General features: G+C 48.8%; 9 protein-coding genes, 1 long non-coding RNA gene and 1 other non-coding gene across 22 annotated transcripts; 3 read left to right on the forward strand and 8 right to left on the reverse strand.

The window, feature by feature from the left end:
• The first annotated feature begins 484 nt into the window (after positions 1-484).
• CMTM4 (CKLF like MARVEL transmembrane domain containing 4) lies at positions 485-66,189 on the forward strand. The gene is made up of 4 exons (XM_036115184.2): positions 485-781; positions 48,436-48,612; positions 57,182-57,280; positions 58,669-66,189. The coding sequence occupies exons 1-4, from the start codon at positions 596-598 to the stop codon at positions 58,831-58,833; spliced, it is 627 nt and encodes a 208-aa protein (XP_035971077.1). The 5' UTR covers positions 485-595; the 3' UTR covers positions 58,834-66,189.
• Positions 66,190-66,858: 669 nt separating this feature from the next.
• On the reverse strand, positions 66,859-74,405 carry CMTM3 (CKLF like MARVEL transmembrane domain containing 3). The gene is made up of 5 exons (XM_036115187.2): positions 74,168-74,405; positions 70,945-71,100; positions 69,866-69,961; positions 69,348-69,468; positions 66,859-67,941 (listed from the first exon to the last, which is right to left on the reverse strand). The coding sequence occupies exons 1-5, from the start codon at positions 74,324-74,326 to the stop codon at positions 67,913-67,915; spliced, it is 561 nt and encodes a 186-aa protein (XP_035971080.1). The 5' UTR covers positions 74,327-74,405; the 3' UTR covers positions 66,859-67,912.
• Positions 74,406-74,562: 157 nt separating this feature from the next.
• Positions 74,563-161,728, forward strand: TK2 (thymidine kinase 2). 5 transcript variants are annotated; one of them, XR_013444373.1, is made up of 13 exons: positions 74,563-74,848; positions 75,477-75,607; positions 119,551-119,725; positions 131,947-131,978; positions 135,138-135,212; positions 138,579-138,632; positions 139,588-139,677; positions 141,601-141,674; positions 150,357-150,445; positions 150,986-151,065; positions 153,243-153,323; positions 153,693-153,806; positions 154,456-161,728. XR_013444373.1 is itself a non-coding variant. In XM_078063472.1 (12 exons), exons 3-12 carry the CDS (start codon positions 119,590-119,592, stop codon positions 153,596-153,598), a joined length of 723 nt encoding a protein of 240 aa, XP_077919598.1. In that variant the 5' UTR covers positions 74,563-74,848; positions 75,477-75,607; positions 119,551-119,589; the 3' UTR covers positions 153,599-153,722. The 5 variants fall into 5 exon arrangements, 4 of the variants coding, with proteins under 4 accessions (XP_077919598.1, XP_035971068.1, XP_035971070.1 ...); XM_078063472.1 differs by lacking the exon at positions 154,456-161,728 and having other exon boundaries at positions 153,587-153,722; XM_036115175.2 differs by lacking the exons at positions 74,563-74,848; positions 75,477-75,607; positions 153,693-153,806 and having other exon boundaries at positions 119,570-119,725.
• CMTM2 (CKLF like MARVEL transmembrane domain containing 2) lies at positions 89,551-103,757 on the reverse strand. Of its 2 annotated transcripts, none has more exons than XM_036115183.2 (4): positions 103,332-103,757; positions 103,028-103,186; positions 90,353-90,454; positions 89,551-89,939 (listed from the first exon to the last, which is right to left on the reverse strand). In XM_036115183.2, exons 1-4 carry the CDS (start codon positions 103,596-103,598, stop codon positions 89,712-89,714), a joined length of 756 nt encoding a protein of 251 aa, XP_035971076.2. In that variant the 5' UTR covers positions 103,599-103,757; the 3' UTR covers positions 89,551-89,711. The 2 variants fall into 2 exon arrangements, with proteins under 2 accessions (XP_035971076.2, XP_035971075.2); XM_036115182.2 differs by having other exon boundaries at positions 103,028-103,189.
• On the reverse strand, positions 100,024-100,130 carry LOC118550279 (U6 spliceosomal RNA). Its single transcript, XR_013444458.1, has one exon. It is a non-coding gene; the product is annotated as a U6 spliceosomal RNA (small nuclear RNA).
• LOC144378705 (uncharacterized) lies at positions 104,032-116,987 on the reverse strand. The gene is made up of 3 exons (XM_078063473.1): positions 116,212-116,987; positions 106,219-106,317; positions 104,032-104,459 (listed from the first exon to the last, which is right to left on the reverse strand). The coding sequence occupies exons 1-3, from the start codon at positions 116,569-116,571 to the stop codon at positions 104,109-104,111; spliced, it is 810 nt and encodes a 269-aa protein (XP_077919599.1). The 5' UTR covers positions 116,572-116,987; the 3' UTR covers positions 104,032-104,108.
• CKLF (chemokine like factor) lies at positions 117,048-129,049 on the reverse strand. Of its 3 annotated transcripts, XM_036115173.2 has the most exons (4): positions 128,707-129,049; positions 124,147-124,305; positions 120,098-120,193; positions 117,048-117,238 (listed from the first exon to the last, which is right to left on the reverse strand). In XM_036115173.2, exons 1-4 carry the CDS (start codon positions 128,779-128,781, stop codon positions 117,122-117,124), a joined length of 447 nt encoding a protein of 148 aa, XP_035971066.1. In that variant the 5' UTR covers positions 128,782-129,049; the 3' UTR covers positions 117,048-117,121. The 3 variants fall into 3 exon arrangements, with proteins under 3 accessions (XP_035971066.1, XP_077919601.1, XP_035971067.1); XM_078063475.1 differs by lacking the exon at positions 120,098-120,193; XM_036115174.2 differs by lacking the exon at positions 124,147-124,305 and having other exon boundaries at positions 128,707-129,046.
• A 1,006-nt stretch (positions 161,729-162,734) lies between the features above and the next one.
• Positions 162,735-168,064, reverse strand: LOC118550181 (uncharacterized). The gene is made up of 2 exons (XM_078063471.1): positions 167,522-168,064; positions 162,735-166,922 (listed from the first exon to the last, which is right to left on the reverse strand). Exons 1-2 carry the CDS (start codon positions 167,861-167,863, stop codon positions 165,729-165,731), a joined length of 1,536 nt encoding a protein of 511 aa, XP_077919597.1. The 5' UTR covers positions 167,864-168,064; the 3' UTR covers positions 162,735-165,728.
• A 6,204-nt stretch (positions 168,065-174,268) lies between these two features.
• BEAN1 (brain expressed associated with NEDD4 1) lies at positions 174,269-211,168 on the reverse strand. 2 transcript variants are annotated; one of them, XM_036115180.2, is made up of 5 exons: positions 210,894-211,168; positions 201,139-201,245; positions 184,602-184,862; positions 177,821-177,971; positions 174,269-176,893 (listed from the first exon to the last, which is right to left on the reverse strand). In XM_036115180.2, exons 2-5 carry the CDS (start codon positions 201,161-201,163, stop codon positions 176,554-176,556), a joined length of 777 nt encoding a protein of 258 aa, XP_035971073.1. In that variant the 5' UTR covers positions 201,164-201,245; positions 210,894-211,168; the 3' UTR covers positions 174,269-176,553. The 2 variants fall into 2 exon arrangements, with proteins under 2 accessions (XP_035971073.1, XP_035971072.1); XM_036115179.2 differs by having other exon boundaries at positions 184,602-184,865; positions 210,894-211,167.
• On the forward strand, positions 184,231-187,520 carry LOC118550271 (uncharacterized). 2 transcript variants are annotated; one of them, XR_013444374.1, is made up of 3 exons: positions 184,231-184,476; positions 186,226-186,713; positions 187,356-187,520. It is a non-coding gene; the product is annotated as an uncharacterized LOC118550271 (long non-coding RNA). The 2 variants fall into 2 exon arrangements; XR_013444375.1 differs by lacking the exon at positions 184,231-184,476 and adding an exon at positions 184,834-185,691.
• Positions 211,169-215,513: 4,345 nt separating the features above from the next.
• CDH5 (cadherin 5) lies at positions 215,514-263,899 on the reverse strand. Of its 3 annotated transcripts, none has more exons than XM_078063574.1 (12): positions 263,770-263,899; positions 251,849-252,067; positions 247,744-248,032; positions 247,448-247,564; positions 246,345-246,509; positions 245,301-245,488; positions 244,275-244,525; positions 241,052-241,194; positions 239,336-239,460; positions 238,896-239,004; positions 236,562-236,807; positions 215,514-215,599 (listed from the first exon to the last, which is right to left on the reverse strand). In XM_078063574.1, the coding sequence occupies exons 2-12, from the start codon at positions 252,047-252,049 to the stop codon at positions 215,529-215,531; spliced, it is 1,905 nt and encodes a 634-aa protein (XP_077919700.1). In that variant the 5' UTR covers positions 252,050-252,067; positions 263,770-263,899; the 3' UTR covers positions 215,514-215,528. The 3 variants fall into 3 exon arrangements, with proteins under 3 accessions (XP_077919700.1, XP_077919701.1, XP_035971060.1); XM_078063575.1 differs by lacking the exon at positions 215,514-215,599 and adding an exon at positions 223,232-223,474; XM_036115167.2 differs by lacking the exon at positions 215,514-215,599 and adding an exon at positions 233,109-235,254.
• Positions 263,900-281,143: the final 17,244 nt, after the last annotated feature.

Raw genomic sequence — 281,143 nt, forward strand, 5'->3', positions numbered from 1 at the left:
CTTTCTCCAGAGGAAAAACTAAGGCAGCACCCTGGGAAAGCAACCCTGTGTACTCTAGGTCCACTTTGACGCTCCCTCGGCCCTCATTCCTCTCTGCACTCACGACCCCCGCCCTGGTACGCGGGGATCGCAGGACTTGGGAGCGGGCCCCTCCGGCCCCTGCGCACAGGCAGGTGAGGGCGGGGTCCGGGGAGACGGCGCCCCGCCCTCCCGCCCCGCCCCCCGAGGCCCCGCCCCCCGAGGCCCCTAGGCGCGGGCCGCCGCCTCCGTCTCGCCCCAGCCGCGGAGCGCCGCCGAGAGGCCGGCGGGTGGGCACTCGCTCCGCCCCCTCCCGGCCCGCCGCGCCGGCTCCCGCCTCCTTCCCTCTCCGCCTGCTCCCGCCTCCCTCCCTTTCCGCTGCCGAGGCGGCGGGAGCCGAGCCCGAGCGGACCGAGCCGCGGCTGCAGCCGGGCGGCGGGCGCAGAGGAGGCGGCGGCGGCGGGGCGGGCCGCGGGCGGTCAGGCAGGCGGCGGCGGCGATGCGGCGGCCCCGCTGAGCCCGCCAGCTCCGGGCGCCGGGGGCCGGCCGCGCGAGGCGGCCCGGGTCGGGCGGCAGCATGCGGAGCGGCGAGGAGCTGGACGGCTTCGAGGGCGAGGCCTCGAGCACCTCCATGATCTCGGGCGCCAGCAGCCCGTACCAGCCCACCACCGAGCCGGTGAGCCAGCGCCGCGGGCTGGCCGGCCTGCGCTGCGACCCCGACTACCTGCGCGGCGCGCTCGGCTGCCTCAAGGTCGCCCAAGTGGTAGGTGCCGGGCGGGGCCCCAGGTGCGGGCGGGCGGCCTAGCCGGGCGCCTTCCCTCCCCGCTACCGCTTCGGGGGCGCAGGCCCTGCGGGCCGCCGCGGCGCACTCGCCTCCCGGGGCCAGACCCCAGCTGCTCGCGCCCCCTCTCCCTCGCGGGGTCCTGGGCCGCCCTCCCACCTTCCCTGGGGACCCTGCCCTCTCCAGCCCTGCAGCCTCAGCTGTGCGCCTCCTACCTGAACACCTGCCCCCCGGGCCTACCTGTTCACTCCCGCCTTCGCCGTCGCCAGCCTTTTTCATTATTGGGCTTGGTGGTCAGCGAAGCCCGGCGCGGAGGTCATGCTGTCCCCTGGGTGACTACTGGTCACAGCAATTTGTGGCAGGTTTTCGGGGCCCTCACAACCTCCACCTCCGCTGAAGGCCCTTCTCTGTCTGCTTCCACCACTGGGGACTGTGGCTTGATTTCCTCCTCCGCATGTGGCAGAGTGCAGGGCATAGGGTAGATACTCAATAAATGTGTTGAATGGAGGCATGTAGCCTAGATGCAGCGGGGGTGCCCAGATCTGCCCCCCAAAGTCTCCAGTTTATACCTCAGAGGTTTGATTCCCGCTAATTAACCTAGAAGACCCAACCAGCATCCCTGAATCCTCTGCCCCAGCTCGGTGGCTGGCATTGCCCAATTGGTACCCAGAGTTAAATCACTGGAGGAGGGCAGCCAGTGTTGGAGGCAACAGAAACAGAGAACTTTCTGTCAGACTTGTCGATAGTAGAGCTCATCTCAGAATTCTTCTTTTCAGCTTCCAGGGTATTCAGGGCAGGGGCCTGCCACCTCTGCCCCTCTTTTATGGTTTTGTAACAGGCCTCTCTGGGCAGTTGCTTAGCTCTCTTGTGGACAGGGCATGCTCCAGTTCAGGGAAAAAACGTGTCCCCATATTCCCTGTCACAGGTAGGCCTTCCTCTGAGGCCTGGCAGCAAAACTTTATAGCCTTCTCGGCCAGAGAAGCCATTTGCTTAGAGCTGCAATGTGTGTACATTGTTTCTTCCAGGCACTGGGCTTATGCTTAGTTGAGTACATAGATAAACATCCCTTGGGAATAATATAAAATGTGGACACCCTTTAAATGAAGGTCTCAGTGTTTGTAAATTGCAGAATCATAGACTATTTTCTCTCTCTCCGGCTTGTTCTGCTGATGGCCAGGGGATATTTTTGAAGGGCTCTAAAAAAGGCAAATGGAATAGGTTACCCCTATCTAGAATTTTAAACTGACCTTATCCGGTAAGCTGGAATGTTCTCAGGGATATGTTGGTTCTGTAGTTAGGCATTGCTGTTAGCAAAGAGAATGGAGGAGGTGGGGGAGGGAGGAGGGTGGTGTATAACTGCCTTTTAAAAGAGGCAGCTAGCCAATGTTTGAGTACAGCACAGATAATCAGAAATGAGTAAAAAAGAACAGGGCGTGAACTTGGACCCAGGTGGAAAATAGGGCCTTGCTAAGTACCTTGCTTTGTTTATTCTGTGGACTTTTGAAAGTAAAGAGCACTAGCCACTCAAAGGATCTGGTAAAAGAATGAAAATCAGTAGTTTGTATAAAGTGCTGGTTGCCATCTCATCGCTGGGACTTTGTCACCTAAGGCCAGGAATGGAAGCCGCTGGTATTTGTCATTGCCTTTTGGTAAGATGCTGTTTTGTTGTAGAAATTTGCTTTTCATCTGGAAAAACTTGCGGGCCCAGCCCCTAAAATCTCGCGTAACTCTGCCATTTGTCTCATGTTTGAATTTAAACGGTAAGAGGATGTGTGGGTGAGTGAAAGCAAGGGACCTGCTTGAAGGGTACGGCAACTTGAAACAGTGTTCCATGTACTTGGCTTCTCAGCCTTGATATCAAGTCAGGGTTTTTTTGGGGCGGAACCCTCACAAAGCTCTGAGAGATTGGACTCTAGATTTAAACAAGAAGTCCTTGTGAAGATATTTTTAAGATGTTTACAAAGTTCAGAATCCCATCAGGAAATATGGATAAGTTATAATTCTTACCTTAGAGCTTGTATTACAGTTAACATATTGTTTTTGAGAAATATCTGACTTTTTCATTTTAGTTTTTTCATGGACATTTTTTGTGGTTTGTGGCCTCTTGCAACCTGTAGCGATCCTTGCTACTCCAAGTGTGGTCCATAGAACAGCACCATTACCAGCATCTGAGAGCTTGTTGGAAATGCAGACTTGGAGAGCCAACCCTAGACCTTCTGAATCATAATCTGCACTTTAACAGGATTCCCCCGGTGATTCACATGCACATTCAAGTTTCAGACTTATTATTATTATTTTTTTAAGATTTTATTTATTTATTTGAGAGAAAGAGTGAGCAAGAGAGAGAGAGACAGCATGAGCAGGGGGAGAGGGAGAAGCAGGCTCCCTGCTGAGCAGGAACCAGATGTGGGGCTGGAACCCAGGACCTGAGGATCATGACCTGAGCAAAGGCAGATGCTTAACTGACTGAGCCACCCCCTGAACTTACCTTTCTATATCATTTTATTTATTGATTTATTTAAAAGATTTTATTTATGCATTTGAGAGAGAGAGAGAGTGCACAAACAGAGGGAGAGGCAGGGAAAGGGGGAGGCAGGCTCGACTCAGACACTGAACCGAATGAGCCACCCAGGCGCCCTTCTATATAATTTTTTTTTTTAGGCAACGTATTAAAGCCTCACACAGGTGCTAGCAATCAGTTCTCTATCAGAACCATTATATTCAACCTCAAGGCTGAGGTTTTACTGTAAAACGAGCCTTTGCCTCCTAAAAGGATTAAGAGAATGAGGTGATGTATAAATTAGCACCTAGCATTTTAGGTGCTTAGTGTGTAATAAAAGATATCATTGCTGCTAATTAATATTTCCTGTCTTTAAAGAAACTTGGTGAAATTGCCATCCCCAAATTACAATTATATATTTGAATTAAAAATAGTTTACTTCCTAGTGATTTATTTGTTTTTTTTAAAGATTTATTTATTTATTTTAGAGAGTGAAAAAGAGAGTGCGGGGAAGAGGGAGAGAGAGAGGCAGACTCCCCGCTGAGCACAGAACCCTAAGCAATCTCAGGACCTTGAGATCATGACCTGAGCTGAAATCAACAGTCCTTCGCATAGCCAACTGAGCCACCCAGGTGCCCCAACTTCCTAGTGATTTAAAAGTTAAATTGTTTGGGCTCCTGGGTAGCTCAGTCCGTTAAGCTTTTGCCTTTGGCTCAGGTCATGATCCCAGGGTCCTGGGATCGAGTCCTGCGATGGGCTTCCTGCTCGTGCTCTCTCTCTCCCTCAAATAAATAAATAAAATCTTAAAAAAAAAAGTTAAATTGATATTTTAAATGAAATGTTTTTGATATTAAAACTAATCTGAAATATGAAAATTGATCAGTATTTTCATAGATTAAATTTTTTTTTTAAGATTTTATTTATTTATTTGACAGAGAGAGACACAGCGAGAGAGGGAACACAAGCAGGGGGAGCGGGAGAGGGAGAAGCAGGCTTCCCGCGGAGCAGGGAGCCTGATGCGGGTTTGATCCCAGGACCCCGGGATCATGACTTGAGCTGAAGGCAGACGCTTAGACTGAGCCACTCAGGCGCCCCCATAGATTAAAATTTTTTAAAAGGTTTTATTTACTTATTTACTTCAGAGAGAGAGCATGTAAGCATGAGCTGGGAGAGGGGCAGAGGGAGAGGGAGAAGCAGACTCCCCGCTGAGCAGGGAGCCCGACGTGGGGCTTGATCCAAGCACCCTGGGATCATGACCTGAGCCGAAGGCAGATGCTTAACCGAGCCATGCAGGCACCCCTATAAATTTTTAAAAATGAAACTTATACCTATCTCTTAGCTGGGAAGAATTTCTCATGGTTATATAAAACAATAAAAATGAACTTTTTTTTTGTGGAAAAAGACTTAGTTTCAACTATTGATTTTAATACTTTTTTTTTTTTTTTTAAGATTTTATTTATTTATTTGACAGAGAGAGACACAGCAAGAGAGGGAACATAAGCAGGGGGAGTGGGAGAGGGAGAAGCAGGCTTCCCTCTGAGCAGGGAGCCCGATGCAGGGCTCAATCCCAGGACCCTGGGATCATGACTTGAGCCGAAGGCAGATGAGCTGCTTAGCAGCTGAGCCACCCAGGCGCCCCAATACTTCCTTCCTTCTTGTGAATGTGGATTCTGTGAGTTCTTATTGGTTTTTAGCTTCCAGACATCAGTTAATGAAATAGTTAATGTAGGCCTTTTGCTTTTTCTCATCAGCTTGGTTGAAAGCATAGTTTTGCTCGTGGGTTGGGGTTGGGTGGTTGGGGAAGGCGTTCTGTCATTTATACCATGATTTAGGACAGGGTTAGAAGAGGACAGGCCCCAGTAGGCATTATTTAGTGAGAGCTTACTCTACTGTTGTTACCCCTAGCTTATGGATGAGGAAATTGAGGCACACAGGTTGTGTCTCATTCAAGGTCACATGGCTGGTGGGTGGTAGTGCTGGGATTTGAACCCTGTGGCAGTCTGGTTTCAGAGTGTGCTCTTTACTGCCTCCTGAACACGTCATTTTGAGTTGCACAGAGCAGGCGACCTTGAGTCCAAGGACATTTCTGTGGTTTTGGCCAGCCTGGTGATGGCTTGGGTGACTTTTGCATGCTTAAGAGACTTACAAGGGTTTCGATTTCTCAGTGGCCATTGTGCAGGTATGCAGTTCCTGTGTGGGGTCCTGCCCCTCACCCAACAGGTCTGTCCACCTCCTCAGTGAGGGGATGGGCCTTCTCAAAAGTGCCAAGAGAGTCAGCATTTCACTTCTATTTTTTTTAGTAAAGATTTTGTTTATTTGAGAGAGAGGGAGCATGAGCATGGGGTGGGGGGGGGGCAGAGGGACAAGCAGACTCCCCGCTGAGCAGGGATCCCGATGCGGGGCCCAATCCCAGGACCCTGGGATCATGACCTGAGCCGAAGGCAGCCGCTTAACCGACCGAGCCACTCAGACGCCCCTAGTATTTCAGTTCTAAAAAGACCTCTCAGGAAGCTCTTTTGCCTCAGATCCTTTTCTTAAGCTTCTCCCATGCCTGATTGACTTTCTGACATTGCATTGTCGTTATTTTAGAACTCTTTATAACCAAGTTGATATGAGGTGTTTAAATTCAGATTTTAGTTCCGCTGATCTTGAAATCTCTTAAACCTATCCTTGTCTTGGCTTCTTCAATAGTGTAATATGGTTAGTACTGACCAAGCATTTTAGGAATTGTAAGAACTAAGAAGTCAATGTCTGAGGGGTGCCTGGGTGGCTCAGTCATTAAGTGTTTGTCTTCAGCTCAGGTCATGATCCCAGGGTCCTGGGATCGAGCCCCGCATCAGGCTCCCTGCTCTGCGGGAAGCCTGCTTCTCCCTCTTCTACTCCCCCTGCTTGTGTTCCCTCTCTCGCTGTGTCTCTCTCTGTCAAATAAATAAATAAAAATCTTTAAAAAAAAAAAAAAGTCAATGTCTGATAGGTGCTTTCTTAGGTAATTCAAAGGCAAATATGAGTATTTACATTTCAGGGTTGAGTAATAACATTATCTTTTATTTGATGGAAACCTTGTCTGCTCTTTATCTCAAGCCAGTTGGGCAAAACCCCTCACCATTCCTGCTCTGTGCGGGGATGTGACAGTGCCTGTGGGTGAAGTAGTGGGTTTCACTGCAACGGGTTCTCAGATCTACCTTAAAGTGGCTCCTTGTAAAACAGTCTCATTTTCACTTAGGAAATTATTGTTATCTTTGGAAGTTGTTTTCATGGCCAAAGACTTAAAATCAAATTAATTCTAACAGAAAAGCAAAGTTAAAACCACTCTTAACTTTCTTGGTGTTCAAAATAATAAAATTATCATCCCAGACCTCAGGAGAGTGTAAGTACACATCCATTTTATAAAGCCAGACAAAGAGTTCAAGAAAAGAATACTATAAACCAATCGTTCTCATGAACACAGACTCAAAAATCCTCCACAAAATACTAGGAAATCAAATCCAGGGATATTATGTAGAAAGAATAGTACACCACCACCAATTGTGATTTATTCCAGGTATAAAAGACTGGTTCAGTTTTCCAAAATCAATAGATGTAATCCACCATATGACCAGCTTAAGTAACAACACATTATGTCAATGGCTGCAGAAGAAACATTTCACAGAATTCAACATTCATTCATTCAGGATAAATGCTGCCAGCAAACTAGGAAGAGAAGGGAACTTCCTCAATCCAAAAAAGACAATCTATCAAAAATCTACAGGGGCGCCTGGGTGGCTCAGTCGTTAAGAGTCTGCCCTCCACTCGGGTCATGATCCCAGGGTCCTGGGATCGAGCCCGCATCGGGCTCCCTGCTCCAAGGGAAGCCTGCTTCTCCCTCTCCCACTCCCCCTGCTGTGTTCCCTCTCTCGCTGTGCCTCTCTCTGTCAAATAAATAAATAAAATAAAATAAAATAAATCTACAGCTAACATACTTAGTGGTGAAAATGAAAGTTTTCCCCCTGTGATGGGGAACAAAACAATGATCTCTACTCTCGCCGCTGATATCCAGCATTGTACTGGAAGTGCTGGCCAGTGCAGGAAAAATAAATGGAAGGCAGACAGACTGAAAAGAAAGAAAACTGTCCCTCTTTGCAGATGGCATGATTGTCTGTGTAGACAATCCCATGGGAATCTCTAGATAAAGCTCCTAGAACTAATAAGTGAGTTAGCACAGTTATAAAATACAAGGTCAAGACATAAAAATCAGTATTTCTATATCCTAACAATAAAAGCAATAAATCATTAGAAACAGGAAAAAACAAACAAAAAAACCCTGACAGTTACAATAGCTCTGAAAAGAATGGAATACTTAGGTATAAATCTAATGAGATATGTACAGGATCTGTACACTGAAAATTACAAAACACTGAAGAAAGAAATTAAAGACAACCTAAATAAGTGGACAGATATACTATGTTCATGGTTTAGAAGCCTCAGTATAGGGTTTTTTAAAAAAAGATTTTATTTATTTGACAGAGAGAGAGTGAGCACAAGTAGGGGGAGCAGCAGAGGGAGAGGGAGAAGCAGGCTCCTCGCCGAGTGGCCAGGACCCTGGGATCATGACCTGAGCCGAAGGCAGATGCTTAAGGCTTAACGACTGAGCCACCCACGTGCCCCACAGAAGACTCAGTATAGGTTTAATATTCTCCACAAATTGATCAGTAGGTTTAACACAATCCCAAAATCCCTGCAAGATTTTTTTAGAGAGAGACAAACTGATTCTAAATGTTTGGGTTTTTTTTAAAGGATTTTATTTTTTTAAGTAATCTCTACACCCAGTGTGGGACTCAAACCCATAGCCTCAAAATCAGGAGTAGCATACTCTACCGACCGAGCCAGCCAGGTGCCCCGATTCTAAAATTTGTATGGAAAGTCAAATTAGCCAGGCAAACAGATGGTGAAGTTGGTGGGAGAGTATTTAGGGGTAGGGAGAACAACTTAACATCAAGTCACCTTTGTTAGGGGGTGGGGTGGGGTGGTGTGTGTGTGTGTGTGTGTTGGGGAGTGGGAAGATGGGGATGGGTTCTGAGAGTATGAGACGTTTGGCCAATTTCTTGTTCATTTCATGCCACAAGCAGGTCTCTTGACTTATAAATTAGGGTTGATGATAGTACTACATGCACTGATGAGCCTAGCATACAAAATCCTGAGCAAAGTGCCTCACATACAACGTGTTATAGACCTGTTGGCACTATAGAATATCTCTAAAATGACACAAGTTGGGAAACCGGTGGCTGAGGGCCAGAGTGGAAGGGAGACTTAGTTTTACTGTATGACTTTTTATACTTTTTGAATTGTATGCCACATGCAAATATCTTCTATTAAAAAATTATTAAAACGTTAGCCGTTAAAAGTTCTATCTTAACATACGTTAGCCTGAAAGCTAATGTACTGACCATAACCTTTAACTTACTTTTACCTACTTTGTAATTTGGAGGCCCTTGGGGAGCACGATTTAGACAATACAGAACTCCTGAAGAAACTAAAAGCTTAAACATTTTTTCAATAACTTTTCCTGTTTAAAAAACAACAACAAGCATTCTGCACGATAGTGGGCACTTGATTTATTTATTTGCTAAAGGCAAAATTTCTTTCATTTGAGAGGAATTTACCCTCATTCTATTAGTTAAAACATTATATGGGGTTATAACGTGCTATAGCATGGTGGCTATCGTTAATAATCCTGTGTTGCATATTTGAAAGTTGTAAGGGAGTAGATCTTAAAAGTTTTCATCATAAGAAAAAAAATTTATAGCTATGGATGATAACACATATTAACTAGAGTTATTGTGGTGATCATTTCCCAATATAAACAAATATCGAATCATTATGTCGTACACCTGAAACTAATGAATTGTTAAATGTCAATTATATTTCCATTTTTAAAAATTGTAACATATAGGAAACGAGGAAAAAAGAAATCTCAGTATGACAGATGAAATGAAAAGATGTTTGGAGTTTTTCTCTTCCAGAGGCTCAATAAGATCATGGTTTCCAATTTTTTGCTATTAAGAAGAATACTCAGTAAATATCCTGCACTCTTATTTTGATTTGTTACTATTTTTTGTTACATTTTAAGGAATGCTTTTACTAGATCAAAGGGCAGTATCATTAAATTTCTGAGCATTAAAAAAATTATGGACTTGGTCAGCATTTCTCTGCAATATATATGCCTGAAGGTCCCAGTTTATTCCAGTTCTCCAGTGTGCTTACCAGTGGGGAACGGTGAGCTCAGTAAGACCTGGTTCCTCCAGAGCCACAGGGCAAAATCAATTCTTCCTTGATGGCCCTGGGGGAGGGCCTTTTTTCATAATTGGAGCACGGGAAGAGCCTTTCCCAGGTCATGGCCCTTCAGAGGACGCTTAGAGGAGTTAAGACGGGAGTGTACGTGCACTGCCCAATCCGTGATACTTGTCCCTCCTGGTAAAACGGATGCCTTGCTTGGGTGCCTGGAGAGGCATATTTCCAGCCTAGAGGGAGTTCTGGAGATACCTGAGCTACAGCACATAGGTGGTCCGCCCCATAAAGGGCTGAGGTCTGTGGGGCCGCCGAGGCTGATTGTTTCGTACGGTGGTCCTGCTAGTTCCATGAGCTCCTGAAATAACCTGGGAATGCCAGCATTCTGGCCCTTCCCCCGCAGTGCTGTCACTGCCTCGTCTCCTCATTGCTGGAAGTAGCTTCAAATCCTTTTGTAGGCTGACATCCGATTTCTCTGGAAAATCCAGTTGTTTATTAGAGAATAGCGCTGTAGTCAAAGGCCCGTGACTGTGATCACAGATTCTGAATTTTCCCAGATGGTCCCAATGTGCTGTGCTGTCTCATCAGACGATATATAAGTGCATCTGAAGTTAAAAAAAAATAAATTATGAAATATTCCAAGCGTTGCAATTATAGTGATTCATATAACAAGTACTCATGTACTGACAATGTGTCCTGATATTGTTGTTTGGAAAATAAGATTATCCCGGGGTCGGGGGCCAGGCGGTACGTGTGCGCGAGAAGTAAAAAGCAGGGCGAGATGAGCTGGGATTTGGATTCATTAGCGAGGTGGGACTTCAGAGAGCCCAGGAGGAAGAAGGATAGACCGGGAGAGGTAGGGAATGAGAGAACAAGGCACCCCCGGACAAGGGGATGGCCTCAGCATCTTGTGTGGTGGCCGAAAGCCAACTTAAACTTTCAAAGCTCCGTTCAAAGTGGTCCAGGGCTGGGGAGCAGGCCTGCAGCTGGCTGGAGAAGGGACAGATGAGTGGAAGGGTACAGAATTTAGAAAGCAACACCTCCTTTGGGAAATCTTGTTTTATTTTTAAGCAGTTGAACTTCTCGATGGGGAAGATTTTTGTGTGAAAGATTCTCACTCGAGGTGGGGTCCAGTGTTCATCTCAGCGCCTCTCATGTGTGGTCTTGTCTCCAGACATTAAATGGTGGGGTCTGTCACTGGTTTTCAGAGTGGGGTCCCCCTGGGACCCCTAGAGTTCATTAATGTAGAAATGGGAGATTGAGAGACTGTGGGGCTAGGTACTAATTACATTTCAAAAAGACTAATATAACTGCATTAAATAGTAATCAGGCCAATTTCTTTTTTGGCTGGGATTTTATGGTACTGATTATTTTTTGTTGATCAGAAGCTTTGATTGACATTTTGAGTAACAGACTCCTGCCTCAGAGTCTTCCCATTTGAGATTTATTCTTGCATCCTCCGCTCCCTGCCCCCTTCCCAAAAAATGTCACTTGGCTCTGTTCTCCAGCACTGTTGTTCTTCTGTTCTGCTCCAAAGAGACCTTCCCTGAGCACCCTGTGTAAAGTAGGACACCCCCCACCCCCACTCTTGATCCCCTCTCCCTGCTTAATTTTTCTTCATAGCTTGGACCACCCGACTAGAACTTCAGCTCTGTGAGAGTAGAGGTGTCGTGTGTTAAGTTTCGTGCTATATCCCCAGGGTCTCAAACAGTACCCGGCACGTAGTAAGGCCCTGGTCAGCCAGTTGAATATGCAGAGAGAAAAGGGAGTATTACTTAAGGTAGTTTTTAAGGTCAAACTATTTGAAAACATAGGATCTATGAGGGAAAAATAACCTACATTTGTGTACTTACAAATAAGCTTCTGGACTCGGTTCTGGGTGGAAAATATTGGGGAGAAAAGTATGGAAACAAAATGCCACTGTAATTCTTTTTTTTTTCTTTTTTTAAACTGTGAGTTTTAAAAGGGTATCTACTGCTACTAGGAAACAGAAGCTTTTGCTTAGAAGGCAGATTTTTGTAAAAGGAGGGGAAACCATAAGAGGCCTCGCCAAGCTTTTTGCTTAGGAAAGTAAGATGAAAACCAGGGATTCTCCGATTATTATCGAAGTTTTCTGCTTTCTGATTAACATGTCGATAGAGAGGATCGCTCAGGATCCGCCAAGCCAGCATCTTTTGAGAGCCCTCAGCACAGAAACTTAACATGTGTAAAGAAAAAGTCAACTAGGATTGAGGCTGGTCCTAGTGGTTGTCTTTATAAAGCTCTCTGATGAATATAAAAGAACAGCAGTTGCATGGGGCCCTGGGAAGGGAGGCCTCGATCTTCTGGAGGCTGGAGGGGGCTGTAGGAAATACTGAAACCCAGGATTTTGTCTCTGAGGATTTCAAATGACTGGTTAAGTTTGGGACTTATATGGGTTAATAAACACTTAAAATGTTGAGAGTTCAATCAGATGTGGATAGTTTTGGATGGCTTCTTTCTTACCACTACAATTTGATGACTGGCGCAGTGGAAGCCTTCATTTTTGTGGTTTCCCATTTATTCCAGCACAGCTATGAAAAACAGTTTAAGGCTAAAAGATTTTTGTGCCAATAAAAAAACCCAAAAAACAAAAAACCAACAACCCAAGCCCCAGGAACAATGGCGGTCCCAGCGGTAGTTGCCTCTTGAGCTTGCCTACTGTGTCTCCACCATTTTTGGGCCTAACCCTGTATATGTGTATGCTTTAAGAGTTGGCTGAATGACTTCAGAGTTAGATCAAGATCAGTAGCTAAATGGCAAAAGTGCTAACGTATTCTCCCCTTAAAAAAAAAAAATCTATATATGTGTTTGAAACCCTTGGCTGGGTCATCTGCTGTTCTGCATAAACAGGACAAAAGTCCTTGCCTCCGATGCGCTCATAGTCGGCTTGGGAGTGAGGGTTTGGTATGGGGTGGAAAAGCACACAAACCGTTCTCACCACCAGAGCCAAGGGCGCCCTCCTAGAGGCCGGGGACAGCTTGGCAAGGAGGCCCTTGTGGGAAACGGGCACGTCACGTGTTAGTGTTGAATAGCCAGTGGCTGGCATAGGGGTGGTGTGTCCTGTGGGGGAGAAATATACCAGGTGCTGGGAGCTGGGGGCAATCCCAGCAAAGGGGGGGGCAGGTAAGGAGGACAGGTAAGCCTGGGGGGGGCAGGTAAGGAGGACAGGTAAGCCTGGGGGGGGCAGGTAAGGAGGACAGGTAAGCCTGGGGGGCGCAGGTAAGGAGGACAGGTAAGCCTGGGGAGGCAGGTAAGGAGGACGGGTAAGCCTGGGGAGGCAGGTAAGGAGGACACATAAGCCTGGGTAAGGGGAGGAGGACCCAGGTTGGAAAGGGCCTGATTTGTGAGGCCAATGAATTTGGATTTCCTGAAAGAGATGGGGAGCGGTTGGAGCTGAGGCTACTTGAAATGTGGATAGTACAAATTGAGATGTGCGTAAGTATAAAATACATGCTAGATTTTGAAGTTGTAATAAGAAAAGAAAATGTGAAATATCTCAATTTTTTATATTAATCACATGCCGAAATAATACTTTGGATATAACTGGGTAAATATACTATGAAATTCTGTTTCTTTTTACTTTTTAAAAATCTGGCTGTTAAAAAAAATGTACAATCACTTATGTGGTTCTCCTATTTCTCTTGGCTGTCGCTGGGTTAAAGGGGGTGAGGAGGGATGATTTTGAGGTGGATGAGATGAGAACAGGCTGCGTGATAGGAGACGTTAAGTAATTCAGGTGAGAAATGAAGACCCAGTTGGTCTTTTGGCAAAGGGAGTGGAAAAGATGTGACAAATGCAATTTATAGGTGGCAGTTAGGTTTTATTATAGTCCTTGTTTTTATTTTACGTTATATTCAATTCATTCTCAGTCAGAAAACTATTGAAGCTAACATTTATTGCGCATTTACTATGTGCCAGACTGCTGAGTATTACACATGTGTTCTCTCATTTAATGCCCACAGCAGTCCTATGAGGCGGATGCTTTACAGATGAGAAAACAGGCTTTTTGATCCCACTAACTTGCTGATGGTCCCCCCAGCTACGAGGTGGGGAGCTCAGCAGCCAACCTTCAGCGAGCACGCCTGGAACCCCCTCGTGTGTGTTTCTACAACCACTAGGCAGGTTTTGAGCCTTGTACCAACATCACGCATCTTTCCCGTCCTACAGGGACTTAGTCCATTTCTGTTTCCCCTCTTTGGCCAGCACGGCTCCTGGTAGGTCTGCCAGCCTTGAGAGCCCTTCTGGCTCCCAATTCTTCCACAGTGAAGGGGTTACATCTGTCAGAGCCTGGAGAGGTGTTGGTTTCGTTATAAAGGGGAGCCTCTCAGTCCTTCTCTTTTAGCTCCTCGGACTGCCACTGAAATTTAAGAATTTCTGAGATCAGAGCGAGTGGAAGTTGTGAGGAAGCTGGAGACTGCTGGTGGAAGAGGGGTAGAGAGGTAAAAATTGAGGCTAGATTGTCTTCCTGTTCGCTTGAGCCAGCACTTCAGATTACTTGGGGTTAAAAGAATTGTTGACCTCTGGAACCTGTTTTTCCCCCGTAGAACAGCTACTACACAATATTGGCATCCGTTCGGACTTTTGCTTGTTTATGGGTCTTAAAAGATAATTTTTAAAGGATAAAATCACAACTCTCGTACAAATATAAAAGAGTTTATTAATTAATGAGGGAACCAGTAAGATTCAACCAGTAGGATTACAACCTGTTCAAAGGAAAATTCAAGGATTTGCACACACATACACCATGAAATGAATTTCAAATAGATGCCACTTTGGCTCTAAGGGGGATCACTTGTCTCTCCACCAGACAGTTAATTTGCCTGTCTACAGACAAGAATCATTTGCACGGCTTATCAGTTTTGTACAACTTAAAAGAGTTGCAAAATATCTCAAAGGCCATAAAAGGCACAAATCCCATAGGATCAGATAACTTGGAAAGTCATGTTCTAACAAGGCCCGTTCTTGCATTGAAGATACTCGGTAACCCTTTTGGTCCATTTCAAAATCTTTCACAATTTAGTCTGAGATGTGGGATATCTGGAGAGGGGCCTGTGTGGGCTGGATTTTTATCCACTGCATGCATGTTAGGCCCTCCCAGTCTCATCTGTCCCTTTCTCTCCGCGTCCTCTGCTCCTCCAGCTGTGCTGTTGGGTCGCTGGAAGAGCCTCCGTTACGGCTTTCTGTACCCCACTCTGGATTTCTCTCTTGTTTGCTTGTTTTCCCCTGGTCACTTTCCTTCACAGAAATAGATCTTGATCGCCTACACTTAGGGCCATGCCCTTTAGTCCTCAGCCTGGTCTTCAGGGACCTGAGTCAGGCCAGAACTGAAGGAATACAGGGAAGAGGATCACCTGCCGCCGCAGGGTTGGCGTGGGGTTGAATAGAAAGTGCCTGGCGTGGAACCTGGCTGAGAGAAGCACCTGGTGAATGCTGGCTGTCACCCTTCATGCCCATGAGTCCTGGCTCCTCCAGCTAGGTTCTAGTTGAGTCACGCTCCCGTTTCAGGTTCTCTTGACCTGGATCTGCCACCTCATCCTGGCTGGAAGCTCCTTGTTCTCCCACAGTAACACGCTGATCCTGCAAGGGCACTGCAGCCTTTTGCCCAGCCAGAAGCTACCCCAGCAGGGAGTGGGCTGGGGTAAGGCTGGGTCCTGTATCCTCTTCCCTGTTTGCTCTCCCCTACCCCTCTTCCTCCTGGCCCTGCTGTGCCCATCATGGGTTTTCTTTGTTCTGATCGGTGTCCTGTGATGGAGCACCAGCTTAAACTACATGTGTCCCTCACTCTCTGGACTCTGTGATTCCTTCCTTCCTTCCTTCCTTCCTTCCTTCCTTCCTTCATTTATTTGAGAGAGAGAACGCATGCGTGAGCATGAGCAGGAGGAGCAGAGGGAGAGGGAGAGAGAATCTCAAGCAGACTTGGTGAGCTGAGCACAGAGCCCAATGTGTGGCTTAATCTCATGACTCTGAAATCATGACCTGAGCCGAAACCAAGAGTTGGACGCTTAACCAACTGTGCCACCCAGGTGCCTCTCTGGCTTTCTTTTTTTAAGTTTATTTTAAATTTATTTTTTGTTTAAGATTTATTTAAGTAATCTCTACACCCAGTGTGGGGCTTGAACTCACAACCCAGAGATCAAGAGTCTCAAGCTCCTCTGTCTGAGCCAGCCAGGCACCCCTGGATTTTCTGGCTTTCTGAACAGATTTGGGTATACTTACAGTTAATTGTAGTAAGTCTGTAAACACCTGCAAGGCAGAGACCCAGTTTTCTCCTGTTTAGTGTTCACAGTAGCAAACACTTGGCTGCTTGGTAAGCACTTAACAATTCATCCAAGTTTAGGGCACCTGGGTGGCTCAGTTGGTTAAGCGACTGCCTTCCGCTCAGGTCATGATCCCAGAGTCCTGGGATTGAGTCCCACATCGGGCTCCCAGCTCAGCGGGGAGTCTGCTTCTCCCTCTGACCCTCTCCCCTCTCATGCTGTTTCTCTCTCCCTCGCTCTCTAATAAATAAATAAATAAAATCTTCAAAAAAAATTATAAACAAACAAAACAATTCATCCAAGTTCAGTTTGATATACTAGTGAGTTTGGAACCAGCCCCAAATCCAGGAAGAAAAGAAAAACAACTAATTCATGTTGAGGGTCTGTCTTCATCTGCCATTCAAAATACCATATATTGGGTGGCTTAAACAATAGTAGTTTTATTGCTCACAGTTCTGGAGGCTGGGCCAAGGTCAGGGTACCTGCAAGGTAAGCATCATTCTTAGATCTGTTGGCGTGTAGTTGACAGCCAACTTGCTGTGTGTTCCCATGGCCTCTTTGTGCATGCACGGAGAGAGAGCAAGGGAGCAAGATCTCTCTCCCCCTTCCTATAAGGGCATTAATCTCATCACGACCGCTCCATCCTTATGACTTCATCCAACCCTGATTACCTCCCAAAGGCTCCCGCCCCAGATACCATCAGCAGATACCATAATTAAGATATGAATTGGGGAGGGGGAGATAGACGTAAGTCTGTAGCCAGGTGAGATCATGGTATAAATCAATAGTGGAGGTTCAAGATGGCTCACAACACCTTGCGATTCAGAAAATCAGAATTTTATATTAGAAGGAAACTTGAAACCATTCATGTATGTCCCTCCTTTGTTTTATGGGTAATGAATCTGACCCCCTAGAATGTGGCTTACCTATGGCTGCCTAGTTTGTTGGTGGCCCTGGACCCTGAGCCTCTTTCCCTGTGACTTAGCTGCTTCCGCTCTGTGAAGACAGTTGTGGAACAGCTCTCTGAATTCAGATCATCTTTCTTACCCTTTATGTGATTATGGGGGTAGAGGATGAGTAGTAAATATCCTTGGGTGCTTTGTAGGTCAGTAGTTTAGTAAAGACCATATAGGACAAATCAGGTCTTTGCCTGCGAAGTCCTGCCGAAAGTGCAGGTATCTAAGCAGCCCAGGCAAACTGCCCAAGTGAACGTCCTGTGACGGCCAGTTGACTTGGGGGTCCCAAAGTTTGGGTTATAACAAAACCCAAATGTTGGTAGAAATAAAGTTGCCTTTTTGTCCCTTCATTTGTCTATAATAAATTGAGCTCAGGATAATTTGCCAGCATGGTCTATCTTCTTTTAGAGTATGGTTTTGGAGCTGAAACTGGGAACACAGACTCCCATTTGTCAGAGGGGATGCATCCAGATGGCTCTTTGCAGGTCCTGAAATGTGTGATGACCGTGGAGGGGTAATGAGGGCGTTACTGGTATTACGGTGCTTAAGGTGGTTTTGGTGAGGTAGTTGGGAAGACCCTGCATATGCCTCATCTGCATTAGATGCTTTAGAAAAGCTTCAGCTGTTGGGGTTGGACTTTGGGGGCCCCAGGGGCTGCCAAGCTAGTTAGGTGAGTGAAACCCACAAAGAACGACAAATTGCCAGATTGAGGGAAGCCTGGGGGTGCCCAGTAGGGTCAGTAGTTTGTGGAGCCCCTCCTCTATGTCTAGTTCCACAGAATTCTGTAGGAGGCCTGCAGTTCTTTTTTGTTTTTTGTTTTTGTTTGTTTGGTTTTTTTTTTTTTAACATATAATGTATTATTTGTTTCAGGGGCACGGGTCTGTGATTCATCAGTCTTACACAATTCACAGAGCTCACCATAGCGCATACCCTCCCCAATGTCTATCACCCAGCCTCCGCATCCCTCCCACCCCCCTCCACTCCAGCAACCCTCATTTTTTCCCCTGAGATTAAGAGGCTCTTATGGTTTGTCTCCCTCTCTGGTTTCGTCTTGTTTCATTTTTCCCTCCCTTCCCCTATGATCCTCTGCCTTGTTTCTCAAATTCCACATATTAGTGTGATCATATGATAATTGTGTTTCTCTGATTGACTTATTTTGCTTAGCATAATACCCTCTAGCTCCAGTTGCAAATGGCAAGATTTCATTTTTTGATGGCTGCATAATATTCCACTGTGTGTGTGTGTGTGTGTGTGTGTGTGTGTGTGTGTGTGTGTGTATGTATATATATATATATACCACATCTTCTTTGTCCATTCATCTGTTGATGGACATCTAGGCTCTTTCCATAGTTTGGCTATTGTGGACATTGTTGCTATAAACATTGGGGTGCATGTGCCCCTCTTTTTTGTTTTTTTGTTTTTTGATGGACTGTAAAATCTGTCATTGTGTCTCAGACCAGATCAATATAAATGAAAACAAAGTTAAAAAAAAATTTTTTTTAATTCTACCTGTTTGCAGCAGTGAACTTCTTTTCTTTCTTTTTTTTTTTTTTAAGATTTACTTATTTATTTGAGAGAGAGAGAAAGAAAGAGAGTCCGTCCCAAGCAGACTCTGCGCTGTGCATGGAGCCAGACATGGGGCTCGATCCCACGACCATGAGATCACAACCTGAGCAGAAACCAAGAGTCGGTCACTTAGCCGACTGCAACAGTAAACTTCTTAATACTTAGCACACATATCATTAAGACCTGCCAGATACAGGATTTAGCCAGATTGGTTCCGCAATATTATTGTCCTAGAGGAACAAGGGAAGTCTTCATCATCCTGCTGTAAATCTCCGTCGTCCAAAGCTACTTTGTACAGTTGGGCAGGTTGTGTGCCGCACAGTAGGTCTAATTGGGAGGGTGAGGGGGGGCTGAGACCCAGCCTGCACGCTGCGCTTGTCACGGCACGTGCCTGGCACTGGGCAGTGTCCCCTGGGAGGAAGGGTTGCCTCTTCCAGTTAGCAGCCCCAGGTATGTGTACGCATGTGCCATTTTTAATTTGCTGCCCTCGTAGCAAGCCAAGCCCCCACCCAGACTGGGGTCTGTTTCTAACTGGCACAAAGGTACCGTGTGCAGCAGCTTAGGTTTTCGTTATTTAATTGGGAAGCATACTTGAGACATGGCTTAGCTGTGACACTAAGCTAGCTAGATAGGAAAGTGTATTTTTAAATAATACCAAATAAAGCAAAAAGTGTAAACTTGAAATTTAATTTTCCAGATAGAGTATTTTAAACAGATTTATTTTGAATTAATAAGCACGTGCGTGTGCCGGGCCTCCCAGCATCTTGTGTGGTCCTCTGTGAGGTATATGGATGATGATGTATTTAATACCACACGACTGAATGAAGACAGATAAAAAAGTAATTTGCTGACTCATTTTGACAAGAGCTCCCATGTCGATGAAATTAAAAGCTTTCAGTCCCGCTCAGAGCATCTGTCAAACAGTTGATGACGTGTGATGGGTGTGCAGATAAGCGGATACAACTTCCCCTCTGTGAGTTCCCGTAGGGGTGTGTGCAACGAGCTGCCTCTGTGACCAGCTAGGCGGGCCGCTCCCGAGGCTGAGCCCATCCCTGCACTGTTGGTCAGCTCTCATTTGCCAGGAACAGACACATGGGTTCTCTGGGCTTTGCTGCAGGACAGGTAAGCCAGGCCTTGGAGGGAACCCTAGGATGGCCAAGGGGCAGGGCCTCACGAATCTTGGGGGTTTTACTTGAGCTGAGTATCTGGGACTCAGCGTTTCTTTCTAGCTGCCCAGTCAAGGGCATCCCGTGGCTCCTGGGCCACAAAGGGCCCATGTCCTCCCTTCATAGACTGGACTGTGGACTGATCACATCTGAAAGAGGACAGGGTTCTGCCCAGATTCATGTTGGCCCCATTCTAACCTGAGGGCCCCAAGTGCTTCATCCTCTGCCGCCTGGGGCTGCTTGTGGACAGGTATCTGTCCCTTGGGCTTTTATCTGGCAGGGGCTTATGTGCACTAACTTGGCCTGAGAACTTGGAGGCAAAAACTTGGTGGGGCCCAGGGGCCACGGCCCCACTGTGGAGGGCAGCATCTGTCTCACATAGCCAAGGACCCGCAGGAATTCCAGGAGCAAGTCTGGTCAAGGACCCGAGAAGAAGGTGAAAACCATGTGAAGGAAGGTGGTTTTCCTAATGAAAGTGAACGCTCTGCTTGGTTGCTTCCAAGAAGAGAAAACTGGCTGAGGAAAATACTGTTTTAAAGTAAGTAGACTGCAAGGAAGAGTATGTTAAAAACCTTGCCGCCTCACTCGTTTGCAGTGGGAAACACCATCTTTGGCTGTAAGGAATGCCATATTAAGAGGCCCCATGGAACAAACCACGTTTCACTGCTAAATGGCTGCACACGAGAGCAGGACAACATTCAGAGTCTGCAGGGTGTACACTTAGGTATTTTCTGTAAATGATAGCATAACCCAATAAGCAGCTCTTAAAGGTCTGGAGAATCATGAAAGAAGGCTTAGGAAAGTTGCAGTCGTGTTGTTTTCTGATAGAGATATATTGATACCTATTATAAAATATATTCTGACTTTATTGTATTTATTTTTAAGTAAACTCCACACCCACCATGGGACTTGAGCTCATGACCCTAAGATCAAGAGTCTCATGCTCCAGCAACTGAGCCAGCCAGGGGCCCCGACTCTGATAGGCTATTGCAAATGTTCATCCCAGGTCTGTCTGCTCTCTCTGCCACTAGCTTGCTGACTGCAGTTGAATTACAGAGAGCGTCGGATTGGCCTGATTGCCACTGACTTTATTTGGGTGGTGCTTTCCCAGCCAGGTCAAATTAGAGGTGCCTGGCCGGCCTGTGGGCTAGCTGCCCCGGGCTCAGATGTCCACCCCTCTCGTGCACTGAGGGTCCTGAGCATGACACCCCTGTGCAAGGAGCAGCCTGGGGTCACTTCTCCTAGGGGAGGGGAGAGGGACGGAATAGTTAACTCTCTGAGGTATCAGTGAGCAGACAGATCTTTTCCTGTGAAACTACTGTTACTCTCCCATCACACGCCTTCTTCCAACTCTCCCTTCCTTCATACCTCTTCCAAATTTCCTGGTCTCCCCCTGGGTCCACTCCACCTTTGTCCCACGTCAGGATCCATTCTGCCTGCTCACCATCACTCACGGGCCTCCTTCCATCTGAAACCATTACCATTGGCCTGATTTTTTCCCCCTTCTTTGTTTAGAGACACCAGAGAAGGTAACCGCTTCTGTGGAGAAGCTTTCTATATTTCTGTTCCTTATTCTCCAGCCACCCATCTGGTGAAGTGTCTTTTGGGATCTGGTACGATATGAGGCTTACAAAGCTCCTTTATGTCAAGAAGCACTCACTCTTAAGTCATACATAAATTGATCTGTAATACAGATGCCACATTTTTAACTTGAATACTGTGTTCCAAAGTGGAAAAAACTTATTTTCTGATTTTAAAGTTAGTTTGTATCTGTTGTTTAAAAAAAAGGTCAGGGGCGCCTGGGTGGCTCAGTGAGTTAAGCATCTGCCTTCCGCTCAGGTCATGATCTGGGGGTCCTGGGAGCCCCGCATTGGCACCCTGCTCAGCGGGGAGTCTGCTTCCCCTTTTCCCCTCTGCCCCTCTCCCCTGCTTTTGCTCTCTCTCTCTAATAAATACATAAAATCTTCTAAAAATAAATAAAATTTAAAAAGATCAGACAAATAAAGAAAATGAAGAAAAAAAGTAAAAATTACCAGTATACTGTTCTCAATCAGCTACAGAGAATTTCCATTAGCAGGTATACATTGTGTTAGACTTTGTTCCTATGTGCATACTTGTAGAAATGGGGTATTATACATGCAGTTCTGTAACTTGCTTTTGGATATATTTATAACTCCAAAAAATAGTCCATCTGAATATTAACACTCTGAATATTGAACACGTGAATGTTGAACACTCTGTCCAAAAAAACAGCTAGCATCTGAGCGTATGCTTCATTATGCTTTACACTGTCTCTGGTTGTCCCTGTCCAGTAGACTCTGCCTTGCTTTTTGGTTGCCATTTTGGAAATTGATGTGTTTCATTCTTTTTTTTTTTTAAGATTTTATTTATTTGAGAGAGCGAGAACATGAGCAGGAGGGAGGGGCAGAGGGAGAGGGAAAAGCAGGCTCTCCGCCAAGCAGGGAACCCAATGCGGGGCTCAATCCCAGGACCCTGGGATCATGACCTGAGCCGAAGGCAGACGCTCAACCGACTGAGCCATCCAGGCACCCCTGTTTCATTCTTTTTTTAATGGATTTTTAAAAAAGATTTATTTATTCATTTATTTATTTGAGGGGGGACTGCAGAGGGAGAGGGAGGGGGAGAGGGACCCCGATGCAGGGCTCGATCCTAGGACCCTGAGGTCATGACCTGAGCTGAAGGCAGACGCTTAACCGACTGAGCCACCCAGACGCCCTAATCTGTTTCTTTCTTTAGATTATTTTTGTTTTGTTTGATGACTGAATGGCAAAATTGAAGCCTTTTATTCTATATTTGAATCTGGAAAAACAGCATTTAAAGGCTAATTTAGAATTTGTCACATTCTGGTTTTGCATTAAATCAGCAAGAACATATTTAATTAGGGAGCACACACCATTTTCTCTCTTAGAGCATAAGAAAACTGACAGAAATTTGAGCTCTAGAGGTTTGGGCACATGCCAAGGATTTTGGTGATCTCCACGTGTTCTGTTTTTTCATTTAAAATACAGTAAAATGGACTTTTTTGGTGTACGGTTTTGTGATTGTTTAGATTCGTATGTAACCACTACTGCAGTTAGGACACAACAGTTTCACCAGCCCACAAAACTTTCATTCTCCTTGTAGTCACACCCAGCCCTTGACAACCCTTCATCAGTTCCCCATCACCGTAGTTTCGTCGAGTCCAGGATGCCATATAAGTGGAATCACAGAGTATGCCACTTTTTGAGACTGTCACTCAGTGTAATGCACTCGAGATTCATTCATATTGTGGGTTTTTTTGAAAGATTTTACCTATCTATCTGTCTATTTATTTATTTATGAGTGAGAACGAACGAGCAGGGGGAGCGGCAGGCAGAGAGAGAAGCAGGCTTCCCGCTGAGCAGGGACCCCGATGCAGGGCTCGATCCCAGGACCCTGGGATCATGACCTGAGCTGAAGGCAGACGCTTAACCGACTGAACCACCCAGGCGCCCTGACAATTTATTTTCTGTGGAATTTTGAGAATTCTTTATATACTTTGGATAGAAGACCTTTGTTAGATACATGACTTGTAAATAGTTTAACTCATTCTGTTTTCTTTTCATTCTCTTAACAATGCCTTTTGCAGAACAGGTTTTTAGTTTTGATGGGATTTGGTTTGTCAATTTTTTTCTCATGGATTGTGCTTCAGGTGTCATATCTAAGAATTAATCTTAGGTCATGAAGATTTTTTCCCATGTTTTCTTCTAAGAAATACAGTTTCATATTTTACGTTTAGATCTATAATCCCTATTGAGTTAGTTTTTATGCAAGGTGAAAAATGTAGGTTGATGTTCATATATATGCCTATTGATATAAAGCTGTTCCAATACTGTTTGTTGAAAGGGCTCTTCTTTCTCCTTGAATTGCCTTTCCACCTTTGTCAAAAATCAATTGGCCGTATTTGTGTGTGTCTGTTTCTGGGCTCTCGGTTCAGTTCCATTGATCTGTGTGTGCGTCCTTTCATCAATATTATGCTGTCTTGATTACTGTAGCTTTATAGTAATTTTTTTTTTTTTTAAGATTTTATTTGAGAGAGATAGAAAGCAAGAGCACTAGAGAGAGTGAGCTCAGGTTGGGGGGAGGGGCAGAGGGAGAGGGAGAAGCAGATTCCCTGCTGAGCAGGGGGCCTGATGTGATGCGATGCTGGGACTCCATCCCAGGGACCCCAGGATCATGACCTGAGCTGAAGGCAGACGCTTAACTGACTGAGCCACCCAGGCGCCTGTATAGTAATTCTTAAATCAGGTAATGTGGATCCTCTACCTTAGTTCTTTTTAAAAATTCTTTTGACTATTTTAGTTCCATATAAATTTATAATCAACTTGTTTCTATCTATTAAACAATCTTGCTGGGATCTTGGAATTGTGTTAAACCTACAGATGAATTTGTGCAGAATTGACATTGTAACTATTTTGAATCTTCCAGTCCATGAATGCAGTGTACCTGTCCACTTATTTAGGTCATCTTTGATTTCTTTCTTCAGTGTTTTGTAGTTTGCAATATGTGGATCCTGTACATATTTTGTTAGATTCATATGTAAGTGCTTCAGTCTTTGCACTCTTGTAACTGATACAGATGGTTGTTGTTGTGGTTTTAATTTTGATTTCTGGTGGTATATGGCTAGGATATAGAAATATGATTGATTTTTGTGTGTTGACCTTGGATCTTGCACTGTGCTAGCTCACTTGGTTGTAGGAGCGTCTTTAGAGATTCCCATGGGATTGTCTGCATAGACAATCATGCCATCTGCAAATAGGGACAGTTGTTCTTTCTTTCCAGTCTGTATGCCTTCTATTTATTTTTCTTGCACTGGCCAGCACTTCCAGTACAATGTTGAGTATCAGTGGTGAGAGTAGAGATTGTTGCTTTGGTCCCCTTAGGGAGAAAGCATTCATTTTCACCACTAAGTATGTTAACTGTAGATTTGGGGTAGATGCTCTTTTTTTGGGTTGAGGAAGTTCCCTTCTCTTCCTGGTTTGCTGGCAGCATTTATCATGAATGAATGTTGAATTCTGTTAAATGTTTTTTCTGCAGCCATTGACATAATCATGTGTTTTTTGTTATTTAAGCTGTTAATATGATGGATTACATCTGTTGATTTTTGAAAATTGAACCAGTCTTTTATTCTTGGATTAAATCACAGTCGGTTGTGATGTACTATTCTTTTTACAAATTGCTGGATTTGATTTCCTAGTATTTTGCTAAGGATTTTTGTGTCTATGTTCATGAGGAATATAAGTGTAGTTGTCTTTCCTTGAACTGTCTTTGGTTGTTATCAAGGTAATGCTGGCCTTATAAAATGAGATGGGAAGTATTCCTTCCTCTTCTATTTGCTGGGAGAGATTTTTGTAGAGTTCGTATTCTGTATTTAACGTTTGGTAGAATTTGCCAGTGAAACCATCTGGGCCTGGAATTTTATTTTTTAGAAGATTTTTTAAGCTAATCCAATTTATTTGATAGATAGTAGACTATTTAAGTTCTCTTTTACTTCCTGGGTGAGTTTTGGTAGTTTGTGGCTTTCCTGAAATTGGTCCCTATCACTTTCAAATTTATGTGTATTGATTTGTTTGTAGTATTTCTATATTATTCATTTAATGTTTGTGGGGTCCATAGGTATATCTTCTTCTTTATTCATGGTAATTGGTAATTTTTTTCCTTCCCTCCCCCTGCCCCGTATCCATCTGGCTAATGAACTATACCAGTTTTTTTTTGTTTGTTTGTTTCAGTGATATTTCCCCATTTTTCAGTTTTATTGATTTTTAGCTCTTTATTATTTGCTTTCTCCTACTCACTTTAGTATTACTTTGCTCTAAGAAAAGTTTCTTAAGGGGCGCCTGGGTGGCTCAGTCGGTTGAGCATCTGACTTTTGATCTTGGCTCAGGTCTTGATCTCATGGTCGTGAGTTCAAGCCCCACATTGGGGTCCACGCTGGGCATGGAGCCTACTTAAAAAAAAAAAAAGGAATCTTTTTTTTTTTTTAAGATTTTATTTATTTATTTGAGAGAAAGAGAATGAGAGAGAGCACATGAGAGGGGTTAGGGTCAGAAGGAGAAGCAGACTCCCTGCCGAGCAGGGAGCCCGATGCGGGACTCGATCCAGGGACTCCAGGATCATGACCTGAGCCGAAGGCAGATGCTTAACAACTGAGCCACCCAGGTGCCCCAAAACTTGTTATTTTCTGTTTTTTGTTTTGTTTGATAGTAGCCATCCTGATGGGTAGGAGGTGATACCTCATTGTGATTTTGATTTGCATTTCCTTAATGATTAGTGAGAGCATCTTTTCATGTGCTTGGTGGCCATTTGTGCATCTTTGGAGAAATATGTCTATTTAAGTCCTTTGCCCATTTTTTAATCTGGTTGTTATTGTTGAGTTGTGGGGGTTCTTTATATATTCTGGATATTAACCCCTTATCAGAGATATAATTTGCGAATATTTTCTCCCATTCTCTAGGTTGTCTTTTTACTCTGTAAATTGTGTCCTCTGATGTACAGAAGTTTTAAATTTTGATGTAGTTATATTTAACTGTTTTTACTTTTGTTTCCTGTGCTTTTGTTGTTATATCCCAGAAATCATTACTAAGTCCATTGTCATGAAGCTTTTCCCCTATGCTTTCTTCTAAGAGTTTTATTGTTTTAGGTCTTATGTTTTAGTCTTTGATCCATCATTTTTCTATATTCTTGCTGATTTTTTTGTCTGCTAGTTCTATCAGTTTCGGAGAGAGGAATGTTGAAGACTTCAACTGTATTCATTTCTTCTCTCATTTGGATCAGTTTTTGCTTCATGTATATTGAGGCTCTATTATTGTATACATATTTAGGATTGTTACACCTTTTTAGTGAATTGAAGCTTTTATTTTTTATCTAATATCCCTTTTTATCCGTGGCAATTTTCTGTGCTCTCAGTGTCCTTTGGTATTAATATACCATTCTAGCTTTCTCTTATTGGTGTTTGTATGGTATATGTTTTTCCATCATTTTCCTTCTAACCTGCTTATATCATTATAGTTGAAGTGAGTTTCTTAAAGATGGCATATAGTTGGATCCTATTTTTTAATCCATTCTGACAATGTCCATCTTTAATCGATGTATGTTGAGACTATTTACATTTAATGTTATTATTAATAGGTTTTGATTTAGGCCTACCATTTTATGATTTTTTTTTTTCTGTGTGTTCTCTTTGTGCTCTGTTCCTTGGTTTTCCCTTTCCTCTCTTCTTTTGGATTATTTGGATATTTGCTAGTATCCCATTGTAATTGATCTGAGTTTTGACCGTATATGTCTTTCGGTTTTGTAAAGCATTTGCTCTAAGAATTATTTTATAGCATTTTACAGTCTAATTATAATTACTATTTTACTACTTCAGGTAAAGTACGGAAACCTTACCATCACACAGGTTCATTTACCTCTTTACCCTTTCCCTCATTTTAGTTGTCATATATACTGAAACCCCATTAAACAATGTTAGAAATTTTGCTCTCAACCATCATACATATTTTAAAGAACTTGAGAGGAGAAAATTGTCCATTATATTTACCCAGATTTTTACCATTTCTGTTGCTCTGCTTTCATTCCTGACATTCCAGGTTTTCTTCTGGGATCCATTCTGTCTGAAGATTTGAAATTTTAGCATTTCATTTAGAGCAGGTCTGCTGGCTATGAATTCTCTTAATTCTTTTTTCTAAGCATGTCTTTATTTCACTGTTTTTTTTTTTAAAGATTTTATTTATTTATTCATGAGAGACAGAGAGAGAGACAGAGACAGAGGCAGAGGGAGAAGCAGGCTCCCCGCAGAGCAGGGAGCCCGATGCAGGACTCGATCCCAGGACCCTGGGATCATGACCTGAGCTGAAGGCAGACGCTTAACCGACTGAGCCACCCAGGCGTCCCGTCTTTATTTCACTTTTAAACCTGAAGGATAGTTTTGCTGGATATAGAGTTCTGGGTTGTCAGTTTGTTTCTCAGTACTTTAAAAATGCTATTCCTTTTCTTTCTGGCCTCCATGGTTTCTTTTTTCTTTTTTTTTTTAAGATTTTTTTATTTATTCATTTGAGACACAGAGATACAGAGAGAGAGAGAGCATGAGCAGGGAGAGAGGCAGAGGGAGAGGGAGAAGCAGGCTCCCCGCTGAGCAGGGAGCCCGATGCGGGGCTCGATCCCAGGACGCTGGGATCATGACCCGAGCCGAAGGCAGACGCTTAACCATCTGAGCCACCCAGGCGCCCCTGGCCTCCATGGTTTCTGATGATAAATCTGCATCATTCAAATCATTGTTTCCCTATGTAGAATGCATCTTTTTTTCTCTGGCTGCTTTTAGGACTTTTTTTCCTTAGTTTTCAGCAGTTTGATTATGATGCATCCAGGCACAGACTTCTTTAATTTTTTGTTTAGGATTTGCTGAGCTTCTTGAGTCTTTAAATTTATGTCTTTTGTCAAATATGGGGAGTTCTCTGCTATTATTTCTCTAAATGCTCGTTTCTATTTCACGTTTTTTCTCCTCTGCTTATGGGATGCCAGTGACAGAAATAAGTAGACCTTTTGGTATTATCCCATAGGTCCCTGAGGTTCTCTGCATTTTTTTCTCTTTATTGTTTAGATTTGGTGATTTCTGTTGATTTATCTTGAGGTTCTTTTACTTGATCAGCTCCATTCTGCTTTTTAGCCCATCCATTGAGTTTTTTATTTAGGATATTGTGTTTTATAGTTTTAAAATTTCCACTTGTTGCTGCTGCTTTTTTTTTTTTTTTTTTTTTGAGATTTATTTATTAGAGGGGTGCCTGGGTGGCTCAGTCGTTAAGCCCCACGTCGGGCTCCCTGCTCGGCGGGAAGCCTGCTTCTCCCTCTCCCACTCCCCCTGCTTGTGTTCCCTCTCTCGCTGTCTCTCTCTCTGTCAAATAAATAAATAAAAATCTTTAAAAAAAGAAAAAAGATTTATTTATTAGAGAGCATGCGCACGCAAGCGTGAGTGGAGGGGAGGGGCAGAGGGAGAGAATCTTCAAGCCGACTCCCCGCTGAGTGTGGAGCCCGGCACATGCTGGATCTCATGACCCCTGAGATCACAACCTGAGCTGAAGCCAAGAGTTGGATGCTTAACGGACTGAGCCACCCAGCCGCCCCTCGGTTCTAAAGAATATATATAAATACCTCATTTTCTTTGCTGAGACTTTGGGTTTATTTCTTTCAAGAGTACTCATCCATCCTTTTTCCTTGGATTATTTTTACTGCAGCTGCTTTGTAACCTGATAATTCCAGCACTGTGTCATTTCAGCAATGGCATCTGTTGATTTTCTTTTTCCGTGTGATTTGAGATTTTCCTGGTTCTTTGTATGCCAAGTAATTTTGGATTATATCATGGACATTTGATTATTACGTTTTGAGACTCTGGTCTTGTTTAAATCCTGTGAAGAATGTTGATCTTTGTTTTGTTTGCTTTAGAAGGCAGTCAGCCTGCTTGGATTCAGGTGGCAAAAGCCAGCCGTCTGTGGGGTTGAGGATTCGATGGCAATTCAGAGCCTTTGTGGTGCTTTTTGGATCATCCCCTCCTGTGTGCTACTCAGGGGTCAGTCTGAGACCTGTGTGGTGACCTGTCCCATGGTTCAGTTCTCAAAGTCTTCACTGTGCTGGTTAAGGTCAGGTCTACACATGTCCAGTTTGGGGTGAGCCCCCAAGTTTACCAGCGACTGATAGATCACTTTCCCTTTCTGCTACCTGCTTCGAATGTTCCAGTTCCCTGGAGCCCCCCCCCCCCTTTTTCAGGCCTGTGTCCAGGAAGCAGGCACGTGAGCTGCTCTTCTCCTCTTCTCATAGCTGTGCCCTTACCCAGCGGCAAGCAGTGGAAGGACTGGGACAGGAAAAAGAAGTGGGACTCCTTCCCCTTGGACCTGTGCTTCCTCGGATCGGACGGGAAGATCCCCTTCCTCAGGGCTGAAGGCATCTGCGAGGTCCTGCTGCTGCAGCCGCTTCTGCCACTTGAGGATGGCCTGGGGTCTGGAATAGGAGAGTGAAGGAAAAAAAGTTTTTTAAGGAAAATTAAAAACAGGATTTCCCCCCAATATTCATAGTGTTAAGAATCTCCTCGACCACTTCTCTAGGCAGAACTGGAGGGCTTGGCCTGGAGCTCTCTCTGTCCATACCTGGTTCCCGTTTCTGAGTTTGAGGTTGCCTTGTGTCCAAGTTGAGCAATCCTGAGAGGAAAAAATAGGAAGCTGGCTGCTGGTTCAGTGAACTTTGAATTCTCGTCGACTTCCCTCATCTGCCTACTACTGTTTAGTTTTCAGTGTCCTGAAGTAGCTGCTCCATGCATTGTTCCAGATTTTATAGCCACATTCAGTGAGGGAGACAGGGTGCACTGTACTTAATCCATTAACTGGCACTGGAATTCCCAAATCGTGATATTTGGAAGCTTTTTAATTTGTTTTGCCTTTCCTTTTTTTAATAGGATTTATTTATTTTAGTGAGGGAGAGAGCATGTGAGCGGGGGTGAGGAGCAGAGGGAGAGGGTATCTCAAGCAGACTCCATGCGACTCAGTCTCATGACCTTGAAATTGTGACCTGAGCCCAAACCAAAAGTCGGACACTTAACCGACTGAGCCACCGAGGTGCCCTATATTTATTTTCTATAGCAAATAGGCCCTTAGCTTGCAGGCTGCAGGGACCTTGGCCTGGTGAGGCTAGAGAGAAATCCTAATGCTGTGGTGTTTTTATTTTTTTATTTATTTTTGTTTTAGAAGTAAGGAAATGTTTAAAATATTGCTCTGGATCTTCCTGGCATGTGCAGGAAATCACAAAAATATACTTTTTCTTTTTTTTTTTTAAGTAAGCTCCAGGGGCACCTAGTGGCTCAGTTGGTTAAGCATCTGCTTTCGGCTCAGGTCATGATCTCAGGGTCCTGGGATTGAGCCCCACATTGGGCTCCCTGCTTAGCGGGGAGCCTGCTTCTCCCTCTCCTTCTTTCCCTCCCCCCTGCTCATGTGCGCACGCTCTCTCTCAAATAAATAAATAAAATCTTAAAAAAAAAAAAGTAAGCTCCACACCCAGTGTAGAGCCTAGAGTGGGACTTGAACTCATGACTGTGAGATCAAGACCTGAGCTGAGATCAAGAGTTGGATGCTTAACCGACTGAGCCACCTAGGCGCCCCACAAGAATATACATTTAAATGAGTTTGGTCTTATTATCTTTTCAAACTAACAAACAGACTTCATCCTGTAGATGTGAAAATGGAACGTCCAAGATGAGAAAAGATTTGTGACCACTCAGTTCAACCCTGCCATCAAAATTAAAGTCTTTTACTTCATCCTTTACTGACATTTAGCTTCATTGTGACTGATATCACCTAAAATCACCTAAATTCTGTTTTCACTTGAGTCCTGTTATCACGTCCGCTCTCTTCCTTATTCCTGTAGCTGAATCTTTGACCCTTAAGTGTATACCAGATGGCATTAGCCTGGCCCTGTATCCTGTTGGGGTAATTTTGAAGCTTATTACTTTACGGATTAACAATCCTGAGTCTCGTACCCACAAATATGGCAAGTTATAAGCAAGCCTTGCGTGTTTTCTACCAAATAATTTCTAGAAACTTACATGGGCAAGGGTCATCCCAAAAGCCTTTCACCTGAACCTATGTTCTAGGCTGACACGAAACATTAATTATCACCCTTTGGATAGTGTCCAGTTACCTGTGGGTATGGTTTAATGGTCATTTATTAGAGGCCTGTTCATTTCTCGTGGGCTGGTCAGTCATTAACCAGCTGTTTACTGAATGCCTGTTCAGGGGGATAGAGCAGGGAACCAGAGAGACATGATTCCTGAGCCAGGTACCACCATGCAGTAAACAAGTGAATACAGGAGCAAGGTACGTTGGAGGCATTTCCTCCTTGAGCTCAGTCAGCAGGAGAGGCTAAGGGCTACGGAGAAAATGAGACTAAAGGCAGTCTGCTTGGAGGATGTTGAAGGGAAGCCTGGAGGGAGAAAGGCTAATTGTGGAGAGATCAGGAAAAGCTTCCCGGAGGAGCTTGTGTTTATCTTAGATTACTTTTTAAAGAAGTCATAAAAATACTACTAATTTACTTTTAGGAAAAAAATCAGAAAATACCAGTACCTTAAAAGAAAAAAACAAATTTCCTGGAATCTTACCAATCAGAGATGAGCACTATTCACACTGTACATAACACTTGTGTCTGTGTGTGTACGGATGGGTGTGTATACAAACTTACACACACTGTATGCAGATTGCTTTATAACATAATGATAGCACGCTTCTCTTTATCAATAGACTTCCCAGCACTTTCTTTTCTCTGTTTTTCATTTTTATTTAAAAAATTTTTAAGTTGACACAGTGTGTTTTTCATTATTTTTAATTTGAATACAATAAATTTCACTTTTTAAAGTGTACTGATCTGTGAGTTTTGGCAACTAAGTAGTCATTTGTCCACCCCTACAATCAAAGTTCAGAATAGTTTCATCAGCCCTCACAATTGTCTCGTGCTGCCATGTTCTTGTTAATCATTCCCTCTCCTTCCATCCAACCCTTGGCAACCAGTATATCTTGTTTCTATCCCTATAGTTTAGCCTTTTCCAGGATGTCACATAAGTAGAATCATACAATGTTGTAGGCTTTGAGTCTGGCTTTTTTCACTTAGCATGATGCATTTGAAATATTCTTCCATGTTGCTGTGTGTTCAGTAGTTTGATCTTTTTTTTTCTTTTTTTGCTAGTACCTAGTGTTCCATTTATATGGGCATACCACTATTTGCTTATCCATTCATTGAAGGCCACTTAGATTGTTTCCGGTTTTTGGTGATTATAAATAGAGCCGTAGTAAACATTATGTATAGGTATTTGTGTGATCATAATTTTCATTTCTCTAGGGCAAACACCTAGGAGTGGGATCACTGGGTCATATGGCATTAAGTGTATGTTTGGCTTTATAAGAAACTGCCAAACCATTTGCAGAGTGGCTTAATGCCATCTGCCCTCTCACCAGCAGTGTATGAGAGTTCTGGTGGCTTTGCATTCTTGCCATCTCTGGGAATTGTCTGTTATTTGCTAAATTGTAGCCATTCTAGTGAGTGTGGAGTGGTATGTCATTGTGAGCTTAATATGCATTTCTCTAGTGACTAATGATGTTAAGGGTCTTTTCATGTGTCTCTTTGCCATCTGTGTATGTATCTTCTTTCATGAGGTGTCTTCTACCCATTTTTTTTTTTTTTTTAGATTTTATTTATTGGGCACCTGGGTGGCTCAGTCATTAAGGTCTGCCTTCGGCTCAGGTCATGATCTCAGGGTCCTGGGATGGAGCCCCGCATCGGGCTCCCTCCTCGGCGGGAAGCCTGCTTCTCCCTCTCCCACTCCCCCTGCTTGTGTTCCCTCTCTTGCTGTGTCTCTCTCTGTCAAATAAATAAATACAAAAATCTTTAAAAAAAAAAAGATTTTATTTATTTGAGTGCAAGCGAGAGAGGCAGTGAGAGAGAGAGAGAGAACACATGAGCCGGGGGAAGGGAAAAGTAGACTCCTCGCTGAGCGGGGAGCCCAACGTGGGGCTCAATCCCAGGACACTGGGATCATGACCTGAGCCGAAGGCAGACACCCGACTGAGCCACCCAGGCACCCCTCTTCTACCCACTTTTTAATCGGATTGTTTTCTTTCTCTAAAGATTGGAGAGTTCTTTGTATATTCTGGATATAAGTCCTTCAACATTTTTTTTTTTTTAAGATTGTATTTATTTGAGAGAAAGCATGAGAGAGGGAGAGAAGGAGAGAGATCATGAGCAGGGGGAGAGGCAGAGGGAGCAGCAGACTCCCTGCTGAGCAGGGAGCCTGATACAGGACTCAGTCCCAGGACCCCAGGGTCATGACCTGAGCCAAAGGCAGACATTTAACCAACTGAGTCACCCAGGCGCCCTTGACATTCTTTTTAAATTAAGGTTTTTATTATGGAAACTTACAAACATTTACTAGTTGTATTAATTAGCGTTCTCTAGAGAAACAGAACTAGTAGGATATAAAAGGAGATTTATTGTGAGAAATGGGCTCACGTGGTTGTGGAGGCTGAGAAGTCCCATGATCTGCTGTCTGCAAGCTGGAGATCCAGGAAAGCCAGTGGTGTAATTCAGAGTCCTGTCAGCCCAGAGCTGATGATGTAAACTCCAGCCCAAGGGCAGGGAAAGATGGGACGCAAGCAGTGAGGCAGGAAGAAAGGGGCGAATTCTTCCTTTCTCTCCCTTTTGTTCTGTTCAAGCCCTCAGTGGACTGGATGGTGTTCAGCCACGTTGGGGAGGGCTATCTACTTTACCGAGTTTACTTTAGATTCAAATGCTAATCTCACCTGGAAACACCCTCACAGACATACCCAGGAAGAGTGTTTAATCTGGGCACCCTGTGGCCCACTCAAGTTGACACATAAAATTAACCTGCATCCCCTTATCCCCTTCACGCATCTTCAACAGTTACTAACATTTTATGTTCTTCTTTTACCAACTCCCCCCCGCCCCCCTTTTTTCTGGCTGTCCTATTTTAAAACTTGTCTTAGATACCGTAGCATTTCAATTATAAATACTTAGCATGCATTTCTACCAGTTAAGGACCTTTTTCCCTAAATGACACATCCACAGTATTATCACATCTAAATAATTAATGGTTCCTTCATATCCTTTAATATCCACTATGTATTTCTTTTTCTCCAGGAATTCCAAAAGTGCCTTTTTGGTTTGTTTGAATTAGGATCTAAACAAGAGGGCGCCTGGGTGGCTCAGCTGGCTAAGCAGCTGCCTTTGGCTCAGGTCATGATCCCCAGGGTCCTGGGATCGAGCCCCACGTCGGGCTCCCTGCTCAGCAGAGAGCCTGCTTCTTCCTCTCCCACTGCCCCTCCTCCTGCTCGTTTTTTTTCTCTCTCTCTCAAAATAAATAAATAAATAAATAAAATCTTAAAAAAAAAAAGGATCTAAACACAATCCGCACATTGCCTATGCTCAAATGTTTCTTAGTCTCTCTTAATCTGCATCAGCCCCCCCCCCCCCCTTTTATGCTGTTTGTTGTTGAGAAGAGGTAATTTGTTGTGTAGCATTGCCCGCATTTTGAATTTGGCTGATGGCCTCCTCAGTGTAAATTTCACATGCTTCTCTGACTCTTCCCGTTCCTGTCAACTCGTTCACTCTGGAGGCTTGGTTTTGGGGGACGGTAAGAAAGCTTTATTGGTGCCGCAGTGTCCATCCTGTTGCATCAACATCAGAAGGTAAAAGTGTCTGATTGTCTCACTTTTAGTGACACTAGGATGGATTGGTGGGTACGAGTGTTTTGAGCCTGATCCATCTATTCAAAATTCCTCATCGGCCTTTTACTTAATAGCTTAACAGCCAATGGTGATCATAACCTGATCAGTGGTTCTGATTGGAGGTGGGAGATTTTTCCCCTCAGGAAACATCTGACATTATCTGGAGACATTTTTGGTTGCTGCCGCGGGGGTCGGGTTGAGGCCATGGATGCTGCTAAACATCACACGATGCACAGGACAGCCCCTTGAACAAAGGATTATCCGGTCCAAAGTGTCAATAGTGCTGAGTTGGGAAACTTTGTTCTGGAGTACAGTGTCGGTATCCGAATTTTGAAAAGATCCCCATGTGAACCGAGTATGTGAACCAGTGGTTAGAACAAGAGCTACAGGTTATCTGAGTGAGCTAAGAGTAATTGCGCTGAAGAGCCAGAGAAAGCTTTTTTTATTTTTTTTTTTATTTTTAAGTAATTTCTACACCTATTGTGGGACTCAAACCCACAACCTCAAGATGAATAGTCTCACACTTCACCAACTGAGCCAGCCAGGTGCCCCAAGAGTCAGAGAAAGCTTTAGTGGAGGGTGACACAAATGGGAGTTAGGAGGATGATTTTGATAAGTTGGCAGGCAAAAAAAGAATATTTTTTGATTGAATCCTACCAAGTTAACGTCTGGCTTTCAGGTGGGTTGAGAAACTCTGACCCAGGTCCATTACCAAATGGTGATTTTCTAATTCTGTCATTCCTTCTGCATTTACTAGCTGGAATTCTGTAAGGAACTTTTCCTCACCATCCATTTGATTGCCCTGAAATACAGTTTGTATGGGAAAGGCAAGCAAGGTACCTGCTTGGTTCTTGTCCTTTATCAGCTTTCCTAATAACAAGCTGATGCTTTAGCAACCCCCAAAGGTGAACAGAGGGGTTTTCCCCTTGAAATGTCCATTAAAAACTCATGGCTTTTATGTATTTTAATATATTTCAATATTTTGTGGTCATTTAAAAAGACTTTTGAATTTGAAATAATTTCAGACTTATACAAAGGTTGCAAGAGTAGTACAGAGGAATACATACTTTCTCCTAGATTCTCCAAATGTTAACTTTTTACCACATTTGCTTTATCCTTTCTCTTTGTGTGTATAGACTCATGGGTATGTGTATATTTATATAGCATTTTAAGTCTTTTGAGTCTTTTAAGTTTTCTGTAGTGCAGACTTGACGCCTGTTTATCCTTAAATATTGCTGTGTCCTTAAAGACAAGACCATGTTGTTACAAAACCACAGTACAATGATCAAAGTCAGGAAATTAACACTGATACAATACTAAAGCTAAACTGTAGCTTTATTCATGTTTCTCTGGTTTTCTCAAAACTGTTATATACATAGTACAAGAACATCCTGGATCATATGTTGCATTCAGTTGTCATTTCTCTTTAATCTCCTTGAGTCTGGAATAGCTCCTCAGCCTTTGTGTTTCGTGACATTGACATTTTGGAGGAATACAGGCCAGTTATTTTGTAGCACGTCCCTCAATTTGGGTTTGTCTGACGTTTTCTCCTGTTTAGATTCTGGTTATTTTGTGGTATTGCCAGGAATACTGCAGAAATAATGATGGCATTCTTTTCAGTGCCTCCTGTCAGAGGCAGATGACGTAGATATTTGTTCCCTTACTGGTGATCTTCACTTGGTTAAAGTGATATCAGCCAGGCTTCTCCACTCTCAAGTTACTCTTTTTTTCCTGTATAATTTAAGTAAGTATTTTTGTGGGGAGATACTTTTAGAGTATGTAAATATCCTGTAACTCCTCAAACTTTCACTCATTAGTTTTGAAATCCATTGATTCTTGCTTGGATCAGGTGTTGTTATGATGGTTGCCAAATGGCCATTGTATGGATGTATCATTCCTTTTGTATTATTAGCTGGATTTTCAACTGTAAGGAAGAGTTTACTTTTCTTCCCTGTTTATTTATGTCAGTATGGGTTCATGGGTTCGTATTTTATTCAAGGACTTTAATATTTAACGATTATTATCTATTTTGATGCTCAGATTGTCCCAGATTTGGCCAATGGGAGCCCCTTTGAACTGTCTCCAACGTCCTTCAGACATGTTCCCTTCATTCTCAGACACAAGAGTTCCAGGCTCATCTTAGATCCTTCTACCTCGGCCCTGGAATTCTCCAAGGAGCCCTGATTCCTTTTACTGGAAAATGATAGTTTTTAGATCGAATGTTACTCAAATGTATACAATGTACTCAAATGTATACATTTATATATAGTATGTGTAATATATATAACAAATATGCATATAGATATATATAAACGTATCTATTTGTGTTGTCTTGTTGGCCATTGGGAGCCCCTTCAAGTTGACTCCTGTGACCTTCTGACAAAACCTCAGTAGTCTTCGACAGTGTCCTTGCTTTCCCCTAGGCTAGTCTTGTGTATGTCTTGCCCCAGACCTGAAATCAATCATTTCTCTTAGAAGTTCTTATTCCTGATAGTGTAAAATAATACCTAGAGACCTCAATCTGGGCACTAGGGGTGCTTATTATGACTTTGTATTTCTAGGCCTTTTTAGTGGATATAGATTTTTTTTTAAGAAAGATTTTATTTATTTATTTGAGAGAGAGCACGAGAGCAAGCGTGAGAGAGAGAGAGCGAGCGAGTGAGCACACAAGTGGTGGGGAACGGTTGAGGGAGAAGCAGGCCTCCCGCTGAGCAGGGAGCCCGATGCGGGGCTCGATTCCAAGACCCTGGGATCATGACCTGAGCCGAAGGCAGACGCTTAACGACTGAGCCACCCAGGTACCCACAGCTGTTTTTTTTTTTTTAAGAAAAAAGCTCCTATTAGTATTTTCTATTCAAATTTATGATTTAAGGGTTTTATATATTACTTTGATTTTTATGCTTCCACCTCTTATTTTTAAATTTTTGATTACTAAGAACTAAAAGTAGAATTATCACAGGATCCAGCAGTTCCACTTCTGGGTGGACCTGAAAGGAGTTGAAAGCAGGGACTCAAACATGGATGCGTACACCCACGTTCACAGCACCATTATTCACGACAGCCAGAAGGTGGGAGCGACCCAAGTGTTCAGGGACAGATGAATGGACAAACACAATGTGGTATGTACATGTAATGGAGTATTATTCAACCTTCAAAAGGAAGAAGATTCTGATACTTAGCGCGTGTGCTCGTTCCCCACCGGACTCAGCTGGTGAAGACAGTCCGGGTCCTCTTGGACCTTTCACGCTGTAATGACAACGGCTGCTGGTCACTCAACCCTCACTGTGTGCCGGGCACAGCGCTAAGGATTTTACATCGGATCTTTGCAGCAACCCCGCAAGATAGCCCTCCACTTTACAGATGGGTGAAAAGAGGCCCAGAGAAGAGATGCAAGGTGCCTGGAGCCAGAGAACTCCGAGGCAGAGCTGAAACCGGCACACAGGCCCTGAGACTCGGGAGTCCCGGCTCTTGAACTGCTGTGCCCAGTGGCTGTGCTAATGGCCAGTGAGGGAATGGGGTTTCTGTGGCCCTTTTGTGGGTGCCTGGGGACATTGAGGTGGAGATGCCCAATGTGGGGGGCAGTGGTGGTGCAGCCTGGATCTGGAGCTTACATAGATGTTCAGACGCGAGAAGTACGTGTGGGAGTAGGAGTTGGGTCAGGGAGACCTGCTGGGTACACGGGTTGGGTGAGAAAGCAACGGAGGCACAGCTCTGGGGAGCACCCACCATTTGCGGGGAGGCGGGGCGGGGGAACAGAGCACCGGAAGCCAAGGGTGGCTGGAGGGGTGATCCGCAGTGACCCGTGCTGTAGAGTGTGCAGGGATGGGTTTCAGCCCAGTCTGCTGGAGACTTGGTGATCTTGGATGGGTTGCTTAATGTCTTGCCCTCGTTTTTTTTTTTTTCATCAGTAGGATGGGGATTAAAAACCCATCCATGTTCCTTGGGGCACTTGGGGGCTCAATCGGTTCAGCGTCTGACTCTTGATTTTGGCTCAGGTCATGATCTCAAGGTTGTGAGATTGAGCTCTGGGTCGGGCTCTGCTGCTGCGTAAGGTTCTCTTCGCCGCCTGTCCCCTGCCGCTAAACAGACAGACAGACAGACAGACACGTTCCTCTTAGGACGCCGAAAATGCTCTGGAATTACATAATGGCGATGGTTGTGTAACTTTGAATATACTAAAACCCACTGAATTGTATACTTTAAATGGGTGGATTTTATTATATCTCGATTAAAAACAAGCAAACCAACCGTGTGTTCTTCACAGGGTGGAATGAAGATGAAATAAGGTGTGAATGCTTATGGCATTGCCCACCACATCATTGGACCCCCAGTAGAAGTGCTCAGCAAATGTTGAATTTCTTAGGAGGGCCACTGTCCTTATTGTCTCTGGAGCTAGGGACATTATTTACAAAGCCTGCTAAATGGTAGTCCCCAAATTTATATGTCAAGGTCTGGGGGAAGGTACTTGAATCTGCAAGTCCCTGAATGTGTGTGCAAGGCCCTGAGGGCCATGGGTTTGGCCACTTAAGTACGTTCCTCTCCTCTCGGACCCTCCCGCAGTTGGATGATGCAGAGGTTCTGGGGCTTGTTAGGACTCTGGGTCTCAGGGCTGTGCTGGGTTTTCCTCCTGGCCTCTTAGGATATGCAGTTCACTGTTGTGGCCTAAATTAATCTTTAGCAAAAAGCTCGTCTTGGACAGCTGGTTTCTCATTCAATGAGAAAAACAGTGCCCTTGCCATTTAAGGTGGTTGGTCGGGGATGCTCGGGTGGGGAGCTACCCCAGAGTTAAAGCAGGGGGAGGACGAAAGGGGGCAGGTTTTGCTTTTGAATCCTGTAGGGATGTGATACTACTTGCTGGGATTTCGGCTTCATCCATGAAGCAAGGACGTGAGAAAGGCAGGGGGGAGAAGGATGCGGGCAGCATAGTTAACCATCCTCACATGCGGACGGTTTGAAGGCAGCTTGTTTCCTCTGTCCTCTACATGTGTGTTGTTTTTGCTCCATTACTAATTTAAACGGTCTGAAAATGTAGCTTTTGGGGCAGGGTGGCATTTGCAGGAAAATGTTGTGGGCATTTTTTTGGCAAGAAAGATGCTGACCGTCCTGTGGTTTTCTGAAGTCATGTGCATTTCTATCATCAAACCACATAATAAGGTTTTCGAAACTTTTTTTAAAAAAACAAGAAAATGTTTTGCACTTCATTGGGAACACTGTTTATGTGCTCTACGTCATTGGATGTCCAAAAATAAGCCTATTTTAGTTTGTCTGAGACTGCGGTGTGCTGTGGCCAGCCATTGTGTACAAGTGACTTGTGGGTCTAGTGTGTGTGTGTGTGTGTGTGTGTGTGTGTGTGAGATCAAGCTCACTTTCGCTGTAAGTATAATCATTTATGTTAAAGGTAAGGGTCTTGCCAAACAAAGAGGTTGAAATGCAATCCCTTGAGTTCAGCTCTTGACTTACGTATGGCATTAGGATTTCAAAATGGCAAAATTAGTGACACAGCAGAACCCAGCTTGGAAAATATGTCAGGAGCACTGGCCGAGTTGACCTCGTAACACGGGCCAAGCCCCGACCAGACCAGGCCGACAGCGTCCCGGAGCAACCACGGCCTGATCCTTCCTGTCCTTCATCGGAACCAAAAACGAAGCCTTGGGGGTTGGAGGCGGCTCGGAATGTGTGTGCCCGTGGGGCATACCCCGGGGAGCGGTGCGGGTGCTGTCACCTCCCTGGGTCTCCTGTTTTCTTCTGGCTGCTTTGTGCCCCAGGCCTTGGCAGCCTTCCCTCTCTGTGCTCTCTCTCCCTTTCTTCTCAACAATAAGGCACTTATTTGCCTCTGCCCCTGGGCTCCTTCGCATAACGAATTCTTCTGCCTAAACAGTGCTCCCTGCCCGCCTGGGTGGCTTTAGCGCCTGAGGGCCTCTCCGCCCTTCCAGAGCCCGTACTTCTCTTAATTCTCCGCCTCTCTCAAATCCGGAGCTCCGTGGGGCACCTGGGTGGCTCTGCCTTCGGCTCGGGTCATGATACCAGGGTCCTGGGATTGAGCCCCGCATCGGGCTCCCTGCTCGGCGGGAAGCCTGCTTCTCCCTCTCCCACTCCCCCTGCTTGTGTTCCCTCTCTCGCTGTGTGTCTCTCTCTGTCAAATAAATAAATAAATCTTAAAAAAAAAAATTTCATAGCTCCGGTCCATGGACACTGCAGTTAGCTCCCTTGTTTGAGAACAACAACAACAACAACAACAAAAATTTACTCGTTCTACTGTCTCGGGAGAGGAGGGAAAAAATTTTAAATCTGCTTTCCTCAGGGGATGGCTTCCCTAGAGAGGAGCAACTCGTGGATCACCTTCCTTAGACAAACTAAGATGTGACTGTAGTTAGACCCCTCTGAAAATGAGTAACCAAGTTGTGAGCTTTGTCAGAGGCCCTCGTGGCCCTGGTTGTGCGGGTCTCACACTCTTTTCCTTGAAGAGAAACCATACAGTGATGCTTTTCTCCAAGGTCAGTTATAGGTCAGACATCTGGTATAGGGGAACGAGGTGTGTGGAACAATAGCTTTGGGGCCTTGGACGAATCTTCTGGCCACACGATGAAGATGCCACCTGCTTCCCACTCGGGTGTGAGTATCAGACAGCGAATGGAAGGTGCCCAGCACAGGGCCTGAGAGCATCCTTATAGTAGTAGTAGTATTTTTTTAAAGATTATTTATTTATTTATTTGACAGAGACACAGTGAGGGAGGGAACACAAGCAGAGGGAGTGGGAGAAGCAGGCTTCCCGCGGAGCAGGGAGCCAGAAGTGGGACTCGATCCCAGGACCCTGGGATCATGACCTGAGCCGAAGGCAGACGCTTAATGACACAGGCACCCCAAGCATCCTTACATTATTGATGCTCCTAAACGCAAGCCAACCAAGGATCTCAGTTTGGAAGTCAGGCACCACCTCGCACAACTTTCTCTCCTGTTTCTCCTCTAAGACCACCTTTTGAAGATCAACAAAAGATAAACAGATTTGCACAGAATGCAAGTAGAATCACAGAGCTGAAAGGGGAAATAGAAGTAAAAAAAAACAACTCCAGAATTTAGAAGATGCTTGTGAGGACATCATACTTGCAGATGATGATTGCTTAATGATACCTTATCCAATCGGTGATGTTTTCATTAGCCATTCTCAAGAAGAGACACAGGAAATGTTAGAAGAAGAAAAGAAAAATTTGCAAGAAGAAATTGACACCTTAGAAGCCAGAGTGGAATCAATTCAGCGAGTGTTAGCGGATCTGAAAGTTCAGTTATATGCAAAATTTGGGAGCAACATAAACCTCGAAGCGATGACAGTTAAACATTTTATAATACTTTTTTAAAATTTGTTTACTAAACTTGAATACTGTTTAAAATGCTAATTTCCCTTTTTCAAATGCTATGGAAAGCAAAAGTTTCTTTTTTTAAAATTTTCATTTATTTAATGAAACTTGCCTATTTTCACATGTCTTGCTTATTTATTTTATATTTTTAAAAGAAGACAGTATTCATCTGTGTATTTTGCATAATGATTCTATCAAGTGTAGGGGCTTTGTGTCATGTTATTAAAATCAGTTAAGCAACCAAAAAAAAAAGAAGGCTTTAGAAATGATGAACTCTTCTGATAAAGAAATGGGACCAACATGGACTTGCAGAGTGACTTTCATTTTCCATTGGAGCTTTTAATGTCATTTTAAAAAATTCATGAATGGTTTCAAAACAAATAAGGATTGATTCTTGGAGGTCACTAACACTTAACTCATCATAAACCTGGGTGCTTCAGAAAGTGTTGATATAGAGAATTTTTTTTTTTTAAAGAAGTACACATACTCATTGTAAACATTTTGGAAAATAAAAGAAGCCTTCCAAAAAAAAAAAAAAATCTATCCACAGTCCTACCACATAGATGGATTCCTGAAATGAAATTCCGAATATTTTATTCTTTTGTTTTAAAACAATATCTCTATATCTTAACCTTGATGATGTAGTAAGAGTTTGTCAAACTGGTGTCTTTAAGAGTGAGTGACATACTCATCCTATAAAATTTGCAGTTTTGTACTAGATACTTAGGATATGTTGTGAAATTTGACAGTATGCCAGGGTGCCCTGTCTAGTCAGTATGAGTTGGATTATGCTGCAGCACCAAACAAGCGTAAAATCTCAATGGCTTAACACATGGGAGGTTTCCTTCTCTCGCACGTTGCACACTCATCTCCCGTGAGCCTTACTCAGAGGCCACCTGCTCCTGGGGTTTTGCAAGCAGCTGTGGCAGGGAGACCGGAGTGCGCCTGCCCACCGGCCACTGCCGGAAGTAAACAGATCTCTCACCCACTCACACCTTTGTTTACCCAAGCCCAGGAGTAGATCCAGGCTGAAGTGGCTTGAGACTGTTGTGGTTTTGGAGGCCCACTGTAAGGAAAAATAAGTAAAATTAAAAATAGAAAGGTAGGTATGAGAGTGAGTACTTTTAATGAGAAGCACACAAAATTACGAATTTAAAAAATATGTTCTTTCTGTTTTTGTTTTTGGCTTCCTCTAACACAGGTCATACTTGAATTTTTAGTATGATCAGTTTAATACTGAAAAAGCATACAGGGATGCCTGGGTGGCTCAGTGGGTTAGGCGTCTGCCTTCAGTTCACTCAGGTCATGATCCTGGGGTCCTGGGATCAAGTCCCGCATCAGGCTCCTTGCTCTGCGGGGAGCCCGCTTCTCCCTCTGCCTGCAGCTCCTCCTGCTTGTGCTCTCTCTCTCTTTTTCTCTCTCTGACAAATAAATAAAATCTTTAAAAAAAAAGGTATACAGAGGCAGTTTTGTGTGCCATTTTTTTTGGGGGGGGGGGGTCAGTGCTTTCTGACCTTGTCAGTTCAAGGTTTGTCAGATACCATCTGACCGCCTGGGATGCAGGAGTTGTGATCCACAGACACACACGCACACACGTACTCGTGCTCTGTGGTCCCGCCGCAGGCTTCTGCCGTACAGACCCTGGATTTCTGATCAATTCTATTTCATGTGATTTCCACCCAAAATGGAGAAAATGTATAGTGTGTTTATAATTGCATACTCTGCATTATTGGATATAATCCTGATCTGTCTGGTGAGATTTAGGGCCCATTTCTTCTCCGTGATGTCAGCTCAGAGCCTATCTGGAAGCCATGCCTGCAGCGGGAAAGCTGCAGTAACTAGCTAGGGGTGGAAGTGACAGCTGAACCCAAATGTAACCAATCTCTCACTCAGCTTCCGATTAGCCCACTCCCCACAACGACCATTGTTCCCCCATCACCACCTGCCCAGAGGAGTTGGGATAGGAAGCCAGGGTGGCAAGTGTGGAGTTCTGAGGCATAAACTCCATCATCTTAAGAATAAATCTGCCTGGGGAACATCTCACAGTACAAACCTCCAACCCTGCAGTGTGCCTGGAAGGAGGAGAATGGGATGTACTGGTCAACAGCGCTGTTGATTACTGGGCCCTCCAGAGAGGTCTTGACGCTTGACACTCCCACCAGTAGAAACATGGGGTTTTAGGAAATTTTTAAAAGTTTTGTTTTGTTTTTTTTAAGATCTCATTCATGCATTTGACAGAGAGCATGAGAGAGCGCAAGCAGGGGGAGCAGCAGAGGGAGAGGGAGAAGCAGGCTGCCCGCTGTGCAGGGAGCCTGATGCGGGACTCGATCCCAGGGTCCCGGGACCATGACCTGAGCTGAAGGCAGACACTTAACCAACTCAGCCACTCAAGCGCCCCAGGAATTTTAAAAAGTTGTTTTTTTTTGTTTTTTGTTTTTTTTTAAGATCTTATTCATGCATTTGACAGAGAGCATGAGAGAGCGCAAGCAGGGGGAGCAGCGGAGGGAGAGGGAGAAGCAGGCTCTTCACTGAGCAGGGAGCCCGGTGCGGAACTCGATCCCAGGGTCCTGGGACCATGACCTGAGCCGAAGGCAGACACTTAACTCAGCCACTCAAGCGCCCCAGAAATTTTAAAAAGTTTTAATAGTAACTTAATCAGCCAACTCTTTTTCTCCCTCCCTTCCTGCTTTTTGATGTTGTCGATCATAATTAGCTGCAGTGGTGGAAACCTGACAACCTTTTAATCTCAGCTTACTTACCAACTGTGAAAATACTCCTGGTCACTTGGTTGGTGCCCCATGGAAAGGGCTCTGACCAAGGACGCCCACGATCCTCCCAATTAGCAAATACAGTAACTGTTACTTATTTGCATCTCTTTGAACATCTCATTGTGACATTTGTCTACTGCAAAACTGTTAGAAGTTGAATTACTTTGGGTTCTTGGGTTGCCTTGAAGTTGTTGGCTTCCAGTATAATTTTGAGCCCTTATTTTCTTCTTGTGGGTCAATAGGTAACTTTTACTTTAGCAACAATTGTTAGGCTTCATTATGCTGGAGAAAAATTTGACATTTGCTGTGCCAAAAGGCAGGCAAAAAAGGGTACTGTTTATTAGAAACAGAATATTAGAAGCTGCCTAAATACCCATCAAAAGGGGACTGATTAAATTATTATGAGTGTAGTTGTGCGTACGTGCGTATCTATCCGTATCTCTGTCTACATCTGAATGCTTGTGATACTGTCACTTAAAATAAGAAATATATGTTTGTTTTTCATCTCATTTCTGGGACAGAGCTCCTAAAACTCTTGAAATTTCCTACATGATAAGAGGTGTCTTTTGATATTCTCAGCAACCCCCTTTCAACCACATCTGAGTTTGTGTTAATGAAGGGACTTTCGGGCTGGGGGCTGGTTGCCAGGGAACCGACCGTGTGATTAGAGAGTTGGAGCTTTCAACCCAGCTCATCTCTGGGAAGGGGAAGGGGGCTACAGAATGAGCTCTATAAAAACTTGAACGCAAGAGATGACCAGTGCCAGGACCCTTTTGGACCTTGCCCTGTGTATCTCTTCATTTGCTGTTCAGTCATATCCTTTTGTGGCGCGGTGTCACAGCACGTGGCTCCAGGTGTTCCCCACGGACCCGGTTTGGCTACTGGCCGCTGACAAAATCCAAAGGCAGGGAGACGATGGTGGTGAAACTAAAAGGAATTTATTGCAGTGAGGCCGACACCGGGAAGACAGACATCGCTTCTAGGTGTAGGTGAGGAAAATGTGGGACAAAGGTTGTAGGCACAGGCCGCTGGGCCGTAAAGGTCAGGTCCATGATTCTCTTGGGGTCAACCCCACGGGGTCTTGCTGGCCCAGGGCATGCCCTGTTGCTTGAGGGGGTAGTTTTGGTTTCCAACACGGGGAATGCTTTGCCTGCAGGGTGTTTTTCCTGAGTGGAGAGAGAAGCTTGAAGGAACGCATCAGACTACAGACTGAGGTCAGAATGGAGGCAGTTGAAGTTCTCTTTCACTTGAATATCCTTTGTAATAGACTGTAATAAACTTTGTAATAAATCTAGAACCTTCTCAGTGAGGCCTTCCATGTCACTCCCTAAAACTTCAAACACCTTTGCCCTAGTTACATTGCATTATCCTTTCCTGCTTTGATTTTTTTCCCCTTTGCACTTCACACTGCCTATCATACAGTACTTCTAATTTCATTTTTAAAAGCTTCTCCTTCATTAGACTATGAGCTAGAGAGCAGTTTTCTGTTTTGGTCACTGCTGCATTGAGTGGCCTATTAGATTTGCATATTCTTGAAACTTTTTTATTTTAATATTTAAGAATGTAGGTGTTACCTTCCCACACAAATATGGTTGAAGTTAGCATACCAGAAACATTTGTAACTCATCAGTACAGTGTGTTATTTTTTGCCCAAGATTACTAGATCCAATTACAGGGGGAAGAAAAAGTTTAGGAGTTTCCCTTATATGAACTACTTCTTTGTGAATTGATTGCAAGTCAGGCATGTAATTCAGAGGGAGAATTCAAGTCTCTGGTTCTATAGAAAATTAAAAGAGCCATTAGGAAAAGGACAAAGTGTGTGCTTAAAGAGCCCTGTCTCTAATACCCTGACTTAACAGAACCCCATATTGATAGGAGAGGTGTCTTTATGATTCCTGCGCAGGAGTATTGGTAATGGATAGAGCAGAGCTGCCCTGCCCTGCCTTTTACGTGGAGACCCTGCCAAGCATGTCAGCACTTGTGGGTGTGGGTTTTTAGTGCCCCCAACCCCCCTATTAGCTGGCGGTGTGCAAGTAACTGCGCTTGGTGTCTCGGGTGGAGAGAGATGGGCTGGCCGCTGCCCTCAGAAAGCTCAGGAGGCAGAGGGAGGCATATGGCAAGTATAAAAAAGGGTAGAGTGCAATCATAGATGAACAAGCTTCCCTGGGAGAGACTGGAATCAAATAATGTCTGTCAGGAGGAGAGACAATCAGGGAAGGCGTTGGGAGGAGGTGGCATTGAGTGGCGCAGTGAAAGGCATGCGTGGGACTCCAGGTGGCAGAGGGGGGCCACAGAATAGCCTGTGCCTTATATGTTTCCCACACTTGAATCATCTGGGGATCCTGTCAAAAAAACCCACAACCATTCTGACTCTGTAGGTCAAGGAGGAGAGGCAGAAATTCTGCACTTCTCTCCGGCTCCCTGGTGATGCTGATGTTGCTGACTCTGAGGACAGATCTGGGACCACAGAGCCGCCTGCCTACACGTCCTGGACCTTTGAAGTCGGGGCTCGCCTCGAGTTCTGGCCCAGGCTGGACGTGTCGTGGGCTGCGAGGTGCTTGGTTAGAGAAGTGCTAGAATAGAGGCCGGGAGCCCAAGACTGATCTGGTTTTAGGTGCAAGACCACCTGACCTTTCTTTGCTCACTGGGCCATCAACTCAGCCTTTGGGCTGCCTCCTTCTCCTGAAATCTTCCTTTAAAAGCTCACCTGGTAATTTCCATCAATACCTGTTTGACGATGATCTCCATTCTCTTGGGACATATTGCTGGAACGTTACTTTGGTCCTTCAGGGAGAAATTGGTGCCATTATTGGTAGATTTTTCAATGTTTTTATAAACCTCCATTCCGACTTTTTAATGGCTAAGTCCAGTGATCACTTTTGAAAAGCACAGCTCGTGAATGAATTAGGTGGGCCTCGATTTTAGGCGCTTATAATTGGGAGAAGAGGAGATAATACCCTTCCCTGTCTTACAGCCCTCCGGGGTCCCAGTCAGCCTGCGTGACCTCCGCCTGAACCCCCAGGGTAGTTGCAGATGGCATAAACAGACACCATTTGGACCCTGCCCTCTCGGTGTTTGGCATAATTGTGGTAGGGACTAGAAATTAGAAACGTGTGTCGGCAGCGTCCACTTACTAGTGGCGGAGGAAGAACCGAAAACGTCGCAGAGCCGTTCCTTTCTGTTTCCTCCCAAGGGCCGAGCCTCACCCCAACAGTGTCCGGGGACTGCGGTGGGGCGTAGGTGTTCACGTTAGGAATTCGATCCTTTCCTTAAGGGCTCCATAGCTGGTGTTCCATAAGAATTTCATCAGATCATATTGCTGACAGCGATACTGTCGTCCCCAGGGGAACACTGGCCGCATGTGGTGGTGGTGGTGGTGGTGGTGGTGGTGGAGTTTTATTTAAACGTGGCAGGCACATATGTCCACGGATGTGTACTAAATATACACACATGTGTGTGTTTCCAATTTTCTTCCTAGATTTTGGCCTTGATTGCATTCGTCTGCATAGAGACCATCATGGAGTGCTCCCCGTGTGAAGGCCTCTACTTTTTTGAGTTTGTGAGCTGTAGTGCGTTTGTAGTGACTGGAGTCTTGCTGATTCTGTTCAGTCTGAACCTTCACATGAGGATCCCCCAGATCAACTGGAACCTGACAGTGAGTACAAGTCACCACCACTCTCTGACCTTGAAAGGGTTGGGTGCTCCTCGGCTCCAGGGGCAAGCTGGAATCTCTCTGCAATCTTGTTTGGTTCCAGTTCATTTTGATACTTACTTTATTGTAATGCAGCTGTGAAATTTTAACTGTCTTTACTGGGTTGAGTAAAACTATAAAGTAAATTGAATCTTCAGTAATGGTAGAACCATCATATAACAATTATTTTGACCCCTTTAAAGGTATCATTTCAATTTTGTGATCCTCTGAGAAGATTGGTAATGTTGATATTTATAGAACCTGGGAAGAGAAAAATGGAATTAAAATGTTTGCATATTTTTCACACTGGACCCAAAAGCCATTTACAAAAGTATTGATTCAGGAAGAATTGAAAATAGGAATGAAAGTGCCGGTGACTTGCAAAGCCTAGGATTAGCATTAAATTCAAAGCAAGTGGGAGGACGCGGAGGGTTTGGTGGTTTGATCAGAAGCATGTGCTCTCGAGGGTCTGGGTTATCAATCCCCTTTTGACCGCCTTACCTTCAGATTGGCATGGGAAGCTCCGGGCTGGTCCTGTCCGGGCCCATCTTGTGTTACTTTTCCTTATCCTGCTAAATGAGAAAGGAAACTTAGTTGCACTTGGTTTTCTTGATGTTTCTTTGCAAACAAGCATGTGCAAGAGCTCAAAGGGGATCAGTCAGAGAGTCACAGGAAAGCACCATCAGCTGCCTCACACTTCGGTGCCTGCTCGGCGGGAAGCCTGCTTCTTCCTCTGCCCCTCCCCCTGCTTGTGTTACCTCTCTCGCTGTGTCTCTCTCTGTCAAATAAATGAAATCTTGAAAAAAAAAAAAAGATTTATTTGAGAGAGATAGAGCGCATGTGTGCGGGGGGCAGGGAGGGCAAGAGGGGTGGGAAGGATAGAGGGGGAGAGAGACAGAAACCCAAGGAGACTCCGTGCTGAGCACAGAGCCTGATGCAGGGCTCGACCTCATGACCCCGAGATCACGAAGAGTCGGACACTCCACTGACTGTGCCACCCAGGCGCCCCATAGCATCTCAGCTATTTTTTTTTTTAATTTTTTTATTGTTATGTTAATCCCCATACATTACATCATTAGTTTTAGATATAGTGTTCCATGATTCATTGTTTGTGCATAACACCCAGTGTTCCATGCAGAACGTGCCCTCCTCAATACCCATCACCAGGCTAACCCATCCTCCCACCCCCCTCCCCTCTAGAACCCTCAGTTTGTTTTTCAGAGTCCATCATCTCTCATGGTTCTTCTCCCCCTCCGATTTCCCCCCCTTCATTCTTCCCCTCCTGCTACATTCTTCTTCTTTTTTTCTTTCTTAACATCTATTGCATTATTTGTTTCAGAGGTCATCTCAGCTATTTTTAAGATAAAGTTTGTGTTCTCCATTAGAAAATTCTCACAAGGGTGCCTGGCTGGCTCAGTCGGTGGAGTGTGCAACTCTTGATCTCAGGGCTGTATGCTCGAGCCCCACGTTGGGTGTGGAGATTACTTAAAAATAAAATCTTTAAAAGAAAATTGCCCACAGAGTTGACAGCATAGGAGAACCTCATAAACCTCCTCCAGCTTCCAGACCTCCTCCATCCAAAATGCGAGTGGTAGAAGGCCTATCTGACAAAGAGGTGGCTGCCGGGAAGGTTAAGACCAGGGGCTTTGAGTCAGATCTGTGTTCAAATGCAGGGTGGCTCTTAAGGGCTGTGTGGGACCCTGGGCAGGTCACTTAGAGCCCCATGTTGAAGGCCACCATTGGTAAAGTGGAGATGATAGTATTTTAGAGGCTTGTTTTAAGAATGAAATGAGACCGTGTGTATAAGGGACCTCAAGCCAGCGTGCGCTGCCGCCAGTCCGAGAGATGTTAGTATTACCGCAAGTGACGGGCCCTTGTTTCCTATCAGCCACATGTTTCCCCTGCAGACTTCTGCCAGGTTTGACTTCACTCCCCTAATTCAGTCTTATCTACTGATTTGACTATAAATCTGTTAAAAGACCTCAATCTGCAACTTAATAACTAATTCATACTGGTCTCTATCCCCAGAAATATCTCTTTAGTGAGCATTCTGGAATTCTGATTCTTCTATTTTAAACATGAAGGGCTTCCTGCTTGTTGACTACCACATTATTGGGTCATACTGAAGTGCATCTTTTTCACTGGAAAGTTCACATACGTGCTTTTCTTCTGGACGGCGTTGGGTGGGGCAAACGCCTGGCTGATATTGTCACTTGAGAACAGTTTCAGTCCTTTGGGATCTTTTCCAGAATTTCCACCCTTTCAGAGCAGATGAAGGTGTGTGCTTATTCAACAGAAGAATGCATGAGTACATGAACTTGAGGAAGTGGTACTTACTTAGGGGAGCTCAGGTCATCGGTTCTCCAGGAGGGGAGAAAAAGTGAGTTCTTCAGGGCTGGACACAGTTCATTGAGTCGCTACCGAGGGCTGGCTTTGACCGTGCTGTGTTTCTCTAACAAGGTGGTGGGAATATTTTGTCCTCAATAGAGCCAACTAATGAGTGAAATAGGGTGTGATTGGTATAGAATTAGAAAAATGGTCATTTCATGAGCGTATGTTGACACAAAAATAATCATGGAAAATGGTAAATAAGGAGGAAGATGCAAAGTGTATATTTTATACAAGCATTATGTGATGCAAGCAGAAAGCTTCTGTTGGCTCTGGGTTTGCTTGTTTTGATGAATCTATGGGACTTATCCCGCGATACTTGTTTTTCTCTGTGTATTAGAGGCTCATACACCTTTGTGTCCCAGCTGTGTTTACTTAGTGCCCTAGGCCTCCTCCCTCACCCCAGCCCTCTCCCTCCATTCCCTGCCTGCCACTGAAAGCTGCTAGGGGCTCCCGGTCTCCTTAGCCAGCACTCCGAGTCCGTCACGGACTGCTTAGCCGACCTTCCTAACAAGGAGGGAGGTCTGCACTTCTGTTGTCTGCTTCCCTCCTCCTCATTTCTCTTTTCTCACCTCTTACTGTCAAATACAGCTCACTCAGAAAAATTCATTAAAATGTACAGTTGAGGGGCGCCTGGGTGGCTCAGTCGTTAAGCGTCTGCCTTCGGCTCAGGTCATGATCCCGGGGTCCTGGGATCGAGCCCCGCATCGGGCTCCCTGCTCGGCGGGAGGCCTGCTTCTCCCTCTCCCACTCCCTGTGCTTGTGTTCCCTCTCTCGCTGTGTCTCTCTCTGTCAAATAAATAAATAAAATCTTTAAAAAATAAAATGTACAGTTGAATAAAGAATGGTAAAGATTGTGGAGCCACCCGTCTGGGTCGGGAGATAAACTTGACATCCTTGAAAGTCCTCTGGTCGGGATCACTGGGGCCTCCATGTTCCTGGATCCCCTGGCTCTTCCTCAGTTCTCCCCCGCCCCACCCCCACCGAACGGTGTGAGCAGAACTGCCATGGAGTGTTCTGTCCCTCCTGCTGTATTTTCCACTCTGCCTCCCGTGATACCGCACTGTCCTGGCTGTTCTTCTTCCTCCTTGGTGCTCCTTCTCAGTGCCTCAGTGGCCCCTGCTCACCCCACAGACCTTCACAATCAAGAACCCAGGTTGGGTGTTGAGTGGGGACAGTCTGAGTCACCCAGGGGGGCCACCTGCAGAGCCCCAAGGCCTTGGCCATGACTCATGGTATAGTGTTTCCTGACACCACTTTTCACACCAAATATATGTCTTTTTTTTCCCTGACACCGAATCTGTGTAGTTTTTCCACACCAAGCAGTGCTCTAATTCTCTGACACCAACGAGGTGTCCAAAAATTCAGCTCCGTTCCGACACTAACTCTTAAAGTTGGCACAGAGCCCCGGGAGAAGGGCTCAGTCCCATGAGACTGCCCCTGCTTCAGACACCTGCCACCAGCGGGGCTCCCAGGTGACCTGCAGCAACTGCAGATTTGCCTCCTCAAGTTCATAATTCTCTAGAGCAACTTACAGAACTTGGGAAGAGTGCTTTACCTGTGCTTATAGGTTTGCTGTAAAGGATGCAACTCAGGAACAGGCAGATGGAAGAGATGCGTATGTGTAGGGCAGGATCCAGAGGAGTCTCAACGTGCTGGAGCCTCTGTCCTCACGGAGTTGGGGTGCAGCTCCCTCCCAGCATAGGTATATAGTCACCAGCTTGGAAGCTCCCTGAACACCGTCCTTTGGGGGTTTTCATGGAGATTTCATTACGTAGGCATGATGGAATTAAAATCATTGGCCGTTTGGAGGTTGAAGTCAATCCTTAGCCCCTCTCCCCTCCCTGGAGGTTGGTGGGGGTGGGCTGAAAGTTCCAACCTTCTAACAGCCTGGTTGGTTTTTCTGGTAACCAGCTCCAATCCTGAAACTATCCAGGGGCTCCCCAGACTCACCTCATTACCATAAGCTCAGGAATGGTTGAGAGGGGCTCCTTATGAATCACAAAAGACACTCCTGTCATCACTCAGGAAATGCCAAGGAACTGGGGACAAAGACCAAATACATATTTTTTATCATACCGTACTCATCTTTTCCAGAACTCCATTTCCTTACCCGTAAAAGTAGGACAAACTAGCACGTCTCCTGCTTTATACGTATTTTGGATCATAATCAGGTTAGGATTGGTGACGTTACACACACACACACACACACACACACACACACACACACGACACAACAGGGATTCCACGGAGGGTATATGCCACTATCGTCAGTGTTATGACTGTCCCTTTGGCACTGGGGCCACTCGAGCACAAGTCCGCGCGTGGACTAGTGGCTGTGAGCTTCCGGTCTCGTCCATGTGTAGAGCTCACACCAGAGCCGCCACAGAGCCCGGTGGTTTGGGAGCGACTGCAGTGAGAGCCTCGGGCTGAGCCTGTTTACAGCCGTCTCACCTGTGGTCAGGCCAGCAGCCGTGTATTGGACACCTGCTTTGTGCTAGGATTTGGGAACCGAAAGCACAGGGCAGGTCGATGCAAGCTGCTCGCGCTTTGCTAACTGTGCTCCGTAAGATCCAGTTTTGTGTGGGGCCTGGTGGAACCCAGGCAAGGAGGTCGTAGATTCCTCGGGGCAGAAGCCTGGAGTGGGTGTCAGCAGGGGGGTGTTCAGAGAAAAAGCCCGATGCCAGCCGGGCCTGGAAAGATGAGTGGGTGCCCACTGGGTGTGTGGGGGGGCAGGGCACGTTGCTAGATGGCCCATTCTCTGGGACGGGAGCGGGGTTGGAGACTCGGGGCCTGCTGGGGCTGGGCCTCTGAGAACATGAGCTGGAGGCGGGGCGACGGGGCGACGGGGAGATGGGGAGATGGGGAGATGGGGCAGGTCGTTCTCTTCCCCAGCCCCGGCTGACTGTGTAGTTGCTTTAGGGTACTGCGGGAACAGCTTTTCAAGAGCAGCTAGAAGCTTCTTTTTTTCTTTTAAGAAGTCCGTTTTTTATGTACAGTCTTCTGGTATTTAAGTGTTGGCAAGTTCAACTTTGTTTTGAATGCTGTGCAAGTCAAACCCGTCTGTGGGCCAGATACGGCCAGTGGGCCTTGGGTTCACACCCTCTAGGCCACATCCTGTTGACCCATTATTGGAGTTACAGGGGTTCACCCCTGTACCTGCCGGTGTGTCACTGAAGGAGACAGCCGGGAGCGTGTGTGTGTGTGTGAGGGCGGATTTCCTCTTCATCCCCTAGCACAAGGAGGGGCTGCAGCCTTGAGTGTTCTGGGGGCCAGACCGGAAGCATGAAGTGGGGGGGGGGCTGTGAGACCGTAGGGAGTGGGGACGGCTGGGGCAAACTGGAAAGCATGTGGCTGATAGAGTACACGTCCCAGTAAAAGCATTAAAAAAGATTAATCACCGTTGTTGACTACAAACCCCCAAAGCCCAGTCAGAGGGCGTGTCTGTGTTCCCCCTAATGTGAAGGATGAACCTACAAGCCTTGATTTTTGTTTCATGGACACAGAACTCAGGTAGTTGATGCTAACCAACACCTGCGGTATTCCACTTTTAAGCCTTTTATTTATTTATTTTTTTAAAAGATTTTATTTATTTATTTGACAGAGACAATGAGAGAGGGAACACAGGCAGGGGGAGTGGGAGAGGGAGAAACAGGCTTCTCGCCGAGCAGGGAGCCCGATGTGGGGCTCGATCCCAGGACCCTGGGATCATGACCTGAGCCAAAGGCAGACGCTTAACGACTGAGCCACTCAGGCGCCCCACGTTTAAGCCTTATAAACTGTGCAGAGCAATGTCTGCTCCAGAAAAGCTGGAAGATGCAGATAATAAAAGAAAAAAATAAAATCATGTGGTGATCCAAGACCAGTGAAAACATATGTCTACCCAAAAGCTTGTAAGTTCATAGTAGGGTTATTCAAAACAACTGGAAAGGAGAAACAACTCAAATGTCCAAACGCTGATGAAAAGGTAGATAAAATGTGGCGTATCCATACAGTGGACTACAACATAGTACTAGAAAGGAGTGAAGTGTTGGTACATGCTCCAACGTGAGTGATCCTTAGAACTATCATCCTGAGTGGAAGAAGCCAGTCACAAAAGACCACATATTCTATAATTCTGTTTATATGAAGTGTCCAGAATAGGAAGATCCACAGAGCCAGAAAGCAGGTTAGTAGTGGTTGCCTAGGATTAGGGGAGGGATGAAGAATTACCTGCTAATGGAGTGCTGAAAATGTTCTAAAACTAGATCGTGGTGATTGAATTGTCCATTTTAATTGGGCGTCTTATATGGCATATGAGTTATATCTCCCTAAAGCCGTTAAAGTCACACGTGATACAGCGCATCAGGCTTACCACTTGCGTTACTTGGTGTAACAACCTTCCAGACCATGTGAACTAGCTCTTCCATAGGCATGTATATTGTGATGTGTGAGGGGGGGAAGAATGGAACCATCAGAATCATGCTTTTTTACTTAAACTATTTTAAGTATATTCCATGTTAAATGTACAACTATATCATTATTTTTAATGACCGCATAGTGTTCCATTGTGGCGATACCGTTTTATTTCACAAATCCCCTGTTCGTGAGCATTTTGTTTGCTTCCCCATTTTTTTGCTATTTTAAGTTCTATGACGAACATCCTTACACTGAGACCTTTCTGCACTAGTATGGTATTTAAGATGAATTTCCAAATGTGGAAATCATAGACAAACAACATGAACCTCTTTAATGCGTACAGGCCCTTGACCACATTTATATTTTTACGTAGTCACCCCTAATGTATATACAGTTTTGTTTGATATCTGGCCTCAGCATCGAATCATAAAATGTTCCCCCTATTTCTGAATAGTTTTTGGTTCAGAAAGTACATTTTATCTTCTTCTTTGTCCCTACAGCACCTTACCCAGAACTGAGCATTTTAACTAAACACTTCCTGGTTTGAATTTGTGAAAAATTTGCCCTGGCCACAACTAAAAACTGTCCTGCTGGGAGGCGTTTCTGGACAGAGTTTTGTAGTCTTGGGTACTTGGAGCTCCCCGTGAACCCCCACGGAAGTGCACACCAGGAGTGTGTTGGGGTTCCTGCAGCACAGGCTCAGCATCTTCGTGATGAGAACGTTGCTTTTTTTGCATCTTATAGAAAGAGGAGATGGCCCTTGAGGACCCCCACCTGGTGTTGATGCACGGTCCGCCCGGCACTTCACCCGTCTAGCATGTTCTGTGGGCTCTGCTTCTCTGTAGAGATTATAGAGGGACTCTGGTATGACCCAGGCTGCCAGCGGCCGGTTGTCACTCTAGTAATAACAGAAGCATCAGTAAATGTGCAGGGAGCCCTAGCTGGGAGCCAGGCGCAGGGCTCGGCTCTTCACGTGCGTGGCTCCCTGGGGCCCTAGAAGAACTCCATGAGGCGGGGGTACTGTTCCCACGTGACACCCAAGAAGTGAAGTGGCTTGTCCCGAGTCATGGTTGGTTAGGCCCCAGTCAGACTGTGACACTTAAGCACTGTGCTACGTTCCTCTCAACAACTACGACTGGAGTTAAATCTTTGAAGCATTGGATAGTAACCTCATTGGCTTTTTAGAAAGCTTACGAGAAAATCCTCTAGGTTTTAGCCACATAGAGCCTTGAAAGACCACGCATAAGAAAGAGCAGGAGGTCTGGCTAAGGGTGTTGTCTAGGCCTGAAAACAGTGCACTTATCATGTCATATGTGGATGAGGGGATGTTGGAGCGGATTTCACCAGTTTCGGTACGTTCTGGACTCCCGGGGAGTGTTGTCAATGCAAATGAAAGGTGATTCAAGCGTATTTTTAGAAGATGACAATAGAATTCTAAACAGTAATTAACGGGCATGTCCTTGATGGGTTAGTCAGTTTGGGTTTCTATAATAATTCATTAAGGAATGACAGCGTGCTTGGTTAAAATGTGGATTTTGCCGTGGTGATAGATCAGGTGATACACGTCATACACGCGGGTACCATGTTTGCCTTCCTTCATGGGTCCGGTACCCCTGGGCCATCAGGACTAAAGTACGGAACCATAAGAGAGGCTGGATGTTGTGCTCCTTATTTTGAAAATCCTTCAGCTGCTTTTAGGGCAAAGCATGAAGTAATTCTTTTCAAGTGACTTTATCTCTTTCTTTAGGATTTGGTCAACACTGGACTCAGCACTTTCTTTTTCTTTATTGCCTCGATTGTATTAGCTGCTCTGAACCACAAGACCGGAGCGGAAATTGCTGCCGTGGTGAGTGAGCTGCGTTGGTTAAAACACAGGCGGATTTGTACACCCCGTGACTCGCTCGCCTCTGTCCCCTAGCATGTGTCCTGCTCATTCTTCTCGAACTTTTTCTTTGCTGATGATGTTGTTACTGAGCCAGTGGAGGTCCTGCTTCCTTCAGTGCTGTGGTTCTCAAAGTGTGGTCCCCAGAAGACCAGCCTCCACATCACCAAGGAACTTTTTAGAAATCCCATTCCCAGGCTCCCCCAGAGCTACTGAGTCAGAAATGCCCCCCTCCCCCTTTAAAGATTTACTTATCTATTTGAGAGAGAGAGAGCACGGTGGGAAGGGCCAGAGGGAGAGGGAGAGATAGGCCCAAGCCGACTCTGTGCGGAGCGCAGAGCCTGATGCGGGGCTCGATCTCACGATCCTAAGATCCTGACCTGAGCCAAAAACCAAGAGTCAGAAGCTCAACCGACTGTGCCACCCAGGAGCCCCTGAATCAGAAATATGTTTTAACAAGCCTTCCAGGTGATTCAGGTGCACACTCCGATTTGAGAATGGCTCCGTTAGTCTGTTCCCAACAGAGCCCTGGATGTCTGTTAGTGATGTTGCTGGTAAGAGCCTTATCTGCCAGTGTGGGGATCTTAACGAAGGAGAGGGCAGTCTTGACACCATTTGGCAGCCAGACGACATTTTTTTGCTCTTCAAGGTAGAATGCCTTTGGGGGTAGGGTGGGAACCAGATCACGTAAGACTTTGATTCTCTGTGCTTTGCATTTCTGTATTGTTCTCTATTTATAATGAATATGCAGCACTTTTGCAACGGTGAAGGGTAGTTTAAAAGGTTTGTAGAAAACACGAAACCAGCTGTTCTCCCAAGTGTCACTCAGTAGGTTGATCTGTCTTTAGCAAATCATTACAATTCTGCTGCTGCTTACCTCAGAGCTGCCCATGGGCGGGGCAAGCTGGGCAGCAGGTGGAGGCCTGGGGGCTGTGATTTGGAATGTCAGCCATTGTGGCCTGGTGGGCATCTCACACATGAGACCCTCATTTTCTGTTTGGTACTTTGGCTACATTGTACTTTCTTATCTGGGACCATGAAAAAGAGGTACTTCTGTGATTTGGTGTGTGTGTGTGTGTGTGTGTGTGTGTGTGTGTCTGTGTGTCTGTCTGTCTGTCTGTTTAATAGATCCAGAATACTTGAAGAGAACCCTTAGGCTGTCTTCAGGTCAGGCAGGACTTTAGGGGAGTCATGTTTAACTACGCACTTGGCCATAATCCGACAGCCAGATGGCAGTGGGTCCGGGTGTTGTGGGTACAGCTCGGGTCAACGTGAGCGGCTCGGGGCAGGTCCTGCCTGGACACCCTGTCGAAGGCTAATGTGTCCGGACTAACCGTGCCTGTGTTTTGTAGATATTTGGCTTCTTGGCGACTGCGGTGTATGCGGTGAACACATTCCTAGCAGTGCAGAAGTGGAGAGTCAGTGTCCACCAGCAGAGCGCCAGTGACTACATCCGAGCCCGCACGGAGTCCAGAGACGTGGACGGTCGCCCCGAGATCCAGCGCCTGGACACATGAGCCCAACTGCCGGAGCCCTCCTCCCTCTCATCCTCGTGCCCATCCTTTCAACCAAGTTTTCTTTCCCTCGTCACGTCAGATTTTCCTGTGATTAAGCTGAATTTTGTCCTCTTTGGTAGAAGTTCCTTCCGGGAAAGGGTTTTCAGAGTGGCCCTCTCGGTGGGTCTGCGAGGCGGGGAGCCCCGTACCCAGCTGCTGAGACAGAGGCGGGCGGGAGGGGCCTCACAGGCTGCCATGTCTCCTCTAGGTCCTCACTGTCCCCGAGCACAGGCTTCACATCTGGCTCTGTGCCACCCTGTCATAGGTTTTTGTGACAAGTCAAGACTTCGGATTAATGGGAGCTGCTAGGAGGGGTAAAAAACCAAGGAATGAAGGTGCAGGGTTGGAAGAGTCAGCAGCGATCGCTGGGCAGGCCCCTCGAGGGCCGCAGGGCAACGTGTGGTCCTGCTACCTGGACCCTCCCCTGCTCCTCGTCTTCCATCCCTGGGCCGTCGAGAGAGCCAGCGCAGGCCCGGAACACCGCGGGAGACGCTGAGGGTCTGGCCACGGGTGAGCTGGTGGAGCTGTTTGCCGGGTCTGGACTCTTCGGGGATGGGAAGAGCTGCTGTCCTGTTGGCACAGCTCGGCAGGCCCGCTGCCCTGCGGGAAGGTCGCCCGTCGTTTCCTGCCCTGCTGGGAAATCACTCGATTCTTCCTCCAGTGCATCACCTCCCCGACTCCCACGTCCTCCTCCAGGAATATGGGACCATCTTGTTTTCCAGTTTGCTACCCACCCTTACTACTCGGAGGCTGAATTGCAGACTTGCTGCAATTTTACCTTCTCAGGTAAAAGTCACACACAAAAAATACAATCCATTCCAGCAGCCAGAATGCTTGCCCATTTGCTGGCTTCATGGACCACAGGTGGGGACCCACCTCTGTTTTAGGGACGTGTGCTAATTTTTGAATGCCTGAGGACAGTTGTGAAGTGATTCTGAGTAGGTTTGTCTAGGATTTGAAAATACTTGAATTTCCACCACGACACGTCCTTTCTCTGATGTTTCAGAAGGCGCGGGCTCTGGCTTTTGTGCCTCAGGGTCCGCACTGTGGACACTGATCTCGGAAGTTGTTGGGAAAAATTCTGGTTACGTCAGGTTTTGAATGGATTCTTGAGAAAGTGAAGGTTATGTGGTGAGCGTGTTCAGCGAGCCCCTCTGATGCTGTAGTGTTTTTTGTCCTTTGTATTTTTCCTGTTGGAGACTAATTGTATCTTTCATGGAAAAATTGTTTTATCTTGTCGGGTTTTCCCTCTCTGAACTGTTGTTAATGTTTACAAACCTCCTTCCCGCTCTACTAGTCTGCGGTTAGCCGTCCCCCCGGGAGGAGACCCGACCTGCTCGGGGGACGAGTGTGCAGCCCGGGAAGAGCCCCCGGGACCTCGCCTAGCGGTGACCGACGGCAGCGGTGGAGGGCGCCGTGTAAGGGGGGAGCGAACGTGAGTGTGCCGGCCGGTGGGGGGCACAGCGCGTGTGAGAAGGCGTCCAGCGCATCTGATTTCCCAGTGCAGGTCCCCCTGCTCGGCCTGCGATTCCATGGCTGAAGGGTCGGGGCGAGGGGTGAGCCCCCTGGACCGGCCACCCGGTACGATCCGAATTCTGCGGCTCCTTTCCGGGGCAGCGGCCCGGGTCACACGTGCGAGCTCGTCCGCGTCCGGGGCGGCGGGCTGCCCCTGCAGACCCCCTGCTCCCACGCGGGTCCGATCGAGCCCCCTGCCCGTGTGTGTTGTGAGGCCATGCCAATCATGTGTCGCAGACTTTGAACTTAGTAGATGTAGTGACTTCGGAGGAGATTAGGACATCTGGATTTTATCTGTTCATTTTGTGTATTTATTTTGCATTTGTTGAGTGTGTCTGCATCGTCAAAAATGGGCTCATCTCCCTCTGAGAGTTCCAATTAGAAACAGGGTCACGAAGACTCAGCCTTGCATTCAGCGGGGCCCACTTGGAAGGACCACCCTGAACTTTATCAGAAATCTGTTGGGAATCATGTTACTTGGCCTCAATAAAAAGCCGCCTTTGAAGTGAGATCGAAAAAAACAGTACCACTCAGGCAGGACCGTTGCCCAAGTTTTCCCAAGTCACTGCAATAAAGTCAGTTTATCATCTGGTGAAAAAGGGCCTGTTGGTCTCCTGAGGATGTGTTGAAAGCTGCAAGAAATGGTTCTGAAGCCCATCGAAACTGTAAATGCTTACAGGTGATAAAAAGTGATGGCACCTTGTGCCACAGAGGGACTTACAGTCAATTTGCATCGTAGTGTAGATTTGTAGAATCTTTGGAATTATTTATGTCCCTGTAACTATTTAATATCCTTTGTGCCATGAGGCTCCCCCATGGTTTTTGTAAATATATTTCTTTATATTTAATTAGCTCCCAGGACAACCAGCAGCGGCCAGGCCCGCTCCTAGCTCTCTAACCCAGGTGACCCGGTGACGCTCGTGTGGCGTGAGTGCTCGTGGAGGGAATTTGGCTGTCTAGGGCGAGTGTGACGACGCTTGCATTTTCCTTGTGTTGCCTCTGTGTACAAACAGGACAATCTAGATTTAGGGGGGTGCTTACCAGGACTTTTTTTTTTTTTTTTTGCAAATTGAAGGAAGCCTATTTGTGCATTTAATGGTTCCAATATGGACCACATGCATATGGTTTGGGGCATTTTAAGGCTGAGGCAATCTTAGTGTTTCTCAATTTTCTGGTAGGATGATGCTGGCGTTCATAGTGGGTGCCAGACTTGATGGGAACTGCAGTTGCTGTGTAAATTGGAATTTGTTCCTGGACACTGTATGGTTGAAACCCACAAGCATTTGGTGGAACCTCTGGGGTGGTTTGAGATGGATGCAAACGCTGACGTCTTCAGAGAAAGTTGATTTTGGCACTGATTTGGTTGATGTGGTATTTTTTTCCCTCCGAGTCTCCTGTATCCTCTCGCACTGCTGAAGGCATTGGAGGGAGAGGTCTTCCCCTTGCAAACAGAGAGAGGACAGTTAGGGAGTCCCAGAGACACTCGGCTTCACAGAAAGCCAAGGAAGGACGAAGGCAGTCACAGATTAAAATCTCACCGGAGAAGTTTGATGTATTTTATTTTAGATTTTTACTCTGTGCAGCAACACCTACCCAAGAGAGATGACCTTTGCCTACCAAAAGGCAGGGATGGAGCAGCCTGTCCAGTCCCCAGGCCTCGTCTGCCTTGGCAAGCTGAGCTGCAAGTGCCAGTGGGCCGGCGGCGGGGAGCGGGGGGACCCCAGCCCCAGCCCTCAGGGCACCGCGACAGTCGCCTGGCAGGGACGCTCTTGCCCGTGGGTAGGCATGAAGTCAGTCCGATGTGTTGGATGCTTCTGGTGAGAGCTTTTGACTCCGTTGAAAACATGTCTACTCGCTTGAAGTTTGCCGTTTCATCTGCCTTTCTGTGGGGCTCTCTTAGTGACTGAGACTTTACTTAAGCCACAGGCAGTCCCTCGGGGAGAGGAAGCACTGACTCTTGTCTGCACACGTGTGTGAATTCTTGCACCCAGTAAGCCTGGAATAACGCCTCGGTGTGTCACGTCCTGTGTGTGGCCCAGCTCACCTTCTCTTGTCAACATTCATGTGCTCTTTGGGAAGAAATTCCTCACCCCTCCATGTGTTTAAGAGGTGGACCGAGTTCTGATCTCTGGCTGTGCAAGATTTTCTGTGGGTTCTCAGAACTGGCCTTAACAGATGAATAGTGTGTGGAGGCAACATGTGGCCAGTTCAGTGATTCTGGAAGACAGTGATGGTTTAAGTGGTCCCCATTGTGCCTCCATGTCCAAAACCAAGCAACCATGAAGTCATCTTGCCACTGCTTGTCATTTTCTCCATATCTTGTTTATAGGAAAATAATGACATTAAACGGGTAGCAAAAGGCAGGAAAAAAAAAAAAGCACTTTCTAGGCTGAAGGCTACTGCTCATTGATTCTCTCTAGCAAAATAAAAAGTTGCTTCTTGCCCCTGGGACTGCCATTGGTTTGTGAGGTCCCCAGATGCTTTTTTAGTTCCTAGTGAACTTTGCAGAACCCGGGGCTTCTGTCTTCAAGTCTTTCTTACCTTATCAGCACCCACTCTAAGGACCAGCTGGGCGACAGGCTGGAGAGGTGGGGGCAGGGGCAGGTCTGGGAGCTAAGGGGAGGGAGGGGCTCTGCACCCAGACTGTGTCCTGGGGGGCCCTTCATCACACCACACATGGTGACTGACCCAGGACATTTTGAAAAAATGTACTTGGTGAACTACCTTCCTATCCTCTAGCTTTGGAAAAAATGAGGTCTTGTGTTCGGAATCAGCCTGAGAACAAAAGCTGGATGTTGGGACCAGTCTGCCTTGGAGCTCTGGATGGGCTCTTGGTGTCTTGTTGAGTCTGGACAGGGTGACTCAGATTCTGGTTTGGGTGCCTAGAGAGGATGCAGGCCTAACGCTGCCTGCCTTGAGCTTTGCAAACCTTCCTGGCTTTTTATAAAATCTTGTTTCCTCTCTTCTCAGCAGATATTACTGAGATCATAAGAACTGTCTGGTTGAAAAGATAATTTGAAATATTTGACCCTGTACATTGCTTTTATTTAGAAACCACCTCTGACAGAAAACACCCTCAGTATCTGTTAGATCTGGAATTTTTTTCTGAAAATGAATGTTCCATTTGACTTTTCCTTATACCAGTAAATGGCATTTATACACTCTTAGGCTTGAAACAGAGGAATGGGTCCTGACGTGTTTTCCCTTCTTTGGTCTAGATTATATTTTTATTCCATTGGATGTCATTTCTCAACCTTGGGGATTTTTTCTCCCCCTTTCTAGTTTTTCTTATTCCATAAACAGTACAGAAAAAAGTTACCTACAGGCCCACTGAACTTGAATCACTGGCAACTTGCCTAGAGTAAAATTTAGATTATGGATCCTTTAATAGTGCATCTTTTTCATAGGGTTAGTTTGTTGTCCACATTTTTATGCCAAGACTTTAATTCAGGTGACTTGCTTATTAGACACCTGGGAGTGGCATGTTTTCTTTGGGATGCATTGTACACAAAGGCCAGAGAGCCTTCATTAAGGGGTTAATAGCCTGGACCGTACTGAACTATCAGAACTTTTATGGTTCTAGTGGAACTTGTCTCAAATGACCTTAATCAGCTTTGTTTATGGGATTAGGGCGAGGCCCGAAGTTTCTTTTCCTAATTATGCCTCAGAGGAGAGAAGATGTGACACAGTTGATTCAGGGGATAGTTTGTATGGGACTTGGTAATAGTCTGAACCTGTCAAATCTGAGTTGTCTTTGGAGGACACTGCTAAACCCCAGTAGGAAGCACCCCGCTTTACCAGGGAATGAGGACAGTGTAGGGGCCTGGTGTCCATGGCAGTCAGGGCCAGGTCTAACTGATGGCTGCCTCCCTCGGCGGGCTGTTTTGCTTTCCTGCCTTTTCCAGAATCGGTTTTGCAAGTTTTGAGACTCTGTTCCCCTGCAGAAGCGAGGAAGGCAAATCATTAGGGGTTAAAGGAGAACTGACTGGTCCAAGGCTGGTGGAGGGCTGGCTCCTCGGGGGAAGACGAGAGCAGGAGGTCTGGATGGACCCCCACGCTGGCCCAGACCCACACAGGGGCTGCCTACTTCCAGCGAGTTCACTCTGTAACCCAAAATGAGTTTTCCAATCCTGCCTCATGATGAAACTGACGTATGTGGATAAAACCAGTGCTTTTAATAACTTGATTTTGATGTGGTTCCCTCGAAGAGAATGTAGGGATTGAAACTATTTGTATATGTTGAAGTTTGTAGGGGTTCAGGAACCCGTGGCAAAAACACTTAACTATTTATTACAGGTATGACTGTATGTTTTTTTTTTTCCCCAAAGTAGATAATTCTGTCTTTGTATATTTTAAGACAAATAATAATTGCTTCACCTTTGGTGCCTTCCGTGTCAGTCACATAAACACTTGTCAATCATGGAATTGAAAAAAAGATGTACATTTAGTTAAACCAGATGACACTATTTTTGTAGCATGATTTTCGATTGTGTCCTTTTAATATTGCTTTTAGCAATGATGGTTTTGAGGTTTGGCCATTATCCCTTTAAACTTCGTTACGTATTTTAAAAAAGAAAAAAAAAAAACCCACCCCACCTTGGCTATTCCTGTCTCCTCTCTGCTGCTTTCTCTCCCCAACGACTTGTTTCTGCTTATTTCAACAGTCAGAGTAAGAGTATATTTCTGTGAAATAATTATTAATCAGTATAACTGCATTTGGCATTTTTAAACTACTTGGTCAGTTACAGCGAGCAACTCCTCACCTCAAACAGAAAGAGGAAAGTGGCTTCATAAAAAAGAATAGATACCCGCAGTGCTCTGACTTCCCCGCTTTGGGTCCGAAACGGCGAAGAGCCCCGTTGTTACCGGGCTGGTGAGGCCGAGGGCCTTCTCGGGCCTGGTGTCCTCCCGACCGGCTCAGGCCCCCCTCCCGCTCTGCCCGCGGGAGACGGGCTGCCCGGGTGGCCTCCGCCGGCTGGCCCTCTCCTGGGACCTCACGTTGCTTTATGGATGCGCCGGGTGGGTTCGGTGGCCCTTTCCGGTTTTCTGCCGGACAAAATAGATGCCCTGCTATGAGGAGCTTGATGAAATCTGGACTCGGCTAACACTCTAGCTGCTCCTTCGGCTTTCCCACCCCCGTAGGACCCGGGTTCTGTCCGGTCAAGAAAAATCTCGAGTAAACTAGCTGAGCCGTTGCAACATGAAGGAATGGGTTTATTGAAACATACGGTTGTAGCTTCTTTTTTGTCCTTTTGAAGGGTCAGAATATGTAATTATTTTAACAAAGGAAGTCAAGTCAGATGGCTAATAACTCTAATAAGATTATTCATTGTTACTTGGCCTGGTGGCACTTTGGGGGGCAATGTTAATTTAATAACTATTACATTTTGCTTCTTAAAAGTCTATCTCCTTTACTAGTTTGGACACAGCTGTGGGGCATTCTGAGGTGATGCCCATTTGGCACACGTTGGTTTATGCTGTTGGTGGGTCTCCTGGCTTCTCGAACCCTGGCTCGTGGGTTTGACTCTATCCATGTGGAGTGGTTTCGGGGCCCCAAAGTCTTTGCCCCAGGTGGCTTGTCCCTGACAGCAGATAGGGGCCTCACATTGCCCTCAATTTTGCCCCCTTATTTCTTTTGAAGGACCTATTTTTCATGGTACTTGTCCTGATCGTTTTCATAGTGTTCAAATCTGTATTTTTGTATGTAGAGGGAAATAATTTTCTCAACACTAATCGCTAATAAATATTGTATTAAATCGTCATGAAGGAGTTCTTGTTTAATAAATGGACACGTAAAAGCGGCATTGTCTCTGTCCTCTGACTTCCCTTCTGTCCCTTCAAAGGCTGTGGACCCCATTCCCGAAACAGGCCTGGGAGGTGGAGGCTGAACAAAGTCCGCGTCCACGAGAGAGGCCACGGGATGGGTGTGGACAGGCAGTGTGGCTGGCTTAGCGGGGCAGGCGAGGAGGAGCAGAAATGCCTGCCGTGTACCCCTCTCGGCGTCTGCACGCTCAACTTTCAGACAGGTTTTCGAACGTGTGCAAAAGTCGGGGCAGAATGCCTGAGCCAAATGCTGACCCAGGGTCCTCCCAGGCTTCGACTCCGAGGTCTCTCATGCAACCGGTTTCCAAACTACAAGAGCCCCAGGTTCGGGCCACCTCAGAGGTGCCTGGGTCGTTACCCTGACGCATAAGTGAGAGGGCCCGGGGCCCCCTCAAAGGGGCTCTGGTGAACCTGGGCAAGTTCCCGAACCTTCTGTTAGTTTCCTGGACTGTGAGCCAGGATTGTGTGAGGAGTGCGGGAGAGCACATGTGTCAGCCGCGTGGGGTCCTGGCGTGGAGCAGACGCACGCGCTGCTGCTGGAACCCGGAGCCGTCAGGACTCACGGGCGGCAGGCCCCGTCTGTGCCGGACGGGACACGCGCCCGCGCTGCTCTGGGTGGTGGAGGGGTTTTCAAACATACACTCCAAGCACGCAGTCAGTCTGCTTTAATCTATTATGGCTTTTTTCACATGCAGGAGAAGAACAAAGGTTACAAATGCCCAAGACACGGGTCCAGATCTGGCTCATTCATGAGGCTTCTTGGGTCAGAGGAAATGCCATTTAAAAAGCTACTTTTGTGTAAAAAAAAAAAAAAATTACATAAAGTTACAAAATCCCATTGAACATATACACGCAGCACATGTCTCTAGGTCAACACAGAAGGCCCAGCTCCCCTCTCGAGAGGCAGTCAGGTGTCGAGAAACCTGTCATCCTGAGTGCCCGAGAGCCCCTCGCCTGCTCCTGGGCCCCCAGGAAAGAGGGATCGGCTGGGCCTGCCCAGCCCCCCAGAACGCTGTCAGTTACTTCACGGTTAGGTACCCTTGACCTTTTGGACCTGGTACAACTGTCATACCACGCGGAGAAGACGTGGCTCCCCAGGGTGGCTCCCCCTAACAGGCACCCTGACCTGCTCGCTCCTGGATGAGAGCAAAGGTCGGTTTTCCTCCTGCTTCAAAAATGAAGAGCATACTGCTGTTCCTTGAACAAGAGAATCTTGGAAGGATCATTCTCGACAAAGTGCCTCGCATGAGTGGGACACCAAATGCGGACAAAAATCCCTGGGGCCTAGCAGGTGGGCCCTGTGGTGGCTTCGGTCCTACCCCCCCCGCCCCCCAGCATGCAATGCTTCCTGTGACGGAGGTAACAAGGCTCCGTCAGCTCTGTCCCCTTGTGCTTATTTTTGGCAGAGAGGTTACAAGGCTTAAGGTCTGTGGGGCAGAAACGAGGAGACGTGGCGGAATATTCACGATGCTCCCGCGTGCGCAGCGGTTAGACGGTGCTCGGCCGAGGGTGCCGGGTCGGGTGCCGGGCTCGGGCGTGTCACCCTGGGGCCCTGAGGAGGCCAGCGCCGTCAGCAGCTCCCACTGCCGCTGGAGAGGTCGGCGCCGCTCTCGCAACACGCGCGGTGCCCTGGCCGCGGCTGCCGCCGGTCCCGAGGTGCAGCAGTGGGGCCCGCGCTCGGGCTGCCGGGGCGGGGCAGGCCTCAGTCAGACTCGGAGTCGGAATTCTCTTCTGAAAGCGAAGCAAGGGGGACGCTTGGCCGGAGTTTCCAGGCTAGCGGTGCCGGGAAGCTGTTTCTGGGGAGACTGGCTGGGTTTCTGACTGTTGGTGGTGCCAGCTTGGTGTGAGGGCTGGCCCCGGGCCTGGGCCCCTGCGGGGGCAGCTGCCGTCCCCTCCAGGGCGGGGCGCATGCAGCGGGGAGCCCACATGCCCCTCCGGAGTCGCCCCGGGCCGTTCTCACCTGGGGTGTTAGCGTGATATATCTGCACCCCAAATTCAACCCTACCCTGCAATTCAGCAGGGCAAGGTGAGGACAGCTATTTTCAGGCACAAGAAAGTAAAATATACTAGAAAATCAGGAAGCTTTCTTTTAACCAACTTATAGTTTCAATCCCCCTTGCCCCCAATCCTAATATTATATGGTGATCAGAACCATGTTATGACGTCAAGGGCCTATCTAAGGTATGACTCAAGGGCTCCTAGAAATCCAATACCGAAGAGTACTCTCTAGGGCCTTCTGGAACCCCCCCCCATTCCAGGAAGGAAAGACACCCAAGTTGCTAACCCTCCTGCCTCAGCCCCAGTGCCAGTTGCTATTTTCAGGGAGGGACACCCCTTCCCTGGCCAACCTCAGTCTCTTTGAACCCCAGTTTGTCCTCACACTGTTGCCGGGTCATGGATGAGCTCGGAGAGCCTCCACAAACCCTGACTCCCTAACCCTGTATGATTTTGTGGGTTTGCTGTATTGATTCTAACACAAGCTAGGAATCATTTTACAGCAAAAAAAAAAAAAAAAAGAAATCATCATACACATATCTCCAAGTGTCAAAGCCCACAATACTCAAACACGCGTCTCCACTGACGCTTCCTACTTGTTCACTGGGGTGATGGGCTAGGAGCACCCCGGGCAGGCAACTGGTAGCAGGTCCCAAAGGCCTAAGGAAAATGTCTAGGGACACTGAACCTAGGAGTGGCTCAAGTACAGGATGGGATGAGATGAGTCTCACATATTTTTAGCAGAGGGATGGTTTCTGCTGAGCTTGCCCGAGTGCTGCGGATAAGGAGAGCCTGGTTCTCTGGCCCTTGAGCAACGGGCCGGTAAAACTGGGCAGGTGGCCGCTCAGCAGCCCAGGCTCATCAGGGAAGGTCTCACCGAGGAAAAGGCCACGGGCTGCCCTCAGCATGCCTTTCCTGGAAAGGCAGAGGCCCTGCGGAGCCAGCCTGCTTTATGATCAGTGCCCCATGAAGGGATAGGAGAACCAGGCTGTGAACACACTTCCTGCCCATATGGGGAGAGAGGAAATGCTCCTCCAGCCTCAAACTGGCCAAGTATCCCTAAGGGAGAGCAGGGTCCCCAGCAACAGTCCTGGGTTGAGAAGCTGGGTTCCCAGGTGAAAACCCACAGGGGGGCCACCCACCTTCCGCCTTGTCGGCTGTGTTCTCTTCTGCGGAGTCCCCTTGCTTGAGGAATTTGGCCACATCATTAAAGATCAGGTAGAAATCGATTGCAAACACGATGGTGGCAAAGAAGCCAAACACCTGTGGGATAGGGAACAGGGTGGATGGGACCCATCATCAGGAGCTGGGAGTCCCTGGTCCGAGAGCCCGGGAGAAGCGGAGAAGCTGCTGCCCCACTCAATCAGCTCGGATAAGTAGCTCGGATTGGCAAACATAGACCTGTCCCGGTACCGACAAGTAAGAAAATGAGCTGTTATCTTGGTTGGGCAAACAGCCTTCAAAACTCGGGGCAGATTAAATCTCCAATAAGACTTTGGAATCGCTGAGATCCACGTGAAAACCCAAGGGGCCTCTGCGGCGACAGACTGTGCCCCAGACATTGAGTGTCCAAGGGGCATCTGGGGCTCCGTCAGGGGTGGGGTGAACTTGAGGGGGGCATTGCTGGGCAACCTCTTCCAGGGCTAGGGTGGCTACTCACCCCAGCTGCTTTGGAAGCCCCATCCGAGTACTTGGCGACAGCTGTGATGGAGATGGCAAAGTAGATGAGAGCTGCTGTGACACAGCGCAGGAAGTCCTGGGGGGAGGCGGGCGTGGTCACCGCCCTGGGCTCCCAGAAGTGGAGTACAGCTGGGAGCCCAGACCGGGGCAGGGACTCAGAAGGGCACCAGGCGGCAGGAATGGGGCTGGAACCCACTGTTCCCAGGGGATGATGGGCCCCGAAGGCTGGACACACACCCGGCGCCCGCAGGTCCAGCATCTGTGGGGCTCCCGCCCTGTCCTGGCCCCACCTTGCACTCCCTGGCCCTTCTCCCACCCCCATTCCTGCCCCTGCCCAGGTGCCCCTGGAGGCTGCCCTGTTCCCGGTCCAGCTGGCTGTCCCCTGCCCGGTGGACAACAGGATGTGGGCCAGGCTGCAGCTTGCCCTCCGGCCGGGCCCACATACAGATCTCATTTGGTGAGAAAGACGTTGGAAACCTGGTCACCTGCTCCCTGCTGGCTCTCCAGTGGGGAGATCTGGCCCTGGGCCTCACTGAGCCACATACTTGTGGCAGATCCATTTATGTATCATGGTTTCTGCTCACCTGTCCCTAAAATGGGGACACAGGGTGCAGCCCAGCAGGAAGCATATTGGATATGAAGTCAAGAGACCAGGGTGCAATCGCAGTCTTTCTGTCCCTTCTCAAACAGCAAAGTTTGAGGTGGGGCTCTGAGGCCTTCCAGGTGACTGCTTAAGCAAGTTGCCAGACGGCTGAGGTCTGGGTAAGCCCTGCAAGTCCTCAGTTAACCTGTCCTGCCCTTGTGGAAATGGCTTGAATTCCTGCGGCTGAGGCTCATTCCGGCAGGCCCAGCTGGGAGCACCAGCGCCACCTGGTGGCCAGGGGCCAGGATGCCAGCGGGGCTTCCCCGCCTCACCCAGAGAGCTCCCGGAGGTAAGGCAACGGCTCCGGGTCACATGGCTGCCGGGTGGAGGGTCCTGGCTCCAACCAACCAGCACACTGAAGAAAGGGTGAGGGCCGAAATGCAGCCAGCCCCTTCCTCCTGGGGCCCAGCCCTCACCATCATGGGCCAGCACAAGCCCTGCCACTTGTCATTCAGCTGCATGGCATCGGCAAAGAGGAAGTAGAGGGCGAGCAGGAACTCCAGCAGAGGCGCTGCGAGGAAGGCGGAGGCAGAGGATGCCACATAGCAGACAAAGGTGATGAACGAGAGACCCTGGAGGTGCGGGAAGGTAAAGTCAGAACCTTTGCACAACCCCCGGCCCAGGGCTCTGCAGCCAAGCACAGAAGACGCTCCACCAGGGGAGGCCACCTGCCCACAGTCCTGCAGCCGCCAGCATTAGAACCCCGTTATGGGGCCCTGGCCCACACCCGTGCTGCCCCAATGCCTCTGGGCACGGCTCTGCACCCTGATCCCGTGCCAGCACCCTGCCAGGACCCAATCAGGAAGCCCAGCTTCCCACATGGGTCTAGCCCCCCAGGAGGCTGCGTCCACGTCCTCCTGCTGCTCACCTCGCCCCCCACCCCAGCAGGCTCTATGGCAGGATCCACCCAACTCAGATGGTGCCCAACAGGGCAAATCAAACCTAAGCAGTCTCTAAGGCAGCTCCCGAAGCAGAAACCATTTCAAAAAATTACACCCAACTCCCAAGAATGTGACTTTTAGCTGAAAAACAATATACAAACCTTGAATTTAGTTAATGATATGCATGCTGAAGTGTTCAGAGTCGAAATGTACTGATGCAGGTAATTTATTCTGCATCAAAAACTAATTGGTGGCCAGACAGACGGATAAGATCTGTGATAAAGGAAATCTGACAACAGAGTAACAACTGTACGCTCTGGGCGGTGGGCATACGGGCGCTAACGGTAGAGCTCTTTGGGTTTTCTATGTTGGCCAATTCACACGAAGAAAAAACCCTCCAGGAGGGGGAGTGTTGGCCTGACCCTTCAGGCCCTGCTGCATCATCCACCCAGCCTTTGTGCAAAGGGCAGGCCGCGCTAAGGAACAAGGATCAGAGTTCTCCGCAGCCCTGCCCACACGCCGTGGGTGGGGACTGATGCCAGCAGATGCTGAGGTCCCCGGCTAGTTCTGCAGACCGTGTGCCCTGCAGGGCAGGGCAGACCAAGATGAGGGGCTGTTTCCCGGGCCACGGCCTGAGGCTTGGAGCATCCTCGCAACCACCCATGCACAGGTGCTGTTCACAGCCCACCTCACAGATCGGAAGACTGAGGTGCGGACACTTCACAGGTGAAGTGAGTTGCTCAGTGTCATGCGGCTCATAACAAGGCATCAAAACTTGAACCCAGGGCTGGCTGGCCACACAGCTCTAGTTCCTAAGCAACCCTGCCCTATGGGAGCTGGCCTTTATCTGTCCTGTCACTATGGCTGGGCGGGTTTGAACATGTCCACGGCTGAGTAGCTTGGAGTGGGGCCCAGGGGGTCCTGTAGGGACACCCAGATGCCCCACAGGAAATGCTGTGGCTGCTTCAGACAGATGAGCTGCAGAGATCCCAGGGAGTCCCCAGGGCACCCAAATCTGCCTTGACCATGGCCCGGGAAGTAGCCGAGTTCAACTCGAACAGATGTGAAATTAAGGCACCGAGAGGGGCCTCCCAGGAAAGCAAGGCCAGGGGGCCCTGACCCAGCCCTGTCCCTAGCTCCTGCTCTACATCCTCCTGGGAAGGCTGTCGTGGTCCCTCCCCTTCCTGTCCACCGGCCCCCAAAGTCAGATTCTGGGGAACCCCCTCTCCACTCCTGTTTCCTTATTCCCTGATTCCTGGTGGCTACCTCCTCCCCTTTCCCGTCCCTGTCAGCCTCCCCACTTGCTTGGGCCTGGAGGCAGCCAGGGGGGACCAGAGGGAGGGAAGAGTGGCCAGAGTGGCTCCCCTTGTGATCAACCCTGACCTGTTCCTCCCTACTTCTTCATCCTCCTAGATCAGCTACACCAAGGGCCTCCCCTATAAGGTGGGCTGAGTGGCGTTGGGGTTGGCTTCCCTCACTGGCCTGTGGATTTAAGGGTTCTGTGCAAAAGGGGCTCTCATCAGTCTCCAGGGTGGGGCTGGGGTGGGCAACCACAGGCGACTCCCTGGAGTGTGGGCTGAGTCCTGGGTCCTGGTGCCTCCCTTGGGAGCTGGGCTGGTGACCTCCGGGCTGACCCCAGGGGCAGAAGTGGCAGGATGGCCTCCTGCCATCTGCCCTGGGCAGTACGAAGGAGAGGTCTGGGGCAGAAGCTTCCTTCCTCTGACCTCCACTCAGCCTTGCTGTCACCTGGCCCGCAAGTGACCCACCTCTTAAATTCCCTAGATGCCCTGGCCTCAGCTTTCTTGTCTGCAAAGTGGGAATAACGACAGGGACTGCCAAACTGCCAGGGATCTAAGTAACAAGAGCTGTTCCTTATCTCACCTCCCCTGCGCCCGACCACTTCGTCCCCTTCCCTGCACGGAGGCCCAGCACCAAGCCCCCGCCCCACCCGCGGATGGTGCGGGAGCTTTCGTAGTGTCCCCAAGACAAAGGCCTGACGGGCCGGGGTGGGGGTTGCGGGCAGGAGGAAGGAGCTCGGCGGGGGCGGGGCGGCTGGATCCGAGCGAGGGGGGCATGAGGGGGATGAAGTCACCCCGCTGGGCTCCCGCCCCCTGCACCCGGGGGGAGGGGTCTGCCTCCGCGCCCCGCACTGTGCGGCCCCGGCCTCACCCAATCCCGGGGGTCCCCTTCCCACTTCCCGCTGTTCCCCGTCTCGGCTGGCCGGAGTCCACCCCGGCCTCCGCCCCGCAGCTCGAGGCCCGGCCAGCCCTCCCTGCGCCCAGGAAAGCGGGCAAGGGCGCGGAGAGCCGACCCCGGCCCCGATCCGGGCGTCGTGAAGCGCCGAGCGGGCTGATTCCTCCCGGGGCGCAGCCGGGGATGGCGGGAGGGTTTGCGGAGCCGAGTGCCCGCGACGGAGGCCAGAGGATGTGGGGCTGCAGCCCGTTCCGGGGGCCCGGAGAGGGCGGAGGCGCCCGGGGTCACACAGCGCCAGGCTGAGCTCCCAGGGGCCCGGCCGCCGCGTCGTCGGGCCGCGGCCTCAGGCGTCCCGACCGGCCCCCCACGTTGGGTTAGGGAGCCCCGAGGGCCTGGGTTCGAGCCCCGCCTCGCCTTTGCTTCGAGCGCTGAGCTTCGGCGCCACCCGACGCCTGGGGAAGTGCGCCCAGCTCCGCCCGCTTTCCGCGGCTCCGAGGGCTCGGCGGTCCCGGGCGTCCCGACGGCGCCTCCGCCGCCCCGGGCCCCGGCCCCGCGCCGCACTCACCGACTCGGCCAGCAGGAGGCGGCCTTTGAGCGAGCAGAGGAAGGCGCGCGCCGGCAGGAGGGCGCGGAGCCCGGGCATCGCCGCGCCGGGCGGAGAGCGGCCGGCGCGCGCCGGGGCCGGGCCGGGCTCCGCGTCGGGCTCCTGGTCTGGGGGCCACATGGCGGCGGCGGCAGGGACCGAGGCGCGGCCCCGCTCCCTCACCCCGCGCCCGGGAGGGAAGCGGAAACCCGGGCTGTGCGGAAGGAGAAAAAGGCGAGACTCGAGAGCGGGGGCGCATCGCCCCGCCGCCCCGCCCCCGCCCCGCCCCTCCTGCCCCGTCCCCTCCTCCCTTCCTCGCTGTCTCCTGCTCCCCCGCTGCCCCGCTCGCTTCTTCCGCTCGCCTTCCTCCTCCTCTCCTCCTCCCCTCCTCCCCTCGGACCCCGGCTGCCCGAGCTGCTCCGGGCCCCGCCGGGCGGGACTGTCCGCCGAGCTGGCGTGGGGCCCCCTCATACCCACCCGCACTCTCCCCTCAGCCCCGGCCCGGCGCTCCGAGACCTTCTTTTTGCTGCCCCTGAACGCCCCGTCGGGGCTTCCAGTCTTCTCTGCGTGCTCTGAAGGCTTGTGTACACTCGCTGCGTCGTCTAGCGTCCTGCCCGTGTCCCTGCGCTGTGTCCGGGACCCAGGAACCTAGGCGCCCAAACGGCAAGACCCCTGTCTCGTCCTCCTGCGCTTTTGATCGAGCTGTCAGCTCCCCAACCCACTCCCTCTTTCTCCCCTGGCCACCCCTCCCATCTTCGGCCAGCCCGGCCTCCTGTACTGGCTGCCCCAGCCTTCCTTCTGCTCCCTCTCCCCATTCATACTCCGGGGACTCCCATTGGCGCCTGGGCCCCCATGAAGGGCACCGCCATCCATCCTTCTACCCCAAGATCTGAGACCCGGGGCTGTCCTTGTTCTCCTTCACCCTCACCATCAGTCCGTCACCAAGGCCGGCACATGTTCACCTCCTAAAGCTTTCTTTGTCTCTTCACTTCTCACCACCACCAAGCCTCCACGAGGCCCCAGAGTACTCCTGCCTCCTCCCTGGACTGCTGTGAGGGTGTCTTTAAGAGGCCTCTCTGCTTCCTCTCTTGGCAGCCAGAAGGATGCTAAAATGCTCAGTCAGGATCACCTGCATTTCCCTTATCCCCTAAACCTTGGGAGATTCCCATCTTGCTCAGAGTCTTGGTAGAGAGACTAAAAACGTAATCCCTTGGTGTCTTCTGCTCCCTGGCTCTCTCACTCATAGACCCTCTTACAGTTTCTTGAACAAACCATGCTCTCCCCACTCCAGGGCCTTTGTGCATGCTGACCCTGCTACCTGGATGCTCTTCTCCAACCTGGTTATCCGATGAACTTCTCTTTACTCTGTGATCATCCCAGTGTCACTTCCTCAAAGAAGACTTCGATGGCCTCTCCCGCCAGGTAAGAGGCATTCGTTCACTCATTTATTTGTTCATTCAACAGCAGTGCTAGAAAGATTGCATTTGCAGGACGCAAGGACGCATCAGCTTAATTTGTGGGGAGTGGGTCAATAGTGTGTCCAGAGAATCGTGAACAAGATGATTCTTGGTAATAGTTGTCTGCCTCATTATGGCTGGTTCAGAGGGTTGCCGGGAGCCTTTGTGGAAGAAAGGACTGAGCAAGGGGCTGGGGGGAGGAGATAGATAGTAGAGAACCAGACCCAGGTGTTTGGATCTTACTCTGGATCCCCTGGGAGGAGGACAGGTGAGGGTTAGAACAAGGACAACCTGATATTGATCAGTGTTAATTTGGCTCAAAACTGTAACTCAGTAAGTAGAAAACAACGCAACTTTTTTAATTGGCCAAAGTTTTGAACAGTCCAAAGAAGATATATGAATATCCAGTAAGTGCTCGAAACTATATTCAATATCATTAGACATCTAGGAATGCAAATTAGAGCCACAATGAGAAACTATCTTTTTAAATTTTTAAAAAAGATTTTATTTATTTGAGAGAGAGAGAATGAGAGAGAGAGAGAGCATGAGAGGGGGGAGGGTCAGAGGGAGAAGCAGACTGCCCGCTGAGCAGGGAGCCCAATGTGGGACTCGATCCCGGGACTCCAGGATCATGACGGGAGCCGAAGGCAGTTGCTTAACCAACTGAGCCACCCAGGCGCCCCGAGATACTATTTTACACCTATTAAAATGGCTTCATAAAAGGGGACTCTACCATTCAAGTGCTGGGGAGGATGTGGAGAAACTGGAACTCTCATACACCCCTGTTGGGGCTGGAAGTGATGACCTCCACTGCGGAAGACAGCTTGGCAGTTTCCTAAAATATTACACAGAGGTATACTGTGTGACCCAGAGATTTTATCTGTAGGTATTTCCCCAAGAGAAATGAAAGCACATGTCTTTGCAAAGGCTTGGACTTGAACATCCACAGCGGCTCTATTTTTATTTTTTAATTTATTTTTAATTATTTTTTAAGATTTTATTTATTTATTTATCAGAGAGAGAGAGCACATGAGAGCATGAGTGGGGGGAGGGGCAGAAGGAGAAGCAGGCTCCAAGCTGAGCAAAAGCCCTATGGGGGACTTGATCCCAGGTCGCTGGGATCATGACCTGAGCCGAAGGCAGAGGCTTAACCGACAGAGCCACCTAGGCCTCCTGAGGTTCTATTTTTAATAGCTCAAACTGCACAACTCCAGTGGTTCATTACACCTGAGAGGATAAACTAACTGTGGGGCATCCCTTCGCTGGAATACTTCTTAGCACGAAGAAGGAATAAACCATTGACAGGTGCAACAATAGGGATGCATTTTGCAGACGTTATGTTGAATGAAAGAAGCCAGGCTCGAAAGGGTACATGCTGTATGATTCTATTTTTATGAATTTCTAGAACATGTGAAACTCAGCTATGGTGACCGAAATCAGACCAGTGGTAACCTGGGGTGGGGGCAGGAGGAAGCTCTTTGGAGTGCTGGAAATGTTTTTTATTTTGCCGAGGGTGGTGACTGCACAGAAACATACATTTAACAAAACCCATCAAACGCTCCACTTAAAATGGTTGCATTTTATTTCAAGTAATCTCTATCTCAATTTACTGAAAGGGAACTCACGCAAAAAAATATGGTGACTCACTGGGGTGGCTGAGAGGGCCCAGAGAGAGGCAAGGAGAACTGGAGGGGTGCCCCTGCTTGAGGGGACTGGATGCCCGAGACGGCTGTCACTCCCACTGCAGGCTGTGAGCTCCATGGGAGCCTGTCCTAGCCCAGCCCAGAACCCATCACTCGGATGGCCCCAGAAGTGTCTGCTATGGGATGAAGAAGGGCGGCTCTATTCCCTGTACATTCCTGTGTAAGGAATATTTTCTGTTCTCCTACACTGGTTTCTTTATTTTATTCTCTGGCTTATGATTAAATACTCTTGTGCTTGATTTTGTTGGTTAAATTTTTTCATCTTTGGCCTTTATTAGCTCCTACTGGTGGGCTTCTGGGTACCCATCCCCCATCTCTCCCCCCCCCCATTTCTTTATTTTCTGACCCTATAACATGCGTCAGGTTCATTTTATCTTCTCCCCATCCCAGCCCTGGAATCCGAGTTCCTCTAAGAAGCTCTGGTTCTTTTACTGGAGAATGGTATTTAGAAATAAATCCCTTGTGGTAGTGTTAATTTGCATTTCTCTAGTTATGAGTGGATTAAGGAGTATTTTTGTTGCTTTTTTTTTTGCGTATGTAACAGCCATTTGCATTTGCTTTTCCAAGAACTGACTTTTCACATACTTTGTATGTTTTTCTATTAATTGTTGGTTTAAAAAAATGGATACATAAGAATGCATATATTCAGGAAATTAGTCCTTTTTCTGAAATTTGAGTTATGAATAGTTTTTCCTGGCTTATCATTTGTCTTTTACTTTGCATTTTTGCCATACAGATTTCTCCTTTTAGAACCTGGTGTTTTTCTCCTTTAATCTATGAATGTGGTGACCGACAATCACAGTTTTCCCAAGGCTCACTGTCCTTACATTCGTGGGATGTGCCTTTAATGGTCATGTTGCTTTGCTCTTTTGATAAACCTCTAGAATCATTTTGCTAGTATTTTGTTTGGGAGTTTTGCCTTTATTTTCATAAATAGAATTGACCTCTAGTTTTTGTTTCATTTTATTCTAGTTGTTGTGTATTGTGTTATCCTTTATTTAAGTCTTTCTTGTTTCCTAATGAAGGCATTTAAAGCTATAAATTTTTCTCTGAGGACTGCTTAGGACACATCCTTAAAATAATGCTCTAGTTTTTATCCACTTCTAATTAGCTTATAGTTTCCATTTTAAATTTCCTCTTTAATCCAAGAATAATTTAAAAGGGTATTTCAAAATTTTTAATTTGATAAATTTTTGGCTATACTTTGGTGATGAATATCAAATTTTATTATTTCTTTTATTCAGAGAACAGGTCTGTATGTTCTGCCTTTTGGAATTTGTTGAGATTTTCTTTGTGTCCTAATAGATAGTCAGGGATTGTAAGTGTTCCATGTGTGCTTAAAAGGATTGAATATTCTCTCTTAGTTGGGTTCAAAATCCATATGTCCATTATGTATCTTGTTAATTATGTAATTTAAACTCTCTGTATGCTTACTCTTCTTTTTTTTTTAAGGTTTATTTATTTATTTCAGAGAGAGAGAGAGAGAGAGCACAGGAGCTGGGGGAGGGGCAGAGGGAGAGGGAGAGGAGAATCTCCAGCAGACTCCCCCCTGAGCGAGGAGCCAGATGCAGGGCGTGATCTCAGGAGAGTCCGATGCTCAACTGACTGCACCACCCAGCCGCTCCTATACTTACTCTTCTTTTTCTTGATGTATTGACTTACTAAAACAGATATATTAAAGCTCCTCACTAAAGTTTTAGATTTATTACTTTTCCTTGGATTTCTAATAGTTTGGGGTTGTTGTTGTTTGTTTTTTTTGAAATTATGGTGTTAGATGAACAAAAGTTAACATGGGTTTTTTTTTTTTAAGATTTATTTATTTATTTGAGAGAGAGAGGTGGGGGACGGGCAGAAGGAGAGGGAGAGCGAGAATCCCAAGCAGACTCCCCGCTGAGCGTGGACCCCTGCTATAGGCCCATCCCACAACCCTGAGATCATCACCCAAGAGGAAACCAAGAGCTGGAGGCTCAACCAACGGAGCCACCCAGGTGCCCCAAAAGTTAACATATGTTTTGTTCAGTAGAGTGTAGCAAAAAAGAGCCTAAATCCTGGGTTTAAATCCTAGTTCTATTGCTTTCTTAACTTCTCTGTACTCAGTTTCTCCATTCCCACAATGGCGATAATAATATTACCTAAGTCATATAATTATTGTAGGGATTAAATGAGTTAATATATAAAAATATCTTAGAACAGTGCCTAGCAAAAGAAAAAAAAAAAGAATAGTACCTGGCATATATTAAGTTTTTATTAACTGTCATTTTGACATTTCTGTTGTCCCTAGTGAATGCTTTTAGCTTTGAATTCTATTTCATTTAATATTAATTTCACCATGCCTACCTTCTTTTTGTTGGCATTTATCTGGCACATCTTGTTTATGCTTTTCTCATATAAGCATTTAATGCTATAAATATCTAAGTACTATTTTCACTTCATCTTACAAATGTTGATGTTGTGTTTTCATTTTTGTCCACTTCAAAATATTTTCTAATTTCTCCCAAGACTGTATCTTTGAACTGCAGATTATTTGACAGTATATTATTTAATTTTTAAACAGTTGACTTTTCAATCATGTTTCTGTTATTGATTTCCAGTTTAATTCCATTATGGTCAGAGAAGACATTTTGTATGATTTTAATTCTTTTAAATTTATGCAGGTTTGTTTTATGATTCAGGATACGGCCCATCTTGGTGAATGCTCTATGTGCACTTGAAAAGAAAGTGTATTTGTTGAGTGAAGTGTTCTATGCATGTCAGTTAGATCCAGTTGATTAGTGGTGGTATTTAGTTCTTTTATATCTTTGCTGATTGTCTGTGTACATGTTCTATCAATTGCCTAGAGAGAAAAGTTCAAATCTTCAATAATATGTGTAGATTTGCCCATTTTTCTCTTCAGTTCTACCACTTTTTGCTTTCTGCATTTTGAGGCTCTGCTATTAGGAACGTTTAGGACTGTTGTATTTTCATAGGGTGAATTGATCATTTTATCATTATGTGGTGTCTCTTTTATTCCTGATTTTCTTTGCTTTATCTTTGTATGATATTAGTATTAACTATCCCAGTTTTCTTTTGATTGATGTTTGCATGGAATATCTTTTCCCATTCTTTTATTTTTAATCTACCTATACCATTATTTAAAGTGGGTTTTCTGCAGCTGACATATAATTGGGTCTTTAAAAAAAAATCCCTCTGACAATCTGTGTATTTTAATTGGTATGTATATATATTTAGTGTAATTATTTGTATATTTGGATTTAGGTACACAGTTTTGTATTTGTTTTGTTTGTTTCTTCTGTTTTTGTTCGTTTCTTCTTTCCTGCCCTCTTGTGGATTATTTAAATATTTTTTAGTATTCTTTCATAACTTATCTATTGAGTTTTTTACTCTCTTGGTACAGTTTTTTAGTGTTTTTTATAGGGATTACTATATATATGCTTAACTTTTCAGGCTACTTAGAATTAATATTTTACCACTTCAAATGAAATGCAGAAATCTGACCATCATATAGGTCATTTTATCCTCCCTTCTTTATGCTGTGGCTCTCACATGTATTATATCTACTTCTACAGGAAATCACATCAGATAACGTTAAGATTTTTGCTTTCAAACATCAAACATATTTTGAAGAACTTGAGAAGAAAATTCTACTTGTCCAGATATTTACTATTTCTTTTTTTTCCAGTTTTATTGAGATAATAATTGACATACAATAATAATTGACATATAAGTTTAAGGTCTACAGCATAAGGATTTGACTTACGTGTATTGTGAAGTGATTAACACAGTAAGTTTAGTTAACGTCCATCATCAAATATAGATACAAAAAAAGAGAAAAAGTGTTTTTTAAGTTGTGATGAGAACTTTTAGGATTTACTCTCATCAACTTTCAAATATGCCATATAGCAGTGTTAACTGTAGTTATCATGCTGTATATTATATTTCCAGTACTTATTTATCTTATAACTGGAAATTTGTACCTTTTGACTACCTTCATCTAATTCCCTCTCCTTCCACCTCTTGCCTTTGGTAACAACAAATCTGATCTCATTTTCTATGAGTTTCACTTTTTTCTTTTTTTCTTGATTTTTAGATTCCACATATACATGAAATCATACAGTATTTGTCTCTACCTTTTTTCGTTTAGCATAATGCCCTCCATGTTGCCACAAATGGTAGGTTTTCCTTCTTTTTTAAGGCTGAATAATATTCCATTGTGTATATATGCCATATTTTCTTTATCCATTCATCTATTGATGGACACTTAGGTTGTTTCCATGTCTTGGCTATTGTAAATAATGCTGCAATGAACATAGGCGTGCAGATATCTCTTCAACATGATGTTTTTATTTCCTTTGGATATATACCCAGAAGTGGGAATGCTGGATCATATGGTAATTCTGTTTTTAATTTTTAAGATATTTACTATTTCTGTTGCTCATCCTTTATCCTTGAAATTCCATGTTTCCTTCTGGTATACTTTCTCTACTGTCTAAAGAACTTCCTTTGGCACTTCTTTCAGAGCAGATCTACTGGCAATGTGTTCTCTTAGTTTTCCTCTTGTTTTTTTAGATTTGTTTATTTCAGAGAGAGAGAGTGTGTGGAGGAGGGGGGTGTGGGGGTGGGTAGAGGGAGAGGGACAAAGAGAATCTCCAGCAGACTCCCTGCTGGGTGCAGAGCCAAACTCGGGGCTCGATCTCATGACCCTGAAATCATGACTTGAGCTGAAATCAAGAGCCGGATGCTTAACCAACTGAGCCCCCCCGGGTGCTCCAGTTTTCCTCTTTTTTTTTTTCCTTCAGATTTTATTTATTGATTTGACAGAGAGCTTGAGAGAGCCAGAGAGCACAAGTGGGGGGGGGGGGGTATGGCAGAGGGAGAAGGAGAAGCAGGCTCCCCTATAAGTAGGGAGCCCGATGTGGGGCGGGGATTGATCCCAGGACTCTGGGATCATGACCTGAGCCAAAGGCAGACACTCAACCGACTAAGCCACCCAGGTGTCCCCAGTTTTCCTCTTTTTGAGACTGTCTTTTTTTTTTTTTTTTTTGGCCTCCATTGATGAAGGGTATTTTAACTGGATATAGAATTCTGGGTTTAAAAGTTCTTTTCTTTTAAAGATTTTTTTTTATTTTTTTTAAAAAAGATTTTATTTATTTATTTGACAGAGAGAGATAGTGAGAGCAGGAACACAAGCAGGGGGAGTGGGAGAGGGAGAAGCAGGCCTCCCGCTGAGCAGGGAGCCCGATGTGGGGCTCAATCCCAGGACACTAGGATCATGACCTGAGCCGAAGGCAGACGCTTAACGACTGAGCTACCCAGGCACCCCAAGATTTTTTTTTTTTAAGACTTTTTATTTATTTATTTGACAGAGAGAGAGACAGCGAGAGAGGGAACACAAGCAGGGGGAGTGGGAGAGGGAGAAGCAGGCTTCCCGTGGAGCAGGGAGCCCGATGTGGGGCTCGATCCTAGGACACTAGGATCATGACCTGAGCCGAAGGCAGACACTTAACGACTGAGCTACCCAGGCACCCCAAGATTTTTTTTTTTTAAGATTTTTTATTTATTTATTTGACAGAGAGAGACACAGCGAGAGAGGGAACACAAGCAGCGGGAGGGGCAGAGGGAGAAGCAGGCTTCCTGCTGAGCAGGGAACCCGATGTGAGGCTCGATCCCAGGATCCTGGGATCATGACCTGAGCCGAAGGCAGACGCTTAACGACTGAGCCACCCAGGGGCCCCGGCACCCCAAGATTTATTTATTTTAGAGAGAGAGAAGGGACATGAGCAGGAGGGGCATAGGGAAAGGGAGAGAGAATCTGAAGCAGGGTCCATGCTGAGTGTGGAGCCCAATGCAGGTCTTGATCTCATGACCCTGAGATCATGACCTGAGCCAAAACCGAGAGTCGGATGCTTAACCAACTGTGCCACCCAGGTGCCCTGACAGTTATTTTCTTTTAACACTTGAAAACTGTGCCGTTTCTTTCTGGGCTCCATGGTCTCTGATGAGAAATCCTCAGTCATTCAAATTGTTGCATCATTTTCCCCTAAGTGCTCACAATATTTTTTTCTTCATCTTTAGTTTTCAGAAATTTGATTAGGCTGTATCTGGGTATGAATTTTTTGTTTCTTCTGTTTGAAGTTTACTGAATTTCTTGAATCTGTAAATTTATGTCTTTTGCTAATTTGGGGAAGTTGTCAGCCATTATTTCTTCAAAAAGTTTTTGTGCCATACTCTTACTCCACTCGTTGTGGGAATCCAGTGATACAAATATTAGACCTTTTGAGGGGCGCCATTAAGCGTCTGCCTTCGGCTCAGGTCATGATCCCAGGGTCCTGGAATCGAGCCCCGCATCGGGCTCCCTGCTCGGCGGGAAGCCTGTTTCTCTCTCTCCTACTCCCCCTGCTTGTGTTCCCTTTCTCGCTGTGTCTCTCTCTGTCAAATAAATAAATAAAATCTTTAAAAAAACAACAACAACAAATATTTGACCTTTTGATATTGTCTCTAAAGTTCCCAAGGCTCTGTTCATTTTTTTCAGTCTTATTACTTTCTTTTGTTGAAATTGGATAATTTCTATGGATCTATCTTATTTATTTATTTATTTCAGAGAGAGAAGAATGACACAGAGAGAGAGGGAGATCACGAGGGGGGAGGGGCAGTGAGAGAAGCAGACTCCCTGCTGAGCAGGGAGCCCGACTCGGGACTCAATCCTAGGACCCTGGGATCATGACCCAAGCTGAAGGCAGACGGTTAACCAACTGAGCCACCCAGGCGCCCCTTAATCTGTCTTCAAGTTCACGAACTCCTTCCTCTGCCATTTCTGTTCTGCTGTTAAGCACATCCAGTGAGATTTGTATTTTGGTTATTGTGTTCAGTTCTAAAATTTCCATATGATTTTTTTATATCTTATATTTCTTCACTAAGACTTTTTATCCATTTATTTCACTTATTCTTAGAGCATGGTTACAATATTCTCTTTCAAGTTTTTGTCTAATCATCTACCATTTGTGTTATTCTTGGGTTGCTCTATGTTGACTGTCTTTTCTCTCATAAAATGTTGAGATTTTTCTAGTTCTGAATATGTCAACTAAATATTGATTGTATCTTGGACATTTTTCATATTTGCTATGAACTCTGGATTTGTTTAGTTCCTATAGAGATCATTGGGTTTTGTTTTTTATTTTTATTTTAATTAATTTTTTTTTTAAGATTTTATTTATTTTTTGACAGAGAGAGAGACAGAGAGAGAGGGAACACAACAGAGGGTGTGGGAGAGGGAGAAGCAGGCTTCCCACCGAGCAGGGAGGCCGATGTGGGACTCGATCCCAGGACCCTGGGATCATGACCTGAGCCGAAGGCAGACGCTTAACAACTGAGCCACCCAGGCATCCCTGTTTTTTATTTTTAAGCAGGCAATCAACTGGTTAGATTTAGGCCACAATATCCTACCACCACTGAACTGTGGATCCAATGTCAGTTCAGTTTTCTTTTTTTTTTAAACAATTTTCTAAAGATTTTATTTATTTATTTGAGAGAAGAGAGAGAGTGAGAGAGAGAGAGAGCACGAGCAGGGGGGAGGGGCAGAGGGAGAAGCAGACTCCTCGCTGAGCAGGGAGACTGATGTGGGGCTCAATGTCAGGACTCCAGGACCATGACCTGAGCTGAAGGCAGACACTTAACCAACTGAGCCACCCAGACGCCCCTCAGTTCACTTTTCTTTTTTTTTTCTTTTTAGTAAATTCTTTTTTTTTTTTTAAGATCTTATTTATTTGACAGAGAGAGAGAGACAGTGAGAGAGGGAACACAAGCAAGGGGAGTGGGAGAGGGAGAAGCAGGCTTCCCGCTGAGCAGGGAGCCCGATGTGGGGCTTGATCCCAGGACCCTGGGATCATGACCTAAGCGGAAGGCAGACACTTAATGACTAAGCCACCCAGGTGCCCCCTCAGTTCAGTGTTCAAAAACTTTGCAGTACTATTCTGGGGTAAATCCCACTTGGTCATAGTGTATAATAAGTTTGATGTCCTGTTAGAGTTGGTTTGCTAATATTTTGTTGAGAATTTTTACATCTATAGTCATAACAAATACTGGAATATAGTTTTCTTTTTTTGTGATATCTTTATCTAGCTTTGGTATCTTTTGTAATGCTGGCTCCATAAAATGAGTTAGAAAGTGTTCCTTTGTTTTTTGCTTTTTGGGAGAGTTTGAGAAGGGTTGGTAATTCTTTAAATGTTTGGTGGTACTGGACTTTTATTTGTTGGGAGGTTTTTCGTTACTATTTTGATCTTTTATAGATCTGTTGAGATTTTCTATTTCTTCTTGAGTCAATTTAGGTAAATCGTGTGTTTCTTGTGTGTATGTCTTTTCATCTAATTTTTTGGCATACAACTATTGTAGAATTATCTTGTAATTCTTTTTATTTCTCTATCATCAATATAATATCCTCACTTTCAATTCTGACTTTAGTCTTTTTTTTTTTTTTTGTCATTAGGTAAAGGTTTGTTGATCTTGTTGATACTTCCAAAGAACCAACTTCTGGATTTGTTGATTATTGTTTTTCTACTCTGTGTTTTATTTATCTTTGCTTTAATCTCTGTTGTTTCCTTTCTTCTATCTTTGGGTTTAGTTTGGTCTTTTACTGGTTCATCAAGATGTAAAGTTAGGTTATTGGTTTGAGATCTTTCTTCCTTTTAAATGTAGGCATTTACACCTGTAAATTTCTCTCTGACCACTGCCTTTGCTGCATCTCATAAGTTTTAGTATGTTGTATTTTAGTTTCATTCATCTGTAGGTATTTTCTAATTTCTTTTTCTGTTTTCTTCTTTGACCCATTGGTTGTTTTCCACGTATTTGTCAGTTTTCCAGTTTTCCTTCTTTTATTCATTTTTAGCTTCATTCCATTATGATCAAAGCAGATAATTTGTATGATTTCAGTGTTTTTAAATCTATTGAGACTTGGTTTGTGTCCTAACACCTGGTCTATCTTGCAGATGCTTTCATATGCACTTGTGAAGAATGTGTATTCTGCTGTTGTTGGGTGTAATGTTCAACATATATCTGTTAGGAGTAGATGGTTTGTAGTATTGTTCAAGTCCTCTATGTCCTTATTGACATTCTGTCCAGATGTCCTGTCCATTGTTGTTGCAGTGCTATTCTGATCTGTTCTGTGTGTGTCTGAGTTTCCAGTCTGAGACCTGTGTCATGGCCTTCCCTGTGGTTTACTTCTCCAGGCCTTTGATCTGCTGTCTAGGGTGAAATCCATGCATCCACTGCTTGGGGGTTGTCCCAGGAGTTCATATACAGCTTAATGGGATCTTTCTCTTGAGATCTTTCCTTTTCATGGTCTCCTTGACACTTTCAAGTTCTGAGGGGTCTTCTGTCTATAAAGCTTGTTTCGTTTCTCTACTCAGGTGTGGTCTGGAGGCTGGAGTGGAAGTGAATGGTAAAAACAAAATCCCAGGGAATTATCCCATTCTTCCTCATCTGCAAGGGCTCTGTTTCTTGTTCCTTGGACTCAGTCTGCTGTCTAGGATGAAATCCATGCATCCACTGCTTGGGGGTGGTCCCAGGAGTTCATATACAGCTTAATGGGATCTTTCTCTTGAGATCTTTCCTTTTCAGGGTCTCCTTGACACTTTCAAGTTCTGAGGGGTCTTCTGTCTATAAAGCTTGTTTCGTTTCTCTACTCAGTTTCATACTTCCCACCACTGCTTCTGATACAGAGAGAAGAAAACCAATTAACCTTATGACCTCATTTAACCCTAATTTAATTTAAAATTTCTAAAAGATTTTTAAAATTTTCATTTATTTGTCAAAGATATATAGAGAGAGCACAAATAGGCAGAGTGGCAGGCAGAGGGAGAGGAGAAGCAGGCTCTCTGCTGAGCAGGGAGCCCGACGCAGGGCTAGATCCCAGGAGCCTGGGATAATGACCTGAGCCGAAGGCAGCCGCTTAACCAAATGAGCCACCCAGGCACCCCCCCTTAATTTTATTTTTTTTAAGTAGGCTTCACGCTTGGTGTGGAGCCCAGTGTAGGGCTCGATCTTATGACCCTGAGATCATGACCTGAGCCGAAACCAAGAGTTGATCATTCAACCAACTGCACCACCCAGGTACTCCCCACCCTTTTAAAAAAAAGATGTTTTTGTTTTTGGGGGGTGCAGAGGGAGAGTCAGCGTGGAGCGCGATGTGGGGCTCAATCTCAGGATCCTGAGATCATGACCTGAGCTGAAACCAAGAGTAGGATGCTCAACCACCTGTGTCATCCAGGTGCCCCTGCCTTGCTGTCTTCTAATATCCAGGTAGCCTTTGATGTTTGGTTTTGTTCTCATGTCAGTAACATCTTTGTGCTGTTTCTCTTGCTCTGAAAGCTTTGGGAATTTTCTCTATCTTTCAAGTTCCTGTATTTTACCAAGCAATGTGGACTTTATTTTCCATAACACTAACTGTCCATTCTATTAGTCAACCCTCCTGTTAAATTTTAAAATCTTTTTCATAATCCCACCAACCCCTCCCCCACTAAGAACTGTTGTTAGCTTATTGTCCTCTTTACGATTTTTGTTTTAGGCACACAGTATCCATCTTTACTCTGAATGTACTAGTTAGGATTTTTCAGAATCTGCATTTTGACCAGATCCATAGGTGATACATTCCCTACTCCTAGCAGATACTCACCTGATGTAGTTTTGCTCCAAAGGGGCATCTTCCTGAAGTCTCTGATGACCACAGCCCTGTCCCAGGGTCCCTGGCTCAGCATGACAGGTGGCTGCATCATTATGTTCCAGCCCCAGCCCAGGCCCACTGCATGCCTTCTCTGTCTGGATGTGGGGAACTGCCTGCTCAGAGAGCCGCCTCCAGCGATTGAGAGGAATGGCTACACAGAGGAGTTCAGCAAGGTCTACCCTCTTCCATGAGATTCTGAACACAGTTCTGTTGTGCTTACATTTTTAGATCAAATTTACATATGATGAAATACACAGGTGTTGAGTATACAGTTGAATGCTTGGACAGATGTATATACCTGTGACTACTTCCCCCAGTGAAAATAAAGAACTTTCTCATACCCTCACGCCCCTTTGTAATCAGTCCTCAAACTCCTCTTGAAGCAAATAGTGTGTCCATTTCTTTCACTGTATTTTTCTCTGTTCTTGAACTTCTTAGAAATAGAATCATAGGGTATGTCCTTCTCTTGTGTGTGCCTTCTTTCACTCAATATGATGTGAGAGTCGTCGTTGTGAATCTTTTATTTTTATCATTATTCATCATCATGTTGTATCATTATTCTTTTTTATTGCTGAGTAGTATTCCATTTTGTGAATGTAGCACAGTTTAATTTATCTCCTTTTGAACATTTAGGCTCTTTTTTACCTTTTGGCTATTATGAACATTCTAATACACCATTCCTCTTGGCTCAATACCTAGGAGAGGAATTTCGGGTCACATGGCAGGATAGGCTGCACTTTTGAGTTTTTCTCTACAAGGTACCTCCCTCTGGTTGCTCCCACTTTCGGTAGGGTTATGCGTCATCCTGCCCAGCCTGCGTGGGCTCCCCCCCGCCGCCCAGCTGCCGAACACCAGGCTGCAGCCTCTTGCCAGCCTCCCTTGCTGCTCTGTAGCAGCCGAGGATGTGCCCTCCCGGCAGAGGTGGACCCTGCCACTTGGGCGGGAACCGTGGCTCCAGGGCCCAGCTGAGCCTGGCTCAGGGCTTATGCTCAGGTCCTCACTGAGGGAGACACTGCAGGTCCCAGAGGGCTGGCTGGAGTCCCCTCGGTTCTTCCTGTGCCCATCCTGCCTGGCCCATGCTCCAGCCTGACTGGCTCTTGGAGGCCCTGAACCCTGAGGGGATGACACCACCTCTTTGCCCTCCTCCTGAGTGCACCTCACACGAGGACCAAGGCTAAACTGCAAAGTAAGAGTAAGGAAGGCCAACAACCGATTTTTCTCATAGGGACTACCTGGATGCTTAAAAAAAAAAAAAATAGAAAATAAAAATATCAATATGAACAAAATGTTCATTTTGTTTGGCAGTCTCTTGTTCTCCTCTGGCCCTTTTGGCTGATCACTGTTGACAGCCAGTGTCGCCCACACTGCTGGTCCCCCAAACCTCGTGTGCCCTGTGGCCGGCAGGTGCCCCAAGAGGCCCAGCTCTGATCTTGCCCTCTGCACCGAAACACTCAGTACCTTTTGTTGAATGAACAAAATACTGTTTACGTCAACTTTAAGCTTTAAAATCCATTTAAAGAGGAATTTCTTTTCCAAGCAAAGGTGGTTATTGGGATGGAAAGGAAAACCATTCTAGAGGGAAGAAAAGACAGACAGTGGACATATGTTTTGTGGTAAAACACGCTGTCGCTCTGACAGCCAGGATCTCCTTCCTGTCATTTCTTGCCTCCCTTTCCTTTATCCTTGGGCTTTTCTCCTGCCTTTTCTGGTGCCTTTTCTGGTACATTTTCTGGTGGCTTTGGTCCTTCCTTTGGCTTGTCAAACTTTTGCTCCTTTCCTGCAGGGGGAATCAGCGCATTCCTTCTGACTCTCTTGCCTTTGAAATGTTTTCTTTGAAGACATATATCGATTAAGGCGAAAAGTCCAGCCACGCCAATAAGGATCTGGAAAACAAAAGAAGGAACTTTTGCTTTTCATTCCAAAGCAGGCATAGTCTCTCCTTGTTTCTAATTAGTCAGCAGGTGCTGGTTAACACATCCCTTGGTTCCCCCGGAGACACTCCGATTTTGCCCCTCCCCCAACCTCAGCATCCCTCTCTTAAAACCCAGCCTGGGTGTGGCCCACTGGCTTGGGGATCAAGGCAGCTAGGAGGAGGAAGCCCTTAGCTCACCTGGCTCCCTGGACAGCATCTTTATTTAAGTGGCTTCTTCTTTGGAAACATTGACCAGCTTTACTTTTAAACTTTGCACGGGTCCCAAGATTTTGTGAAAAGAAAAGAAGTCCTTTCCTTAAGTAGGGGAAAACACCCATTCTCCAGAAGAGGTGATTTCTGGAGTTCCCAACACGAAAGACTCACCACAGCAATGAAGTAGTGCATGGGCATGGTCTGTCGGCTTCTCACAGCTATGACTACAGCCCCCACAAGGAAGATGAAGGCGAACAGGTCATTGAGAAGGTCCTGAAAGCATGGGAGATGGGAGAGTCAGTCTCAACCAGAACCAAACCCCCATCAACACCCAGCCTGGCATCGCTTCCTCCAGAGGGGATGGTTTCCAAACTTCCGCCTAATTTTGTTTTGTTTTGTTTTTTAAGATTTTATTTATTTATTTGACAGAGAGAGACACAACGAGAGAGGGAACACAAGCAGGGGGAGTGGGAGAAGGAGAAGCAGGCTTCCCGCGGAGCAGGGAGCCCGATGCAGGGCTCGATCCCAGGAGCCTGGGATCATGACCTGAGCCGAAGGCAGATGCTTAATGACTGAGCCACCCAGGCGCCCCAAACTTCTGCCTAATTTTAAAAATATATATGTGAAGATAAATATACATCAGCTGGGTGGACATGCTCTGGTCCCCAGGGCTGGGCTCTTTGTGTTGAGACCCAAAGCTCAGGCTGCTTAACTGCCTTCTTGGGCCCCCTCTGCTGCCATCTCCTCTGAAATCACACATTTAGTGGCTAGTTGTTTCTTTCTTTTTTTTTTCCCCTCCAATACTCATTTAAGTAAATGCACATCTGTTCAACTTAATGGTGAGTACAACCCTCCGTCATCTTTCTGCTCTCGGGGCCATCTCCCCTCTCTGGATCCAGAGTGGGCTGTATCGCTGCCAGGAGGGTCTGTTGGATTCTGGCCTCTCTGCTTGGGAGCCTGGCAGCTGCCTCCTCCACCCCTGCCCCCACCCCCCTCCTGCCTTACTTCCTAGACACTCTCTTCTTTGCAAGGCCACACCACCTCCTCCATCATCAGCCTTCCTTTCTATCCCTTCTGGCCCCAATCTTAACCTTGCCCTATACTTACTTCCTTTACCTTCCTGAAAATGTCCAGATGTTTCCAGCTTGGGCAGAGGGCTGCTTTCCCTGCAGGTACCATGCACGGCCACTCCCCGGCGTAGCCAAGCTTAGAGTTGGCCAAAGCATGGCCCTTGCAAGCCGGCTTCCTCCGCCATCACTCGTGCGGTGATGGTAGCCCAGAGTCTGTGCACCCTCTTCATCATGTGGGCAACAGCCGACTCGGCAGCCCTGGACGAGGCCCGCCCTTCCCCTTGGTTTCCGCAATGCTGTTTTTCTGTTAATTGTCTTTCCCTGGCTACTTGTTGTGGGCCTTTTCTTTTCTTTATCAGGGTTTTGAATTTTAATACATTTCAAACATACTATCCCCACTCCCACCTCCAGCAGCCATGAACCACTGAGATTGAACAGATGTTAACATCTTGCAATATTTGCTTAGAGCACTAAAAAAAAAAAAAGCCAGAAGTAAAACTTTGTGGAGCCACAGGGTCACCATTCTAGCCCTTTCATGCCTGTCGCTCAGAGGCAGCCACACACATTGGAGCTAATGGGTACTTTTCCCAAGAGTGTATTCATATTTTCCTCCATATTATATATTCACAAACAGTATATACTATTTTATGTGTTTCACAAATTTAAATTTAAATAAAAGATATCTTCTAGCATTGGTTTTTTAAAAAAAAGATTTTATTTTTTATTTATTTAGAGAGAGCATGTGCATGCACGGGGAGGGGGGCAGGAAGGGAGAAGAGGGAGAGAATCTCAAGCAGACTCTGTGCTGAGCGCGGAGCCTGACATGGGGCTTGATCTCGCAACCCTGAGATCATGACCTGAGCTGAAATCGAGTCAATTCCTTAACTGACTGAGCTACCCAGGTGTCCCAGCATTGTTTTTGTTTTTTTTTTTAAAGATTTTATTTATTTGAGAGGGAGAGAGAGACAGAGAGAGAGAGCACAAGAGCAGGGCGAGGGAGAAGCAGACTTCCTGCTGAGCAGGGAGCCGGATGCCGGTCTTATCCCAGGACGCTGTGATCATGACCAGATGCTTAACCGACTGAGCCACCTGGGCACCTCCCCCCCCCCCCGCCCCCCGCAGTATTGGCTTTTTAAACTTAACAAAGTTTGTGAGATTTATCAATTTTGAGAAATACATATTGAATTCATAAATTTTAACTGATGTATGCTATGAATAAACCAAACCAGAGACATTAGGTTGTTTCTACCTTTTAGGAAATTATTATTACAAACTCTGCTGCGGTGAACACGCTTGTCTGTGTCTTCTGTGCATATTTCCTCCTGGTATGAATCAGTAATCGAAAATCTCCCAGGGGCACCTGGGTGACTTAGTTGGTTAAGCGTCTGCCTTCAGCCCAGGTCATGATCCCGGGGTCCTGGGATCGAGTCCCGCATCGGGCTCCTTGCTCAGCGGGGAGCCTGCTTCTCCCTCTCCCTCTGCCTGCCGCTCCCCCTGCTAGTGTTCTCTCTCTCTCTCACAGATAAATAAAATCTTAAAAAGAAAATCTCCTGGGGCGCCTGGGTGGCTTATTCTTTGGCAGCTGCCTTCGGCTCGGGTCGTGATCCCAGGGTCCTGGGATCGAGCTCCGCATCGGGCTCCCTGCTCAGCAGGAAGCCTGCTTCTCCCTCTCCCACTCCCCCTGCTTGTGTTCCCTCTCTCGCTGTCTCTCTCTCTGTCAAATAAATGGGTAGAATCTTAAAAAAAAAAAAAAAGAAAGAAAGAAAGAAAGAAAGAAAATCTCCTAATGAAGAAAAGCCCAGAACCAGATGGCTTTACTGGTGAATTTTACCAAACATCTAAAGGAGAATTAACACCAATCCTCAAGCTCTTCCAAAAAAATCGAAGAGGAGGGAACCACTCCCAAACTCATTTTATAAAGCCATCGTTTTCCTAATACCAAAACCAGAAAAGGACACTACCGGAAAAGAAAATTTCAGGCCAATCCCTGATGGATAGTAATACGAAAAATCTCAGTAAAATGCCAGCAAACCAAATTTAGCAGCACATTAAAAGGATCATTCACCATGATCTAGTAGCATTTATCCTTGGGATGCAGGGATGTTTTAAACATATGCTAATCAATCAATGTGGTAGGTCACATTAGTACAATGAGAGAAAAGAATCATATGATCACCTTAATAGACAAAGAAAAAAGCATTTGACAAAATTCAACATCCATCCATGATAAAAACTCTTTAACAAATTAGGCATAGAAGGAACATATGTCAACATAATAAAGACCATACATGACAAGCCCACAGCTAACATCATATTCAATGGCGAAAGGTTGAAAACTTTTCCTCTAAGATCAGGAACAAAACAAGGGTGCCCCCTCTTACCAATCCTATTCGACAGAGTGGGAAATCCTGGGTAGAGCAGTCAGACAAGAAGAAATAAAAGGTATCATCATATCCCTGATCTCATTTTTCTATTGGTTTTAAAAACTTTCTTTATGATGGCTTCTGTTGTAAAGTTTTAATTTTAACGTGATACATAGTTTCTCCCTCTCTCTCTCTCGCTCACACACACATTCCCAAGAACATTTATTAAATATTCAGTTCAGTTGGTTTATAACACCACCTCTGTTATATACCAAGTTGCCATAGGTCTGTTTCTCTGAGTTCTCTTTTTATTCCTGTATTCGTTTTCTCAGGCGACCTTAGCAGAATACCACAGACTGGGTGGCTTAGACAACAGACATTTATTTTCTCATTGTTCTGGAGGCTGGAGGTCCATGATCAAGGTGCCAGCATATTCAGTTTCTGGTGAGGGCTCTCTTCCTGGTTTGCAGATGGCTGCCTTCTTGCTATGTCCCCACATGGCCTTTCCATGGTGTGCACGGTGGCATGGGGAGGAGGCAGGGGGAGAGGGAGGGAGGAGAGAGCTCTCTGTTGTCTTTTCTTACAGGGATACTAATCCTATTGGATCAGGGTCCCACTCTTATGATTTCATTTCATCTTAAGTACTACTCTAGGGGCCCCATCTGCAAGCTTAGTCACTCTGGAGGTTAGATTTCAGCCTATGAATTTTGGGGGTACACATTCAGACCATAACAATTCCATTAGTCTTTTTGTAATCCCTGAGCTAATACCAAAGCTTTATAGTAATTCCAATATCTTGTTAGATGAGTCCATCCCTGTCAGAATTTTAGAATCACCTTGTAAAGTTCCAGGAACAACCTCTGTCAGGTTGAAATTTCTACTTAATTTACGGATTACTGTGGAATAAAACGGATATCATCTTTATGATAACAGTTCTTCAGATCTGTGAATGTGGTGTATTTTTCCATTTATGTAGAGTTTTCTTTTATGTCTATTAATAAATTATGATCTCTGTGTAAAAGTCTTACACATCTTTGAACAGGTTTATTCTAAGTTTCTTCTGGTTTCTGTTGCTGTTTTAAACAATTTTTTTTTTAAAGATTTTATTTATTTATTTGAGAGAGAGAGAATGAGAGAGAGCGAGTACATGAGAGGGGGGAGGGTCAGAGGGAGAAGCAGACTCCCTGCTGAGCAGGGAGCCTGATGCGGGACTCGATCCCGGGACTCCAGGATCATGACCTGAGCCGAAGGCAGTCGCTTAACCAACTGAGCCACCCAGGCGCCCCTGTTGCTGTTTTAAATGGTTTCTTTGAGAAGTCACATTTTCTCATTGTTCGTTGCTGGTGTTCTGGAATGATATCGTGTGGGTCTCTGGTTGCCCCGTGGCACTCAAGCAGTTCTGGTAATTTCACTGTAGATTCTTTTAGATTTTCTATGTGGAGAATCATATTATCTGTGAATGATTCTAGTTTTTTTTCCTCTCCCCAATTCATTCACTTTTTTTCTTGTTACGTTGTGACTCATTTAAGATCTCCAGCACAGTGCTGTACAGAAGGATGGATAGTCGGCATTGCTAAGGAAATGCTTCTAAAGTTTTACCATGAAACGCAATGGTTATTGTTGGTTTGGGTAGGTACTTATTAAGATAAGGATGTTCTCTTTTAAAGTAGTTTGCTAAGAGTTTCCTAAAAATTAGTATTGAATATTACTAGTTTTTCTGAAGCTTGTGAGATGACATGGTTTTCTCCTTTAGATTCAAGATTGTAAATTAATAGAATTTTGCAGATTAAACCATCTTTGCATTCCTGACACATACCCTGCTTGATCATGATGTATTGCTTCCTTATGTATTGCTTGATTCAGTTTGCTTATATTTTATTGAGGATTCTTATAGCCACATTCAGATAAGCTATATATACTATACTATATATACTTTACTTTCCTTATAATGTCTGGTTTTAAGATCAAAAGCCTACTAGATAATACAGCATATTATCAGGCCTTTAAAAAGAGAGAAGAAAAAAGGGACAGACCAATGAAACTGAATGTATAGTCTAGAAATAAAGCCTGCATCTGGGATTTTAACATTTAACAAAAATGCCAATTAAAATCAGTGGGGAGAGGGGTGCCTGGGTGGCTCAGTCGTTAAGCGTCTGCCTTTGGCTCCGGTCATGATCCCAGGGTCCTGGGATTGAGCTCTGCGTCGGGCTCCCTGCTCAGCGGGAAGCCTGCTTCTCCCACTCCCCCTGCTTGTGTTCCCTCTCTCGCTGTCTTTCTGTCAGATAAATAAATAAAATCTTTAAAAAAAAAAAATCAGTGTGGGGGGGCACCTGGTTGGCTCAGTCAGTTAAGCATCTGCCTCTGGCTCAGGTCATGATCCCAGGGTTCTGGGATTGACCCCCATGTCAGGCTCCTTGCTCAATGGGGAGGCTACTTCTACTCCCTTCCCCTTGAGCCTCCCCCCACTCATGCTCTCTCATTCTCTCTCTCGCATGCACTCTCTCTTGCAAATAAATAAATAAAATCTTAAAAAATATAAAATCAGTGGGGAAAAGATACACTATTTAATAAATGAATAAACTGAGTGATAAGGTAGAACAACTGGATAGTCATCAGGATATAAAGCTAGAGGGGCACCTTGGTGGCTGAGTTGGTTAACTGACTCTTGATTTCAGGTCAGCTCATGATCTTGGGGTTGTGAGATTGAGCCCCACATCGGGCTCTGCACTCTGCTTAAGATTCTCTCTCACCCTCTCCCTTTGCCCCCCTTTGCCCCCCTTCCCCACACACCCACCCACTCACGTGTATGCCCTCTCTCTCTTAAAGAAAAAAAAGGATATAAAGCTGAAGTCATGGTTCATACCATATACCAAAATGACTCCAAATTAGTTTTTTTTTAAAGATTTTATTTATTTATTTGAGAGAGAGAATGAGAGAGAGAGCATGAGCAGGGGGAGAGTCAGAGGGAGAAGCAGACCCCCTGCTGAGCAGGGAGCCTGATGTGGGACTCAATCCCAGGACTCCAGGATCATGACCTGAGCCGAAGGCAGTTGCTTAAGCAACTGAGCCACCCAGGCTTCCAGAATGACTCCAAATTAACCAAAAGATTTAAATGTAAAAAGTGAAACAAGTGCCACATGGAAACATGGATGAATTTTTTATAACTTGTTTTTCTATTTCTTTTTGAGTCAATTTTATGTTATATTTTTTACAGGAAATTATTATCTAAACTTTACAGTTTATGGGCATAAAAATTCACATTTTCCCTGTAATCTTTAAAAATCTCTTCTTGATCTTTTTTTTTTTTTAAGATTTTATTTATTTGAGAGTGAGGGAGAGAGAGCTTGAGCACAAGCAGTGGGGGAGGGGCAGAGGGAGAAGGAGAAGCAGACTCCCTGTGGAGCAGGGATCCCGATGCGGGACCCAATCCCGGGGATCGTGACCTGAGCCGAAGGCAGATGCTTAACCAACTGAGCCACCCAGGTGCCCTCTTTTTGATCTTTATACTAATATTTTTCTTTGTTCATTCTCTTTTTTTTCCCCCCCTTGGGATCCATCTACTTTATTAGTCTTTTTCAAAGAACTAGATATTTTGTTTCATTAGTCCTCACTATGGATCTTTGTTTCCTATTTCATTAGTTTTAGCTCTTATCGTTGGCATTGCCTTCTTAATTCCATTGTTTTATTTTGTTCTGGTACCTTCTTACGACTATTAATTGTCAGTCTTTTCTAATTATATAGATTTGAATTTGAATAGTTTAGGGACATTCTACAGATAGTATCTGTGAATACTACATAGATACTAAATCCTCATATGTTTGGGGAACACACTAGATTTCCCCCCAAACACTTGGGGATTGAGTTAAATTTTACTGATTGATTTCTAATTATATTACGTTGAAATTAGAGAATATGTTCTGTATGATAATCACTTATTTGTTATTTATCTACATTTACTTTGTGATGTTATTGAGGCTAATTTTTTTAAGATTTTATTTATTTGAGAGAGAGAGAGAGAGAGTGCACAAAGGAAGAGGGAGAAGCAGGCTCCCCGCTGAGTAGAGAGCCCAATGCAGGGCTCCATCCCAGGACCCTGGGATTATGACCTGAGCCGAAGGCAGACACCCAACCGACTGACCCACCCAGGTGCCCTGAGGATAATTTTTTTAAAGATTTATTTACTTATTTGAGAGAGAGAGCATGACCAGGGGAAGGGGCAGAGGGAGAGGGGGAGGGAGAGCGTCTCAAGCAGACTCCCCGCTGAGTGCAGATCCCAACATGGGGCTTGACCTCAGGAGCCTGAGATCACATCCTGAGTGAAAATCAAGAGTTGGACATTTAACCGACTGAGCCACCCAGGCGCCCTGAGGTTAATTTTTATGATTGTTCCAAGTGTACTTGAAAAGAATATATAGCCTGTTCTGTTGGGTATAGGGTTCCATATGTTCTAGGTATGTCATTGGATTGGCTATCAATTGCTGAAGGAGGCATGTTATAACATATCTACCACTATGGTTGCTGTTTGCAGCATGTTGTTCTTCCTTATAAATAAGTTCATTTTTGTTTTTTTATATTTGGGGGCTATCTTGTTAGGTACATACAAGTTCAGAATTACTATATGTGGTGATCTTTATAAACTTAAAAAAAAACATAAAATTGGCTTTTAGTTAGTATTTTCCTTTTATTATTTTTTCCATCTCTTATAGCTGGATTAAAAAATATCTATTCTTAGAGTCCTCTGTCTTTTAAGTGAAGAATATAGTCCATTTATATTTGTCACCATTTCTGATATATTTGGATTTATTTCTGCCATTTTATTTTTTCTATTTAACATATGCCACATTCCCCCTCCCCCCTTTTCCCTTCTATGAATTAACTCTATTCTCTTTCCACTCTTTCCCCTCAATAGGTTTGATGTTATATACCCGGGAATTCTATTCTTTAGCAGAATACAGAATTATGTTTTAGTATGTTAGTGTTAACATTATTACCAAATGTCCTTCCAAATCAACGACTTTTAATTCTTATCATACACCACTACCGTGGTCTTAACCTGTTACTATGTTGCTGCTGCTTCAGTTCTACCTTGTTTTAGTGTTCTCTCCCCACCTCCCAAAACTATTAATATATTTTTTAAAACCCCAATTCTGTCTTAATGTTTATTTAGGTCAATCCACACGCTCACTAGGCTCTTCACTTACTGTTCCTTTTTTACATGGAACACATTTCTTTTTGGTTTAATTTCCTTCTTCCTGAGGTACATCTTTTAGTAGTTCTTTCAGTGAGGGTCAGGGAAAAGAAATCATTTCATTCGTTGTTTAAAAATATCTTTATTTTACTCTTGCCACCTCATCCCTTTAAAGAAATTATTCCAGTGTTTTCTGGCCACTGTTACTGCTGTTGAAATATATGAAGTTAAGTCTAGTAGTTTGAGGGTTTTTGTTGTCTTTGGTTTTGTTTTGGTTTTTTTTTAAGGTAAGTTGTCTTTTGGTTTAATTTTAAGTTTTCGTTTGTTTCTGGGGCCTCTATGACATGCCTACGTGTGGTTTTGTGTTTATTTATTTTTCTTGGTACACCTTTGAGGATTCATGTCTTTCATTAAATCTAATATTAGTTTGACGACCTCAGCTCTTTTTTGGTCACTATTTACATGGAGTATCTTTTCCCATTTTTACTTTCAACTTATTTGTATCTTTGGACTAAAGTGAGTCTCTTATGTTCATATTGTATCAGTTTAAAATGGATCATTTAAAAAATCCATTCTGAAAATCTCTTAGAGAGTTTAATCCATGTGCACTTAAAGTAATTACTGATAAGGACTTATTTCTGTCATTTTGATGTTTGTTTTTTATATATCATATCTTTTTGCTCAATTCCTCCATTATTACCTTCTTTTGTGTTTAATTTTTTTGTAATGTACCAATTTCATTCCCTTCTCATTTCTTTTTCTACACATTATTTAGTTAATTTCCTAGTGGTTACCTTGGGGTTCCAATTAATATCTTAAATTTATAATAGTCTAGCTTGAACTGATACCAACTCTGCCTCAGTAGTACACAAAAGCTCTTACTGTTATCATCACAAATTATATCTTTACATACAGTCCCATTAACATGGATTTATAATTATTGTTTTATGCATTTGTCTTTTAAATCATATCAGAAAAAAGAAGTTACAAACCAAACATACAATAATACTGGCTTTTATATTTACCTATGTAGTTACTGTTATTGGTATTCTTTATTCTTTTATGGCTTCAAGTTACTGTCTAGCGTCCTCTCATTTGAGCCTGAAGGACTCTCTTTAGCATTTCTTGTAGGGCAGGTCTACTAGCAACAAACTCCCTCAACTTTTGTTTTATCTAGGAATGTCTTAATTTCTCCTTCATTTTTGAATGATAATTTTTTAAAAAAATAAGGAATGCTTCGCGAATTTGTGTGTCATCCTTGTGCAGGGGCCATGCTAATCTTCTCTGTATCGTTCCAATTTTAGTATATGTGCTGCAGAAGTGAGCTCTTGAATGATAATTTTTTAAAAAGATTTATTTATTTATTTGAGAGAGAGCGCATGTGTGAGCAGGGGGAGGGGCAGAGGGACAGAGGGAGAGAGAGACAGAAAGAAGCACACTCCGCACTGAGCGTGGAGCCCAATGCGGGGCTCAGTCTCATGATCCTGAGATCATGACCTGAGCTGAAATCAAGAGTCAGGTGTTCAACTTACTGAGCCACCTAGGTGCCCCTTCAATGGTAATTTTTTAAAAAAGATTTTTAAAAAGATTTTTTATTTATTCATTTGAGAGGGAAAGAGAGAGAGCGAGTGAGAGCACAAGCAAGGGGGAGGGTCAGAAGGAGAGGGAGAAGCAGACTCCCCACTGAGCAGGGTGCCTGATGTGGGGCTCAATCCCAGGACCCCATGATCATGACCTGAGCTGAAGGCAGACGCTTAACCAACTGAGCCACCCAGGTGCCCATTGAATAGTAATGTTTGAAGGATAATTTCAATTTTGAAGGGTATTGTATTCATTTCCTGGATCTTTTTATTCTGTCCTCAGAATGTCTTATTCTGTTCTTAGGGCTCTGTTTATATCTTTAATTATTTTAAGTGTATTTCTTTTTTTTTTTTTTTTTTAAAGATTTTATTTATTTATTTGACAGAGAGAGACACAGCGAGAGAGGGAACACAAGCAGGGGGAGTGGGAGAGGGAGAAGCAGGCTTCCCGCCGAGCAGGGAGCCCGACGTGGGGCTTAACGACTGAGCCACTCAGGCGCCCCTAATTATTTTAAGTGTATTTCTTATTATTTTCAGACAGCTCTTCTATTAATCTCATATTCTCAGGGTTTTAATCCTCCCATTTGTTGTGTTTGCTGATTCTCGATTCTTGGACATGGGGATTTTAAAATCAGGTGTCTTGTAGTTTTGGACTGTGAGTTTGTTCTTGGCAAGCCCTCTGCCCCCACCTGTCCTGTGAGAACCTCTTTATGCTTTGACTGGGACTTTGCATTTGTTTCTGTCAGGAGTCCCAGGGACATCGTCAGAACATCATTAAGTTAGGATCCGATATTATGCTAATTCCCAGGCACAATTTTTCTAGGCTGCATGAAGGTTTCCAGGATGAAAGTAGTTAACAATTCAAACCAAGTCCGTACAAAATTCAGGCCCAAGGTTTCTATTTCTCAAGGTGGTCTTTCTTTTCTTTTTTCTCTTTTCTTTTCTTTTCTTTCTTTTCCCACTCAAAGCTCAGACAGAGGTGAACATGGCTTCTTGTTCCTTTGTCTTCTCTGCCTGTCTTCTCCCTGTCTTTGCAGGGTGCTGGCTTATGCAGGGGTCTCAGTTCTGAATCCCCATCTTGCTCGGGACCAAGGCCTCACCTCTGCTAACTGAAGAGTGTATGCACATCCACACTCTTGCTTTCTGGGGGCAGTACTTCATGGGCCAGTCCTACCCACAATCCAATAGCAGACTGAGCTCCACTCCTGTTTTTCATTTCTGGCACTTGTGTGTCTCCATTTTTTTTTTTTTTTTTTTTTCCTGCCAGCTCAGCCATTCAGCTACCACAGTTGTGTTTACATTTTCCCTAGTAGTTTTAGATAGGTGCAGTAGGAGGATTTTCAGGGTTTATTGATTCTTCATTTTGCTAGAACTAAAAGTATCTTCTCAAGTTTCTTGGCTTTCCCTTTACTTTGTCCTCTGCTTATCCCTCTCCCAAGAGTCTTATTTGGTCCTCTTCTCCTTTCTCCCTATATTGGGAGTCCTCACCTACACTGCCAAGACCTATGAATCCCTGGGCCCCAGTCACTTTTGATAAGGAAGCAGAACTGAGTGCAGTTAGGGACTCAGAATCTACGGACAAAGCTGGGTTTGAATCCTTTTTCTGCCACTTACTAGCTGAGTTACCTGGGGGTATGTGATTTGGCCTTCCTGAGACCATTTCATATGTAAGGTGAGTGAAACCCTGAGTTTAGTGCCCTGGGGGTACACTGTGAATGTGCAGTGAGATGGAAGTTAGGTGGGTGCACTCTGTGATCACACAGGTGATGGCCAGGGATTCAAGGCCCTGAGTCCTCAGGCACAGCATCAAGCACTTTGCATTTATTTCTCAGGCACAATCACGTGAGAGGTTATTACTGTCCTCATGTTACAGATGAAGGAAACAGAGGGCACAAGTGTTTGGGTAGCTTGCCCCACTCTCGTTCCAGTGGATGACTGCTTTGGGCTGAACATCCTTTTTTTTTTTTTTTTTTTGAGAGAGAGAGAGAGAGACAGAGAACATGCGCATGGAGGAGGGGCAGAGGGAGGAGAGAGAGAATCTTAAGCAGGCTCCATGCCCAGTGCAGAGTGCTACAGGGGCTCGATCTCACAACCCCGAGATCATGACCTGAGCTGAAATCAAGAGTTAGATGCTCCACCGACTGAGCCACCCAGCGCCCCTATGCTTAACATCCTTTACAGGGAAAGTCACTGGAGATCCAAGACTGCTTTAGAAGGGATTTCTTTAAAATTCTCATTTGATTTTACTGATTTATTGGAAGATTGGTTTTCTTCTTTGAATCCTGGGGATGGGGTACGTTCTGGGGTGATCTCTCCACACTCAAGTGTGAGCTGGCACAGAAGTGGGAAGAACAGCTGGTTGCTATACGGCCCCTGCTCCCATGGAGAGCAAAGCTTCCAGAAAGCAAAGACCTCTTCCTTTGACCACCAGATAGGTAAGAAGCCCACCCCGCCCCCAACCCCCAAGCTGCCTTTTCTACCTAACTTCAGCTGCCCCTCCCCTGGCCCACCCAAGGTGCTGAGCCCATGCCCTGGGCACTAATGTGGAAGGTGGCGCATGTCTGTCTGTTCAGTCACTTCCAGGTACCAAGACACACGCATGAATGCACCCCAGCCGCAGGCACTCCCCACCTCCTCTCACTTACAGAAATAGGCCACAGGATGAAGGGCATGTATCTGTTGATGGCGAAGGTGTAGATAATGAAGAAGAAGCAGAAGACGGACAACTCCATGGTGATGATGAGTGTCAGGAGAGGGTGCACGGTGGTCCCCGTGAACATTACCAGTGCAGCTATTAGGCAGCCCTGCTGGGAGACATGCACCTGAGCTACGGCAGAGGGCTCTCACTGGCTCTACAACCCTTCCGGAGCCCCTTTGGAGCCTGCTCCTTCTCCCTCTTCCCATCGCTGGACCCCCATCCCCCCGCCCAGGGGTACCAGACCAACTTACCAAGCTCAGGATCTTGACCTCAGCGTGCCCCATAACCCAAAACTCTTTATTGCTGTCCTTGAGTTCCCACTTGTAGCGGCGACACCCCTTCCTCGTGCCTACTTCATCCTTGGGCTGCACTGACTTTTCCTTTTTCTTGGGCTCCTGGTCTTTCTTGTCTTGGGGTTTGGGGTCCGACGGCCGCGGAGGGGGCGGGGGCGGGGGCGCAGCTGCGGGGGGCGGGGCCGCCGCGGCCGCCGCTTTGCCCTTTTTGCCTTTGTCAGCCATCTTTGCGTGGGAGTTCTTAACTTCTCACCGCCTGCCCGATCTCTCCTGCTGTCCGCGGACAGGCCTGGCCTCTGAGCGAGCCTGGTGCCCACCGACCCGCCCAGAGGTCCCGCTCAGCCAACGGCCAGGAGCCGGCGAACGCCAACGCCTGGCGCTGCCCCGCACGCCGCGCCTCCTCGCGCCGCCTCACCTGGCTCCGGGCCGACCCGGGCGCACCGCGAGGACCCCAGTGGGTGCCGGGCCGGCTGCCTCCAGGGCCGCCCAGCCCCCCTCCCCCCAGCCGTGGGCCGGTCGCGTGGGCGGGAACCCCCGCGGGCTCAAGGCCCTGGCCACGGCCCCCTGCGGCAGCGTCGTCCCGCGCCGCGCCAGGCGCAGCGGCCGCGAAAAAAGGTAGCTCGACTTTTACACAAGGCAACACGAGGAAGCAGAAATGTTCCCGATTTAGCAGCCCTGATTTTATGATCGCATGGGGGCCGGGATAGGTGACAGCATGCAAGCTCAGTGGGGGGATTAGCGGGAGGGACGAGGCACAGCCGCTCCTGTCCGCGAGGATGCCCGTGAGGATGGCGTCGTGGATGTCTTCGAGGATGCGTTCGAGGATCCCTGGGGGGAGGTGCGCCTGGCAGCCGAGGTGGGGGCCTGTGTGGGTGCTTTCGCAGGTGCCGCCACGGGTGGTTTCGAGGATCCCGGCGTGCCCGCTTTCCCGGGCGCCGGCGTGGGTCCTGACTTCTTGGGTTCCAGGAGCAGGGAGGAGCTGTTTTCGTATTCGAGTCCCAGCATTCTTCTCATTTTATCCCTTATCTTCTTGGTGACCATAATCCCATCCAGGATACACACGATTGCCGCTGTGAGACACTGGGTCTGTCAGACACAGGACACGGGAAGGAAAGCCTGGGTTATTCTGCAGCTCAGCCGCAACCTGTCTTCCCTATCCCATCCCAGGGGGCAGGGGGCTGCAGGTGGCCGCTTGTCCCCTTCTGACCCAGCACTGCCTATTTGGTGTCTGCCTAGCTGACAGCTGTGGCACATTCTGCGATTTGCAGAGCAAGGGATTTTGGAAATGGTGGGTTTTGCTGCCAGTAATGACCTTGCCAGATGCCTGAGGCACCAGGAAAGGACCAGAGAAGAGTATTGGCTGTAGGAGGCTCCAGATAGGTATGAGGTCCTGAGAAGGCCCTTCAGTAGAAAGGACTCCTGGGCTTTGTTTGAAAAGGGCAGGAAGGAGTTCCCAAGGGGACCAACTGGGAGGAAGAGAACTTCAGATCGTGGACAGGGGTCTCCAAGGAGTGTGGTGTGGCTGAGACCTCTGGAGCTGGTGAGGGAGGGGGCAGAGTTGAGGCTAGGAAGTGCAGAATTTGGGACTTTATTGAGAGGAGAGATCAGGTGCCAGAGTCAGAAAGCCCACTTGCAGTAAGCCATGAGGTGAAAAGGACTGGAGGAGGCAGGGACACCAGTGGGGTGTGGTGGGTGCTCCTGTCATCCAAGTAAGAATTGATGGGGTCCAGATGGTGGGAGCCCCTGGCAGGTAGGAGAAGGCTTGGTGTCTGAGTTAGCAGATGGGGACCAGCAGCGCATAGCACCCAAGATTCTAGGTGCCTCCCAAATCCTGCTGGCTCTGGATGTTTCTCTTCACCGTCACTTAATCCCTGGATGCTTGAATGAACTTTCCCTAGGTAGGTCTTGCCCCAGCTAATCTGTGGGCTCCTACAGGGATAAGGGACTCTATCCCTAACACTAAGCCTGGGCCTGGCACAATCCAATGGGATTGACAAATATTTACTGATTTCAAAGAAGTCAAACTTTTTTTTTTTTGGATTAATTTTTGATTCCATTGCTTAACTTCTTGAACCAAAGTCTCACCTCCCCACTTCCCACCCTCCATCTTCAAAGCATTTAATCTGCCATTTCTTGTGCTCTTCATATGGTGAGCTTGTCCCAGGCTTGTGAGCCAGGGCAAAGTATTTAACCTCAGTTCTCATATCTGTAAAAATGAGAATGGTAAAAATTAAGTCAGAACATGCCTGGCCATGTGTGTGGCACATGCTGGGAGCTTCCTTCCTTTTCTTCCTTCCTTCCTACTGGGCCATTCACTTTTGACAATGTACTTTTTTTTTTTCCTATTCATGTGCTTTTCTTTTCATGTGCTTTTAAAATATAAATCTCTAGTCCAGAAGAGTCAAAATCCTATTTATGGACAAGAACACCTTGTTGCAACATTTCAAAAAATAGTGTGTACATTTTTCGAAAGGGGAGTTTGTACCTATTTGGCGAATGAGTATTAGAATGAAGATTTTCATGAGTTTAGAGTTTATGCAACTTTACATCTTGATGATGGTCTGCTAGTTTCCCTTTGCAAAGAGTTTTGAAATACTGATTTTTTAAAAAAAGATTTATTTATTTATTTGAGAGAGAGCGAGAGAGCAAGTGGGAGGGGCAGAGGGAGAGGAAGAGAATCTCAAGCCCACTCTGCGCCAAGCACTGAGACCGATGTGGGGCTCGGTCCCATGACCCTGAGATCACAACTTGACCCGAAACCAAGAGTTGGACCCTTAACTGACTGAGCCACCCAGGTTCCCCTGAAATACTAATCTTAAAGGGGGTCACGAAGTTTTCGACTTACCCCTCCAACATAGAATAAGTGCCTTCTTTCCATTTCTTGCATCGCCAAGATGGCAACTATTAAAAGGAACACAGCTGTAATAAAACTGTTGACAAGATCCTGTAATACAGAATTGAAAACTGTCAACTTTATGTGAAAATGTGATTTCATAAAATATTTAAATTGGTCAATCACCCATCTAAGGATGGATATCTTTTTAAAACTTTCCCTTTGATTGATATTAAGAGGAACCGTTAGCAAAATTCTTACATCTTCCAAGACATGAGTTTATGTGATTTTAAGGTCCTGGATAGGACTGTGTCAGCAGAAATGGGTTTAATTTCATTAAAGAGTGCCATTAAAAAAAAACAAAACTGACAACTTCCCCATTATATTCTCCTTAAAGGGCATAAGAAAGTGAGCATGTGGGCGCCTGGGTGGCTCAGTTGGTTAAGCAACTGCCTTCGGCTCAGGTCATGATCCTGGAGTCCCGGGATCGAGTCCCGCATCGGGCTCCCTGCTCAGCGGGGAGTCTGCTTCTCCCTCTGACCCTCCTCCCTCTCATGCTCTCTGTCTCTCATTCTCTCTCTCTCAAATAAATAAATAAAATCTTTAAAAAAAAAAAAAAAAAAAGAAAGTGAGCATGAAAAACACCTAGAGGTATGGGGTCCTACCCAAATCAGACCTCCATAAATATGATTTTTAAAAATCCTATTACTTTAAATTAATGTAAATTCTGCATTCTATTCCATAATATATTTTTTAATATAAAATTTAAATTTTAGATTAGCACTTTACTAATTTAATTGCATTCCCAAATCTGTAGGTAGAGCCAATTCTCCGGCAGTTAGTTGGGTCATATTTATTCTGTGGGTTCACATATCCCAGGGAGGCAGGAACCCACCTGAGGAGCAGGCCTGGTATTCTAGAGTGAATGCCTGTGCTGTTGACTTTTGTTCTTTCCTAAGAAATGGCTGGAATTGAGTCTGCCCTAGCATCTGTGGGCTGCCTTTGTCCTTTCTTCTGGATTCCAGTACTGGGTTCTTTAACTGCTAGCCCTAACTGCAGCTTTGTGTGCTAAATAAAGGGCGAGGATGAGTAGAGGGGTCCACTCCTCAGGATAAGCAGAGGCTGGGCTTTGGTAATAGAGCAATAATGGAAAAGTGGGTACTCAGTGTGTCCATGGCACTAGTGTGGGGAGGGTCAAAAGCTCAGGGTGATAGAACCATGATATGGCCTGGATATCTAATTGGAACATTTTAAGTCCTTAAGTCTTGATGTCTTGACTTGGTAGCGTCAGCCTGTCTGGTGCACCTTCCCAAATCTAGCAAGGAGCCCTGCCACCCAGTGTGCAGAATCATAATGGCTCTGATAGAGCTCTTCAATGTGCTCAGTATTTCCCAGTCATTATCTTATTTAACCCTCACAAACACCCTCCAGAGTCAGTATTGTTATGATCCCTGTTTTAAGAGGACATAGCAGAGGCTTAGAGAGGTTTATTAAATTGCCTAAGATTGGGTATCTGCCAAGGAGGGGAGTCAGAACTCCTCTCACTATTGCCTCCCATCATCCCCCCAGGTTGGAAGTGCAGCATCCATCTTGGGCACTTTCTGTGGATAATGGGTCACGGAGGGTCAAAATGGTATGGGACATGTATAGTGGGAGTGTATTTTGTTGATGAACTCTTCTAGCCTGCCAATTCCTAGATGTGTGACCTGGGGCATGTTTTATCATCCCTCTGTATCAACATGTTCATTTTAAATATGGGGATAGTGATTGGGATTCATTGGGTTGATCTGAGGATTAAATGGTATAATGAATCTGAAAATACCAGATAAGTGCCTGGCATCGAGTGGGTCATGGGTGCATCAAAATGTGGACTTGTGATATCTGCCTTCAAAATGTACACAGTTGGTAAACTTTCTGCAAACTTCAGGTGTTCTTCCCATTGAGATTGCTGAGCAAGGAGTCCTATCCCTATCACGGAATGTGACTTGCCTCATGGAGGGGCACTAATTATTTGGACACCTGGTAGGTAACACTGGGGGGACAAGGAGCAGGGCTGGTGAGGGTTAGAAGTAAGATCCAGCTGGGTTCTGTGGGCTGAATGAAAAGTCTGCCCACAGTAGGGCAGGTACAGTGGTTTACAGTTTTGCAAGGAGCTTAGTCCTTTAGGATTATGTAAACCAAGATAGTAAAAAAGTGTGAACAAGGACTCTTACAACTAAGAAATAGGATGTAAACTTTTTAAAACAAAAATTAACTAGCTGTGGCCATAGGTGGTTGAGAATTTAGATGAAAGCCAATGAATAATGATAATACTAATAAATCAACTGTAGACTAGGCTTCGCTAGCCAATCGTTGACTCCGTGTCATAATTCCGTCTCCTCACTGGAATACTAGATGTTCGTTTACTCTGTCCTTACTGTAATTTACTCTGGTCCTTGCTCACAAGGAAGTGCTCTCCTGAACTGTCCTCTGGAGCTAATGTTTGCCTTATATCTAACATTCTCTCATAGATCACACTTCTTGAGCACTTCCTGTGTGTCACATACTGTGCCAGGGTGTTAATCTCATTTGATTCTCACAACAAATTATCCTCATCCTCAATTTACAGATGGCTAAGGAACATGCTTGGGGTTGCTCAGCCAGTAAGTGGCTAGGACCCTCTGCAGCCTGACTTGAGTCCAGAGGCCTTCTCTGTACTACACCCCCCCCTCCCCCGGCAGATCTTTTGCCTTAGACACATCATTGTTGTTGGCCTCATCTTTGGCAGAGAGAGAGAGAGAGAGGGAGCGAGAGATGTTTTCTTCCTGATGGAGTAAAATTGCAGCTGAGCCTTGTCACGTGCCATCTTATCATCTTTTTCTTTCCCCCTTGACTAAATACCCTATTGACTCAGGTAACCTCCTCTGACTAAACTGAGAGGTGGATTTGTTACTTGACTGTTATTTTTCCATAAAGCACCCAAATTGCTGAGATGAAATAGTGTAGAATTTTAACTGGGAAAGAAAAAGATGCTTTAATGGTGAATGCTTATTTTTAAAAATCACTGAATATTAGAAAAAAATTTGAACATTTACAATTTGTTTCACAAAATGTGGTATTTGTAACAAGAATTTATATATAATAAACATTATATAGTATTCAGCTAGCTGCAACTCCCACTGATTCCATTTGTGCCTGGAGTTCTCCAAACATGTGATATAGCCTGATCAGAGATGACCAGAACTGTGGTTTTTCATTAATCTTATTTGAAGGGGGACATTCTAAAGCTGACACTTCCTCTTTATAAATGTAAAGATATTGCTGGTAGTTTGGGAATCATCACTTCTGTAGAGTTTTTGTTTAAAATGTTTATTATGTTCTTTTTTTTTAAATTGCTTTCTATTGGCAAAAACATCTGCTTGATCAGAACTGTTTCTCTGACCATATTGGATAATATTTTTTATAATGTAGGAGTGTTAAAAATATGGGCTATTCAGAAGATAATTACAATTCATACTTTCCTTGGGTATGTTGGCAGATGACACTAGATTCATGGGTAAAATTGATAATGAAGTCTAGAAATGAAGACAGTGACCCCACCAGGGGTGGGGTAAGGAAAGCTGTATCCTCACTAGATGTGATGCAGGCCCATGATACCAAGTCAAGGGCTGGCTGAGAGGTGAACCCATGGGTATCAGAGTCGCTGGCATAGTCTTCACAGAAGCAAGAAGATGCACTTGAGACTGGAGTATGGATCCCCCAGCCCAGGCTCCATCGTCTCCCCGGAGAAGGAGGCCTTGCCAAAATGTGGTCCCAGAGCCCATAGATCTCAGCAGGGCTGTACGTGAGGCTCAGCTCTGTGCTGAGCATCTGAAGCCCTGATTTATCAAACTTTCTGTTTCCCTGCTGGGAGTTTTCATCATTAGCCCCTTGCCAGACAAGAATGGGAACAGAGGAATAAGGAACTCTACTCCTGGGAGCCTTTAAGGAAACCGCCACTTAAAATCAGTACTCCTTACCCTAATGCTCTACCTTGGGGGCACAAACCATCTTGCCAGGAGAGAGGGGCTGTGCATGCTGGATGCCCCCAGTGTGTGGGTGGGTCCTCGAGCCTGTACAGAGCCCTAAAACAGGGACAGTCTGTGTTCTCTGGCTTTCCCCTGTTCCACTGGGTCCCAGGGGACTGCTGCAGCATGATGCCAACACATCTCCAAGTCCACCTACTCTCTGAAGTGACAAGCAGCCCTCTCCTAGGCACCCAAACTCTCCCTAACCCAGCACATTGCCTCCCCTGCCAAGGCCTTCCTGTTACCACCCAGTGGAACTACCCTTCTGAACAATCTCATATGTACACGTCCTTCACCTTAGGGAATCTGGAAGAGAAGGCTAGAAAGGAAGGGACAGGATAGGAGAACACAGTTTTGGATCCTTTTTTTTTTTTTTTTTAAAGATTTTATTTATTTATTTGAGAGAGAGAATGAGACAGACAGAGCATGAGAGGGTCAGAGGGAGAAGCAGACTCCCTGCCGAGCAGGGAGCCCGATGTGGGACTCGATCCCAGGACTCCAGGATTATGACCTGAGCCGAAGGCAGTCGCTTAACCAACTGAGCCACCCAGGCGCCCCTGGATCCTTTTTTGATGGGTCTTTTAAAAAACCTTCCAAATCCAGGGGCGCCTGGGTAGCTCAGTCGTTAAGCGTCTGCCTTCGGCTCAGGTCATGGTCCCAGGGTCCTGGGATCGAGCCCCACATCGGGCTCCCGCTCAGCGGGAAGCCTGCTTCTCTCTCTCCCACTCCCCCCTGATTGTGTTCCCTCTCTCGCTGTGTCTCTATCAAATAAATAAATAAAATCTTTAAAAAAAAAAAAAAAACCTTCCAAATCCATTAGATCACACACCATCTGACCAACTGTGTTGGTTAGTATGTGGCTGCTTGGTTATATGTGCTGCTAGTCAGTTGTGCCTCAGAATAACTGAGCAACCTTCATAGTTTTCCAACTGTGGAGCTCCTGGGAGCTCAGCAGGCACGTCCATGTGAATCACGCTTTGGGGCTCCTATAGTCATCCAAAGGGAAGAGAATACTCTGACCCAAGGATAGAGGTAGCAAAAGGGGGCCTGGCTTTATCAGAGTTGACCGAAGGCCTGCAATTCTACAAAAGTTGGCCTGAGCTGTCTGTGACCACTGTGAGAACAGTTCCTCGCATAGGACCTTTCTGGTTCATTCTTAGGAGCCCCCAGTTCTTGCCTTTGTCTGAGACACTTCCTAGATATTCTCCCCGGACCCTACATCAAAGCATGGTGCCTTGAGGCTCCATCCAGCCCTCCAGCTTTATAGCAGTGGACCTTTCCTCAGAGGGCTCTAGTCCACAGCTGACCTTGGTGCTGTGGTGCCCTCAGTCACCTGCCCTAAGGACCTGTACCCGCCCTCCAGGCTAATCTGTTCATCTCTAGCTCCATATTTTAAGGAAACCACGAGGAGACAGGAGAAGATACAGAGAACATAAAATTTAGAGAATCCGAGGAGGATAACAATGAAGGGAGGGTGGAGACAGAGAAACCATTGTAAGGCAATAGGGCAAAAAGTCTGGAAGGAGTTTGGGTTAGAGCCAGGCCTGAGTTTCCAAGTGACTGCCTATGGCCATGAGCAACTTCATCTCTTTCATCAAGTCTTCTCATCGGCTAAACTATAACCTCACTGGGTTGTTGTGAGGATTAAATAAGGCAACACGTATGAAAAAGTATCTGGCACATACTGTGAGCTCAAAATGGTTTATTTACCTTCCCTTCTTGAAAATCTCCACGGACAGAGATTTTAGTTTCCCCTCAGAAACCTCTTTATCCTTATAGCTCTCCATAACTAAGAGGGTCTTCCATATGTCCAATTAGAGTTGCTCATATTTTGCTTTGTCTGCTTCCTGTTGCTCTGCACTCTGTGGGATAAAGAGAGCTCAGCAGCTTTTTTAGAAAATCCCTCACATGCTTCAAGAATGTATTTTGAGTTTAGCTCAATAGCAACCAGTCCTACCTTAAGGTTAGAAAAAGGTACTATAAGGAAGTGGGCTGTGGGAGAGGCCTGACCTCTGAGTTAGGATTGGTCACAGTGCAAGATAAAATGGTAAAAGCCATCTAACTACTTTATGGGGTCTGATGGACACTTTGTAAGTGAATGTTAGCTTTTGCTTTGTGCTGAGCATTGTGCTATTTGCTTTAAACACATTTAAGTGCTGCAGGGACCCTATGAGGTAGTTATTATGATCACCCTTTTCCTTTGCTGAATTTCCTAGATGGGGAAACTGAGGCTAAAGTTCACACAGCTAGGAAGGCGCCAGGGCCAGGAAGTGGGCCCATGTCTGTATCTGGACAGAACAGTAGTTCTCCAGTCTGCAAGGATGCAGAACCTCAGGCTCCACAATAAATAGGATTTATCTGAGACCTGAGGGATTAGCTTCAGGAATTTTTCAGTTGGTAAAGAATATGAAGTTCTGGAAAAAGCTACTAAAGAAGGCAATGCAATGTCTTTTCTTGAATACTCCACCATGTGGCACCTCTTTGGGCGCATGGACCCTAATATCCATGAAAAGATTGACTCCTGCAATCTTTCAGGGTGTGGGTGACAATTTTCTACAACTTCGCCGTGCCAACTCTTGCTTATGCAGGGGAGGAAATGTTTATAATGTTAGAATAGCTGCTGTTTGAAAAGTAGAAGCATGTGCTGTTTTACAAGCAATGGATGAGAAGTGTGTTTACCTACTGAATATACTAATTGAAATTTTCTTTAGGACAAGCTGCAAAGTACCATGTGTTCAGTGCCATAATGAGATGGAAGCAGGTGTGTGTGTTGGTTGTGCTATGGACAGAAGTGTCCAAGGAATCTTTCTGGGTGTTAGGCCAGTTTCTCCCCTGGGACTAGGGCAACACCCTGTCACAGCTCAGTTATGTTCTTGTCCAGAGAGATAGCTCTTTTGCTTTCACTTGAGGAGAGACTTTACTCTGGGACCGAGGGCAAAGCTTATATTTGAATTATGCAAATAAACACTTACAAGTAAGGGCCAATCTAAATTAACCAGCAAGTGCTGAAGGGTTAGCATATATATTAGAATAAAAAAAAGAACGATGCAGATTTCCAGAACTGTGATGGCTATAAACGGCTCATTGGCTCTGGCAATGACAAAACAAACTAATGCTCCTATGAGAAGACCCTGCAATAAAAGAAACAGGATTTATTTTAATGCACATGGGCTAGGAAAAAACAAAGCAAACCCATAAACTGTTAGAATGTAAATCTGATTATATTGCACTTGCCTGTATTGTTTTGTACAGACATTTTATTTGCAAAATTTCTCATATTTCCAAGAAATGAAATAATACATGGAAATAATAAAAGTGCACATTAAGTATAGAAGAATGAAAAATAACTCCAGTCTGGGGCACCTGGGTGGCTCAGCAGTTAAGCGTTTGCCTTCGGCTCAGGTCATGATCCCAGGGTCCTGGGATCGAGCCCCGCATCGGGCTCCCTGCTCAGCGGAGAGCCTGCTTCTCCCTCTCCCTCTGCTGCTCCCCCTGCTTGTGCTCTGTCTGTCTCTCTCTGTCAAATAAATAAATAAAATCTTTAAAAAAAAAAGAAAAAGAAAAAGAAAAATAACTCCGGTCTCTTTCTTCTCCCTCAACCCAACACTAGTCTATCTCCTGAAAAGTAACTACTGTTCACAGTGTTTATTTCATACTGGAAAGAAGTATATACAAGTAGAATAAATATATACTGATTTTGATAGAAAGAGGTAGAGCTCCAGTTTTCTTTCTTTCTAAACTTAGTGCTGATTATCCCAACATCATTTATTGGGAAACACCAGTATTTTCCCCGCTCATCTGAAATCCAAACTTTATCATGTACTAAATTCCCAGGTATATTTGGGTTTCTTTTGAGACTATCCTCTTCCATTGAGGTGCTGATTTCTTCTCTAGTACTTTTGCAATTATAGGCAATTTATTTTATATTATTGTCTGACCTAGTCCCCCTTTCAGTGCTCATCCTCAGATTGTATGTGTCTCCCATGTTTGTCTTGGTCAAGTTCCCCAAGCTAAGCCTGTTGGTTTTTTATTTTATTTTATTGATTTATTTTTTAAAGATTTTATTTATTTATTTGACAGAGAGAGAGACAGCGAGAGACGGAACACAAGCAGGGGGAGCAGGCTTCCTGCCGAGCAGGGAGCCCGATGTGGGGCTCGATCCCAGGACCCTGGGATCATGACCTGAGCCAAAGGCAGACACTTAACCGACTGAGCCACCCAGGTGCCCCAGCCTGTTGGTATTTTAATTGGGATTTCATTTAGCTTCTAATTTTGAAAGATTAAAAGATTTACTTTTACTATTTAAGAACAAAGTATATCTTTCCAGTTATTTTTAGTAGTTTTGAAATATCTGAGTTTTTTGAGTTTTCTTGATATAGGTCTTTCAAATTTATTTCATTTAATCTTAGATAGTTTACCATTTTGATTGCTGTTGTAAAGAGAAATATTTTCTTCTATTTTAAATGCTTGTTTGTTCATTTCTACTGAGTTAGTAGAAATTATCTTGTTCTAACTTGTTTCACAGTTGATTTTGAGTTTTTTAGGCAGTGATATCAGCTGAAAAAATGATATATTTTGCCTCATCTTTTCAACTGTTACTTATTTTTCCTAATTGTGATGATTAGCAGTTCTAGAAAAATACTGAATAACGGTATTGATGAGGGCATCCTCTTTGTTCCTCATTTAATGGGAATACTTCTAATGCTTAATTATATATGATGCTGACTTTGGGGTTTATTTTTATAATGTCGATAAACTATCTATGTATTTCTATTTTATGGATCTCTTTTTTTTTGCAATCAGAGATGAATGTTGAATTTTGTCAAATGTGTTCTTTTCCTTATTTGATATAGTCTCCTAATTTGTTCTCCTTTTACCTATATTTTTGGTTATTTTATTTTTTTTAAAGATTTTATTTATTTATTTGAGAGAGAGAGAATGAGAGAGAGCACATGAGAGGGGTTAGGGTCAGAGGGAGAAGCAGACTTCCTGCCGAGCAGGGAGCCCGATGCGGGACTCGATCCGGGGACTCCAGCCAGGATTATGACCTGAGCCGAAAGCAGTCGCTTAACCAACTGAGGCACCCAGGCGCCCTATTGTTGGTTATTTTAATAGAGTCCTAATACTGCATCATCATGGTGTATTTTTAAAAAAGTACTGAATATTTTCTGCTAATATATTAATACTTGTTGCTTTGATACAAGTGAGATTTCTATTTTCTTTTTCTGACTTCGTCAGGTTTTGATATCAGTGTTATACTACTTTGAAAAAATAATTCAGAAGGGCTTCTTCTTTCTCCATTCTTTGAAAAAGTTTCAGTAGTATCAGAACTACATCCCATGGAAGTTTGAAAGAGTTAATGTGTAAAAAAGTCTGGCCCTGATAAATTTTTGAAAGATACTCATTTGATTTGTTCTCATTTTCTTCTGTGTTTACGTTGGTCTGGTTAGGCTTTCTCTATTCTGGGGTTAGTTTTGGTAATTATATTTTCCTATAAAATAAACTATTTCTTTCAGTTAGGTTTATTTGTTTTGTAAAGTACTCTTGGGGATCCTCAGTTTCTTCATCCTTTGTGATTATTTTCCCTGTCTGGTGTCTAAATATATGTTCTCTTTTCACCCTTTTTTCCCCCTATTATACTAGCCATTGGTTTATCAATTTTGGTCAATTCAATTATTTTTGTTTGCTAATTTATACATTTCTGCTCTTCACTGCTTCCCTAATTCCCTTTGTGAGGGAAAACCTGAGAAATACAAAGTAAGACAGGAAAAACAGTGCTGGTTTAGTAATAACGGTTGAGTGTGGGGAGGAGCAAGGTGAGAAGGGAGGAAAGATGAGGCAGAACAAACTGGCTGGCAAAGGGAAGTCGGGAAGTCGGGAAGCTTTTGGGAGTTGGCGCCCCCTGGGACTCACTCCCCGAGGCCGCACCCACCCCGCATCACCAGCTCTCTCTGCTCACCAGCCTGAAGATCTTCAACATTCCCGTGGGCGAGAAGAAAAAATGCTTGAAGCTGTCCCTGAATTGGAGCGGGACTAGGGCCCGTCCTTCAGCACGCTTTTGGATGGCGGCCTTCTCCGATTCGCTCTTGGGCGCCTGGGTGGGTGTCCTTGAGGTTGCACCTTGCGGCGCACTGGGTGCTACGTTCCTGGGTTGCGCGGCCGGCCCTGAGCGTGAGGGTGTCCCCGGAGCTGCGGCAGCCCCTGGGCGTACGGGAGCTGAGCGTGAGGGTGTCCCCGGAGCTGCGGCAGCCCCTGGGCGTGCGGGACGCTGCTGCTGTTCCATGCTCCCTGTGGGGGTCCTGGTGGTTTTGGCATCCATGGTGGGCCCCGGGCCTGGCTGTCTCAGGCTGGCCCTGCCGTTTTGAGGTTGCCGCCGCCGGCAGGCTGGCCCCTGGGAACCAGCGGCGTGCCCCAACGGCTGCCGGCCTCCTGTCCCTCGCGCGCACCCAGCTCTCGCTGCCCGCGGACAAACCAGGCCCTCCAGGCACCCTTGTCGCCATTTGGGAGGAGATGCCACTGCCTAGCCTGGGAACTCATTATCCCTGCAACTCCACCCCTCCGTGCTGCCAGCCAGCCAGGAAGGGGACTCTCTGGAGACCATTTAGGGCGGCCGGGTGCATTCTTCTCTGCCACCCAGATGAGGAAAACCCAATCAGGATGAGGATGAGGAAAACCCAATCAGATCAGGATCAGGGCTGACTTGGAGATGACCGTATGGGAGCGCTGGGCACAGAGTTCCCACATCTCTTCTTCCAGTTCCCATATTGAGATTAAAATGAGAACAACTACAGGAAATATGGGGAGGAATAAATATATTTAATATATTTAATACTTAGCATCAACTAAAAAGTAATATAAAATTACAAAACTTATATTTTGTCATGAATAGCACGTTTCTGATAAGGACCACTTGGATTAAATAGAAGCTTCCGGTAAATAAGGACCCCGTCGGCAATACAGCACACTGCTGTCAGGAGTCCAAACACCTGGAAACAAACACACTTTGTCACTGTGGTGGCCACGGTCTGGAGTTCGGTCACTCACACAGGTTTTAAGTGGTCTACCCACTGGCTTCCTCTCCTGCCAGGGCCACTTCCACCTAATACTAAAATGGGAAGAGACTTCAGAGATCATTTCATTCTCATTCCCAAGTTTTCCCAATACCTGCCTAGAAAAAGGGAAAAGATAACTTAGGTGAGCAGAAATAATATTGAAGTGGTGTGGGCTCTCAAATACTTGCCTGGATCTCTTGACTTGCTCCCCCCATGAATGATTTAAAGCCCTACGGAAGATATTTAGTTATCAATCAATGTTTCTACCCCAAATGTTCAACTGCCTTTCTTACTACAAACTCTACTGGAGGGCCAAAGTTAACAGCAGCTCAAGATTAAACCAAAGGAACAGTAGCTGTGATAAACACTTTAGAGAACTGGAGTGATAAGATGATCCAAAGTGAACTCTTAAAGGCTGGGGCTACATCCACTTAAAGGGTGGGATTCTAAATAGGCCTCAGGGGGAAAAAAATAAGGTAAAGGGAATAAACTAGAACTTGGTCTTTAGGTACTCTGATGGCTATTTGAGAGCTGGTGCTGGGCTGGAAAAGAGGGATATCATTCCTTGCGTGCTATTTGGTCATTTCCGTCCAATGGCCAGGAAGTCTGGCCTCTTGGCTCTAGATACCACTCCATTTTCCATCCTGAATCTCAAACTCAGCTTGTTAGGTTCTGACCACACTGAGTACTTCCTACCTATCCTTCCATGACTCTGGTACTCTGCATGTTGCTGGTTCCTCTACCTGGAACCATCCCCCTCATCTCCCCTTTATTCCTGGCAAGCTGAGTTTCCACTGCCAGAGCGAGGTAGTTGCTTCCTGTTTTCTGTGCCCTGTAGTACTCTGTCAATAGCTTATATACAGCTGTTTACATTTCTCTTTCCTGTATTAGGCTCTAAGCAATCTGAGGTTAGGGTAGACTCATGTTCTAGTCCAGTGCTGTCCAAAAGAAATAGAATGTGAGTCACCAATGTGAGCCACATAGTTTTTTCTAATAGCCACATTAAAAAGAAAAAACAAGTGAAATTAATTTTAATAACATACTTTGTTTAACCTAGTATATCCAAAATATAATTTTAATTTGTTATCAATATAATAAAGTTATTATGAAATAATATACGTTTTTTGGTAAGTCTTTGAAATCCAGTGTGTATTTTACATGTATAGCTCATCTCAATCAGACCAGCCACATTTCCAGTGCTCAGTAGCCACATGTACTAATGACTACTGCATGGGACAGCACAACTCTATACTTTGTCAGCAACTGCTAAAGTGCACCTTTGTAAACAATGAATCAGTGAATGAATGAGTAAGTGAATAAAAGTACCATTGACTTTTGAACAACATGGGTTTGAACTGCATAGGTCCACTTAACACATGGATTTTTTTTCTGATAAATATAGTAGTACAGTCCTATAAATGTATTTTCTCCTCCTTATGATTTTCTTAATAACATTTTCTTTTCTCTAGCTTACTTTATTGTAAGATACAGTATATAATACATATGCTATAGAAAACGTGTGTTAACTCTTTATGTTTTTGGTGCTTCTTGTCAATAGTAGGCTACTAGTAGTTAAGTTTTTGGGAAGTCAGAGTTTAAAAAGTTTCAGCTGTGTGGGGAGTCAATGTTGTTCAAGGGTCAACTGTAAATCCTATGCCTTGTCCCTCTTTCTCCATAGTAGAGGGATAAGATTATTTTTTTTGTTTATAAGTTTAAAAAAATATTTATTTATTTTGAGGGGGAGGGGTAGAGGGAGAGCGAGAGACTCCTCAAGCAGACTCCCTGCTGAGTGCAAAGCCTGACATAAGGCTTCATCCCAGGACCCTGAGATCATTACCTGAGCCGAAACCAAGAGTCGGATGCTTAACCGACTGAGCCACCCAGGAGTCCCGGGATAAGATTATCTTTAAAGATAACTGGGGGAAACTGCTGTTACAGCACTATCTTATTTTTAGAATAATTCTCATCCCCCATGAAGTTGCTTGGGGCTTAGTAAAGAGATGAAAAACCATGGATTGTGACATACATGACTGTCTGAGAATGGTTAGTTCTCCTAAGTGGCCCATACTATGGAAAGACGAGGAAGTAGGAGGGAGATTTATTTAAGATTTTTCTGATTCACATCTCTAGGTCAGAATCTAGAAAAGCCAAATGATTTTGAACCTCCTATAAGAAGTCTCAGAAGAGAATCAGATGGAACTAAAATTCAATTATTTGACTCTTGTTTATTTTGGCTTGCCTTCCAGGATAAATTCTGATTAAACTGGCTTGCTTCTCTTCAAGCAATGTTCAAAACAAATCCTTTACTTATCAGGTTTCCTACAACCTTATCACGAGACATCTTGTATTATATTCTATCTGAAGAAAGCTCTGGACAAAGAATAGCTGAGCTCAGAGCAATCTGTCTCACCTTAACAAGTGGTATGTATCCTTTTCTTTAAAAGGGAGAGCTTTGAAACTCATCCATGGTCTTTTGCTTGACATCAGGTATCTCAGAGCTAAGTGTAACAGATTCCAGTAGCTTTTCTCAGTCTAGTCTAGCTCTACATGTTGATGCGGAACATAGAGGAACTATTATTTGGTTAACTTCTGTTTTAGGGTGAAATCATATTCCTTCAGATTAATCAGGACATGTACTCACACAAAAGAATATTAAGCCACTAGGGACCATACACTGGCCTAGGAAACCCAGGGATGAATACAGTGTAGATTTCTGTTCTTATAATCTGTTTTTCAGGTAAATGTGAATACTAATCAAACCTGAAGCAAGAAATCAGAAAGACCTCCACTTACCCCTCCAAGGACTATAAATGTTGTGGTTTCTGGTAACAGTGCCAACACAGATACGATTATCATGAATACTGCTGCTACCATTGAGTTGATAATATCCTAAAACACAGAATAGAAAGGTCAGCTTTACATGAAGACTGCCAGAAAACAAATCAGCTGCCTAGAGATTTTGAAAGTTCCATCTTATTAAACAAATTTAGTTTTTGTTTTTTTTTGAAATCCAACTGCCCCAGTAAAATGACACCTATATTGTATTTGGTCTACAGTGATGCCTAGTGTGTCTCTTAACCTATGAGTGTGTCTCTTAAGTGTGAGAAAGGTAAATCATCTTTATTCTGGAATGGTTTATATCTGTTTACAAATAACTGTAGGCCGGAAGGTATTGTTAACAGAAATATCAGACTTCAAACTCCTGGTTAACTTAAAAATGTGGTTATTAAAAAGAAAATAGGGGCACATAAGTGGCTCAGTCGGTTGAGCGTTCAACTCTTGATTTCAGCTCAGGTCATGATCTCAGAGTCCTGAGATTGAGCCCCAAGTTGGTGGCTCTGTGCTCAGCTCAGAGTCAGCTTCAGATTCTCTCCCTCTGCCTTCTCCCTCCTCCCCCCCACCATTCATACACTCTCAGTCTCTCAAAAATAAAAAAATAAAAAATAAAAATAGGAAGAGGTTCAATGGGGACAAGATTAGATTCACGTAGAAAGAAAAAAGCTCTCATTTGCAAGAAATATTGAGACTGTCCTAGGTTAATGTTCCTCTGTGTTGGATATTTTGCTCTGCTTCAAGGCAAGCCACACCTCTACTTCAGACAGTCCTGCCTGCTGTGACTAATTCAGGTAAGTGTATATGAATGGCTTTAGGTAAAAGTGGTGTTCTAGGAAGTGCAGACAACTACAGGAGAGAAAAGGATGCACCTGTCCTGAAATATCAGTGACCCTTAATGGTCATTTAAAACATCGTTTTTATAATGAAAACCAAACATCAATATACCATGGAGTAGAATGTTAATTACAAAAAAAAAAAAAAAAAAAAAAAAGGAGATTTCAAGAAATTTTGTGCCTGTACTTGGATACCACTGCAAAGCCCTGGGTTGGCTCACTGTGCTTTCTGTCATTGGAACACTTGAGGGGAACAGTCAGAGAAGGCCTGCACTACAGACAGTCACTGCAGCTTTGGGACAGTGATAAACATAATAAATCTGAATGTAGATGACCACGCCCTTTCCTCATCAGTGAAGACAGTGGCCATGAGGCAGAAGTTACCTTTCCCCACTGACACATTAATTGAAATCCTCAGCCATCTTTGTATGCTTCACTTTTGTTACAGTCGAAGAGCCCCAGGCAGCTTCTCCAGGGCTGTGCTCCAGCTCCCATTCCCATGCACCACTCTGCAGGAACCTTATTCTCTTCATGACGTTTCTTTGTCCCTGGCAGCTTTCCTCAACTCTGTGGCCCCTCTAATTATAGTTGTCTCTCTTGCCCTGCTCAGTCTAACCATTCCCTCAGCTTTCCGGTCACCTGTCCACTCGAGGCACACCACTCTGGTAAAGGGGGCCTCTAGTAACACATCCTGTGAATATATATTTTTTCCAGGGCTTATTTTTCTCTCTTTACATGTGACAGTATTCACCACTCCTTTTTGAGATGTTTTCCTCTCTTACTTTCTGTGACACGGGTCTCCCTTGCATCCTCTCCTGCCTTTCTCTGCCTCCTCCTCCTTTTCACCCCATATGTTGGCGTTTCCCAGTTTTACCTTCAGTTTGCTCTCCACTTTCTCCGTGCCATTTAGGCCAGTCCCAGAGCTCATCTACCATCACAAGGTGATGATTTCCAAAGCTGCAGCTTTAACTTCTCACTCTCCTGAGCTTCAGACCTGTTCTGAACATTTCTATCTGAATATTCCATAAGCAACTAAAACCTAGTATTTCTCAACTGAACTTACTGCATTCCTCTCCCTGACCCTTCCTTAAACCTATTCTTCTTTCTGTACTTCCTATCTCATTATCATCTCAAGATATTTAAATGGCAGATATTCTTAATTCTTATTTCCCTAGTCCTATCAACTCTACCCATTCACCCCTTTCTCTCTAGTTACTGTTATGACTGTAGTTCAGGCCTTTATAATTTTCATGCCTGGATTACAGAAACAAAGTTTTAAGTGGTCTCTCAGACCTACCTCTAGTTTTGTTCCTCTTTAAGCCATTATTATACAGTTTCCTAAACTGTAAGCTGCTAATGTCACTCTCCTACTTAAAAACCCCTAAAAGCTTCCCATGCAGTTGGTTTAAAATGCATGGCATATAAAGCCTTGCATGCTCTGACCTCCTACTGCCTCCCAAGCCTCCACTCTTGCCCCCCCACCCCAACCCAGTGCCTCCACACTCTCCTGGGTATGCATCTATCCCAACATATATTACACTGAATTGCTCATCTGTCTTGCTTCCTGGCTATATTAAAAATTTCACAGGTATAAGATTTGTGTTTTGTCAAAGAACCCATTACGGAAGCTAGGATTAGCAGACACTGAACACTTGTTGAATAAATGATTCCATTAGATCAAGAACAGAGAGGAATCTGGGTTTCATAATGGAATAATCCCGTAGTTGACCATATAGCACCATTTCTCAGAGATTACAATATCAGCAAAGTTTGATCCTCAGAGATTTGGAGACTAAGTTTCAGTCTACACATAGACCACCCTCTCTCCCAGTGTATTCTGTTAAGCTTAGGGCTCCAAGTTTATTACGACAACATGTAATAAGCTCCAGAAAATTATACTAAAATGTATTAGTTTTATTAACCTTGGAAAGCAGAATGTGAAGAGCAACTATATAACTTTTTGAGTCAAGAGGATATAGACCTCATGTCTTTGAAGAAACCCCTGGAATAATTTAGCTTAGCCCTTTCCGCTACTAAATGACATTATCTACTCTGAGGGCCAACTGACTAAGCCATTGTGATCTCTTTTCCTAGACTTCCCTCCAGCCAGGTCCAGCTCTAAAAGTGTGATCAAGTAGGAGTCTGGAGAGTTGCTATGTAGATCCTATTTCCCAGCTTTCTCCTTTTGGAACTTTTTCAGCTTGTGATTAGCTTGAAATGTGCATCACTGGCCTTCAAAGGTGGTTCTAGAAGGTACCACTTGAAGGCATGCTTAAAGATCCACAGTCCTCTCTCCTTAATGGGGGTTATCAGCTTGGATATTAGCACTTTGGAACCCAGGAGGATGAAACGAGCGCAGCCGAGGAAGATTTAAGTGCAGCTACCAGTCCAGCCAAAAGTGGGAAGGGCCGCAGGGGGTCTTAGGAGGGAGACCTACAGAGACAGGATACCGGAGATGAAATTTGGAAGAGGAGAGAGAGATAAAGCCACTCAATTTTCCCTAGAACTGGAGAACAGTCCAGGCGGAAGGGACGCGTTCACCTTAACTAGCATCTCCAACTTGCCTATTTTGACGGTTTCCAGAACCATTTAGGCACTTCACTGGGCAGTTATTCTCAGTGCTATAAGTATGGCAGGTGAAGTTCATATGCTACTAAATAAGGTTGTACTGGATGAGTTATTTAGCATTAATGATTACAGACATTCTTAAGTAAGATAACATTGTGCTTTATTCAGCCTCCCAGATTATTTCGGTTTTCCATTTAGTGATCAGGATGTGCAAGATGTGGATACTTGTGTCTCTGCTTCCATCTCTTTCCCCAATTTTGAGGCCATATCAACATGTACTTAAAAGGGAGGTATAGATTAAGAATGCTCTCTAATTTTCTTAGCCATGATCTTGAATTTATATTTCTTTAGAAGATCAACATTTAAGGAATTCTCCTAATAGAAGGGTCAGTCCCATCTACTGGTAGATGGGGGCTCAGAGGAGAATTTATGCTCTGTGGTTGCTAAGGGACAATACAGAATACAGTAGCAGTGGGTAGAGTTCCTCCTTCCTAAGCCTATCAGACATTTCTTAAAGGCTTAAGAAAACTAAAGAATAGCTTATTAAAATGTCTCACTATGACAGGAAAAAAGTAGTTAATTTTAACAATAAAACTGAACACTTACAAGCAAAGGCCAAAATAAAAAGTCTATTAATCGATCAAGTCTCAGTATATATAAAATTATGAAAAAGAAAATAACAGTGACTTCAAATCCAGTGATGACAATGTATGGTTCAGGGGCTTGTGCAATGATAAAAAAGGTCATGGATGTCACATTTAGCGCCTATAAGGATAAAGAAAACATGATTTATTCAACGATTACTGAATGCAAGTTTAAGCTGTAAAAATCATTTCTAAAGTAACTAAATAAATGGGTTTAGGCCATATATACACACACCTAAAGGAGGAATTACTACAATGTATGGATGTTGCCTTCTCTTTGTGTTTTAGGGAACTAGGTGTCCCTCTCTGTTATTCCACTTGTACACCTAATACCATCTCTTCCCATATCTGTTCCCTTAGTATTTTCCCACTACATATCTTCTTTTCTCTCTCAGACCTTCAATCTCTCCTCACTGGCTCCTTTCCACATCATACTATAAACATATCCAAGTTGTCTTCTCTTAAAACACACACACACACACCCCTTCCATTCATCCTGCTCCCCAAGAAATTCCTGTTTTCTATTTCTCCCTATAATTCTTTTAAAAAACATCTGTATACTGACTGCTATAATTCCTTACCATCTGCTCATCAGGCCTTAACTCTTACCAATGTGGAATCTACTGTCAAACTTAAACTTAGAATGTTGCCATGAAAAATACTGGAGAAAAGTTTAAAATAAATTGTTAGAGAAAAACAATTCTCTGAAGAACCCTATGTGGGAACAAAGGAAAAAAAAAACTCCCAACAATTCTGATGCTTCACTTTTTACATATTTTCTCTAACCTAAATAGAATGCAATCAGAATTGATGAATATTTTAAGTAAAAAAAGCCCCGAAAAGATAATTAATCTAATCCAATCTCATTTACAAATGAAGATATAAAACACAGAAATGTTAAGTGACCTAAAGGAAAAATAAGCTGATGGGTCCCAGTGAGTCTGTCAACATCATGTTTTTAGGAGCTGTCATGTTATAGCTCTATCCAAAATCTCTATGTTATTGGAAAATGGTTTTGTCAAGAGTTTTCCCTGGCTAGACTCTTCTGATCAGTCTGTCAGCTAGTAGCATTTACACACTCTTTTTAACTTTAAATCTATATGGGCTACTTATTCATAATTCTTTCAATTACTTTCTTAGTATAAAAATACCCTACCTTTAAACTTCTAAATTGATCAGTTTGATTATATAGCAAATATAATCATTTTATAAGCCATTCTTTATAATTAATATAATTACAATTAGCAACATTTCACCTCAAACCACTTCATTTACTCTATTGAACCACAGTCTTGAGTTCATAGGTTATGAAATCTAGGGTCACTTTTTCAGTCCCCATCTTCTGTAAACTTTCTGCACCATGGAATTTGACACTGGTGATTAATCCATTTTCTTAAAAGTTCCTATGATTTCAGTCACACTGGATTCTCCCCCAATCCATTATTTACAGCTCTTCTATCATTACTCTTAGCCTTTGTCTCCAATTCTCTTTTAAATATCCCACTAAGATCTCAGACATTTCTTCATCACTCTGTGGCAACTGCTTTTGCTCAGATTATTGATGATTTCAGAATTACTAAATTTAATGAACATTTTTTAGTTTTTATCCTATTGGACTCCCATGGCTTAATTGCCATTGGCGATCTTTTTCCTATTTTTCTACTCCTTTGGCTTGCATGTCACTTTTCCTAGTTCTTATACAACTCTGTAACTATCCTCCCTTGGTGGGCTTCTCTCCTTTTACCCATCCTTTTAAAATGCTGGTATTCCTTTAGATTCTGTTCACGACCCAATCGACGAAAGTGGGTTCCTATCACAGATCAATCCTCAACATCTCAAACATAAATAGCCATTTGCAGTCTCTATCTGAATACCTATAGGAATCTCAAATTCACCATATCCAAAACTGAACTCATCTAGCCTGTTCCTCCTGTATGCACTATCTTAATTGGTGATACCACCATCTATCTTATCACCCACCCGAGAAACCTATTATCAGTGTTCCTAATACTCCCCAAAAATGATCGATCATCAGGTCCTGCTGATTTAATGCTAACCATCTTGGGAACTCACTCCCTCCTCTTTGTCCCTACAGCTACTGCCCTTCGGTATCTTCCCTGAACTACCACGACAAAGGTATTACAGTATAATTTCTAAAACGCAAATGCACTTCTCAGCGGCTCCCTGTGATCTTTAGAATAGAGCCTACCTCTCATCATGGTATTCAGCCTTCCATCATTCAGCTCCTGTCTACTTTTCTAGCAGAATTTCTTCACAGTTTATGCACAGGATAATTCCAATGTTTAATTCTCAAATTGAACTTCTGGTCCTCCTCCTACATTTGCTTTACCCACAGGCTTTCAGTGGATGGCAACTCCATCCTTCCAGTGCTTCGGCCAAAGACTTTGGAGTTATCTTGACTCCTCTCTTTTTCTTATACCACATCCGGTTAATCAGCAAATCATATTGGGGCTACTTTCAAAATATATCCCAAATATGACCATTTCTTGTAGCCTACCCTGCCAACACCCTGGTCTGGGCCACTATCCTCCTTGCCCAAATTACCATAGCTCTAACTGGTCTCTTGGTTCTACCCTTGCCCTTGCAGCAATCCCCTCCTGTCCCTCTGACCAATCTATTGTCAACATAGCAGCTGGTCTATTTTTTTTTAAATGTTAGTCAGATCATATACAACCTTACTCAAAATCTTCCTCATCTATCACTGTGTCCCCAGTCACTCCACTCCTGTCATACTGGTTTCCTTGCTTTTTCTTGAACCCTTCAGGTACATTCCTGTCATAGGGCCATTGTAATGTATGTTCCTTTTTAAAACACTTTTCCTCCAGATATTCTCATAGCTAACTCCCTAGCCTCACTCAACTCTTTGCTCAGCTGTCATCTCAACAAGGCCTAACCTGACCACTCTATTACTGGAATCTGCAACCTTCCTCCCCTTACACTGCTTTCCTTGGCTTTACTTGTCTCTTGTTCCATAGCACTTACAACTTTTTACAATACTGCATCATTTATTTATTGTGTTTACTGTCTGTCTCCCCTGCCCTCCCACCCCAATATGTAAACTCCATGAGGGCCAGGGATCTTTGCTTTGTTCACTGATATGTCCCAAGAGGCTAGAACAGTGCCTGGAACATGGTAGGCTTTCAATAAGTATTTGTTGCATGAAAAAAATAAGGCAACGCTCATCTTGTTAAAACTTGCTGCATAAATCATGCTGTTTTTTTGCCTCCATGTCTTTGCTCAGGTGGCTACCCCTCAGACCCCACTCTATGTTCCTCTAGGAAGTTTCCTGATACCTCTCTTTCTCTTGTCCTTGGTTAAATGTGAGACTCTTTGGCCTATCCCCATCTTACCACATATTATAGCTATCTGCTCATAGGTCTGTCTCTGACTAAACTGAAGAACTCCATGAGTCAGGGACTTTGTCTTGCTTGTTCTTGTTGTTCCAGGGCCTAAGTCAGATCTTAGAATACAACTAAATACTCTAAATGTTTGTTGAGGGAATTGATATGTCTGAAACTAAACATTTCTCACAAGATCTTGTTCCTCCTCCAGTGTTCTTCCAGAGCTTTCAGTACTGGGCATAAAACTCCAGACTCTTAGGTCACTTCTTCCCTGATTATTTACTCCTAACCCAAAGTAATCTTTCTGTCCTTTGAACTCCAGAGTAGTTTCCTAAACCTCTCTTATGCACTCTGACTTGTATTACATTACAGTCATTTCTCAGAATCACAGACTTTTGGTGTGTGAGGGACCTTGTATGCAGTTTGTTCTACACACTCACCTGAGTCTGAATCTCTTTTATAGCATCCACCCTAGGTGCTCATCTACACCTGTTACCTCTGCTGTTTGGGAATGTACTGCCTTCCCAAGTGATGTGGCCACTTAATTTGGGGAACTTTCCCAATAGAAAGTTCTTCCTCATATTAAGTGGAATTGTTTCCCTGTAGCTTTTAACTACTTCCATCTCCTCCCCTATAGGTCACCTCCTTAAAATTTAAAAATTATTTTTTCCTTCTCCTCCCACCTCCCTTTTTTTTTTTTTGTTCCTTCAACATAGTCTCCTGTGCCAGTCCCCACTTCTCTAACTAGCCAGGGCACCTTCCTCCAAATGATGGTTCATTCTCTCCAGACCTCTGTTCCGAACTAGCTGCAGCGCGCCCGGCACGCCTGACGCCCCGAAGCCGGCAGCCCGGCTGTCCTGTACGGGGTACAGGCGCAGCTGACTGGCCTGCTAACCTGGGTACCTGGTGTGCAGGTCCAAGTGGGGGCCGCTCGTGCAGACATGCTTACTTGGCTTTATGAATGTGTCTGTGAACCCCTGAAGGGCAGGGCAGTGCCTTCTTTCTCTCCTTCTGCCCCCGGGGTGCACAGTGAACCGCCGTGCCTCTGGGAGGCCTAAGCTGAAAGAGAAGGTAGGGGATTCCTCTTTATACTTGAGAGCCATCTCCCGCTGCCCCTGAGCACGCCCCAATACCGCCCCCACCCGGTGGCCCGGCCTCACCAGCCGCAGCATCTTCACGTGGCCTTTTACGCTGAAGCAGAAGGGGCGATGCTTCGGCTTCAGGGTCGACATCATGCCTGCAGACTCAGCAGCAACAGCAGCACTTCTCTCCCTCACCCCTTCTCCTCGCCTCACAGCTCTGCCAGGCCTCGTGCGGCGATAGCAACCGCTACCGCCGCGCGCCGCCCTTCTAGGATTTCCGCCCTCGCGCGCGCATGCGCAGGTCACTGCGGCCCGCGCTCGTGCGCATGCGCTCCACCGGGGCTGGCCGCTTGCCGCTCTCGCTTTTCGGGCTCCTGGGGTTCGCCTGCCTTAGTTCTGCGGACCTAGCGGGGGGCACGCAGGCCTGCCCCTCTCAGCGCCGCCCCGCTCCGCTCCGCCCCGCCCCTCCAGGCACCAAAGACAACTGCTCTCCAGCTCTCCGTAGGGGCTTTCCTGTCATGGAGTGCTTCTGGAGGGGGTTGCAGGGAGGGGTTGGGAGTGTTCAGGAATGGCTGCAGGGCTACCCCGTACTATGAGCATCTCAAATACCAACTCCTTAGAGAGGATTTCCCTTGGACACCCCCTCTAGAGCAGCCACCATCACCTTCTCTTCACTTATCACTAGCTGATATATCTTAAAAATATAAACTGCACAAAAGCAGGGACCTGCCTTTGTCTGCTTCTCTCCCTGCAGGGTTCCCAGGGTCTGGCACATAGTAGATGTATAGTATGTGCAGTCTGAATCAACGGCCTGGGCCGCATACCCTGCCCCTGCCCCCAGGGGATCACAGTCTGATCCAACAGCCTCATCCCAAATCAGAAAAACGTTGAACTTAATCCTGAAGTTTATGGAGGGCGTGTTTGTGACAGGTAATACAGAAAGCACCAGATGGGGTTGTGGCTTTCTGATAGCAGATCTAGAGACTGAGTGAACCCTCTTGCCAATGACTTCCTCTTTTCTGTCTTAGAGGTGACTGCTAGCATCCTGCACTCCTGGGAGAGGTAGGAAACCCCTCCACCCAAGCCCTGGAATGGGCATGCCCACACAGTTCTAAGTGCAGCAGCTTAGGTTTCAGGGCCTGGGCCTGTTGAATTATATATACCCGTCTACCTCACACCTGGGCTGACTTTTTGCTACCTGACTATGGATGAGATTTCCTTCCCACCCCCAGTTGTCTGTTCAGTTGGAATATTAGTTGTGCCTTTGTTAAAAGATAAACTGAGGTATATTAAACATTTTAAGAGTTTGAGCAAAAATTGATTTGATTTGGGCAGCATCCAATCTAGCAGATACGGCTCTCCAAGGAGCCATACAAAATGAAAAACTTTCATAGGCAAAAGGAAGCAGGAACAAGGAAATTACACTGGCGAAGAAGCTGGGTGTTTGTGGCAAGGTTACTTTGCTTTAGGGGATGGCAGGAGTCTATCAAGCAGATTTTACCTAACTATTGTTGATCAGGCTATTCCTGATGGGCTGGCCTGTTTCCATTTCTGGGAGAGCCAAAACAATTAAGTCTTGGTTTGGTGGGGTGGGGCTTAAATAAGCAACTCCATTTTGGGCCCTTGTCTGTGTTTTTTTTCTGTGTGTGTGTTTTTTGTTTTGTTTTGTTTTGTTTTTGTTGTTGTTTTAACACTTTCTTGAGGCATCTAGTACATTTACAGTCTAGACCCGGAAATGTCAAAGTTCAGAGGAAAGAGTGCAGGCTGTGAGGCAAGATAGATGCCTTGAATTCCAGCTTCACCTCTTAATGAATGCTTCTGATCATTTTAAACAAGTTACCTAAATTTCGGAGGATTCGCTCATAATCAGCTAGGATTATGGGAGTGACAATATCTACTTGCAGCATTGTTGGGAAGAATAAATGACACCCTAAGTGTGTGCCAGGTGCCTGGTTAGAACACGTGCTCAATTAAGTAATCTCCAATAATTAATTAACCAACCAGTTGCGGGTATTGTTGGCCATCCATCCCCCAAGCTTTGCCAAGTCGGGGGTTCATTCCGCCAGCGTCCCGTTAGCGGGAAGATTTCCTGGCTACAACCGGCTCAGCCCGGGCCTTGAATTGCTTACCCTCTCGGAGAGACGGTGAAATGCGACAGGGTCTCTTTAAGAGAGCGGCCCCATCAGGCGCCCCGGCGGCCGGCGCGGGGTTGGAGGCGGTGCGCTGAGCTCGCGCTGACTTGCGCAGGAAGAAAGCCGGGCCGTCGGATCCGCCAGCCGCGCTATGCTGCTGCGGCCGCTGCGGAGCTGGGCCTCCCGGGCGCTGCGGCGCGAGGGGCTTGGGAGCCCCGGCCCGGGCCGGGGGACGCGGGGGGTGCAGCGCCCGGCCTGGCCTCGCGGTAACGCGTCTTTCTGTTCCATCTCTGGCGGCCGGCGCCTGGCGCTCAGCGGCCGCCGGTCTCACTCCCCGCCTTCCGGCCTGAACCCGAAACTACTCCTGGGCGCCGGGATTTTGTCCCGGCGGCTGCGGGGCCGTGGAGGGGCAAGGGCGGTCATTGTCAGCTGCCTCGGACGTCAGCGGGCCGCGAGCGGGTGGGGCCGTGGGGATCCTTCTAGAGAGGAGAAAGACCGTCCCACCCCCCGCGAGCGGGGGCTGCTCCCGTCCGGGTCCCGCTCTAGGTCCGATTCTCATGGCCTTGGGGGAGACAGAGGCCCCGGGGCAGCAGTTAACCAGTCCCCAGCGGGTGGTGGGTGCTTTAGTCTCGGAGCCTTCCTGCTCCCACTGGGAGTGGAGACGTCCCCTGTCAGAAACCGAAATAGCTAAGTTACAGCGTTCTTTGGCCGCGAGCTGTTGGGTGGCACCTCAGAACCACCTTTGTGGTGGGTGGGCCGAGGGTGTCAGCCCTGGGCCGAAACCCATGCCCGCCTACCACTCTGCCATGGGGTCCCAGTGGAGGCTGCCCAGTGTTTTAACTTGCTGGATCCATATGTGAGGGTCATAAATATGAAATGTGTGGAAAATGGAAAGTGTGATATACTAAGCGGTGTGTGTGTGTGGGGGGGGGAAGCTGAGCACAGTTGGGGCCCAGAGGTGCCACCCCGACCCAGGCAGCAGCTGCACAGTGTCACATGGAGGTAGACAGCAGTGGTGGGTCTGCCTCCATCCACCCGTGGAGGGACTCCGATGTCGCTGGAAGATATTTTTAGGCCAGGGAGTAAGCATAAACATTACTGTTTTTGTGGTGGCTTCCAAAATTACGACAAAGAAGAGTGAATTACTTAAAACTGACTTTAAAAATTGATTTCATTTCTTTTGTAGATAGAGAAAATGAAAAAGAGAAAAAATCAGTGGTAAGTCCCTCTTTTTATGCGCACTCCCCAGTGTGGGATTATATATATATATATGTGTGTGTGTGTGTGTGTGTGTGTGTATATATATATATATATATATATAAAGTGGGAGGATTATATATAGAGAGGGGGGAAGAGCTGAGGGGAGTGAGGGAATACGTGCACATAGTAAAAAACAAAAATATAAGAGGATCTTCAGGGATGAGGAAGTCTGTCTCCACCGCTGGGCCTCAGACCCCCTTCCCAGAGGCCACCTGTTACCAGGTTCTGGTATGTCCTTATCAAGAGTCTACACAGCTAGGAGCACACATGTATTCAAAGCCTTTAGGTCGATTTGGACTGTCAGCTTGATGAATGATTACAGAAGGATCTGAAAAATGCTCATCTGTGTGGGGAAGGTTGGTTTCACCTTGGGTTAGTGGGTGGCAGCCTGGCTGTGAGGGAAGGTCTGCTGACTGCCGCCTCTGCCCTCCAGTGCTGAGACTAGTGGGTGCGTGGGGGTATTTGAGAGAATCCATGGGGGTCCACAGACATGGGTTCAACCAGAGTAGCGACTTTGAGATGTCAGCCGTGGGGTGGGACTGGGGCTGGTGTGAGGTTGAAGGCCAAAGAGGGCCAAACTGGACATGTTCATGGAGATGTGGGAGCCCTTAGCCGGCCGTAGTGGGGAGCAACATTTTGGTCACCATCAATCCAGAGGCTCAGTTCCTTGAGGGAGCTAGAAGTCGGTAGTTTCTGTGGCTCAGAGGGGAGTGGTTTGGCGGGCGGTGGCAGGAATACCTTGGCTGGGGCCTGCAGAGGGCAGAAAGGTGGGCAAGCCCCCTGGGATATTCAGGGTGCTAGAGAGGGCCTGGGAAGGAATAAAGTCACATGGAGAGGATTGGCGATTGTAACACTTGAGCTTTATGAAAGTGTGTTGGAAATGAGAGGTGTGGTGGGCGCTGACGATAGGCACTGCAGAAGGAGAAGGGGTATTATGTTGAGCCGGTTGGGAATTGATGCATTATTGTGCTGTTAATTATCACTAGCTAGCACTGATGGGAGCCGGACCTATCCTGGGTGCTTTTAGGCACACGGTAGGTCTGTTAGAAGTGGTATGGAGCGTGCATTTAGGCCCAGGGCTATTCTTAAGCATTCAAATCCTTTGAGTTCCTGGGGACCAAACAGCCCCTGTCATTAATGAGTCCCTGGTCTGATAGGGGAGACGGCAATAAATAGGACCGTGGTGGACCCAGAACAGCAGTGATTCTGGGGGCTGTGAGTAGGGGGCAGGGCCTCCAGAGGACAGTGCCTGAGGGGAGCCTTGGGGAGCTTTGAAGCCTCCTGGGAGATCAAGGGAAAGGCGAGGCAGGAGTGTTGGAGCAGAGGGAGCTACAAATATGAGTCATAGAAGGAAGAGAGCCTGCAGGCCCTAGGCTCGGGCTGGTCTCCAGAGAGCTGGTGAGGAGGGACCGGAGACAGGTCCCAACACCCGGAGCCACTGAAAGACTTGACCAGATGTGATCTGGTTTGCCTCTCGGGAAGAGATGGTGGTGGTGGACCATAGGTGGGGTTGAGGGGCACTGCTGGGCCAGACTGGAAGGCACAGAGGCCACTGGGGAGGCTGCTCCAGCCACGTGGGGTAGGGGCCTTAACTGGGAGCCAGGGGGCCAGGCCAGGTTCTGCAGGTGAGTGGGAAGCAGGGCCTGGAGGAGTTGCTGAGTTGCTAGGTGAGGGCTGGAGACACCCAGGAGGTTGAGGGTAGATGGTACAGCATTTCCTGAGGACTGGAACAGGAAGAGGAGCTGTATGTTGGGGTTGGGAGGTGAAGAATTGAGGTACCCAGGGAACGTCACATGGGACAGGATAGTTAGGGAATGTCTGCGCTGAGTTGCAACCAGGAAGTCAGTCACCACCACAGAATAGGAACAGGAACTTCTGGAAGAAGGTCTCATCTAAACAATGTTTCCTGCAGTGAACGGGAAAGAAACAAAGTCTATGCAGACGGTTGAGCTCTTCTTCATTTTCTAGGAAGAGAAGAAGTTGTTTCCTTTAAAGAGCAGCAATAAAACATCAAATTCATTAGGGCCCTGATGGGATCTGCCTTTTGTGCACTCCGTTAGGTTCATTTTGCGGTTTTACGTTCTGAAGGAGTGAGCTGGTGGGCACCTGGAATCGGAGGGGGGGCCTGGCATCTGTTGGAAGTGTGATTGTCTGGTCTCCTGGATACCCCTTAGGATCAAGGCAGGAGGGAACCTTCGCATTGACTGGCAGAGTTTATAGTGGGGGGAGCAAGGTGAGATGGCCCACTGTGACCCTGTGTTTTATATGGGGTGTGAGTGAGGCTTCCCTGGGGTCATGAAAAGAGTCTGCCAGACCTACGTGTGATTCCATCTCTTTCCTTGGCCAGGCTCGGTGCCTTGGGCAAGTCATCTACATGGCCCGCGTTTCTGTGGGTGCCTCCAGTCTGGGTTTAAAGGTCACTGTGCCCTCATGGCTGTGAGCCTGCTCTCCCAGTGTGGTTAATGTGAGCAGAGTGTGGATTCAAACTGTCCTCTCTGCTTTATTGCCTCCTACAAGCCTCATTTTTCTCTTCTTTGAAAGTGTTGGGACCCACTACTTAGCTGGCAGGGTTGAATGGGGTACTGGTATGCGTTACCCATCTTATGGCCTGGCCTGCAGCAAGGTGCTCCACTAAGTCCTCTCCTGTCCGAATACTTTCCAGTCCATGTTTTTCTGCGTAAAGCAGTGAGTGAGGTACTACGGAACATACACATGCTTCCCAGCCCCGAAGCCCTAGGCTCTGGTTAAGGAGGCAGGACACTTGGGCCTAAAATCTAATAGTCTGAGGGGTGGAGCTAGGGAAGGGCAGAGTTGGGTGGGCAGTGGGAAGCTGTGTGTGGTCTAGGAGAGGACATAAGGGAGGGCCTGTCCTGGAGGGCCTGTCCTGGAGGGCAGTGGCTCAGTGGCCATCAGTGGTGGGCCTGGAGCTGAGAATTGTTTGTTACTGCTCACGGTGGGACCTTGGAAATTTCCTGTGGTGGGAATTTTGTGTGCACATTGAAGTCTTGGACTGAATCGTTTATGCTGTTCACCTGAGCCCTTCCCTAGAAATTCTTCCCTGGGATACTCCCCTAGCTGCTTGATTTTTGGTTCTCATGGGCATTTGTCTTTTGTTAGATCTGTGTTGAGGGCAACATTGCAAGCGGGAAGACGACGTGCCTGGAGTTCTTCTCCAACACAACAGGCATTGAGGTACGGCCTCCACACGGGGTTCGAGGGGGTGTCAAAGCTCGGTGGAGTGACTTAGAGAGGGTGTAGACCAGCCGTATCCCATAGAAATAAAATGCGAGCTACATATATAGTGTGAAATTTCTAACAGTTTTGCTAAAAAACAAACAAACCAAAAAGAATATTTAATTTGACATAGTATATTCTAAATGTTATCATGTCAACATGTAATCAGTATAGAAATCATCCATGAGCTATTTTGCATTCTGTTTTTCATACCAAGTCTTTGAAATCTGGAATGTAGTTTATACTTACGGTATATCTCAATTTGGACTAGTCACATTTGAAATTTGTAAGAGCTACACGTGACTCATGGCCACTGTGTTAGACCGTGCAGGGATAGACTTCCCTGAGGTCTGGTTTAGAGGGGTCTACAGACATGTTGAGAGTGGCCGGAATATTACAGTGTTACATCTGAGATACTCGTGTCTAAGCCGGGGGATGTTACCATGGGTAGCCAGTTAACATAATCTCTAGTTTATTTACAGCCCAGTCACTCAGAATAACCTCACAGATATTTGAGAAGTGCCTCTACATTAAGACCCTGACTCTTCTTCCTGGAAGAGTTTCATGGTGTAATTTTTTCTGTTTGTCTCTTTTTTGTTACTCTAGATCCTACAGTTTTCATATGTTTACAAGTATTTTCTTTCCTTCTTTCCCTTCCTGCTTTTTACTTCTATTAAACATATATATGGTTTGAGGGGTGCCTGGGTGGCTCAGTCGGTTAAGCATCCAACTCTTGATTTTGGCTCAGGTCCTGATCTCAGGGTCCTGGGATCGAGCCCCGGGTTGGCTCCTTGCTTAGCACGGAGTGTGCTTGTCCCTCTCCCTCTGCTTCTCCTCTCTCTTTCAATCTCTCTCTCTCAAATAAATAAATAAAATCTTTAAAAAAGATATACACATGGTTTGATTAAAAGAATAAATGTTCTGTAGCCCTAGTCTCGCTTGTGCAGAAAAGAGTTCGCAGGCCCAAGCTGCTGTCTTCAGAGTGGCTTGTGTGCAAGGTCAGCCCTTGGCTGGCGTGTGGGAACTTAGATTTTAGGAGAGTTCCACCATTTCCTAACTGATAGAGATGGCTCTCTGTGCCTGAACTGTTTGTGCAAACAATATGGTTTATTCTGGACGCCTGCTTTCTTTCTGGGAGTCTGGAATTTTTATATGTGGCGGCCAGAGACTGCCTACATGGCTGAACTCTGACAAAAACCCTGAACTGCTGGGTTCAGGCCACCTTCCCCGGTAGACGCCACCTCCCGTGTTGTCACAGCTTGCTGCTGGGGGAGTTCAGTGCTTCCGGTGTGACTCCCCTGGAAGAGGCCCCTTGGAACCTTGTGCCTGGTCTCCCCGCAGACTTTGCTCTGTGCACCCCTTTTTTTTGCCGATTTTGTTTTGTATCCTCTCCCTGTAACAAATCTTAGCTGTGAATATCCCTCTAGGCTGTGTCCTGTGCGTCCTTCTGGTGAGTCATCACACCTGGGGAGGCGGGGGACTTAGGGACTCCTGATACGCCTGTCCTGAGTGGTGGCACTCTATATGGCACTTTAGGGGCACTTATGTTCTCTGAGAACATAAGTGCCCCTAAAGTGCCATATAGAGTGCCCCCTAAGTGGCACATAAGTGTCCCTAAATCACAACGAGAGTCAGCACCTAGTGAGGGTAATACTGTATGCCAGGCACTATGGTGAGGCTTCCTTCTGTTGTCTAATTGATTTTGCCCTTATGAGAGTCGTCTCTGTGAGGTAGGTACAATTATTACCTCGGTGGCAGAGCAGGAAATGGGCTTAGTGAGGGAAATGAATGGCCAGGGCCCAGCTGCTGCTATGGGGTGGAGCCAGACCCCAGCCCCGGCTGGCTGGCCCCGGGGGACCACACCCTTGTGTGGTTCTTCTGTAATAGGGAGAGCTTTGTTGGCTTTTCGAAGACCTCACTTAGCCTTTGGATCTCAGCTCAGCGCTCTTTGACCTCCCCAGCTAGGTTACACTTCTTGGTGTAGATTCTTCTGGTCCCTCTGTAACCTTGTTTTATACTACTTCTCAGGGCTTAAAAATATGTGATTTCTGTGATGATCTGATTAAGGTCTGCTTCTCTCAGTTTTTTGTTTTTAGATTTCTTTATTTTAGAGTTGGAGAGAGCGTGTGTGGGCACGTGAGTAGGGGGAGGGGCAGAGGGAGAGAGAGAGAGAGAGAGAGCGCGAGCGCGCGCATCTTGAGTAGACTCCCTGCTGAGCACGCAGCCCCATGTGGGGCTCAATTCCAGGACCCTGGGATCGTGACCTGAGCCGAAACCAAGAGTCGGACGCTCAACTGATTGAGCCACCCAGGCGCCCCAAGTTTAAAGTTCCATAAAAGCAGGGACCGAGGTGGTTTGGCTCTTGCCGAGCATGGCGGCTGGCACAGTGAGTTCTCATTAAGCGTTGCCTGATCGTGCCTCAGCTGGGCGCACGTCAAGGCTGCCTGTGCCCAGCCTCTCGTGGCCTGGGCGGGGCAACACATGCTACTTGGGACAGGAATAGAGTGCTGAAGACCCAGAAAGAAAGGGCATTTGGGAGGGGCAGGGAATGATTCACAGAGGAAGGGATATTTGAGCTGGAGTTTGAAGGATGTGTAGGAGTTTTCCATGCCATGGAAGTTGATGTGAAATGAGGTGACATGAACATACTGGGCAGAAGGAACAGTATGAGCAAAGGCACAGAGGTGTGGAAGGTGGGGGGAGGTTACTTTTCATGGGTCCCACGCATTGCTTTCCTTTGGTCTTCTGTGACCTATAGACCCTGCTCACATGCACTTTCAGGTCCCCAGATGGATCCAGGTACTCTCAAAATCTTGGCCCCGAGAGCCCCATTTAAATCCTTTCCAGCACATACCTGTACCCCAGAGAGGCTCTGGCACAGTTTAGGAAGTGAACTAATGCAGCGTAACTCTTAGCTGTCAGCATGCCCAATGCAGAGACCAGGGGGAGCCCATTGCTGGGGTCATGGGAGAGCCCCCAAGCGGGGAAGCTGGCTGGAAGTGCCTCAGGTAGCTTCCCTCTGGCCTTTTCTCCTCCCGTCTGCTCAGCCCCACATGGGGACAGTCAGGGCTGGGATGGCACACACGGAGGAGAGATGGAGAGACCTGCCTTGCCCTCAGGGAGCTCCCGAGGCAGTCGGAAATGTGTCCTGTGTGCAGTCTTGCATGCAGGGACGGACACCGTTCTGAGGTCACTTTGGGAAAGCCTGTGGGAAAGCCATGTCTGGGTGGAGTTGTGGCTTCGCAGAGAGGGTTGCCCAGCTCTTTTGGTCCACTCGGGACCGGCATCCTGAGGGCAGACCTCTGATGTTTTCTTCTCTTGCAGGTGTTACAGGAGCCAGTGCCCAAGTGGAGAAATGTCCGCGGTCATAATCCTCTGGTGGGTGTGTCTCCCGCGTGCACAGCCAGCTTCCGCCCAAGTGCGGGGAGTGCTGGTGCTGCTCTTCCCTGGGCTGGGGGAGAAGAGGGAGGGGACACGTGGAAAACGGCAGCATATTCATGTTCTGAGGTCAAGGGTCTCTGAGGCGGGCGCTGGAATTTCATTCGTTAGCACCAAGAGAAAAAAACAAAAGCAAAAATGTGGAAAAGAGCAGAATTTAAGATTATTAGCAAGAGGAATATGGAACACGGACTGTTTTATATGTACAGGCAAGAGAAAATGATGGGCATGGGGCTGCTCTTTTGGATAAGATAGTTGGGGAAGGCATTTCTGCTCAGGTGACATTGGAGCACAGACGTCAACATAGGGAGGGAGTGAGCAGTGCAGGGAACGGAGCAAGAGTGTTCTGTTAGAAGGCACAGCGAATGAAAGGCCCTGAGGTGGGGTCATGCTTGGGTGTTTGGGGGAACACTCAGGAGGCCCCTGTGGTTGGAAGCACATTGATTCAGAGGAAGGATGGTAGGAGACAAGAGAAGATGCAAGTGATTTTCTAGGGCCCTGTGGGCCCTGGTAAGGGCTTTGGATTTCACTCTGGCTGCAACGGGAAGCCACTGGAAGGTTCTGAGTAGAGGAGCAACAAGAGCTGATTGAGGTTTCTCAGGCGCACGTTGACTGCTAGGTGGAGAAGTGACTGCAGGGAGCTCCCCAACACTTGTTAAGTGACCAAGTGAGTGTTCCCTGGGGACTTTATATAGGCTCCTGTCACAGCTGTTACTTGGTTGTCCTGTCACTGCCCCAGTGCCTGTCCACTCTGTCCTCAGGGCCCCGTGACCATGTTGGGTTCATTCCTGGCCCCACCACAGCCCCCGGTGGGAGAACCCGTCAGTGACTGAAGAGACCAGAGTCCTATCGCTAGAGCTCTTTGAGGTAAAATGCTGCGTTCTCCCTTGTGCAGGGTCTGATGTACCGCGATGCCTGTCGATGGGGCCTCACGCTGCAGACGTACGTGCAGCTCACCATGCTGGACCACCACACTCGTCCTCAGGTATGTTTCAGATGCTCGGCTTCAGCCTTCTGAAAGTGTTCTTCACGTGGGGGCTATATGATTGCCAGGAAGGGAAACCTCACAAGGAAGCTGTTCGGGACCTTGAGCGCTGCTCAGCGTTCTCTGTGTCTGGGGCCAAGGTTTCCTGTTCCTGCAGCTCTGCCAGGTCCAGCCTCCAGCGCCCCCACCCAGCAACCTCAGCTAGCCACAGAGTTGCTAGGCAGGCCACAGTGAGCCCGAGTCTTCACGACCTGACTACTTCTGGGCTCAACGTTACTTACCTCAGTTCTTCTCCGAGTGTGCCTGGACTTGGAGCAGCAGGGTACTTGTTAGAAATGCACATTTTCGGGCCCCATCTCGGACCTGCTGAACCAGAAATTCTGGAGATGAGACCCAGCAGGCTGTGTTTTATCACGCTCTCCAGGTGATTTTAAGGCATGCTTTGTTTTGTTTGCATGTTTGAGAACCACTGATCTAACCTTCACAAGATCTGGCTCGTGGTTCAAATTCTTGGGAGAAAGAATTGGACTGGCTCGGCTTGGGTCCTGTGCCTAGCCCTGGGCCAGTCGGGTGTTGAGACAGATCACAGGGCACAAACATGCTGCTTAGACCCCTTCCATCAGGCCTATGAACAGGGGCAGAGTCTCTTACAAAACAGGCTGGCTAAGAAGAGCCTGATTGGCCTGATTGTGGTTCAAAATTGAAAGCACAACCCAAAAGGCCAGCTTTGGATGCTCTCCATGAAGGAGGTGGGAGATCCCTACAGCCGGTGATGTTGCCACAGCTGCTCGGCTGGATGGTTCGATCCAGGGCTGGGCGGTTGTGACGATAGCTATCATTCTACAAATCTGCATCTTTTAAAAATGGAAAGATAGGAGCAGAACCATATGCATTTCTGTCTCCCCAAGTATCTGTCTAAATGATACAGGTCAGAGCATCCGAGGTTGGCACTTTCCCCCTTTGCCCATCCTGCTTCCCCTGAGCAGGCACTGGATTGCAAATCTAAATTGTATCTAATAGATCTGAATATGAGGGGACATACATGTGTTTCTGTGTTTAGAGAAACATACCATGAAGGACGCAGAGAGAGAGAGATGGACAGACAAGGAAAGAGGAGCGGAAGGAGAGATTGATGAGTGGGGGGCTAGCAACAGATGGGCAGCAGAGAGTCCTAAGTAAGGAGAGGATGGAAAAAATGGAAAGGAAGATGGACGGACAGATAAACACAAGGAGAGAGAGTCAGGAAATTCCTGGGTTATGGCTTCGAAGGTGCCTGTGATTTGCCGGTCCAGGTGCCATGGGTGCTGTGGGCCAGCCTCAGAGAGAGCAGGGTGTGCCCGGTTGGGCAGAGTCCTTCCCAGTTTCCAAAGGGCTGCAGTGGTCCCCAGCCGGCCCTGTGAGGAGGCACCAAGGTCTCACATCTTTGCGGTGTTCCAGAGAGCCAGGCCTTAGTCGCTGAGGGCAGAGTTCCCAAATGTCAGCCGCACCCCAGCCCTCTCGGGGCTCTGTCTCCGGCACACAGATCCCTGTGCTTAAGCAAGTGCACACTGTTTAGCTCCATGATTACCACACTTTTCACTTGACAACACTCTGCTGGACAGCAGTTGGCAGTTTTTCTAGCCCTTCCCCAAATCGATAATCCAGTTGAGCCTCACCTCTCCTCCGAAAGAGGCTGCTGCTGACGAGTGGCAGCCCCTGCATTGCTGCACTGGCCACTGAGCTTCGGGGTGTGGGGAGGGGCCCGGGCCCCGGGCGGAGCGCAGCTGAGCCCCGTGTCCGACCCCCACTGTTGCTCTGGCGCCTGCCTCCCTCTCCCACAGCTTTTCTGTTCTTGTGTTAGGTGTAGACCGCAGGCAGGGGGAGCCACAGACGTCCTTCAAGCCTTCCTGACCCGAGTCAGTGAATCCCTTTGTTTTCTTTTAGACATCTCCCGTGCGGTTGATGGAGCGGTCGATTCACAGCGCAAGATATATTTTTGTAGAAAACCTATATAGAAGGTACCGTGGTTTGCACACTTGCTAATTTATGAAACCATTCATTTTGTAGAAGTGAAATCGGAACTTGTTTATTCGTGTGACGGCTGTTGAGTACCTGCTCTGTTGTATCTGTTAGCCCCTGGCCACAGTAACCCTCTGTACCAACCAGCCAGAGACCCTCAGCGGCACACAGTTTTCCCGCAGCGACTGCTCAGCTGTCAAGGGTGGTGGGCCAGGTGGCTCTGCTGACCTTGGGGGCCGGGCTCCGTGTTCTGTCTGGGGCTTGGCTGGTCTAGGATGGCTCCAGCAGGGCTCACTGCGGTGACTCATCTCTCTCTTCTTGCCTCTCCTCCTCCTCTGGGACCAGCAGGCTAGCCTGGACACTTCTCATGGTGACGACAGAGAGCAGAGGCACCAGCAGGAACGCATGAGCACTGTTCAGGCCTCAGCTTCACATTTGCTAACATCCCATTGGCCGACCCCAGGTTGAGAGGTTGGGACGGCCCCTGTGGGTCACGTGGCAATGTGGGAGGATGTGGGGCCGGGTGAAGACCCAGAGACACAGAGCATTCAGTCTAGAACATCTTGCGCAGTGTTTGTTATAATTTCACTCCAGACGCTCTTCCTTCATGTGAATGGACTCTGTCATGTAGGCACAGTTAGGGGACTTCTGGTGGCGCACCGTGCTGAGGCCTCAGGGGCTTGGGACCCTCCCGATGTCTGTGCTCAGTCTCTGCTCATTTTAGGGGTCTTGGGGAGATGGGCTACAGGCTGCGGTCTGAAGCGTGGGCGCCTTCCACGCCCCTCCCTCCTCGGGAGCTGTGTGCCTGGTCACCCTCTCCTTGCCAGCCCCCACATTACTGCTTCTTCCCGCCTGGAGCTCCCTCACCGAGAGGTCCTGACGTCAGGTTTATCCTGACATCCGCCTGCCACTCTCCACATGCCGGCTCCCCGCTCGCTCTCGTCTGTAGCTGTCCTCAGTGTCGCCTCTCCCAGGCCTCCCGGCCACCCTGTCTAGATGGGTCGGACCTCTTTGTCAGTTTTAATTACTTCTTCCTGTTGCCTTTTTTCATAGTATTTAAGACAACTTTAAAGTAAGTTGAACCCAATGAAATTATTAACATTTGACCAATTTTGACCTACAAGAATGGCAGTTACACGTGGTTCAACTTAGTCTATTTTTATTTGTTCAACTGTCTATCATGTGTCGTCCCCTGCTGCCCCCCAGCTGGGCCATAAACTCCTTGAGGACAGGAGGACCGGCCACGTCAGGTGTACTTGCCTAGCACGGACCCAGCCCGGGGCCGGTACCTGGGCCGTATCATTAGCTGTTGCTGGGCGATGGGACTTGGGGCTGCTCTTGGGTCCAGTTGGACATGTTCCCCAGGCTCTGGCCCCAGCTGCTTCACGCCCCTTCCTTCGAGGGGGCCACTAAAAAGGCTGCTTCCTTTGGTCCTGAGCTGCCATGGATCATGCCCATTGCTGTGTGGCCCCAAAACGAGAGCCTCTGCTTGCATCCATTCTGAGCATTAGACTAATGCCATGGGGTCAGGAGCAGCCAGGGCAAGTCTTGACTGTAGCTTTGTCCTCCGACCTTCCAGCAGGAGTGGGCCTGATGCTAGAGCCCTGTCCAGTCTGCGCCCCTCCCCCGCCCTGTCTGGGATTTCAGTGGGGCCGAGGTGTCCACCTCAGGTGTACCTAGCCCTTCACCCTCCTTTGCTCCCTGCTCATCAGTGCCTCCAGAGGGAGGGACAGGTGGAGGAAGGAAGAGAAAGAACAAAGGAGCCCCACTGGTGTTTGTTTATTGCTCTGATGAAAGCATCATAGCCTGACTCGTGGACCCTGGGCGGCAGGGTGGGACTTCCTGTGCCCTTTGCCTAGTGAGGTTGGCTGTCTTGTAGTTGCCGTCAGCTTGGCCGGTTCTGTGTGGCAGCCAGTGGCTCCTTTTGAAGAGGGTAACCTGGAATGGAATGACCAGAGGCCCAGAGGAGAGAGTGAGGTGCTGAGTTTGGGGAACCTGGGTCCCCTCCTGGCTCTGGAATTTGCTGTCTTTGTGAGCACGGCCAAGTTCCTAAAGCTCCCCAAGCCCTTCTCATCTCTAAGTCCTGTCATCCATCTCTGGAGAGCCTATGGAACAATTGCCTAGTTTAGGGTTTGTGCCCCTTATGCAGGTCCTTGCCTACCCTGCTCTTCACGAAATTCGCCAGTTAACCGCCCCCCCCCCCCCCCGCTTCCCCGTCCCCTACCTGCTGGCTGCCCAACACCTGGCAGATTTCCCCGGGAGCCATCAGTCTCTCTTTTCCCAGGAGGCAGTTTTAGCTGATGTCCGTGGCCTTTGGTCATTCATACCCGTAGCCCTTCATTCCAGCACCTCTGATGGCTGGTTCTGATTTTCTGATCTCTGTGGCTGTGGTTGAGGTCGTAGGTCCAAGAAAACATGGCCCTTGCCCAAAAACATGGCTGTCTTGTGCGTAGTGTGGGAAAAGACTATAGCTTTTCATTTTTTTAAGCCTTTTTCCTGCCCTGTTAACTTCATATTTATGCCTGATTTTTATTGTTCATATTTATGCCTCACCCTGGCCCTCCCAGAATGCCTGGCGTCTGCGGTTAGGATTTCTGTAGGATAGTGAACCACAGGAGAAATTCACTGTGTCCCTGTTCGTTTTCTTGGGATCTAATTGGTTCAAGTTCATACAGCCTTGGGAGAGCATGGATTCCCCCGCAGACCTCATTGGGGCCTGAAGATTGGCCGCTGGTATCACTTGATGCAGCCCAGAGGCTGTTGGTTGGTGCATGAACTTGGGCACTCCAGAGGCTGCTGGGAACACCGTGGCGGCCTGGGGGGCCAGGCCATCTGCCACTCGGGTTTCAGGGATGTGGGAGAAGGCGGTGCTTCACACACCTTTTCACTGAAGTCCTCCAGGGGCCGAGGACCGCCCACACAGGAGGCCGCTTCTGCACGGCCCTCCGAGCCCATGCAGCTGAAGAGGCCCCCCCCAGCACTCCCCCCCCCAGCTAGCAAACCGGAAGTGGCTTTGAAGTCTTCTCTTTTGTCTTAGAAATTCACGTGGACTTTGCATTCCGTTCTATAATGTGTTCTTCTGTTTGTATCTGTAACAAACACTGCACTTAGGTGTGGCTTAGAGTACCCCCTTCCTCGGCCGCTTGTCCCAGAGTTCCCAAATTTGGGAGGCGGAGAGAACTCACGGCAGGAGGGGCTCTGAGAAGAACCTTCCCCGCGCAGGTGATTCACTTGTGGCCTGGACCGAGTTATCTGTGCTCTGTGGCAACGAGGGCATTCGCTCAAGTGATTGTGAGGGGCAGGCCGGGAGCCGCAGTTACTGTCTGGTTCTTCACACTCCTCCCCTTCCAGCCCTCGAGGCAACCCTGACGTGTAGGTACTGCTGCCCCTTTTGGCAGAGCAGGCGCGGGGATGGGGTCCGAAGGCCAGTGCTCCTTCCTGACCCGGCAGGCGGCTGAGCAGGGGGAGCTGCCGTGTGGCCTGCTGGGTGGGGCAGCAGGAATGAGGGAGTGGTGAGAGACCTCTGGGTTTCGACTTGGGGGAGTCAGGCCTCTGTTTCTTTCCAGCCAGGCCTTATGGTGGGCTTCTCCCACAGATCACTGTACATCTTGTTAACACACACGAGCCGCTTTGCGGAGTCCAGGGCGGGGCCTGAGAACCTGCATTTCTAACTGAAGAACCCTGGGCGGCCACCATCCTGCTGGTTGGGGAGCACACTTGGAGGAGTAAGGCCTCAGAAGAAGCCAGCCGCCAGCCGCAAGGAGCTCTCCACCCTAATGCCGGGCCCTTCCCCCTGAGAGTTTTGTTCCTGTGGCTTCCCTGGGCTCAGGAGAGCAAGAGCCGGGTCCTGCGGGCTTTCTTGAGGGCAGGCGGCCCATCCTGGTGAAAGTTCTGCAATGCGGGGCTTCCTGTTCCCTGCGCTGCCCGCTGTTTGTTCATTTCTCATTTGTTGCCTCAGGTTTTAGTTGTTGGGGGTTTTGTTGTGTTTTCTTTGTTGGAAGGGTCTCCAGGTTTACTCCTGGGCCAGGAGAGGTGCAGCCGTAGGCCAGAGGTTTTCTGCGGGGAGGCACAGTAGCGTGTTTGCAGCCAGAGCTAAGGAAGTGACGGGTGCGGGGTAGCGTGGAACGCGGGCTTCGCTTGCCGGCAGTCTCCTTACAAGGCCAGCTTTCCTCGATGCAGTGGGTCAGCCATCACGAAGTGTTACTGACAGAGTAGGTGTTTTGAGACGTTTCTGCTCCCCCCCAAATACAGATGACCGTTATGTTGAGCCTAAACCAAATGTATGCTAGAATTGAGCTTGGCTGGATCCTTGGCCCACACCTAAAATAGGATGTTCTGGTTCCCACCTGTGGGGAGATCAGCTGGGTGCTGGGAACCCCAGGATGGCAAGTGTGGCTTGTCAGCTCCTGCCTGACCTCTGGTCGCCCCCCCACCCTCAGGTGCTCAAGGACAAGGCTTCCTACCATGCCCCGATGGGCAGAGCCCTTTCCCAGGGCAGGGGGCAAGTTGCTGCTGCCCTTCCGTGTTGGGGTTGGTCCTTTCCTCTTTCTCAAAAGCCATTGAGAAACATTCCATCCTTGGCCTGGAATCTGGGGTGGGGGGCCCTGGTGGAAGGTCACGGCAGGCCACATAGTGGCGTTGTGCATCCCCTGAAGCAAAATTTCTCAAAGGCGTCCTTGCCTTTTGGGTCTCCTAGGGAGAGACCTGCCTCTTCTGGACCCCCCCACTGCAGCGAGTTTGGGGCGGACAGAATGTAAGTGCAGTTATGTTGGCCAGGGGTGTGAGAGCAGCATGGTAATTGCTGAAGAGGAAGATTCCAGTTACATCACCCCCTTAACGATCGTGGGCACTGCGCTGGAAGGAAAAGCTGAAGGAGGCGAGAATGCCTTGCAGGCCATTATGTGGCCCAAGCCCCGGGGCTGGATAATTGAATGCAAAGGTTTTACAAGATTGCTGGTCGCCTTTTTCTAAGAACAGAAGTATGAGAATTGAGTGGGACCCAGCTGGGAAATGACAGCTGACTCACCTGGGGCTGGTGGACATTGATTACGACCCTGCGTTTGGAACAATAGGCAGGGCCTCCTACCTCCCTAACTGGCCTAGGGGCTTGGACTCCTCCCCTGCTCTGGTCTAGACCGGGGCCTCGGGCCTGGGTCATGACCTTGAGAGCTGTGCCTTTCCTGGGCGGAGGCCAAAGAGGCACTGGAGCGTCCAGAACAGCCCCCTCTGCGCACGGACGGGGGGGGGGGGGTGCGAATGACGTCATGGAGATCATACGGGTTTGGGGGCCACGGAGAGCCAGGCTTAAATTCCAGCTCAGACTGAGTTGGGCTTCACTGCTCTGGGCCTCAGTTTTCCTCATCTATAAATCGGGACTAAAAGTGACCTCGCAAGGTCTTGTGAAAACAAAAGAAAATAACAAATAATGTAAACGGGGACTGGCATTGGAGTGTGCGGTTTCTGTTCTGACCTGTGCTTTGCAAACTGGGGACTCCGTGGTCCTCAGGGGGAAGGTGGCAGCAAACCGTGCCAAGCAAAACAGCCAGCAGGATTCGTGTGGACCCAGGACCTTGGTTTTGCCACCCTGGGGAAGGGGGAGGCACCGTAAAACCCCCTCAGTGCGCCCAGTCCGCTGGTGGTGAGTCACATGGCTGGGTTTCTGTGGAGAGGTGCTGCCCCTGGCAGTGGCTTGGTGGTTGTGCTGGGCACCCCGTTGCTGAGGCAGCGTCTGGGACTTGGGAGACTGCCGCCCTGGGCAGCTCTCACGGGCCCACGACCCTGTGTTGCTAGTCTGTTCTGTTTGTGTGGTAGTGGAGAAGGGGAGGCGCTGAGGAGCAGCTTCCATTTTGGAAATCCCCGTTCCCTCCCAGTCACTTTTGTTCTGGAGAACAAACCTTTGTTTCCCAGAGAAGGAAAGCTTGTAAAGAGAGAATGGTTTGGTTTCTTGAAATCAGATACTCTCAGCTGCAACTAACTGAAACCCAACTCAAAGTAGCCTGAACAACAAGGTTGTTACTGGCTGTCTTAATGGCAGGCTTCAGCGTTGGTTTCATTCAGTGGCTCTGGCCCTGTTTTCCTACTCTGTGTCTTGTTTGTGTCCTCAATATGATTCCCTCATGGTGACAAAATGGCTGTGGCAGAACCAGCCTTCTCACCTGCTGGCCAGAGGGTAGGTGTTTTGCCAGTGGCTTTCCTCTAAGTGTGAGGAAGCATGGTTTCCATCAACCCCTGCAAACCCCTGCAAACCTCCTTCATGTCTCACTGGTATAGGCTAGGCCCCTGTGGCCAGATCGGCTCAGCTTAGTGAGAAGAGAGTATTTCCCTTCGACCAACTGGGCCTCCCCTGAAGCTTGGCTTGAGGTCAGGTTTCCCTGAAACACTCAGGCCTGTGGATGGACCCTGAATAAATAATGGACTACTCTTAAGGAGATAAGAGGAAAGAACTAGGGGCTGGGCAGCCACCTGTCCTCATGCCATACCAGCCTGTGGTCCTAAAGTCCTTATCTTTAGTTCCTGGATTTCAGTGGCTCCGGTCCCCTCTGCAGGGTTGTGCACCTTCCTCCCACTGACCTCCCCACTCTTTCGGGGCACCCTCACATGTTAGTCTGCTCTGGTCTGCTCTTGTCTCCTGGCTGAGGTCCGATGCCTGAAGACCTCTAAGGTGCCCACAGCTGGCCCTCTGCCCCTGCCGTTCTCTCTCGGGTACCGTATGTTTTCCTGCTACTCAGCCCGAGCACCGCCGGTCTCCCCTGAGGGCGCCATGGGGGTCTCAAGGATGAGGGGCAGGTGTCCCTCTTCAGTCTGTGCCATGCCCTGTCATTTGGGCCCCAGGCAGGGCTGCTTGTGGCCTTAGTCTCCCCGAGATGCGCCTCTCCAACTGTCTGAGCTTCTTGCCTCCCTCCATGCCCAACCCTGCACCGCTCCTCCCTGCTGGGTGGAAGTCCGTTCACAGCGCCTGGCAGGGGGCCAGCTCCAGACCACCCTTCCAGTGGGCTCTTCTCCCACCCCCGTTGTTCATCGGCAGTCAGAACCGCCCCCCTCCCACGGCCCCTGTCCCGTAGCCAGTCCTGCCAAACCCTGTTCTGAGTGGATCCAAGATGGTATCCAAGGTGGGTGGGGTGTTAAAAAGGAGAATTCCTCTCCTGGGCCTCAGAGGATCACCCAGCCTTTGACAGGTGTGTGTCCCCTGGTTGCCCGTCCTCTGGCTCTTCCCTGTGGGTTTCCTTTTGGGGCGGGGGAAACGCACAGGAGCCAGGGAGAGACGCCAGGCCTCTTGCACTCTTGGTCTCTTGTCTTGATTTCTTCCTTCCTTTTTCTTTTCTTTTTCTTTTTTTTAAGATTTTATTTATTTACTTGACAGAGAGTGAGCACAAGCAGGGAGAGTGGCAGGCAGAGGGAGAGGGAGAAGCAGGCTCCTCGCAGAGCAAGGGAAGCCTGATGTGGGGCTCGATCCCAGGACCCCGGGATCATGACCTGAGCCGAAGGCAGACGCTTAAGCAACTGAGCCACCCAGGTGCCCCCTTTTTCTTTTTTTTAAAGATTTTATTTATTTATTTGACAGAGAGAGACACAGCGAGAGAGGGAACACAAGCAGGGGGAGTGGGAGAGGGAGAAGCAGGCTCCCCGCAGAGCAGGGAGCCCGATGCGGGGCTCGATCCCAGGACCCTGGGATCATGACCTGAGCCGAAGGCAGATGCTTAACAACTGATCCACCCAGGCACCCTCTTCCTTCCTTTTTCAGTTAACATTTTAAATATGTAGTTATTTCCCCTCCTCTGATTTTGGAAAATACAGGAAGGTAGAAAGAAAACATTAAAGTCTCTTATAGTCCCAAAAAAATCTAAAAAAAAAAAAAAGGAGGGGGGGCGCCTGGGTGGCTCAGATGGTTGAGCGTCTGCCTTCGGCTCAGGTCATGATCCTGGGGTCCTGGGATCGAGCCCCACATCGGGCTCCCTGCTTGGCGGGGAGCCTGGTTCTCCCTCACCCTCCTACTGTTCCCACAGCTTGTGCTCTCTTGCTCTCTCTGTCAAATAAATAAATAAAAAATCTAAAAAAAAAAGTCTCCTATAGTCCCACAGCTCAGAGGAAAGCACTGGATGCATTTTGTTGTCTTTCTTTCCAGTCTTTTTTCAAAATGTGTGAACGATTTCTCAGGGAAATACAGTTGGGTCATACTACACACAATTTTATACCTGCTGTTCTCATTGAACACTCCATTGTGGGCGTTTTCCATGTCATTAAATGTTATTTTACGACACCATCGTTCAGTTCCTGCATGGTTTGCTGTTATATCGGTGTGCCAAGATTTCATTTTTCATTATTTTTGGTGGTGCTTGCAGTGGGCATCCATGATTATTTGCACAAAATAGATTTCTAGAGGTGAAATTGGTTTGCTGCTCCACCTTCCAACCTGAGCACTGTCCCTGTTCTCTGGGGTCAGGCCTCAAAGCCCCTTTCTCTGCTTGGGGTTCAAGTCCCAGGTGAGCTCTCCCATTGAGCACTTCCACGACACTGGCTGCATTAGACCGGAAACCGTCCGCCCGGCAGCAGAGGGTCAGAGGTGTTGGGGGCCCAGTACCCCGTGGATCATGCTGTGCCCTGGCGCCCTGGGCTGCGCCCTTTACACAGAAGCCATCTACAGATGCTTGTGATGCATAAAACCCTAACACCTCTCGTTATAGTGGGAAGATGCCTGAAGTGGACTATGTGATTCTGTCGGAATGGTTTGACTGGATTGTGAGGAACATCGACGTGTCTGTTGATTTGATAGGTGAGAGGCCCCTCCTGACCAGCCCCCAGGGCCGCAGGGAGCATGTGCTTGGCAGGACTGCCAGCCGGCAGGGGCAGCAGGCAGGGCCCCGACCATTGGTGGTTCTTTGCCCACGGTAGTTCAGCCTTCTCTCCAAGGGCAGACAGGATCTGGGGGCTTCTGGTCCCTCCTCAAGCTGCTCTCCCCTGGTCCATTGTGATTCGATGGGTTTTTTTTAGTGTGTAAGGGAGGGAGGAGGCCAGAACCCGTGCGAAGCTTCGTGCACATGTGGACCTTCGTTCAGCCTCACAGCAACGCCGTGGGGCTGGTGACGTGGAAAGAAAATGAAAGTGGGCATGAGGGTCAAGACGCCTGAAGGCCACGCAGCTGGTCAGTGGTCAGGCTGGGGGCTGGCTGTGGTCCGTGTGTCCTGCTCAGAGTGGCTGGCAGGTGTTTCTCTCCACGCCTTGTGCATAGGCCTGCCTTCCCCCTCTCCCTGGCCTCCATTTCTAAGTCACAAACAGAGTCGTTAGAGCCACATATTATTTTTTTAAATCTCAGTGTATCTCCGGACCACCCCTGAGACCTGTTACCAGAGACTGCGGCTGAGATGCAGGGAAGAGGAGACGGTCATTCCCCTGGTAAGAGCCCCCTTGAAGCTGCTTAATGCCCGAGAAACTACCTCCATCCCTCCGTGAAATCATTGTGCTGTCGCGGACAGAGAAACGGGAACTGAGCATACTGCGGGGTAAGCTTGGACTTCCTCCGTGGCCCGAGACGCTGTGTGAAGTTCCTGGGGCCCGGGTCGCCGTGGTTGGCGCCCTCTGGGCCCAAAGGCATCCCTTCTCCCGCTGCCCACCAGGCGCCCCCCAGGGTGTGTCCTGTCCACCTCCTGAGGATTGCTTGCCTTTGTGCCCAGCTCTGGAGCCTCGCTAGAACACTCCCTCCTGCTTGCAGCTCCGTCCCCGGTGCTCAGTGCAGTGCTGGGCTCCGAGGCTGTCCTCTCTGGTACTTGCCCAGTGCCTCGCCCTTCCGGGTGCTGGCTCAGGGCCACAGGGCCTCTCGTCAGGACTGTTGTAACTGTTGAACTGCCCTCCTCGTCCTGTTCCTTCACTCCCCACATGCCCTCCCAAACCTGGCCTCCACGTTGCTGCTGGGGAGGGATGTTTCCAGGACAGAGCACCACTCATGCAATTTCCCAGCCACCAACCCTTCGGTGTCTTGCTGCCGTCTAGTGTAAAGTCCCCACTGTCGCGTGCCACCTCGAATCCTGCTGGATCCACGTTACCTCCCTCTACTCCTTGCCTTTCATGCTCTGGCCACAGAGACTAGTCGTGGCTACACACACACTCACACTCACCCTGCACTTACACCAATGTGCTTTTGTGCAGTGGCTTCTTTTGCCTTCCAAGTTCAGCTTAGATGTCACCTTCTCCAGGAAGCCTTCCTTGACCTTCCCTCCATTGTGATCCCCTAACCTCTGGGATTATGATGGTCACAACCCTAAGGACAAGCATACTGAAACTGTTTGTTTATATGTTTTGTTCTCCATCCCTCATCAAACTGTGAGCTTTTTAAGATTAGGTTTTATTCCCTGCATCCCCAGCGTGTTTCCCAGGGCTTGGCACCTAGGAGTTGCTCAGTTAATACTGAACTGAATGCCCCATGTGAATGCCACTGGGACAGAGCCTGGGCAGGCATTTCCTGGGATGGGTCTGAGCTCAGGATGGGCTGGTCTAGGGGCCCTGGAAGACCCGCCTGGCTCCCGAGGCCCACCCAACCTTGTTTTCCCCAGGTACCAGTAAGGTTGATGCCAGCCATGAAGGCATAGGCCTCCTTCTGGGTAGCTCCTTTGAAATCCGGAGACAGGAGTGGTTGGAGGAAGGGCACAGTGGAGCGGGGCTGGGTCAGGCCATGGTAGGGCAGGGCCGCTCTGTGCGGTGACCCAGATGTTCTGAAGAAATGACAAGTCTGGAGTACCTCCAGGCCATTATTAGCCGGGCCTTTATCTCAGCATTTCTGACAAGGCCTATAGGACACATCTGTTGTTGCCAAGGGATAACTCGATGGTGGATGAAAAGGTGGCATTGCGGTTTCCCTGGGAGCTTCTGGGCTGGCAGTAAATTGCTGCTTGGGAAGGTGGCCGTGGGTGGTCAGAGCACCGTGGCCTGCGCGTGAGAAAGTGTCTGTCCAGTCCTGCGTGGTGCAGAGGTGCTGATGGCTTAGGGGCATGTCCGGGCCTCTTTCCCCCTGGCTTCCACCTTGTGGGGCTTTCTGAAGTTAGTCTTCATGGTCTAGAGGGCTTACAGGTCACAAGTTGTTGGGTGGGGTGGAAGCAGCGGGAGTGGGTCTCCTAGGCCAGTGAGGGTCACAGTCCTCTTGGGAAGGACAGAGTGGGGATGTCAGAGGCTGTCCAGGGCTGGGAAGCTCAGTCATGGAGCAGCTGTGGACCCCAGCATGAAGGAACTGGTGGCCCTGCTGATGGACAAGTGGGCATCAGCGTGAGAAGTCAGGTGGGAGGGTGTGTGCGGGGCACCATCGGAGCAGGGCAGTGCTGGGGAGGGGGAGTGGGTGGCGGGAGGGGCGCCTCTAACTGTCGCCATGGCCCGGCTGGCTGGGGCGGGGGGGAGTGGCTGCATTTATGACTGTCTGCCTGAGCCAGGTTGGCAGTTGCAGACCCCTTTGTCCAAGCCACTCCCCGTGGTCATGGACGTTCACGCCCCTGCCCGAGGTCCTTGCTGGAGAGGTTTGCTCCCCTGCCTGCTCCCGAAGGCCTGGGTACATGTGTATGTTTGTGTGTGTGTGTGTTTCCTGGCAGGACTACCTGAATGCTATTCACCACCTCTATGAGGAGTGGCTCATCCAAGGGGGCCTTTTCCCTGTGGCAGCCCCTGTTCTGGTAAGTCCCCCTCGTAGGGCTGGAGACTTTTCTGGAAGGAGGAGTGACCTGGGGAATGTCAGCCACTCTGCAGTCTGGGGAGGGGCCAGGTCCTTTAGAGCTGGAGGATCAAGAAGAAGGAAGCAGGGAGGGTAGAAGGGGCCCTTTCTCTCTCCTGGTCCCTATTCTGGACTGAGTCTCCGGGTCTGTTGGACAGACCCGAGAGAAGGTGACCTGTCCCGTGTCATTACACCGGTGGCCACAGTAGCATCTCACTTATCCAGCATCGTCCGTGATGGAGCGTTCCAGATGGCTGAAGGCTCTAGACGTGGGTTTTGGCTTTAGCCCCTTGGGATGGTGGTCTCTCTGATGCAACCACCCCTTCTCCAGTGGATGGCAGCCACGGAGCCTCGTTGCCCCTCTCCTCGGTGACCCAGGGCATCTGAAGGAACACCAGTTGCTGTCCTGGGCTGGTACCCAGTGGCGCCCCTAGGAGGTGCTGAGGTGTGTAGGACGGTTTGCCCCAGACCACTAATGTCTTTGAGTTCGTGCGTTAGCTTTGTGTAGCAGCTTGTCCTGCCGACACTCGCCACTTCTAATTGCGTGCCGTTCCCGCCCCGCCTTTCCCTGCTTCCCTGTCCCCTCCTGCCCTGCTTTGCTGCTGCTCAATTTCTTCAGGCAGGCAGATGGATCCCGAGACGTCTGGCGATGTGCGCCCAGTGTGGGATCTGAGGGAGGGACATCTGTGTGGGCTGCTCGGAAACTTCTACTCATCATGGTGCTTCCAGGCCATGAGGTTGCTGGAAAGTGAGATATTACTGTACTGGATTTTTAAGGAAGTAACATCTGTTTCCCCCCCCCCCCCTCGTTATTGGATAATATAAAACGATGGGGGAAAAAAAAATCATTCACGGGCTGGCTGCAGGGACAACCGTAGTGGATTCTTAAGTGGAAATGTAGTTGAGAATGTGAATTGACCTAGAACCTGGTGCTGTTCTGCTCTAACCCTCCTTTTTATCTGCCTGTGACCTTGGACTTCTCTGCCCCTCTGCGCCTCCTCCTGTGTGCCTCCGTCTCTCTCCCTCTTCATGTGTGACGGGAGGATGGTGTTGAGGTCAAGCGCAGCCCTGTGACCCGTGTGTTTAATTTCCAGGTGATTGAGGCTGACCACGACGTGCAGAAAATGTTAAAACTCTTTGAACAAAACCGGGACCGAATATTAACTCCAGAGAATCAGAAACATGGTTCATAGGATGGGGAAGATCATGCCAGAAAAATGCTGCCAAGTTAGCTATTAGGAGCAATTTGGAAATATCCACTCTCAAGAGGGCTTGATATCTGGCCACATTTGTTTTCCTGATGGTCTTTTCCTCTTTGCCAGTGTCTTCATCCTGGGTCTCTGGCCCTTGAGGGTAAATGACAAATGGGACCAATGGGTTTGTCATGCCCTTTGGTGTGTGCAACCTTGCATTCCCCAGCACCTCTCCTGCTGGTTTCCCGCTGCTGGGTCCCCGTGATTAAGGGGAGAGCCGCCTGAAGTAATGCTGGGCTTAGGGTCTCTAACTGCCGACCACCCAGGACGGTGAGGTAGTGGCCTCACATCCCAGGGAAGAAGTTGAAGCTCAGAGAGGCTAAGAGACTCCCCCAGGGTCACAGAGCCAGGGACAGTGGCGTTGGCACAGTTCAGACTCGGGGTGACTCTCAAACATTCTCGCCCTCCTCCTGAGAGCCTGCCTTCCCTTGCTAGAGACCTCACGTGTGTATGGGGAGATCGGCAGTGCACGGAGTCAGTACCATCATTTTCTCATTATCTGAGCCGCTCTCGAGGACAATCGATGCTCTTAGACTTTCACAGAGTTGGGTCGTGTTTGGCTTGAGCCCGGTGTTCAGTGGTTTCCCAGCAGGAGGCTGCTGTGGCATTGACCACCTCGGCATCTGCACTTCCATGTCCTTAGGAGAATCCTGCGCGGGCTCCTGACTGGTGTCGGTCTCCTTGGTGACGAAGGCCTTGCTGGAGCTGCTGTCAGTTCTCCGTCGGGGAAATGGCTTTGGTGCCTGGGTGGTTTGCCCAGGGCCAGGCTGGGGAAGGGGCCCACCAGCCCTGGCTTCTGAGGCCTCCGTACTCTGTACTGGCCTTGTGCGAAGAGCTTTGCCCTTGGAATTACTGAGAGTTTGGGGTCCCGGGGAGAGACGCAAGTGGCCTTAAGTCTTTCTGAAATGTTTTTCCATCCAAGGAGACCCTTGGACCATACAGCATGAAATCATCTTTATTGGTTCGGAAAATATCCTAGCTTCCCTCAGCTGCAGCAACTCATCAAAGCCACCACTGTCTCTTGAGTCAAGTGGGAAGTAAGAGAAAGAACATTCTTTTAAGGGGGGCAGTCTGGACTGGAAGATCAGGGCTTGCAAGCAAAGGCTCTTGGGAGCCCTGGTGCTCCTGATATTTTGGAGGTGGGTGGAGAGAGCTTCGAGAAGACTGGTTGTAAACATGGGGAGGGGTCAGTTGTGACTTTGGGGCAACAGGCCTCAGCCTCTCCCGAGCAGTGGTTGGCATCGGTGACGGTTGGAAGGCCTCGTCCCAGCCTCTGCGTGAGTGTGGCACCTGTGCGTGCAGCTCTCTGACTCGACGTGGGTGACCGGAGCCCTGGTGGTCCCGCCCCAGAGGGAGGCAGGCACTGTGACTCCTGGACCAGTTCTTGGGCTCCATGGGCAGGAGGAGGGGCAGCAGCCCAGTGGGGACATGTCTCTCGGCCCAAAGGTCAGGGACCGATCAGACGTCGGGGGGAGGCAAGGGCCTATGCTGCCCGGTATCTTGACGAGCCAGGGCAGTCTTTGGGAATTTGTAAGTGAACAGTCCAGGATTCCCCCCCACAGCTCAATTTGAGCATCTGTTTTGGGGGAAATGTGATTTTAAAGAAAGTAAAGTCTTGCCCCGTGGTCGCCAATAAATCCTTCACCTAAAACCTGATGTTAATCTTGGCGTGCTGCCTAGGCCAGTGATTTTAGCCCCCCGCAACAGCATCCTTTTGCCAGTAGGATAATGTGTTTTTATTTTTTTAAACCCCATCTTTCCTAACATGGGCTGTACGGGTCCAGGAGAGCTCACCATCCTCCTGCTCTGGCACCGTGGAGCGGATGCCGTGTGTCTGCAGCAGCCGGGGCAGGGGGCTGAGATCTCGCGGGCCAGCTGTGTCCCACGAAACGGCTGGTGCCTGGCTTGCACGGACGAGGGTTGCTCTCCCTGTGTGGCAGGCAGGGCTGGTGGCACCGGGGGGCGCGGAGCAGCTATAAAAGCCAGGGCACAAAGAGGGCAGACGGCACATGGTAGGCACGGGGCCTAGTTTTTAGAGCAGAGGGGAGGCCCGCGGGGACTCTCAGGAATGGCTGGGAGGAGCATGGCGGGGCTGGCGTCTCTAAATTGCCGACAGAGCAAGCCAGGGCAATGACATCCCCGCTAGGCTGGTGTCGCCCCATTCTTACCCTGAGGTGGGGTTCCGTAGGGCATAACGGGAGTACGCCCCGGAGTGGCCCCAGCTGCTTTGACTCTCGGTAATTAAAAAATTTTTTTGAATAGCACATGTTTTCTTTTAGTTAGCATTTTTAGTGAAATAATTCTAATTTACTCGTCACCTTTTTAATTTTATATGCAAAAGACATAATTAGAATCATTCAGAAATATTTCGTGTACCTGGTGATTAAAAAAAAAAAATGAGATAGAAGTGTATTTCTGTGTCACATCGAAGTGCGGAAGTGGGTGATTCAGTGCTGGTGTGGTGGCTCCAAGGCCATCGGGGTCCCGGGCTCTTGCTGGCTTTCTGTTCCCAGTTCAACTTCCTGGTTCGTGGCTTCCTTCCTGCAGGGACTTCCCTGTCCAAGATGGTGCCAGAGCTCCTCCTCCGGCTACTGCTGGCATCAGGACATACTGTCCCCCGCTCACACGTTAATTCTAATGTGGATGATGACCTTTGCAAGGCACAACTGAGATAAGCTGGAAGGTTCTAGCAAGATTTTGCCAGAGGCCTTGGAGGTGGGGCAAAGGCAGGAGGGAAGTCGGGACTCAGGGGCCGGACTACGGCGTCAGGGCCGTGGTGCCCTGTGGCCCCACCTGTCCCTCCCTTCTGCCCTCACATCACATCTCCCTCACCGCCTGGTGCTACAGTGTCCTCGGTGTCCGCGGCTCAACCTGCCTCCTGCGTTGGGTGGAGCCAGGTGCGGGCACAGACCGCCGGGCCGACGCACTCCCACTGCGTGGCTCTCAGGAGGCCCTCCTAACTGTGGACCCTGGGAAATGATGTCACCTTTCTGTTTCTCTTCCTACCCCCTTTCATTAACACCTGAGCCCCTCACCTAGATACGAAGTCCCATCCCTCGCCCCCTCCCCCTCCCCCTCCCCGCCTGTGGAATACCTCAGTCAGAGACCCTTCCAGGGCCTCCCACAGACTCCCACCCCAGACCTGGGGAAGGATTGAAGCATTTACAACTCTGAGAGCAGGTAGATGTTTCCAGCCTGCCCCTAGGTGCTGTTCAATCTATGCCATCTTGTTTTCCTAGAGCCCTGGGGCCGGATGAGGGCGCTCACTTCAAATGCTCCCCTAGCTGTGGAATGAGCAACATTCATCCCCGTGGCCTCTCCAGCCTGAGGAATTACAGTTATTAAAGTAATTGATGAGCTCCTGGAAATGTCAGCCCTCCCTGTTGAAAATCTAATAACAATAATACCCTGCCTGGTGCCTCTGGGCTTTGGCAGTGGATTACTCACCCGGGGCCCCAGGGTCACTGGCACGGGGCTTTCTTTTCCTCATAACCCCAACCCCTCAGGTCCCCTAAGGCCGAGTGAACTCTGTGTTCCTCTACTTTACATAAGATAGTGAGCTTGCTAAAGGCTGTCATTAAACAGAAGCCAAAAGACAGCCAGTCTTGTGGAGTCCAGAGTGGGTATTGCATTTACTGCCATCTTCCTAAATTTCTGCATTTCTTGGCTTTTCTCTTCTTCAAGGCTGGGGTCTGTGGAACACAGGTGTTCTGGGAGATAATAATAGGTGTCCTGAGAAAGAAGGGTTCCGTAGTCTGGGAAGTTTGGGAAGCACCACCTGGGTACTTTCTCTGAGACGCACAAGGTACATTAGTTAAACTCAAGTAGTCCTGTGATCAAACCCCCTTTTCAACTTTATTTAATCCTGGGACTCTCAAACTCATTGACAGTAGAACCCCTCTTTGGGGAATAGCCATTAACAGTCTCCACGCGTGCTCGTGTTCCTCGGAACACACATTGAGAATAGCACTGTTTTAGGGGACCTGCACCTGCGGCTGACTCGGCTTTTGTGCCCTTTGGGAGTCTCTAGCTCCTGGTTCTCCACCTTCAGTGCATCTGAATTCCCCGGAGGGCATGTTAAAACATGGATTACGAGGCCCACCCCCAGAGTTTCCAATTGAGCAGGTCTGGGGTGTGCCCGAGAATCTGTTCTCTGACACCGTTCCAGGTGACGACGAGGCGGTGGTCCAGGGACCACCCTTTGAGAGCCACCTCTCTTGATCGACACTTTCTAGAATTGGCCATCCCTGAGTCCCAAGAAAACTTGGCCCCTTGTTGGTTGTTGAACGTCTTGTGAGTGTTGGTTCTCCTGTCAAATGAGAGAATTGCTCACTTCTCAGGACATGGAAGGGGTCTGGACCAGGGCCCGGTATGCGGCAAGTGTCCCTGGAAATGTTCGTTCATCTGATGTGGCCCAGAAAACGGGGCCTTAAAGCAGGTACTTGGCTGAGTAATGGCAGCAGCTGCAGGGACTGGCACTTTCCATTGGAGTGGTGTGGATGCGTGCTCTCACCAGCTAGTCAGGGGGCCACCTGGACTGATCTGTTCAGTAGGTACAGGTCACAGGCCTCTTTGAGGCTGACCTTCGGGACCGTACCTCTGAAAAGTGCATCATGGCCCTTCTGGAATAACAGAGCATGGGGCAGGCAATTGGCCTTTCTTTTCTTTTTAAAAATGTTTCTGCTTCTCATGGGGACTCTGGATCTATAGCTGGCATCCTATGGCATGAGAGAGGGGCCTGGAGAGACAGAGCTGCTTCTCAGGCCATGGGAACGGACACCACTTCTTATACCAACAAGGCCCTGGATTCCTTACACAATAAACTGATGTCTTCTTGGAGATCTCCTTCTCAGTGGGCTCAGGTGACCTCTCACTCTTCCTTTCCCTAATGCGCAGAGCAGATTTATTTGTAGCCAGAGATGGGTAGATGTTGGCAGCTCCAGGCTCATCTTAGGAAATGCCCAGAAAAAATAGACAATGGCCAGTTGTTAAGTTTTAAGTGACTCTTACCTTTTGGGATCCACTTGGCTTTGTGGGTGGGACTTGGGCTTTGGGATCAGAATACAGGCTGGGCTCCCATTTCCCTGGTTGTTGGGTGCAAGACTTTGGGCAGGTCACCTCACTTCTCTGGTCCTGTTTCTTCCTCCCCTGGACACCGGGCTTCTGTTTTCTCCCTCATGAGGAGAGACGCTGCACAGACTATGAAGGGGGATGGACACAGAGGGTCTGGAGCCACGCCAGGCTACTCCCTGTCCTTCAAACCCCTTCCAGCTCTCTGTAGTTGGCTGGAGAAGAGACCAGACTTTCTTGCACCTTCCTGGAGGGGGAAGCTGTTAGTGGGCTGCTCCAGGCCAGGGTGGTGGAGATGCTGCATTTTCATTTTTAAGACCTGCTTCTTCATCAGTGCCATGGGGGAGCTAGTAGTTCAGCATCTTCGCCAGCCATTTGCTTAGCCCAGAGTCCTCGGGCCATCTGTAAGCAGGCCTCTCTTCTCTCCCTGTCTTTCGACAGCACTTCCCATGCACCAACTCTGTGCCAGGCCCCGTGCTGGGTGACAGGTGCACACTGGTGAACAGGACAGACACGGCCCCTCCACTCATGAAGCATGTAGTTTAGCTCCTCCTAGATGCCCCCGTCCTGAAATACCCCTGAGAAAATGCACACTGAGGCAGGAGGGCACCAGCAGCCCCTCAGCATTCCCTTCTGCTGGGGTAAAGAATTAACACCATAATATATCCCGAAGAATCAGTGACAAAACTAACACAAACAATAACATTTTAGTGACCTAGCAGGATACAAAATTAGCATATGCAAACAGTAAACAGTGGTCATAATGGTAGTGAAAATCCCATTTACAGTGGTAACAAAGAAGGTTAAGTACTTTGGAATAAATTTAACAAGATACATCCAAAAACATAGAAGAAAAAATGCTAAAAAGTCCTCAAAGACAGCAAATAAGACTTGAACAAATGTAAAGACATCCCATTCTTGGATAGGAGGACTCAACATAAAGATGTCAGTTCTAAGTTAAATTACAAATTTAATACAATCTCAGTAGAAATACCACAGTCCATTTTATGGAACTCTACACGTTATTCTAAAATTCATATAGAAAAGTGAACATTCAGGAATAACCAGGAAACCACTGAAAAAGAAAAACAATGTTGGAGGACCAGCCTTACCAGACATTCAAACATACTCTAAAACCTCTAGTATCAAAATAGTGTGGTACTGCTGCGTGAATAGACAGAGCAGTGGAATGAATAGCCCAGAAATAGACCTAAGCGCACGTGGAAATTTAGTACCTGAACAAGGTGTCATCTCCAATCACTGGGGTAAAGATGGACTTTTTAACAAATGGTGCCAAGGTGACCCTTTGGGGAAAGATAAAGAGATCCATATCTCACACCGTACCCAAGAATAAACTCCAAGTGGTTAGGGATCTAAATGTAAAAATTGGAACCAGGCAAGTACCTTGATTTAGGGAAAGCTTCCTAAGTATGATTCAAAATCCAGGGGAAACTAAAGGTTAATCAATTTGACTAAATAAAAATTTTAAAAATTGTGTGATAAAACCCATCATGAACAAAGTCAAAAGACCAGAAACTGGGAGAAAATGCAACTTATGTAACAGACAGAGGGTGAATATTCCTAACTACCCATGAAGAATTCTTTAAAAATGAAGGACAAAGGACCAAAAATCAAATAGAAAAATGAGAAAAAGATGTGAAAGACAATTTACAAAAAAGATCTAAAAATGGCCCGTAAACATGTGAAAAACACTCAAATTCACTCAGAAATGCAAATGCTATGGTCTGAATATTTGCCCCTCCCCCGAAGTGCACTTGTTGAAAACATAATGCCCAAGGCGATGGTATTTAGGAGGACCTTCAGGAGGGGGATTAGGCCATGAGGGTGCAGCCCTCATGAATGGACTCAGTGCTGTTATAAAAGGGACCCCACAGAGCTCCCATGCCTCTTCTATGTGAAGACACAGCAAGAAGTCAGCAGTCTGCAAACTGGCCAAGAGCCTTTGCCAGAACCCGGCCATACTGGCACCACATTGGACTTCCAGCCTCCAGAACTGTGAAAAATAAATTTCGGTTGTATTTAAGTCACCAGTGTGTGGTATTTTTGTTATAAAAGCCCAAATGGACTAAGCAAATTAAAAGAACAGCGACATACCATTTCTCACCTACCAGACTGGCAAACCAAACCAAACCAAAACAGCAAACACATTCTGTTGGTGAGGCTGTGGGGAAAAAAGTACTCACATACATTACTGGTGGGAGTATACATTTGTACAACCCTTCTGGAGAGAAGTTTGGCAACAGCTAACAAACTACATCCGCACTTATATCGCAAACCAGCAATCCCACTTCTGGGATCTAATATATACTTCCTACAATAGGAAAATATCTACGCACCAGGTTATTTATTGCAGCATTGGTTTTAACTGCAAAATAATTGGAAACAACCTAAAGATCTTACATAACAGAGTGGCTAAATAAACTATGGTGCAGCCACACGGTGGAGTAGAAAAAAGAATGAGGAAGCTCTCTCTGAACAGGTGTGATTTCCAGGACGTAAAGCAATGTTGAGTGAAAAAAGAAGCAATATCCCAAGGAGTATCTATGGTACGCTACCTTTTATATAAAAAGAAAGGAGAAACCTAAGAACATAAACAGATGCAGAGGAAATGCAGGAAGGATAACCCAGAAACTGAACAGACTGGTGAACAAAGGCTGGAGAGAGGGAAGGATGGGATGGGGTTGCAGGGAGGAGAAGGGAACGATTCTTGTGTGAATGTGTCTTTTTGTATAACTGACTCTTAGAACCATAGGAATGTGTCACATTACCCCCCTTGATAAGATGGAGGATGTAGGGGGAGTGGAACACAGAAAACAAAAACAGGTGGCCCTGACAACATCCCACGTGAAAAACGGCCACATTGGAGGGGTGAGAAAATAAAGAAGTAGCCTAAGTAACTGGAAAACAAGGTCTTGACTGGATGTAGGAAGAGTAGAGGCAAAAATCACTCTTCCTAAACGCTGTCCTATAGTTTTAAATGTGTTTCTCATGGAGGTATGGTTAGCAATTCTGGAATTTTAGTAATAGTCTTTTTTTTTTTTTTTAAGATTTTATTTATTTATTTGACCGAGAGAGAGACACAGTGAGAGAGGGAACACAAGCAGGGGGAGTGGGAGAGGGAGAAGCAGGCTTCCCGCAGAGCAGGGAGCCCAATGTGGGGCTTGATCCCAGGAGCCTGGGATCATGACCTGAGCCGAAGGCAGACGCTTAACGACTGAGCCACCCAGGTGCCCCTAGTAATAGTCTTGAGCAAATAAGTCGACTGTAGATTAAGAGAGCTGGGGTTCATTCTCTTCTAGAGAAAGAAGTTATAAATAAAAGGGCACAGGTAAAATAAACCCTGTGGTGTTGGATTAGAAGCAGAGGCATCAGTATAAACTCACAGTTTTAAAATTCTATATAGATACGGAAATAGAGCCACATGTGTATATGCATGGGTTAGTACACATCCGTATGTTTCCTGACTAGGCTTGAAAGCAGTGACAGCCAGTAACAGTGAGCACACCTGGCGCCTGGATCTTGGTGTCTAAACATCATTCTCCAATGAAGGGAACCAGGGCTCCTAGGACAAGGGGTTTATTCAAGGGATGCAGCAGGTAAATATCACCAGTAATAAGATGTATTGACATCATGAACTCTTTGATAAGATGCACCAAGGACACAGCATCATTTTTTCATGATATTTTGCCAGAAATGCATAACTTCAGCCATAAAACAAAACAAAAAACAAACAACCCCCCCCACCAGACAAACCCAAATTGTGACACTCAATTAAATAAAACTGATCAGTATTAAATTTTGACCAAAAGCATCAAGATCATGAAAGACAAAAGGCTGAGACAGTGTTACAGACTGGAGGAGATGAAAGAAAAGTAACAAATGCAATGTGGGATCCTGGATAGGATCCTGTAATGGAGAAAGGGTAGTAATGGGAAAACTGGTGAAATTTAAAAAAGGTTTGTAGCTTAGTCAGTAATGCTGTATCAGTGTTGATTTCCTGTTCTTCACAATTGTACTATGGTTACGTAAGATGTCAGTTTCAGGGGAAGCAGGGGGAGGACTGTAAGGGAATTCCTTGCATTATTTCACAACTTTTCTCTAAATCTAAAATTAGTTAAAATAACTCTCTTCCTGGGAAATAAAAGCAGAACACAACACTATAAATACTACAATCCCACATTTATAAAAAAAAGACCAAGGGGCGCCTGGGTGGCTCAGTCGGTTGGGTGTCTGATTCTTGATACGAGCTTGGGTCTTGATCTCAGAGTCCTGAGTTTGGGCTCCATGCCAAATTATGCTAATACCATAACATTGAGTATCTCCCAGTAGTAGATACTATAGTAACTTCTGCTTTTGTTTTCATATTCATCTGTATTTTCTTTCCTTCCTTCCTTCTTTCTTTCTTTGTTTCCTTCCTTCCTTCCTTCTTTCTTTCTTTTTCTTTCTTTCTTTCTTTCCTTCTTTTTAAAGATTTTATCAATTTATTAGAGAGGAGAGTGCAAGTGGGAGAGGAACAGAGGGAGAGGGACAAGCAAACTCCGTGCTGAGCATGGAGCCCAATGCGAGGCTTGATCCCACAACCCTGAGATCATGACCTGGGCCGAAATCAAGAGTTGGACACTCAACGGACTGAGCCACCCAGGTGCCCTTCATCTGTATTTTCTAAGTTTTCTACTCATTTGATGGTTTCATTTGATGGATCCTTGGAAACCATGGTGAATGAGTCAAGGTGAAGTTTCTCAGAGAGCTTATGTTCTAGTGCAGGAAATGGAAAATGAATCAATGAAATGTCTTCGTGTAGAAAATTAAACTAAGCTGATGTGATAGATGGGTGGCCGGGGAAAAGTCTCTCTAAGAAGGTGACATTAAGGTGAGATGTGAATAACAAGAAAGATGGGGACAGGGTGCAGAGTGGGGAAGTGAACAGTTTACACAGAGGCTGGGAGGTAGGGGTTGGCTTAGGTTGTTGGGGAATCTAGAAGACGCCAGTCTGTCTTGTCTGAAGCGTGTTGGGGGCAAGGAAGGGGCATGAGATGAGGTCAGAAGTATAGTGAGGGGCCGAGCCTCGGGCTTGGTGTGGCCTTGGGAGCCCCTGGAGAAAATTGAGCAAGAGAATCCTGGAACTTGGCCTAGACAGGGTCCTCTGGCTTTAGCTCGTGCATAGACGGGGTCATTTGCTTGGGTGGCGAATGCTGTGGGGAGAGCAGCACCTCTGGATGTACCCACTTGTGTGCAAGTGTGTGTGTGTGTATGTGCACATGTGGGAGCAACAGATGGCTGGTGGAGGGGGGCCTGCAGCCCACGAGTGGAGCCCCGATCCCTGGATGGGGAGCCAGCATATGATCCTGAGCTCCCAAGTGTGGTTTTGTTCTGTTTTTTTTTTTTAAAGATTTTATTTATTTGAGAGAGGGAGAGAGAGAACGAGCAGTGGGGAGGGGAGAGGGGGGGAGAGAGAGAGCGAGAGAGAAAAGCAGACTCCCCACAGAGCAGGAAGCCTGATGTGGGACTCGATCCCAGAACCCGGAGATCATGACCTGAGCCGAAGGTAGACGCTTAACCGACTGAGCCACTCAGGCGCCCCGGTTTTGTTCTCTGTTAACCAGAAGTTAGTAGAGAGAGAAGGGAGGCTGACAGAGGAGTCTAAGCGAGTTAAGGGTGTATTATGTGTCTGGTTATCTACGCAGCTGTCTTTTCATCTGCCCTGTGACAGGTGCCTGAAGGATGCCGAAGGAAGTTGCCCCTCGGATATGCCCAAGGGACGTGAAGGGACAGGAAGCGCCCAAGGGAGGCACTGAGGGGCGCCATGCACACCTCGTCTCTCCAACTCTTCCCAGCCTCCTGCGAGTAGGTCCGACTACACTCACTTTACCGATGAGGAAACAAGGCTCAGAGAGAGTGAGTGGCGCGAAGTCACACAGTCAGTAGGTGACAGGGCTGGGACCTGAGACCAGAGGGACTGATGAGCAGATTGGTCCCTGCGCCTGACAAGCTGTGGGCCCCAGAGCTGCCGCCTCTCTAAGTAGTCACTTTGCTGGTGGCAGAGCCATGTGCTCAGTCAGGGTGTCTGTTCCTGTGCCATCCAGGGGTGACATTTTCAGCTGTTGCCTGAGTGGTGGTCTCGGGTGGGAATTGGCACCTCCGGCTCCCACGGGAGGGACATAGTGCATGTTGGGGGGCTCTCGTACATGAGAGGGGGTCTGAGTCGCCCTCCAGAGCTGAGTGACCCTACTGTCTGGGCTGCCACCCTCGCCGGCTGGCTCTGGCCCCCTGAGAGGCTCTGGTTGTTCATTCCCCTCAAGCCCGGGGCCTGGGAAGCCCTGAGGATGGCCCGCTAGAGTTGGGGGTCCAAGGAGATGGGAGAGGTGTTCACAGAGCTCATGCATCTCACAGGAAGTGTTTGGAGGAACAGCATCAGTGTCAGGGGTGGCCGGCTCTGCCTGGGCTTCTGGCTTTGGGTCCAAGGACTTCCCTGACAGTTGGGGACTTGGTGTCAGGCAGAGCTGGCTGGGCACGGTGACCACTCTGTTCTCAGGAGCTGCATCAGGGACCGGGGACCACTCACCGCTGCTAGCTGAGGAGGTGACTGCCTCACCCGAAGGGGGGCTGGGAGCCTGGGCTGGGCCCTGGACTTGGTCTGCCTTCAAGCTGCTCAGGACAAGGTCCTTGGGGAACAAGGGTGTCCGGTGCAGAACAAGGTCACTGTAGCAGGTCAAGAACTCCTCACTGTCTGAGCATCTGCTGGTGCGGTGCTGGAAGTCCACGCGGAGCAGGGGGCCAGCAAGAGGGGTGCAGGGGAACGTCGAGACCTCAGGCAGACTCAGGGCCACCGGCACAGCGCTCTGATGGTCAGGGCCCTCGGGCAGGGCCCTCTCAGGCCCCAGCCCTTCTGGGGGCCCCGGGCCTGGCTGGGCCCCCGCGGGACAGTTGTGGGCCTTCACCAGCCTTCTCCCTGAGCTGTGCCTGGAGTGGGGCCTGGCCAGTTTCTCTCTGCCCAGTCCCAGCACCTGCCTGCTCGAGGTTTCCAGAATGGCCTCACATGCAACTCTCGCCAGGAAGATCCCAAACACCATCTGCTTGGCATCCTCCTTGCTGATGGCCTGGACCAGCGAAAACTCCGCCTCGGAGGTGGCCGTGTAGCCCAGCCTGCCCAGAAGCCTGTGCAGCGTGTGTTCGGAGAGTGCAGGCTGCACCCGGTAGGCGAAGTTCCCAGTGTATGTCTGGAACAAACAGGGGTGTTTATTAGAGATGGGACACAACCCAGCAGGGTGGCTGGGAGTGGCCAGGCAGGACCAAGGGCAGATGCCCGGGGGGCAGTGGAGACTCCTGAGAAGCAGTCGGGCTGGAGCATTTGGCTAGAATGGAAATCTGGTCCATGATCATGTTACCCTCTGTCCCATTTCACAGAAGGGCACACTGAGGCCTAGAGACTAGACAGGACCTGTTCTCAAGTCACATAGCAAGAGAATAACTGAGCTGGGGTGAGGCCCCGATATCCTGGCTCCCAACCCAGCAGTCCTGGCCTGGAGCCAGAAGAGATTCCTCCCCTTGTTGATTATGAGCTCCTCCGTTCCTCTTCTTTTGAGAGGCACTATGGTCTAGCGGCTGGAGGCTGCACTGCCTGAGTTTGAGGCCTATCTGGGCTACTTATTAGCTGGTGACCATAGATAAGTTGCATTAACCTCTTCAGCTCTCAGTTTCTCCACCTGTAAAATGGGACTAGAGTCAGTGGGCAGGATGGATATGCTCTTCCCCCCCAGAGACAGAGCTCTGGCCCCCTACCCGAGACCCCCTGGCTCAGAGGCATGGTGGTGCCTACCTTTAGGGACCTGATTTCCTTCCTCCAGGGAAACAGAAGTAGGTTGACAGATATGAGCTCCAGGAATTCTAGTGCTTGCACCAGTTCGTGGCAGACACGCTGGGCAGGGCTGGGTGCCCCCCAGGAGTGAGTGGAGCCCAGATCAGGGACCAGAAGCTCAGGCAGATAGAACTGAGGGGGGGCTCCCGTGTCCAAGAGCCGCTGGGCCCTGTGGGTGAGGGCTGCTTGCCTGCAGACCCGAAGCCGGCCCGCCCCTGCCTCCTCTTTGTAGTAGCCGATGAGGTCGCCCAGGAGGGTCTCAAGGGCAGCCTCCTCTAGGCCCGGGGGTCGGGGCTGGCTCATGGTGGCTCCGGGGGGCTGGGTGCCGAGGAGAGCTGTGTGAGCCTCCCCAGGCCGGGCCCAGGCTGGCCCGCCTCTGGCCCGCCCAACGCTCAGTCAGGAAGCTGAGGAGGAAGTGTGCTAGCAGAAGAGAAAGCTGCACACAGCCCGGGCCCCCCCACCCCCCACCCCCCACCCCCCACTGCTTGTCACTCTGGGGGGCTCCGGCCTGAGGCTGGCTGGGGCTGGGCCATCTCCTCCCTGTGGAGCAGAGCCGAGGTCAGGCTCCGTCCTCACTCCGCCCTCACCCCGTCCCCAAATGGGAAAGCAGATACAGCGGCACCCACGTGTGTCCGCACCCCAGGGCCCGTAACCCTCAGCCCACTCCGGATGTCACCGGCCACAGTCCTCTTGCTCATGCTGGAGAATGTTCTCTGGCTGCAGGAGTGTGCTCTGCTGGTGTGTGGGACAGACTGCAAGGCCCAGCGTGTTAACACCCCCGGCCAACCCCCAGCCGCTCAAGGAGGGTGAGTGCACAGAAGCCCTGGCTTCTTGCCCTCCGTGGCGGCGGGACAGTTCTGAGGTGTGTTCTCCACTCTTGCAGAGGCTCCCCAGCAGTTGCCCACAGCAATAACCCGCCTTCGTGGTTCTCGTCCCTCCCTTGTCTTCATTCCCTACTCCTCTTGTGCTTCCTGCGATCACCTCCCAAAGAAACCGCACACAAATCCTTGGACTGCTTTTGGAGTAACAGAGCCCAGCAGTTACCTGTGTACTCTTGACCTGTGTGCCCTTGACCCTTCCTCCATGCACTCACCATCTCCCTCCCGCCCCGCCTTCTGCCATCCGTTTTGTTTTTGTTTTTGTTCTCCTTCTACAGTTCACTGGTTTATTCTCAGAATTGAGATTCGAATTATGCCCTATGGCCCCGGAGGGGTGGGGATCATGCTAGAATCTCACCATATCCCAGCCTTCCCTCAGGAGGAAGTAGATTAAAATGACAACAGAGGAAATTTTCCCTTTTCATACAGACCCAGGTATAAATAGGGCAGCACCATTAGGATCTGGATTCATCCCCACCGTCTGAGCCCCTCACCACCTGGCGGGGCAAGGTGCGTTTGGGGAGATATGGGTGGGGGGCAGCATTTGGAGCTGGGCTTCCTCCCCGCCTTCCTTTCTTCCTTCCCTCTTTTCTTCCTTCCTTCCGTTCATTCACCCAATACTTAATGAAGTCATGATTCACTCATTCAGCCACTCGATGACTCACTCCTTCCATGCGGGTCAGCATTTCTCAAAGTGTGCTCCACAGGGAGCCCTTGTTGGGGGTTCGGAATCAGTCTTGATTCCGAACTGTGAGTAACAGTTTCCTGTGGCTGAATAAATTCTGCTGGGCTAAGGAAGGTGCCCTGACCCCTCAGCTTCAGGACTTCTCATGGGGCAGGTGTGTAGGGGTGTGAACTTCTGGGAGGGGGGCAGCACGTGCACGATTTTCCGACTTCTCAGACTCTGGGTCCCCTTTCCACCTCCTCCTGTGGTGTTTGGGGAAGTGCTGTCCTTGAGCGGCCAGCCTGTGTCCGCGTCCATACCGGCCTGGGGGCTTCAGAAGCTGAGATAAAGTCCCAGCCCTTGGGTGGCTCACAGCCTGGAGCGCCCCCCACTGACGGGGTAGTGTGACCTTGTAGTAACACAGCCCAGGATTCTTGCTCGTCGGCTTCCTGTGACACTGTGCTGGCCTCCGGGCCCTCCACTCACCAGGAAGGGCATGTGCCCGGTCCTCGGCCTTGGAGCTGCCTCAGACCTGGGCTCACCACATCTGGGGGCTCTCTGCTCCCTGCCCCTAGCTCTCCTGCCTCCTGCAATGTCTCTTGAGCCCCGCGGCCAGGGCGATTCCTGTCCCCGTGGTTGGGAAGTCACTTCCCAGTTGGAGTACTACTTGAAAGTGGGCCCTCGGGGAGCAGCAGCTCTCCTCCCGAGGCCGTTCTGGAGTGTAGCTGGTGTAAATCTCTCATTTCTCTCTTCCCGCCGCTTCAGTTTGGCACGTCTTCTCTTACTTTGACCGTGAGGCCTCCCCCTGGGGAGGACCCTTGTGATCATATTGGGTCCACCTGGATGACCCAGGTTCATTGCCGCCTCTCAAGGTCCTTAATCCCACCTGCAGAGTGCCTTCCCCACGGAAGCTAACATAGTCACGGGTTCTGGGAAATTGGACCTGCACGTCTTTGGAGGCCATTATGGAGTTTACCACGCCAAAGCTATGAGACCAAAAGCCATGCTTTTCCCTTGCTGCCGAAGATTTATAAGAGCACTGAAAGGGAATGGCAGATTTGGGCGAGGGGGATATGCAGAGTTCCAAGCCACTGAGCTCTGCTGAAGAGACCGTCACCAGGCCAAGGAAGGTGGTGGTGGTGGGGTGTGTGTGTGTGTGTGTGTGTCCAAAACAGAAGGGCCTTAATTCTCATTGTCTCTTTGTCTCTCTTTCTCTCCTTGACCCCAGGCAGATTTGCTCCTTAAGGAGAGGGCTGGAGTGACCTGTATTTTTTCCTATTTTTTAAAAAGATTTTATTTATTTATTTGACAGAGAGCACAAGCAGGGGAAGCGGCAGGCAGAGGGAGAGGGAGAAACAGACTCCCCACTGAGCAGGGAGCCCGATGCAGGACTCGATCCCAGGAGCCTGGGGTCATGACCTGAGCCGAACGAAGGCAGACGCTTAACCAACTGAGCCACCAAGGGCCCCCTTTTTTCCCTATTAATAGCCAAAGTTTAACAATTTGGTACACACACTTTAATCTCCACCCCCACCCCCCATCCCAGGTGATTCTTCTATTGCTTATTGCTATTACTTATTGGTGTAACCATTTCACTCATTCTGGACATCTTGTTCCTAAGCTTTGGGAAGCCCATCATGCCTGTGAATTGACTCTCTAGGGTGACCCAAGAACATGGTGGGGAAGCCTGGGCAGGGTGCCTGGAATCATTGCCCTCTCTGTCTTCTGGTGCTTCCTCAGCTTTTCCAGGACCAGCTTCCTCCCCACTGGATCTCTGCGGCCTCTTGAAGCATCGGATTTGGTGTTTCTTGCATGCACACTGTCTGGGGCCTTGGGTGAGTGACTGGCTTAGTGAGAACCTTTCTCTGCCTGCCAGGGTCGCTAACTTTGGTGACAATGCAGGAGGCAGGGGGAGGGGTGGGGGGGCACTGGAGATATGCAGGAGCTGCGGTGGGGGTGGGGGGGTGGGGGTCCGGAGGCCCAGAGAAGGAAAGGATCTGGCTCAAAGTCACAGTGAACTGATGACAGAAGCAGGGACAGCCAAACATCTGGGTCCCAGCACCTAGCCTTCCCTCACAGCGTTCCCTGCTGCCCAAAGGCTTCCAAGTCCCCTGGGAAGCCTAGGAGCTCAGAGGCCACAGGGTGCTGTCTGCTCACGGGCCACCGAGTCTGCAGCTCTGCACTTACTGTCCTCAAGACCGTGAGCCACACAGAGGAATTTGTTTCCATCATAATTGAACTGAATGCTCTTGCCAGTTGTCCGCTCCACAAGGCACCCCCCACCCCCGGGGTTCGCCACCCAGAGAAGAACCAGCTCGAGTCCTGCCCCTGGGCCCCCAGTCTGGCAGCGATGGTTCAAACACACAGGGACAGTCCAGGAAGAGAAGGGCGGGGAAGAGGACGAGATGTCAGAGCCCAGCAGTGAGCTAGGCCTTGGGGCTGGGTCATGAGCCAGCCAGCGTGGACTTGGTCTGTGCACAGCCCTTGTTCCCGTGGGAGAATGAAGGTGACATGGTGGGCAGCAGAGCCGAGAGAGGCAATACAGCTGCCTGTGTGCTTGGACCTCCTGGATCCAGCCAAGCCTGAAGTCAGAATTATCACTTGGACTATTTAGTTACATGAGTCAATAAATGTCCTTTCTTGCTTAAGAAGGTTCAAGTTGGGTTTCTGTCTCTTGCAACTGAGTCATGGGGGTGGGTAATGGGTCTCAGAGCCTGCCAGAGGGTGGAGGGTTGCCCTTTCAAAAGTTGTCTCCCCTCACCCTATGGTGGGTCACGGACCAGGCAGCCACCAGCTGTGGGGCAGAAGGCTGGCCAGCCCCAGGACCTCGGGGTCAGGCTGGGGCTGTGACGACAGGGCCTGGGGACCTGGAGCCCTGGGATTCCTCGGCGAGGTGCTGAGCAGGCACAGCTGGGCTGTAACCCTGGGGGCAAGGGCGTGCCCAGCCCCCAGCCCCGAAATACCAGGCCTGACCCAGGTAATTGGTTCTGATTGAGAGCGTTCACCTGACTTGGGAGGTTCAGCGTGAGGTCAAGCAGAGCAGAGCCCGTGACCGAAGATTCGCTCTGTCGGACGCTGGAGCTGCCTGTCCTTCCACCGCGCGTGCCCACGACCCGGTCGGTCATCAGGGGGACGCCAGCGGTGACCCCTGAGTAGGAGTGGGTGGCCTCGGAGCGTGCATGTGGGACCCCTGCGCGTGTGAGCTCTGAGTGTGGGGGCGCAGGTGTGTGTGCACCGAAACCAGCCGGGCAGGCGAGCACACACCCGCAGGTGGTGTGAGCTGAGTGCTGCTGCGCGTGGCGTGTGTCTGAGGGCGTCCCGAGGAACTTGGTGGGCGAGACCCCGTGTGTGCCAGCCAGTCCATATTCCGAGGGGCGGCTGTGGGCGGCCCTGTTGGTATCAGCCCTCCTGCCCCTCTCGGGCGATTGCGGCCGCTCCCGCGTGGCAGGTGCTGGTGGCGCCCCGTCCCGAACCTTGCAGTGCGCCGCGCCCGTGCATACCGGCCGGGTGGCGGGCACTTTCCCTGCCAGCAGTGGCAGCTCCCCCGTCTGAAGACTTCTGTGGCCAGAGAAGCCCGCTCGGCTGCACCAGGGACAGGGAGAATGTTCTCCAAGGGGCAGCCTCAAACGATGGCCCTTGAGAGTCTGAGAGCCAGTGTGAGCGCTCTCTCCCCTTTCCTGTGGGGGGGCTAACTTTGAGGTGTGCTCTCCACTGTCTCCACCCTCCTCGGAGGGGGACCTGTGTGACCACGACACCCTGAATTGGCTTCCTTTCCTTCCTTGTTTCACTGCCCACTCCCTATGGGTGCTCCCTGGGTCACCTCCCTCATCAACCCCTTGCATCAACCCCTCCTGTCCCAGGGTCTGGTCCTGCCCCCTCCTGTTCCCACCATCCTGAAGAATTGTCACCTCCCATCTCATTGGGGCGCTAATGAGCCCCGGGCTGAGCTCCATTGCCTGGGGCGCGCTCCTTGGCCCCACCCCGCAGGCCCTGGCAGAGAGAGGCGGCCAGTCTCCCTGTAGGGATGTGCAGAAGGGCCTTGCATGTGGCGCCATACGTAGACCCAGGGTGCGTATGGATGGGGGAGGCAGGAAACGCCTAGCCCAAGTCTCCTGGGCTGGGGGGTGGGGGGGTCCTATGTGTTGTTGGAACTGGGTGTTGGTGTGGTTCGGGCTGGAGTGGCTGGACACCATCACCATGAGGGCTGCCACATTCATTCCGGACAAGAGGGCGCCAGAGCACAGAGGTGGCGCCTGAGCCACACACAGCAGGTGTTGAGGACAGAGGCGTGATTATTTTGCATCAGGTGGGGTGGGGCGCTTAGGCATCAGGCTGTGTGCCCAGAGAGAGATGCTGGGGGGCAGGAGGGATTCCTGAAAGTAGAATGCTTGACTGGTTAAACCTCAGGGAACATCGCCAGGGTGGAAGACCAGCTCAGAACCCAAACAAGGTCTGTCTACAACTCCTAATGTCTGTGGGCAGTAGGTATGGAAACGAGAGAAGGGAAGCACGTGGCTTTGAACAGTGGCAGCAGGCGGCCAGCAGGTGGCAGTGTGGGCTTGGAGTGGGTGCAGGCCCTCTGGGACCTGGGCCTGGAGCTGCACCTTTCTTTTTCTTCAGGACTGAGCCCCACTTTCAGGGCACTCCGGGGTCTAGGACTCTGCTGGTGGATGCCACTCGAGTTCGAGTGGGAGGAAAGGGTGACCGAGGAAGGGAACCAGCCTCTGTCAGCCAAGGGATCAACGAGCACACAGAAAAGAATTTCTGCAAGGGGGAAGAAAACAACTCATTTCCGTGTAATTACCAATCCTCCCACCCCCTTCCTGGTAGTGGAAAACATCAGGGCACTGAGAGTCAACTGCTGGGCTAGGAAAATGTGCAGTCCCTGGTGCTCCTGGAGTCAGGGCCAAAACCTGATGGCCCATGTTGGTGACATTTACACTGGTCACGGCTCAGAGAGATGATGTTGTGTTTCAGGGAGCTTAAGAAAAAAAGTGAGTCATGGAAGTCCCTGACTACCCCAATAGCGGTGTCAACAGGGAAGTGACAAGGTTTTGGGGGCTGCTCATCTTGAGAGAAGGAAGGTATTTTCGGTTTGCTGCTATTTATTACACTTAGGAGTGTCCGATGGCGCGAGCCCCTCACCCCATGCACTCCTTGAGAATGTTATTTTTGCAACATTTTTATTGATACGATATATTTATTTTGAACACAGAAAAGATACATTGTTGCTTATTTAGCGCTTAATCCAGGAATGAGAAAAGCTGTTTAGCTCCATCCCTCAAACACTGATGAGTACTTAGGGATTTTTATCTTTTTTCCCCTAGTACTCTCTCGGGTTGCAGAAGCAGGATGCATTTCTTAAAAGAGTCTCATCCCTGGAGTGCATTTAAAGGTATACAGTACAACAGACAGATATTTTTTGCCTAGAAAACAGTACACCACAGAGGCGGACAGAACTGCTTGTAAACAAGGTCCCTTTCCTGGTGGAGTCGGGTGCTCCGGGATGCCACAGAACCTCTGCACGGATTCCTTTCAGTTCTGCACCAGAAGAAATCCTGTTTCTACAGAAAATAAAATTCACGATTGCCATCCTTGTCACCCTTCTTCTCAAGAAAGGGATTACTGAAATGTCTTAGCCCTTCATAAGAGGAATGGAGATGGGGGTAGAGGATGGGTGGGGGTGGGGGGAGGCAGGGTGGACTTGAGGGTCCCACTCCCTGCCACTGGCAACGCTGGCGGGACACTACAGAGATGTGCGGCTGCCACCCTCTGGCAGGCTGGGTCTTCGGAAATCAGCTCTGTTACTTGCATGGTCTCTGATGGAAATTGCTGGGATTTGTGGGCCACTCTCTAAGCAGGCACACCCATGTATTGCCTTCTGGGGTGCCCCTGGCAGTGAGGCCCAGATCCAACCTCTCATGGCATGCTAGTATTTAGGGGGCCCGCTTCCCCTGTATTTCATCTCTGCACCTTGGAGGGCAGGGGCCAGAACGCATCGGCACACAATTCCCAACTAGGAGCTGCCACCCGGGGCGGGGCGGGGGGCTGGCAGCCAAAACTCGGGCCCTGGTGGTCAGTTGGGCACACACTTAGCGAGGGGCCGCGTCTCTGCCTCAGAGCTGTGCCCAGGCTACCCTTCTCTTCTTTGAAGACCCTCAGCCCTGGGCTGTGGTTGCACAGACATGGGGACAGCCGTCACCCACTACCACCACCATCGCATGCCCGCCAAGGACCCTGCTCATCACCTGTCGCTGGGGGTGAGGGCCTCCAAAATAACCCCGCCAGCGCCACAAGGCCGGGGCACTGGGTGAGGGGGGGCGGGGGGGAGTGGTGAGGGCCTGCAGGCTGCGCCTGGGCCCCCAGACCCGTGTCCCTCGCCCCATAAGTGGCAGGGTGGTGATACTGTGGCTGCCCTGGAATTGAGGGAGAGGTACGGTGTGTGGCTGAACCTCGCTGAAGCCCGGCCCACCGCCCAGGAGGGCACGCCGCCCTGGGGTGGTCGACCAGTTTCTGGAGGCAGACTCAGAGTTTGGGCACAGCCTGCCAGGCGAGGGCAGAGGCAAACAGGCCAGGGAGAGGGGGGAGCAAGGCCCTGTCCCTCTCCGCCGGTCTTCTCCCAGCATTGTCTGCAGGGGCATAACCAACAGGCTGGGGAGGAGGCGGGAGGTCAAGAGAGCTTCATTTTTAATGAAACCTTAGCAGATGGGTTTGTGTGGATGTGGGGGGGCTTGTGTGTATTCACATGTCTGTACATGTGTGGTGCGTATGTGGATGTGTGTGTGCACATGGGTGTGTTAGTGTGGATGTGTGTGTACAAACGGTGTAGATATGTGTACATGTGGAAGTGTGTGTGCATTTCTGTGTGTGTATGTGTGCACGTGGGAGTGCTGTGTGTGCACATCTGTGTGTAGGTGTACAAATTGTGCACATGGGAGTGCTGTGTGCACATCTGTGTGTGTAGGTGTACAAATTGTGTGTGCACGTGGGAGTGCTGTGTGCACATCTGTGTGTGTAGGTGTACAAACTGTGTGCACGTGGGAGTGCTGTGTGTGCACATCTGTGTGTGTAGGTGTACAAATTTGTGTGTGCACATGGGAGTGCCGTGTGCACATCTGTGTAGGTGTACAAACTGTGCACGTGGGAGTGCTGTGTGTGCACATCTGTGTGTGTAGGTGTACAAATTTGTGTGTGCACATGGGAGTGCTGTGTGTGTATCTGTACGTGTACAAAGTGTGTGTGTATGTGTGCATGTGGGAGTGCTGTGTGTGCACAGCTGTGTGTGTACGTGTACAAAGTGTACGTATGTGTGCACGTGGGAGTGCTGTGTGTGCGTATCTGTGTGTGCGCGCGCATGCCCTTGTGAGCCTGTGTGTGTGTGTGTGTGTGTGTGTGTGCACGCCCTTGTGGCTCAGCCCGAGGGACCGGCAGGACCTGGCTGGCTGGGTCACTCACAGAATCCTCTCTGGACCAGAGGCCGGGGCCCGGGTTGGGGTGGGTGAGCCCTGGGAGCTCCTTGGCCCTGGTTCTGGTCCCGGCAGCGGCAGCAGACCCGATGGGGGGCTGACCCCACACACAGCCTCGTAAGGGGGCAGGGTATCCATGGAGACGGTGCGGAGGCCGCCGTGGCCCAGGATCCTCTGTGCCTGCTGGGGTCGGCCGGGGCTGTGGCCGTGGCCCGCGTTCATGGCGCCGTCCAGCACGGGGTAGGAGTCGGTCGGCGAGTAGGGCGGCGGTGCATCGGTGGGGACGTACAGCTGGGTGGCCCCTGGCCCCACACACTCCTCATAACTACAAGAGAAGAGGCTCCTCAGGGCTCGGTGGAACCTGGCCTCGGGGGTCGGCGTGGAGGTCTTTCCCAAGGGCTGGGGGCATGCTGGCGCTCATGAGAGCCCTCACCTCCCCCCAGGAAAGGCACCCCAGAACCACTGCGACTGGGTTCTGGTCCCGACTCCGCCCGTGTGCCGTCCCTGAGCGGCGGGCCTCAGATGGCTCAGAGCAGCGGCCGCGGCTGACGGAGAGCCTCCACAGCTCGCCCTGAGTGTGGCTGGTGCCGGGGGCGGCAGCCTCGGGCCATCTGACACTCCTTGGTCTCAAGGCACCAAAGTGGCCCTTTCAGGCTTAGGAAGGAGACCCTGGGCCTCCTTGGAAACCCGTAGCTACAGGCCAAAAGAGCACCTGCTGCCCCCCCAGGGGGTAAGGGGTACAGGGTGACAGGAGTATGGCTGTTTGTGGGGCCGGAGGGGTCTCCTGGTAGGGCAGCGATGGAGGCCCTGACCTCCCTTCTATTTCCAACTACTAACCCGTGGGTCATCTGCCTGAGGGTGCCAGGGAGAACCCACAGGCCCCCCAGAGAAGAATTCCCCAGTGGGACTGGGCCACCTGATGGCCATGAGTGCAGTATGGACACAGTGAGGCCTGGCCCAGTGCATGGGGTTTGGGTTTGGGGGTACATACTAAGAAGCTGGGGCCTGGACCCTCCACCCCACCCCCTGACCCCAGCCTGAGGGAGCTGAGCTTTTCCTTCTCCAGTGCCATCTGTTGCATCATGCCCTGTGTCACTGGGACCTGCTTGGTCAGGAGATGGCCACGCCCAGAGATTCTCTGCATTTACCCCATTTGGGGGAGATGTTGCTATTTCCCAACCGGGGGTGGGGGAGTGGGTTCACAGCCATTGCCCCTCCCGCTCATGCCCTCCTCCCCTCGAAGCCTCCTTACCCTGGTGGAGAATCGGGGTACATCTCTCGAAGCACTGTGGCGTCCACATCCCCATCAGAACTGAGATCCAAGGGTGGGGACCAGTCCTCGGCAGGGCTGCAGGTGTAGCGTATCCTGTGGCTCGAGCGGCTGTATGTGTGCCCGTCGGACACTGCAGGGGACAGACATCCAGCCTGGGCTTTAGACCGGAAGCAGGGAGCGCCCGACATGTCTACCTGAGGCCACTGAGAACCTGTTTTCTCCAACTCACCATCTGGTCCCTCACCAAGCCCAGCTGCCTGTCATTCTCTCGGAGCTAGCCGCAGAGTGTGAGCACCACTGCCGCGCTGGGCCGGCTTCTCAGAGAGAAAGCAGAGCTGGCTCTGCCCTGGTGGGGCTCCCAGGGTGGTGAGCAGCCTGTCCTGGAGACAGCCCGGTACTGAGCAGTGTGTCATGAGATCTGATAGATGCAGTACTGGCCCTGTGGGAACAGTGATGAGCTGACCCAGCCTGGAGGTCAGGGAGGCCTTCCTGGAGGAGGGGCTCTTAAAGCTGAGTCTAATCTAGGAATTAGCCAAGAGAAGAGGGACAGGCCGGGCAGAAGGAACAGAACAGCTTGAACCAAGGAAGGGGATTAGAAAGAAGAGTGTGGTGTGAAAAGGAAGCTTTGAAAATGTAGAGAAGGGCTGGGGCATGAAAACTGGGGAGTCAGGGAATGAGGGCTGCAGAGGTCTCTGGGGTCAGGCCTCCCTACTCCCTGTGCCCAACCATACATTATTCCCTTAGTTATCCCAGGAGAAAAGGCACTTCTGTAATGAATTCTGGTTATTCCGTGTACTGTATTCTCCTCTGTTTTGTTTGTATGTTTACCATATATTAGCACATTAAAGGCTCTGAGAAGTCCTGCAGCTGAGAATTACATTTGACTGTGCTTATGCAGTATTTGACAACAGAATCTTTTCTTAGATCTAGTAACACTGCTTAGGAGGTGCTGATAGAGCATTCATTCTACAAGTGTGGTTCAGAGGGGTCAGTGACTTGCTGGAGGCCACACAACAAATTATTGGTAGGCCCAGAGGGCAGCTGGATATCCTGGCTCCTCACTCTATAAAGCTCTCCACCTCCCAGTTTCTGACAGTTCTAGTAGAGGCTACTGGACAGATGGCTGAGTCATGGGATCTCCCCACCCACGATGGGTGGTCAGCCAGCTCCTCCCCTGAGATCAGGACTCAACATCAGGGGTGAGGCTTACCTGTCTGGGGTGGGGCTCATGACCCTTCTCTGAGGTCAGCAGCACTGTCCATCCCCATTCTACATTCTACAAGCTGAGGCTCAGTGTCACAGAGTTGGAATTCATGCGATCGGTATAACCGTAAAGACTGTTCTTTCCCCTCCCCTAATCTCTTTTCCCCACTCCTGATACAACAGTGAGTAGAAAAATCTGGATGTGAAACTCTAACTGCAGGTATAATCCCAGGGTTATCTATGGACATTGAGAAAGCTCTCGGAAGAAAATATTCCAGACACGTTAACAGTGGCTCTGTCTTGATGACAGGATCATGACCCTTATTTTCTTCTTTATATTTTCTGTATTTTAAAGGTCTTCCACGGTGAACACATATTACTTTACTACTAGGAAAAAGGTACCCAATAACGCATGCTATAAAAAGGAGCTGAAATGAGATTTGTTTCCCTTTAGGGTACCAGCTGAAGGGTGAGGATGTCTGGAAGAACTTGAGGAAGAAACTCAGGAAAGAAGAAAGCATGAAATAGGGTGAGGACAGAAGTGGGATGTGGGCCTCTGGGCTCCGGTGCCGGGAGGGGCCCGTCCTCCATGCAGGAGGCTGTGGTTTGTCTCAACCTTGGGAAAGCTAAGGCTGTGTCCTGGACCGGGGGGGTGGGGGGGACGTCTGAGAGCTGACAGAGCTGAGCCACGCTGTCGTTCCCCTCTCTGCTTGGGCTGCTTTCCTGGCGCTTCCCAGAGGCTGAGCAGCTTAGGGAAACTGAGGCTGCCCTGAGGCACTCACCTAGCTCAGACCCCAATCCTGAGTTGACCCAGCTCAGTCCAGACAGAGCTCCTGAAAGACTCCCCCAGCCCCTCATTTCAACTCCCCCCAATTCCTTTCTTATGCCCTCTCCTTTCCCGACTTCCCAGTCAGCACAGACCCTGATGGTCCAGGCCTCTGGAAGCCCCTCCAGCCACCTCATGGGGAGTGAGACCTCCCTATCCCCTTCTTTACCCAAATCAAGAAACACCTCAGCTCATGATTTAACCCCTTGACGAGCCCGGGAGTGGGGAGAAGGAGTTTGCGTCCACGGAGATCTACCGTGCTCTGGTGACCACATTCTCCCTCACACCTGTGAGAGGCACTGTGGCCGCCTCCTGCTCTCAGATGTGGAGACTGAGAGGAGGGGCCGCTTGCTCTAAAGCCCCAGCTAAGACGAGACCAGATCTGTCTCCTAAAGCGAAAGATCTTTCCATCTTCTAGAAATAGAATTTTTCTTTCATTCATTCATTCATTCATTCATTCATTCATTCATTCATTCTTAAACATTTATTGGCTCCTCTCTGTGTGCCTGGCTAGACTGCAGAAGGGCTCTGTGGGCAGGCGGAGGAGGGCCAACTCTGTCCTGAGGGCAATGGGGAGCCACTGAAGGGTGTTGAGCAGAGGATGGAAGTGTTCCCAGGTCAGTCACTTTGGTTGCCTTGTGGAGAATGCCTGGCAGCTGCCAGGTAGGTGCTGGCAAGGGGCGGTGGCCAGTGTCACCGACGTGGCCCTGGCTCAGGTTTTCTCGGGGGAGAAAGAATGAAAAGAGTGAACGTGTATTGAGCACGCACCCAGAAGCCAGGTACTGTGCTAATTTAGTCCTCACAGTAACTTTAGGGGTGGGTCCCCCGGTACCCATTGTGCAGGTGACTCCCCTGAGGTACAGGGTGGTTAGACAACTCTTCCCGGGTCGTACAGTAAGACGTGGAAGATGAAGGCTGTTTTGGACGCCTGGTTCTGCGGGGCCTGTGAGACCTCGAGGAGAGATGCCTGGGGGATCCCTGGCCGAGGGTGACAGATAGTGCCTGAAACTGGCGGGTGGCTGAGATGGAGCCGGGAGCGGGTGTAGAGAGAGGACCTGGGGCCAAGGGTTGGGTTCTGAGGGACCTTGATATTCCTCTCCTCAGAGACTAGGAATCTACAAGGAAGTCTGAGAAGGAGCCGGCTGAGCGGTAGGAGAGAGACCAGGAGAGCCTTAGTCAGTGAAGCCAGGGGAAGGGGCTGTCTGGAGGACAGAAGGGTCCCCAGTGCCACCCAGCAGGAGCTTGTCGGCGCTCTGCTGCTTTGTCCTCCCCACAGCTATGCACGGTGTGTTTCCCTTCTCCTCCCTGGTCTCCTTCTGAGGCTCCTGGCACCTCCGTGCACCCTCCAGGAGGCGGGAGGAAGCTGGGGGGGAGTCAATGTCTCTGGGCTCCCCACTGAGGCCCCAAGGAGGTGCCAAGGCAAGAGCTGAGAACATAAGTGGGGCAGGGAGGTGGGAGCCCCCCAAATGGGTACCCCTGGGGACAGGGATGCAGGGCTGCCACCAGTCAGCATGGGGCAGCAAAGGCCTGATGCCTGGCGTGGCCTGGCTCTGACCTGCTGTCACCCCACTGACTCCAGAGATCAGGGCCAGGGCCTCGCTCGTGTGGCACCGGCCCTGCGGCCTCCAGGCCCATCTCTCTCCTCCAGGCCAAGGTCGGCCTCTCAAACCTCAGCTTAGGGTTTACTGTGGCTCCCTCTCCCATGCTCTAAGTACCAGGCTCAGGCCTGGGAACTTTCAGGCTGTTCAACAAGGTGCTTTGGTTTCCCAGTCTTTAAAATGGGCTAGGGGCACCTGGCTGGCTCTTGATCTTGGGGGTGTGAGTTCGAACCCCGCATTGAATGTAGAGATGACTTAAAAAAAATAAAATACTAAAAAAATAAAATGGGCGAACACAGCCTTTGCATTGAGGAGGAAATGGGGTGGTTCCTTCCCTGGACCGCAGAGCATCTTCTCTGGGTGAGATCCTGTGCTGGGCTATGGGCCCCACTGGCTGAGAGCTACACACAGGCCCTGCTTTCCCTGATGCAACCCAGCTGTCCCATGACAGGGGCACTGGTAGACGTGTGGGTAAATGCCAAGCAAGTACAGGGAAGGGCGATTCAACCCTGCCTGGGCGGGATGAGGTGGCATTTGAACTGGGCCTGGAAGGACAAGTAGGCTTTTGTCAGTTGGGGGACGTATTAGGAATGGCATTGTGGGCCTAGGAAGAGCATGTGCAAAGGTGTGGAGGTGGGGAGGAGTGTGAAGGAGGTGCTTGGGGACAAGCTGGAGGAGGGCAGGCAAGAGTTGGGCCCTGGGAGGCAGGCAGGCTGGCCGTGCTGGGCCTGACCAGAGGCGCCTTATGGTGGGGGGGGGAGGTGTGGGGTGGAGAGGGGGGCCCGGGCTCCTTACTGGGGGTGGGCATTCCCCAGGCAGGAGCCTCGCACTCCTCAAAGGTCAGGCTGGTGCTGCAAGCATAGGAACAAGCCAGGCCGGGGCTGGGCAGTGCTCCTGGCTGTCTTCTTGGGGAGTCCTCGGCCTCTGGGGACACTAGAGGGGCCTGGGCTGGGTGGGCTTTCAGCACCTGCCTGATTCGTGCTGACTCTTCTCTTTAGCTTCCCTTGTTGGGCACTGAGGGCGACCCACTGACCGGCTGCACACTTCTTCCATCGAGGCCACTTGTCCCCTGCCATGTGATGTCCCTCTGTGTCTTGTTCAGAGGGCCAGCTTCCTGCTCTTCTGCTTCTCCTAACTACATTGCCAGGGGAGCAACATCGGGTGTGCCGGGCCCCTAGGTCTTGAGTGCGTCTGCCGGACGGGGCCCTGGGCGCGTGGGGCGCCCCTGCTGCTGTTCGCCCACACCTTCAGCCCCTCAGGGGTGTGAGCACCAGTCCCTCTGAGGCAGTGCTGTGCAGTGGGGAACCTGCAGGAACCCAGGTCGGGCCACCTGGGCTCAAATCTGGGGTCCGCCTGGCTGGGTGACCCCAGGGAGGTTCAGCACCCGCTACAGTCTGAGTGTTTGTGTCCCCCTGCCCCCCAATTCATATAGTGAAATCTGACCCCCCCCAAGGTGCTGCTAGTAGAGGTGGGGCCTTTGGGAGATGATTAGGTCATGAGGGTGGAGCCCTCATAATGGGGATCAGTGCCCTCACAAAAGAGACCCTAGAGAGCTAGCTCGTCCCTTCTTCTGTGTGAGGACACAGCGAGAAGGATGCAGGCCCTCACCAAGGCACCAAATCTGCAGGGGCCTTGATCTTGGGAGTCCCCAGCCTCCAGAACGGAGAAATAAATTCTCTTGTTTACAAGCCACTCCGTTTCTGGTATGTTTGTTATAGCAGCCTGAACGCCCCAACCTCAACTTGCTTATCTGTAAATTGGGAAGGTAATAAAAAGTAGTCCAACCTCCAGGACCACGGTAAGGATTAAATGAGATTATGTGTGAAAAGTGCCCGGCACATAGTGACCCCCCGACTGCCCAATTCCTCCCTGCCTCAGCTCCCCGGCTGCAGCTGTGGGGAGCCGTAATTGCTAAAAGATGACCCCTTCCTCACCCAGTTAACTCTGGAAAGGGGAAGGAAGTGGCACAAAGCTGCTGGTTGATCAGGGCATGTTGGGAGGGGGCTGTGGATTTCAGGTCTCCTGTGGTCCAGGTGGATGAGATCCAACCTAACCAGTTTTTACATTTTTCTTTTCTTAATTTCTCTCAAGCTCTGCTTGTCCTGGAGAGGAAAGACTCCTAGGCCTTGCCATGGCTCTGGAGCCTCCAGATGGCTTCACCTTCAGTGTGATGGTGGCCTCTGGGCCTATGCAGCCCCCCAGCTCCGGGCAGAGGCCCCATCAGGCCTCAGGGCAGGCTTTTTCCTGCTCTTGACAACCGTTCAGAAATTGAATGAATTGAGCTCCTTCTTGCTGCTTTTGGATAACGGGCCCCTTCTAAGTGTAAGAGAGTCAGGTGGCTGCATTCTGTAAAAAGTTCAGGCCTTCTGGCCAGATGGACACTTCCGGGACTGGTTGGCCCAAGAATTAGCCACCTCCCCTGTGTAAGGGAGATTCTCCTAATTGGGAAACTCCCCAATCAGTTCTGTGTGCACTTTGCAGGCTCTCTGGGGGTAGATTCATTCACTCATCATTCATTCCGTCATTTATCCATCCACTTATTCATATACCCATCCCACCCCCCACCTATCCATCCCTCCACCGTCCTATCTATCCATCTTTCCGTCCATCCACCCAGCCATCCCGTCTATCCATGTGCTCGCACATCCCACCCAATCCACGCCTGTATCCACCCCCTCCAGCCATTCATGCTCTCTTCATGTGTCCTTCTGTCCACCCATTTAGCCATTCGTCTCCCATGCCACCCACTCAGCCATCTTTCCCTTTAGCCACTGGTCTGTCCACTCATTTGCCCCGCCCCATCCCCGCACCTCTCCATCCCCTCATCCCCCTACCCGTCTGTCCTCCCATCCCGCTCACCCATCCCTGTCTCCCTCCGTCCCTGCATCCAGGCTCCAGCTGGACCAGACCCACACTGCCAAGGCTGGGGAGTAGCACCACACCCTCCCTTTGACCTCTGGCGTCCCCCTTGGCAGACTACCGGACCTCCTGAGCCCGAGAGCATTCCGGTGAGGGCCTCCGGTCTCTTCCTGACCCCCCGCCCCCCCCCCCCCCATGACAGGGCTGCCGCCTCCCGCACGTCTCCTGGGTGGCAGTCACAGGAGGCCGGGCCCCGGGGCAGACGGCAACTCACAGTATCCTTGCTCGTACTCTCGATGGTGACGGCGGCGGTGGCGGTGGTGGTGGTGATGGTGGCGGCGGTGGCGGTGGCGGTGACGCTGGAGCCGGGCCTGCCGGTCCCTGCGGATACTGCCCACGATGATGGTGATGCAGGAGAGGATGATGACCACACCTATGACTGCGCTTGCCACCAGTACGGGAGACACAAGCAGGTGGCTGTGCTCCGAGCTCTCTGAGAACGTGGGGTAGAAATAGCTGGTGCGGTTGTACCGAGCTACTGCGGACAGAGAGACAGAGGACACTGGCTCGGGGCTTCCTCCTCCAGCCCTGCTGCCCTGTCACTGATCTGTCCCTACATAAACGGAGGAGAGTCTGGGTTCAGCCCCAGGGACTGGGTCCTGCCTACCTGTGCGAGGGAGGAAGGGAGCAGTGCTTTGCTCTCCTGCCTCAGGAGCCTCCGCTACTGGGGCTTGACCTCCCCTCCTCTCCTCTCCAGCTCTGGCCCGAGAGCTCAACTAACTCCCAGATAGGAAAAGAGAAACTCAGAGAGGGCAAGAGGCTTACCCAAGGTCACACAGCAAATCACTGGCTGAGCTGAGGCTTGAACTGAAGACTCAGGACTAGACAGGGACTCTACTCTGCCAAGACTTGAGGTTGGAAGGTCAACTTTACCAAGATCTTGGAAAGGGGTGGGTGATGGACCCAGGAGGGGGGGTGTCAAAGTATGAGGACCAACTCTGTTGGCCTCCGACACTGGCTTTCTGCCTTGGGGTGAAACCTGCCCAGGGAGATTCCAGGGAAATCAAATGGTAACTGACCCAGACATGTCAAGGGGTTGGATCAGAGCAGAGAAGGCTTCCCAGAGTGGCTATACTAATATTAAAAAAAATACAGACTTTAAAACAAAAAATGTCATTAGAGATAAAAGGGACATTTTATAATGACAAAAGGGGCAATCCTTCAGGAAGTTGTAACAATTATAAACCTATATGCACCTAAGAACACAGCCCTAAGATGCAGGGAGCAAAGGCTGATGCACTGAAGGGAGAAACCAACCATGCGGCAGTAACAGTTCAAGACTTCAGGACCCCACTTAGAACAAGGTACGGAATTCGGTTTCATGTCTGCTTTTGACCGGTTGTGACTGCTCGAGTTTTTGAGGAAGTGCCAGCTTCTTATTTTTATTCCCTTGGCTGTCAGCTAGCTGCCCTAAGCCTAAGTTGTCCATTTTTCCTCAAGACCCACAGATGAAAGGTGGCAAAGGGGCGCTCCTCCTTGTCTCTCTCTGAGGCAAAAGAGATCTGTTTAAATTGTCCAATCTGACCTCAGTTTAGGAGGACTCGAGTCCTTGGCTGTGGACATGAAGCACGCCTGCCACTCTTTCCTCAACTGAGACCAGTGGCAGACATTACTAAGTGACATTGGTCCTCACGGTGATTCCTCCTGGTCAGGAAATGGAGCTTTTGGCCCCACTCGTCTAGTGTGACCACAGCGCCCCGTGCTTCTACTCTGTAGCCAGTAGCCAGGGCTTTGGCTGGGATTGGAGCTGAGCCATGGTCACCTGCTACCAGATTCTCTCTAGTAAAGTCCAGGCTAGCCAGCTGTCCAACCGATGTCACCCTTTTCCTCCTCACCAGGTGGCCTCTCACTTTGGAAGTCAAGGGCAGAGCTGGGGCGTGTCAGGGACATCAGCTCTCCTCGGAGAAGGCAGGAGTGTGGAGGGGTCCACACGGCCGTCAGGGCTCCGGACTGTCCCATTCGGTGTGTCCCCGCTGCTGCCATGGCTTGGGTCACACCGGTCACCCATGACTCAAGGCAGATGTGCTCCCGGAGAGCTGGCCCCTCCAGGCTGCAGGTGCCCAGCATGGACACCTAGAGCTGGATGTGAGGGTGCGTGCCTGTTCTGCTCGGCATGAGGTGCCGGCCCCTCAGGGTCACCTTGAAGAAACCCTGGCGTCCACTGCGTCGGCCGCAGACGAGGGCCTCGCCCCCGGCAGTGCCCGTCTCATTACCAGCTGGGCTCAGGGATGGCCTCACCCGTGCCTGCAGATGGAGCGCTTGGGCGCCGGCGTCCACCTGATGGCCGGTTGAGGGGTTAATCTTCCAGGCACCGCGACCAGCAGAGGTAGGTGCTGCTTTACATTATGAGGGAAACTTGTAATTTCTAAACGCGGGGCCCGTTTTATCAACAAGATACATATGACGGCAGAGAAACAACACGATGACAGCCCTCCTTCCCACCCCTCTGCCTCCCTGTCCCCCTACACCAGCTGCGGCAAGGACAGAGGGTAAAGCAAGCTTTGCCTCTATCCTGGACTTTCTTCCCAAGCTGCTTCTACAAAGGTGCCCATGGTCAAGAGGAAATTGTGCCCAAAGTACCAGCTCTTCCCTGAGAGGCCGCCCTCCCTCCACAGAGCAGCCTGAGTAGCTACCATCTCTGGGACACCTACTGTGTGTCCCACTCCATGCTTAGTACTCCTCACACACTTAGTTCTCATGATGGCCTGAGATGGGATGCCCAATTTAACAGGTGGAGAAACTGAGCCCCAGACAAGTTAAGTAACTTGCCCAAGGTCACGTAGCCCACAGAGAGGGAGCCGGGTCAGTGGGCAGCCTCAGGCCCACGCTCTTAGCCAAGCTGCTACTCTGTGGCTACCAGGCACTAGGCTCTGGGAGCTCATGTGTTTTTTTTTTTTGGATCTTGATAAATTAAAACGTTGCTATCTCTAAAACGATGCTTGGCTCCTTCTGGATCACTTTATTGTAGTCAAAGCAGGCCATGACCTACCGCTCATGCAGGGTGGAGGCGTTATCAACAGCTGAACACTGCTGATAAGACACCAGGATTCCAGAGAAGGGAGCCCGCGTGTCTCAGGAAGAGAGAGATCGTGGCAAGTAGGTATTCAGGGCTGAGGGGCAAACAGTCCAGGGCTGGGGGAGGGGACCCCTCTTCTGTGTATCTTCCATCTCTGCATCTGTTCCAGAGATGTGGTTGGGACTGTGGGGAGGGGCCCTGGGGCACTTTCTCCACTGAGGAGCAATGTGAATACTAAGGTAGCTCTCACGGAGCATTTACCGGCACCGGTCAGGCTCTAGACCCTTTATGAGCACCAGGATCTCATTTAATCATCACAGCAACCTGAGAGGTAGGTGTTGTCTTTCCCTCCGATTTCACAGATGGGGAAGCTGAGGCACAGAGGTAGTAAAAGAGGTGGAGCCAGAACTCAGATCCAGCTTGTTCTATGCAATTCCCGAGCCTACACTCATACTCTCTCTGGTTCCACATGGGATGGGGGCCCCTGGAGGGCAGGACCCATGTCCTCTCTGTTTTGTCACTGGATTTCTCCAGTGCCTTGGGCCAGGCCAGCACAGAAAGGGAGCTTGGGAGCCATTTGAATCCCAAGGAGGGAAGTCAGGGATGGGTTGCTCTGTATGCTTGGGTGCGTGGGGGCGGGCTACGTGAGCTCCTCTCTGTCATTCTCACTCACCCACTGGCACTTCCTTCTGCTCATCCCTCACCCCACCATCTAGCCCAAACGCGGGATCCGCAGATGTTCACAAGCACTGGCAGATTGTTGGAATGGAAAGGGGAGTAGATCAGGTCTTAACTGAGGAGTCTGGGTCCGGGGTGGGCTCCAGATGGATGCTAAATCAGTCTGGCAAATCGTACCATAGGAGAACCTTGGGGCCCGAGTGAGGGCTTGGTGCACCTGAGGAATCATGGGAGAGGCGGAGCAGCTGGTAGTGGCCAGACCCTGAGGGCTCTTGAACGTTGAATCAAGAGACCGTGCTTTATCCCCAGGGCAAAGAGAACACATGGGTGAAGGAGTGTGGTCAGAGTGTTTTAGGAGAGCCCTCTGGCTGCAGACTGGGGAGCAGAGCGGGAAGTGGGGGACCAGGGAGGAGGCTGCTGCCAGGGTCCACAGGAGCATGGAGCTGGCGTGGAGGAGGCTGAGGCCCATAGCCCCACACTGTGCAGAGCTGAGTATGGAGCTGGGCTCAGGTGAACGCACTTGATGGGCATAAGGCCACTGCAGAGCGCTCCTTTGCCTCTCTGCAAAGATGTGCTCCGAGCAGGCCTCAGGGACAGGCCTGATGCTTCCCTACTCTGCGGGTAGGGTCCCAAGGCTGGGGTGGTACCCAGGGCCATGGGCCACTGCTGTGCCAGGCGGAAGTCTCTGCCTCCAGACTTCGGGTCCTGGGCTGGGACTGGGAGCCACAACGGAGTCAGAAAGCTCTACGTGACCCAGGCTTGCATGTGGGGCGGGGTCTGGGGCCTGCTGCTTCTCCGTGCAGATGCCTTTGTCACCCTCCATTTATAGATGAGGATGCTGGCTCTTGGTGAGCTGAAGATTTGCCCTAGTTTTGTGGCAGATCTGGGATTTGAACCCAGGCATGTCTGATAATTCAAGAGAGCAGGATGTGCTGGGGGTGGAGGCAGGGGACCTGGGTTCTCTTTCTGGTTCCATCACTCACGTGCTATGTGACCTTCGGCACGCCCCTGCCCTCTCTGGACCTGCTTGCACTCTGTCCAAAGAGATACTTATTCTTGAACATTCCTCCTTCCAGGGTGGGTGAATGGGTCTGAGAGGGATGGGGAGGCGGTGGCATCTGGGTGCGCACAGTGGGTGTGAGGGGAGGTGACAAGATCCAGTCCTGTGTCAGGGGGATGGGGTCAGGGCTGGCTCCAGTCTGGGAACATGCAGGGCAGGGAAACTGAGGCAGATGATCACTACCAAGTCCTTGTTGAGTGTAGCGCGCAGGCAGCTCTCCAGTCCCTCTGTCTGGGTACAGGGCAGCGGTCTTTGCAGCCTGAAGCTCCCTGAGGAGTGTCGACAAGGGAAGGGCATTGAGACACTGGAGGTGTTGAGCCAACATTTTTGGCCTCTAGGCCTGCCCACTCCCTTGGAGAGGCTGGCTAGAAGGAAAAGGGGGGCCATCGACTCAAATCTGACTGATGGCTCCTGTCACAGGAAAGTCTGAGGACATTTGTCATAGGTCCACTTCCCTGGCAAGTCTGGCCTCAGCACTGCACTTCTTCCTACACTGCTGAGCCCGCCAGGATGAGGCCAGTGAGGTCATTGGAGGGAATGTGGGGAAGAGGATTCAGGCACCATCTTCCCTCTGGTCCCAGCCTCCTGGCAGGGATGTGCAGAGGGGCTGGGGCAGGAGACATGGCAGGGCAGGCTGACTTGGTTGGGCGTTTCTGGGTCTCCTCCTCTGTTTTTTAGGGTAGCCTCTCAGCCCGCTTGCCGATACCCATCCTCTGGTTGCCAGGTTGCCTGATGGAGAGATGTCAGAGTGCTGGGGGCGTGGAGTCAGGGACGTCCACATGGTGGGGCTGGGTCTTGGAGGACAAACAGCAACATCAGAGGAGGGAGGAAGGAGCACAGAGGGGTGAGGTCCCAACAGAGCTCAGGAAAGGAGGAGGTACTCCTCGGGTGAGGCTGTAGGGAGGTCACCTTGATGGCAGCTAAACATTGGGATTATGGAGGTGAGGAAAAGGCGACTTGGTGGTCAGGATTCTTCTTACAATGGGGATGCGTCTCTACAAGAAGTCAGCTAATGTCATGTCAAGATCCTGAAACATTTTACTTGGCCATTTGTGGCATTATAAGTGGGTAGATTATAGTGGAAAGGAGAATTGGAATGTGAAGTCATCTACTATCAATCCTCTATAAATTCACTCAGCCAACCAATCATCCACCCTCCCATGTATTTATCTACCTGGGCATCTATTCAGCATTCACTTGATCATCCATCCATCCACATATTCAACCAACCATCCATATATTCAACCATCCATCCATCCACCCATCCACCCACTCACCAATACTCATTAAGTGCATATTCCATGCCTGGACATGTGCTAGACACTGGGAACATGATATGAATCAGACCATAATGAACCTCCCCAACTGTGGGAAGCAAGAGGTCCCATGCAGGTGCCCCAGTGCCGAGAGGAGAAGCTTGGGACACGATGGAGCTCACTGCTCTCCCTTCACACAGAGTAGCTCTGCTTCATCTGTTTTATGGATCAGGCTTACCAGGGGAATGCTCCACTGCCTAGTAGAAGATTCTCAACCACTGCATTAAAATATAACTGGAAAATCTAAGTGACTACCCATAGGCCTTTCATGATTCCATAAATATAAGATGAAAGTGATTTATTCCACTATTAAGATGCCACTTAAATAAACTCACCAAAATTAACTCACATGGACTATCACTTCTACATATCTAAATTCTGTAAGCTTACTGTCTTGTTATCATTTGCTAAGGTTTTATCTCTGGTTTGATGGATAATTTATTTATTGGCTGGCAAATTTACTGTAACAGTGTCACAAACCGCTTTTCCCTACTTCTACAGAGCAAATGGTGAACTGGCCGACATTACAGAAGCAAAGCCATGACAGAATTAGGCTTTCCACTTGGGCCCACACCAAACTGTCACTTTCTTGCTAGAATCATCACTGGGCCCGACCTCCTCATTTTCTCTCCTCTTTTGTCAGCACCTAAAGTTGGCTCTTATGCTGTTTTCCACAAAATACACAGGTTTTTATAACACCAGCTGAGTCACGGTCAATGTTCAATGAGTAGGAAGTCATGTAATTGTGTTGGGAAGCAAATGCTGGGGGGCTGGCGTGGCCCACCCAACAGCGGGGGGATTAGCTCTCACATCCCAGCTTGCATTATGAGACTCAAAATCATGGCTTGGAAAAATGACCATTTACTACAACATGGACTTTCTAGGAAGTTCATGAATAATTGATACATAACATGTTAAATTTATGAATGCTGCAAATTATCCTCAGCTATCCCACCACAAGCTGGTCCAGGCTCGAGCTGTGTACTTGGGCCACAGTATTCTCTTCCTCAAGTTTTGCTTTGGCCTTTTGCTTTCGTGGGTTCTGATTCTGGAAAATGTTAGAGGTGATGGGACTTTGTCCCCTGCTCCACAGAGGTTCCCACAGCTCCCAGAATTTATGAGACCATCTGGGAAACCACCAGGGCAACAGTGTATTAAAAATAATGTCCCAGAAGTAGACAGGGCTTCTTCTGGGAATGCAAGAATGGTTTAAGACCAGGAGATCTATTAATATGTCATTTCCGTAGGTAGGATGAGAAAAACTAGTAGACAGGGCAAAGCCAGACACCTCTTGGCCATGATAAATCCTGGTGATCTTAACTGATTGTTAACATCACACTGAGCCATGGAGCTTTGGAATCACTTCTCACCATGTGGTTTGTGGAACATGGATTCATAAAAATATCATGGGATGTTTGAGAAAAGCCTTTTATCCCCTGAACCCCCAAGATTGCTTTGTAGCCCCTAGTGATCTTTGGAGCCAAACCAGCTCCAGTACCAGGCCCTTTATTCACCAATATTCTGAGAAGGGTCACTCCTCAGCCACCTTCCGGGTGTGGGGGGGAAGCCTAGAGGTCTTCTGCCAGCGTGTCTTGTGCTAGGCTCTGGCTAAGTAAGACACTGACGGCCCTGGGTTCAAAGCCTGGCCCTGCTTCTTGCACGTAGTGCCCTCTGAGCACTTCACCCCTCTGAACCTCTATCACTTCATCTATAAAATGGAAACAGCGATCTCTGCTATGAACTAATCAAAGCACACTGCCTAGCAGAATGCTTGGCACGCACTGTGTGCTCAGTATATGACAATGAAACCTTAAAATCTTAAAGATATCCCCTAGACAGAGATCTAAATGTGAAAGGCAAAGCAGTAAAGCTTCAAGAGGAAAGCACTGGAGAATGTCTTCATGACCTTGGGTTTCTTAAGCAGATACAAAAATACCATTAAAAAATTGATGTTTGACTCTATTAAAATAAAGATCTTTGGTAGGAATTTGGGCTTCAAGGTGGGCAGGGGGCCAAGGAACTACACAGGACTGAGATGTGAACAGGGTCAAGGTCGTGGCCGAAGCAAGCAGAAGGTTTTGAAAGACTTTCTTAATATATTCATCATTTGCAACCTGCCCCAGGACATTGGAGAATGCTTCCCATGGAGGTTCATGTCTATACCAGTGTCTGGAAGTGGTTAAGAGATCCCAAGACACAAAAGGGTCCTTCTTCACATCTTTGTGGAACAATCCACTTTTTCACAATTAGTTGTTTCCCTCTAATGGGTTTGTTCTTTGCCAGATACCCAAGAGAGTAGCAGCACCATCAATTACGACAGTTCAATGTCAAACAGTATTAACAAAGTATAATACGTCTTGTGATGATACAAGAAAACTAATTTTGCAACCTAGGCCTCGTGTTCAATGAGGGGACCTAAAACAGCCTTTCTTCAAACAAGTGATAAGTAAAAAGCCCCGCAGGATTCCTTTTCAGTTGGAAAAATGCAAGTCTTAGCAGCAGCTGACAGGAAATGTGCGATATTTACCCGGCCTGTCTTTTGATGATGACTCACATGACCAGTGCCTTTGGCGCCTCTGACTACCTATGTTTCAATATTCCTGTCCCTTTAGTATCTCCATCCTGCAGCGATTTCTGCAGTAGAACTATGGTCCTTGGGTGCTGAACCCACCCTACAAACAGACCCTCGTTCTGTTTTTATGATATGTTTTTGCTTTCTGTTCTCCGTCAAAGCCAGTGCTGAACAAAGGGAAAACACCGTGTGCACCTTTCTCCTCTTACACGTGTTCATCACCTTGCCATCCCCGTGCCTCTTGTAATAAGACAATGGCGTAGAGCTGGGCCTCTCGTTCTTGTGCACTTAAAAATAAATCCTACTGTGAGAGAAAGGCTGGATGTGCTAGGACTGAGCAGGAATTGAGATTGAAATGGTGGGTAAACGTTCGTTAAACCCTACACTGAACTTCCGCCCCGATTGTGGTGACACTGTTAAGTTCAGTGTTTTTATTTAATAATATAATTTATATTTTAAAAGCATTCAAAGAACACTCCACAGGTTTCTGAATATACAAATCCTGTTATAAATTACATAGTGTCTGAGAATTTGATAGTCATGTTGTTTTAGATAATTGGATTTTACGCTCGGTAGATGCACCAGTGCGCCAGATCGAGCAGCTGTCTTTGATCATCCTACTCCCTCCCGAGGGTGGCGTTGGGGGCCGGGGGGGGGGTGCCCAGGGCTGTGGTTCCCACCGCTTAGGGAGTGGCGGTGACCCACGGGGTGCATGGACCATAGCCACGTGTGCTGTAATCACAGTCCTGAAACTGTTGGGACTGCTGTCGATATTTTAAAATATTGGAGGTAACTTTTTACCTCGAAAAAAAGGAAGGAGATTTTTGAAAAAATTTCAATTATTCCATGAGTAACCCTTTATATTTCATTGAACCGAAAACCTGAAATTTCAAAAATAGAAACTCTTTAATAAGGCTGCCATCCAACTTAAGAGGGGCCCGCCCTGGCTTTTGCGATTATAAAATTGTATTCTCGCTGTTTTTATTGCACCGCCCCCAATCCTCACCCTTACCCCCATTCCTGGGGGAGACAAGTATCATCCAGGGGCTGAAGAGCCTGGCATATGGGCAGAGAAGAGCTCTGGAATGACTGTCTCTAGCAAGGCCTAGCAATCACCTACAGACCTGGAGTCCAGGTGTGGGCCAGTGGCCAGAGGGAGCAGCCCTTAGAAGCTGACCGTTAGGATGGACTGATGGAGGACACAGTGTTTAAAAGCAGAAAGAAGCGAATAGAGAGGACTCTGGGAGCTGAAGTGTACTCGAGCTCCCAGAGGGGTCAGTGTGGCCAGTGCCCTGGGCTTAGATCCAGAAGCCCTGCTTTTGAATCCTGTCTCCTCCTCTGGTGGGTCCCGGGGCATGTGACTTGTCTCTGTTGGGGCCTCTCTCTTCTCTCTTGAAAGCAAGCAGGCCTGCACACTTCTGCAGTGACATCATAGAACAACCAGTTTTTCCCAGTCACCCTGGGCACAGTTCCAGGTGCAGGCAGAGCTGAGTTTCGGGGTAGCTAATCTAGGGTAGCTCTTGGCAGAGATGCCAATGTCCTTACACATTCCTGTTTGCAGGAAAATCCACCTCCTCTCCTCCCAGTGCACTTGGCTTTGGGATGGCACAGACAACTCTGAGGATCGTGCTTTCCTTGGCAAGATTTCTAGATACAGAAACCACTACCCCCTCCACCAACCCGGGGCTCAGTTTCTAGAGTTTTCCCTTTCCCACACTCCCTGGTTGTGGCAGAAGAGGCTGGACAGTGGTCCAAGTGATGACAACAGTGTCTTGGTCCAGGGGGCAAGATGGAGTCAGATTTGAAGGTGAATCCGCTAAATGGAGTTGGCAGTGGATGAGATGGAGAGCAGTAAAAACTGACAAAGTTCGGGGCCTGAGTGCAAGGAAGGACTGAGCTGTCATTTAGTGAGATGGGGAGGATGATGGGAAGGTTTGGTGGGGGACCGCGAGTCAAGAGTTAAGGTCTTGACTGTTACATCTGAGATGCTCTAGAGATCCTGAGTGGACATCTGAGTGGACATACATCTGAGTGGGGCAGGCGGTTGGATATATGAGTCTGGAGCTCAGGGAGAGTCTGGAGCTGGAGATGTAAATTTGGGGGCTGTCAGCGTATGGGTGCCGCTCGATGCCATGAGGCTGGATGCCGGGTGGGGGGGGGGTGGGCAGTGAAATGCAAGAACCCTGCCCCTGGAAGTGCACTGCAAAAGCTGGGGGGCGGGTACTGCTGCCGTTACAGGTTTCCCCCACTGTCTGAAAGTAGAGCATTCCCACGAAGCCTTTCGTAAGCCAAAATGGTGTAAAGTGAAGAAGCGATTATCAGCAATTTATTTGAAAAACAGTTCTAGCATTCCCAGACCCAAAAAATAACCTCACTTAGGCTTTTCTGATACCTTAGGCTACATCTTGCTAACGGATGCACAGAATTAACCGAGATAAGGCCCAGATGCTCACAGACACAGTTCCAAGCTCTGGTGGCTGGATGTGGAGATGCTGCTGGGCGTGGTTTTGGGGGAAGGAGCTTGGTGGGGTTGCTCTTGCTGCCTGGGTGTCAGCTGCCTCTATTATAATGGCTTGCTTCGAAACAAATGCTGAACAGTCTTTACTTTTTGCAAAAGCAAAATCGTCTTCCGATTTCTTCTGGCTAGTGAAAAGAGGTACTAATGTAGGTCTTAACATAAAAGCGGAGTGGCGTAACTCAAACTTTCAAAAAGTGGCGAATACCTATAGTATTACATTAGGCGTTCAAGCTGAAGTGGATACCTTCCTGCCAGGAACCCTAATATAAAATGTGCACTTACAAGTAAGATTAGTGATTGGATGCTGAGCAGCCGCTCTAGTCAGACTCTGCTAGACCAGAGAACTCTGAGGATGGGCAGCCAGGACATTCGTGGGGCCCTGAAGTCCTGCTGCAGACTGGACTCTCCAGCCAAGGGGTGGGGATGAAGGAGGGGGCTTGACACCACCCTTGTCCTTTTGGCCATCTGTGGTTTAGCTAAAATTGAGCCCCAAAAAGACTCATCTGGGGTATATCCTTGTCCCCATCTTTTTCTTACTGTGTCACCTAGACTAGTTTCTGCATGTCCTTGAGGCTCAGGTTTTTCACGTGTGGAATGGGCACACCCACCCTTCTCTTGCAGGGTTGCTTTAAGGAAACCATGTGAAGAGATGATCCTAAGGCCTCGTAAGCCCATGACCTGTGATACCTCATTGGATCCTTGCAGCAGCCCTCTGAGGGGGAGCCTTTTATTAACTCTCATTTTACAGGTGAGAAACCTGAGATTCAGAGAGAAATGTCTAGCTGAAGTCACTTCTTCTATTCCCTTGCCCACTCCAAAGTCAGACCACAGCAAGGAACGAACAAGGGTTTCACTCCACAGGCCAGTGATCGTTGAGTAGCGCTTGCTTGTGTTTGAGAGAGCCTGAGACTGCATGGAGGCTCAGTAGCAAAGAGTGCGGCAATTGATTAACAATGTCTGCTCTGGGCACAGGAGTGGTAAATGGTGAATGTGTCCCATCATTTGCGTTCCTTGCCCTCAAGTCCTTCCTTATGTTGATAGCTAAGTCTCTGCAGAGGTCACTGTTACAATGAGCAGAGCAGAAAACAGTAGTATCTGGTCCGAACCCCAAATTTCCCTCCGAAGTCCCTGTGTGTCTCCATTCCCTGCTCTGTCACTAAAGATGTGGGTAATACTAAGCTGTGTAGCGAGGAGGTGGTCAAAAGGATGGCACTTTCAAGCTTTTTGAGGATCTTCTCAGTGCCTGGCACCAACTTTGATTCTCCTTGTGGGGCGTGTTAAATCTGACATCACACCACAAGGCTGGTATGACTATTTCCAATTTATAGAGGAGCGAATTGGAACTTCTAGATGTTAAGTAGTTTGCTCCGGGTAGCACAGCTGCTAAGAGTCAGCACTAGGTTGGACACGAACCCAAGCACTATCTACCACATAACACTGATCTGAGGGAGACCCAAGCCTGGCCAGAGGCTCGGCCAGACTGTATTTCCTGCCAGCCTGTGGACAGCCTGAGAGCTTAGTAGAGACAAAGCCCAGCTGACTTCTCCGTGGATCAGCGGATGCTACCTTCCCTGCCTCCTTCCTGCTGTGATACAGGCTCAGTCTCTCTTGGGTCCCCCAAACCCCTCCTCCCTCAGATCTGTCTCCCACGGCCAGAGGAAGGCAGGCCACCCCCATGTCACAGGGAGTTCTGTGGAACCGCCATCTGCCAGTGGCTAAGAGGTTATGAAGCATCTGTTCTTGGAGCCTGGGTTCTGGGGAATCCTGGGCCACTCTGCCCAGCTGGGGCCAGATGGAGAAGGCTCCCACGCCTCTGGCTTTCCTCAGGAGCCAGGCTGGTCCTCCTCCACCTCCCTCATGGCTTAAGGCTGGAAAATGGCTCACTGGCCTGGCACTTGCAGGCAGAAGACCCGACTTCCCACTTGCCGTGGCCAAAGCCCTCTGGGCTTCCCCTTGCCTGTTCTTGCCTCCGCCTTCTGCCTTCAGTCTTCTCACCTGCAGAACTCGGGGGAGGGGCTGTCACTGGGGGGCAGGGATGAGCTGCAGTGCCTGAGAGGTGAGATGGGGTGGGGGCGCGGGAGGGATGCCGTGTTGTGGGCTGTGCCTGAGAGGAGTCGGCCCAGCCTGGTCTAGTTAATGCCTGCATGACTCCCAAGAAGCCAATGGACAACCCTGCTTCCCCCAGTGTCTGAAGCTGTGGAAACCAGGCAGAGCCCTGCCTGTTGCCCGGCTCTCCCCCTATATCGGCTACCCTTTCCCGCTCACTCTCCCCGGCCCCCTGAGCTCTGACTCCTAGGAGTGGGGTCTTGCTTGGGAAACACTGGGGTTTGTTTTTCCTTCTGGGGACCTTCCACCCCCCCCTTTCTCAATTGGCAGGGGGTAGGGGTGTGGAAACCTAAATGGGAACAAGCTATGGCTCCTACCCTAAGTTTTCCAGGTTTTAATGGGCTTTGGTATCTTCCTATGTACTGGGATACATAATTTTGTGAGCTAAGAAGGTTAAAGCAATTTCATTAGATGTCTAAATTCACAGTACAGGAAAGGAGGTGTTAAAAAAAAAGAGGGTGTGTGTCCATGTCAGGGCCCTCCTGGGATTTCTGGTTTCATTCCTTAGAATGTTCCCGTGTCAGGTGTTTTTAGGATGTCTGGAGTTCCGTGGTTCTGCATCCCTTGCAGAACTTGTGTGAGGGTCTCTGGTCTGTGAGCTGAGGAGGCTGCCCACAAGGCATCTGCTTCGTCTTGATTCATTTACTTGTCCAGTTGTTCAATGCACATTTACTGAGGCAGCGATTTCCAGGTTGAATCTGAAGGGTGGCCCAGATGGGGGCAAAGCCTGAATGGCAATCTGATGACACAATTTGGAAACCCCTGGGTCTCCTTGGGCAGTTGATGGGTGTGTTGGAGGGGAACTGAGGGTCCCTCCCAGATTTTTGGCTTGAGGGACTGAGTCAATGGTGGTGCCCTAAAGCAACAGAGCAAAATCAAGCCAAGCCATCTTGGAACGAAGAGCTGTGTCTGGGACAGGCTGAATTTGAGGTGCAGGGGTGCGGGCTGCCCAGGGAAGACAGGCAGCAGAAGACAGAAGAAGGAATCTGAAGGCAGGCAGAAACTGGCGGGGGGGAGAGAGAGCCTTGGTAGCTGCTGGCCTAGAAGCTGCAGCTGAAAGCAGAGTGAGGATGAGAAGGTCTGGAGTGTTCGGAGGGGGGAGTCCAGGGCGGGGTTCGAGCCCCGGGGACCCCAGCGGCAGAACAAGCGTGGCAAGAATCCATCCTCCCCCCCCCTGCCAAGGGACACCACCCATGGGTAGTCAGAGGCCCAGATGCCCAGAGGGGCTGGAGGAGAACCCAGAGGGCTCAGAGTCAGGGAACCCAAAGGAGGAGTCCTCCAGAAAAAGCTGAAGTGACCAACAAGGAGATCTGGAAGCTGGGATTTAGTGACACAGAAGTGGATGGGATGTGGGGTGGGGGTACACAAGCCAGACTGAAGTAGGTTGGGGTCGCTGAAAGGGGGGACAGTGAATACTTCTTAGACATGTTCGGAGAAAAGGGAAGGAGTCAGACTGGAAAACGTGAGGAGAATCTGGCAGAGGAGGAGAGGGAGGATGGAGGAAGGGGTGGGTCTGCACAGCCCCACAGTACTTGGCCTGCCATTGCCAGTGACCACTCCTGCGATGAAATTTGAGCCGATCCCCACCTATATGTAGACATAAGCACAGCTGCTTTGGCTGAGGCAGTGGGCAGTGAGGGGCTGAGGGCTGTGCCCACCCATGCCCCCCTTGCCTTCCCTGGAGCCTCCCAGTAGCCGCGAGCTCCTGGAGCCCCCTGGCCTCAGACCACCCCTTCATCTTAGAGAGGAGGCCTGGCTGCCTGAAGCCATAGAGCCAAGCTGGTGGCAGAGTCAGGAGCTGCAGCTGCTCCCCCATCTACCGCCTCCAGCTCCTCATCCACAGTGTTTGACTATACATATATTCATTCAACAAACATTTATTGAGTGCGCACTGCATGCCAGGCACTGGGCCTGTAGGGGGAGAGGCGACTGTGTAGGAACTGCTTCTGAACAGCCCAGAATATCCACGACCACATCCTAGTATCCTCAGGGGGTGCGTATGCAGAGGGCTGTCCTGTGCTGATGGCCTCTATTTGTGTAGACAGGGCTTCACAGGGCCTGGCTTGGCCCCAGAAAGTTCTAGAAAGCCCTCTACACTGAGCAGCCCAGTTTTACCCTTTACCAGCCTTCTCCATTCCCAGCTGCTCGAGGGGGGTGAGGACATGACCATTCCAGCCCTCTGTGGGGCAGGTGTTCCTGGACGGGCAGCCTTCTCACCTGGCCTGGGACTTGGGCTTCAATTTCCTGATTATGCCGCAGCAGCAGTGACGACAGGAACAAGACCTTACCGAGCTTGTACCAATTCCCCCTGAACACCGCTCTGGTGACGGTGAATCCCACTGTCGCCGTATTCCCCAGGGCATGCCTGGTGATGGTCCCACCCAGACCGGATAGGCCAGTTTCCTCTACCCGCCCACAGCAGCAGTCCCTTGATTTTCAAAGATTTAACAGCTGAGGTTTCGACTATTTGGAGGAGAGGACCCCAACTCCAAGATGTGTAACATGTAACCAGTGGTACACGTTTGAATAGACATTGCTGAGTGGGGGTGAGGGATTTGCTAGAGTGAGCATGGGAGAGGGGAGATGACAAATAGATAAGGGGGTGCTAAGGCAGGGTCCTTGATTTCACACAGACTCGTAGTCTGAGTCATCAAGGAGAAGGGATGTCCTCCCAAACTGCACCAAGTGATGGTGGTTTTGGGGGGCACAGGAGATAGCATAAGAGAAAGCAGGTGGCTGCCATGAGGACAGGTGAAGGGGACCCTGGGGTGAGTGGGGCTGGTGGAGACTAGGGGAGTAAGCCAGAGGGGGCTGTAGCCTTCAGCCCCAGGGGTACACCTGATTGAGCCCATCACCTGGACTTATGGACATCAGGGAGCCACGAGAAGATGTTATGGGCAAAATCATCTCAAGGCGTCATTAGATGAAATGAATTAGTAAATGCGGGGCTTCATGGTGGGGAGACTGCAGGGAGGGTTTCCTTAGGACAGTGAACTCTGACGAGTATGTTCTGTGGAGCACCAATCCTGTGACACATGCCTTGTGGTCAGTTAAATTGGGGAAGGCCACTGGGCTTCTTTCCTATGGCAGCCTCACAACACCCATCACCGCATTAAAGGCTCTGAAAAGTCCTGTGGTCACAAAAGCTACTTAACTTGTTTCACTCAGCATTTCCCACATTCATTTGGCCATGGAATTAAAAAAAACAAAAAAGTAATGCCATTAATATCCCTCAGAGGAAACCCGCCCCACACTTTGGGAAGGCTGATACAGACAGATGGAGGGACAGGTAAAAGGGGGATGTCTCTTGCTGATGTCAGGGGTCTTCTGTGTCCCCGCCCCCCCGCCCGTCATAGCACATCAGTCCCTCATCAGACCCTTGGAGCCCTCTGGCCAAACATCCTAGAAACATTCTCTGCAACCCTGACTCCAAGCCCAGCCCTTGCCTGGCCCCGAGCCATGGAGGATGTGGGGAGGAGACTTACAGGGACAGGGACGTTTGAAGGACATGTAATCCTTGGAGCAGAACAGCGGAGCCAGCCTGCCCACGTGCAGAGTCCTGACTTCGTGTGAAGAAGGATCCGCCGCTCACCTGCAGAGACACAAACAAGCAGATGATGGGGACACCCACATAGCAGCCCCTGCCCCCCAGGACACTCATGTCCCTGCGCTGTCCACCTCTGGCGAAAAGGTGGGGACTTTGATAGCATGTGCCCACTTTGGGCATGGAGGGGGCTGGGGGGGCTCTGGGCTGCAGAGTATGGGGGTTCTGGGGCAGGGGTGGGGCAAAAGCATGTTGGGGTCTCAGTGATGGGTGGAGGGGGGAAAAATCTCCTCTGGGTGGAGCCCTGAACAGGAATGAGAGATCCCCTGGAGTTCTCCTGTCTCATGTACCTGTGAGATCACTGCTTGAGACAATTGCAAGGGACCATGGCATTCTGAGCATCTTATAACTGGAAGGACCCTTAAAGACCAGCCCAAGGTCCTCATATCACAGAAGGGGAACAGACCTGCAAAGGGTGAGGAACTGGTTCAAGGTCCCAGAGCTGGCTTTGGAAGGGTGTTTAGAGTTGCTTAAGTGAAACCTTATTATTATTACTGTTATCCCAATACCTTTAAGGGGATGATGCTTTTTTCATCCTCATTTTATAAATAAGGAAGTTGAGGCTCAGAGAGAGGTAATGTAGCTTGTCTAAGGTCACACAGCTTCTAATTACAGGCTGGGACTAGAACCTAGGTCTGTTTGACTCCAAAGCCCCCATTGCCAGCCAGCACATCACTTAGAATGCACCTAATAAAGGCCAAGAGAATGAAAATGTCTCTTCCCCAATCTCCCTCACCCCCCATGTGAACTTGGTGTGATACTGGAATGTCTTTGTAGAAAGAGAGCACCAGTCACTCTAATACCAATTTGCAAGAGAGGAAACATTTTTAAAAAGTAACCCAGGCTCCCATGCTGCTAAAGATCTGAATTGGTTCAGTCTCTCCTGAGCTCCAAGTGACATGAAGCTGTATGAACAGCAGGGAGATATGATTCTTATTTTCTAGGGAGTCTGGTCACTAGACTTGCAGAAACCAAACTGTACCTTTGGGGGTTGCTGAGCAGGGACCCTGAATATAGAGCTCAGTAGGCTCTTGCAGGAGAAAGATTGTAGCCAGAAGCCAACAGGCAAAGAGCCTGGCCCCTCCAGGTCCCAGGAGGCAGTTGACCTCCCTGATTCTGGGGATGACACTGTGGACAGAACTTTTGTGTAAGAGGTGGGTCCAGAGGTTCCCATCCTTGTCTCCCACAGAGATCCTTTTTATTATATATATATATATTTTCCTCCAATGGGAGCCACATTTTGATGGAGACCATTGGTCAAATTGCACTGATTAATAATATTTTTTCTGTTTAATAAATGAATCAAAGACTTATCTTTGGAGGGCCTGAGCTCAGAAGTCCAATCCCTCTGCTGTGACTTTGGGCAAAGCACTTCACCTCTCTGAGCTGCAGTGTCCTCAGGGGAAAGCAGGGTAAGGCCCTTCACCGGCTTCGAGGATGAGGGGTATGTACCTCATGTTCATTCTGCTGTCTGAGGGGGTGGGAGGGAGGGAGCCATTGCTGCCCCTGACCCTGGAATCCCCTTTTCCAGATGGCTCCTTCCAGCTCAGCCTTCTGGGTGTGAACCCCATGCTGGTCTGATGCCCACTCCCAGTCCCCACAGAAACCAACAAGAGTTTTGATGGGGGAAGTGAGGGTAGGATGTGATCTCCCAAGGCTTAGTAGAGAAGTCTCTCTGCTGTGGCAGGCTGCTTGGGGAGCTGTGATTTCACACCAGAAAATTCATGAAGAATCTCAGGGCCTGGGATCTATGCTTTCTAAAAATACATGTGTGTACATGGGTCTGTGTTCATGTCTGGGGGTGTGTCTGTGTGCACTGTGGCCATGTGTGTGTCTGGAGGGGGACTTAAGTGGGCTGACAGGTCATCTCTCGTGGGGCTTCCAGAGAAGTCTTTCTTAAAGGCGAAATGGATTATGTCACTCCCTTGCTGAAAACCCTTTCATAACTCCCCAGTGTCCTCAGGAGAATGACCTGGCTTCCATTACCTCCACAGCCCTGGGGCTCTGCTTACCTCTCTAGTGAAGTGGCATAATGTGAGTGCTTAATTAAAATACGCTGAATGTATACTTCCTACAGGGGCATGCTGGTGGCTCCTGATGCTATGGAGGGTGCTGACCACCCCCTAAACTCCCAAGTGGTTGTCCCCAAGGTCTTGCTTCTCCTAGAGCCCCCTGTACCCCCTCCTCTTTCCTCCCGCTGGACCCTGTGACTTTCAGATGAAGGCTGAGGCTGCGGGGGGTGTGGGGGAGGTGGGAGGCGGGCTGCCTAGGGCAGGGGGTACCAAGAACCCTCGCATTGCATATTTTGTGGTCAGTCTGGGGGTTTGGTGGGCAATGTGTAAGTTTCCAAATGGCTCAGGAGGCTGGCAAGGGGCTGGGTCGGGTAGACATTTCTGCATAGGGAACCCTTCTGGGCACTCGAGCTTTCAGGTGTGACCCACATTCACCAGGCACCTGCATGTGCCAGGTAATGGCACCAACATTACTGCAACATGTCCCCTGATGTGGGTAACATCATTTTCATTTTGCAGGTGAGAAAACTGAGGCTCAGTGACTTGACCCACCCAAGGTCACAGAGAACAGGTGGAGAAGGAGCTGTGCAGGGTAGGGTCCTGTCCCCCCAGTGCTCCCCAGTTACACCAGGGACACCCCACAGAGATCTGACACCCTTGGTGCTCTGGGTGGCCAGATTCCTGGACCTTCCCTGGGCCTTTTATACCTCCAGGCTATTTCCTCTCCCTGGCACGTCATTCCCTTCCTCTCTACCTGGCAAACTCCCATTTAGCTGTCAACATTCAGCTCAAGAAAACCCCTCTTCAGTGGAGTCCTCTTTGACTGCGGGAGACAGAATAGTCACTTTAGCTGTGCCTCCTCAGCACCTGGACATCCTTCCAGGACAACTCTGGTTCTAACTTGTTCTACATTATTAGCTTCTTGTGTGGGTATGGCGGGCCAGTGTGGCCTCTGGGAATCCACCTGGGGCTGGGCATTGAGGGGACATTCAAAGGTACGTGGATTCTAGAAAAATCTCCCTTGGTCTGATGTCAGCATAGGACTGCAGTGTTGAGGCTGCCTTTTAATGATACTCAACTTCCTCAGGGGAAGGACGCCCATGTAAGGAACTGAGATGGTCCCCAACATCGTGGGTGACAATGATGCTGACGTTAGCCAGGGTACCATTCCCTGCATCATGTAACTCAATCTGTACCTCACACACATCTTGCTGCATTCTCCCAGGATCTCTGGCTTGCAACAGTTTATTCAAATATTTACCAAGCACTTAGAGTGTGTCACCCAAACCCTTGGAAAACAAAAAGAGGGGCTTTGGGGATCCTAAAGCGGCAATCCCAACCTCACTGTGTTCTCCTCCCCTCCCCCACTTGTGGATTTCAACATGACCTACAGGAAAACGATTTCATGGTAGCTTGGGTGGAGCTTTGGTTGGGGTCACGGAGACAAAGGAGCTGGATGTCAGGTGTCTGTGTGCGCAAGTGCCCACCCTGCTTTTCCCCACATGTGACCAGAGCGGCAGTGAGGACACAGTAGGGTGGGGGTGGTGGATGGCCAGGTCTGGCATGGATGGGCTGAGACTGTGCTTTGCTGGGTGACGAGTTCCGAAGAGGGGACTGCGGGCGTGGGGGTTGGGATTGGACCCACTCTCAGGTCACGTCTCCCCCTGCCCGCCTGTCTCGGAGCCCGGCATCCGAGGCGAGGCGCGTTCCTGCCTGTGACTCATCTGCGACTGTATTGTCTGGCTAGGAATCGGAGGGCGGGCGGCGGCGGCACTCCAGGCTCTGAAGTGGCTTAATGGTGTGCGGCAAGTCCACGTCACTCCCATTCCGCCTCACGTCCCCGCTCCCAGAATACCTCGTCTGGGGCCCACTGCGACACTCAGACCTGGGCAAATGCGTATGTGGTTGAGGGGGGGCGGCGGCGCGCCCCTGGCGGGCAGGGCCTGGCTGGCGGAGCCGGGCTGGCGCAGTGTGCAGGGGCGGCACGGCGCATGCGCGGCAGCCGGACCCGGGAGGGTTCTGCCGCACCGCGGTAGACGGCGGACAGCGAGGGGCCGCAGGAGTGGGCTGGCCTGTGGAGGAGGCCACGTGACGCCGTGACGCCGCTGCGGCGCCCGCTCTACCGCAGTCACGTGTCGTCGGCCCAGGGGATCGCAAAACAAACCCCCCATTTTGCAGATGTCAACACTGAGATTCAGAGGGGCTGGGTGAGATAATGAGCCCCCCGCCCCAAGACTGCCCTGTGGAGGATTTTCAGCAGGGGAACGACGCGGTCTCCTTTAGGAATGTCTCCCCGGGCTCAGTGTAGAGGGCGGACCAGGGGTGGGAGGCAGGTGGCAGGGGAGTAGGGAGGCTGTGGCAGGAGATGATGGGTCTAAATGAAGGGGAGAGTGAATGGAAAAAAAGAGTGAGAGGCTGCATCCATTGGTTCGACGGGGATAGAGAAGTGAAGGAAACACTGACTAAACCTGTCCTCACCGAGCTTCTTGCTAGCAGAGGAGACACAAACATAATGGTGGGATTGGTTAGGTAACAGTAAGGGAAGGACAGAGGCAGTGTGTGGGTGCAGAAGGCCTCGGTGAGAGGGTGACCTGTAAGCGAAGACTGGAGGAAGGGAGCTAGCAGGGTGAATAGCTGGGTAGAGATCTGGGAGAAGACTCCAGGTAGAGGGAGCAGACAAGTGTAAAGGCCCCTGGGCAGGAGCGTGCTGGGTGGGTTTGAGGGACAGGGCGGGCTGTGTAGGGGATAATTAAGAAGCAGGACAGAGAGATCAGATGTAGAGGGTGAGGAAGAGGGAGCAGTTAAAGATGATTCTGCTTGGGTGACTGGGGGATGGTAGAGAAATGGAGACTCTTCCAGAGATGGGTGATGTGGAGACTCTAGGTCTAGACAGCCTAGATAACTATTGGTTCTCTCTGTCCTTCCCGCGGTAAATGCGCAGGGACTATTTACTGAATGAATGAATGAATGAATGAATGAAACCATCTCACAGGGGTTCCGTCAAGCTGTGCGTTTGCATGTCATTGCCCAGAGCGAGAAGAAAGTCAGAGATTCTGGACTTTGGCAAGACACACTAATCATAAAAGGGTTGTATCTACCTCATCAGGCCGGGGGCTAACTCCTGGGGCTGGAGGTAGAGGTCCCCAGGTGGCAGAAACGTTTCTCCTCTGCAGGAAGGTCTTTATGTGAGGCTGGGACCCAGCTGGTGTCTTCCCCAATGGAGAAGAACATTCCTTGGCAAGTAGCCATCTATAGGATCAACTGCCACCTCCTTCTTCACTGCCACCAAGGCCCAACCTCTAAGGCTTGATTTATTGTCTAAGTGCATAAACCAGTCCATCTACCAACTGGCAAATAGGTCTGACCAAGTGGGCAGAGAAGCCTGATTTAAGGAAACACCACAAAGATGACACAGTCATTATTTATGGCAGTGAAACACGGGGGACAACCCCACTGTCCAGTAAGAGGATAGGCTGAGCAAATTATAATGGAATAATATATAGCCATGAAATCATATTTTTAAAGACATTTTAATAACATAGGTAAAGACTTTCAGTATAATGTTAAGAGGGAAAAAAAAACCCAGGTTATATTTTTTAAAAAAGCAGGTTATAGAACTCTGCACACAACATGATCCTTATTTTGAAAAGAAAAAAAACCTAGAGAAAATATTCATATATAGAAAAAGATTAGAGAGGAAATAGATGAAAATATTCACAGTCATTGTGCTCAGTGGGCAGTAGTGGGGTTAAGGAGGATTTTTGTTTTTTACATTTTTTTATGATTTTCCAAATTTTCTACAATGAACATGTATTACTTTTATAATCTAAAAAATCATTAAAATGAAAATTTGAAAAAAACCTTTCATGCTAACAAAGAGTAATTAAGTCAGTGATAGTTAACTCATTGAAAAATTTTAAAGCTAACTTAATTGCCTTTGAACATGCCATTTGTTATTGTAAAGATTTACAAAAATAACTTGTCTTTGAACTACTGATAAGGAGCTTCATTAAAATGTTAGGAAAATAATTCCATTGTTTTTAACCTTCATCAAAATTTCCCTGGCACTTGAGCAAGTCCTATTTGCCAAATTTTTGAGGGAATGGTTTCTGCCATGAACCTTAATGTTTTATTTTCAGGCAAGCTATATACTTGGCAAAAATAATAACAATAGACCTTATGTTTGTAAAACACTTAATAATTTGCAAAGCATACTAAGTGCTGGGTACTATTTTAGGCTCTGAATATAGGAGATATCATCATGAACAAAATGGTTAAAAGTCCCTGCCTTTGGGGAGTTTATATTGATGAGGGAAGACAATAAATGAATATGATATAGAGATGCTGGGGGTGATAAGTGCTATGAAAAAAAAATGGAGAGAAGAGGGATAGGGAATAAATGGGGGGGGTGCTCTTTTAAGTCAGTTTGATTACTGTTTGAATAGGGAAGATGTCTCTAAAAATTCTCTAGCCCATAGACAATTAATATAGAGGTATAAAGTGATTGAAGATATTCCTGGAGGAAGCATTCCAATAACTAATTACACATCATCTAAGATACAAGGTGCTAATTATCAATTTTATAAACTCATAAAATTATGATGAGTCATAGGGATGTTTTAAGTATTCTATACCTGGGAAAAGTTAGATAGCCCTTAACCTTCCTAAGCCTCAGTGTTCTCATCTATAAAATGGGGATGATTTCAGTACCTAAATCAGAGGACTGTTGTCAGAATTCAAAGGGAAATGCTTGGAAAACAGCATGTTTCAATGTATGTTCATAATGTAGATACGGCAAGGCCACCAGGAGAGGTCCATTTGACATTGCCTGATATTTCCTATTATTCTTCTAGACTCACAACTCTGCTGGGAGGTGTGTAATATTTGTTCCCACTTTCAAGAGGAAATCGAGGCTCTGAAAGGTAAATCTCCTGCCCAGAATCATATGCTATAAACCCAGTCCGTTGGCTCCAAGTAGCCATGCTTTCAGCCACAGCTCTATTTTGTGCTCACTTGCTAAGGGGCTCCAGAAGCCCTCCTGGCCTCAGTTTCTACTTTTAGGAGGCTGAGAGCAGATTGAGACCTTCCTGGCCCATACCCTGTGCTCTGAGCACTTCCAAGGCAAAGGCTTCAGGTAAAAGGCCAGAATGTGTCTGATTATTCCCAAAGACTGAAGGTAATGCCCATATCCCCATCACATTCCCTATGGGCTGTGTTCCAGAAACTTATGTGGACCAGGAGACACAAACCTCCCTAATTAGTTCCTGATTAACTCCTTTGGGAAGAAGAGTGAGGATTATGGAAGATGCAGGGATGTAACATCTTAGTGGGTGAATGGGGGGGTGGGGTACAGAGGAAGAAGAGGAGAAAGGGGATTTCTGTGTAGAAGGAGCCCTGAGTAGGCATCCCACTCTGCCTGTCTTCCCAGGTCCCCATGTGGCAACATGTGGACAGACCCACCCCTGCCCTGCCCTGTTCTGGGCAGCTGTGCCACAGGTGGCCAGGACTAGCATGGGTGTCCACAAGATGGATCTCTGTTTTCTTCCCAATGGTGCTCCTGCCACTTATACCCTCCATGCCAGCCCAGAGATCCCAGCATCCTCCCCTAGGTGCTGGGTCTCCCCTGCTCTGCTCTGAGTCTGAGGCCCCCGATGCACAGACAGGCAGATCTCTTCCTGGGGACCTTTCCAGCTCTGAAGTCCTAACCTCTGGGTCAGCCACTGGCTCCATTTCCTCCCAAGGTTCATCATTTCTGGTGCCTCCTGGCTCAGGGGCCTGGATGAACACACCATGGTCAGCATGAAAACATGGTTGGACCCCTCAGACCTCCTCCTGTCTCCTTGTCCTGGTGGTAGCTCCCCCTGCTGCTTTCTGCTGCCTGTCTGAGCCATCGCGACTGGAACGTCCAAGCCACCTGATAGGCTATGGCTCCTCAGGGAAAGCAGTCCTCCCCACCCCCACCCCCAAACTGCAGAGTGCAGAGAGGTGTGCAGAATTCTCTTGCACAGATTGTGAGAAATGCGTAAGAAGCCCTCCGCCAGGGCAGCAGACATCAGCCAAGGGCAAAAGGAAAAGTCAGTCAGATAGAGTCTTTTCCCTCCTGGATGGATGTGGTGTGGTAGGGGAGGAGAAAGCTGGCCCAGGCAGTAGAAAGCCTGGGGAGGAGGGGATGTCTGAGAAAGGGCAGGCCCTAAGTTTTGAATCACAATTAGATGTGATCAAGGCCTTGGGGGGTTCAAACATCTCCTTGAAGGGGGCTTGGTGGGGGTCATGTCCCCCCCACTTCAGGGGAACTCACTCTGCCTCGGCATCTACTGATGCTGGAAACTTCATAAAATGACACCTGTAGCCAACCTGAATTGAGTCCTGGCTGTGTGCCAAGCCCCATGGTAGGCGCCCCCCCCCCCCCCAGCAGCATTTCACTGAATCCTTTCAACACAAGTTCCCCATGTTTCAGGTGGGGAAACTAAGGCTCAAGAGAGGTTAAGCGCCTTGTCTAAGGTCACACAGCTAGGAAGTCAATCAAGCCCATCCTGCGGTACCAAAGCCCTTAAACATTCTGCTCACAACAGAATCTTTACTACTTGTCAGTGGAGGAAATTGAGGCACAGGGAGGTGAAGTCAGGGTGTTTGAGGAGGGAGTCTTGATGGGCATCCTCAAGGCAGGTGCCGGTGGGACTGTGTGGATCAAGATCAAGGATCAAACTCCTGGAGCCCCTGCCTCTCACACCTGTCACTTGTGCCTTCGCCTTCCCTGCCACCCCCGCTTGGCCACCCCGCTGACACTGGTGTGGGATCAAGAGGGCAGCTCTGGGTCTTCTGCGCACCAGCCTCCAGACCGCGGAGCCGATGGAGGGGGGAGGGGGGAGGGGGAGGAAGGGCTGCGCGAGTCAGCCGGGGGTGGGGTGGGAACTACTGAGCCTCCGAGGGCGCTTGGGGAGAGGCGGCTGTACCGCTTGGCGCTGCGCAGCCAGCCAGAGCAGCGGCCTCGGACCCAGCTTCGGGTCCCACTTAACACGCAAGGGAAAGTCTGCCCCAAAGCGAGAGAAGGTGCGGCGGGGCCGCCCCCTCTCCCACCGTTGGTGCGGAGATAAGCCAGCCCGGCAGGCACCGAAGCGGGGGCACGGCCCGGGTGACCCGCCCGTCGGAGGGTCAAACTTCCTGGCTCAAGGGTGGGGGTGGGTTCTAGCTTCAAACTCCACAAAGCCGGGAGCCCCTTCCCTCTTCCACCCGGGCCGAAAGTGCGTCTTAGTTTCCCCTTCTTAGGTGGGTTGTTCAGGGGTCCCGAAACCAAGGGCGCGGGACGGGGAAGGCTGTCTTATGCCGCCCACACGGGGTGGACGCTCCGGGAGACCTTCGCTTCCTCCGTGGCCCGAGGGCGTGCTCAGGGGCAGCCTTGGCCGGGACGGGGGTGCGGGGGCCGGGGGCGGGAGTCTGGGGATCCCGTTTGGAGCGCGCTGCGGTTCGGCTTCGGACCGCCCGTCCGCCCTCCCGGCGCGCCAAGGCTAAGCGCGGAGCGCCCCGGGTGTGTGCGTGCGCCGGGGCCGCCGCAGAGCTCGGGGGAGGGGGCCGGGACCCCCTTCCCGCCCCTCCCCAGCACCGCCCCCGGCCCAACGCCCCTTACTCGGCTTAGCCGCCTCGCTCCGCTCCGCGCGCCGCAGTGCCGGCTCCAGCTTCGGCTCCAGCTCGGGTTCCCGCTCTGGCTCCGGCTCCGGCTCTGGCTCCGGCTGTGGCTCCAGCTCTGGCTCCGGCTCCGGCTCCGGCTCCGGCTCCCACTCGCGCTCCTGCTCCTGCTCTGGTTCCCGCTCGGATGCCTCTGCGCTCTGGCTCGGGCTCGGGTTCGGGCTCGGGCTCGGGCTCGGGCTCGGGCTCGGGCTCGGGCTCGAGCTCGGGCGTCGCGGGGGGCGCGCCGCTCCGCCTCGGCCTGCTCGGCGCGCAGGGGCGGGGCGGGCGGGGCGGGGCCGGGCCGGGCCGAGCGGACTTGCTGCCCGCGATCCCCAGTAGAGGCGGCGGCGGCTTCTCAGCCCCAGTCCCAGCCCTGCCCTGCCGCAGCCCCGCCCGCCTGCCCGTCGGCCCTGCGCCTCCGCCCAAGCCACAGCCGTCCGCTCCCGGGCCCCCCTAGGCGGCGCGCCTCCTCGGCTTCAGCAGTGCTGTGTGGCGGCTTCGAGGCTTCGGCAGCTCTGGGCCGCCGCCGGGGTCATCCCTGAGACTGGGGGGACGCGGGAGGGGGTGGGTCGAGCCGCGCCCCTCTGCGCACAGCCAGCTCGTCACCCACACAACAGCAGGCGCGGCGGGGAGGCCCAGAGATGCAGGGTGCCCAGCGCGCCAGACGGACAGGCATGTGTAGAGAATGACATACGGACAGGCGGGAGCAGAGACGGACAGACAGACGTGTGCAGAGAAGGGTAGACAACGATATGTGCAGGGAAGGACAGCCAGGCAGTTTGGTCAGAGGCAAAACTGGGCACTTGGGGGGGGAGGGGGGAACCCTGTCATGGCCACTGGGAGGGGCAGCCTAGGCTGGCAGGGCCTCCGCTCCCAGTTGCCAGCAGGTGAGTTCTGGGGCATGTTGGGATGTCAGCTAGGCCTAGCTGAAGCCTTCCTCTCCTGAGCCGTCAGCTTGCCCGTTTCCTTCACTCCTCGCCGCACCCCGTGCCCTCTCTACCCTACTCCCCGCAAACCCCAGGCACAGAGCTTGGCCCCGGCAGATGGACCTGCTCTGTCTACACCCTACTTTGGGGCCTTGGACAAGTCCAGCTCATTCCCCAGGCCTCCCTTACTTCATTACGATAGAACTTCTGTTTATTGCCCCCCTGCTACGTTGTGGTGCTCTCCGGTTATTTATGTCTCCCCTGCTTGACTGGGAAGGAAATCCTTGGGGTCCTGCACGGAGCCTGCCCTCTAAATTTGATGAATGAATTGATGTTATACTTCTTTGATGACTCTCTCCTAACTCCCATTTGGTTGATGGAGGCTAGAAAGTGGGTCTAAAAAACAAAACATAAGGACAAAGAGCTAAAAATGTTTATGATAAAACTCGGAGAAGGGGAGGAGCCATGGGATGGGATGGCTCCAAAGAGAAGCAAGGCCCCACTGTGGGTACTGTGGGAGGGTGGGGACAGAGTAGGCTCTGGTGGAGAAAACAAACCTGACTCCCAGTTGTGCTGCTCATTTTGTCTTGGGTATCCCTGGGTGGGGGGAGGGCACGGGCACCTGTATAATCCAGGGCTTTGGAATGTGAGGACAATTCCCAGCCTTCTTTGGTAGTTGTTCATTCTGGGCCCTGCCTCCTCTACTGCCTCCCGCCAACCCCCCAACAGGAGAGGGTGGGACCTGGGCTGGGGATTCCAGCTCCATTTGGGGCCCTTATGGGGGCGTATGTGGTATGTGGGGAATGGGACCAGAATAAAGGGAAACATCTTTGAGAGTCCTAAGAAAGGGGAACTGAGAGTCCCTTTGTCCAACCCCATGCATTTATTTTATGGATGAATACATAAAGAGAAAGGAGGGGACAGGCCAGGGCCAGAGAGCTAAGATTGGAGGCTCTAGGACTCCTAGGCCAGGGCTGTGCCCACTGCACAACACCAATGAGGTGACCTTGACCTCCCTGAGCAGACACCTTGCAGGTGATCCTTGCAGGATGGATATTCTGGATGTTAGTGGTTTTACCTGTAAGCTGTCCAGTTTGGCAAGACCGTGTGTATGTGTTCTGTGGGGTGGCACTTTGAGAACTTGTGGAAGGCTCTAACCCTTAAGAGTTCATCTAGGGAAATGAACTCCGCCCTCCCTTTGAACATCAGTGGTCTGACAAATCTGGCTTGTTCTTCACACTGGAACCCAGAACTGGTTTCCACTGGGCCTAGTGGTGTTGAGTCTAGCTTCGGGGAGTTGAACTGTGTCCATCTGCCTATCTATCTGTCCATCCACAAATACACGTTAGCATGGGACACTTGTGAAACATCAAAAGGCAAAAGAAGAACATAGAAAGTGGTCCCTGCTACTGCTGAGGCTTCTTTTTCTTTCCTTGTCATTGTAGAACTCTACAAGTGTCCTTAAGTGGAGTGAGCTTGCTCACTGTCTCTCTTCTCCTATCTCACATCACACTTTTAATGGCTGCCTAGCATTGCATCAGATGGTTGTACTATACCTTATTTAGCTAATCCTCTATTGCTGGGTGATTAGTTTGTTTCCAGTTTTTCACATGTCGAGACAACGCTGTGAAGAACATTCTCATGGGTGAGTTAGTGCATGTCCATGATTATTCTTTATGTTCATAGATTTTTGAGGTTTTCTTCTAGATGGGGTCAGACTTGGAGGAGGGGGCATCTCCTGGGCACCAAGGAAGCATGGTGGTGTTTAGGGGCTGCCTGACCAAGAGCAGGGTGGAGGCGGGGTAGGGAGGCTGGAGGAGGAGACTTCCAGAGGTCACACAGTGACAGTGAGGTGCCCCGAGAGTCCTCAAGCGCCAGGCTATGGGGATTTGCCCTAGAGAGTGCTCTGTACTACTGCCATCATTCGTAGGGTATGGTCAACTTCCAATTCTATTGTTGGGGAGAATCTTCTGATACTAGGGGTGAGGAGGGGAGGGGGAAAGTCAATCAGGGTGGGTCTGGCTTCTGGGCTATTTGTCTGAAAATCCATTAGACCTTCCGGGAAGGTTACCTGTTGCTAGTATATCCCTTATACAGAATTATGTCAAAAGCATCTTACCAGCCTTGAATTACATTACAAAGGGCCCTGCTCCCCAGATTGCCTTGGTTTTGGGGTGGAGAGCACACCATGCTCCAAAAAGGGAAGGTGGGAAGGGAGGGAAACCTATCCCACCAGGTTTTCCAAGCCTTTTCCTCTTTCCCTCCGATTCTTGTTAAAGGTTTCCTCTTGACTGTGTCTTGGTGGTGTTAGGAGAGATGAAGGAAGGGGCCTGGGTCCCTGCTCCATGAGGGGTGGGGGCTGGGAGCAGGGCTTTTCTAGGGCCCAGGAGCTGGCAAGCTCAGGTGCAGGTGCTGAGGTGCAGAGCTATCTGCCAAACCTGAAGCAGCTCCTGTCTGCTGAGAGCTTGGAGGAGTCTGCACTGTCGCCCCACTTCACAGATGAGGAAACTGAGGCACTCTGAATTCAAGTGACTTTCCAGAGTTCCACACCTCATTAAACCACACCCAGTAAGATGCTGAAGCACTTTAAAATAGGCCAAAAAAGATTACCAGGTATCTTTTAAATTGAATATTGGGTGTTACCTCACCTGTGGTTATCTGTTTCTATGGGAGTTTGTGCCTCTCATGGTCTCTGAGCTATTTTCCTGTTTCATTAGTTGAAGAAAACTGATTGAAATGCAGAATATTCTTGGCTACTGAGATGCACATGAGTATTGTCAGGTGGGGTCAATTGATATCTTAGGGGTGGCCTAAAAGCTATACACGTGGCTGTGCTTTGGATTCACGTTTGAATTATGTATAATCTCTTACTGGTTCCCTCATTGATTAATGCGCTAAAGTCTTTGATGAATGTTAATTTACGTTTGTATAACAGTCATGATTTTATCCTTTAAAAAAATGTATCTTTTATCTGTAGTAAGCTTGGAATTGTATCCAAATGGGTCTTATACCAGTGCTTTGTCTTTAATTGGAGGCACCAGGGCCTTGGGCCCTCAGAAGAGAGGGAAATCAGCATAGGCTGGGTCTATCCTCGAGAGCTTTCTGGAAGAGGGACTTTGAGAGAAGGGAAAGGATTTATAGACGAAGGCTTTCCAGGACAGAGGGCAGGGCCTGGGATCAGGAAGGAGTAGGCAGGCTGGTAAAGGGGCCTGTCTGAATGAAGGGTGGACTGTGGGGTGCCAGGTCCGGCAGGGGGATGGAGGTGAGATCCCAGGTAAAGGAAGCTATGCCTGATGCTGTAGGCAGCAGAGCCTCCATAGGCTCCTGAAGGAGGAAGGGACTTAAGGAAATGGACATGTTAAGAAGGCTGGTCTCTGGGTTCCTAAACTCTTCTGGGGATTTAATAGGCCTTGACCACCCTTTCTCCTGGCTGGAGGGGCTGGGGTGGGCTGTCCCTCTCTGTCTCCCCTTAGGAGGAAAGCCGCCTTTCTAGGCCCCTGAGAGAGGTCTCCAGGTGCTGAGATGTAAAAGGCAGCCCCTCCTCTGGGGGACTTCATTCTGGGCCTGCTTGAAGATTTGTATTCAGGGTAGAGCTTATTTCAGGGTAAACTGACTCTGGAGTGAGCAGGGTCTGCATACAGACCTTTCTGCTGCTGCTGACAGCCCAGTCATGACGTGTCTTCGTGGAGACCAGCCCGTCTGTTAGCCACACTGCGTGCATTATTTTCACTCCAGTGTTCTGTAGAGGGGGACAATGTTTTCTTATTTTTCATGTACAGCAAAGAGGTTTATGGAGGTCAAGTAACTTGCTCAATTGTCACATAACTAATTAGGGGTAGAACTCAGATTTGCACCTAAGCCTGCTGCCCCAAAACAAGTAAAGCCAAAATAATCATGGTCTCTCCTTTGTAGGGCTCACTGCCTAGAGAGGGTGACCGACATTAACCACTGAGTCACAGAGACGGAGGTAAAGTTGCAGTGATGAGACATGCCACAAGGAAACGTGAGACGGTGTTACAGGAGGTATGACCTTGTGAGGGTGTGGGATGAGGCAGGAGAAGTGGGCAGAGGTCAGGATTGCTTTTGATCCTAAGAGTAATGGAAGGCATTAGAATGATTTAAACAATATTGGAGGAGTGGTGGTGGCATAACCAGACCTGCATTTTGAAACGACAGCTTTATTGGCAGTGTGGAGATGGTTGGGGGGGCAAGACAGAATGGGGGCGGGAAGGCCAGGGAGGTGGTGATCACCCTGGCCCAGGAGAGAAGTGACCGTGGCCCTGGAGATGGAGGGAGATGGACCAGTTGGCAAGAGTTGTCAGAGGTCAAGCCAACAGGACTTGGTGATGTCTTGAGTATGGGGGTTGAGGGAGTAGATAGAGTCAAAGATCATCCCTGGATTTCTAGTTGGGCAGCTGGATGGTGGTGTTGCCAGTCACTGAGGAGCAGAACACTGGAAGTTTGGGGAAGATGAATATGAATTTGATTTTATGCATGTTGAATTTCAGGAGTTGTTGGCAGGCAGTAGAACTCTGACAGGAGTCTGGGCCACAAAGACGACCTGAGGACTGAACCCTAGGCTTAGATGTGCAGGCACTGGAATTGATTGACGCATCCATCTGTTTACCTATTCATGTATCCATCTATCTTCCCATGAATCCATGTGTCCTTTCTCCCACCCTCCTATCATCTATCCATTTAGCCACTCATTCACCCATCTATCCTCTCACTTATCCACCTATCCCTCCTCCTACCTTCCTGTCCACCCATCCATCCATCATCTATCCAACCTTCTTCTCATTTATCCACCTCCCTATCCTCCCACCTATCCATTCTCCTACCTTCCTATCCATCCATCCATCCATCCATCATCCATCTAATTTTCCTCTCATCTATCCACCTCCCTGTCCTCCCACACATCCACTTATTCTTCCTCCTATTGATTTAGCCATCCATATACTCCCATTTATCCACCCATTTACCCAACTATCTACCCCATTTGCATCTATACACCCATGCATCCCATACATACTTATTGATGTCTCCTACAGGTGTACCACTCTGCTGTGTACTGGTAAAAAAAAAAAATGATGTAGAAAAACCAAGTCCCTGCTCTTAAGGACTCACAATCTGTTAGGAGAGGCAGATGTGTAAACCAATGGTCACAGAACAGTATATTTTCTGTGCTAGAAGTGCACAAAGGAAGGACACGTAACCCAATCTGAGGAGGTTAGAATAGGCTTTTTTGAGGTTGTGCTCCTTGAGTTGAGTTTAAAGTTCATTTAAACTGTCAGGGATGCAGTAACTTGGAATATTGGGAGCAAAGTTGAGTGAGTGAGCAGTGTGTTATAAGCGAAGACTGAAACAGCAGGTCCATAGTGTTTTCTTTCTTTCTTTTTTTTTAAAAAAGATTTTATTTATTTATTTGACAGAGAGAGTGAGCAAGCAGGAGCAGGGGGAGCAGGAGGGGGAGAAGCAGGCTCCTTGCTGAGCAAGGAGCTGGACACGGGACTTGATCCCAGGACTCTGGGGTCATCCCATAGCATTTTCTAACACCAACAACCAATTGTCCAACTCCCCAGATACCAGCTGGGTGTCCAACAATTCAACTCAATTCTGATGCTAACTACCTGAGGTTCGCAGAGACACCCCATAACTTAGGGGCTCAATACCACAAGACTGCTCACCACCCTAGATCCCAATCACAAGGCTACAATTTTGGCTCTAAATAGAGGTTTCCCTCAATTGCCTCCTTGGGTTCAATAATTTGCTAAGAGAGTTCACAGAACTCAGGGAGACATTTTACTTATGTTTATCAGTTTATTACAAAGTATTCAACTTAGGAACAGCTGGATGGAAGAGATGCATAGCACAAGCTTTTGGGGGGTTAGTGTGTGGTGTTTCCATGATCTCTCTGGGAACATCACCCTCCCAGCACTTTGACATGTTCACTTATCAGGAAGCTCATCAATCTCATTGTTCAAGAGTTTTTAATAGCTTAATTTCCAGCCACCCCCTCTCCGCCCCCCGTCCTGCCCCTCCCTGCCCCACTCTTCCTCCTGTAGATCATTGGGTGGAGCTGAAAGTTCTACCACTTGGTCTTTTTGATGACCATACCTATTCTGAGGCTATGTAAGGGCCCCATCGGAAATCACCTCCTTAGCATAAACTTAGGTGTGATCAAAAGGGCTCATAATGAATAACAAAAGATTCTCCTAACACTTTTAGGAAATTCCAAGAATCTTAGGAACTCTGTACAAAACCCAATATAACAAAAGATGCTCCTATCACCCTTAACACCCTGTAGATTACAGGGGTTTTAGGAGCTTTGTGCCAGGAACCCGGCCAAAGATCAAATCTATTTCTTACTGTACCATAGCAGGTCATAAAGGCCTTGAATGACAGGCTAGGGCCTCAGGGGCCACATGAGGGTTTTCTGGAGGGGGTGACCTGATCAGTTTGGTGTTTTAGAAGATCTCTCTGACTACCTTGTGGAAGATGGGGTGGAGTATGTGTGTGCAGAGGGGATCAAATGATCCAGTCTCTGCAGAATGAGGACTTTGGCCAATGATGTGCTCTGGGTTCAGCCCCTGGGGTTGGCCAGGCCCCCACATTTGGTCTGGACCCAAACCCAATTCTCACTTCACTTATTTGGCCAAGGGTGAACTCAAGGCAGCCAGGCTGCGGTTTGTGGCACGAGGAGGATTTAGGTATTCTCTGTTTTCCAGGGTGGCATACTGAACCCTCATACCATCTTTAGTTTTGTGGTGGTCCCTCTCCAGCTATGGCTGCTATGGGCTTTCATCAATTGCTCACTGGCTTCTCTGTCAAGGTCATTAGGAAGTATCTCAGTTCCATGCCCCACTTTTCTGCCTCTACAATTTATATTCACAAAACCCATTAACTTCCTATCAGTCATGCCATGACGTTTCCTTTGGCCCCATGAAATCTCCATCCTGGTGGCTGACCACTGACACCTGACAGTGTTCATTCCAGGTGGAGATGCTATAATGAGTCAGATGTGGCTCTGGCCTTCAAAAAGCTTGCAGCAGGGATGAAAGATTGATCTGGGAGGGTCCCAGTGATCTGGACCAAGTAATGTCAGTGTGTGGAAGAGGAAACAGCTCAGGTTGCAGACTTGGGCAGACCTGGGTTCAAGTCTTTGCTCTGCCACTCACTGGATTGTGACTCTGGGCAAGTCACTTTACTTCCTCCAAGCTTCAGTTTATCCATATGTGGAAGGAAAAAGAGACTATTTGCCTATCCAAATCTGGGCTTTTTGAGGTCCTAGAGTGGGGAACAGAGGAGCAGGTGGGAACCCAGAGGGACTCTGCCTCATGTCTCTGCACCTCTCTCCTCTTTCCCCATTATTCTATAAAAAGTCCACACTCCAGGTTGGGGGTGAGTTCATAGCACCTCACTTCTGGCCACAAGTGAAACTAACTGACCATCTTTCAATGCCAAGTCCGCATTCCCAAGAGAGAATCTGATTGGCTGAGCCGCATTAGGTGTCTAATTCAGGTCCAATCAACTGTGACCAGAGGGGTGGGGGCATATAGCACAAACTTGGCAGCTAGCAGACAGACGTGTGCATAAGTAGCGGGTAGTTCTCAGAGAAAGTGGGGGATTTGTGAGTTGGACAAAACTCCCAAAGGTGTCTCCTATGTCATCTCAGGTTTTTTTGGAAGATTGAATAGGATAATGAATGTAAACTTTTGGCAGTTTCTGGTATATACTATGGGCTGTATAAATGGTAGCTGTTATCATTCATTCACTGCCTTGCTTAATAAGCATTACTGAGTGCCTGGTTTGTATTAGATCCTACGCTAAATGCTGAGGACAAAGCTTGAAAAATGAGAGTAATAAAAGTGAAACTATTCCACAGGGTTGTTGTCAGAGTTGAAAGGAATAGTACAAGCAGAATGTTTAGTACAGTTCCTGACACATAGTGAAGTCTCAATAAATGTTGTCTACAAATGTTGAAGGTCTAATTGCAAAAGAGCAAAAAAAAAAAAATTGTATGGCTTTTCTATATGTTTTTTTTTTTTTGGTTCCCTAGCCACAGGACTGAGACATCTTTGGTTACAAAAATAGATTTCAGTGATCAAAATAATGACAGCTGCCAGACTGACAGTTTTCAGTGGTGCATTTGAGTCTCATTTAAAAGTTTAGAAAAATAACATTGGCATCTTCTGAACTTAAAGAACTTAAATTATTAACTAATTACTGACTAAGTTAAAAAGAGCCATGTGCAACCTGTGATTGTCTTTATTTTCCTGACCAAGAATGGATCAACCTGTCCATCTACAGGAGAATAAATTGTGGATAGCCACATGATGGAATATAGCAATGAGAATAAACATACTATAGCTACAAGAAATGTATGGGCAACTGACAAACAGGGTTGAGCGAGAGAAGCCAGACACTGAATGATTCTATTTATATAATGCTCCAAAATAAGAAAAGCACATCTATGGTGTTAGAAGTCTGGGCAGTTTGCCCTTGGTGAGGTATTGGCTAGGAGGGGGTTTTAGGTGTGCTGGTAATGCTGTTTCTTGATCTCAGTGCTGGGTACACAGGCGTATTTTGTTTGTGAAAATTCACTGAATAGTACACTGATGTGCATTTTAATGTACGTATATTATACTTTGAGAAAAAGTCTTAAAAAAAGCAAAAGAGTGCCCCATTTTTTTGTGCATCTGCCCGGTTGAAGCAGTCTAGGCTGCTCCCAGCTGGAAGGTGGAGGAGAGATTGGGATTTCAGGCAAAGGGGTAAAGGGAAGGAGCTAATATCTGTTCAGTCCATCAGTCAACTTTCTTTCTGTGCTTAGTAACAAATATAGTTTCACTTCTTCTAAACAACTTTTTTTTTCTTTTTGTTTATTTTTAGATATCCCTTGAATATTGTGACTCTTACAACAGAGGGTGCTTCCCTCCAGTGGTTGTTACTTATAGTCAATTTTTGGGGTCCACCTCTGGGAAATGCAGGGATTGTGTCTTTCAGTGCCATCCTGAGCTTTTTCTTTTATTTCTTATCCTTATTTTTCCTTTGTCCCAATTCACTCACTTATTTTAAAAAAATTGTAATGCATGTGTTTCTCTTGTCCTGATTCACTCACTTATTTAAAAAAATTGAGATGTGTGTATATTTCCTTTGCTCCTAGTTACTCACTTGTTAGAGAAAACATTATACGTAGTATGTGTGTGTTTTTAAGTGGCTTTGATTCTCTTTGGAAGAAGATGGTGTATGAATAAACCAGTGGAGCAGAAAACATTTATGGAAAACCTGCCTATGTGTCAGGCATTTCTACCACCCGTTTAGAGGATAGTTACAGGGGAGAGATGTGGTGCAGGAGGGGCTGGCCTGGCACATAGTAGGTGCCTGTTGCATTTGTGAGGCGTTTGCCAGTGGGAGGTAGGGCTGGAACACAGGGGATTGCGTGAGGCCTTTGCTCTAAGTTCTGGAAAGCACAGAGAAGTTAACTCTGGACTGGGTCAGGAGCTCTGAGTTTGGAGCCAGAAAAACCTGGTTCTGTTCCCACCCTGCCCTTTGCCTGCTCTGCTTCCTGTAGCAAATTGCTCGCTCTTTCAGTGCCTTGGTCCAGCAGAAGGGTCTTATGCAAGCACTGCTTGGGACCTGGGTCTCCAGCATCTTTAGCTTATGGCCCCCTCTGTTGGGGCACCTAGTGAGTGTGAAGGGAACTCTTAACCCTGCCTCTCTTTTCTGTCCTGGTCCTCTCTGTCAAGAGTTCTGGTGACTCTTGGGGACTCAGGAACATCTCCATATCACCCACACACATCCACAAGACTCAGAAGAACAGAGGATCCTAAACCGGGTTTGACCGCTCTTGGGGGCTTTGCTGCCCTCTGCACCTGCTCCTCTTAAGCTTGGCGACTTAGGAGGGCTGAGACAGCTAGAAGCCTAGATGGTCAGAAAGAGAGAGGCCCCCCTTTGTCCCTCCCTTAGGAGGCAGTCTGGCTGCTATTCGTTTTGAGCTGACTGGGATGGATTTGAAATGCTGCCAGGAGAACTCGTCCCCTAGAAGTATAGTAACTCTGCCATCTGAATGCAGCACAGTGCACGAACCATTCACACCCCAGCATGGAGCAGCTGAGCCTTTACACGTGGGGAAAGGCAGGGCAGCCTGGTGGACAGCAGAGTCTTATGAATTCAGCCCTGCGGGGAAGGAGCTGTTTCTCAGCATCTCTGTTGGGACTATCGCCTTGTTCATTTTCACCCTCACACAGTGTGCTGCAGGCATTCCGCCCCCTAAAACAGGGCACTCAGTGGCCTTGATATAACTTCTCAATTCAGTCTGGAAGAAAGGACACTCCTCCACACTGCAACCATGGAGCTTCCTTAAATCAACCCATGTCCTTGCTTAAGACCTTCAGGAGCTTCCTCTAGCTAAGTCAAGTCCACACTGGAAATGAGTCAAGATTCGTTCTGATCTGGTCTCTGCCCACCTTGCTAGGTTCCCTTCCAACCACTCTCCACCCGAACCCCCGGGCTCTAGGTGCCTCTGACTTCCGAAGACCCTCTTCTTCAGCAGCTTCTCTGACCATGTCTCCTTTGAGGTTGAATCACTTGCTCTGTATTAGGGCTCTGGGGTTCCTTAACACACTTCACATTTCAGAATGATAGAAATTGTGTAATACTTTCTTTTGTGTTTGTGCCCACGTGCCTCCCCATTTGTGAGCCTTTGGAGAGCAGGAACCCAGTGTCCCCAGCTCAGGGTCTGGCTCAAGGCTCCATAAACACTTGCTGCACAAATGGAACTGGATCCTAAAGACACTGGTGACGGAGCTGGACCAGGGAGCTGCCTCTGCGGGTTCTTCAGGTGCACAGGCCAGTCTGCCCTGGTGCTAAATGGTCCCACGTGGCATCACCACAGCGCTTTCTCTCTCCCTGCCCTTCTCGATGTATCACTTTCAGCTCTCCTCCTCCTCCTCCTCCCAATTGATACTTCAAAGCTTCACAGAAGAACTGTAGGTTTCTTGAGCGAACAATCTCCATGACTGCTAAATAAATAAGCTAGATTCACAGACAATTCAGGAAAACCAGGTTGGGTGAGCGTGACTGCATTTTTAGCAGGAGGCCGATGGCTGAGTACAAGTCCTTTGGAAGGCAAAACAAAGCACACTTTTTATTGTAAGATACTTTCAGACCTATAAAAAATATTGCAAAAATGGAGTTCATGTGTATCCTTCATCCAGCTTCCCCTAATGATAACAACTTTCAAAACCATAGTCCAGTGATCAAAACCAGGAAATGAACAGTGGTACAATACAATTGTTGTACTTTAGGTGAATTTCACCAGTTTTCCTCAAATGTTCTTCTGTTTCAGGATCTGCTTCAGAATCCCACATTGCTCATGGTGGTTGTGTGTCTTCAGACTCTTCCAGTCTGTAAGAATTTCTCCTTCTTTCCTTACTTACATGACCTTGACATTTCTGATGAGTACTGATCAGTTACAGGGAAGCTTTCTATTTGCTTCTGGTTCCCGGTTGGTTTCCAGATGATTGAAGTTCCTGGAGGTCTGCCTTTAGGATGAGTTATGGATAAGTGCTGCTGCTTCTTTCACCCCTCTTCTCCTTGGTTCCCTTGGGATCCTCTGGAGCAAATGTCAGAGGAGGGAAAGCATTATGTGGAGGTGATTAACGTTTCTTGACCTTGGGTGTTCACTGTCATATTCCAAGTTCCCGATCACATCTGCAGTCAATTACACAATTAGCCATGCATGTTGACTTTGGAATGGATGCAGATTCCCTCTTGTTCCTCCTTTTCTGCAAATCTTTCTCCATTCCTCCCCTCTTCCATTTGTCCCCTGTTAGTGACAGATTAGAGGAGGCTCCAGGGCTGACCTGGTGCACATACTTCCCTGGAGTCATGCTCTGGGACACCTCTGCCAGGTCGCTGCGGGGGGTGGGGAGGCCGGATGTCAGTGGTGGATTGGGAAGTCGGACGGTGTGCTGATCCTTATAGTGTCCTGCACTCACTGATGGGGTCATGTGGCCCATGAGGTTGGGGACAGGAGCAGGGCCCTGGGAGAGCAGTCAGCTGGGGTAACAAAGCATCAGCCAGCTCAGTCCCCATCACATTCGGAGAGTTCTCCTCTAGTGATGAGCCTGGGCTTTCTGAGGGACAATGGAAGAACATTCTAGAACCCATTCACATTCATTCATTCATTCACTCAAATATTCATTCATCTGTTTAACCAGAGCATACCCTGGTTGGTTATCTTTATTATTGTCTTTGTTTTTGCTGTCATTGTGATTCTTAGGTATGGGGACATAGGGATGAGTCAGACTCGGGGCCTGCCCTCACAATGCTCACAGAGACAGATAGACCATAGAAGAGCTCAGTGCCATGTGATAAGGGCTCTGTTGAAGGGATGTATTAAGTTTGTGGGAATAGGGGAGAGTGAATGACTTAACTGTGACAGGGATATATAGTGGGTGGGACAGGTGACCCTAAAAGATTTAGAAGGGTTAGGCTAGCAAAATGGGGAAGGGACTGATTTGCCAGGGGAACAGCATGAGCAAAGGCCTGAAGTGGGGGAAAGCCTGTGATTACCTGAAGGAATTGAAAACTCCCTACTCCTTTACTCCTTTATTCATTCATCTACCCATTTGCTCTGGACCATGTGTGCTGGGCACAGGGCCAGCAAGGGGAGGTGGATCTGGCCTTGCCTAAGGGTGTTATAGTCAGGGCAAGAAGACTGAAGGTTATTATGAGACCAGAAATATACACTGATTTCTTAGGGAGGAGAGAGTGATGGGCAGGGAAGGCTTCTTGGAGGAGGATATCTTTGAGGTTTGACTTGAGGAGGATTTGGGCAAGTGAAGAAGCAGAGATGGTCTCTCACTGAGAGAACAACATGTGCAAAGGCCTAGAGGTCATGTGTTCATTCTTTCACTGACTATATCCGTTCGTTCAGGAAATATGTATTGAGTGCCAGCTATGTGTCTGTACTATGCATAGGGGTTACAAAGTGAACAATTATGGAGCTTATGTTCTAATGGAGCATTTCAGTCAGGTTCAGCTAAGCTATGCTGTGATAGCATGCAACCGCCCAAATCTCAGTGGCTTGCAAAAATGAAGGTTCATTTTTCACTCATGTTATATGTTCATTGCTGGTGGCAGAGAGACTAGAGATGGTGGAACCATGAGCTGGTTCTTAAAGTTTCTGCTGCAAAGTGACAAGTGTCTCTTTCACTCACATTCAACAAATTGAATCACTTGGCCAAGCTTGACATCAATGGGTTAAGGATGTGTAACTCTCCCACAGAGAAGGGCAATGCATATTTTGACCAATAAGACAACCTACCATTTGTCTGAGGAAAGGCCAACAGCTTAATATGACAGACTGTTTGGCACGAAGGCAGATATATCAATACAGAGATTAAAATGTTAAGGAGAAGCCAGATTATGCAGGGCCTTGGGTAGTAGGCTGAAGAGTTTGGGCTCTGTCATCTGACAGTGGAGAGCCATGGGAAGTTTGAAAAATTCTGTTGAGTTTAAGGGAGTGCAAAATCTTATTTGCACTTTAGACAAATAATTTCAGTGACTGCAGGAGAACGGCTGGTGGGGGTTGAGGCTAGAGGTAGAAAGAGCAATTGGGGAATTTGGGGAATACCATAGTAGAGAAGGAAGAGGGCCCCGTTAAGGCTGGCACAGTTTAGAGAAGAGGGCTTCAGGAGACATCAGGAGTAAAATCAAGGGAATTTGTTCATTAGCACATTGTTCAACAGATATTTTAGAGACAGAATAAACACGTAGGTACATATATTTGGGTCTTGTGTGCCAATGATGTGACCAGTAACCAATCATTTTTAAAATGAAATAGGGGCACCTGGGTGGCTCAGTCAGTTAAGCGTCTCTTGATTTCGGCTCAGGTCATGATCTCACAGTTGTGAGATTGAACCCAGCATTGGGTCTTGTGCTGGGCATGGGGCCTGCTTAAGATTCTCTCTCTCTAGCTCCCTCTGCCCCTCCCCCCCGCTCATGCACACACACTCTCTCTCTCTAAAAAAAATAATAAAATAAAATGAGACCCTGATGAAATCTCTCTCCATTAAAAAAAAATGTCGATTAAAAAAAATTTACTCTATATTTACATATAGTAATATTCATTTTTGAGGGGAGTACAGTTCTATGACTTTGACAAATAGACTTGTTTACTGCCACAGATAAGATACTGAATGGTCCTGTCACCCCAAAAATCTCCCTTGTGCACCTTCTCTTTTTTAGTCAAATCTTCCTTCCTTGCCAACTCCTGGAAATCCTGATCTGTTCTCTTTTGCTCTAGTTTTGCCTTTTTCAGATGTTGAATAAATGGGATCTTTGGAGTCTACCCTCTTTTATTTAGCATAATGCAATTGAAATCCATTCCAGTTGTTGTACGTATCAATTTGTCCTTCCTTTTTGTTGTTCAGTAGTATTTCGTTATATGTCTGTATCAGAATTGGTGTGAAAGCAAGCAAGCAAGCAAGCAAGCCCCAGATCACTTTTCACTCTTTGTGCTCTGCAAAATGTTAGCTGCTTTATGTGGTGCCCCAGATGGGGCTTTTCTTTCTCCTGCTGAGCGCTCTCTGCCTGAAGGTCTCCCTCTGCTTAGCCAGGAAAACCTTGAACTCAAAGGTAGAGCTTTGTTTTTTCCCTTTGATGAGAAGACTCACTTCCTGCTCAAAGTCCCATCAAAACCCAAAACTTCCTTGCACAGCTTCCTGTGTAACATCATTAACCATCCCTCCAGCAACCATTATTCAGGAGTGTAATAAGTTAATTGTGCTTTTAACACCCCAAGCCAGGAGAGCACATTGCAAAGTCCTGTGAAATTCTTGAGCGTTAGACATCCCCAGATGGCCTCTGGATGGGCTGTGGAAAATTGGTCCCAGCTCTTTCTCATATCTTTGAGAAAGAGTAATGTAGGCTATTTCTATGCATTGAAAATCATATGAGGATCACCTGTCTGGAAAACCAGGTTTTTCTCATTCCATGGACTGCAATTGCACTGATTTGGTGTTAAAGAACTCCAAATGCTAAGAGGTGCAGGTCCCACATGGCCAAGTTCAGATAAATGCTTTCAAAAATTAAAAAAAAAAACAAACAATAAAATTAACAAACCTTCCAACAATAGTTTTGCCTGGTTCAAAAGCAATGGTTTTAAAAGCAGTTTGGTTAATTTAAAAAACAAAAAGTGTTACTTTAATAAATCGTAAACTTAAAAAACAAAAACTCAATGTTAAAAAATGATATTTGGGGATAAACTTTGCTTATCATATTCAGTTTTCAATTAGAAGTAAGTGATTACCTATTAACATAAAATATAACATAAAATAACATCCTTTCTGATTATAAACATACTGCATGCTGATATAGAAAATTTGGAAAACACAGAATTAAGAAGAAAAGAAAAATTACATAATTCCAAAATCTGGAGATGAATATCTACTAGTAAAAAAAAAAAAATTGGGATCCAACTATAAATAATGCATTGGATTCTGCCTTTTTGCTTGACTTTGAGTTCAGCTCAAGATCACCATGTAACAACATGACTTTTTTTTTTAAATATTTTTTTTAGGATTTTATTTATTTATCAGAGAGAGAGACAGAGGCAGGCAGAGGGAGAAGCACAGGCTCCTTGCTGAGCAAGAAGCCCGATGTGGGACTCGATCCCAGGATCCTGGGATCATGACCTGAGCCGAAGGCAGACGCTTAACCGACTGAGCCACCCAGGTGTCCCAACAACATGACTTTTAATGGCTGTCCAGTATTTTTTTTTTAATGGATCTTCCATAATTTACCTAACCAATTTCTTGTTGGATATTTGCATTGTTTCCAATTTTTTGCCTTGTACATAACCAGAAATTAACACTGTGGCAGATGTACCTTATGTGTGCCTCTTAGGCTAATATTTGGAAGGGGGATTCATGGGTGGACTAGGGTTTTGGTAGTGAGGATCAGAGGACTCAATCCATCACCTTGAGAACAGTAGGATTTATTATGTGTATCCTTGACCTCGGAGGTGCCTGGAACCAGGGCACACAGGGATGGACACTTTCTGGCCCAGAGTCCATCCTCCAGGATTGATTTGGTGAAGAGCAGGAGGGCTGGACATGGACTCTGAGGCAGGGGTTGGTACTGGGAGGGATTGTGCAGTGGACTGTGACCCTTACAAGCCAAAGGCTCCTGCAGCCAGGGCCAGCAGATCCCTATGAGTTGAGGTTCTCAGTGCCAACAGGATAGCTGGAGGATGTAGGTGTCCTGTTTCCTCCGGAAGGTGGAGAACTAGATCCTTGACTCTCCCACATCAGAGCCTGGCTGGAGGGGAGGGACAGAGCCAGAGCCTAAGGTGGGTTGTGGGGTTGGACTTTGTGGCTGCCTCTCTGATCCAGGTTCTCGGTCAAGGCCCAGAACCCTCAGAGCCTGCGGTCCACATCAGGATATTAGGGTGCGCTGCACTGGGGTTGCTGCTGAGCATTTGCTTATGTCGTGCGCCCCCAAGTGGTAATTTTTCCCACGACCAGCTCAATAGAGATGGATAGCACTTCCTGGTCCAGCCTTCAGCTCCCAGGTCTGGGAAAGTCACCTGCAGATCCACATTTTTGGGGGAACGAGGAGGGGGGGATTCTAGCACTAGTTTCTAACTTGCTGTGTGGCTTTGGTCATGTTGCAACCCTTTCTGGGCCTCACTTTAGTCTTCTATGAGGAGGAATTTCATGTCAGCCTCAGAGATTTGACCTGGGGTAAGGGGAAGGGCTCTGAGCCTCTGCTGCTCCTGCCCACTTTTGCCAGGCGCAGGGCCCAGGATTCACTGGAGCAGTATAGTTAGCAGAATCCAGGGAGCACTGGGTTTGTGCCCTACTGTGGTGTCTACCAGAGGCTGCAGATTCAGAGGCAAGCCTCCTGCCTTCACTCCTCCAACCTCAGGGTAAACAGGAACCAAAGAGAGGAGGTTGCTAGAGTGGCTGGGAGCTCAGAACCAGACCCTACTGGAGGGTTGGAGGGATAGGAGGTGATGTGAAGCCTGAGAGGCTTCTTGGAGGAAAAGGTAGTGGACAGATCTCATGAGATCCAGGGGTTGGGCAACTCTGAGTTCAGAGGGCAAGCCTCTGAATTTGGACATTAGATAGGCAGGAAAACTGAGCTCAAAAGCCAGCCTAGGTGGTGGTGTTGGGGTTGACATCCGCAGGAATGGCAGAATAAGGAAATCCTGTTTTCCATAAAAACAATGAAAACACTGGAAAAAATTGTCAAAATCAACTTTTTCAGAACTCTGGGAATTAACCAAAGACTTTCAACAATTCTGTGAGTGTTTATTCACAAGAAGAGGCTAAATCTTGGTAAGAACCATGATCTTTGTGGTCTTTTAACTTACCCTAGTTACATTCCCCCCTCTTCAGCCCTGTAGTAGCCTTGAAACCCAATAGCCCCACAATCCTAGTGAAAATCAGCAGCCTACCAATGACTGGAAAGGGAAGAGTGGTGTTGGAGCTCCTCCAAAGCCCAGTTCCCAAGTAATTGTCATTATTTGAACCGTCTGGTGGTCCTTAGAAGACCTCGTTTTATTTTTATTTTTTTAAATTTTATTTACTTATTTGACCGAGAGAGAGAACACAAGCAGGGGGAGTGGGAAGAGGGATAAGGAGGCTCCCCGCAGAGCAGGGAGCCAGACTTGGGACTCTATCCCAGGACCCTGGGCTAGTGACCTGAGCCAAAGGCAGACACATAATGACTGAGCCACCCAGGCGCCCCTAGAAGACCTCATTTTAAAGCTTGCTTTTATTTCACCTGACTTGAGATTTGCTCAATGCAAACAGCTTTTTTTCCTGAAGGCATTTGCTGAAAACAATCAGTGGTAATCCTTTCACATCTCAGCTGCCTGAGGTAGTGATAACAGCTCAGGCAAACAAGAAGCTGACCAAAAATCTTAAAAGGAAAAGTTGGGGAATGAGCTGTCCACTCACTTGAAAAACTCTGGCATAGTCCTGGGAATCTAAAAGGCCACTCACATGTGTAGGGCTAAGCACATGTCCAGGAGACACCAGGGGAAACCCCAAGCTCTCAATTCGGGTGGACCTTGAGGCTCTGTGCAGTCAGAAAGGGAAGGCTAAGGCTGAGTTGTAAACTGCCTGCCTGAGCTTTGAAGAAGTTTTCCGACATACACACAGAGCCTTTCAGCAAGCGCTGAGAGATTTATTGGTTTTAGGCATTTAAGGGGGTATCTGACTACTCATTGGCTGACTACCACCAAGCAGAGACTTCAGTGGCCACACACAACAAAGAGTACAAATTTTACAGCATTAGTTTAGGAAAGCCACTAACAAACTACAGCAGCAACAAAAACCAAAACAACAAACCTTGGGGAGCAAGGGTATGGTTTCCACAGTTGCCATGTTATATTACTTAAAATATCCAACTTTCTACAAAAACTATGAGACATACAAAGAAACCAGAAAGTATAGCCCATTTGTAGGGGAAAAAAAAGCAATTGATAGAAACTATCTCTAAAGAAACCCAGATGTTGGACTTACTAGCCAAAGAGTTTAACCTAGTTATTTAAAATACATCCAAAGAACTAAAGGAAACCATGTCTAAAGAACTAAAGAAAAATGTGAGGATTATGTCTCACCAAAGAGAATATCAGTAAAGAGATAGAAATTATTAAAAAAAAATACAAAAACAAATGGAAATTCTGGAGTTGAAAATATAATAAATGAAATGAAAAATTCACAAGAGCTCAAGAAGAGATGTGAGTGAGCTGAAGAAAGATCAGTAAACTTGAAGATAGATCAATTGAGATTATCTTGTCAGAGGAACAACAACAAAAAAAATGAAGAAAATGAATAGAGCCTTAGATAGCTATTGGACATCATCAGACATACTCATATATGCATAATGGGTGTCCCAGAGTAAAAAGAGAGAGAAGGAGGCAGAAAGAATATCTGAAAAGATAATGGCCCCAAACTTTCAAATTTGATAAAAATATTAATCTACATATCCAATAAGTTCAATGAACTTCAATAAGATAAACTGTTAAGATTTATCCCAGACACATCATAATGAAACTGTTGAAGATCAAAGACAGAGAGAATATTGAAAGCAATAACAGAGAAATTATGTATCACATACAAAGTTTCCTCAATAAGATTAATAGCCAATTTCTCATCAGAAGCTAGGGAGGCCAGAAGGCAGTGGAATGACATTCATAGTGCTGAAAGAAAAAGGCTATCAGTCAAGAATTCTGTATTTTGAAAAAATAAAGGAAAATTAATGCCCAGATAAACAAAATGGAGAGAATTTCTCACTACCAGACTTTCCCTACAAAAATTACTAAGGAGAGTCATTCAGGTTGAAATGAAAAGACACAGACAGTAACTTGAATCCATATGAAGAAATAAAGATCAGCAGTAAAGGTAACTGTATAGGTAGATATAAAAAATTAAAGAGGCATATTTTTGTGTGTACCTTTCCCCCTTCTATCTGATTTAAAAGACAACTGTATATAAAGCAAAAACTATAAATTTATGTTGATGGTCATACAATGTATAACAATATAATATGTACAACAATGGATAGTGCAAAGGAGGCGAGAGGGAGTAGAGCTATATAGCAGCAAAGTTTTGTATAGTATTTAAATTACGTTAGTAAAAATTCTAACTGGATTGTTATAAGATTTTAAATATAACCTCATGGGAACCACTAAGGAAATTAAAAAAAAAAGTAAAGACATGACAAGAGAATTAAAATGGTATGCTAGAAAATACCTGTTTAACATAAAAGAAGGCAGTAATAGGGTAATAGAGGAACAAAAAAGATATAAGATATAGAAAAAAATAGGAAAATAGCAGACATATATCTCACCTTATAGTAATTACATTAAGTGTAAAAGGATTAAACATGCCAATCAAAAATCAGAGATTGGTAGGATGGATAAATTGCCATGATCCAATTATATTTTGTCCATAGAAGACACACTTTCTATTAAAAATGCAAATTGGTTGAAAGTAAAAGGATGGAAAAAGATATATTATGCAAACTAACTGAAAGAGAGCTGGAGTGACTATACTAATATTAGATGAAACAGACTGATAAAAATTGTTACCAGATACAAAAGTACATTTTATAATGCTAAAGGGTCAATCCTTCAGGATAACAATTATAAACCTATATGCCCCTAACAACAGAGACTCAAAATACATGAAGCAAAAACTGACAGAATTGAAGGGAGAAATAGACAATTCAACTATAATAGTTGGAGATTTCAGCACCCCACTTTCAATAATGGATAGAGAGTAACTAGACAGATAAGTGAGAGAATAAAAGAGTTGAACAACACTACAAACTGGCTATATCTAACAGACAGCTATAAAATACTCCACTACTAACAGCAGAATACACATTCCTCTCAAATGCACACAGAATATTCTCCAGGATAAAACATATGTTAAGGCATAAAACAAGTCAGAAATAAATTTATAAGGATTGAAATCATAAAAATTATGTTCTCTAACCATAAGGGAAAGAAAATAGAAATCATTAACAGCAGGAAATTTGAAAAATTCACAAATATGTGAAAATTAAATAATGCATTCCAAATAACCAATGGATCAAAAAGGAAATCACAAAGGAAGTTAGAGCAAAATTGGAATTAAGACAAATTGACCCCTGAGATCTTTACAAAATATCATCCTTGGAGGACAGTCCCCAGGAAACCCTGCTGGTAGGGGTCAAGGAGCAGGGGCCTTGTTGAAGTAAACTTCAACCCATACCTCCCCAATTCAAGACCTGACATGGAGGTTTCCTCTTCTCATTTTGATTGTGAGGTTTTCCAGGCAAGACTCCAATGTTGGGTCCACACACCCCAATACAGTGCTAGCTGTTCCCTCCTGTCAACCAGCTCATTAGAAATTGATTTCCTCCCTCACTGCTGATGAATCTCACCCGCCCTGGTCCATTTGCCAAATGCAAATGGTGTGTCAGCCCCAGCTTCCAGAGGCCCTGCCTGTTGTGTAGGGTGGAGGTGGGATTGGGAGGCATGTACAGAGGCTGAGTGAAGGCATTGAGCACTGGGAAGAAAGAGGGCTGGACTAGGTGTCCAGTGTTATTCTGTGCTTCAATGCAGAGTGAGTGTCTCTGAAATCCTAATTGCAAATGTCCCCTTGTGTCCTTTGATGATGATGGTGGTGGTGGTGATGTGTATGTGTCTCACATGAGCTTTCTCAGCTCTAGAAAGAAAAGAATTTCAAGATTTTTCTTTATTTAGGTATAAAAAAAAATACAGTACATCCCATGCACCAGTGTGGCCTATATATAGTCATTATCACTAGAGTAATTACTACAATGATAGGAAAAAGAAGGTTACAGGAATTTGTTCATCCAACTAAAAAACCCAAATTAAAGTTGTTAACCTAAATAGCAACCCGCTTATTATGCAAAAACCCTTATTCTATATGTTTGTGAGAGCTAGAAATATGTAAGTTTTATTAGTAAACAAAAAAATTACAGAAACTAGATATTGGTTAAAAAAAAAAAAAAGTCAGTGTTATCTACAATCTCCTGAAGTGTGAGGGCCCTTGTTCAGAGGGGAACCTCAGTCCATGACCAAGGATGAGTTGGAGAGTTTCCCTCCTGTCCTGCCCCCTCTTGTTGAGTGATGCCACTTCCCCAGGACATGTTTGCAATGTAATGTTCCATATTTGGCTGAAAGTGGGAGATGCACAGATAACCACAGGGCGTGGACAGGGCAGGGGCCTTGCTTTTTGCAGGGTGTGGGGGCCCTGCAGGGGTTTCCTGAGATGTGGCAACAACGAGGTGCCTAAAGGCAAATGGCACAGTTCTGTAGTGCAGTCATGTTTGGGTTTGGACTTTGGCCAGAGTTGCTGAGGGTCAGATTTTGAGGGCCTTGAAGTCAAGAGATAAGGAGTAGATGGAAAGAGAGAAAGAGCATGAGTGAGTGACCAGGCAAGGCATATAGGGGAGAGGTCTTCTGTTCTGGGAACATCTGCTCCACTTCCCAGGCAAAACTGGAGGGGTTGTCGATGAGTCTCAAAATGGGGGGTCACAGCTACTCCAGGCTCTCTCCAAAGGGTGTGGGTGTGGAGGTTGCCCTCACCAAGTGATCTGTCACACTTGGTCTCCACTGTCCCTCCAGGATGGATTCACAGTTGCTTCAAAATTCAACAAGCCATTTTCCTGACTTTGGTTGAATTTTCAGTGCTTAGTACAGTAGTTATGGGCGTGGCAGGCCAGGGAGGTCATTTCAGGACCCACCTTCTATAGCTGTCAAGGGGCCCCCTCCTCCTTCTTGACAGGCCTGGGGAGAGGCTGGGAGTGGTAGGGGACTTGGGAGAGTGGAGGAAGTTGAAGCAGGGTAGGCTGATGGACAGTTCCAGTCTCCCGTGGGACTGGGCTGACAGAGAGTTTTGCCCCACAGGCCATGCCATCCAGCGCTTTGCCTCCAGGCAGACAGGCACCAGGACCTCCCCGACCTCCCCAATCTCACCAGGGGGTTCAGGGTTTCAAGGGAATATCTCCCCCTGGAAATTGAACATAAGCTGCTTTGAGGAGCCGCAGAAAGGCTTTGAGTGGGACCCGTGGTCCCAGGGGACAGGGTTATGGGTGTCCGAGCCCAGACAGAACCCCAGCCTGGATCTTCCAGCATTTGGGGGGTAGCTGTCACTGAAATATGTTCCTGGACCTTTCAGGGACCTGGAGTTTGCTACCCAAGGTGGTGAAGTCTCTGGGACCCACGAGGAAGGGCTGCTGGGCTGGGGTGTCAGTGCTACAATTTGCGGGCTCAGTGCCTGGTGTCCGACTGGCCCGAGCTGCAGTGGTTTGGGTCCCCAGACGAGAGGCCCGGGGCCCCCTAGTACACCAGCTCCTCCTGGGGGTCTGAGCGGTACAGCTCGGCCAGCATCTTGAACCTGGGCCCCCAGTCGTTGAGGAAGTCGTAATCGATGTCCGAGTCGGATGAATCGGTGCCCAGGGAGCTGAGGGACTCGGCGATGGACTCGGCGCCCTCGTAGCCGTAGATGTGCAGCGTGTCGTAGGGCGGGCCGCCGCCGTCGTGGTCCGCCTCGTCCTTCTTCACCTCGATCATGGCGGCCATCTCCCCCGGCCCGCCATGCGCTGCGGCGGGCGCGTGCCGCGGCGGCTTCTGCAGCTGCGCGTAGACGGACGGCCGCGCGTCCAGCGCGGGTCGCGGGGGCTTGGCGCCGCCGTGCCGCACGGAGTTGAGCACCGACACGTCGTAGCTGGTGGTGTCCATCTCGCCGCCGCCCTCCTCGTCGTAGGTGACCAGCTGCTCATGGATCTCGGGCACGCTCTTGCCGTGGGCGCGGGCCTGCTTCCGGAGCCGCCGCCGCAGGAAGATGAGGAGGGTGATCACTGCAGCGGGTCAGAGCCAGTCAGACCCGGCCCCTGCGGCTCACCTGCGTCCTCCCCTCCTCCCAGGAAGTGGCCGAGCCAGCCCAGCCTCTCAGCCGACGCACAGGTTGGTTCGGGCCAGACACTTGGTGGGTACCCGCGCCCCCTCCTCCACCTTCCATGGGTCAGAGCCAACCCCCCTCCCCCCACCTCCATGGGACAGACCCATGATGACTTCTCTGCTTTGTTTATATTTGCTAAGGTAGTTGGGAGGTTAAGTGCAATTCTGTGTGTGGTGGTGATGTCATTATCATTATTATCACTCATTATTATTAAAAGGGGGTCTGAGTCTGGACTCTCTGCCAGGGAAGCGCCAGGATGGTGGCACACCCAGGGCGGGCACTGGCAGGAAAAGCCTGGAGCAGATAATTGCGGGTGCCCCCACAGCATCCCCGGGGCCTTTCATTTTGGTGCACAGGGCGATCTCTAACCTTCCTCTAGAGGACCGGACCCTGCCCCATTTCAGGGCTGGTGAAGTCCAGGAGAATTTATTCCCTTGGGAGAAGCCCTCAACCATCAGCTGAGGGGAGCTGGTGGATAAACACCTGCTGTGAGTGCCCCACTGCTTCCCCATCCCAGATGGCAGGAAGCTCCCGGGACCCACACCATTAACTTGTATTGACAACTCTTCCTTCATCAGCTGCCTCCCTTCCCTGTTTCACTCCCCACTCTTCCTTCTAGGGCTTCCTGGGAGCATTTCTAAAATAAATCACTTGTACCCCAATCCTTGTCCCAGGGTCTGCTTCCCTGGGTAACCCCAAACAAAGCAAGGCCTAAAATGCTCCTAAAATTTCTGAGACCCAAACAAGGAAAAAAAAAAAAAAAAAGAAATCAAGGCTGTAGGAATCCTAAAAAAGGCAGGAAAGCCACTGGAGGTGAGCTAAGCTAGAATTTTTTAAATTTTCCATTTTTTTTTTTTCCAAAAGAGGTATTTTTTCCAAAATTGGGTTCATGTAAATAAATGCCTAGAACGGTGCCTGGAATGTAGTAAGTGCTCAAAATGTATAAATTGAATGAATGAATGTCATATATGTAAATTATTTTAAAGTGTGGGAAGGGCCATGAACTCTCCCTTTCCCCACTTCTACCCCCACCCTTAGGATGCAGGCATCCAGGGAGATAGAGCTTCTATCCCTGTGTCCGGCTGTGGAACCTGAGGCCCAGGGTGGGATATGGGCTGGAGGCAGGGTTGCCCTTTGGATCCCTGGTCTCTTCCTCCTCCTCTGAAGCGCCCCCAGTGTCCCCTCCCCACCCTCCTGGGCACTGACCTGTGATGGTGAGGATGCAGAGGAAGATGGCTACCAGCACCTGGATGCTGACGCCTGCCTGGCCTGCCATCTCCTCACAGTAGGTGAACTCGCCATGCTCGTTGCACTTGCAAATGGTCACGACCAGCGTGCTGGTGCTTGTGAGGCTCGGCCTCCCATTGTCTGAGATGAGCACAGGCAGGTGGTGGACTTTGGCACGCTCCCGGTCAAACTGTCCATACTTGACTGTGATGTTGGCTGTGTTATCTGGAAACACCAGGGCTTCAGAGTCAGGCTCTGCTATCCAGAGTGCCTGTCTGCTCATCCACACTGACAGTGTGGCCTGCCTCCTCCAGGGAGGCCTCCATGACTGTGCCAGCCCACATGCAGCCTGGGCTGCTTCTCCACCCTTTGCATCCCCTGCCTCAGTGCGGGTCGGTTCCTCCAGAGAGGGGATATTTTGGGCAGCGGCTTTGACCTAGCCTCTAAGAATGGCTTGGCCCAAATGTAAAATCCTCGCTTTCTGTTTCTGTGAGCAACCCATATGTCTGACCCCCACCTCCTCTTCCCTAACCCCGCTCCAATAATAGGTGGTTCTCTTTTGGCTCAATTAATGCATTATACCAAGCTTCGACAATGGGGAAAAAGAAAGTGTTTAAAAGTCTTTTAGCACTGGGCTAATTTTGAAGGCTGTTTCTGCCATTCCTGAAAATCCACTAGAAAGTGAAAACAAAACACTTGTTCCCTGGGGCACGGAGGGAGTGATGACATGGGTAACTGAGGATTTCCTGGGTAGGCTGGATGGAACCGGGAATGTGCTCTGGCCCAAATATTGGCTCTCCTTCCCAGCTCCAATCAGTGGTTCCACATACAGAAGAATCCCCCGGAGAGCTTTTTAAGCATGCTGATTTTCAGAACCCTGCTCTCCCTTCCCCTCCATATCCCTCCCCTCAGCCCCCCCTCCCCCTCTCACATTTCAGATTCAATGGCTCTGGGCAGGCAGAGGCCAGATAGTTTGCCTTTTGCAGGCTCCTGGGAAGTTATAATGCCGGCAGTCAGAGGATTTAGGGATTCCCTGCTCCAGGATTTATCTAGCCCCTCGGGATCAGCTCACTCAGGAAGCTGGTCAAAAGCAAAGGAGGCCATCATTTACATTTCAAATGAAAGCTAATTACATTTTGTTATTAAGTAACTATGTCTATTATAATCGAAAATAATAGCTATATGGTCACCGATACTTTATGGGAGAAATGAGTTTTCTCACTATACTCATTTACTATCATAATAGGACATTCATGTTGTAAGTGAATCTGGCACCAATAGGCTTGCCTCCTGGTTGTACGTAGGGTGCCTCTGGGGTGGCACTTAAACTTTCTATCCCAGTGCAGACCCTCTCTGAAGTAGGATTGAGGTGAACATGGGGGGATGGGGTGACAGGTATTTTTGCCACATTGTTTACTGCTAAAGACAGCTGAGCAAATGAATGGTCTGTCATTGACTGCCAACACATCATGGCCGCCTTTCCTGTCCCACAGGAGGCTCCTTAAGGATGGGTCTGTGGCTGATCCCCTGGGTCTGCCTCACACTCTCAGGGGCCCTGACCTTCCTCACAGGTGGCGGTGGCTGTTCGGTACAGGGATCCTCACTGGCAAAACCTCAGTTTTGCCAATCAGAGATAGGCAGGAATTCTGCCTGGCGGTGGGTGAAGGATGGCTCTATTGAGGCCCAAGAGGGATTTTTCTCTGTTTTTCTCAGGAAGCTGGTGAAGCCATGGAAGCCTGTCTACTTTTGGCTAGAGTTCAGCCAACTCAGCATCATCCTTGTAAGCACATGCTCATCAGAAGCTCTGATCGGCCGTTACTGACATCCCAGCCTCTGGGCTGTGAGGAGTGGACCAGATGCTGTCCTGGGGCCACCTGGTGGTAAGTAGTCATTGTAGCTGAATTAAGACAAAGTTCACTGTATTCTTGGCATTTGGGATTTCACATTTCCAATTTAGACTCTTTGGTAGTGACCTCAAAGTTCATAGAGAATTTGCAGTTGTGCTGAGCATAGAGATCCGGTGTGGAAAGGAATCCCTTGGCTCGTTAGTGAACTGAGCAAGTGTCTGCTCCCTATATCTATTCTATATTCCTTGCTGACCTGAGCATCTTCTGGGGAGTGTGGACTTGGCAGTTTGGCCAGGGCAGCTCTGACCATGGCACAGACCAGTAAGGAGTTGTACAAAATATCCCATAACTTGACCTCAGTCAGGACCTGCCCCCCCATTTGTTGGCTTGGTCTTTGATATTGGTGCTTCCAGACTCCAATAACCCTGCCCCTGCCAGAAGCCAGGCTGACTACTTTGATGCATACCGTGATTATCTGTGAGGGTGAAGTTGCTGTCCTCGGTGCTCAGGGAGAATTTGAACTTCACATCTCGTGGCGTTATGTCCTTGTCTATTGCCGAGATTTGCACAACCAGCTGGAGTATGGAAGATGGGGGACAGTCAGTGGTGGTGTTGGGGTGGCTGGGGGGTTAGTGGTGGTGGTGACTTTGGGTTCAGACCTGACCATGGCTGCATTTCACCTGCAACACTAACCTAAATGGTCTCCACAAAGCCACTCTTTGGACCACCCTCCTCACACATCCCCTCTGGGCCTCAGTTTCTCGTGGGGATATCAATCCCTTTCCTCAAGGCTGTCGTGCAGGTTACATTAAGCTAAGTGAAACGCCGGCTGGCTGTGGGTAGGAGGTGCTGCCTCTCAGCCTGTCCTCAGTGGGTGTGCCCCCCCTGAAACTGAGCCAGACTCACCTTGCCCTGGGCAGCGTTCTCACACACTCTGGGCTCATAGGGCTGGGCGAACTCTGGAGGGTTGTCATTCTCATCCAAAATTTCGATGTGGACTTGCACAATGGATTCTTTGCCTGTGGGGTACCCTGCAGGGGGTGGAAAGGGCTCATGATGCCAGCCCCAGAGATAGAAGGTATGTGGATGGGGAATCCTGGAGGGGTGCCCTTTTTGCAGGAAGAGGGGATAGGGACCTCTGGAAGAGAGACCAGGGATGGCATTCTGGATGAAAGGGTGGAAGAGGAGAGAGGGGGGGCATCAAGCTTCATGCACAGGGATGTTTACTAAACAGTTACTTGTAAGAATCAAAAAGTTAGACAATGCAAACCAATTAAAGAAGGTTTTAATTAAATTAACAACCAAATTGATCTAATAGTTTAATTAAGTAATTACTTTAAATAAAAGTAATTTATCTAAATCAATAAAATTAATTAATCACAAAATAATTAAAAGGTAAACAACGTAAATGAGATGGGGTTAACAAATTAAACCACTTTAAAAGAATGGAATGTGTGGCCATTTACAATGCCCATGGAAATTACATTTAAAAATTGTAATAAAAAAAGGTATTTTAGTGCCATGAGAATATAGTTCTGGAATAAGGTTAAGTAAAAATGCAGGATATGATATTTATATAAATATGATGATCTCAGTTATATAAAAATATGTATAGAAAAATAAAAGACCGGAGAAAGTACACTAAAGTGCTAACAGTAATTATCTCCGTGTGGTGGGATTATGAGGGGATGCTTTTCTTCTCTTTTTCTGTATTTTCTCTCATATCTTAAAATGAACAACAAACTATTACTTTTAAAGTTTAAAAATTGTGTGAATGAGATTAGATGGGGAAGAAAGGGCAAAGACTGATCTGGAAAACATGCGGGAGCCCATTGCAGTTGGGGCTTGACTGCCATGCTGGGAGATGATAAGTCTCAGAAGTGCAATAGGAGGCAGGGGCCCTCTAGGGTAGCACCAGTAGGGCCTTGGTCAAGTCACCCGCCCGTCTGAACCCTGGTGGTCTCCTGGGTAAGGCAGGCATATTAATCCGTCTCCGGAGGGCAGCTGCGATTTTTCTCATGTTAAGTTTTATAAGGATGCAAAACTCCAATACTTGCCTTTCCTTCTGGCAAAAGTTACACTAAGCTGGAGAACCTAATAGTCTTGAAGATGGAGGGTACTTCAGATTTTGAATTCAACCCACTGACCGGCATATAAATCATCTCCCTCCCCTCCCAGCAAGCAGTCTTTTCCAAACATCCATGATAATAAAAATCATGTGGTATTTGTTTGATGTACACTCCTTGGCCCCATTTCTGGATCACTGGACCAGAACCTCCAGAGAAGGCTCTGTGTTTAAAAGGTGTCTTAGGTGATTCTCATCACAGGGACGTCTAGCAGGCTGTTTTATGACTGTGCTTCTTAAATTGGAATGTGCATGAGATTCCGATTCAGTCTGGGGGGTGGCCCAAGATTCTACTCTCCCAACAAGGTCTCAGGTGATGTGGATGCTGCTGGTCCATGAACAACTTGGAGATGGAGGCTCTATAGTTATTCCAGCCAAGTGGTGCTTCAGCAGGAGCTTATAATACCTCTAGAGATCGAGATGACAGATTGTGCCTATTTTGAAGGAATGAGGGAAAGGAGAAAAGCCCAGGTCCCCTGGCATATGGGGCCACTCACCACTAGAATCCAGTTCTTTGGCCTCCACTGTCAGGTTATACCAGGGGTAGATTTCTCTGTCCAATTCTTTCTCATTGTAAATGTTCCCTTGCTTGGTTATTCGGAAGAACTGGCCCTTGTCACTGGTCTTGCGGATGGAATATCTGCCAGGGGAGAGAAATTCATCGTTTTCCATTGTTCTTTGCTGAGTGCAAACTTCTCAGCATGACTGATGAGGCCCTTCAGGATCTATCCCTTGCAGCCCCTCCATCCTCCTCTCACTGCTCATTGTGTTCTACCACCTAGTGGGATGCAGAGTGGTGGGATAATCCCATCTATTTTAGCAATGCTACCCGGGCTGAGCTGAAGGTGGTGCCTTAAGACTCCCTCGGTAGCACTTTGAAAGCTGAGGCAGGAGGTGCTATAATCCAGTACACCAGAGCTGGGGATGGTTTTTGTGATTAATGAAAAGATAGCACTGGGTGTTATATGCAACTAATGAATCATTGAACACTACATCAAAAACTAATGATGTATTGTATGTTGGCTAATTGAACATAATAAAAAAAAAAAAGAAAAGATAGCTGGACTGGAGCCAGGAAGAAATAAAAAAGGAGCTGGAATAGATAGGAAATAATTGAAAATAAATTAAGTTTATGAAGTAAAAATTTGAAAAGTTCTTCCAGAAATCAAGAAAAAGGTGTGAAGAAATGAGAGATGAATGTATATGAGATATATAACATGTAATATATAACATATATATTTGCTGCTAATGACGAAAATTCCAGAACCAATAGAACAGAAGAAATAACAAAAGATACACTAAAAGAAAACTTTCCTGATCTTAAGAAAGGCTCAAGTCTACAGATTAAAAGAAGTCATTAATATCAGGCATAATTTTCCAAAAGAGATCAATGTTTACGTATATCCTGATGACACTTTTGAATTTCAAGGCTATGTGAGGGAACTGAACAGAGTCCAGACAGAAAAATATGTTCTTGTGAAGAAAATCAGATTCACCTGAGATGTCCCCACAAAATTAAATGCTAGAAACATTGATAGTATTTTTGAAGTGAAGTTTCTATACTCTGAGGATTATAGGAGCACATCTGGTGTTATTAACATAAGAAGGCAAAGGAACTAAGGTATCTGTAAACATACCAGAACTCAGGAAGTGTGTCACCCATACAGGTGGGTCCTGAAAATTTTTTATGAAAACTTAACTTTATCCAACTAAGAAATATAAAGAAAAAGCCTTCTTTGGGAGGAATTAAAATGAAATGATTTATTTATCTATCATATATAGGAAAGCAATTGTGTGTCTGTGTGTGTGTATGTGTGTGATATTTTAAAGTAGAAAATGTCCAGGAAAACATTTTTAATTTTACAGGTAGAAGTAAGTCTCACTGGTAGAAGTAAAAATGAATGTATTCCATTCAAACATCCAGGAGAAAAAAAATGAAAACAAAATAGATTCTATAGCAAATATGGGGGAAAAGAAAAAAACCATAAAGTTTGAGAAATGAGAAATGTGTAACAAGATAAAAAAAGTAAGATCAAGCATATCATTTATGATACAAATGTAAATAGGTTAAACCCAAAGCATCTCAGTTTAGATTAAAAAGCAAAACCAACTACCTTCTATTTTCGAGAGACAATACCAAGTGAAAAGCAGAAGTTAGAAAAGTTGAAAGTACAGGTTGGAAAACTTCTATCAGGCAAAGATAAATAATAAGAAAACAGGACCGGCAAACTTGACATCAGGCAGTGTGGAGCTAAAGGTAAAGTATTTAGCAGAACAAATTGGGTAACTTCATAGGGATAAAAGTTACAAGTCATAATGAAGGTAAAATAGTTATGAACCCTTGTGAATAGAAAAATTAAAATATATAAAGCAAAATCTTAGGTATTCTAGAAAAAATGAATGCAAACACAGTTGTATTGTATCCCAGAACAAGTTAAAGCAAAAACAAAAAATACCCTACCACTGGTAAATGGAAAGAAAAACATCAGATCAATCTCTTAAATAAATTCTTGGATCAATAAAGAAATAAAAATTATCATTACAGTCTATTTACAATAGAACGGCCATGAAAACTGTAGTAGTCCCAGAGCTTGTGCGATGTGGCCCAAATCTCCATTTTTGGGAACATGTTTTTTGACCTTGGTAAGAAGACCTAATATCATAGAAATACTAATTCTCCCTGAATTGGTATAACACAATTCTCATTAGAATTCTAATTTTTTTTTAAACAGATAAAATAATTTTATAATTCATATGAAAGAGTGAATGTTTGAGAATGCATAAAAGCTGTAGAAAGTAAAAAAACAGTGAGGGAGGGACTTGGCTTATATCTACTAAGTTTTAGTGTAAAGCTGCTGCAATAAAACAAAATGGCTTTGCCACAGAACAGTGGACAGAATAGAGGATTCAGAAATAGATTCGTGTATATTATATAACAAAGGTGGGAAAATGAGGACTTATTTAATAAATGGTGCTAGCACAATTGGCTACCCCTCTGGAATAAAATGAGATTGGATTAAAATCAACTGCTACATGGCTCTAGAATGTATGAGTTAGATGTATATTTTTGGTCCCAGAGGGTAGGGGCAAGGAGTCTAGTGGAGATAGAACAGGTGGTGATAAAATGGGCGTGGTGTGATCCAAAACATTTTAAAAACAATCAAAACCCCCGAACAGACAGACAGACACAACAAATCCCCCATGAATGTACATAGATGTTTGTGTAGTCATGAAGAAAAGGTGTGACAGGACCACCTCAAACCATGAGCATGAGTGGGGTTTATTGATGTTTTCTTTGTCGATCTTTGTGTTGTTTCACTGTGAAATGAACACTTTTTCCTTTTGTGGTTTTGGGAAGGCAAATTTAGTAAAACATATTTAGTGGAGGGGTTTCTCGTGTGTCCTCAGTTGGTTACCCTCTTGGCCATCCAATCTCCCTAGATGGACCTGTGGGAGCCACTGTAAGGTAGAGCAGCCCTGGACAGTTCTAATGGCCAGGACCATGCTGGGTGGGGTGCCTGGGCAAGACAGGATCCCACCTGGCCCCTCGCGTCAGTGGAAGAGCTTGGGCTTCTAGTCCTGCCTCTGCCATGTCCCATGTATGTGCCAGGAGAAGCCATTTTCCCCATTTGAGTCCTGGTGTCAGTCCAGCAAGTGTTAAGAACCTCAATGCTGGGATCGTCATGGTCATCACCACCCTTACGCCCTCTACCCCCTTACCCAATGCTCCGCCGAGCTGCGTCAGGGTCTGTGGCCAGCACTGAGCCAATCAGAGGTTTCTTCTGGTTCTCCCGCAGCTGGAAGTGGTAGAAGGACTGCTTGAAGTTGGGGGGCTCGTCCACATCTGTGACGTTGATGATGACACGGGCGGTTTTTCGGATGGAGACGCTGCTCAGGTAGTGGAGGTTGATGGTGGGGTCTGTGGCCTCTATGGTGAAGGTGTATTGCTGAATGTATTCGTAGTCCAGGGGCTGTGGAAGGGACAAGTATGGCGAGTACCTGCTCTGAGCCAAGCACGTGACATGTGATCTTCACAGCAACCCCACAAGTTTTACAGATGGGAGGGGGAGCTGTGGCCCAGAGAAGTGGTGTTTCCAGGGTCATCAAGAGGAGGGAAGGGGAGAGTGGCTGGGGCTCGCTGGCTGTCTTCGGCTGCCCCCTCCCACTGCATCTCAGCAGCCTCAGGGCTGCCTCCCAACCCTAGCTCTGTGACTGGCCCTGTTCTAAGTGTTGAGGACACTACTGGGGCTCTCCGTGACGCGGGTGCCCAGGGCAGGCCAGAAAGTGCAAGAGTGAAAGCCCCCTGGAGCCCTCAGCCAATCCCACAGCTCCCTCCTGCTCAGCTCCTGCAACTCTGAGGCCTGTTCCACACCATTCCTCAGATGTCCCCAGTGGGACTGTGCCCCCCTTGCCCGCAGTGATAACCTGATAGTTAGGGAGCCTGTGTTCTTCCCTTTATGTGGCACTGCTCCTGGGGCGTCACTTCCCAAGTAAATGATTTACACCCAAATCCTTGCCTTAAGGTCTGCCTCTGGGGTAACCCAGCCTAAGGCACTGACCCTTCTCTCCTGGCTCCCCTTTCCCACCTCCGGGGTCACAAGCTCTAAGAGCGCAAGGCTAGCTCTGAGCTGACCCAGAATGGACACCTTTGATGGCCTCTGACCTTGCGGTAGCCCCTGGATGCGTCCTGGGAATGCGGGGAGCCCCAAACCCCACATCTGATGTCATCGCTGCATGCCTACAAACCTTCATGGGCTTGATGATGCCCTCATTGTGGTTGGGGTCCGTCTCGATGGTGAAGGTGTCCCTGTATTCACCCTGCACGATGCTGTACTTGGTCATCCGGTTCTGGGGCTCGTCTGGGTCCTCAACGAACAGAGAGCCCAGGGAGCTGCCCACGCGGATGTCTTCAGGCACGGCAAATGTGTACTTGGCTGATGCAAATAGGGTGCCCCCAAGGGCATTGGGTTAATGAGATAGACCCTTATATTATCCTAATACATTTTTATACAGGAAATGGGCACAATAAAATAATAATAATAGTAATACAACCTCTGGAATTTGGGGTCCCAAGGCAAAGAGGTTCTGCTCTATCTGTCCTTCTATCCATCCATCCATTTAACAAATAGTAATTGAGCACCTACTGCATGCTAGGTACTCTGCTAGGGGACCTATCATTTGACAAGAGAGACAAGTTCTACCTTTAGCTAGCTTCTGTCACTTCAGGCTGTCCTTGGGGTGGCTGAGCCTCTGAATTACACCTCAGCACTGGAGGGTATAAATGATGAACCGTCTGACTTTCCTCCCCAGCCCTAACCAAGGCATGGGAAAAGCTCTTGTCAGACACTTTTTGTGGGGAGAGAATTAGTCTGTGGGTGGGCTCAGGGCCCAGCCTCAGCTCTGGATATGGAACTTTGCCATACCCCTGTTCACCAGCTCACAGGGATTTTCTAGCTAGGGCCTGGATTTTTCTGAGCCCGTAGAAACTGGGTGAAACTATTCCTCTCTGGTAGTGGGATTCAGGGTACGGTGGTGGCACACAGCAGGGAGCATGATTTCCCTGTGGCCTGTGAGGGCACTGTGGCAGGTGGCATTTGGACAGCCTTGGGGACGTGTGCAGGGATGGGGAGCAGAACCTCTGCCTGCACCAAAATGACTTTCCTGGGCCTTGCACCCACCCTGGGGTCAAGGAACAGAGGGACACTGGGCTTCTCCACAAGATCCCCCAGGTCACTGAATCTGGATTCTCCCAACCCCCGTCCTCCCCAGGACCCTGGGGGAAAAGCTCACGCTGGGTAAAGATGGGGAAATTGTCATTGATGTCCTGCAGAGTGATCAGCACCGTAGCTGTGCCTGACTCCCCACGGAGGCCCTGGGCATCTCGCGCTTCCACCACGATTTCATACTTGGCCTGCACCTCTCGGTCCAAGGTTTTGGTTGTCGTGAAAATGAGTCCTGCAAAAAGTGTGCCAGCAGCAGGCATGTTACTTGGAGGGCTTTTGGAAAATACCGGTGCCTGGGCCCTATCCGGAGAGCACTCCCTGACTTAAAAGCTCCCCAGGTGATTCCACTGTGCAGCCAGGGCTGAGAACTGCTGGCCAACCACCCCCACCCCCCGCCCCTGCTTCATACCCTGCTCTGCTGGACCAAAGCTGCCCAAACAGTTTGGTCCAATATTGGTCCTAGCTGTGTGGGGCGTGGTGTTGAGAAAGAGTGTGAGGCCACGGCTAGGCTTAGCGTGGAAAGCTATGATGGATTAGTGATGGCCTGCCTAGGCACGTCATCGGTTGGGGTGGTCTCTGTGCTTTGTTGTACTTGCCATCCTTCTGAAAGACAGTGTGCCCAGGCCTGACCACCTGGACTTCTCTCTTGCTCCCCAAACTCGGTCCTTACGGTTTTTAAAGTTACACTGAGTGGATACTTACTATGGGCCGTGTATTCTCTATATTTTATTTCATTTAAGCTTCACAGCTGCCATGCAAAATGGATACACGTTTTCCCATCTTCAGGATGAGGTAACTAAGGCTCGCAGAGGTTAGTTGACTTGCCTAAGGTCTTTGGAGGGAGTGAGTAGCAGGAGTGGGTTTGGAAACTGGATCGGTCCTACTCTACACCCAGAGCTGCTAACCAGCATTCTCTTCTGCTTCTTGTGTCACAGCTTGGGTCCTGGTTTATTTCCTGGACTGAGTCCGTGTTTTGGCAGCTGTCTGCTTCCTTCTCCCCTCATCAGCCACCTTGTCCTAATGGGTAGAAGCAACCGTTTCCATAGGATAGTGTGGTTGGGTGATAGGTGACACCTGTCAGACTAGACTTTGCTCAGCTGCTGCACATGGAATATCCACCCCTACCCTGCTCCAAGCCAGGGCCTGCCCCGGAGCGTTAGTAACACAGACCGGAACCATCAATAGCAAAATATTCTTCTCCCTTCAGGATTTGGTACATGACAGAGGCGTGGTCTGCCACAGTAGGGTCATCTGCATCGACTGCTGTCACACGGATGACGGAGGTCCCTGAGGAAAGAGAATCCGGGGGTTACTGCCTTGGGACTGCTGGCCCCTTGCCCCATTCCAGATGAGGACAGGTGGGGCCCAGGCTGTTCCCTTAACCCAGCTCCCCCAGGCCCTGGGGGGGAGAAAAGGCTGCGTGGTGGTCTGAGGAGCCTGCACGGGGGCAGAGTGCTGGCACATACCCACGGCCGACATCTCTGGCACGGAGGCGTTGAACAGCCGGTGCGTGAACACAGGCCAGTTGTCGTTCACGTCGTGAACTTTGATGGTGAAGCTGGACGGAGACTCTAGGTTCTGGTTGGTATTCTTGTCTACCACAAGGGCAGTAAGGTGGTACTCCGGGATCTTCTCCCTGTCCAGCCTCTCAAAGGCATACACGTCGCCTGTGTCCTCCCTGACCCGGAAGACCTTGCCCACAGAGTCTCCTTTGAGCACATACTTGGCGTTCTTGCGGTTCACGCTCGATTTGATCTAGGAAAGAAGAGGCGCCGTGAGCTGAGGATGGGCAGAGGTGGCTGTGTGTGCATGTCGTTGTGCACGCACACATGTGAGTGTACAAGTGTATGTAGGTAGTGGTGTGTGCGTGCACACCTGCATGTTTGTGCACGTGTGTGGACACGTGTGTGGTGCTGGCCAGGGATCCTAAGTGTGGCACCTGCATCTTTCACAAGCGTCTCTGACTGGTCATTAGCACGCGTTGTTCTCAGCCAGGTCCCTGCGAACACCACATTTGTGGGACTTGCCCAGCACGCTGCCCTCGTAGGCCTAGAGCAGTGCTTGGAACGTCGCAGGTGCTTACAAAAAGATTTTTGGGTGAAAGAGTATACTTGGTGCCAATGGAAGGCAAGGGGTATTTTGCCCCTTACTAGTCGCTTCAGCTCTTAAGCTCTCTGAGTTGTGGTAACCTCATCTGTAAAGTGGAGATAATATCGCTTCTGATGGGCTGCTCTAACAGGCAGAACGACGGCACTTTTGAAAGTCAGTTCCAGGAAACACTGGTGTCTTTTGTTGTTCCACACGAAAATTCGGGCCCATTGAGCTGGGAGATGGCTTGCACCGGCCAGCCAACTTACATTTTTAGGAATGTTTGTGAGCTGCTTGTTAAGCACAGCCATTATTAAAAATCCAGTTATATCAATGTATCAATTAAATGAATCCTATTAAAAACAAAGGTAGCCTACTCAAAATTCATTGCTTCCTCATGATTGTACTATATTTTACTATGTTCTTGAGGTTATGTATATGTTGAATGATGGAAATACCACACAGTGCGGTGTTAATATGTATCTTTTCACAACTCTGCCTTCAGTGCCATCAAGTTGGGAGCTTGAAACAGACATGGTGAAAGTATTTCCGCATGGAAATGAACAAATGCTATGAATCAGGACTTTTTCTCCTGGAGAACCAGTTGTCAAACATTTATCAGCACACTACTGGTTCCGTCAATTTAGTTTTGGAATGGTACATAAAATGTTCTCTTCTTGGAGATTTACAATGCATAGCCCTATAGAAAAAAACTCTAATGAGCTTTAACTCAGGATTTCCCATTGCAATAAGAATACTTTTTGTTTGTAACATACACTATTAGTGCCCTAAGGATCAAGATTTATTCATTTTTTAAAACAAATTTTAAAAATATTTAATTAATTAATTAATTTGAGAGAGAATGAGAGAGACAGAGAGCATGAGATAGGGGAGGGTCAGAGGGAGAAGCAGACTGCCGGCCAAGCAGGGAGCCCACCGCGGGGCTTGATCCCAGGACCCTGAGACCATGACCTGAGCTAAAGGCAGATGCTTAACTGACTGAGCCACCCAGGTGCCCCAGGAACAAGATTTAGAAAAAGATTTGAAAGCTAATGTACGTAAAGCAACTTACACAGGCTTTCAATAAATACCTGTTATTATTCATGGTGGATCCATATGTTAAAAGATATTAGGTTAGAAGTGCTAAACGTTTCATTTATAGAATCTTAGAAACAGAGACACTTAGGAATATAAGAGAATCCTATTTCATGCATGTAAAGTGGTACTCCCATAGATGGTTAGAATGTTAAAAAAATATAGTTCAATTCAATTAAAAGTATATAAATCGGATGCCTATAAGGTGCCAAGCAGCACACTGGAAGCACAGAGGTAAGCCAGACCCTATTCCTGCTCTCAGGGCTGAGACTCTGAGGAAGGGCAATATGTAAGGGTCCAGGGAGCAAGAGCCTGAGTGAAGGTGTCTGATGAGGAGAACCGAGAAAGAGTGGGTCTCAAGACAGGAGGGGGAGCGTCAAGAAGGGTGTGGTCAAATCCCATGAGTCTGGAAGACATCCCTAGGGTTGAGCAGCAGTGCAGACCCTGGAGCCCTTGGTGAGAGCAGCACTGGGGTGAGGGGTGGTGGGGTGGGAAGCCAGATGACAGAACTTGGAGAAGACTCTGCAAGGTGTGGAAGTGGGGACTGGAAGTGAGGACCCTCTGCTTTGGGTGGAGCAGGGCCTCGGTGTGCTGGGGCCAGGCGGGTTCATGAGGGGGTCCCAAGACCCAGGGGCCAGGACATATGACGAACAGTGGGTCAGGAGGCAAGAAGCAAATGCCCCAGCTCTGCAACCTGTGGCTTGGGGGGAACAGTGGGGATTCAAGGAGAAGGGACAGTCTGGGACTCTGTGTGAGTTGCTTAGGGTTCGTTGGTAGTTCCAAACTTGGTTCTGCGGGGCGGTGTGTGTTAGGACCCACAAGGGCAGGGGTAGTGATGGGGACTGACTGAGCTTTGACCTATTTTATTGGAATTCTGCATAAGATTCCATTTGAGTATAAGCTCCGTCCCTTGTGCTCACTTCGGCGGCACATATACTAAAAAGCTCCTTTCCTCCAACATTTAATTTTTTAGAATAGTTTTAGATTTATAGAAAAATCGAGAAGATAGTACAGAGTTGTCATGCATCCTGCTCCCAATTTCCATGATTATCAACATTTTATGTTAGTATGGTACCTTTGTTATCATTAGTGGGCCGATACTGATACATTTGTAGTAACTGGGGTCCATTGTTCATACAGATGCCCTCAGTTTTTGCTTCATGTCCTCTCTCTGCTCTAGGAGCCCATCCAGGACACCCCATTACATCTAGTCATCACTTTGGGCTCCTCATGACTATGACAGTTTCTCAGACTTTCAGTGTTTTTGATGAGTACTGATCAGGTATTTTGTAGGATGCTTCTCTACTGGAGTTTATCTGATATTTTTCTCATAATCAGACTGAGATTATGGGTTTCTGGGAGCCCCCCCTTTTTTAAATTATCACTGTATTTGGATATAACATCTTAATGCTGAAAGCCATGCTGACCCGTATTTGTGGATTCAGAAGGCTGCTCAGAGCTCACTCCCATTGTCCAACCAGTCTGTAAACAAAGGCTCCGGACAGTGGCCTTGATAAACAGGGATTTCCTTCCCTCAGATTATGTCTTTGGGAGCCAGGAGGCGATCCTTGGAGCCTCATCCATGCCTCTCCCAGGCGCCCTGTTCCTTCCCAGGGTGGGGACTGCATGTGGCTTCTCTGTCCCGTGCGTGGCTCCATGCCAGGTGCCAAGTGAACGCTCTTAGCAGATGATGGCAGGCCTGACGCTCTTCCTGCTGCTTGAAGACCCTTGGGAGAGGAGAGCCCTCTGAAGGTTACCGTGTCAGGGCTGCGCATGATGCAGGTGGCTTCCGCTTTCTGCTGGCTCTTCCTTACTCACCCTGCAGATTTTCCTCGGGGCTGGCCATTCTCATCAGTGGCTGATTCATGGCACAGTTATCCCATTGGGAAAGATGTAGGTGGGTTGATGACATTTTCCTCTATGATGCAGAGTTCACATTTGTGTTGGAAGTCGGGAACCCTGTGCTTTCCTAGGGCTAGGTTCTCTTCAGGCTCTGTCTGGGTCTCACCATGTGACCCTGGTCAAGCATCTTTCTCTCTGAGTGGCCATCCTGAGGCATTGAAATTTCCCAACCATTCTAGGGAGCCAGAGGAGCCCGTGGGCACAGTCAGCTAGCTGGTTGTGGGCAGGCTGCGAGTGGACATTCCCCGGCCGGCCCCACCCCCAGCTGCTGTGGCGTCAGCTTCCGTCTGCTGTCCCCATCACCGCCTTTCCCTTCAGCGTCATGACCATTTCTACCAGCTCTATCCGCTCTACCACCATTACCTTCACAGCCATCGGCCCCACCCTGACAGCCAGGACGGAATGTGTCACCAGTGGTCCCACCACCACCATCACTGTGGGCCGCCCGCTGCGGCCGCCACGCCTGCTCCAGGGCCCGAGCCTTACCTTGCCCACATAATGGGGCAGCGAGGTGTTTTTCTCTTCATCAATGTGCATCTGGTTCCAAATCCAGTCTCTCTTCTGGCGCCGGTGGGTGGGCAGCAGACCGGGGGAGTCCGGTCGGGCAGGGCTGGTGTCCGCCGCAGTTGCCACCAGCAGGCCCAGGCAGGTGCCCGCCGAGGCGAGCAGCAGCATGAGCACCTGCATCTTCTGAGAGGCACCGATCTGGGGAGAGAGAGGAGACCCCACCAAGGCGTGGCTGTCACTACTCTGGCGCGTGAGCAACTCCCTGCTGCCGACGGAAGTTCCCTCATGTGTTCACTCTGTTGTCCTTTCCTCTCTGCTGATACCAGCAGAACCAGATGCCGTTCCTGCCCCCAAATCGCTCCCGGTCTGGGAGAGGGAGGCAGACACAGAAACACCTCCTCCTCAAGTGTCACATGTGCTGGTGTGGAAGCGAGCGCAGGCGACCGTGGAACCCTCAGGAGGGCTGGAGGGAAGGTTTCCTGGAGGAGAGGGTGATGCTCATGCTGACGGTAGCTCCCAAAGCCTGGTGCCATGGGCGCCCCTGTAACCCTCCTTTTACGCACGAGAGGTTAAGTCCACACTGGAGTGGGTGGTGGGGCTGGGAATAGAGCCTTGGTGTCTGACCTCAGCAGCTATCACTTATCAAGTACTTATTACAAGCCTGACACCGTTCCCAGCACTTTATGGGTGTCATCTCATTTAATTTTCCTAGTTACTCTCGAAGTGGATATAATTATAACCCTCACGTGACCAATAAGCCGAAGAACAGAGGGGTTTAGTTAACATTCCCGAGGTCGCCTAGACAGTGAGCCCCAGAGCCAGGCTTGAACCAAGTCTGCCTGGCCCCGAAGTTCTTGTTTTTTCCCACTGCCCTCTCTTGTCCTAGCAGCTGCTGCGGGGTGGGACTTCAAGACGCCTATGAACAAACATGCCCCCCGCCAGCACGAGAGCCCCTGTGGCCGTGTTGCTTTGATGCTGTCTTCAGAAAGCTCTTAGGAAACCCCAATGTCTTAACCCAGAGGGTCAGGCCCTCACCAGGCCCAGAGCTCACAGCTGGTGATCAGTTTAGAAACTGTCGCAAGAGCAGGAGTGGGGGAGGGCAGGGGAGTGAGGGGCTGGGCTCACAGGACTGGCTTCATAATTTGTGGGGCCCAGTGCAAAATGGAAGCGTGGGACCCTTTGTTCAAAAAGTATTAAGAATTTCAAGATGGAGACAGAAGAATATGAAAGCAGGCATCAAGCGCAGGGCCCAGTGTGCTTGCAGGCCCTGAAAGGCAGCCCTTGGGACAGGGAATCAGCCTGGACCTGAATCGTGGGTCACCCACAAATCAGAGCCTGGCTTCATCCTGAATTCTAGGAAGGGGGATTTTTCCCCACTGCCCTATGGTGGGTGAAGGCTGTGACTTTGGCTATTACTGTGCTCTCCCAACATTCACCCCATTAGTCTACTCATGCTGGGCCCCTGTGCCACTGTTCTGTGGCTCCTGGGTAAGTTCAGGGGCAGAGGGCAGGTTGGTGGGAGTGGGAACCAGGGCTCCTGCTTGGAAGGACCACTCACTGGATGCTGGATGGGAGGCCGCCACCCAGGTTGTCCCCCACCTTGGCCCGAGGGAGAGTCTGGATTCTGAACATTACCAGAGGTTTGTAAACTCTAGTAACATTTCCTCTGAGACGCTGGCGCCATGCTGTCCTCAGTGAGGGCCCAGTATGTCTGCGCTGGGCTAGCCTGGCCTCTGGGTCTGCTGACCTTAGCATCTGAGGCCCCTACCCTGTAATCCCTGCTGCTGGCCCAGGAGGAAGCAGGCTCCCAGGGTTGGGTGGGAGAGAGTGCTGGAGCATGCCCCAGAATGCATGTGCTGTGTGCCTGGGGAGAGGTTCTGGGTCTCAGTTTCCTCATTTGTGAGGTGGTGGAACTGGAGGAGGCTTGGTCTCCACTGAGGTAGGACATGGAGAGGGTAGCCATTTTAGGTGGGAGGAAGGCAGTGAACAAAGACTTGGGAAGGTTGGGCGTGCTGGCCAGGAAGCTGGTTCTGACTCAGGGGAGGTGGCCAGCATGTCCCTGCCCCAGCTTTGCCGGGCCCAGGCCTGGCGGGTCATTTCCTTTTTTGCCTACAAAGGAACTTTGAGTTTTGGTTCTTTCTTCCTCTCAAGTGAGAAGTGACTCAAAAATGAAAAAGTAGAACAAACAGAAGTGAAACTGAGAAACAAGGAGAGAGAGTCCTCAGGCCTTTAGACAGGATGGAGTGAGAACCCAGGCACTGAGCCAAATGGGTATTGAGTGCCTACTATATGTGGGTTCTGTAATGGGCACTGGGGTACAACAGTGAGCAGGGCACATGGGGCCTGTACTCAGGGACTGCACACTATAGTGGGAACACCAGGAAAATAAGCAAATATGGAAAACACCAGCTAGTGATACATTGGGGGGTGCAACAGAGAGAGGGGGTGGCTGACTAAGACTCTGAGGTCAGGGGAGGCCTCTCAGAGAGATGACACTTCAGCCAGCATCTGAGTGTTAGTCTTAGGAATACCAGGGGAAGGGCATTCCAGGCAGAAGGATCAGCACATGCAAAGGCCCTGCGGTAGAAAACTGGTTGGTGTGCTTGAAGAAACAAAAGAAGTCCCCAGGTCAGGTAGAAATGAGCAACAAGGGGTGAGAGACAGGAAGAGGTGACCAGGTCAGTGTGGCAGGCTGAGTGACAGCCCCCCCAAAGATGTCCATGTCTGAATCCCTGGAACCTATGTATATGTTATTTTCTATGGCAAAAGGACTTTGAGCAGATATGATGAAGTTAAGGATCTTGATATAGGGAGGCGGTCCTGGATTATGTGCACCATGTTATGCATAATGTAATACAGTGTCCTTAAAAGATGAAGGCAAGAGAGTCAAAATTAGGTAAAAGGAGATGTGACAGTGGAGACAGAAATTGGTGTGATGTGCGGCCACGGGCCAAGGAATGTGGGCGGCCTCTTGAAGCCAGAAAAGGCTATGAAATAGATTCTCCCCTAGATCTCCAGAGGAACGCAGCCCTGATTTTTAGCCCACTGAAACCCCTGTCAGACCTCAGCCCTCCAGAACTGTAAGATGAAAAGGAAATAAATTGTGTTGTTTTGAGTCACCGTGTTTGGGGTAGTTTGTTGGCTCAGCCATTGGAAATGGGTACCATTGGGTTGCATGGGGCCTTGTAGGGCAGCCTGGGGAGAGAGCTCTTCCTTAAAAGGGTGGGAGAGCGATGTGGTCTGATTTGCAGAGGTCGCAGCTGCACTGAGGAGATAGGCCGGGAGAGGGGAGACCCGGGGGTGGCGGTCACTGTCACCCAGATTGGAGTTAGGAAGGGAGGGCCCTGGAGTATGCTTCTGAGGTGGAGTGACCAGGACCTGCTGGGGCAGGGGATGGTGGGGTGAGAGATGAAAAGGAACCCTGGGCTGGCCCCTCATCGTGGCCTCTCCCAGGGCATCCCCCATTGCAGCACAAGCTTGGGCCTGGTCCCAGGGTTGATGCCCAGGCCCAGCTGCAGGCTCAAATCACAGCACCCTCTCCTTCCTGGAGAACATCATGCCCCATCTGTGTCTTCCCTACTCCCCAAGGCCAGCCACAAGCCACACATAAATCTTTCCTCTTTGGGCTCAGGCGGCGTGGGGTGATGGTCGCGGGCTCTGTGGTCTTCCTGTACCTCAGCTGCACTGCTTTGTCACTGCATGACTGTGCACAAGACGCTTTACCTCCTGGAGCCTTGGTTTCACCATCTGTGCAATGGGAACACTAGCATCTACCTCTCAGCGTTGGTTTCAGGCCTGAATCCAAAAGTATTTGTGAAAAACAGTAACTAACAATGAAACCAAACGTGGACAAATCCTCTCTGACACTGGTTCTGCTTCACTGAGTAGTCGATTTACCATTTTATTCCTTGACACCCAGTCATCAGGCTGGGGATTTGTGGGTCCCCACCCTGCCAGGTCTGCGCCTCCTGCACCGTCCCTGTGCTCTGCTCTGTGTCAGGGGGTCTGACCCTGGGCCTGACTCCTAGTGTTGGGCTACCAGGGGCTCCAGCAGGAGCTCTGAGGATGGGAGGGGAGAAGTGGGGGCTATTTCTTCCCCGTTGCTCTCTGTTCTGGTTTGCATCTCTCGCTGTGGCTGCGTCTGTCCATGCTGGCAGCTCCTGTTAGGCAGCGCCCGCCGGTTCTGTCCCTTACTGGGTTCTGGAAATACGCCTCCTCTTTGTGCCTTCAGCCCTGGGGTGCTTACAGCTTCCCACTGTTGCTGGTTTCTGTATGCCTCAACAGCCCGTTTGTTCCCTTAACACGCTCACAGCTCTGTAGTACTTCCTTCATAGAGACCCTGCGTTTGACCCCCCCCCGCCCCAGGTAACTTCTGTTTCCTGCTGGGACCCTGTCTGATACAGCAGACAGGAGCATGGCTTTCTCTTGGCTGGGGCCTGCGTGGATGGGCTAGTGGTCTCAGGGCCAACAGCTGCCATCATCCAAATGAATAACCAAGCTGGACTTAAGTAAAGCAGAGGCCACCAGTCACAGGCTTTGGCCACATGGCTCACAGGGGACATTAACTCCTTGGTGGGTTTTGGCTGGCTCCACACACACAGTGTTCTCTGGACATGCAGAAAAGCCCCTTGGATTCTAGTCTCTGTCCAGTAGAGGCCCTGCTGTGGGCCCTGGAGAGAAATCCCTTGACACACAGGATTGGCCCTGGCGCCCACGGTCACCCCACATCACTGGTGTGTCACCAGTGTGGCAGGGGGAGAGTTGTGTGTGCTCAGCTCCTTGTCAGTGAGCAGTGAGCGAGGGGGCAGGCCTTTGGAGATGAGGATCATATAATCCCATGTCCATCCGCATGCTTACCCTGGAGTGCCCTCTCAAGCCAGCCCCTTCTTGCCTGGGGCGGTGGAATGGGGTTGACAGCCCTGAGCATGTCCTCGGTGCTGTGTGGTATCTCATTTAAACCTTGCAGACTACAAGGTAGTTGGCAGTAATCCCCCTGTGCAGGTGAGGCTCAGACAGGTGGAATGAGTCATCCCGGGTCATAGGGTGGCAAGAGATGGAGCCAGGATTTGAAATGAGGCTGCCTTTCACCCCAAATACTGCACTCCCCACTGTGTTGCCCTCTGTCCGACTCTTTGGAGACACTCACATGTAATGATAATAAACAGCTATCCTCCATGCTTAGCTTTCATAGATGCTGTCTCAGTTGGTTTTCATATTATCCCCAGGCTATAGGAATTACCGCCTCCACTTCCCAGAGGGAGAAACTGAGGCACAAAGACAAACAACTCAGAAGTGGGAGGTCTAGAACCCTCACCCAGCTCTTTTTCTGAATCCTGGGCTCCTTCCACACCCAAACTGAGAGGGGCCTGAGGGACTTTTCCATCTGAAAAGCCACATTTATTTGGGTCTTTTGCCTTTTGTGTTAGAAATTTGGCCTCCAAAATGGGGGCCAAGAGAAAGGGTTTTGTCAGACAGTTGTTTCTCCTCCTACTGCTGATGGAGAGCACACAGCTGGAAGCAGAATTGCCCTTGGCCGCACCTCTGGAGATGTGGTCAGAGCCGCAGCTGGGGTCAGGCTTACTTTAGCTCTTTACCTTCCTATGAGCGGTTTCCCTTCACCAAGTTTGGGAGCTATTGGAATGCTGCCAGGTGGATTGGGGTATGACGGACAAGCAGAGGGTCTGAGGAGTTTGGAAGTGATTTCTATGCTCAGAAAGTCCCAGCTGAGCAGCCCCGGGAATTTGCCTGACAACAGCCTGGAGGGGCACGGGGACCTGCTTGGCAGCTCCATGCAGAGGCCAGGTGCCTGCCCGTGTCCCTGTCATGCAGGATTTGTGATGGGGCTCCATCCCTGGAGCCCTGTTAGTGGCTTTTGGGGGCAGCTCCAAATGCACTCCTGGATGAGGGTGGGCTCTCTCTGCCCTCAGTCAGTCTGGGAAGGTCTGGGGGGCCCCGAACGAGAAGACAGAGTGTGTGGTCTAAGGTGAGTGGGCATGGAACCAGGAGAAGGGGCAGAGGAGCCTCAGAGAATCTGGGGGACAGCGGGGCTCACCTCTGCCCGGATGGGAGGTCGGGGCCTTAGAAAGCTCTCAGGTCCAATTCTTCGTCCATGGCGGGTGGGACCACTGATGGAGATGGCTGGGCTGAGCCTGAGGACTGAGGGGTGGCTCTGAAGGTGGAGCCAAGTGTGGGAGCCTGTGCCTCTGTCTGCTCCCCTCCAGTTACTGTCTGGGTCCCGGGGTGCTTGGTGGGCTTCTGGCAGCAGCCCCAGCCTGCAGGATGTTAACACCCACCAGGTCACAGCCTCCCGGCCTCTGCACTTGGCATTCTCTCTCCACTGCCTGGATTTAGTCACATATCCCCACTTCTGGAAGCCTTCTCTAGAGCCCTGGGCTTATATAGCCACTCAGCAAACACTTATTGAGCACCTGCTGTGTGCCAGGCGCCGAACTACATGTGGGGAACAAACACAGGCTGTACCCCCACGTTAGGATACTAACCGTTTGATAAACAATATCTAGTTTTAAATTGTGAGGTGTGCTGATGGAGGAGAGCAGGAACCTGGAGGAGGGGGCCAGCAGACCCCAGATTGGTTTGAGGGTCTCAGTCCAGGAGGGAGTCTTCCTTCTCTCTGACTTACTGTGGGCTATCAGGCAAACATCCCTTTGGTCCCTTTCTGTTTGTTGCCCCCATCTGTCACTGGGGTTTGGTCTCGAAGGTGCTATGAAGTCTACTCAGCTCTGTGAGTTTAAAAAAGACTCGGGGGACACGGAGACAAAGGGAGGGGAAGGGAAGAGCTGGAGCTGCTCCTTTTGTAGCTAAATAGACCCTAGGAAGGGCGCCTGGGTGGCTCAGTTGGTTAAGCGACTGCCTTCGGCTCAGGTCATGATCCTGGAGTCCCGGGATCGAGTCCCGCATCAGGCTCCCTGCTCGGCAGGGAGTCTGCTTCTCCCTCTGACCCTCCTCCCTCTCATGCTCTCTCTCTCTCATTCTCTCTCTCTCTCTCAAATAAATAAATAAAATCTTTAAAAAAAAAAAAAAAAATAGACCCTAGGAAGCCTGGACCCAGCTGGGAGCCCCTCAACGGAGTGGCCTGGCGGGTGCCCCTGGGCTAGTCCTGCCCCCAGTACCAGCAGACCCCTGCTCCTTGACCTGACCAGAGCCCTGCTCAAGCCTGAGGTTTCAGGGGCTGAGTCTAGGCCTGAAGGTGTTATCAGGCAGGTTGGAGGGCCCTTTGGGGTGGGGTAGAAGAAGCTTGCAGGTCAGGGATACACACATGACATCCTCACACCACATGGACACACAACACCATCAACGGTGTCTACATAAGTACACAGTACACACCCCTGTCCCCACTCATCTGCCCTCTCTGCTCCCACGCAGTACACCCCCACCAGCTGGGACAAGATCTGGCAGCTGAACCCAGCTCCAGGCAAAGCCTCAGAGGGCGGGCAGGACGATCAGTCCCAGCCCAACCTCCCACGGGCTCTGGACTCTAGCCCAGAGGCCCTGGGTCAGGGATTAAGGGCTGGGCTTTGGGAGGAAAAGCCCAGAACATGTGGGGGCTGTGCCTGTGGGAAGGGCAAGTGCTGGAGCCCCCGCTCCTTGTGTGGCCCTGCGTGGCTCTCCTCACTGCTTTCCCACCCCACCATCTTGAGCTTCTCAGTCTGGGACAGAGATTGGAGCCAGTGATCCCCAGACTCCCACATTGTCCACTTGATCCCCAGCATTTACCACTGGGCCTTGGCAGCTGTGAGATACTGGGAGGATGAAGGGTGAGACCCTAGGAGCCTTGGCATGGGGTGTGTTGGGGGGCAGGATTGGGCAGCTATTAACTGGCCCCTTGGGGCTTTCTCTTGGTTTGTGGCTCAATTCAGGGTAGGGACCTGCTCTTGTGGGTCCCAGACCTAATCTCCTTCCTTTGGGGTTCTGCCAGTCGCTTCCCTGTCTTGAGGCCCCTTCTTGCTGACCATGCTGCTCCCCTGCTGACCATTCCTCCTTGGCTCTCCACCCCCAGCAGGATGAAGCCTGACTCCTGAGCCTGGTTTCAGGGCCCAGCATGGCATGGCCCCTGCCCATCCCTCTGGCTTTCCTCTCCCCTCTCTCCCTGCCCCTTCCATCCATGAGGAGAGCTAGACATTTCTGGAATGCACATTGCTCTTCCTCTCTCCAGCAGGCTCTTTGCACAGGCTGTTGCCTCTGCGTGGAATGCCCTTTCTTGCTGTGTCCCCTGGGTGAATGCTCTACTTCTTTTCAAGCCCCGGGCTGCCTCCTTGATGAGGTCTTCTGATTGACTCCTGCCCCTAGCACAGCCTCTGCCTCCTGGCCTGAGTGTCTCTGACCAGGCGGGTTTTGGACCTAGGTCTCCACTTGGTCCCAGCATCCCGCTGCATGAACTCAAGGCCCTGGACCTTGAGGTGTCAGTGTCCCCACTGCTGCCTGTCAGCCTGCCTCAGTCTCCAGTTCTGGTCTTGTCACTGCTTCCCTCCTCACTTGCAGGATTTAAAACACAAATTTGCATATTCACAGGCAAGACCTTGGGTGGTCAGAGCAGATGCAATCCTTGGTATAGCTCAAGAGAATCTCCTCCTTGTCCCCAAAGAGCATTTTGAATGGCCCATCATATCAGACATACCACCAGTAGGATTTTGATTCTTTGAGGACGACAAGGTTATCCTCTGACGAACACGTGCCTGTCCCTGTGCAAGGAACCTTTTATGTAGGCCTGGCCGGACCGAGCTCCCAGGGTGTCACTCACCCCTTTCCATACCCCTGGTAGACCTCACTGATCACAGTGTCACAGTATTTATTCCCGTTGAACTTGAACTCAGTCCCTCAATCTTCAGTACAATCTTACAAGTAGATAGTAACAATTCACCAGGCCTAGTTTGTGATTTCAAATAATTTTGTGTTGGGTTTCTGGGCTCTAGGATCATCCAGTCTACCCCTTGTTTTCTAGTGGGGGCAGCTCCAAGCTTCAAGGAGAGAACACCCTCACCCCCAGCAGGGAGCCTTTTCCAGTCTTCATTGGGCTTCCTGACTTTGACTGAGGCTCTGAGACAGTCATTGGGAGCAACAGAATGAGCTCCACATACCTGCCTATTTGTACTGGCCCAGCTGCTCAAGAGCTGTGTGGCCTTAGGCCCATCCCTTGCCTCTCTGAACCCCAGCTCCCTCATCTATAATGGAGGCAACAGTAGCTGCCTTGCTGGTCAGGAGGATTAAATGAGATCATCGGTGTGAAACCTGGTATACAGTTGGTGCTCAGTAGGTATGCAGGTGTCTTGACTCTTACGTACCCACCCACTCTAGCCTGATGGCTGTGGGCTGGGCTGGCCAGCTCACACCTGACTTCATTTCCTGGTTCTGCCCTGGGCCCACCTCCTACACCCCTCTGTTCCTATCCAGAAGGAAATCTCATTCGCTGCCTGCCTGGCCCTGGGGTCCCTGCTTCCCCTCCTCCCAGTATCTGTGCCTGCCCGGATCTGACTGTTACTGTGTCCCAAGACAGACAAACTGGAGGTCCTTGAATGAGTTTAGGGACCATTTGGTCCATCCCCTGCCCTAGAGAGATTAGAGGACTGAAGGTCAGAGCAGACCTAAGACCTCTCAGTGTTCCTCCTCCAGGAAGCCTTCTGGTATTTTTCCACCCAGCATCTGCTTGGACTTGGGTTAGGATGGACTTTTTAGTATCTCTAGCCAGAAGCCAAGCTCCTCAGGGCAGGACCTGTCTCTTAGAACATTCCTTCCAGGATCATTTGGCTCCTCATGCCCGCTTCTGTGGCTTAAACTGTCAGGTTCAACCCTCCCTGACTTTTCCCCGCTCCGAGCTTCACTATGGAGTGTGGTGGGGCTGTAGGGTCTGAAAGGGCTGGCCTCACTCCCTATTTTGCTTCCATCTCATGCTCACTGTGTAACCTGGGACTGGCGGCTTGGTCTCTCTTGGCATTTGGCATCCGCGGTCCCCTCTGTCAAATGGGAATTCTTTTAGTAGCTTCAAGGATGCTGAGGGGGTGGGGAGAGGTGTGGAAGTAACTGGGATGGATCCCCGTAGGCGAGAAGCCCAAGATTTTTCTAGAGCGAGTGGCCGCTGTGTTCACCTTGTGTCCCCGAGGCAGCAGCAGAGCTGTGAGTCAGCCAACTTGGGAAGAAAATACGTGTGGCCCCTCTGGTTTCCTGCCCCCATGTCCGGCTCTTGTTTGCAGCACAATTGGTCAGGTTGAAGCTGCAGGGTGGGCAGCTTAACCCCTGTGAGGCCAGTGCGTGCCTCCTCTACTGCCTTAGAATGGTAAGCAGGAATTGGCAGGGCTGCCGGGGGGCCTAGCAGCTGCTGGGCCCCTTGGAGATCACCTGCTGCCCCCCAGACTGGGGTCCAAAGAGGGCTGGTCTCTGCTGCTCCCCACCACCTGACGGGGGGCCAGAGCCCCTGGTCCTGGCAACTGGGGCCTTCAGTGTCGCTAGCCCTCCTGGCACTTCCTGCTCTAAAAATCCCTGTGGCCACGGCAGCCTCCCTAAGTCCTCTGAGCTGCCCAGGCTTCCTGCCTCCCCCAGAGTGCCCTTCATCTCCTGGGGGATCCTGTCTGTCCCCTTCACACAGCAGCATCGTCCGTGGGGTAGGGAACAAGCTTGGCCTGGAGTGCTTGCCAGAGGAAGAGCTGAGTCCACATCCTCTCCCTTGCACCCCCCCCCGCCCCCCACCTGCGGAGGACACACTGACCTCAGGGGTCAAAAACCTTACGACATTCACAGCTCTGGGGTAGCGGCGACAGTCAGCTGTGATTTCTTGAAGGCCCCCCTCCCGTGAGCCATTCCTGGTGCCAGCACTGGGTGTGCACACCATCTCCTTTAATTGACTCATGAAAAGACTGCTTTCCTCTGGCTCACAGATGAGAAAGCTGAGACATGGAAGGACTCCTTGGCACTGGCAAGAGTCTGGGCTTTGGGGTGCCGATCCTGGTTCAAATCCCCACTCCCGCTCTTACTTCGCCCAGTCTCAGTTGCCTCCCCTGAGGAACAGAGAAAGGACGCATCTAAACTCATGGATTCGTTGGCAGTAGTAGAATCATGAGCTCCTTCAGACAGAACCTTTTATCCTATCACCTCCAGTTCCCATAACCGCTTACACAACGAGTCCCTGTCTCCATTGTTCAGACGAAGAGCGTGGAGGTTTAGAGGTGCTGAGTAATTTTCCCAAAGCAACATGGGAAGGATTGGGAGATCTGGGGATCTCACCTTAAACTGCCTGCCTTCAACTCTTTTGGGGGGACTTCCCTAAAATATGAGGGCTGTGGGGTCCCAACCTCGGGGCATCTGACTATAGCTCCCATGGCTCAAACCTGGCCCCCGCAGTGTCCAAGGCAGGGTGGGGAGGGATCCATAGGCAGGGCCTCAGGTGCTCAGAGACAAGCCTCAGCTTGCCTATTCTAAAAATGGGGGCACTGGCTGACAGAGAGGGCCTGGGGCTCAGAGCTCCCCTTCCAGGGCTCCTCTCCCAATACCAGCACAGAACTTGGGCAGGAGGGACGATGTCAGGCCTTGGGACCACGCAAGGGGAGACTAGGCCTGGTGCCGGTCCTCTACCTCTGCTGTGCTGGCAACTCAGACAGACTCCTTCCCTCTCTGATCATGGCAAGGGGCCTTCAAGCCACACAGAGTTGGAGAGTCTCCATGTGGGAGAGCCTAGTCCTTCCCCCCCAATCCTGAGAATGCCCATTTGTGCCCGTGGCACCACCACTAGGCACACTCTCCTGGCCCTGCTCTGAGCCAGGAGGAGACCCGGTCTGCCCCCAAGGAATGGCTCTTCCCTGGGACCCCGACAACAACTGCTCTACACCCAGGGAAGCCGAGCACCCTCGCAGCATGGTCTGGGGTAGAGTGGGGCGCAGAGATTTGTCACTCACCGTGCTCGTGGGCTGAGAGGTGTCTTCGTTCCGTCAGACTGTCCGTCTGGGGCTGAGTTGCTGTGGAGTTTGTGGAGCTCTGCCGATAGCCTCTCGAGGAGAGCCACACCCGGCCGACTAGGGAGGCCTGGCTGCCGCCCCTTCAGGTTTTCCAGCTGGCCCTGGCCCACTTCCCCCTGGGATGGCTTCCTGTTATTGTTCCTTTGTGAGGGCCGGGCTGGCTGCAGATAGGCAGGCTCTGTGGTGGGCGGCTGCCTTGGCCTGGCCAGGCTACCCCCACAGAGCGCTAGGCCTAGATCTGGCCTGGGATGCTCAACTCACACCCTGACCCCAGGCCTCAGCTCTGGGGCTCTGGGCCTGGCACCCGCCAGGGTCCTTAGTTCATTCTCCTTGTAACCCTCAGGGTAGGTGTCATCACTCCCATTTTATAGCTCAGGGCACTGAGACTCTAAGTTTAAGGTGCTTCTTTACCCAGCTGGGGTGTACAGAGCAAGAGATCCAGCCTGGGTCAGCCCGGCCCTGGAGCCAGATCTTCCGAGGTGACCCATGACATGCTGAGAGAGGGGCAGACTTTGCAGGTGATGGGGAGGCTTCAGGGCTTTTGGGGGTGGGCTGGGTGGGAGATAGGAAACAGGCAGCAGCTCTTGGCTCTGGAGGGCCAGATTGGCTTCTCCCTGGTAGGGGCAGGCATGGGTTCTAGCTCTAAGGTAGCAGCTGGGGCTTGTGGGGGGCATTTGAGTGTGGGAATATCTAGTGGAGTCAAGTGCCCTAGCTCTGCTTCTGATGTGACTGTGGGGCCAGTCATGTGGCCCGATACTGAGTTTCCTCATCTGTAGATGGGGATAATCAGAGCCTCAACCTCACATGGCTGTTGAGATCAACAAGAGTCAAAATGAAGCTGAAGGTGGGATCAGTCCATCCGAACCAAGCACCTGGGGGCAGGAGGGGCTCAGATTCTGTGAACCTTAAGAGTCATAGGAGGAGTTTTTGTAACCTCCAGGTACCAGGGCCCTACTCCAGCTCAGCTGATTTGGAATCTCTCAGGATGAGCAGTGGGAATCCGTCCTCTGAATGGTTGCCTCTGTTTTCCCATGGGTGAGTGGTTGGGAAGTCCCAAACTTGTTCCTTTATAGGACTGGGCAAACAGAGACCTGAGAGAGCGAGCCTCTTGCCCAGGAGCACTCTGGACAGTCTTCGGACAGGAGTACGGAGATGGGGAACGGGGTGGAAGAATATTTTCTGGGAAGGGAAGGTAGGAATTTCTCTGTTTTGGGCATGTCGAGTTAGAGATGGCTTTTAGACCCCCAGGTGGTGATGCCAGGTTGGCAGATACAGGTGGCCTAGAGATGAGGTTCAGAAACCTTGAACTTATTTATGGCTTATTTACCTGAGGTCCTGGGAGTGGATGGACTTACCTGGAGGGAGACCCCAGCCTCCTAGATTTGTAGATCTTCTAGGAGAGCCCAGCCGGTAAGGGGGAAAGCTGGGAGAGAGCAGGGCTATGGACAGTAGGCGAGGATGAGGACAGGGTATCAGCTGGGTCAGCCTGGATGAGGGGAGGGCGGATTTGGAAGCTGGAAGTCATGGGCCATTGTGGGCAGAGCAGGTTAAATGGAACGGAGTAGACAAGGCAGATTAGAGGGGCCAGCAAAGGGGGATGAAAGGGGGAGATGTGTGTGATCACAGCTCCTTCCTGAGACTTAGAGTGAACGGGAGCAAGAAATGGAAGGGGGTGTGTGTGTGTGTGTGTGTGTGTGTGTGTGTGTGTTTAAAGCTACGTTTGTGCTGAGGGGACTTCCAGCAGATGGGGAGTCCAAATGATGCTAGAGGGGGAAGAGTGACCTGTGGAAGGAGGACGGTCCTGAGGCGGGCCTCTGCACAGGATCCAGCACATTCCATCACTTTCGGTGGAATGAACAAACAAAGGCGCAGCATTTTCTTGTTTTCTTCTCCAACAGGCTTAACTCTGCCTTCCCCTGCCGGAGGGTGAGGGAGGCCCCAGAGGAGCCAGGACAGGCCAGCGCTCCGTCTCTGGTCCCTCGGCCCGATTCTCCCGGCCCCGCACCCCCTTAGCCTATGTCGACTGCCTGCTGTGTGGTCTACGTGCCCACGGGGCCAGGCTGGGCCTGGCCTTACTTCCTGCTGGGTCTCGGACTTGGCGCTGGTGGCAGATGGGGACAGGGTCTGTCTTGGCACCATCTGCCAATTCCCTTTGTACTCCCAGTCCACGGGGAAGTCGACTATGCCCTGAAGCCTGCAGTTCCTGTGGTCTGTAAACAAGGGGATGGCCATTCAGGCCTGTGCCCCTGGGGCAGGGATGTGGTCTCCGTGCAGAGGTAGTCCAGGCCACAAGAGGAGGGCTAGTGCCTCTTGGGGCCCCTGGGGATCTCATGCCCCATATCTGCCACCACCCAGCCTCTGCTCCAACCCCTCTGCAGGCAGAGGAGGTGCTGGGAGGGCACAAGGCCAGGAAGTGCCATCGGGAGCAAAGGAGGCAGCCGGGGGGGCCGGCAGGAAACGGGATGGTCTGTGAGACCTGATTAGCAGTGGAGGAGGAAGCGACCGTGGGGGCGGTGGGGTGGGCTGGGGAGTGTAGCAGGGGGGCCTTGGGACACCTACCTAGCCTCTGCGAGGACCACAGCTGCCTGGGGGCTTGGCCCTGTGATGCTGTCCTTGGAGAGCTACAGACCTGGTTCAAATCCTACCCTGGCCTCTCATTGCTGAGTGACCTGGAGCAGCCGATGTACCTCTCTGAGCCTTTCCTTACCTGTAAAATAGGTTACTTGTCCACACTCTGCAGGGCTGTCCAGAGGATCAAAGAAGGTGACACAAATGCATGACCTCAGCAAGAAGCATTTACTGAGCAGGTGTTTCTTAAAGCGTGGCCTTCAGGCCTCCTGCCTCCGGATGGATCACTGGGGGAGGGTTTGTTGAAAATACAGGTTCCTGGGCCCCAGCCCAGGTGGATGGAGGCAGGATGGCTGGCAGTGGCTCCCTGAGGCCTAGGACATGCGGGCGCTCACGTCCGGGGAGCACAGCCTGTGTGCATGGGCAGTGGGTGGAGCTCTCTCTCAGGAGCTCCTGTTGCAGTTCTCAGAGCACCCTGGGGGACAGGACTGTCATTATCCCCACTGTGCCGAGACGGGGAAACAGAGGCTGTGAGTTACGTGCTTTCCTACATCAGAGCTTGTCAGGGTTGGAGTGGCACTTCCGAGCCAGGCCTGTTTCCGGAGGCCGTGTCCTCGCCCCCCAAGCTCTCTTGCCCCCCTGTGGCTGGCACACAGTAGGGGCTCATCAACAGGAGTGCTGTGCCTTCTTCCCCACGGTGCTGGAGGCCCAAGTGCTGGGCAAGGAAGCCAGGCAGCCTCTCACCTCCGGGTCTTTGCTCATGCTCTCCCACCTCTGGGGTTGCCTTCTCTCTGCCCTCTGGCCTGCTTGCAGAGCCTCTGTCATCGCCCTGTCCACCCAGAACACCCCCCTCCTCTGCCCTCTCTGCCACTCCGCTCTCTCCCTGGGCTCCTGAAGCATCCTGCAAGACCCCCTTCACGGCCCACCACCTTGCTCACCTACTCATCTGGCCTCCCTCCACCCAGGATCAGGATCGTGTCCCCTTTGAGTGTCTGTCTGTGGTGAGTTCCCGGCCCAGGGCGAGTGCTCCATATACATGGACTTGACACCGTGGCTTGCTAGCAACCGTAGTCAGCCCACTGTGGGTCAGATCTGTGGCTTCCACAGGGATTGCATGGGTGCACAGGGCTCTTCACCCCTGCACTGAGTGGCAAGGGGCTGTGTGCAAAGCCCCGCAGGATGCCGTGAGCACGCACACAGTGTCACAGAACGCATAGGCAGGGGATACAGTGAGGATTCTCCTGTGAGGAAACTCCTGGGTTGTACTCCATGGATGCTGTCAGTAGCTTGCTCTGATTGCTGAAGTATTTCTCATTTCCTTCCTCTCTTCTCCAGATAATGGCTCCAGACACCATAGCTGCTGAGGAGTGTGTGTACCTGAGGGTCAGACTTGCCCTGGGTGGAGGTTGGGTGGGGACAGAGGGGACAGTTGAGCATGTTGGACTCACCAGGCTGCTGCTGGGCTCCTGCCTGCAGGGGAGAGAGGGCAACATGGCCCATGAGTTACAGGCACAGAGGGCTTTGTGGGCCAGCCTGCTTGGTTACACGCAAAGGAAGAACCCTTTTGCCCACCAGGGATTTAGGGGAGGCTCCCTGGCTGTGGTGGGGTGAGGGTGCACCCAACCTTCAGGGGAAATAGAATGGGAGTCTGTGTGGGGTAGGCTCCGGGAGCCCACGAGGGGAGAGGAGCAGGAAGGAGGAGCAGGGGAGGGGTCTTTCCCTCAGCTGGGTGCCACAAGGAACAGGGAGAGCTCCTCAGGCAGGGACAGGGCTGGGTTCAACGTCGGGTGCCCAGGGTGGGAACAGAGCAGGGCTCATTGAAAGAAAGAATGCATGAGTGAGTGACTAAATGGGTCGATAACCACTGGCATAGGGAGGCAGACCCAAGGCCTGGGGCCAGGTGTGCCCCGGTGTTGTGCGGTGTATTCCAGTGCACAGTGGGTCCTTTTCTCGAAGGCTTCAAGGAAGCACCGAATCAATCAATCCGTCCATCTCTCCGCCCTGCTGGGTGCCCAGCTCTGTGCCAGGCTTAGGGTGGGTGCCCAGGGAAGTGAAAGAGATCAACCCTTGATAAGCTCTGAGTCTGGGGTGGAGGTCTGGCAGTCACCAACAGTGCCATGAAGTCAGCACCAGCTGTGTGCTGTCTCTGCCCCGGGCCCTGTACTTTCTTGTCAGTATTCACGATGACCCTGCGAGGGGTTGTGGCTCTGCCCAGCTCACAGCGTTAAGTAAGAAGCCCGGCGTGGCACTGGCCAGCTCAAACGAGGCCTCCTGTGTGTGCTGAGCCTTGATGAACACCCTAGATCCAGTCCTCCTGCTCCAGCTTCTGCCTCCGAGGTTGCTCTTTGTTTCCTACCTCTGCCAGCCCAAACCCTCCCAGCCCTTCAGTGCCCAGCTCAGATGCACCCCACCCTCCATCCAGTCTTCCCAGGTTCCCATTCTGGGAAGCATCATGCCCTCTGGGAAGCTTCCACTCCACCTACACCCAACTTGTCCAGTTTCAAAGCCTCGCGGGCCGCTCCCCTATTTTCTTGTGTGGTGATTCCTCCCTACAGCCCTGAGAATTGTCAGTACTATTCATATTTCCTTTTTTCCTGTGAGGGAGTCAAGGCTCAGAGAGGCTGAATAATTTGCCCAAGTTCACACAGCTCCCGAGTAGCAGAGCCAGGATTCCAGTCCTTGTTTTCTGGTTCCTGGTTTAGTGCTCATTTTACATCATCCTACTTCTGACAACCTGTCATTGTGTAATAATGTTTTATGCTCATTTATTATTAAAATATACTGTTAATGGTGCCCAGGCTTTGCCTAGCTTTGTGCTGGGTATGGGGGATGCAGAGGTGACCCAGGCTGGGTCCTTGCCCTTGATGTGTCAGATTAGTGGTGGCTACACTAGGTGGGGTCATGTTGGTGACAGAGGTATGTGCCTTGTGGTGGGGGTACTTGGAGGTGGCCTTGGGGAGTTGCCAGAGGTTGGGATCCCCAAGATATTGAAAGGGTAGACAGGAGTTCCCCAAGCAGGAGGAAGGACTGGCCAGGCAGAGGGAATGACAAAGTCAAAGGCACAGAGTCCTACTTGGGAAAGAAAAGCCATCCCATGTGGGGCAGCGCCAAGCTTCTGCCAGAGGGCATTGCAGACTGGCTGGAGGGGGCGGGTGGTGGAGAGCTGCTCAGACAGGGCACACCTGGGGCCTCACGCTGGGCAGGGACCCCAGGAGCCCTGAGCTTTAGGGGTATTGCCCGGTCCAGGCTCACGGCCGGTGGTCAGGCCAAGGCGAGGACTCAGGCTGGGGAACCTCAAGCCTCGCTGTCCCGCAGGTGCAGTCGCTGGAGCTGGGCTAAGGCCTCTCCTTGGCCAGGAAAGGACTGGCTGAGCAGGAATTGAATTCCCGACAGTGAGAACAATACCTTATCTGCCGAGCACTTTCGCAGATGTTTCTCACTTTTCTCCCACAACATCCGGGGAAGGTTGGTAGGAAACGGTGCTCCCGTGCTGTGGGGCTGAGGGGACCGGGGAGTGGCCGGTAAGCGTTCTGAAGGGGGCCTTGTTATGTCCTGGGCATGCCTGCCACTTACAGTCCCGCTGATCCTGGACAAGCCTGGTGCCTCAGTTTCCCCTTCTGTAAAACGAGAGCGATTGCATGCCTTCCTCATGGGGTTGTTGGAAGGAGTGATTGAAAAGCTTCAAGTGCATGGAGCAGTCACTGGCATATAGTAAGTGCTCAATAAACGTTAGTCCAGAGAATGATGTCCGCTGAGGTGGACGGTGGGGCCCACGTGAGTGTGTGCGGAGGGCCCCTGTGTACATGTGAGGGTGTGTCTGCTGGGCAGCTGTGTGGCTCTATGCGTATGTGCCAGAGCACCCAGAGAGCATGGCAGGTGCCCACGTGGACTGACTCTGCGTGTTTATGGGTACGTTATGCACTGAGGGCTCTAGCCGGGCCAAGGGAGGGCCGGGCCTTGGGGCAGCACCTTCCTCCTCCATCACCTGGAATCGTCTGCCCCGCTTACCCCACTGACCAAGCCTTCTGTACCCTCGTCTCCTGCAGAGGCCCAGAGAAGTCAAAGCCTTGCTCCAGGGTGGCCCAGCGAGCTGGAGCAGGATGAGACTAAAGCCCCTGCTTCCCTGTCTGGAGGGAAGGCCTGAGTCTGGCAGAGAACTCACCCCTTGAAAGCCAGGACTTCCTGTCTCCAGGCTGCACATTCCTTGTGTCCTCCGTCAAAGTGTCTTGGAGAACAATGGGTCGGAGCCTTTGCCATCTGCAGGGCAGGAAGGTGGGTCAGGGGCAGGTCAGTCCTGCCTCTTGAGGGGGCAAACAGACAGGGCTCCGGCCCCAGCCCTAAGCATGGCATTGTGACAGCAGGGCCAGAACCTGGCAAGCCTGGGGTGTCTGCTTCCTGCCTGGGCTGATCCATCCCTTCTTCAGGCCGTCTCCAGATCCCTCAGCACACTCTGTTCCCTGTTTTCCTATAGCCTGAGTCAGGTCTTCTGGGCATAGTCCAGCTGGGGGAGGGGAGTCGGAGCTGGTCCTGGGGAAGGAAGCTGCCAGGGAGAACTCAAGGCAGATTGGATGGGACTAGTCACTCAGGCTGGCAGAGATCTTGGGGATCCCCCACTTCACCCACCTGTCATGCCACTGAGAACCAGGAGGGAGACGAGAGACTCTAACCAGTCAAAAGAAATCTTCCCCAGTCCTGGGCTGCAGCTCATGCTCCCAGGCGTGTCTCTGAGCCTGTTACCTCTCAGTTCGAGTACAGTTCTAACAAGCCTGGGGGCAGGAAAGGGGCAGGGTGGCGCTGGGGCACTCCTGTCTTCAGTGGGAGGGCAGCCAGACCAGTGGAGAGGGGGAACCTGGGGCTCTTTTGTCTGTGTGGACAGCTCTTCAGAGCCTCGGGCTGGTTTTGTATCTCTGTGGGTCTGTGAATCTGGCTGCCATCCGGGGTTCCTCTGTCTTGGGCTGAGGGACCATCCTGAGAACAACTCAGGACTGTTTGTGCTTCTGGGAAAGTTTCCTTCCACCTCTGAGTCCTGGCTGGGGCCACTTACTGGAAACATATGGTGGTCCTTTGCTGGGGTGAGGGACAGCTGGGGTCAGGGCAGTGCGGTTTGTGGTGTGGGGGTGGGCAGTGTCTGGAGTCCTGGGGACTAAGAAGGCTTGATGGGGGATGGTTTGCGCCTTCTCCTGTCCCATAGGCCAGCCCTGCAGCACCTTCATATCTGGGACCCCTACTATGGCCCTCCCTCACCCTATCTCACCCCCTCCCACCTCTGTTCCCATCAGTCTGCTGTTTGTGCCAGATCCTGCATGACGGCCACCATCTTTTTACTCTTTGGGACAAAATCCAAGCTCCTCAGCCTGGCATTCAACACCCTGATGCCCCTTGCAGCTCTACTCCCCGCCCCTCAGCTCCAGCCATACGAGAGGGGAGGATTGAGTTCCCTACAAGCACAGTGCTCTGTTAGGCCACAGGGCCTTTGCATGGGTCATCTCCACTGCCTGGATTCCACCTCCCCAAGAATCTCTAGCCCCTCCAACTCCCTGAAATTCAATCGAAAAGTCATTTTGTCCATGACAAACAGTAACAGTAAAGAATATAGATACTTGCCTTTTAAAAATAAGAGCTTTATCAAAATATAATTATCATAAAGCTCACCTTTTAAAGCACACAATTCAATGTTTTTTTGCTTCATTTTTGTATATTCACAAGGTCATACTTTAGTCACCACTATCTAATTCTAGAACGTTTGCATCACTCCAGAAGAAGCCCGGTACGCGTTAGCAGTGGCTGCCCATTCCCCTCAGCCCCTGGCAACCACTAATCTACTCTTCTGTCTCTACGGAGTCACCTATTCTGGACATTTCATACAGACGGGATCGTACACCATGTGACCTTTTGTGGCTGGCTGCTTTCACTCAGCGGTGTTTTCAAGGTCCATCCATGTCGTAATACGTATTAGGACTTCATTTCTTTTAATGGCTGAATACTGTTCTCATGTATAGATATACCACGTGTGTTTATCCATTCAGCAGTTGGTGGGCATCTGGGTTGTTGCCACTTTTTTGGCTGTTATGAATGAAACTGCTGTGAACACTTGTGTACAGGTTTTTGTGTGAAGATGTTTTGAATTCTCTTGGAGTGTATAGTTGGAGTGGAATTGCTGGATCATATGGTAACTCGAAATTCAATCTTTGAGGTATTGTTAAATTGTTTTCCCAAGCAGCTGCACCATTTTATATTTGCATCAACAATGTGTAGCGGCTCCGATTTCTCCACATCCTCACCAACACCTGTTAATATCTGTCTTTTTGATGATAGCCGTCCTGGTGGGTGTGAAGTGGTACCTCCGTGTGGGTTTGATTTGCATTTCCCAAATGCCTAATGCTGTTAAGCACCTTTTCATGCTTATTGCTGTTTGTGTATCTTCTTTAGGAAAACGTCTGTTCAGATCACTTGCCCATTTTTAATTGGGTTATTTGTCTTTTTGCTGTTGTGTTGGAAGTTTTTTTTTATATGTCCTGGATCTAAGTCCCTCAGAAAATATACGGTTTGCAAATGTTTCCTCCCATTCTCTGGGTTGTCATTGCTTTCTTGATAGTGTCCTTTGAAATACAAAAGCTTTTAGTTTTAACGAAGTCCAGTTTATGTCTATTTTTCCTTTTGTCTGTTGTACCTTTGGTATCAAAGCTAAGAAACCATTCCCTCATCCAAGGTCAGGAAGATTAGCTACCACTTTTTGAAAGCTACCCTGTGTCAGGTCCCATACATAGATCATCTCACATCACATCCTGGCAAGATAGTTTTTACTCCCATTTTACAGATGTGAAGTTGAGGCTCGAAGATTAATCCCTGTGTATATAGCTAGTAGATGGCCAAGTGTCTGGCCTCAGAGCTGGGCTCAGGAAGGTGCCAGCGTGACCCACGTATAGCCTGGAAGCATGGCAGTGGGTTAAGGAAAAGGGTAAGGAATATTCATTGGAGGGCGCCTGGGTGGCTCAGCTGGTTAAGTGACTCAGGTCAGGTCATGATCCCGGGGTCCTGGGATCGAGTTCCACATCGGGCTGCCTGCCCTGCGGGGAGTCTGCTTCTCCCTCTGCCTCTGCCTGCCACTCCCCCTGCTTGTGCTCTCTCTCTCTCTCTGTCAAATAAATATATACATAAATAAATAAAATCTTAAAAAAATAAAGGAATATTCATTGGAGGGCTTCCTTTGGCCAGGGGCAGTGCTCAGAGCTTGGTGTGCATTAGCTCACTTTCCTCCTCCGTGGCAGTGGCTCTCAGCACGTGGCCCTGACCAGCAGCATTGGCCAGTTCTTGGGCCCTCCCCTAGACCTGCTAAATCAGAAACTCGGTGGGGCTCAGCAGTCTGTGTTATTTAAGAGCTTCAAGTGATTTTGGTGTGCTCAAACTTAGAGAACTGCCCTAAAGTGCTGTCCCTCCCCTCACGCCCCAACTGCAGTTACCCAGGGAGCTTTTTTTGTTTTTCTGTTTTCCAAGTACCACGTGAGGGAAAGGCGCACCTAGAGATTCTGATTTAAGTGGTCTCAGTAGGAGTTGAACTTCACAGTTTTGAAAAGCTCCCTGGCAGGTCCTAATGTGCACCCAGGGCTTTAATCACTGCCTTGGGAGTAGGTCCCCCCCACAAGCTCCATTGTATAGGTGCAGAAGCTCTGGGAAGTTTAAGGACATGTCCAAGGTTGTATAGTCACGTAGAAGGAAGAGGGGCTGGAAGCCAATGTCCCTGTTTTCCACTTCCCCTCCTTCCTCCCATTCCTTCCTTTTTTGCGGCTGCATTTAGAACCTCTGTGTTGGTTCTCCTCTCTGAGCTCTTTGGAAAATTTTAACTGATGCAGGATGTCACCATCTAGTGGCCGTTAGTGGGAACTAATGAGCATCTCCAGGACTTCCAATGACGCTGTTCTCAGGGGACACATATGGGAAGAGGAAAGGCCACCATTTACAGTTACTTAAGACAGATGTTTTTGGGAGACTTGGGCTGCCCATTTGTCCAAAAGGCGTCTTTTGAGAAAAGGAGAGTGGAATGATGGCAGGTTTCATGTTTAAGCACTGTTGATGAGAGTCCATTTGCAAACTCTGAGAGAGGCTGGGGAAGAAGATACTCTTCTTGATCAAACTTTGGGCAGGTTCCGTAACTTTCTCCGAGGCCTAGTCTGTGCACTTCTTCATAAAATCTAGTTTTAGCAAGAACCCTGCTAAGTCAGCTTAACCAGAGGCGCCCATCCCCAGGTAACGTCTCATTTCCCTGGCCTGCCTTGATCAAGAATCCTGGTAGGTCAGTTTAGGCAGAATTCCTCTTACCCCTTATGTTTTTCTTACTAAATTTCCATCCACTGCTCCCACTCACCTTGCTCCTTGGCTGTAAGTTCCCTCTTGCCCATGCATGTTTGGAGTTGCACCCTCTCTCTCCCCCCAAACTCCACTGCAGTGGTCCCTGTAGCTATTGTGATGGTCCTGAATAGAGTCTGCCTTACCATCTTTAGCAACTGTCAGAAATATATGTATAACCCTGGGGAGGCTGGGTCCCAGGCAGGACTGGAGGGGGAGGCAGAGAGGAATCTGAAATGACAGACATTCACTGGGGAAAGAGAGCTGAGCCCACCCTTGGGGCTGTCTGACCTCTGTTTGGGCATTGGTTCATTTGACAGATGGCCACCGTGGGTCAGGTGTGAGAGGGGTGCTGGTCTCAGACATCAGGGGGAGAAGCATGGAATATTTGGGGTGCTCCATTTCTTGTGGTACAAGCGGTTCTGTTCTCAGCCCTGGGAGGGGCTCCGGCAGAGGCAGTGGCGTGGGGTGGGGCGGGGTGGTGCCCCCAGTTGGGGGACCTGAAGTGGCTGGGGTGGGGGGCAGCCTCTTGAAGCTGGTGCCCAGGGTCTGAAGCGGAGCCCACAGAGATGAGTCAAAATTGATGGCTGCTACCTGCCTTGCTGGCTCCTGTGGGACCAAACAAGGGCCCCCAGGAAGTTCCTGAAACCTCTCAGGGGCTGGAGCGGCTGGGCGTTCCACCAGGGGCAGGGGCATTGAGAGAAATAAAGCATCTGAGAAAGGTGCGAGTGACTGGCTACGGGCAGGGCACCCATAGGATGTACACATAACAGAAGATTGGCCATCTGAACATTTGCACGTGTGTAGTTCAGTGACATTAAGTACATTCACATTGCTGGGCAACCATCAGCACCATCCGTCTCCAGGACTCTTTCCATCTCGCAAAATGGAAAGTCTATACCGATTAAACACTAACTTCCCTTTCTCCCTCCCCCCATCCCCTGGTAACCACCATTCTGCTCTCTGTCTCTTTGAATCTGCCTACTCTAGGTACCTTATAGAAGTGGAATCATACAGTGTTTGTGTGACTATGATGTCCTTGGGGTTCATTCATATTGTAGCATGAGTCAGAATTTCCTGCCTTTTGAAGGCTGAATAGTATTCCATTGTATGTATACACCACACTTTGCTTGTCCATTCATCTGTCCATGGACACTTGGGTTGCTTCTACCTTTTGGCTGTTGTGAATAATGCTGCCACAAATATAAGGGTACACATATCCGTTTGAGTCTCTACTCTCAGTTCTTTTGGGTGTATACTCAGAAGTGGAATTGCTGGATCACATGGTAATCATATTTTTACTTTTTTAAGGAACCACCATACTATTTTTCATTTTCTATCCCCGCCCACAGTGCATGTGGCTCCTCATTTTTCCAAGTCTTCACCGGCATTTGTTATTGTCTGTGTTTTTTTTTTTTTTTTAATTTTAATTTAAATTTTTCAGTAGCGGGGATCCTGCTGGGTGAGAAGTGGGATTTTGTTGTGGTTTTGATTTACATATCTGTAATGATTAGAGATGTTGAGCATCTTTTCTTTTTTTTTTAAAAGATTTTATTTATTTATTTGACAGAGAGAGAGAGAGAGCATAAGCAGGGGGAGCGGCAGAGAGAGAAGCAGGCTCCCCGCCGAGAAGGGAGTCCCATACGGGGCTCGATCCCAAGCCGAAGGCAGACGCCCAACCAACAGAACCACCCAGGTGCCCCGAGCATCTTTTCTTGTAGCTTGAAATTCTTATATAAAATTAAATCTCAGTGGACGGGGCACCTGGGTGGCTCAGTCAGCTAAACATCTGCCTTCGGCTCAGGTCATGATCTCAGGGTCCTGGGATCGAGCCCCATCCCCGTTCAGTGGGGAGTCTGCTTCTCCTTCTCCCTCTGCCCCTCCCCCCTGCTTGTGTGCATACGCTCTCTCTCTCTCTCAAATAGATAAATAAAATATTTTTAAAAAAACTTAGTGGACAAAACAGATCTAAGGGTTTATGCTGTTGTAAGGGAAACCATCTAGCCTGGAAGCTTACCAGTAGATGTTGTGTCTTTGTTTTTTTATGCAAGTGCTGTTTTAGCATCTGTTGTGTGTTAACCTCATCTGATCACAGGCTCTCTTATTCCCAAAAACATATTTGTATCTCATGGAAAGTAAAGGTTCTATGGAACGCAGTTTGGGAAACACTGACCCAGAGGCAGATCTTCAGTGGTAAGCCAGAGGGTTCCATCCCAGGCCCATCTAGATCAGCATTTTTCATCAGTGACTTAGAGTAAAACATTGATTGTCTGCTAATCCACACAGTGAGCTATTCCAGCTCCGGTGGATTGGGGAATGCATTGGGCATCAGGGTCAGGATGTCTTGACAAGACAGAGAAATTATTCAAAATAACCATATGTAACATTACAAGGATGAATTGAAGGCCTTGCACTGACACTTAAACAACAAATCAGGAAACGCTGTCTACAGATAGGGAGACATGTATGAAAGAAATTGAGGATGCTTGGTCAATGGTTGGGATAATGATAATATTAACAATAATGATAGCTAACATGGATGACTTTACCGGGCCCTTACAATAATGTGTGATATAGATACTACTATCAATGCCCATTTAACAGATGGAGAAATTGAGGCTCATGGAGGTGAAGTAACTTACCTAGGGTCACATAGCTAGCTAGTTGGTGACAGAGCTTTAATCAATGACGGGACCTCCCCTGAGGCCTGCTGGCTCCACGCCGGCCAGACCCCTTTGGGAATGCTGTGTTCATTCCTTTCAAGCTACTGTCAGATGCATGGGGAACAGCCGCAGGAAAGTTTGGCCTAAAGTAGACCAGGAGGCCATGTTGGTAGTGAGCTCCCCATGACTGGGATGTGTAGGCAGAGGCCGGAAGACCCTGGCAGTGCCGTTGTGATGAGGATCCCAGCATTAGATGGAGACTAGGATAAATACAATTTAAGGTCTCTCCTTCCTCTGCAGTTCTATAATTCTGCCATAGCAACTTACTACTTGAAAGCCAAGTGTGTGATATGGGAGAACTCTATTTTTTACGCACTGCATGTGTGCGTTATTTATAATACTTTGGGGTTTCTCCTATGACAAACGTGCACACTGTATTTATTCCCAGGTTTTAGGACTTGTGACAAATTTTACATGACCATTTAGGTTTTACATTTCAGTTGATTATTGAGACATTTATAGTTATTGTACACCTATATTTATGATACAGGGTTCATCATATTTATGATGTACTGGATGCACAGTCATTGATCAGAAACCCCAGCTGAATATCTTACATTGTTCCTGTGGGAAAACGTCCTATTTTATTCATTTTATGATGTGGCTTCAGAAACTCAGAGAATTTACTTGGGGGAAGTTCCCTCAGTCGCCAGGTTCAAAAAATTCCCGTATATTTAGTCGTAACGCTAGGTGGCTTGGAAGAGTTTCTCAACGTTTCTGTGCCTCAGCTTCCTCATTTAGGGCTGAGGGGAGACATGCCCTTCCCAGTGTGCTGAGGCCATGCGCGTGAGTACCTTACTCAGTGGTGCATCTTCCCCCTCTTTTCTCCTCTGTGGTGTTGATAGCACTGCCTTGGGAACCACTAGCCTTGAAGGCTGGCTGCTTGCCGGGGGTGCTCCAGCTTTTGGGGTTCTTCCCAGGAATCCTCTTGCCAAGCAGCTTCTTTTCAGCAAACTTAAGATTTTGCTCAGGGCTTCTAAACTAAACTAGTTTCACCTTAAATAAAAGAAATAAATCTTTGCAGCTAAGCTGTTGCTATGACATTGATTTGGCATAAATTTTAAGACAGCTTGGCTAATAAATAAACATCAGAGAAAATGATCTGCGAGGGGTTCAGGGCAGGCAGCCAGGGAGGAGGGACATTCCGGCCTCCCTCCCCTGCCTCCCTTCTATTCCTAGCCGGAGCCCCTTGTCAGTGGGAGGGCGGCAGCAACCTCAGGACCCAGGCTTGGCCGACCTGATGTGTGTGATGGATTTGGAGAAGTGGGGAGGCTGTGGGGCCTCCTTGAGACTCTTGGGCCCTCAGACCAGCCGGGCAGAGCAAGGAGAGGCCTGCCTCTCTTGTCCTGGGTGCCCACCCACTTAAGTATGAATCTCAGCCCCTGAGCTTGTGAGCATGGGAAGGTGAATTAATCTCTCTGTGTCTTGGTTTTCTCACCTGGGAAACTGGGGATACTTCTGGCAGGCATCGTGTGAGATACAGGGACAGAACCACCCACAGTCAGTGTACAGTACCCGTCAGCTACGGCGATCACGCTGGGGGGTTCAAAGGAGCTGTCTGCCAGTACCCAAAACACAGTAGGCGCTCTGTGAACAGGTGTTACTATTCTGGGGTGCGCACTAATGAGCTTCTGGGCCCCCACGCTCAAGTCCTGGACCCGTCCTCTTCTTCACCATGCTTGTGTCCTGCTCCCAGCCCCACTGCGGCTCCAGGATGATCCATCGTCCCCTTCCTTGGTGTCCCTTAAATTCGCCAATTCCCGGTCTCAGAGTTCAGGGTCCTTGACTTCTGCTGGGCCACCCCTTACCCTCTGCTGGCCTCTCTGGGCTCACTGGGTCACGGTCCCCAGGTTGCAGGGGTGTGGCAGGGTCTCCACGCAGTTCTACCGCCTGACTTGTCTGCCCTGAAGAGGATGCTCTTGCCTGCATAACTGCATTTTTCATAGTGTGTTAGCAACGAAATTACTGGTTAATAGGAACCTCAAATAAATAACTCTTACCCACATCTGCTTACTGGTAGGTGATGAGGAAGAAACAAATGTGTTTTTGAAAAGTAAGACATTTCCCCCAACATGATTTCTGTCTCTGGTCATAAATGTCAGAGATAAATGAATCTGTTTTATTAAGAATCAGCACGCTGGTCCAGGGAGGCATCTGCTGGGCTGTGAATCATGGAGCCCCTGGCGCCCCTGCCCCCCGCACTGGCAGTACCTGCAAGCATCGCCTTCCTGCTTGAGTACTGGGAGCTCTGAGGAGCTAGGTCAGCCTTCCCATCCCCAATGAAGCCAGGCCCTTCCAGGTGCTGTTGGTGCAGATGGCTTTTGTGCCCCAGCATGACCTTCCCCCAGATCCTGACCCCAGCTGTGCACCCCATTCTCAAACTCAGAGGCAGGCAAGGCTGAGCTGGCACCTCAGCTCTATGCTGTGTGACCGCTAGGGAACTGCTTGCACTCTCTGAGCTTCCATTTTCTCAACTATCGAGTAGGAACACATGCTCAAGGCTGATTTTCCCATTAGGCTTGGCAGGGACAGTGCAGGGCCCAAGATACTAAAGTATGGGCTGTGGTAGGCAGAATAATGGCCTTCCAAAGATGCTCATTCTTCATCCCTGAAAACCGAGTATGTTATACTATGTGGCACAGGGAAATTAAGGTTGCAGAGGCATTAGGGTTGCTGGTTAGCTGACCTTAAAGTAGAGAGGTTAGTCTGGATTATCCTGGGGAGGATGTCCAGTGTCATCCCAAGGGTCCTTAGATGGGCAGGAGAGTAGGTGGGCTTTGAAGATAGAGGTGGGGCCACAGCCAGGAATGTGCCTGCCTCTGGAGGCTGGGAAAGGCAGGGGAGGGTACTCTCCCCTGGAGCCCTCTGGGAAGGATTGCAGCCCTGCCACACCTCGATTTAAGCCCGTGGAGACCCATTTCGGACTTCTGACCTCCAGAACTGTAAAATAATACATTTGTGTTGTTTGAAGCCACTAAATTTATGGTAGCTGGTTATAGCAACAATAGTAAATGGCTACCGGGGCCCACAGAACTGTTCTAATTTCTTTTCAAATCAGAAGAAAAGTAAATGTAATCCAGACCGGATTATATTCATCTTTATACCAATGTGGTTGTAAGATACAATTTTAAACCGCTTGGTTTCTGGAGGAAGGTGCCCACAAAGGCAGAAGTACTGAGGGCCCGTGAAAGTCAGCAGGCAGTTCTGACACTTGTTGCCTCACGGCCTGCGAGGGGCTCAAATTGTGGGACGTTGGCAAGGCACCTCCCAGAGTCTGCAGCTCCCACGGCTGGGGGAGGGGGAGGCAGTCAGAAATGCAGGAAGCAGTTTTTCCGGTTGTGGTCTGTTTCCTGGGGTCCCCACTGGGGGGCTGCACTGTCCTGAAGCTTTGTATCCCACCGCTGGGACCCTTCATTTCCTGTCTGGCACCTCACTGACCTAGGAGGCCTGGGGGGGCCCAACCCTGGCTTGCTGTATAGCTAACTGGAGGCCCTTCCTCCTGGTCCATTGCTGGGTCTCCAGTAATAATACAGTTGACTGAGCACCTGCTCTCTGCTTGGACTTGAGGCTAGGGGTCTGAAAGTTGATTACCACACACCCCAGAATAGTAACATCTTTGAGTCCTTGAAACCACCAAATAAGAAAGGTGCAGTAATCCCAGTCCAGCATCCCACCCGGAG

This window comes from Halichoerus grypus, chromosome 15 (assembly GCF_964656455.1).
Source record: "Halichoerus grypus chromosome 15, mHalGry1.hap1.1, whole genome shotgun sequence".
Classification (NCBI taxonomy): domain Eukaryota; kingdom Metazoa; phylum Chordata; class Mammalia; order Carnivora; family Phocidae; genus Halichoerus; species Halichoerus grypus.

Coding starts and splice junctions, on each gene's coding strand:
- LOC144378705 (XM_078063473.1), bottom strand. CDS start 116,571: ATGGATGCCAAAACCACCAGGACCCCCACAGGGAGCATGGAACAGCAG. Junction 106,318..116,211: donor TGTTGAAGATCTTCAGGCTG/GTGAGCAGAGAG, acceptor TCTGTATTACAG/GATCTTGTCAACAGTTTTAT. Junction 104,460..106,218: donor ACTTATTCTATGTTGGAGGG/GTAAGTCGAAAA, acceptor TGTGTCTGACAG/ACCCAGTGTCTCACAGCGGC.
- CMTM4 (XM_036115184.2), top strand. CDS start 596: ATGCGGAGCGGCGAGGAGCTGGACGGCTTCGAGGGCGAGGCCTCGAGC. Junction 782..48,435: donor GCCTCAAGGTCGCCCAAGTG/GTAGGTGCCGGG, acceptor TTTTCTTCCTAG/ATTTTGGCCTTGATTGCATT. Junction 57,281..58,668: donor GAGCGGAAATTGCTGCCGTG/GTGAGTGAGCTG, acceptor TGTGTTTTGTAG/ATATTTGGCTTCTTGGCGAC.
- CDH5 (XM_036115167.2), bottom strand. CDS start 252,049: ATGCAGGTGCTCATGCTGCTGCTCGCCTCGGCGGGCACCTGCCTGGGC. Junction 245,489..246,344: donor TTTCCCCATCTTTACCCAGC/GTGAGCTTTTCC, acceptor TATTTGCATCAG/CCAAGTACACATTTGCCGTG. Junction 244,526..245,300: donor GCATCATCAAGCCCATGAAG/GTTTGTAGGCAT, acceptor TCCCTTCCACAG/CCCCTGGACTACGAATACAT.
- CMTM3 (XM_036115187.2), bottom strand. CDS start 74,326: ATGTGGCCCCCAGACCAGGAGCCCGACGCGGAGCCCGGCCCGGCCCCG. Junction 69,962..70,944: donor GCTTGTGCTGGCCCATGATG/GTGAGGGCTGGG, acceptor GCCTCCCCCCAG/GACTTCCTGCGCTGTGTCAC. Junction 69,469..69,865: donor GGGCTTCCAAAGCAGCTGGG/GTGAGTAGCCAC, acceptor CCTATCCCACAG/GTGTTTGGCTTCTTTGCCAC.
- LOC118550181 (XM_078063471.1), bottom strand. CDS start 167,863: ATGAGCCAGCCCCGACCCCCGGGCCTAGAGGAGGCTGCCCTTGAGACC. Junction 166,923..167,521: donor AGGAAATCAGGTCCCTAAAG/GTAGGCACCACC, acceptor TGTTTGTTCCAG/ACATACACTGGGAACTTCGC.
- CKLF (XM_036115173.2), bottom strand. CDS start 128,781: ATGATGTCGACCCTGAAGCCGAAGCATCGCCCCTTCTGCTTCAGCGTA. Junction 124,306..128,706: donor ACGTGAAGATGCTGCGGCTG/GTGAGGCCGGGC, acceptor TTATCCTTATAG/GCGCTAAATGTGACATCCAT. Junction 117,239..120,097: donor CATTTATAGTCCTTGGAGGG/GTAAGTGGAGGT, acceptor GTTTGTTTCCAG/GTGTTTGGACTCCTGACAGC.
- TK2 (XM_036115175.2), top strand. CDS start 119,590: ATGTTCAAAACAAATCCTTTACTTATCAGGTTTCCTACAACCTTATCA. Junction 131,979..135,137: donor AAAAAGAGAAAAAATCAGTG/GTAAGTCCCTCT, acceptor GTCTTTTGTTAG/ATCTGTGTTGAGGGCAACAT. Junction 138,633..139,587: donor TCCGCGGTCATAATCCTCTG/GTGGGTGTGTCT, acceptor TCCCTTGTGCAG/GGTCTGATGTACCGCGATGC.
- CMTM2 (XM_036115182.2), bottom strand. CDS start 103,598: ATGGCTGACAAAGGCAAAAAGGGCAAAGCGGCGGCCGCGGCGGCCCCG. Junction 103,190..103,331: donor AGGTCAAGATCCTGAGCTTG/GTAAGTTGGTCT, acceptor CATGTCTCCCAG/CAGGGCTGCCTAATAGCTGC. Junction 89,940..90,352: donor TGCACTACTTCATTGCTGTG/GTGAGTCTTTCG, acceptor TTTGTTTTCCAG/ATCCTTATTGGCGTGGCTGG.
- BEAN1 (XM_036115179.2), bottom strand. CDS start 201,163: ATGTCCTTCAAACGTCCCTGTCCCT. Junction 177,972..184,601: donor AGAGTACGAGCAAGGATACT/GTGAGTTGCCGT, acceptor TGTCCCCTGCAG/TGTCCGACGGGCACACATAC. Junction 176,894..177,820: donor TACCCCGATTCTCCACCAGG/GTAAGGAGGCTT, acceptor CTTCTCTTGTAG/TTATGAGGAGTGTGTGGGGC.